The 217,356-nt window shown below is 41.1% G+C and overlaps 12 protein-coding genes across 29 annotated transcripts; 2 read left to right on the top strand and 10 right to left on the bottom strand.

Moving 5' to 3' along the window:
* Positions 1–1,776: 1,776 nt before the first annotated feature.
* rin2a (Ras and Rab interactor 2a) lies at positions 1,777–30,877 on the bottom strand. 5 transcript variants are annotated; one of them, XM_044136241.1, is made up of 15 exons: positions 30,620–30,877; positions 25,757–25,928; positions 25,454–25,680; positions 24,486–24,573; positions 24,206–24,274; positions 20,471–20,571; positions 18,775–18,985; positions 18,321–18,432; positions 15,706–15,778; positions 14,234–14,325; positions 8,735–10,333; positions 4,247–4,555; positions 4,037–4,168; positions 3,790–3,953; positions 1,777–3,308 (listed from the first exon to the last, which is right to left on the bottom strand). In XM_044136241.1, the coding sequence occupies exons 4-15, from the start codon at positions 24,486–24,488 to the stop codon at positions 2,931–2,933; spliced, it is 3,243 nt and encodes a 1,080-aa protein (XP_043992176.1). In that variant the 5' UTR covers positions 24,489–24,573; positions 25,454–25,680; positions 25,757–25,928; positions 30,620–30,877; the 3' UTR covers positions 1,777–2,930. The 5 variants fall into 5 exon arrangements, with proteins under 5 accessions (XP_043992176.1, XP_043992175.1, XP_043992177.1 ...); XM_044136240.1 differs by having other exon boundaries at positions 25,454–25,647; XM_044136242.1 differs by having other exon boundaries at positions 25,454–25,595.
* A 4,812-nt stretch (positions 30,878–35,689) lies between these two features.
* si:ch211-250c4.3 (uncharacterized protein LOC100535981 homolog) lies at positions 35,690–55,908 on the bottom strand. Of its 2 annotated transcripts, none has more exons than XM_044136639.1 (8): positions 55,602–55,908; positions 48,159–48,964; positions 41,259–41,420; positions 40,436–40,589; positions 38,896–39,023; positions 38,560–38,681; positions 36,935–37,042; positions 35,690–36,195 (listed from the first exon to the last, which is right to left on the bottom strand). In XM_044136639.1, the coding sequence occupies exons 1-7, from the start codon at positions 55,678–55,680 to the stop codon at positions 36,946–36,948; spliced, it is 1,548 nt and encodes a 515-aa protein (XP_043992574.1). In that variant the 5' UTR covers positions 55,681–55,908; the 3' UTR covers positions 35,690–36,195; positions 36,935–36,945. The 2 variants fall into 2 exon arrangements, with proteins under 2 accessions (XP_043992574.1, XP_043992573.1); XM_044136638.1 differs by having other exon boundaries at positions 36,947–37,042.
* A 4,691-nt stretch (positions 55,909–60,599) lies between these two features.
* ncapd3 (non-SMC condensin II complex, subunit D3) lies at positions 60,600–79,298 on the bottom strand. Of its 2 annotated transcripts, none has more exons than XM_044136694.1 (35): positions 79,200–79,298; positions 77,757–77,929; positions 77,466–77,634; positions 75,834–76,000; positions 75,437–75,598; positions 75,288–75,349; positions 75,121–75,208; positions 74,396–74,529; positions 74,036–74,108; positions 73,767–73,892; positions 72,365–72,617; positions 72,221–72,259; positions 71,422–71,505; positions 71,241–71,314; positions 71,004–71,138; positions 70,689–70,909; positions 69,893–70,084; positions 69,395–69,492; positions 69,203–69,312; positions 68,524–68,631; positions 68,037–68,151; positions 67,387–67,482; positions 67,054–67,292; positions 66,898–66,977; positions 66,652–66,789; positions 65,684–65,817; positions 65,366–65,574; positions 65,156–65,266; positions 64,878–65,045; positions 64,635–64,744; positions 64,437–64,501; positions 64,295–64,342; positions 64,099–64,161; positions 63,899–63,947; positions 60,600–60,800 (listed from the first exon to the last, which is right to left on the bottom strand). In XM_044136694.1, exons 1-35 carry the CDS (start codon positions 79,249–79,251, stop codon positions 60,731–60,733), a joined length of 4,215 nt encoding a protein of 1,404 aa, XP_043992629.1. In that variant the 5' UTR covers positions 79,252–79,298; the 3' UTR covers positions 60,600–60,730. The 2 variants fall into 2 exon arrangements, with proteins under 2 accessions (XP_043992629.1, XP_043992630.1); XM_044136695.1 differs by having other exon boundaries at positions 77,466–77,628.
* A 626-nt stretch (positions 79,299–79,924) lies between these two features.
* calhm3 (calcium homeostasis modulator 3) lies at positions 79,925–84,430 on the bottom strand. Its single transcript, XM_044136262.1, has 5 exons — positions 84,373–84,430; positions 83,972–84,280; positions 83,390–83,517; positions 83,171–83,298; positions 79,925–81,933 (listed from the first exon to the last, which is right to left on the bottom strand). The coding sequence occupies exons 2-5, from the start codon at positions 84,256–84,258 to the stop codon at positions 81,487–81,489; spliced, it is 990 nt and encodes a 329-aa protein (XP_043992197.1). The 5' UTR covers positions 84,259–84,280; positions 84,373–84,430; the 3' UTR covers positions 79,925–81,486.
* Positions 84,431–85,169: 739 nt separating this feature from the next.
* On the bottom strand, positions 85,170–95,067 carry hells (helicase, lymphoid specific). Of its 2 annotated transcripts, none has more exons than XM_044136863.1 (23): positions 94,723–95,067; positions 93,587–93,687; positions 93,346–93,461; positions 93,119–93,241; positions 92,992–93,033; positions 92,881–92,908; positions 92,730–92,794; positions 92,589–92,630; positions 91,609–91,839; positions 91,327–91,509; positions 91,093–91,236; positions 90,810–91,006; positions 90,630–90,723; positions 90,397–90,558; positions 90,175–90,317; positions 88,801–88,948; positions 88,630–88,713; positions 88,350–88,469; positions 86,367–86,483; positions 86,046–86,205; positions 85,854–85,950; positions 85,521–85,597; positions 85,170–85,416 (listed from the first exon to the last, which is right to left on the bottom strand). In XM_044136863.1, the coding sequence occupies exons 1-23, from the start codon at positions 94,728–94,730 to the stop codon at positions 85,334–85,336; spliced, it is 2,565 nt and encodes an 854-aa protein (XP_043992798.1). In that variant the 5' UTR covers positions 94,731–95,067; the 3' UTR covers positions 85,170–85,333. The 2 variants fall into 2 exon arrangements, with proteins under 2 accessions (XP_043992798.1, XP_043992800.1); XM_044136865.1 differs by having other exon boundaries at positions 91,609–91,836.
* Positions 95,068–97,676: 2,609 nt separating this feature from the next.
* rab1ab (RAB1A, member RAS oncogene family b) lies at positions 97,677–109,633 on the bottom strand. 2 transcript variants are annotated; one of them, XR_006372609.1, is made up of 7 exons: positions 109,068–109,630; positions 105,503–105,575; positions 105,304–105,399; positions 102,240–102,335; positions 100,186–100,317; positions 98,318–98,627; positions 97,677–98,212 (listed from the first exon to the last, which is right to left on the bottom strand). XR_006372609.1 is itself a non-coding variant. In XM_044136866.1 (6 exons), exons 1-6 carry the CDS (start codon positions 109,079–109,081, stop codon positions 98,427–98,429), a joined length of 612 nt encoding a protein of 203 aa, XP_043992801.1. In that variant the 5' UTR covers positions 109,082–109,633; the 3' UTR covers positions 97,677–98,426. The 2 variants fall into 2 exon arrangements, 1 of the variants encoding a protein (XP_043992801.1); XM_044136866.1 differs by having other exon boundaries at positions 97,677–98,627; positions 109,068–109,633.
* A 1,278-nt stretch (positions 109,634–110,911) lies between these two features.
* cep68 (centrosomal protein 68) lies at positions 110,912–118,037 on the bottom strand. 3 transcript variants are annotated; one of them, XM_044136857.1, is made up of 9 exons: positions 117,141–118,037; positions 115,505–115,594; positions 115,078–115,338; positions 113,775–114,764; positions 113,063–113,234; positions 112,855–113,003; positions 112,637–112,759; positions 112,192–112,288; positions 110,912–112,085 (listed from the first exon to the last, which is right to left on the bottom strand). In XM_044136857.1, exons 3-9 carry the CDS (start codon positions 115,288–115,290, stop codon positions 111,922–111,924), a joined length of 1,908 nt encoding a protein of 635 aa, XP_043992792.1. In that variant the 5' UTR covers positions 115,291–115,338; positions 115,505–115,594; positions 117,141–118,037; the 3' UTR covers positions 110,912–111,921. The 3 variants fall into 3 exon arrangements, with proteins under 3 accessions (XP_043992792.1, XP_043992791.1, XP_043992793.1); XM_044136856.1 differs by lacking the exon at positions 115,505–115,594; XM_044136858.1 differs by lacking the exon at positions 115,505–115,594 and having other exon boundaries at positions 112,855–113,000.
* A 133-nt stretch (positions 118,038–118,170) lies between these two features.
* Positions 118,171–119,768, bottom strand: sdhaf4 (succinate dehydrogenase complex assembly factor 4). The gene is made up of 3 exons (XM_044136862.1): positions 119,581–119,768; positions 119,342–119,452; positions 118,171–118,456 (listed from the first exon to the last, which is right to left on the bottom strand). Exons 1-3 carry the CDS (start codon positions 119,657–119,659, stop codon positions 118,347–118,349), a joined length of 300 nt encoding a protein of 99 aa, XP_043992797.1. The 5' UTR covers positions 119,660–119,768; the 3' UTR covers positions 118,171–118,346.
* A 4,098-nt stretch (positions 119,769–123,866) lies between these two features.
* Positions 123,867–130,807, bottom strand: tlx1 (T cell leukemia homeobox 1). Of its 3 annotated transcripts, none has more exons than XM_044136859.1 (3): positions 130,272–130,807; positions 128,658–128,988; positions 123,867–126,084 (listed from the first exon to the last, which is right to left on the bottom strand). In XM_044136859.1, exons 1-3 carry the CDS (start codon positions 130,732–130,734, stop codon positions 125,874–125,876), a joined length of 1,005 nt encoding a protein of 334 aa, XP_043992794.1. In that variant the 5' UTR covers positions 130,735–130,807; the 3' UTR covers positions 123,867–125,873. The 3 variants fall into 3 exon arrangements, with proteins under 3 accessions (XP_043992794.1, XP_043992795.1, XP_043992796.1); XM_044136860.1 differs by having other exon boundaries at positions 128,658–128,895; XM_044136861.1 differs by having other exon boundaries at positions 128,658–128,859.
* A 28,616-nt stretch (positions 130,808–159,423) lies between these two features.
* lbx1a (ladybird homeobox 1a) lies at positions 159,424–165,437 on the bottom strand. Of its 4 annotated transcripts, XM_044136189.1 has the most exons (6): positions 165,363–165,437; positions 165,134–165,283; positions 164,151–164,185; positions 163,643–163,757; positions 161,116–161,843; positions 159,424–160,144 (listed from the first exon to the last, which is right to left on the bottom strand). In XM_044136189.1, exons 5-6 carry the CDS (start codon positions 161,408–161,410, stop codon positions 159,594–159,596), a joined length of 846 nt encoding a protein of 281 aa, XP_043992124.1. In that variant the 5' UTR covers positions 161,411–161,843; positions 163,643–163,757; positions 164,151–164,185; positions 165,134–165,283; positions 165,363–165,437; the 3' UTR covers positions 159,424–159,593. The 4 variants fall into 4 exon arrangements, with proteins under 4 accessions (XP_043992124.1, XP_043992123.1, XP_043992126.1 ...); XM_044136188.1 differs by lacking the exon at positions 164,151–164,185; XM_044136191.1 differs by lacking the exons at positions 163,643–163,757; positions 164,151–164,185.
* A 3,753-nt stretch (positions 165,438–169,190) lies between these two features.
* Positions 169,191–186,479, top strand: slc2a15a (solute carrier family 2 member 15a). Of its 2 annotated transcripts, none has more exons than XM_044136747.1 (13): positions 169,191–169,577; positions 169,665–169,725; positions 172,143–172,241; positions 175,071–175,231; positions 177,231–177,355; positions 178,024–178,169; positions 178,798–178,930; positions 179,390–179,577; positions 181,731–181,841; positions 182,353–182,454; positions 183,472–183,547; positions 184,855–184,982; positions 185,896–186,479. In XM_044136747.1, exons 2-13 carry the CDS (start codon positions 169,681–169,683, stop codon positions 186,148–186,150), a joined length of 1,569 nt encoding a protein of 522 aa, XP_043992682.1. In that variant the 5' UTR covers positions 169,191–169,577; positions 169,665–169,680; the 3' UTR covers positions 186,151–186,479. The 2 variants fall into 2 exon arrangements, with proteins under 2 accessions (XP_043992682.1, XP_043992683.1); XM_044136748.1 differs by having other exon boundaries at positions 169,192–169,289.
* A 9,247-nt stretch (positions 186,480–195,726) lies between these two features.
* On the top strand, positions 195,727–208,798 carry fgf8a (fibroblast growth factor 8a). 2 transcript variants are annotated; one of them, XM_044136558.1, is made up of 7 exons: positions 195,727–195,945; positions 202,218–202,315; positions 202,432–203,087; positions 203,175–203,211; positions 204,160–204,307; positions 205,726–205,832; positions 207,627–208,798. In XM_044136558.1, exons 3-7 carry the CDS (start codon positions 203,056–203,058, stop codon positions 207,909–207,911), a joined length of 609 nt encoding a protein of 202 aa, XP_043992493.1. In that variant the 5' UTR covers positions 195,727–195,945; positions 202,218–202,315; positions 202,432–203,055; the 3' UTR covers positions 207,912–208,798. The 2 variants fall into 2 exon arrangements, with proteins under 2 accessions (XP_043992493.1, XP_043992492.1); XM_044136557.1 differs by having other exon boundaries at positions 204,127–204,307.
* The last annotated feature ends 8,558 nt before the right edge of the window (positions 208,799–217,356 follow it).

The raw sequence follows: 217,356 nt of genomic DNA, 5'->3' as shown, positions 1-217,356 counted from the left end.
CATGGACAACCTGTCCAGTAAGGCCACATTTCCGGATTAAAATGCTTTTTTTTTTTTTTTATTGCACTGATGTAATGTTTACTTTTCTGACTGAATGTTGGGGTGAATTAATTTTGAATCAGTAGTTCAACGCTGATTTAAAATACATTTGAGGATTTTCTGATTTAATGAGCTGCATTAAAGGTTTTGAGAGGAACAACCCCTCAGTTTCAGACACTCTTTCTTGGCGCCCTCTTGTGTACCTTTTCATTAACTACAGTTCACCTTCCAGTCATTGATTTTAAGATGCTTTATTTTCATGGTTTGCCCTGTATCGTGTCTGTACGGAGATTTGATCCATCCTGACATAATCTGGACCTGCAATGCTTCGTCATCAAGAACACAGGCAGCATTCTGTCAACTCCTTGTTGATGCAGGAGGCTGATTTAAATCCATACTAACTGCTGCAGATGTTTCGATATTTATCTGCAGAAAGCTGAGGGGGCTTATAGAAGCTCCAGGGCTAAATGGGTAGAGGAGAGGGAAAGAAGCTGCGCCTATTTGTGTGGCTTAGAAAACAGGAGTCGCAAAAGTAACTGTTAATACTTTAGTTATAAATGAACAGATTACAACTCGCCCATCTGAAATTGCAAGCAAAATTGTGTTCTATACTCCTCTGAAACCTTCTTCGATTTAATACGCCGTGTAATTGCTCGTATCGACAATTAATTTCTCTCAGTTATGCAATGCAGATATTAATCTTTGTGAACTGAGCAAAGCAGTGGAAAGTTTATCACTAAATAAATCCACAACTGATTTTTATGAACATTTTTTGGGATGGGCTAAGAGAACCTTCTTATCTAATGATTTCAGAAGCAATAAGCAAATTTCAATCACAATAAAGGAGGGTATTATAACAGTTATACCCAAACCTGGTAAAAAAAAAAAAATAACTCTCAGAAGATTTAAGACCCTTCATATTATTACACACTGATTACAGCATGTTTTATTTGGCTTTTGAAGGACAGAATGCAGGAAGAAGTGTAGGAGTTTTGGGTTGGTGAGTTTTGGGGCTGCACCTTAGAGCAACTTGAATATATAATAGCTGAGCATATTGCACTCTTCACTGTTTTGTGTGTTACAAATAAGCTGAATTGGAATGGATGTAGTGGGCTGTAAATCAGTTACATTGTGGGATACATGGGCTAAATAATTATTTTTAACTGCTTGAGACAACATTCATTGTGTATTGTTGTCTTTAGTCTATGTAAATAAACTAAGGTGAAATGAACAGGTTATCCTAAAGACTGACAATCAGGGCTGGTCCAAGCCTTCTTGGGGCCCTAAGCAGTTTTTCCTGGGGGGCCCCAAACCAACAAATCAACACCAGATGACTTATAATTCCTAAACTACTCTGTGTAACATACCTGCTATCATTAGCGTCATGTGTACTTAGCATACATTATACAAGTACTATTATGACTATTCATTTCAACTTCACAGGGAGAACAAAAAAAAAAATAAAAATATTTGGATTTTAAAATGTAGAGTGATTTTTAAGTGTCATTTTATTTGAACTATTTTGAAAATAACATCAACTGATAAACACTACTATATATCAGTTGATGTTATGTGTTGACATAACATTATTTTAAATATTAATTTTTTCTATCATGCTAGTTCATTGCTCTTGGTGGCCCCCTGGTGGCGTGGGGGCGCCAAGCAGCAGCTTACCTCAGATATGCCGAGGGGCCGGCCATGCTAACAATGGACTTTTGTACAAACTGTAGTCAGACGTGCTTCCAGATTTAATGTTTATTAAGTGCAGAAGAAAATGTTTCTCATACAGATACATGACAGGCAGGAAAAGTGTCTTGTGACAATTTAACATAAAAATATTGAGGATAGGAAGCTATCTGTGAAAGATCCCAGCACAGACTTAAATACATCAGTTCCTATCAACAACATGCCAGGAGAGCGCTCGTCTCCCCGACTGACACAACGCTGCCCAACGTCCTGCTACGGCTCTCACTCTTCTTCCAGCCACGTCACGCTTCCTTTCCGTCTGTGCTGAACACCCCTCACTCGTTTCCTCTGCGTGGAACTCGCAAGATCTCAATCGTTTTCGCTCTCCTCTAAACAACCTGCACTCTTCCCGTGCAGCGCATCGCAGAGTGTGGCACTTCAGACCAGCTAAAAAGGCCACACAAGCAAACAAATCACAGCAGTTCCTCTGTCACATGTCAGTGTGAATAGAAAATACGACACCAGCTGGTATCACAAGGATTAAACAGCGAATACCTGCTTCTTAATTTTAAACTTAGACACAAAGATTTCACTATATTAACGCTATTCTATTGCATCGAGAGAACGGACGTCAGATTCCAAAGGTCAACGACGTATGAATGCATGTTAGGATGATCGGGAGCATCAGACTTATTTACATTTGATCAAAGCGGATCTGATTGGGAGGGAAGAGAAGATGCATTCCTGAAGAATCACAGGAAATTTGTTATGTACATTAATGACCTCTAGGTGTCACTAAATCTGTTTTTATAGACAATCTAAAAGTTTACCCATTAAAAGCAATAAAGTAACAGGTGACCTGCAACTGTTAAAAGTAAGTGGTGCCAAGGTTATATATGTACACATGCACCGAATGATTGGAAGTGTAAATGAGGACAGATGGCTTTCTGTCCCTTTCAGCTGCTCAGATACCAAATCCGGAGGAAGTAAAAATAACTGCGTGTTTTTCCTCTGTCAGCTGGGTCTGTCTGACAGCGAGGGGATGTTGGTTGAGACAGATGTGCCGCCTGAAAGGAGAAGTCAGACTCTGTGAAGACTGGCACGAGACGCTGTTTTGCCCACTTGGACTCTTTCGACATCCGGCCGGCGCATGCTGGAGGGTGAATGTTTGTAGGGGACAATGGTCTGAGGGTGTTCCTCTGCGATCATACAGAGATGGAGCCGCCGCCGAGGTTGGCCTGGGGATCAGGGGCCACGGCGAGACAACTGAGGTCGGCAGGGGTGCTGGAGAGAGATGCTGACAACGTTCCGTTTATGGCCAAACGACGGTAGACAAAGTGGAAGGGAACCGGCTGTGGGCGGCTGTGAAGCTCAGCTTTGATCTTCTGAGGGTGGGTGTCTGCTGCCAGCTGCTGGGTGCTGCCCTCCATCTGCAGGAACAGGCCGTAGTTCTTGGGGTCCGACACCTTAAACTTCAGGGCGCACAGCTGGCACAATTCCTCCACCGTGGTGTACGGTCGCACTGGCAGAGTCTTAGCCGTGCAGCCGCTGTCCACCTCCTGCAGTGCCACACGCAGGAAGTTCTGAGAGACAAACAGGACACCACTCATCATCATCATCATCATCAGGTGAAGGTAAATGTAGCGTCTAAAATCCTGTATTTTAGGCTACCGGTTGTTGACTGTTGAAGCGTTGGTCTTACGTGTGCTCTATTAAGAATTCCGGATGCCAGTCTTTGTTTTGTTTTATAATAAAGTCGTTTATTGTTTGCATGTTGTCCATCGCTGCTATTTCCATTGCAAATTCACTTATATCCTGACATAGAACCTTAACCTGAAAACACAGTAGAAAACTGTTGCCCCTTCCTATCAACAACACCTGAACATAATCATGCTTGTCCTTAAATAACCCATCCCCCATTAGACACAGAACTCAAAATGAAATACGCCCCCTGGTGGCGATAAACACAAAAAAGGCTAAATGGCTCCTACAGTAAAAGATCGCCTCTCTGAGGAAGAAAAGAAGAGGTCTGTCTGGTAAGTCGGTTTGTTAGTGAATGCTCACCTGGAAGTCATCCACGGAAGGTGCAGAACGTTGGGTGGTGCGCCGCCGGTGCCACTGGTGTAGCGTGTTTCTGGTTTCAGAGCTCAGCACCCTGGCTGCCTGATCCTCCTGGAAGTTCTTAACCAGGGACATGGCTCCATAGGCGCTGGTCAGATAGTAACCACCTGGACACACAGAAACGACGGTAACAGCCGTCTGAGGAGAAACATGATGTGCTTTTAAAGGAGGGAAGGTGTTGGATCGGCACCTTCCCCATGCAGCAGCGAGGGGTCAAGCAGCTCCATCATGTACAGGATCTCATTGTCCAGCTCAGGCATGTCACACTGGGCCAGCACATAGGTCAGCATGGGGAGGAAGTCATCGGCTCCATACAAACGACCTGAAACAAAGGGATGGTCGTGCTTCATCATACCGGGTGTGTTGGGTGTGGAAAACTGTCGGGCTCACAGATCTCTACCTGAGTTGTCTTCCATGATGGTGTAAATTAGCTTGCAGACTCTTAGCAGCATGCAGACTTTCTTCTCTGGGGAGTACAGCTTGCACATGGTGTGGAACTTCTGCCTGATCTTTTCTATAGCCACGGGGTCGGGAGGCAGAGTGTCGGCCACGCCCATCTCCTGAGGTCGCCGGGCCTTGGCCAATGACAGGTTCTCTCTCAGCTCCTGCCAGCTGCCGCTGCGCACCTGGAACTCCTTTAGCGCTGCGCTGATAGGCAGCTTCAGCGGCTTCAGAACGCACTTCAGCATGGCCTTTTCCAGGACTCTGTCTGAGGAGGGGAGACACAGCTGGGTCTTTACTCCGTCAGAGTGAACTAATCGCTTTCAAATGATTTCACAGGTTCTACTTTAACAACCCTTTAGTGTGTAGCAGTCATTGCAGTGGGAAGCTATCTAAAAGCTTTTTTTCTCGTGCTTCTTCAGGATTTTTATGTAATAAAAGCACACAGACCACTATGGTGGACACTAGTGCATCACACAATACACCATCAGCTACTGTCCATCCACTGCAAGTGCAAGAAAATATTTGTTAAATCCAACATGGCAGACAGACAGAAAAGCATGCCGACCAACCCAGTCCCTCCTTCTACTGTAGACGACTCTTGCAGGCGAAAAAATATATATATTGTGACATCAAGTAACTCCTAAAGACTAATACTACTGATGCATTTTTTTTCCCAAACAACAACTTTGTAGTTCAAAAAAAACTACATTTCAGAGAAAAACAACATACCAGCCCAAAAACCTGGGTACAAAGATTAGGAAAAGTTTATGGGAAAGAACTGCTTACATCTTTACCCATGTTATTTCAATGTTGATTCGTCAGACATTTCTGGAAGCTCGACTTGAGATACGTTCTGTGCTCTCAGTAAATTGCCAGAACATGAAGCACTCTTGCTCTCAAACAAGCTCAACTCCCTCTTTAAAATTCCTTCCTTGTTTTTCATTCCAACGTTGCTTTTGTCTCGTTTGTGTGCTGCAGGTAAGATTGCTGACAACTCCAACGTAACGCCCGCAGTGTGGACGGCGGACATGCGACGGCTCCAGCGACACGGTCACAATCGGCCAACACAAGACAGAGGAGATGGATAACTGGGGGCCAAACCTCAACAGGCCTGCTGAACAAGGACCATGTGTGAGCGCAGTCTGAGAGCGAGCTGCTGACTCTCCTTTAGGAAACGGTGAGCTCAGCAGTTATTCTGGCTCGACACATCTGTAACCTCTCAGCTTGATTTTACTTTCCACTTCAGCTGGAGCACATCCAGCATCTGCCATCCACAGAGTCTGTGTCAGCGTTGGCTTCGGAAACTCTCCGCAGCACCCTCCGAGCGCAGAGCGATCGCCAACAAGCCTGCAGAAAACACACCCGTGCTAGCGGGCCGTTTTCACTTCCTCATTTCACTACTCCACTTTGGCTGGGAGCTCTGGGTGAGCGGGACGTTTTTACTGCCTGCCGGGACTGATAAGGAATAAAGCTGGTTTTATTGGAGCTCATACCTGACCTTACCAGCTAGTAGAAGTATTTCAGGGTGTGACTTTTACAGGTTCAGTTTACTGGAAACATGTCTCTTCCTGCTAGCTTATCTACCCAAAGGCCAGACAGATCCGGTTCTGAAACTCACAACACAGGAGGCATCAGCAGAGATTCCCAAACACTTGGAAATTTCTTGTATGGGCCAAGTGGATTGTTCCAGTTAGCCTGCTGTTGTTGTTTCTGGGAACTTTGCAGAACGACTAAATTATTGTTTTAATTATTTTATATTATTATTTGCATCATTGATGGGTTTGTAAGCAGTGATCAAGGCTGTAACAGCGAATCAGTCTTTAATTGTGGTAAAAATTTAAAGGAACAAACTGGAAGGACTGAAAGAACCAGTACAGGTACCTGGTTCAGCGCAACGTCTTCCTTTCCTCTGATTAGGCCTGTCACAATAACCAATGTTTCTGGACGATTAATCGTCCCAGAAGTTATCGTCATAACCGGTAATATTGTTGTTTTGAGACAGTTTTCCAGTAATGTAATGGTAACAATGGAATAATATTGCAGCAACACATTCTCAAAGATCAATAAGCTTTAAATTCCAAAAAACGTTTAACACTGGAACTGGAAGACATTTTAAATATCCAAAATAAATAAACAAAACTTCAGAAACAAGTAAAATGAATTGTCAAGTCTCAGGAAACAAATTTATGCCTCTAAAAAACAGTTCAGTTGAGACCAAAAAGTCCAGACTGAAGACTTTTATGATCCAGTTTTTGGTAGAAAGAGAAAAACGATAAATCATAAAATTAGAAATGATTGAGTTTGTTTTATTTATTCATGCAATTAACTGATTTATTGATTATTGTGACAGGCCTAGGCTGACTTCCCCCTATTTCTAGATAAAGGAGACCCCCACAGCACGGTGTTAAGTCCGACGTTTTTGTGCACTAGCATGCAGCTTCATTATTTAATTCAAGTGTTTAAGACAAGGGACACATCTAAAAGTTGGAGGATTCTGGCCCTCCAGGATTGCAGTTTGAGGCCAGTTTTCTGACTGATAAGAGATTGTTTACTTCCTGGCTCCTTGGTCTGCAACCACGGGAACAGGATGTTTCTTTGAACAAGTGCATGGTGATCTCTGTATGTTGCTAAATGAGTAAATGGAGGTTTATTGTTCTTCATTCCTCCAAGGATCCCATCCCTCTTTCATTTCATATTTTATCAGAAGAGACAATGACGGCAGAAACAGAACGACCCCTGTGTAGGGGCCTGCCTCTAATCTTCCGCCTCTGATTGGACAGCTAGTATACAAGGAGCCGCAGTCTGACGTACTTGTCTGCACGACTTGGAGGCGGGCCATCCAGATGCATCTGGGGCGGCCGGGCTTTGAGCCAAACAGAAGCGGCTCTCTGAGGGTGCCGCAGGAAAATACTGGGCAATTTTGTCCTGAAACTAAACAGTGCTGCAGAAAAAACAAGAGCATTCAGAAAACGGACAAGCTGCATACCAACACGATGAAACACACACACACACACACATATCCCAGTTTAGCCCTTTCTTCATACACGGAACGGAAAGGTCCGACAGAAGCTTCATGAACGTCACTAAAAAGAACCAGAGTTTTGTTTTAGAGTTTAATAATTCCACATTTTAAATTCGATCCCAGTCGTATGAAACCCCACAGGAATATAATCTACAAAGTTTAATTCACGTCTGAAATTAATCTGTCCTGAGAACAGTTGTTGACTGCTTTTCTGGTTTCTACCTTCTTTTGTTGTTGTTGTTGTTGTTGTTGTAGTGAGCAGGTGAATTTATGGACTTCAGTGGTCAAACGTTTTCCTGGAGGCTCATCTGAGGGTTTTCAGCTTTATTCAGACAGATCGTCTCAGGGTTTTTTTTTGTTTGTTTCTTTGGTTTAGGCTGCACTCACTGGATCATTGATCAGCAGGTATGGGAGCATGCAGAAAATGGATCTGTTTTTTTTTTTTTTTTCCCAGAATCCACTTTGACTTGAACCTTTGTTTAGGGACTTTATGTCTTTGTTTAGACTTTAAAAATGAAACATCCTATTGTGTTCAGACACTACAGAGCTACAAAGAAGGTGTATGTGAATCTAAAAAGACCAAATGTCAGCAGCACGGCGTTTGTTCATCTATGATTCTAGTAAAAATACACATTTTCATCTGTTTATGACTTTGATGACTGCAGAAGGCTGTTGATGTGTTGTTCTCTCTCAGGGTGAACAGAGCAGGTTAGCTTGTTCAGAGTCTTTATTCTCTCCGTCTGCATGTTGTTCTGTTCCAGTCACAGGGTCCTGGGCCAAAGTTCTACTCTTCTGGCAAGGGTGTGTGTGCATGTGTGAGTGAGGTGTCTGCAGGTGTAAATGAGATGTGTGTGTGTAGGCGTGTGTGTGCATGTGTCTGTACCTACAAGGCCAGCTGTTATTAAAAGGAAAATAATGCTATTTTATAAATCACCGAGCTCAGACATTTACCAACCTAATCACATACACAAAGAGCTGCATGTTTTCAACAAAAACACACCATTAACCACCAACTCACATCAAGGAATTTTGGAAAAAAAAAAAATATATTTTCATGCTTTTTACAAAACAGAGATGTGAAACTGCTGCATCTGCATTCATGTGTTTCCACAATACTGTGATTTCTCCATTGATATTGACATCATTCACCCTTCCCAAAAATAATTAGCCAATTATTTAAAAAGAAATGACTTGCACAGCCTTCTAAGAGGAGATGACAATGAGGTCACAAGGCTTACGGAGCAGAAATGTGAGCAGTATTGTCAGCAGGAATCCTGCAGAGGTGAACCAAAGTTCCTTTCTAGAACTGAATGCATTGTGCAAGAGGCGAAGTTATTAATGTTTTATGCCACTGCTGGATAACTACTTAGGTGAGACAGAAATAGTTTTAAAGAAGGAGGAAGGATTTCATTCCAAACTTACCAATCTGATCTTCAGGAATGAGGCTCTCAATAGGTGGCTCCATCTCAGAGGTTTGCCGCAGATAGCTCTTCATCTGAGTGATAAACTGGCGGATGGTCTGAAGCAGCTCGAGTCCTGAGGTGTAGCCCTGCCAGGCCTGGGCGCCAGCACCCTCCCCCATGTAGCTCAGATAGTCCTGCACCAGGGAGCCAAAGTATGAGTTCTTATCCTTGGACATCTCCAGGACTTTGCGGATTGCCCTCTTCTCTGGCGTCAGCAGCGAGTTGAAAACGCCGCTCATCTTCCGAAATTTCCCCTGCAGGGCTTTCTGCAGGACCAAGGCGCTGGCACTGGGGCGCCGCTTTGTGTGGACCCCGGGTGGGAGCATAGTCAGATCTTGGTCTTGCTCACTCTCGAGGCTAACGCCGTAGTCAGGTTCTTCTTCTTCATCGTCGTCGTCATCAACGTCGTCGTCCATATTGACGCTGCTGTAACGTAGGTGGGATGGTGGGATGGAGAGCGGGAGATGGGTGTTGAAGTCAGCGACAGTGGGGGGGCTGGGATCATGCAGTGGAGGAATGAAGAAGGCAGAGGACTGGGAGTAATCTAGGGAATCCGAGGAATCTGTGGAGAGGCTCATGTCACTCAGTCGTTGGCCGCCATTGGTACAGTCCTCCTGAGATGCTTCTCCAGGTGTGACTTCTGAAAGCTTGCTTCCTGTCATCACCGAAGGCTCTGAAGCACTGCAGGCGCCCTGGCCTGTAGAATGAGATGACTTTTGCTTTGACAGTTTGGTCCTTAGGATGGCCTTCTCAATCGTCTGATCCTCCAGCGCCAGATGGCACTGAGCATCCTCATGACTGGATGAAGGAGATGCTTTGGATCGACGTGGAGAGGAGGAGAAAGCCGTCAGAGGGAGGGGCAGGGTTCGCCGGGGAATGGATATCGGGGAGCTGATGCTAAGTCTCTTCGGAGGCGAGGACGATGGACTGATGCTCAACGAGGAGCTGAGGCGTGAAAAGAGGTTGCTGCTCTTCTCCTTCTCTTCCTCCTTCGGAATGTTAATCCAGGCGACTTTTTCTGGCATGCTTTGCTGTTGGATAGGAGGCGCAAGCAGGTGTCTGGGAAGACGGGGGGGTGGCGGTCGAGGAGGGCGGGGTGGAGAGGCACCCAACGCCTGGCTGCTACCAGTTTGTCCTGTACTGCATGCACTTGTGGTTATACTCCCTAAGTTCTCTTGAGGTCGCTGGCTCTGGTCACCGAGGTCTGAGCTGTACGTCTGAGGTCTTTCCAAACACGAGTCTCTCTCGCTCCTATTGGTGGGACTTATATTGTTGTTGGACTCATTTCTAAGTAACTGGTTTACAGTTCTGGCAGAGCTGAGCTGGTTGCCACCATCTGGCTGATGAACCTTTACAAAAAGGGGGTTGATGAAGCCCAGTGCGCCGTTAGGCAGGCAACAGTCCAGCTGAGTGGGGCTGCGAATTCGAAGCTCGGGACATGTAGGGGTAGATGGACAGGAGAGCGGTCTCGGAGCCGGTGGAGGTGGTCTATCAGGACCTGCCGTCTTTGGCAGAGATACGGATACTGCTCTCCTGCACAACTTACTGTCCCAAAAGCCTGCACAACAAAAGGAGAAGACGTGTCACTTTGTGTTTAAGATGCTGTTAGTTGGTGCCCAACATCTGGACAGACAGACAGTCTTTGAGAATGTACTTCATCTGTTTCGTCCACTTGTAGACACTAAACAGTGTTATTCAATGTCATTACTTTATCTAGAGTCTTTAGGACAGTAGATGCTTAGAGACCAAGACAAGTCACTCCAGCATTGAACCACCAACTTTTATTATTATTTAAAAAAAAACACATTCTAATACAACTTTTCATAAATATCTACTGTAGAAAATAAGTTTTTATTTTTAAAGAACTGCAATTTTATTTCCATTTTTAGATTCTAAATTAAAGAATGGGGAATGGCAGATTCTCTTTAATGGGATGTTTACATTAGTAGAAAATGATCAGTTTCCAAATTACTGCCAAAAAATAGATCTAAAACCTATTACTGACTTTCAGTGTCATTCTGTTCTAGAAACGCAATCATTCAATGAGTCACTGCTAAAAGCTGCCTGTGTTATCACAGCTATAATTAAAAACATCGTTTGGTTCTTTTGCTCATTTTTTGCAGAAGTTCTTCAGATCCAATGCAGAAAGTCTAAAGAGCCACTTTGCCTACGCAGCCACAGGTTTGCTGTCCCCCTGGTTTATGCAAACACACATCAACTAAAAATACAAGTGATCTGGAAAATGATGAAGCAACATGAACCACCTCTGGATTTAATATTGGTGTGGCTCCAAATAGATACTTGTGTGAATGGCACTACATTAATGGGGGAAATTAAAGTAGTACCTGGCATGCCGAAACTTAAACGTAACCAAGTTTTAGAACAAGAAACACACTGATTTTTCTCCTGCAGTTGTAACGGTTGTACAATTATTTGATTTTAGTGGAGGAGGAGAATAATAAAAAAAAAAAAAAATCAACACTCAAAACAAAATCTCAGGTTAACAGAGAAACTTTAGCACTACGATTGAAATTGGAAAAGCAACAATTTAAAACAAATCGTTTGAGTTTGTCCAATCCCTCCAAACCACAAAATGTGTCACTTCAGTGCTGCAGACTTTGTTGTGACACCAGTGTGTGCTTCACACACGTGCAGAAACGGCTTCTATAAACTAAAACAAACCACAGCTTTGAAATAAATGTGGAACATTTAGAAATACTTTGTGAGCTTTATAGAAGGCAACTCTAGACTTGGCAATCACAAAACGGATGAATGCCATTTTTATTTACATTTTCTATGTTGGGTAATCTTTCAGAAATGTTCAATCAAACTAAATAATAGCTCTACCGATAGTTGAGAAGCAAACTGTCAGACATGTCAGTAAAGACAAAAAGAAAAGCCTCTAAGGAAACAAGAGGGGAAAAAAAAAAAAGCTTTATGACAGCCTTCACTGTCTGAGTCATGCCACGCAGAGCGTCTCCAGCCTGAGTGGCAGCAGAGGAAAGACGAGCTCATGAGGAACAGACGTGCCAGATACAGAGCTGCTCCAGCAGACAATACTTACAGTGACTTCCTGAGCTGAAGGACCCAGGCAAGCTGCTGATGTAATATTGCCTGTGGTAAGAGGACACTGTTGTGTCTCCAAAGGCTGAAACTCCTCTGGTTTCTGCCTCAGCCGGTACAATGATTCACTTGGTGTAATGAGAGTGTGGGTGGAACTTCAGCCCACAGTCCCCGCCTCCCGTCCTCCCCCTCTCAGTAAAGCAGTGTCCCTGTGCTTTGGCAAACGAGCAGATTTCCTCCACCCTCTCCGACTGCATCCCTAAATGCACACGGTAAAACAAACCCTAACCAGCTTACAAATGCACATGCAAGCTGCAGAATAAGGCGATAGGAGCGAGGCGCAACAGCGGTGATCGAAGAATCGGGAAGTAAAAGAATCTTGAGGGCAAATAACCGATCTGGAGCTCAAGATACTACTACCCCCTCTGCACTCTAGAAGGCTTTCTGGACAAAATGCTCCTCACTGATTACTCTGGCAGGTCCAAGGATAGGAGGAATTCTCAGAAATGATGTAGGTTAGAAAAACCTATAATTAGAGATGCAGCAGAACTCAGCAGCTGACCGGAGTTTATCAATTTTCAGCTTGACTGGCCCTTTGATTGGCTGGTTGGAAACAAAAACATCTCGTCTTTTTCCAATTAGTGAAACCACATCATGCTAACCACAACATTCTTCACCATAGAAATACACAGTGACTCAATATGGTTTGTTCACCAAGTCTGGGCACACCAAGAATCTGTCCTCTCATCTCATTCATTTCTACCTCTTCCTTGGTCTGACACAACTTTCCCAGGTGAGAAATGAACCATGGTGTATTGTTGTACATGCAAAAGGTCTTTCATCTACAGACGTCCTGCCAAAAAACTAGTTCAGGAAGTCCAGTCAGGTCAGTGGCTGAAGCTTGAGAAGCGCTCTAATCTGTGCAGTCAGAGCAGATCCAAAGTTCTTGTTACCTGTTGCCCGTCCAACCACCACGGTGTTATAAAATAGTGGAAGTAAATTTAGAATAATGATAATACATTTATTTAAAAGCATCTATTAGGACACTCAAGGTTCCAGCACAGTTAAAGAACAACAAACAGCAAAAACGCATGTCGGTGAAGCTAAGAAAAACAGGTTTGTCTAAAGAGATTTAAACATGCATCGCAAACAAAATGGCCGCCGTGGGTGCACTGACATCACTCTGAACTATGGGAACATTATGAAAAAAGGTGATGTTTTGCAGATTGGGGGCAATAAATTCCCAAATTGATGAGCCAGGTGACTAAAGCTTTCCTCCCCACGGTGGAGAGATGGACAGACCGAACAGAGAGGAGGAGGGAGTTTGATCTGATCTGATTCCCAGGAGATTGAGCAGATATTGGGGGGGTGGAAAAACTGTGAAAGGCTTTCAAAGTGAGTAGAAATAATTGGACGATGATACGAGATTTAACTGGGAGCCAGAGAAGTTGCCCCAGAGAGGGAGTGATGGGATTATTGAAAGGGGTTTGCAGTCGACTTCTGATTCACCTGCAACTTGAGGAGGATTATACTGGAGAGAGCAAAGAGAATCCAACTGCAAATCAAATAATAAAATTCCAGATCCACGGTCTATGTGAATGTTTAACCATTTATGGGAGGATCCTGATAGCTGCTGCTGACCAGAATTAGCTTGCTTTAAGACCATTGGCTTGATCTTAAATTGCTTAATTAGGATTTACCTAAAGCAAAATTGATGAACTATATGTTTGGGGGTTTTTTGTTGTTGTTTTTTTTAAACTCTAGAATTGTGTGTTTAAGTATTGTCAACAATGTCTTCCAATAAGACAGAATTCCTGAAGAACTAAATTTAACTAAAAAAAAAAAAACAACAACACGGTGTTGGACTGCTGCAGCGCCGCCACCACCAGGCTGAACAGGTTTTCTGGGGGGAAACCCTGTACCTCGTTGTGTCTGAAGGGACTCAGTCTTTGCTCCAACCGCCTGTAAAAGCTCAGGGCTGAGTCACTGCAGCAGAGCCAGACGACACCGAGTGGCTGTGGAAAAGGGAAGTGGTGTGGAGGACAAACACTGCTCACCTAAACACTATAAATCATTGTTTACTTCCCACAGAACTCAGAATGAAGTTAAAATTAGCCACTTGTACAGCTCAGCCAGTGTCAGATGTTACTTTTTTTTTTCTTCTTTTTTTTTAAATGATTCCAAGCGAGCACAGCCCCTCCTCCTTCCCTGCAGGATGACGGACCAGGTGCTTGGTCAGAAGCTAGAGGATCTGGAACTGCCGAGTCATGTGACACCAGTGAGCCGTGCGGCTGATCTTCTCCTTAGCGGTTTAAACATTACACAAATGCAAATAAAGGACAAGGCATGTCTTTCTGCAGATTGTAACACAGTGCAACCAAAAGGAAGAACAAACCTGCTCCGAGTTTAGCAGCCTCCTCAAGATCTGCAAAACTTCTGGCAGAAGAGATGGCCTCTGGAAGCTTCAGCGTGAAGGGCAGCACATCCCTGAGACAGAGCAGCCAAACAGACCAGCAGAAGGTGAGAAAGTGAAGACAGGACACCAACCAGGAGAAGACAGACGGACGGACGGACGGATGTGGAAGCTGGTGTTGGGCTAATCTAAAGCCTGTTAGAAAGAGATGAGTGATACGACCGTTCTTCCTATCCTCTGTTCTCACACAGACCTGGAGGTAACACAGCTGTGTTGTCTCGTATGTTGGCTGAAAGTAGGTTTTAGGTTTCATCTTGTTCAGCTGGGCAGACAAAGGCCGGCTGTGCTGCACCTGCTTTGTGCTGCTAACAATTTAACCAAAACATACATCGAAAGAGCATCTTTGCTGCTTCATTGGAGGAGAAAATATATTCTACTTTCCTCTAAAGCCCAACTGCTCATGCTTTATGTGTACAGCTGAAACCAGAAATGTACATACACTCATTTGAGTTAATTGCAGGCACAACTGTTCATGTATGTCAAGGCCACACCTGAAACACAGCGGCTTCTTGTTTGACACGTTAAGAAAGTCAAAAGAAGCGAGCCAAGATATCAGGAAGACAATTTTGCGGCTCCACAAATCTGTTTCGTTTACTGATGCTAGAAAGCTCCATGTTCATCTGTTCAGTCATACTAGAGCGTAGACATGATGGGAACGTCCAACTGTCATGCCGCTCAGGAAGTAGACGGGTTCTCTGTCCCACAGATGGTTCTGAACTGGTTCTGGTCCAAAATGTGCAGCTTGACCCCAGAACGAAATCCAAAGACCTTGTGTAGATGCTGCTGAAGCTGGCAGGACAGAGCCAATGTCCAAAGTCCAAAGTGAAAAGCACCACACTGACACTCTTGTGAGGACGAAGCAATTAATCCAAAAGAAACGTAAAAAGCCAGACTGCAGTTCGCAAGTAACTCAGGGATAAAGATCTTCATTTTTGGAGCTGTGTCTTGTGGTGTGAAGAAACTAAAACAGAATAGTTTTATCAATGCTTTATGGCACAACCGGCCCTTTAAGAGAATTTATGAACTTGATTTGGCCAAAAACAAAAAATGAGTTTGACACCCCTGATGTATGAGGAACAGGAACTTTGTAGAACTGACATGAAATGAGTTAGTTTGGTCTTGATTTTGCTTCAGACACTGAGGAAAACAGATGTGCGTCTTTGTATTTGGTGTACATAAACTTCTGGTTTCAACCGTATAAAGATTTGGGACCATTACTCCAGTAAACCTTAAACCTTTTCCATTGTATTTTTAACATGCTCCCCTCCCCCCATCATTCAGCATGTTGAACTGGACAGTTGCAGGACAGACGGAAGAGAACAATGGCGTCCCGTCTCCAGCTGAACGAGTTTCAACAGTGGAGCTGAGTGAGAGGTGACTCAGTGGGAACTCACCTGCTGATGCAGCAGAAAGCCAAGAGGCGAAAAAGGTCTGCAAAGCTCAGCTCTGATCCCTCCAGAGAGAATGCTGTGGGAGAACAAACCGACACAAACTTCACCAGAAGTCAATTTTACTGCAAAGTTTTAGGGCCAGACTAAGAGATCTTTTTATCTGATGAAATTACAACAATAAATATTATGACAATAAAAGATAACATTAGCAAAATAAAGAATATTACCAGAGGAAACTTGTAGAAAAAAAAGAAAAAAGCAGTTTTAATTATTATTTTTTTAAGTGTTTGTACAAGTTTTGTCTGTATTTTTAAGACTTCATTCTGATAATCTGACTTTTTTCTCATATTATGACTATTCTCATACCGTTACAACTTTATTCTCGTAATATTGTTTTCATTTTCTTGTATTATTACCACTGTATTCTCATAATATGAGTTTGTACTTGTAATTGAAGGTTATTTTAGCCTGGCTCTAACACTAACAAACTATCAGAATCGCTACCGTTTCGTATCCTTAAATCGCAGGATGACTGCAGACAAAACAAGAGCACATCTCCACATCAACTCTATCTTTGGCCTTCACTGAGAAATTGCTGCTTGTGCAGCATAAAGACTGTCACTGTGACACACTTCACAGATGCTGGTGAAGAGGCAGCAGGACTCCATGTAGGTGCTCATTGTTGGTTCTAGTTGCTTCTAAGATTAGAGGCCGCCTTAGAAATTTGCTTTCTGATGGAGTTGAGGCTGTTGGAGGTCAGACTGTCAACCTTTTCTCATTTAGTGACTTCCACTAAAGTCACTCAGTGACATGGATTTAGGGTTTCTATAGACAGCACTCCGGGCCCAGTGTTTGTGTTTGCGTCTCCCCTCCCCCACCGGTTGCCAAGCTCTCCCAGCATTTCACTTTTCATTGCGTTAAAAGAAAGAAATCTGGATGTTTGGACAGCTGCTCCTAGCTCACCCACTACAGCTGACCATAAGCAGCTGACTACTTGAGCAGACGGCTTGACTAATCAAACAGCTGGTTTCAGCTTCTTACACTGAAAAATCAGAAAAATACTAAAGCACCTGAAGACAAACACACTCTTCATTCCATGACTTTGCTTTGACCCATTTGTGGTTTAGTATTTGCAGATTTTTCTGGGGGGCAAAACTCAGAATAATTTACAAGCTAACATGCCTATTTGGGGATTTTTTTTTTAACCCAGAGAATATCTGATATATTCAAAGGAAAATGCAGCTTGGGAAAGTACTTGGGAACAAAGCTACTTGACCCGCTGTTAGCTGACACATATTCAGCAGTCAATCCAGGAGTATCATTCATTTTCCTGGTCAGTGATTAGCTGAATCCCCAGCAACAAAAGTCAGAAGGATTGTGGAGGTTAGCTTCTCCTGTAGTGTTACGATGGTTTCCACTACGAGTATTACAGTATATTCGGAGTTTGAACTGCTAAATTAGGCAGTCAGAAATGATTTTAAAGCGTGTCTCAAGTGTTTGGGGGTTTCAGCTATAGGAGGCTGTTACACAGGGGGTACACGGTATTATTAATGTGTGAAATTTCTGGTTATCATACCATGAGACTCTCATGATGAGTCAAGTCCTCAAGTCCAAACAGAGCTGATCTCTGAACAGAAAAACCAACAAATGTGGCACACTGCGCCCAGTTCAGCAGTTTCCAAAGAAAGGAGCTGTATCAACATGTGCTGGGCTTGTGTTTATGGTGGTGGCATTTCAGAAGGTGGCTTCTTTTTAATTGTTTGTGTAACCCCCCAAAAAGGTGTTCACTCCAGTTAGATTTATGTGAAACTCTGTCTTTCTAATACTGCTGGCACTTAGGGAGGTACAGAAAAGGATGGAGCTCTTCTCTGGGTTGAAGGTTCGGTCTTTGTCAACATGCTAGCTGAAGACCTCCAGTGCTGAACGCTGGCCACTGGTCCTGACCGATGAAAAGAGAGACCTGGCAGACCGTCTTGTCAATTCACCAGTAAGCATTTGGAATTTTCATTCTGCCTAGAAACAGCCCGCAATTACAGAGGAAAGGGGGGAAATCCCACTGTAAATAGACATGAACGAAGGTGTGCTGATTCAGAGCGAAAGAAGAGGAAGAGAGAGACAGAGAGAAAGAAAAAGAAGACTGGGGTGTTAATGTTTGGTGAACAGCAAACCAAACTGTTTCCTGCAAAGATAAGGCTGCAGAACGTCATCATGTCTATCTCAAAGCAGGAGGAGCGTGCATGGTGCTGATTTGATCCTGCACTGAAGCATGTACCACAGACCAACACAGACAATGATGGATTCAAGGCGAAACAGTAGAAAGTCTCTGTGGGTTCTCCCAGTTTTCCCCATAATCCCTTTAAGCAGCTACGTCTGTTCTGTTAGTTTCAGCCTGCCGGACAGCTTCGTTTGGAGAACGAGGCAGCAATCTGAGTTCAACACAGAGGAATGAGAAGGAGAACACCACCTTGTTCTAACAATGACTACGGTGTCAGCATACATCACTGCCTGCTTCTGTAGCTCTCTGTTGCATCACTAACTGCATATTCTCAACAGGCTCTTTGTAAAGCTGCTGCGCAACCTGAGAAACCGCTCCAAGAATAGACGTGGAAGTAACTCACTGTACAGACTCTCTTTGACTGCAAAGTCTTTGATGGGTTCTGCAGAGTCCTTGTCCATGCGTAGAGAAATAACTTTCTTCTGCAGGCTGGTGGACCGTCTCACCAGGAATGACTGCAGAGAGAAAACAGAGGAGATCAGGCTCACAGTCAACAGTATATTTTAAAAAAGTCTGGCCTCCATCAGAAGTCCACCGATTGCAGTGTCAATCGTCAATCTTTTAAAAGCCTGATCTGGCACAAGTCACTTGATAATGCTTAGAGAACATCATCACTGCTCTACAACATTTCATTCAACCAATTCTTTCCAACAGAAGTACGATTTACCTCATACAGAAAAGGTTGGTTTATTAGGTAATAACTGCCCTAAGTAAAAAGTGGTTTAAGGTGCTTTGTGTTTGTCTGCCAGACAGGAGGATAGTGACAGAAGAAGCTACCCTGGTTGCTATCCTCTCACCCCAGCAGGCTGGCTCTGCAGTATTCCAGCTGCATCCTGGTGGCTGAGGCCCAGCTGCAGCCACACAGAATGTGTGTGCATCAGTTTCTCCAGAACACTGAGCCGACGGTGGAGAGAGTCATAGCCTGAATCTCTTGCTTTGGTCGGTCCGGCTCCCATCCCAGGACAAGGTGAGGCTTGAAGAAATAGACGTCCCACTTCTTCGCTCAGCCTGAAAAACACAATTAGTCTATTATTCTGTATGTGGCTATGAAGACGGAGAAACATACTGGGTTCCTGCGCAATAACTGAAAGAAAAATTCAACGTAACAATTTCTGAAGGTAACGTGACTCTAAAGTACGGTACAATTTAACTGTAAAACTTTCCCAGCTGTCTTGGTAGTGTTGAATAGAGCTTACTTTATGAAAAGTTTACTTTTCTTTTACTCAATAAAAGTAAAGTAAAACTTTACTTTTCATAAAGTAAAGTTTACTCATAAACTTCACTTTATGAGTAAAGTATCCCCAACTCAAAAAAGGAATATGGCACATTGCCTTGACTTGAAGTGAAACAACATCTTGCCAACTTGACTGATGAACTTTAATGAGAGGCTCAAGGCTGAATGAAACCCGACATATTATTTTAATGAAGATTTTACTGCTTTTATTTTCATAGCTCCATTTGAGTAAGCAGTGTAGCTTCTCCCGTTTTGCTCAACATCTTCCAGCTCCATCTTGTCGCTTGTTGTAACTGCAGGGTGAGTCAGGTGCAAATCTTCAGAGACGTGTGGCCGCTAGTAGTGGAGCTGCATCTGCATTTAGCTTTTACAGTCCGACTCCGAACCTTTTTCTTTCCTCAACATTCCCCTAGTTTTACTTTCCTCTGCTCAGTATGTGCTGCCACACCAGGCAACGGTTTTGAGCGCGCTCCTGAAGCAGACGTGCTCCAAATCATCCTGTCCGTAACGCTGCCATGTGAATTTAGTTCAGTCTTCATGTCAGAGATGATATTCATTCATTCATTTGTTTGTTTTTAATTGATCGGTTTGGAAAATGTGGTTAGCTGATCCTTCATTCCCAATCAAAATTACAGTTGCTAACTTTAATTAATTATTACAGCAAAATAATGTAAAAAAAAATATTAAAATTAAAAATAAAACACAACTAAATCACAGCTCTGGCACACTGGTGATCACACCTGGGACAAAATAGTTAATTAATTCAATTATGTTTGATTGTGTCTCATCACTATAGTACATAAGTTCAAATTAAGCAAACTCTGTGCAATTATTGCTGTAAACAATGTGAACAAGAACATTGGTGTCTGACTCTTTAGCTATGAATGTAGACCTATTGAGCACACACACACACACACACACACACACACGCACACGCACGCACACACACACACACACACACACACACATCTTCCCTCTTTGCATCTCTACTTGGTAAGATAGTAACAGGAATGAACAGCAGAGTTCCAAACAAAGCCAAACACTTTGCCACTTCCTCTACGTTTCTCAGGTACTTTCTGGATACTGTGAGACAAAAGGGGAATAAATGACCACAGTGACAACTCCAGCTCAAGCTCTTGTTAAGACTTGTCATGAACACTCTCTGCTGGTGGCAACTGGGACTGCATTGTCAAACAAGACCCAGGATAGAAAATAGTCAGCATTCATAACAATATGTAGTAGAGACAGTAGGAGCTTACCCAACATGTGCATCAGTTTCCCTGTTGTCTTCCGCAGTCTCTGTCTTTCTCCCCATCTCCTTCTTCAGTGTGCCGATCTCCCAGACGATCGAGTCAATCAGCTACGAGGACACAAACAGCAATATGACTGAGGATGTTTAAAAGATACAGTTTTATACAATTACAGCTTTTCTATGCCACTTTATCACTATAAGACTGACACTCAGAAAAGACTGAAGTGGAGTGCAGTCTACAACTCTGACATTCATTTTTTTAAAATAGCCTATCAAGACACTGGAGATTGAATTAGGACATCCCTTCCTTACTAGTAATTGTTGTCATTCTACAGCTGCTGATAGGAAATGTGATGCTCTGCATGGTTAGTGAATGAGTGTGCCTCTTAACCACCCATTTTAGGATGTGGTCTGGTCACATTCTTAGAAGAACAGAGCATGAAAGCTAAACAGATTAACAAAGAACAAAATTACAGTACAAAGGGTTACTCAATAAATGACCCTAAAGAAATTATAAGGCTTTTACATATATCTTTATTCAAATAACACCGATCCCTCCGACTTTGAATTTCTATATAATAATTCATTGCCTTAATTCAATGAAGCACAGGAAATGGTTCTTGAGTTACCTTCAACAACGGGTTAAGCCAGAAGTCTACAGAGAAATCTGGCCACTGCTGTCCCAAATATACCAAAAGACGGCCATAAAAATATAAGGGTGAGTCATACTTGTGCACTGAAAGTGGGCGTTGAGTCCACAGGAGAAAAGCAAGCGTCATGGCGCTTGCTTTTAACGCAGAGTTGGTGCATGAGTTCTGCTAACATGAACCTTCACGGAGGAATCGTGGAAATGCTAGAGCAGGTGAACCTGCTCTGCAAGAACCACTTCAAAATCCTCCAAACCTGAGTGTGAATTTTCATGACTGAATGATCGAATTGTGAAAAACTGGAAGGCATGTTCAAGGTTCTGCACATGAAATGTTGATGTTGGCTTTGTGTTCTGGGGCCTTACTTGGGATAACCTTCAACATACATGTTGATTGTTTCTTCCTCCATCAAGACATGATACTGAATCACACTTGCAGGGATTACTCCAATCTGTTTTCATTTCTCCGGAGGAGTCTGGTATTCCTTTATTTATGATCAATTCCACATAGACAGCCATATATGAAGGAATTGTTGGATCAATGCGTACACATAGTTTCATAAACGTGGATTTTTTTTGTGCTTACCCAGTTATTGGGATTTATGTTAAAAAATAATTTGCTATTTGACTCTGTAAAACCAACCCCAACTCATGGTGGGGGAGTACAGGGTGTTCACAATCCTGTACTCCCTCGAGCTCAGAGGAAATCTTTCTGAAAACTCCTCAATTCATTAAACGTGGCTCTGACTCACTGAGCAGACCGCTCCACCAACGTTCTTCACACAGCTGAAACACGCAGAAATGCAGGTGTGGAAACAGAGCAGAAGACCAGCAGAACTGACAGAACTAACCTGTGTGTCAAGCTGCCCTCATCAAAAAGCTTCAACGCTGAACAATTATCCAAGCCTTATGATTTCATATCTCCACTGACCGTGGGTTCTTGCTGTGTGTGGCTCAATGGATCTTGATCTGAGCTTTGTAGATTGACGTTTGTTTCATTTCCCCTTTGGCTGACTGGTCAGATTTTCTGTTGACCAACAGCTTCGACAGAAAGAGGAAGCATGGAGCTCAGCTGTTTAAGAGGAAATCATCAATTCCGACTCCTTATTCCACGTGACCACGTTACCTGACAGAATCAGCCAGCTGGCTGTATTCTCAGTGGCACCTCAGGTTCAAGGAACGTGCAATACTGTTCAACAACTGGCCTCCTTCACAACAGAAAGATCAACTTTATATGCTTTACATAATTTTGTAAAAAACAAAAAACCAGCCATGAAAGTTATAGAAAGGAACAAAGAAATAATAATAACAGGGGTGTGTAAAGACACAACACAGTACAGCTAGGACTCCAGCAGAACCAGTTTTACTTGGGGAGGGGAAAAAAAATCCATCAATCAAAAGAAAGAAAGAATGCGAGCCTGGCTCATCTCCAAAACCAAACTGGGCTTTATTCTATGTATGCTGGCTCACAGCAGATTAACCTCTGTTGCTCTCTACCGCCTCACAGTAGGAATACAGCCAGCATATATCTTGACCCTTTTACACGACAAGGTCTGATTTTAGTGTGAATGAAGCTCTTAAGTGGCGTGGATGACATGATTACATGTCATGTCAGTTATGTACGGTGGCCCAAAAGGGTCAACAAAAATGCAAAAGCTATAAAACAACAATTGAAGCTCTGCTCAAATGGAAGTTACACCATCATCCGTCTTAGGATAACCTCCACAACATTCACTTCAGAGTGTCGCAAATTATAGCATTACCACTTTTTACCATAACTTCCATTTTAGTGTAGTAACATCATTTCTAGCATATCATTCACTGTGGCTTTTGCATATTGTTGACCCTTCTGGGCCACTGTAGTTATGTTTTAACCCACCAAAACTTTCCTTCATACTGTTGCAGTGGTTTAAACCTTCTTCAATGAGACACTAGACACCAAGTGATAAATTGTCTGCAGTAAAGGAGCCAAGTAAAGGGCCCGCATGGACAGGCCGAAGTCAAACAGTTGACTTGGGGAATTTGATTTCGCACACGTCCCTCAAGATCCACAAACACCCCTCCTACAGCTATAGTAAACACAGCGATCATGGCAGAGAGGAACGCCTATTATGAGTTTACAAGTTCAGAAAAAGAGGGAATAATGATTGGCAAGCTGAAATATCTCATTTTATTTTCCATGTTGTCAGTAATCAGAATAAGAATGGAAGGTGTTAGTGGGACGTTAGTTTGCCGCATCGGACCAGAACCCAGGAAGGTGAGTTTAATGTTTTGATCCAATAGATGCGGCAACAAGAGGCTGAGAACCAAAAGATGTGATTTTTGTCACACAACTGTGACAATGGGATGAATTTTGGCACATTAACCCGAACATGACGTTCCCCACTTGCTGCTGCGCACTGCTACTGAGATGGCTGAAAGAAGGTTACCACACTTTCCCCTTACAAGAAACAGAAGCTCATCCTTTGACCAGAGTAAAATAACCAAGGGTTTTGGGAATGGAGCCAGTACTCAAAAACACTCTTTAGAGCAGAGCTGTCAAACTCCACACCTCGAGGGCCACAACTTTTAGTCGTGCCTCTCCTGAAACAAATAATTAGGTCATTAGCAGGACTTTGAAGAACTTGTCCACAAACTGAGGAGGTAATTCAGCCATTTGATTCCAATGTTCGACCAGAGGCACATCTAAAAAATGCTGAACAGCGATCCTGGAGGACTGGAGTTTGACACCACTTTAGAAAACCTTTAATCATCTCTAACCCATGATGTGAAACTTCCTTTTATCAGTCAAAATTCCTTAAGTTTGCAAACTGGTCAAATATGACCACACACTAATTTCTTCCCGTAACATAAATATGAGGCTTACAGCTATTTGCCTACATAAAAAATGCCTGGGTTGTGAAATCAGAGAAAACTGAAATAGCAGTCAGAGTGGGGAGGTTAATCTGCCTCTTCCCTCTAACTGGTACCTTTGCTGCTCCATACTAGGAGCAACAGATCTGCATTCACATCCCAAGCTTTTAAAATAATCCTAGATTCTCCTCATGAAAAGCCCAACAACAGAGAGCTGTTCCTGATTACTCAGGGTTCACACACCTTGAAGAAACTGCCCTTCGTCTCACAAGATGGACTGATCGACATGCTGTCTCTTTGTCGCTGAGCCGTCTGTGGAAGAGACAAGACATTTAATATAAAGACAAAAAAAAAAAAAAAAAAAAAAACGTTAAAATTTGCCAGGAAAACTAACTTTACTGAACAGAAAGAGAGAGAATATAAAGCTCTGTGACTGACTTCTCTCATTTAATGAAAACATTATGAACATGTGAATTCACCTGTCAGAGTCTGTTTTACCAATGGTGAGTGGTGAGACACTTACCATTGGTTAACCCCTAACTCTTGCTTTATTTGGTGAAGTTGAAGAACCAGTCACTGTCAGGAAGGGACTCGTCATCGAAGAGTCCTTACTGTAAGACATGAGGGGAGTGACATCATCACCCAGGCAGGTATAAAGCGATTCACGGTCCGTACAAAACAAGCCGCAATAGATAGCAGCAGTGTTTAATGAAACATAAAAAAGAAGGAGGACCACATCATCCGCAAAAAGCAGAACTGCAATCCTAAGGCCACCAAAATGGATCCCCTCAATACCTTGGCTGCACCTAAAAATTATGTCTATAAAAGTAATGAACATAATAGGTGACAATGGTCAGCATTGGAAGAGTCCAACTCACAGCGGAAATCAGCCTAACTTACCTTCAGCGGTGCGGACTAGACTCTGACATCGGTCATACAGGGACCTAACAGCCTGTATCAAAGGGCCTTGTATCACATACTCCTGAAGGACCCTAAACAGGGCTCCCAGAGACACAGTCGAACGCTTCTCCAAGTTCACAAAACACAGAGTTGAAGCACACTCCAACTACAAAGTCGTTTTGAAATAAATAGTTTCAAAACCCTACAACAACCAGAGGCCGGTTGTAAATCTGACCAGCATTACACGGTGTTTTAGATCCACAGGCTGATTACTTACTTGAGGTTTAACAGAAGTGTAAAAACGTATTATTGCTTTAGTATTAGTTTGTCTTTGTTTTTTTGTTTGTTGCTTTCAAGATCACAGTTGTGTGTTTAAGAACTGTCAGCAATGTCTTCCTGTAACATTTAATTACCCAGTAACATTTAACATTTTTTAATACAAAAGCGAGGCTTAACAAGTTTTCTGGGGAAATCCTGGATGCCCAACAGATTTCCTGAAGTATTTCCAGTCCAAGGAAGTACTGTCTTTTTCACGCAAGTAGCTAAATATAAAACAGCATTACCGTCAACCCAGTTCTTGTGATTACATACCTGATCTATTTTAAGAAGCATCTCTATCAGGGCAGATTGGATTCAGCACAAATGTCAGATTTTGAAGCTCTTCAGTTCTGCTCTATCAGAAACCTGGACTCCTCCGATGAGAGGTTTTAGAATATAAACCTGTGAATGGTAACTTCACAGATACAGAGGTCATGAATTCATGTCCCTGTTCTGTTCAGCACATCCTGTACAGCCAGGGGGAAAGAAACGGGCCCATCCTGTGATTTCAAAGTGTGTAGAAGCACCTTTATGCAGTAATAAATAATTTCCTGTTTTAATGTGTCAGTTTCTCACATCATCACACAGGACTTTTGGTTCAGTTTGCTTGGGATGACCGCTCTGCGTCTTCAGTTGGTTCCACACAACCAGAATGTCGGATCAGCTTCTCGTCTTTTCTAGAACTGGGTGTGAGTGCGGCTCAGTGGGTAGTGTGGTTTAGGATCGTTTTGAAGCTCCATCCCACTGCCTAGACGAAAAAGCAACAGGTTTAGACTTGCCTGTTGAGGCAAGAAATTACAGGGAAAATTGTTTACCCCAACAAAGCTCCAAGTAACCTTTCACAATCAGCACATTTGGTTTTCTTCCCAATTCTGTTATCTTTACTACATTTATTTTTTGCAATTTCATATTAAAGAAGGTAACTTAAGCTTCTCAACTGATGTACTAAAGTCTCCAAGGAGAAAAAAATTAAATATTCTACTAGTAAAGAAAAGGATTTACATTCTTTTTGTATGAAAACAGCAAATATGGAACATTCTATATGTTTGTATAGTGGTAAAATTACCTGTTTGATACTTTTTGTATGTTCAAAAGGTTGATCCCTCGTCCTCTGTCTGTCTGAATATTACAATACAACATTTCTTAACAGAAGAGTCTGCATCACAAAGGCCAAGATTGAAATTGAAAATTATTATTTAATTTAAATTATTATTTTACAGCTCTGTTGAATTTATGAATAAGTCTCTTATTTTGAAATGAGAGGAAATAGTTTTTGGGTTGTCTTGACGAGTGGAACAACTTGTGGTTGGGTTGACACCTCCACCAGACTGAGAAAAAAAAAAAAAGGATGGCAGAGCAGCTAATAATGCTACGTTAGCATCTGCTTCAAAGCTTCCTGTCTGAATGTGTAAAACTAGAAAACCATTTGGCTTTTTTAATACACAACGAAAAAATCTGAATGCCGTCCATCATTTTGATGGCTCTACAATTCACACCTTTTTCAACTTCACCCACAAGGAGGGCAACTCAAATCAATAAAAAGAAAAAAATTCCAGAGAAAAATAAAGAAGAATACTATGAATTCATTTATAGTTTAAACAGAAGAACAGGCAGCTTATCTTGTTGAGGAAAGAAAGAAATGTGCAGAAGTGAATTCGACTTTAACATTTCACTGCAGAGTTAAATACGTGTTGATCAGCTCCCCTCAATCACACATCCTAGATGATTTAAACCCGACTCACCCTGATTCTGTGACAGCGAATAAAACGTTAGATGTGTTCATCTGTTTTTATCTGTATGCATTATCTTGCTAAATATTGCTAATTAAACAGAATAAAAATTAAATGCAACTGAATAGCCTATGTCATTATTATTATTATTCAAAAATTTACAAGAGAAAATAGATTAACAGATTAAAAAAATTTTTTTGATGCCCCCAGTCTAGACGATAAATGACAAAAAGCGCATAACATGACCTCCGATTTTGCTGTAAATTTACTGAGACCACTCCAGCCTGAACAGGATTATTTGATGAAGATTCAGGAAACTGATAGAACCACTTCTGTGGAACCGCCATGTGTGGGACGAAAAACAAAACTAACATAAGACTGGTCGAGGCTTGACTGATTTACTAACCACCAACTCTTGTACGGTTAAAACCAGACGTTTACCTGTGCTGAATAGAAAGACATCCACCTGTTTTCCCTCACTGAGTAAATGAGTGTGTTTCCCTCATTAGAATTATCAAAATTATTCTTATTTGATAAGCAACTTTAATAATGTAAGAAAGCCACAATTTTCTGTTCAATCAGTTAGTATTTAAAACAACCGTCACAAAATAATGTTAAAATTATGTTCCTTTAAAATTAAGCATTTCATGGAAAAAACTGTCTATGTTATGGCAAGATGGTGGACCTGAAAAACCTCAGGTTTTTAAGATAAAGGCCTTTTATTAATTAATTTAGTCAATCAACAAGATCAATCAACTGTAACTTGCCATGACAACACCAACACAACAACACGCACAACCTTTATATTGACATTAGCACAAATGGTCCACATTCAAATATGTTCATTTTCAAGATCCCAGAACAGCCCATGCTGAGGAGATCCTCTAGAAATTAGGCCGATTCCTAACTGGGATTGTCTACCTGTGCAAAAGTGCTCAGAGTGATCCTGGAGATGATCCAGAGGCTAAGCGAGCCTTTCAGGAAATACACCGTTTGAATTTCTGACCCATGAGTCACGGTGGAGGCAGAACACAGCGTTAGTCTCCTGTGGTACCAGTACCAGCACTAAGCACATTAGCAGATTGCCGAGAAGATTGAAAAAGCAACCTCTCAGTACAAGGGAAGTAGATTTCTCCCACTCCTGTTTCTTAAATAAACAAGTCAAAGACAAACTGTCAACTTAGGGACATGATGTGCATGTGTCTGTATTACCAGTCTACCGATTAAAGGTTTCCCCCAGAAAACATTTGAAAAGCCCAGCAGCAGCGGCACTACGGCAGTCCACCATGGTTTTGTGTTAAAAAATGTTAAAAGGTGACTGGAAATGTAATAACATGATTAGGTAATTGTATTATTGGAAGACATTGCTGACAATACTGAAAACAAGTACAGATTCCTAAAAACAGTAAATAAAAAATATAATTACTAAATTATATATATTTTCGGTCTAGTCATTTAAGACCAAGCCAATGGTCCGTTGCATTTGCCTGGTCAATGCAACGAACCGGTATAGATATTTCTCCACCATTAACGCGTTTGGTTGCATTGATTGATGGTGCTCAGATCTTCCTCCTGGCTCTGATTGGTTGTTTTTGGTGGGAGCAGTGCGTTTCTTCAGATGGCATTGATCTTTTTCACAGATTATCTGTTTCATAAACCGCCACGACATGGTGACAGTTTGAACAAATATGTAAAAAAATAAATAAATAAATAAAAAATCTTTATAAAAATTACATACTGCAGCAGCAAATAGTTTAACATTTAATTTTAAGATTTAATTTAGTTGGCAAGTTTACTTGCAAAAAAATGCAAAAGATAAATCTTTAATGGTTGATTTGTTGCCATAACTACAATCTCATGTTATGGAATCACATTATAACTATGCCTATCATCTGATGGGTTTAATCTTTGTGTTTGGTCACAAACACAACTCAGGAAATAATTATCACTGACTAATTTTAAGATTGGCCCATTTAAAAGTGACCTTGTATTGCAAATTCCACCAATTTGTATTGAAAATGCTGCGAGTGGAGGTGATGTTCTTAACAGGAAGAGGGGGCCCACTATCCTATTCTGCAAAAGGCCCTATAAAAACTTGGAACAGCCATGGTTGCATCCATTATCTTATGCGTTTATTCCTTGTGAGGTTGCGAGGGGTGCTGTTACCCATCTCCAGCGGCTAACGGGCAAGAGGCGGGGTACACCCTGGACAGGTCACCAGTCCATCACAGGCCAGCTGTGGTCACATTTAAAAGTAAAACTAATATAAAAGAAAAATGACCTAAAATGGGCAAATTTTTATTTGCTTAACTAAATATACTTCTGGTACAAAATGCAAGTATTTCTTGTAGTAAGTTTCATAACGTCTGCAGCTTGGTGTAGTATTTTGATTTGCTGATTATGATTGGCTGTTATTTATCCAAGTAAATGCAGTATCTGCAAAAAATACTCTGAATGAAAAAGACCAAAAAGGCACAGAGCGAGCACAGAACACGCACAGAGCGAGCGTGTGAGGTATAAGAGCACACGCCATACATTACAGTTTGCTCACAAGCCTGCACTCACAATCTCACTGCTCACTCAATGCAAAACCTCCAAAAACCCAACTAGAAATTAACATCATCGATCACAACTCATTCTGTTTGCGAATTGGTCGGGATGAAATTCAGAGGAATAAAACTCAATGGGAGAAATCCCAGACGCAGCACTGGGAGATGAGAATCGAGTGGAACCATTTCCATAGTCCACCTGGTTAATGAACTGAACTACCTGCTGATCCTCACATTCCTTGTCCCACCCCCTGATCTATGAAACATCACTTCTCTCTCACTGTTTAAATATCATCTGAAAACATGTATTTTGAGGGTAGCCCATTCTTTTCAGCTTAATTCCTGTTTGCTTTAATTATTACACTTTTATATTCCAATTGTTGCTATTGTTGTATAATGGTTTTTAACTGTACAAAAAAACCTTGAGTGTTCAGAACAGAGCGTTTTTATGACATGCATCATTATTATTAGAGTAAAAGTAAGAAATATTATTTCTGGATATAGGATACAGGGTTTCCCCCAGAAAACTTGCTAAGCTCGGTGAAAAATAAACTGATAAACAATGCTAAGCGTGGTGGAAACACAAGTAAAGCCTGGCGGGCCACCAGGCTTATAATACACTAACCCTGGCATAGGTGACCTGTTAACATAATCCAGAGAGTTTGTTGTTACCTTTTAGGATTTGAGAAAAACAAACACGTTTCTGTATCGCCAGCATGAGGTCCTGTGGTTACCATGGTATTCCTTTCAAATAAGTAGTTTTATAATAATAGCGACATACTCTGAAAAATGTGGATGGCTCCGTTTACTTTCTGAAAACATATGATGTAGACACCTCACTAGGATAACGTACTAAACAAGGCAGAGGAGTAGCTGCTTCATATTCCAATAATTATTGCTGGTTTGTGTTGTAATAAGTGGCACTGAGCGCGGTTGATTCATGTGTTAAGTCAGCGTGAGCTGTGAAAGACCCTCGACCGTGAATGATGCGGTTTTCTGTATCTTTACTTCAACTCGCGGAGCAACAGGTGGTGGCAGAGGACCATCAGCTGCATTACGTGGGACTGGGCCACGGCAAGACAGGCAGTGCACGAGACAGTAGAATCCAACCCGCAGCAGTTAGTCAACAAGGACGAAAGAACTTCGGTAGTCTAACTTACCACCGAGGAGATCACTGCCGGCCGACCGAAGGAACCTCCACCTCACCGTGGAGGAGAAGCACCACCACATGTCCATGAATTAATTGTCTCACATTCGTAAAAGTGGCTCGTTTAAACTCTGGTTAAATCAGGTGAAACTTCCTAACAGTCTCTCTCCATATCCCCAAAGGGTTGTCGACTCAACTTCACGGATTCTTGTTGTCTCCATATAAATATCCGCTACTACGCACAGAACTTCCGCTGTTTTCCAAAATAAAGCACGTTAGGGTTTAGTGCTGCGTTCCAATTGTAGTCAGAACTGGGAAATCCCGACTTCCGACAGTCGGAAAATCAACTGGAAGGCCCACCGAGGTCGGCTTTTCTAGTGAGGAAATTGGGAGCAACCCCCCCCCCGTCCCCCAATTAGAACTTGTTAGGCGACTTTCAATTTGAATATGGCTGCTTCTCGCAAAAATAGCTGTGAGTAAGCTCAAGCTGTAGTGGGAAACATGTTTATTTTACAAGACTCGCAAGAGTCTGTCCAAAATCAACGGAAAGCAAAGCTTAAGATGATAGAAAGAGCTGCTATTATGGACATAAACTGCTGCTGTTACCTGTGGTGTGATGTCAAAGCTCCGAGTTCCGACTTTTGGCATAACTGGTACACTAACCAAGACTAAATACTTGTAATTTTTTAGGTACGCCTGTAACATAGCCAGCCAATCACATGGCAGCAACTCAATATGCTTAGGTTTCTTGTGGCAGGGAATGTGTGTTGGAATAGTCTTTGCACTTACTCTTTTATTTATTTTTTTCATTTTTTGGACAGTACCTGTGTGTATGTGTTATAACCAGGAATAGTTTAGTATCTAAAAAGTTAATATTTAATTTGTTGTTTTTGTTTGATGAAGCCAGAATATTCAGCTGTTAGTTTTGGGAGTTTTCTTCTGCCAGGATTTACATGACAGCTGATAATGTCAACAACCAGGAAGATTATACAACCAACGTCTTATTATTATTACTTTTCTTTTCTCTCTCTCCTTTTTTTTAGCAGAATGCGACTTTGAATGTCGATAATATTAGTAGTCCTTTATTTACAGGCCAGAAGAGAAGAGCAGACAGTAGGACAGAGAGCAGAAATTGCAGTCAAATTAAATTCAGTTAACTTTTCAGTGACGAGGTCCATGCTTTTGTTTTGTGAAGGCAGGTGATCTACTTCCGCTTATTTTCAACCCGTTGATGGAGGCAGATTGTTCGTACTTTTACAGACTACACAGCAAAACAACAACAAATTTTGGATTAGCTTTCAAATCACGTGTCTTCTTTCAGAGAAATGTTATTGGTTATATTATTGTTTAGTTTTCAGAGGTTTTTTTTTTCCTTTTTCCACTTTTTTTTCCACCTCACAGTAGTGAAAACACGCTGACTGTGGAACCGCAGAGCAACAAAGAGAGAAGTATTTTTAGAAGTGGATGAGACAGACTGAACCTCTTTGACCACAGATTATAACTATAGTGCCACCATTTTTCAGAGGTTGTGTATGTTTATTAGAATATTAATAACAAAAAAATTAAACCTTTTCTTTGGAAATACTAAAGTAAAAAAAAAAAAAAAAGAAACTTTACTAATTACAAGTCAAAGTGCGGCGTTCTGATTTTGGTTGTCATTCTCTTTTTTTTTTTCCACTGAACATCAGCTGGCAAACGAGGAAAATCTTAAATATTACAGCCAATAGCACCACTGAGTGTCCAAAATACCAAAACCATTACACAACCCAAGTTTATTTGTATAGAGCAATGCAGCAACACAATAGTTCAAAGTGTATTACATGATGAAAAATAAAACAAACACATTATGTTATGGTGGGAAAATAAATGCGATGAAAAGTCAAAAAGAGACTAAAATTAGTGATGTTATCATTAATCAAAGGCAACTCTACACAAATGGTTTTTTAAAATAAAAATATATATATATATTTTAACAGTTTTGCAGTTTTCTGGAAGTTTTTTCCAGATTAGTGGAGCATAAAATCTGAATGCGGCTTCTCCATGTTTAGTTCTGACTCGGGAAGATACAGAGAAGTCTTAAAGCCAGAAGACCTGAGTGGTCTGGAATGTTGATACGACGACAACAACAGGTCTCTAATGTATTATTCAGTGATTTATGAACTAACAAAATTATTTTCCAGTATTTTCTCTGACGTACAGGGAGCCAATGTTAGAACCTAGTGGGGGTGTGAATATCCGATGCAGCACCGTCTTATATCAGCTGCAGCTGTCAGATCTTTTAGGCGGACCTGTGAAGACAGTAAGCAGTGGTCAGTTCAACTAAAGATAAACACACGGATGAGTTTCTCAATATCTTGTTTTTGCAATGATTTCACTCGATGACTCCAGTGCAGGCAACAATTACGAATAGCATGAATAACTGGCAAGATGTTTCATTGAGACAGATAAACAATAGAGTTGAAGGTTGTCTTCCCGATAGGGACTGGAACCACATGTGAAGAGGAGGATGATGATCCTGGGGAGTGTAAGATGTATCCACAGCCTGATCGGCTGCTTACTGCAGGAGATGGTTTGTGGAGAGAGATATTTGTACTGATGTTTCATTGGATGGTGGACGGCTAGGTGAGCATTGAGTGGGCGGATTAGGAATGGAGCGGCAAGGAGGCCAAAAAAGATGAGACACCAGGAGGGATTCGTAGAACGGAAGACATGTAAACAATCCAGGAGCCTTCTTCTGGAAGGCTAGCTCTGCAAGGAGGAGAGGACACCAAGGGTAAGTTAACAGAAGAAATGCTTTAGATGGCTACCAAGCTCACTAGAGCATTTCTTTAGCAAGCTTTTTCTTTAAATTTCTCAGGAAATCCACTCCTTTAAATACTTCTCCATAATGAGGTCTGATAAATACGAGATACTGCACCTGCCCAAAAAAAACAAAAACCAGCAAACAAAAAAAAAAAAACAAGAGACCTTCCTCACCTTCTTCCTGCAGAAGAGGAAGATAAAACAGCCCACAAGTCTGTGGATGCAACAGTTGGGAACATTAGTTTTTTAGTTTATGTTCATTGGGTGATGGAAGACTAACTTTGTAGTTGTTTTTATGTGTTGCCAAATGTTCAGATCTGAGTCCATTTTGGACCTGATCACTGGTTTCCAGCTGTATTAGCTGAGCTGTGTGCTGATTCTTGATTATTCTTCTTTAGGTTAAACAATGTATTACTTCAGTTTTGCTTCTATTCAGCTGAAGAAGTTTATGGTACATCCAAACAGTGCTTGAATGGTGACCTGGTGACAGAGCTGTGTATCATCTACATAGGAATGGTAACTTATTTCCTGTAATAATCTGACTGAGCAGGAGCATGTAGATGTTATATACCATGGGCCCTAGGATGGAACCATGAGGGACCTGGCATGTGATTTTTGTCACCTATGATGAAAGTCACCTATTCCCACAAAGAAGTTCCTGTTCTTTACTTTGTCGAGTAGCAGACACTCCAGCCCAGTCCTTCAGTTGCTTCAACAATATGTCATGGTCAACAGGCTTGAATGCTGCACGGAGGTCCAACAGAGCCACCACTGTGGTTCTTCCAGGGTCCATATTTATGCAAGCACCATTGCACACTTTGACAAGGGCAGCTTCATCTTCCAAACAATGACCAACCACTTGCTGGTTGGTCAAACAATGTCTTTATGATACATTCCATTCATCTAGCCTGATGAACAGAAGACTAGAGACTGACCAGTAACTTTACAATGATGATTTGTCCAGATTGTTCGTTTTTAGCAGTGATTTGATAGCTGCTGTTTTCAAAGCATGAGGAGAAACACCTGATATGAGGGATTAGTTCTTATTTGAATTAGATCAGACGCTGTGGGTAAGATATCGGACGATGCCATATTTCCAAAATTGTGTGAACAATGTCCGGTGGCTTTAAGCACAAGACACTTTTTTATTTGCAATCTAAAAACAGCTTACATCCCAAATACACTTGTATGTCAGCTGACTCACTTTACGGAGGTATTTAAAATGCGATTTCCTACTTTGACCACCAGAGGGCACTGTGTTTTGTTTTTATTATGAAAAGCGTTTCAGTTTTATTCTGCAGATTAAGGAAACAAACCATTTACTCTCCACATTCTCGTCATTGCTTTTTTTCATCTTTCATTCTGTAATGTCACTGAAAGGTTTTCTCGTTTATCCTTAAAATTGTGTGACGTCATTACAATTTTTATGTCATCTTTTATGTGATTGTGTGAAATTATTTTTTAATCCGTTTCCATTTGTCATGTTTGAAGATCAAAAAAAAAAAAAGAAAAGAAAAAAAGCAGCACATGAAATTTAATTGTACAGTGTCTGTGCAGTAAAACGCTATACGACCTGACTGTCATCAAAGTTCCCTGCAAATTTTTGCTTGGAGTTTCAGAGACATGTTGTCAGCAGTTCATAGAATAAAAGAATAATGTTCATTTTACTCAAACATACACCTGTAAAAAGTAAAATCAGAGAAACTGATCAATTTAAGTGGTCTCTTCATTTTTTTCCCCCAGATCTGCATTTCTTTTTGGCGGGGTTTAAATGACAAATATAAAGAATAAAGGTGACAAATGATATTCGATGTGTTTTTAAATCATTTGAAAAGTGTGGCATGCCTCAGTATATAACCCCTTTTACTCTGATATGTCACATAAAATCCATCTATCCTTTGCTTGTACAGGACAGGCAACCATGCACACTCTCAGACCTACTAGCAAATGTAGAGAGACTAGTCATGGTAACATTGGAAGAGCTGCAGAGAACCACAGCTCAGGTGGGGAAACCAGTGGACAAGTCATTGTTGAATGAAAGCCATGAGAAGTGATTTAAATTCGCAGCACACTTCTTAGTTTCATTTTCAGATGAGTTGGAGGGGTGCAGAGGGATGAGAGAGTTCTTGTTATTATAACAAGAAGAATAATATGTCGTTATTCTTGTTCTTAAAATCTTAGGATTATTTGACCAAAGCATGGCACGTGAATCTGAAATAAAACCAGGTGTGGCTCTTCTTCACTGAATCCAGGTTATGGAAAGAATAGTGAAACAGATGCATCGTGGAACAACATTTAAAAATGTATTTGTTGACATTTTGAAAATGTTACACAAGGGAAAAAAAATAGCAGCTGGTTGTTATCTGACACGTTTTTTGAACTCTTCCCGACCTGTTTGAGAACGTCGGAACGTCGCAACACAAAATCCTTTTCCCACATCCTTTAATAACGCTCCACATGCAGCACTGAATACAAAAACAGCTGCCTTTGTCTGTAATATTTTTACTAAATGTAAAGATTATAAAGATATTTAAGCTTAGATTCGATAATAAAATGTAAAAACTCTACACTCTGCAGAAAATATATTATGTCACAATGCAGTGGAACCGTCCCACTCTTCTTTGGACAGAGTATAACACACTTTGATGTCATTGTCCCAGAGTCCTCTCTTTCAACATTCTCCTCTGTCTTCTGTTTTCAGACTCCTCTTTTTTTCTGTTTCCTTAAAGTCTCTGAGTTTCTTGGTGGAACCTCCTGATCTTCTTCTCAGCGTGAGCCCATTTGGATCTGATGTTAACAGAAGACAAAGAAGAAGAATAACAATAGACATTTATATCAAACTGAAATGTAATGCGACTGTTGGTTGTGTGTGTGTGTGTGTGTGTGTGTGTGTGGGTGTGTGTGTGTGTGTGTGTGCGTGTGTGTGTGTGTGTGTGTGGGATACAGGTTGTACAAGATCGATGAAAACATCTCATCATCTGTAGCAGTGTCTTGTTTGAACAATGGGTTTGACAAAGAACCCATGGCTGGAAATCGTTCCGCATTGATTTATTTCAACCATTCTGTCACCAAAGTGGTAAATATGTAAATACATAAATACATATTCAATTGGGCTGAGGTTGAGGCTATTCTCAGGATCTAATATTGTCATGCTTATCTGTTTCTATTGTCCAAGTTTTATTCATCTAGACTTCAATCAACTTTAAGCAACGGACCAATACCACAGGATGAAAAAGAGGCCTTCACCATGATCCTACCACCTCCAATCACAGAATTAAGATTGGCTGACAAGTTTGTCTTTGTGCCATGTTAAAATGAATATTGTGTTCCTTTGCATAATGTCTAGGTGAATTAAATATGTTCTAAAAAGAAGGGGCACAAGGCCCAATCCTAGGGGAACACCACTGGTAATTGTGGATGGCTATTCCAAATATATTCTCCAACACACAGCCAGTGACTATGGCTTATTACTGTTTTCTTCAGACATGACAAGAAATGGAAAAGACAAAAATAAATGTGTAGCTACCCGGATGCTTACTAAAGCCAAGAGATGTCTTCTTGTTTGTTCTGGTAGCCCAAGGCAATCATGGAGTTCCTGTTTCTGGTGAGACATCTGGTTTGTTCTTCATCAGGCCTGTAAGGAAAATGTTTGGGGTTAACACCAACATCATAACAAAAGCTATCTGTTGCTGTTCATCCTCATGTCACCTACACGCGAAAAACAAATTGCGTGTAAAAAAACTAATTACCATCTGCGCAAGAACTCGGCTGAAAGCTGATAATAAATTTGTTGTATAAATACCCAACTAAACTGTAGTGTACTGCTCTTTGATTTGGCATCCCTCCTGCATGACTTAGCAGGCGGATGCTGTCCTTTCTAATGAGTCCTGGACTGCAGCTATGTCTCACCAGGTTGAAATATTCCTCTGAGCATACCTAAAGTCTGACTCGCTGACCCCGTCCTTTGGTTCTCTGAGTTTGGACTGAATTCCAGGCAGGAGAGAGAGCCAGCAGCCCTCCCACCCTCTATGAGACTTCTTTGCTGTACAAGCTTTAAAGTACAGTAAAGTTCACATTTACTGAAACTCCTGGCCTCGCAAGGAAAAATCAAGCTAATAGCTTCTTTTATCTCCACCTGCCAGGAAGTTGTCAATCTCTGTTCGCAGCCCACAAGTAGCTGAATGCCTTTCGTCCTCCTATGCCTTCTTCTATTGACTGCGGTTAAATGACATACATTCCTTCTGCTTTTTTAAACTGTTTTTCTTTTAGGAAACAAAGGAAATAAGCACATTTTTGAAGAGGATTTCAGCAGCAGCTAGTCATGTCGGAGAAATATTGAATTCAAAATAAATAAAAAAATTTTGCTTCAGAGAAGCAAAATTTTTTGGACTTTTGTTGTGGAAAAAATACACAGTTTTAGCCGCATCATCACTTTCTTTAAGGGATGTTTGAAGCTACAACAGTAAGCATTTCAGTGTCTGATGGTAAAATGAACAGCAGGACCGCAAACTTCACAGGTTACTCAGAGCAGAATGCAGAAAGTTGTCATATTCTGCACAATAAACATATTTATTTCAAAACGATAGCTAACTTATCTGATGCTTATGGTGTAGCTTTAAACATCCCTTGAAGAAAGTGATGATGCGGCTAAAACTGTGTATTTTTTGTGGAAAACATACACAGCTCAGAGCAGAACCAGAATCAGAATCGGTGTTTGTTGGGTCCGGAGGGCTGCTGGTGCCTGTCTCTGGAAGGCAACAGGCAAGAGACGGGTTCACCCTGGACAGATCGTCAGTCCATCGCAGGGCAACACAGCGGCAGACGGGACTAACAATCATGCACGCACACACCCACACCAATCAACCAAACAGTCATAATTTTGTGGGAGGAAGTCGGAGTACTCAGAGAGAACCCACGCATTCACCGGGAGAAATATGCAAACTCCATGCAGGAAGACCCCTGGGCCAGGAGTCGAACCCAGGACCTTCTTGCTGCAAGGCAACCGTGCTACGAACTTCTGTTACTTCACAGTTTGGACCGAACAATGTGTTCTTTTAGTGTGTCAATGAGAGGACAAATCAGAGTTTTAGGCACTCATAAGCAGGTCACAGAGATACAACAGTCATAAAGAGTGCAGTGAATATTCCTCACCTATAGAGCTGAGGACAAGACAACTTCAGTGAAGCAGACGTCAGTCCCAGCCCGCTCTGGTTCTTCCCTTTACTTTTTCTCACAAGGTCCTTGAATCGGCCCCACATGTAGTTTTCACTGAGCTGTACATGAAGACACACAATAGCAGGACAGCTGTCTTTAAATGTGCTTTGGCTAACCACTGGCCCTACGGCTGCTAGTCAGTCAGTCAGTCAGTCAGTCAGTCAGTCAGTCAGTCAGTTAGTTAGTTAGTTAGTTAGTTAGTAGGTAGGTATGTGTCAAACATCAAAACAACATCAAGAGTTGCGTCTGTGATCTGTTTACATGCAAACTCACGCGGCCCGTCGGAGGACTCCTCCCTTCTGTGCGGTCTCCATGGTGATGGGGCTCCCTCTCGGCGCAGCTCCTTTGGTTTTGGCTTCTCCTCCATTCTGGGACGGCTGACAAATCCTCACTACTCATCCCTGAAGTATTAATAACAGATAAGACACTTCTGTTACTGACTCTTCTAATTCGTCAGCCCACGCCATCCCTAACGCAGACACAACATGGCTGACTGTCATGGTGACGTCTAATGCACACAGGGAACGTTTCATACAGCAACACTGCAACCACAAAAAATGAACAGTCTAACAAATAATAATAATAATAATAATAATAATAATAATAATAATAATAATAATAATAATAATAATACTTTACTTGTGTAGTACTTTTAAAGCTTTAGATGAATGTTCAAATATATTAAAGCCTTTTGATAAAAGTAAGTGATGTGAGTGAACTTCCAGAGGTCATTAAAGGTCAACCAGCCCCCCTCCCCCCACCTTCTTCAAATCAAACAAAATTGATGTCAATCAACTTGTCTATGTTTGTGCTGGTTTGTGCAGCAAACATTTTTGTCTGTGTTGCTTTGGGTTTGAAGATATTAATGAAACTTTAAAGGTCATTTGATTTTGTAAAAGTGTGTGTGGTGTGCGTGTGTGTGGGGGGGAGTGAGGGGGCGATGAGGGTGCAGGCTCATCGACCTTTAAACGTAATCGAGTTGATTGACGTCAATTTTGTCTCATTTGAAAAAGGTGGGGGCTGGGCCTGGTTGACCTTTAATGACCTCTGGAAACATTTCGTAATATCTTTAAGATGAAAGCGGCACAAACGAAAACTTTTGCTGCACAAACCGGCACAAACGTCCGACACCGTTTTTGTCTGATTTGAAAAAGGCGGGGCGGGAGGCCAACCTCCCTCAGGTGAGTAAGTGTTAACTGATGATTTTAAAAGAAGACAATGAAGAGGCCTGTGTCATTTTAGAGGAAGAGCATTCCTTCCTCTGCCTGTCACACATCGAGCTCTGGCAGACGAACGTGGTAGAGTCGTGAATTATGAGCTCTTTTTTATTTGCTCTTCTTCTGCGTGCCTTTGCCCTGAGATGACGCCACTCTGAGGTAATCAGGGTGGACTGCAGAAACAGCTGTCATTGTGCTACAGCAGCACCCAGTGCTCTGCTGATGGCTTTTCATAAGGAGAATTTGTAACATAACTGGAATCTAGCCAAAATAACATATAAAAAAAATTACATCTTTAATTAAGAATTTCAAAAAGATTCATTATAAAGCAAACAAGTAAAATTCTGTCCAGTCTGCTACATTTGGACTGAGTAGATTATAAAATTAGTAATTAATTAGTAAAAAAAAAAAAAAAAATCATGAACTTAACTGAACTGCTTTATAATTTGAAATTGAACTGAATTTTTTTTTTTTTTTTTTTTTTTGCATCGTGCCTTGAGATGACATTGGCGCTATTAAATTATTTGGTGCAAGGTTTTTATCTGTCTTTACTGTGTGTCATATCAGTTCCTGACCAGGATGTGTTCTCAGGTTACCTTTCCTGGCTGACGGCAGCGGGTGCCAGCCGACCTCCGGGATGGTGGACAGATCAGAGGAAGTACCACTCGGAGACGGAAAGTCACTTTTCGACTGCCAATTCTGGAAGGCCAACGTGGCAGAGCCACAGCTGCAACACCGCTGAAAACACTCCTGCATAGACACAACACACACAGAGTGAGATAAGAAGAATAACTTAGAATAACGTAGCTTTTCTTGCCTCAGAGCTTTTTCAGGTCTCATATACAAAATACAACTACTTTGTCCATTTAAGTTTAAAAACTAGGGGAGCACTGATTTATAAAGAGATTGGTCAGTACTTACATGTGAAGCTAATCTTATCCACTGATCTTATCTACGTCAGCAAAGGTCTAAATATGAGAGAGGGTTGACCGATAGACCGGCCCACCAGGTCAAGTCTGCACGTTTGTAGTCACCCAACTCAACAACTTCCTTGTTGTATCGCAGGATGACGACATTTCAAATTGGTATCAGCTAAAGTCAGAATCGATTAGGCTTTTTAAACGTCAGGAATAGGGGACATTTAAAAAGGCCAGAAAACTGCAATCGATGCTCCCCCAATCGAAACTATATGCATACTTTCATTTAGAAAAAATAAAGTAGGCTCAGTAGTTTTCTTTCCAAAAGCCATAAAAAACGTAGAAGTTATTGAAGTTTATCTTTTATTAAGAATCGCTGAAAATAACTTTTTTTTTTCTTCTACTAAAGGCTAAGTAACGTAAAATTCATCCATCCATTATTCAACATGCAAACTTCATGCAAAAAACCCAGTCTGAGAGGAATCAAAAAACATTCACACACCTCCTTCGTTTTCCTCATCCTGCTGTCCCTCTGCAGGCTGCAGATCTGCCTTTGCAGACGAACGTTTACCTCCTGCAGACGAGCAATTTTTTCGAGCAGCTGGCAGATGTGCTCCAGGTAACCGAAGCCCGAGCCCAAAGCGCTGGACCTCTGTTGTTGGGCCTGCAGAAACAGAATGTGTGCATGTCAGACGAGATCACAGACACCCACAAGAAAACATGAAAGGAGGGGATTCGAAATGGACCGACTGCTCCCAACCACAGAGAAGCAAATATCCCCACAGCATGATACTACCACCTCCATGTTCCACTATGGGGGCGTTTTGTTCTGACTTGTGTACAGTGGTAGTTTTCTGCCAAACAGAGCAACACATTTGATGTAGATCAAACTTCTTGTAGTCAGACAAAATGGCTTTTTATTTGTTCCAAATGTGTTGCGTACCAAATGTAAAAGGAAAGAAAGGAATTTGAAGTCTTGTCTTATCTGCTCTTTTTTTATGGCTCGGGCCGGAAGGGAAAGTTTCACGCCACCAGCTACAGTAAAGCGGAGTGCAGGAAGTTACAGATTGTTTATATCACTACAAATCTGGTCCTACAAGTTTTGAAATTGTTTTTAGGTGAGAAATTAGACCTGTCAGGTTCATACGCAAAATCCACTTTTAGCCCTTCCATATATTTTTTAATGTACTCTGTGTGACTAGGAGTGCAAAAAAAAAATTAAGTGTATTCTCTCCTGGTGCTGTGCAGATGTTTTAATATTCTTTGTGGGTAATATCTTTCAGTCTGTTAATTTTTCTCTTTTCCCCTATTACGTTTCCTTGGCGGTGACGTCACCGCATTTGCTGTGGAACTGCTGAACAAGGTCATGATTGCGGTATTTAACCTTTTTCTGTTTGTAATTTTTGCTCTTTTACCTTCCTTAAGCCATGTTGTTCTTTTAATTACTGTTTATGTAACTTGTTGTACATATTATTGTATTTTTAAAAAAAGAGTCATGTTTTCTGAGTAACTGACTTTGTGAGTCTGACTTTCTTTTTTGTTGTAGTTTTGCTTAGTTATGCCAAAGTTGGAAATAGACAAGTCAGAGTGATCGGGTCTAGAGGGTATTAACGCGCTCGATTCTTCACATCGCCCCCTGGCGTCAGAGCCTGAACGAAGTGTCTGGTTAAATTTTGTTTCCTCTGGAAGGCGCCCACGTCGGTAATTAGACAAAGCACTGAAGTATTCCAGTGCAAAATGTCAAGATATGCATAGAAATATAAACTCTAAATAACCTATTTAGACAGTTTATCAGCAGAATTGTCGATCTGGGAGTGAGTTTCACTTAAAAAATAAATTCATTTTCCCTCGACTTTAAAAAAATCTTCTCTTCACACTCTGAACACAGGCAGTCTAGGCGATAAGAGGAAATCATGAGCAAATATTTATCCAATTATCAACATTCCTAAATTTGACCCAACAAAAGCAGGATATGAGCTCAGGCTTCCTATGCTGATGGCGCTGAAGCTGGAGTTGTGTAGGGGTGACACCACTCTTTCCTTTTGACATACAAATACTTCCTGGATCACAAAGGTTCATCTGCACACGTTGTGTTGTACAACGACGGGGCGCCTTCAAGAACATTTAAATGTTTGTGTGTGTATGAAAGCACACAAAGGAAGAAGCCCTTCTGTTAAAAACATTTTATCACACAGGATCTCATGTCTGATGACAGCCCACAACCTCTTCTCTGTTCACAGGCAAGTCCGTTTCTCAAGTGGATTTTCACTAATCCACACAAGGTTGAAATAATACATTAGATTCAGATATACAGTACAGACCACATGGTCTGTACTGTATGAATACATCCATCCATCCATCCATTATCTCCCGCTTATTTGGGTTTGGGTTGTGGGGGTAGTAGCCTCAGTAGGGAGGCTCCCCAGCCACTTGTTCCAGCTCCTCCGGGGGAATCCCAAGGCCAGCCGAGAAATATAGTCTCTCCAGCGTGTCTTGGGTCTTCCTCTGGGTCTCCTCCAGGTGGGAACTGAACACATCACCAGGGAGGCGTCCTGACCAGATGCCCGAGCCACCTCAACTGCTCCTCTCGAAGTGAAGGAGCAGCAGCTCTACTCTGAGTCTCTCCTGGATGACTGAGCTTCTCTCCCTGTCTGTAAGGGAGAGTCCAGACTCTATGGAGAAAACCCATTTTGACTGCTTGTATCTGTGACCTTGTTCTTTCAGTCATGACCCAAAGCTCATGACCATCGATGAGGGGAACATAGCTCGACTAGTAAATTGAGAGCTTTGCTTTTTGACTCAGCTCTCTCTCACCTCGACAGATCGATACGTGGATATGAATACATTCTGTTAGTATCGAGCTGCGGTCAGCTAATAAGTTGAAAAGAACCCACAAACCTTTTGCATTTATTGACAAGCTGATGGCTTAATTCTGGCTGGACACTTCTTGGTGGCATTAGTCTAGTTCACTTACATTGCTAGGGATTCTGTCATGGACCAGGTTTTAGGATATTTTAAAAACATTTAGAAGGGTTTAGAAGTTTAGTAACGCCACTCCAGAAGCCCAGTGTTGGCCTGTTTTATCCTTTCTAGAACCACTTTGGGTGTATCTGTGGGATCATTGTCCTCTTGTACCACAGAACTCTGTTACCATTTTAACCGGTTGGCTTCTGCTCTTAAGTAAATTTGGAGATAGTCCTTTTCCTTCAATTTTTCATTGAGTTTGTGCAACACACATTAAAACTGGTCTTTGAATGGGTGATGAAAGCCAATGTGATCCTTCGGCTATATGGCTCTTTTTTGAACCATAAAGAAAATCAAAATCAAACCAGCAACCCAATTTATTTAAAGCACATGTGTCAAACTCAAGGCCCTTGGGGCCAAATCTGGCTACTCTGTGACCGATACGGCAAGAAATACAGAGCCACATTTGACATCATACGTTAGTATAAATACCATAAAAAATCCTTACAAACATTTCTAAATTAGCGAAATATGTGATTTTGATCACAAATGCCACCAAAACAATCACAAAATCCTGGAGGAACAGCCATTTAATAATAATTTAACAGTTTAATTGGTTTTATCGACATGTTCTGGCACAACCGGCCCTTTAAGAACATTCAGGGTTTCGATATGGCCCAAAATGAAAATGAGTTTGACACGCTTGATTTCAAACTTTATGGTTCTAATCAAAGTTTGGTTAAAAGCACAAGTTTCATATGGAGGTATACATTGAAGTTTGTATGTATAATTTTGTTTAGTAGTAAAAAAAAAAGACTGAAGTTGCATTTTGTGTCATTTTTTGCCACTAAACAAACAATGGCTAAGAATGAACATGATGAGTGTAGAGTTACATCTGACCAGGACTGTTTTTCCTGCCAGCAGATAAGGCAAAGTGAGTGCGTGTGGGTCCATAATTTGAGGAGTGTTGGGTCTCCCACCGGTCCTGCTCTTACTTCCTCAGAGACCACTGAGGGACCCACTGCTTGGAACGAGGAATGGGAGTAACGAGGAGCGTCTTTTCTGTGTGCAAAGTGAGCAATCCCAGTGCAAACAAACAGACACACCCTGCTCTGCTTCCTCAAGCCTTCAGTTAATTGCGTTGAGTCATGGGTTAGTCACTGACAGAACCTCTGAGGGGACCACCAGGCCCAAAGCTGCAGCTCAGAAATGAGACATGAAGCCACCTGGATGAAGACGGACACTCCTGGAGATCACAGTACAGACACGGTGTACGCTGAAGTGTCTGTTAGATAACAATGAGGCAATACTATTACAATATTTTCTCACACTTTGTACCATAAAGGAAATGCAGTCACAACAGAGCTACTTGGTTGAGGTTTTAAACATAAGCAACGGGTGGGAAAGTTCAGTGGAAATGCCGTCATTTTCAACATGTCTGAAGGATTATTTGCTTCTAGAAGTTTTAAAACTAGGAATGTTAAATTCTCACATTACCAGCAACGTTATCTTTGGTTGACACACCAGTAACTCCTGTCTAATAACTATTCCAAATAATCTGAGTGAAATTTCTTTTGGTCCTTCCTCTTCTCTAAAGGCATTTCTTCTTAAAATATCTGCTTCAGTCATCAGAAATATTGGTGTCCAAACTCTTTGCAAAGCGGGCCAGAAACCCAAAGTCCAAAATACTCAGGGGGCCATATTGCTTTTCTGATTTGAATCACTAAGCAATTTCTCTTTTAAATACTTCTTAATTGATTAAACATGCAATATTTTAATGAAACAAAGTGACAAGTGTTTTGTCTTAATTAAAGGTGGACAGTTTCCAAACTTTATGGGTAATGCTTCTCACGTTGTATAGCCTAGAAAATCTCTTATTTTATTACCAGCAACATAAAGAAAAACTTTCTTAAAATACAAATTATTAGTAGAATAAATGTAGTCTCTTTTTCTAAGTAAAAAGTTGCTTGTTACAATTAAAATATTTTTATATAATTAAAATACTTTGTGCCTTCCACTTCCCACTAAAGAAGAAATTTACTTTGTAAATAATTAAATTCTTGTGCTAAAAATGATAAGAAGTTCCTGGAGGGTCAAATTTGGAGCATTGTCGGTGGGCCACTCAAAATAGTTCCACACTTTGGACACCCCTGATCAAAAACAAAATGGGAAATGTGTATCCTTGTAAAATATGACTGTGGTGATGTTTCCATTTAAGAGAAGCTGTTGCTATGGGCCTCAGATATGAAGTCAGGAAGGAAGTAATTCTTGAGTTTGCTTGCAGTGTGGTATAGTTTAGCATTCACAATAGCTGCTATAGCCGTGAAAACAAAAACAATTGGGATGCTAGGTTTTTGTTTGAAAGAAAAGAAAAAAGAACAAAAAGCATATTGCTAAAATGTCAAATTGTTTTGTTCTGGATGTTCTGGATGTCCCGTCACTGCTGGGAACCAGTTCACGGAAACTTGATTTTTAAGAAATCCAAAGCAGTTGTTGAACATTAATTACGCTGCGAAACAGAATATTTTACACATCTGAACACTTCCAAAGAAGGATATGGATTCATTTAAATCTGTAGGACTCAGTAAATTATTTAGACTTTATATGTGAATTGTCCTGTAAACGGTTCACTTTTCCAATCTGTTTATAGGGCACAACTGTGTTTCAAATACACGGCCTTGCAGAGAGAAGCCCTATTTTAAGCTTCATGTGTCAGCTAATTGAACCAACCGCATCTGGGCTTGATGTGGGCTCACTCTGAGGAGGCTAGCAGAATCACTGACAGTAAAGCTGTTAGTTAGAACGGAGCCCAGCTGGCTCCGGGCCCCCATTTCACAGCTACTAACCCACTGTGTGATCTCCAGATCAGAGGCGAAATGGTTAATGTCAACACCCTCATTCTATTTCAGTTGTTCCAAAACACACTCAGGAGTATAAAGAACATCTGTGGATCCCAGCTGGAAAGTGTCTTCTTTATTCGTTAAGCTTGGAAGCTCAATAAGTCAATAAACAACAAAAAAACAGCCTTTAAAACTGAGTTCAAACTAACCGCAATGAAAATGAATGCCAAGACTGAGATAAACAAGTCCATATGACCACTGTTGCTGCCTGGCAGTGAGAAAAATGAAAACTATGCACTCAGTAATGCATCCAGATTTTGAATTATGAAGCTTTCAGTGGTTTTATAATCCATTTATCCCCATTCTAAGAAATTCTATGACTAAACACATAGTGGGAAGTGTTGTAACACTTTATCTGCAGGGGTGACATGACATAACATCTGTTATGAACATGAAGGAGTATTCATTCGGTGAATAATGACACTTTTAATGCAAAGCGGCTTTAAAAGTGTCATTAAAGTTCCATTAAAAGTGCCAATTTTGCATTATTTGGCAAATTTATACACTTTAATGCAAAGGTGGCACTTTTCATGGACTTTTAATCCAAATTTTAGAGCAACTTTGCTTTAAAAATGTGATTATTTACCAAATGACACGTCACGACAACAGTCATAGACATTCATAAAGACGACTTCGTGTTCATGACAGTGTCATGTCAGTCTTATGCACACCCCGTCAAATAAAGTGTTACAGAAAGGGCTTGAGTTTTTATTTTACTATTAATTATTTGTGGATGAGGTTCACTAAGCATTCCATACTAATCATTTTTAGTATAGAAAAAAATGATATACTAGAAAATGGCCTCTCTGGTGCCTCCTGGAAGTCAGAAAAGAATCATTATCCCTGTAGATATGGGAGTAATTTGAGACACTCAACACCTACTGGATACACCAGGATTGGCTGCCAACCTCTGGGCTCGGAAAATAAGGAGGGTTGAGAGACAGAAAGGCCTCCCGATTATCAACAGTATCCCTTTGTCAAATCTCCAGTACCTCAGCAAACTCAACAACGTGCTGCATCGCACTCAGCTAACCGGCTCTGTCCGAGGGACCGATAGGTTCTCGTGTTTCACTTCGATCGATGTGAACAGAGCCCTTCAAACTCGGCATTGTTTCAAGAGCCTCCGCGACTCAGATGTTCTGCACCTTCTGTTAATAATCCTTCTCCAATCTGTCCCTCTCTGTGAAACAACAACGGGGATTCATGCGGAACGTTTGCTCACATTCTTCCCTGTAATAGCTGCTGGTAATGAAAGACGTCCTCACAGCCTTGCTGGGATGTTTTCAGGAACATCAAACAGTTGAACGCGACTGTACAACTTCGACAGCTGCCAGGTGCTCTCCCACAGACCCATCCAGAGAGATCCAGAGAGTAAGCATCCCACAGGAAAACATGACATGATGACTCTATGGCTCTGAGACCTCTGAGTAAGAAGAGTCGGGCTGATATCCTAAAGTGGACATCAGGTCCACTTTAGGATATGAAGAGTTCCCATGACCTGGAATGATGGATGGATGATCAAACAATGGTTTTCTTACCTCACTGAGCTTGCAGCATGTGTCCATGTAGTCCTCTAGACTGTCCCTGGTGTCACTTCTCCTTAGAGACTCAGCCTTTATGGCCTCGTCTGTCTCATCCTTACATTGTGTTGGTAAGAATTCGTCTGCGGGCTTTACGCTCTCTGAGCTGTTTTTATCATCTGAAGAGATTTTCTCATCAAGTCGTTTGGATCTTTGACGAACATCTTCAGAGGTAGACCCTGTAGCGTCCCCTTGGTCCATTTCCTCACATATGTACAGTTTTACTGTTACAACTGAAGGGTCAAAGTCGTCTCTGTCGATGAACATGTCATCTTGGGTGTACCCTGTTGAATTTGCGCTGTTCTTTAAGCCGTTTGCCTCCTTGGAGTTTTGGTTCTTTGTAACTAGGGCATCGGGGGAGGAAGTAGAGTCGGAGTCCAAGTTACAGGAGTGACAGGAGGACTCTCGGCTGTGGACAGCAAAGCTCTTTTCTGAGCCTGTGGGGGTAGACGGAGAGTTGGCTCCGCTGGGCAGTTCCACTCCAGAGTCCTCGGATTCAAACTTGTACAGCCTGGAGAGATGAGAGTCCGAGAAAATGCCCGGTAGGTATCCGGTGCCAGAATCCATCCGAGACTTGTCTTCGGGATGGGAGTTTACCTCCGAGGCCTCGCCTGGGTCTGGAGTGTTGTGCTCAGAAACTGGTGCTGCAGAGAGAGTGGAGACGGAGTTTTCTGTCGACTGGAACTTTTCATTGAAGTTGTTTAAGGGCTTCATCTTTGTCAGCACAACATCACTGTCCAGAACTGCGTTCCTGTCTCCTTTCCCTGGTAGACAGAGACAGCAAAAAAAAAACATTATTTCTGCTCCAGCTAAACAAAATCTCTTCAAATGTGTTCTTGTGTGTTTTCTGGTCTTATTTGTTCATTGCAATAACTAAAAAACACACAAAAAAATCACAGTAACTAAACATTCCTCATCAACAATACCGATTCAAAAAAATGAGCAACAACATTTCATTTCCCCTTGGGGACAATGAAGCATTTTCAAATTTAACTGAAGTGAAGAAAAACAGAAAACAACGAGGGAATCGTCTGTGTTTTTGTGACATGGGTGTTCATACAGGACAAGCGTGTGGAGTTCGCCGGACAGAAAGTCAGAGCCAAGATGAATGACTGCCATCCAGAGAAAATATAGCTTTGAGCTCGCCATCAGACGCAGAGTCATCTATTATCTGTTTTCATAACAGACGGCTCTGCCTCTTGTACTTGATGCTGAATTCAAAACTGTATTTTCTTTGGATCCTCATAACATAAACTCATAACATAGTCTCATTCAAGCACTAGAAAAGGTGTGGTCTGAAATACGTTTTTATTTTCTCTCTCTCTCTTGCTTTGTCTGCCACATGTTGCTCATTCTGTGAAGCCCACAAAACTCCTGTTTCCTGTTTTTGCCTAATGATAGGAACAAAAACAAAACAGCTGAATGATTGTATGTATTTTAGGTTGGTACTTCAGCAGCTGGATTGTTGTTTTTCTTTTTCTTTTCCAATGACCTCACTGGTCATATTGTGTGAAGTGTCCCTCGTGTGTTTGTCTGTACAGTGGCACAAATTAGTGTTTACCATCTGCTGATAGCCAAGCCATAATGTACAGAGATTAACACGCTACAAAGACGGGTACAGATACGAGTTTCCAGCGTTGGAGAGATGTTGCCGTAGAGCTTTCCTTACTCTGGAGGAAACATTAATGTTAGTGCCTTGAAAAAAGGATTCCCACTTGTTAAAATTCTCGGATAAAGAATGAGTTACTCTAAAAGCCAGACAAAGACATTTAGAGCTTTTTCTGTCTTCCTGACACGAGACGTCAAGACAAGTCTGTTCTTGTGAAACCCCAGCAGACTGAGAAGGGGAGCAGGTTGCCTTTAATTACACGCTGAAGTCATCCGACCAACCGGGCTGTATAATCTGACTTCTCGCTATTGTGACACAATCCTCGTGTGTCCCTTCAATCCTTTTTGTCCGATCAACGCCTGCTGCACAGGTGTTCCCCTGATCTGGTCGTGCTCATCCCTTGCCAACAGGAGATATACTGTCCTGTAATCGTGAGCACATGCTGACTCAGCTGGTTTCCAGTCGTGCATGTTTGACTGAACTCCACACAACATATATCATCAGAGACGGTCCGCCTCCCCTCACGCTGTCCCCCCCTCCAACCCATCCTAAAGCCTGGCTTCTGTCTGAGAGCATCAGTCTGCCGTTTCCCCCCTCAGATTCATTTCACATTCCAGACCGAAACTGGTGGATTCGGCACGGTTTAAGGAGTGGGTGGATTGACCTGTTGTCTTCTGCGATGCCTCAGGCTCAAACCGCATGAGAAAAACACTTCAATGATGCCTCCAGGGCCGGCGGTAAAACACACCCTTCATGCAGGGGCTAGTAGGGGTCAGGAGGAGCTGGGAAAGAACCTGGCACTCAGGCTGGGAAAGTTAACCAAGCTCTAAGATAAACACCACAGGTCGAAACAGCATTGAATTAAACTAATTAAATATATATATATATATATATATATATATATATATATATATATATATATATATATATATATATATATATATATATATATATATATATATATATATATATATATATATATATATATATATATATATATATATATATATATATATATATATATATATATATATATATATATATATCAGTAGCACAGTTCATTTAAATACCCCAGAGTTAAAGGAATAACGGTAAGACGCAGGCCGGTCACAATAACCAATGTTTCTGGATGATTAATCGTCCCAGAAATTATCGCGATAACCGATAGTATTATTGTTTTGAGACAAACTTGCATTAAAAGTAGATTAAAAGCATCAACTTTGCAATAAAAGTGTCATTAGTATGTGTCTTCTTCATGATCGTGACAGATGTTATGTCATGTTTATGACAGTGTCATATCAGTCTACGTAAAATGTAAGTATTTGAGTAATGTAATGGCATTCTCAGTAGTCTTGGCACACCCTGCCAAGTAAAGCATCACCACATATTGAACCTAACCCAAAAAATAACAACAAAGAAAAAACCTGCACATAATCCTGTGGAAAGGAATAAACTAAGATTACCTGTGGAGGTGTAGCACCATGTAGAAGGGAAAAAAAGGCTTCCATCTACTATGGATGGGTGATGTGGACTTGAAATGGTATCAGAGAGTTTTTGTGGGGTTTCATGGTGATTGTGGTTATGGATAAAGAAAAAGTGTTGGACACTAATCAACGGGTGGTTGCTAAAACACATCTGTTCAGCTAAGCCAGGGGTCCCCAAAGTCGGTCCTCGAGGGCCAGCATCCTGCATGTTTTAGTTCTCTCCCTGGTTTAAAGCACATGGATCCAATGATGGCTGGTTAGAAGGCCTAAGAAGAACATTGACATGCTGAGAAGGTTGTTACTACCACACCAGGGAAAGAACTAAAACATGCAGGATGCCGGCCCTCGAGGACCGACTTTGGGGACCCCTGAGCTAAGCTGTTAAACTGAACCCAAGAATGGCATCACATCATGTTCTAATACATCACAGCACCATTCAGTATTAAATCAGCAGTAATAGAAGCAGCAATCTAAACCACGCTGTCAGCCACAGCTACACCCTAACATAAGGTGTAACTGGGATCATGAGAGTAATGTCATCAGCACTGAGGATGATAGCCAGACTCCCTTCCACTTATCAAAGTAAATGCACGACCCCAGCACTGCTCTGTCCTGCCAGACACCATTATGATAAGACCGGAATGTGCAGGAGCATTGTAGCTTCAGTCAAAAACTCCTTGGGAATAATTCCCTCTAACAGCTTAAGATGGAAGTAGCTCATCCCTCAAAGTAAAGGCCGAGACGATGCTGCTGCTGTCCTGCCAGCCACTAAATGTTCTTGGAGGACGCTCTTAGAGAAATTCTTGAGAACTAAACTTGTCATAGAACAGAAGCGCCCTTACAGGCGATTGTGTCAGGTTACAGTTTGGAAAAGCCCTCGACCAGCTTCTTCCTGTGTCCTGTTTGATGGTTGATGGTGGACCCAAATGCAGAACAGCAGAGGCACGCACAGAGTAGATTGAGATATTTAATAAAATATAAAAAATAAAAAATAAAAAAAAGACATACGGAAACCACAGGGAACCAGGGCAGATCAAAAACCATAAATCCAAGAGAGAAAATCAGCAAGGAGACAAGGGGAGAAACAGGAGCAACCAGCCAGGAGTGAATGAAGGAAGTGTGATTAAATACTGGGAGAGTGAATGCTGGAACCATAGATCTGGGCTGATGAGTTAACGGGCAGCAGAAGGCAGGCTGACCAGAGGGACAGGAAGTGACACAGGAGGTGAGGGACAGAGTGCTGGGGACTAGGAAAAGAATATAACAAAAATAACTAGACAAAGACATTTAATAAAACTAGAGTACCAAAGAAAGGACTTGACACAAGAAACAAATAGAACTGGAATCACTAGCAAGGAACTGAAGTAACAAGGCAAAACTAACAGAGACAAGAATCTATGGAGCATAAATTATCACAAAACCTAAAACAAACTCAAACAAATGCGAGATCCTAACGCCCTGAATGTGATCTGCGATAAAAACAACGATGGAGGCACAGGAGTCATCCTCGCAGCTGCACCGTACGCAGCCGTCTGCATAATAGCCCTTTCTTCTTGCTCTAAGAAACACGGCAAACAATGTGTCTGCTGTGGAGCAGAGCAAAGGGGCTCCCGAACGGCGGCAACAATGAGCAGATTTACTACGCCTCCGACTGTAAGGCATCTGTGGGATTTGCTCTGTAGCAGGTGTAGGGGGTGGGGGGGTGTCTTCTACTGTAAATAATCTGACAGTGATATCTGAGTGGGGCTCAGCTGTGGAATGCAGAGCAACCTGACGCCGTGATAAGAAAGCTCAGTGTGCTGCTGCTGCACGCTTTTCACACAAACCACAGCTGCTTTGATTTTGTTGGATCTTTATTTAGCCAGGTGAGACGACGAAGATCTACCTCTAAGTTACAGCACTGACCCGGGCAACAGGCAGCAGTAAAAATAAGTCAGTACAAATCTGGTAAATCACTAGGTCACAGAAAGAAACAGGTGCACTGATCAGGATCTATCGTTTGCAATGAATTGTTGGAAGTAAACATTGGGATGAAGATATGAAGACTTCAGGATTTCAAGCTCAAACTGCTTCCAGCAATGGAAAACCACGAAAGGTTCTGTTTTATGAATGCAACCTTTTTTTATAACACGCCCCATGAATTCACTGTCGAAGTAAAACCAAAGCTGAACTAAAGTTTTGCAAATGAAGCCCCAAGTCTGAGCTGCAGCCTTGTGTGTGTGTGTGTGTGTGTGTGTGTGTGTGTGTGTGTGTGTGTGCGTGGGTGTGTGGGCGTGTGTGTGTGTGAAAGAAGCTAACGGTTTGTCGGTACTCTACAGCTTCGCCGCTGTCTTTCGATGGCTAAAGCAAGAAATGCTAAATCAGCTTATCAGTAGAATTACATCTGCAATCATGGAAGAACTTGAGTGCAGAGTAAGTGGTTTTCGACCTCCTTTCACTTAACTCTTCAAACTGGGACTTTGTCGTTCTCTGGCCTCTATGTGTGATTTCTGAAAGGACCGGTGGCTCAGCGGGGTCAAATTCCACCCACTGCTGCTCCTGTTTGGAGCTGCTAAGTGAGGTTGATATTAACGTGGGAAGAACCCCCTTAATATCAGGCATATCAGTGCCGATTTTCTTCATTTTGGAAAATTGATGATTGGCCAATACTTACATGTGAAGCCAAATTTATCTACCGTGACAAAAGCCTAAAAATCAATCACTATGAGAGACGTTTGACTGACAGACCGGCCCACCAGGTCATGTCTGTACATGTGCAATTAACAATAATCACCCCAGTGTTGCCAGCTCAATGACTTTCTTGCTATAATTAGCAACATTTCAGGTGAAAAAAAAAGTTTACTGGCCAAAATTGGAATTGGCAGGTCAGGCTTTTTAAAGATTGGAAATCGCCGATCGGGCCAGAAAACTGCAACTGGTGCAGTTCTAGTATAAACCATCCTGTAAACAACCATTAAATGCATAGAGGATAATATTGACCCAGCTTGAGTTCTAATCCTCCTGTTTCACTCCACATCCAGATTGCTCAATTTCTTAAAGGTCAAATCAGTTCAGTAGAGGATTTACCCAGTTTTATTCATGAGCACAGCGGATTAGAGAGGGAATCGTGTTTTAACAGTCAGGGTTGGGTTCTGCTCCGGCACTGTGGAGGAATTTCAGCCCACTCTCCTTTACATCACGGCTTCAGTTCGTCGAGCTTTGCCACCGTTTGTTTCTGCACAGCTCTTTTACGGTCCCACCACCGCATCTTAAATTAGGCTGAGCTCTCGACTTTGAATAGGCCACGACTGACCCCCTGGATTGTTTTTCAGTCATCCTGTTGAGTAGCTGCTGCAGCTGGTCACTGATGACTCAGTTTGGACCAAAACCTCAGCTGTCGGGACTCACAGTTGGGAGGAATTCACGGTCTAATTGATGACCGGAACGTGTCCAAATCATCACCCTCCACCGCCGTGCTTGATATATGTTTGTGCTGGGAGTAAAGATTTCCAGCCGTGTTAAATGTGAATAATCTTCACCTTGCGTGTGGGGTAAATCTGCACGCAGCAACGCGGCCCGAACTCCCACTGTCATCCAGGAGTTAACATGTACCGATGAGTCAAGAGCAGCTGCTACCTTCCCCCTGATAAATCAGACAGTATGACAGAAAACATCTGGCTGCAGGTTGTTAGAGCGCTGACAGATTCAGGTGAGTCTCTGTCTTTCCTGCCTACTTCTTGTCTGTGACGCTTGATGCCGTCGTCCTCAGGAACGTCCGTCCTTTCCTGTCCCACGAAGGAGGAAGGAATCCACATCTGTTTTTCTTTTTGTTATACTGTGGCAACAACCTCACAAACTGTGCTTGCAGCTCACAGTTTTCATAGGAGAAGGAATAAATAAAAAAAGAGGAGGCCAGAGAAGTTTTTATGACCGCCAATCTGCTTTTAATGGATTTCTGTGGAAAACAATAGGAGCGAAACACCCGAAACTCCCCTCACTGTGTCTTATGAATAAAAGAAAAGCTGCTGATCTCAGTCGACCACATCACCGAGTCCGTGAAAGTTCTCAGTCATCTTGAGAAACAACAGCAACAAAGGCACCGCAGGGCGCTAATCGTGTTTACCGAGACATTACAGAGCTCAGAGGATGAGTCTGCAGGTAGTTTAGGGTCATGATGGAAGAAATGAAATAAACTCCAGTCATAATTCCTGAAAGGGAATTATGACTGGAGTCCAGTCATAATTATGACTCCAGTCATAATTCCCTTTCAGGAATTATGACTGGAAAGACACATCTCTGAGGAAGGAATTATTAAAAAGATTGTTTTACCTTTTCTCCAAGGAGCCAGAATTGAGAAAGATCTCTGCCAGCTGATGACCAGCCCAGCCTTTTTCCTTTTCATACTCATGTTGCTAAATTACTTGCTTTTGTAAAAATAAAATATATATATATATAAGAAAAAAATACTTCTAATAATAAATAAATAAATAATCAAACTTTAGATGTAAAAAAAAATAATTTTTTAAAAAAAGAAAAAGATACAAAATTTTTTAGATATTCCTCATTGGGCTTCAGCTGTGGAAGAAAGGCGTCTCCTGCAGTGAGGAGGCTGCTTGTGATACCGGGTCCTGCTGGAATGCCAGGAGCGGCTCGGTGATCTGTGGCTGGGAGTGGGAGCGGCCCTTCAGCTGAGCTCTACAGAGGGGGGCAGGACTCCGGCAGCCGGCAGGAGGAGCGAACATCTCCGAGCGGGACGGGTTTCTCTTCAGCCCAAAAGAGGAGCGGAAGAAAACAAAAATAAGTCTTTTTACTTGAGTTGCAGTTGTGAGGGCATCCAGCCACGTTTTTAGGAGGCTTTCTTGCTCCGTAAACATGGAAAGTACAACAGAGCAAAACAGGAAACATGTCTAGCCCACTAAATAGGTTCATTACTTTAGTTGTCAGAGGAATTTTATCCTTCTCTTACAAGCCCTCTCTCAGCCTCCATAGCGCCCTCCTCTGTCACATCAATTCTCTTCACCACAGCCCTGTCCCGATACATAGTTCTCATGTCATTTTGTAACTGGCAGCCATCTTGGTAGGCTGTTGATATGGAGTTACTGTGACGACGACAAAGCCACAAGCTTAGAACTTGCTCTTCCGTCATTCCTAATCTACAAACAGTGCATTACAACTATTGCACCATTACCATTTCAAAGTACTCTACCCACCTCTGTGTAATAGTAAGATGAATGTCAGCGATATTTACTGTAGTACTTACTGCCGGAACATGGAACACCTCACCAGAGAGGCGTCCAGGAGGCATCCTGACCAGATGCCCGAGCCACCTCCACTGGCTCCTCTTGATGTGAAGAAGCAGCGGCTCTTCTGTCTAGGTCCTGCCCTTATTGATGTTGTAGTCACAACGCAGATGCACAAGTTGATGATGTGCAGGGTTTCCCAGTGTATTATACGCCTGGCGGCCCTGAGGTTGGCTCTAAATGTGACCAGCATTACAAAGTGTTTTTAAATCCACTGGCTGATGACTTAACTGGGATTTCACAGATGTGCAAAACATTATATTTACTTTAAATTGTTTGTTTCTTTTTAGTTTGTTGTTTTTAAGACAATAGTCGTGTGTTTAAGCATCAACAATGTCTTTCAGTAATATAATTACCCAGTAATATTTTTGTACATTTCCTGTCAACATTTTTAATACAAAAACCACACCGGCCTGACGGTGGACCGCCTCGGCACCCCAACGTTGGCAGGTTTTCAGGAGGAAACCCGCTCTATCCCAATTCTCCAAATTTTGCGGCAGTTTCTAAACTCCAGAGCTTCCGCCTCACAAAGCATCCCTTCCGTACTCAGCTCCTTCAGACTAGCGGCAACAGCAATTAGCAAACACCTGGTGGAATTTTGCAGCTGCTAAGCTAATCATACTAATTGCTTCTCAGTGCAATGCTCCGAAGAATAAGGCTTGAAAGATACGCGATATTGTGGCGACTTCCTGAAGACGGACTGTCAGGAAGAGCAAGAATTTCTTAAAGAGTTAAACTCCCAATTTCAAGGTGTTAAATTGCAAAGTCTTATACATATATACATATATATATTAAAATTACTGTTCCTTTAAATTCATTCCTTGTAACATTTCTTACTGTCGTTTCACATACAGACGCTTGCTGACAAAACCAATATAGCAATGAGAACTTTTCATCATTTTGTTGCAATACATTCTCTCACGTCAGTGCATTTTACTTGTCAGTTTTCCAACACAAAGTAGAATGGAAGATAATATGAAGTGACTGGAAGATAATACGCAGGTCTCAATGTTATTTTAGCTATAAATTTCTGAAAAGAGTGACGCCCATTTTCTTTTCTTTCTTCTCTTTTTTTCTACGTGACAAACTGCCTGTCTGGCACTGCAAGACAAAACCAGAAATCTGCTTAGACACATGTGACGTCTGAATGCTACTGGCCGAGCTGAGTTTTATTGAGAAGTAATAAACGGGGCTGAATGCATATGCTCAGTTTTTCACTTTTGTATTTGATTTTTTTATGATTTTTTTCCCCTAAAACTCACAATTTTCCTTTGTAGTTGCTCACTACTTTGTGCAGGCTTGTCACACGAATAAATAATGTGACATATTTTTAAGTTTGTGGTGAAAACATGTTTATGGGGTGCCAATACTTTTGCGTGGCTCTGTATTGTCAGCTGTATCCTTGATGCCTAATTTAGTATTTTTGCAGCTCAGTTGGGATAAATCCTGGCGTTGCCTACAGATTAAGCCATGTGCTTTTCTTTCTGTCCACACCCAGTTAGTGTCTCTCTGAGCAACTGATGTGAAATATTTGAACAGCAGCAGGAGGGAGGAGGGGAGCAGCAGCGGCAGCAGTGCTGTCTTTAATTACCAGCCATGGGGCGACACTGAACTCTAGATATTGTGATAAAGACTTCATCACAATAGTATTTTCATGATACTTTCAGTTCCACACACACATGGTTGCTCCTTTTTTTTCATCCCGGCATTGTTATAACACTTGGCTTGATGTTATCCAAATATCCGATTTCTTCAAAAATATTGACTCTTTAATGGAAGTCAAACCTTTTTTGCAACTTTTTCTACGCCGTTCATCTTCTTTCTGGAACACGAACAGAGCTAAACAGATTTATGAATTTGAGATACTTCCGCATTCTCCGTCGTAATATCACTCTGAAGCCCTAAACTGCCTCCTATGTCCGTGTCCTTCGGCCCCTTCACTTTCCACGGCTGATTTCCGAAGAACCTTCTAGGTTCTAGAGCCAAAACTTTCCAACAAAGGCCCCGGGCGGTAACAGGTGGTTTGATTCTTGCACGCATTTCCGACTTGATTGTTTGAAGAAAAAAAAAGTATTCCTTGTAAAATTATAGACAAAATAATTACTAAAAATCTCTTATTACGTTAAAGTAATCTGACGTTTCAAGTTCAAAAAGTGGCAATAAATAAATAAATAATCATTTTACAAAAACCTCCCGTCAACACACCGGACATTTAAGTCTGTTGTGGTGGGTTTGGCAAATGTCCGGTGTGTTGGACACTTTTTGAACTTAAAACGTCAGGAATGAGTGATGGAGGCATTTCCTCTAAAGGCATTTATTACCTGTAATGCCTCCAAAAAACTTTTGGGAAAAATTTTGTTAAACTTAATTTTTTTTTCTTTCTTTGTTGGCATCCACTAAGTCCATGGGGAATTGGCTCGGAAAATTCCCAATAACTTTATCCCGACCTTTGTTTCCAAGAATCATACAAGTTTTATGCAGTGGTATTATTCCATCTTGGAAATAGAAATCTTCAAAATAATAGTTAACAGTTAAGTTCTGACCATAGTTTAATGATGGGCTGCTCATCTACACTCAAAACTGTTCCTCATGCACAATTTGCCTTTAAGGTTATGCTTTGTTTAGATGATCCATTTTGCATATTATAGAACAACACATGACGATTTAGAGCATAAACTAAAACCTGAGAGTTCACTGTGGAGATATTATGAGAGCAACAACAAAAAAACCACTGAAAATAAGAAACAAACCTGACTTCACTGCTTGAGCACACAGTCTGTTATTAATGTCGGGTAAACATGTGGTGACTGGATTGAACAGTCACCGCATGTCAAAAACAGTCTTTCAAAATCCTGAAAGACATAATGGAACATTGAGGATTCGTCCAGGTAGCTGATAACGGGATTTTCTGAGAACTAGTTGGAATTATGAGAGTTTGTTTCAGTAGAGCCGGCTAAAGCAACAAAAAACACCCTGAGTGAAACCTTCCAAAGTTCAAACCGCAGGGGCTTCAGTTCCTAGACTAATAAACCTAAGAGAGGAGAAATGTTTTACTAAGATTCATTTCATCACCGTTATGTAAGGAATGAGGCAGACTTCAATCTGTTGGAACGCCACAGCAGGTTCTAGTTTTCCAAAGTCTTCTTGACTGAAGGAATGGCAGAATTCCTTTTCTCACATTTTCTGCCAAATGTGAGCACATAAACAAGGAATTTGACTTTGTTTCCACGTTGACCTGAAGGAAGATATCTGACTGTACAGACAGACATTTGAAGAGGAGCAGCAAAAGCCAATAAGGTGGATTTGCACTGATGCATACCCTGTCTAAGACATGCTAGAACTGTTAGCATGTCATGATAGTCTTCAGTCAGAAACCCCTTCATCCTTTCTGCCCACAGTGTTACCATCCATAATGACTCTCTGAAGAAACTTGGGTGATGAGTTACGACAGCAATAGATTTCCCTTTGTTGTAAAGTATTTTCTAATCAAGTTGAATGTCTTCAACATGAAGTCTGCCTCCTGTCTGCTATTTTTACAAAGAGTAAGGCACACACAAAGTGTCTTGAGGGAAGAGAAAACAACCTTCTCCACAACGCTAGTCATGAACCTCTGGAAGAAGCCCCACATTAAAGAGGAATGTAAGGATTGTGGACTGTCAGAGTGGCATATTCAAATATTTAAGCAGCCTCCGCTCGGCAGTTCCATTTGGCTAAATAGCTCTAGACGGACGTATGTTCTCCAGCCATTCGTCTCCCGGATCCTTTCAAGTCCACGGAGTAATTGCGAGCACTCTGGAAGGAAATCCCTGTTATTCTAAGCAGATAGGATCACGGATGTTGCATCTTTCCTTTTGCTCTCAAAGAACATGAGAAGAAAAAGCGTTTCAGTAACGCAGACCGAGACAAAGCCTTACAGTGTGAGTGGGAGGTACCAGTATGTAGGCCAGCTGTGGGCCCTCAGGGTAACCTACGCAAACTTTTTACCTGCCATGAAAATATGATACGGAGAGAAAGTACATTAAACGCCTCATTTTAGATCTCCTTTATTAGCAAACATAGAAAATTAAACGGTGACAGAAACATCAAAGCTTGAATAGACTGGAAACAGGAAGAGGTTAAGTATTAAAGACAGGATGTAATATGGAGAAGCTGGAACATCTAAACTCTAGATGATGTTTTCCTCTGCTGAAGAGGGGACTGCACGTTCCACCGCCTCGGCCCCGGGGCCCTGAAAGACAACCAGTCAGAGGACTGAACGGCAACTCTTCACAGGATTCACACTGGAGCATGAAGTTTAAAAACGGTGCTTCATTCACCTTTAATAAATGAAATTAAACCTGATGCACATTAAAGTCACTTTACAGACTGAATGAAGAGAGATGACAACAGTATACTTGTGTCTGAGAAAACCACCTCCATAATCAACATTTAAAAAAAAAAACAACAAAAAAAACAGCTCTCATAAAAAAAGAAAAAAGAAGCATTTGCGTTATACTATACTGGTCTAAAAGTGAGTGTTGTGAACCTTTATTCTCCTCTGGGTAGTTTTAGCATCAACTCAGCTTCAGTGTTTAACTTGTTGAACTTTTACGTTGTTAAACTCGTTTTTCCCACAATACGATTATAGTGCCAACAACTACAGCTGTGGCGATACACGAATCTCAACATATTAGACGATGTGCAATATCTGTAACGATATTCAGCAAACAATACAATTCGATACAATATATTCTTAAGATTTTCTGAAAGAGTTTAGAGCAGACCTGGGCATTTTAAGGCCCGCGGGCCAGATATGGCCCGTTGGGCATGCCTGTCCGGCCCGCGTCCCCCCAGTCAAAACAAAACACCGTATTTTCGTGTGCATGCGACACAGCTGTCTTTTATTTTGAAAGGGCTTGACGCACCGTTTATGAATGCATCGCACGAATGCTAACGCACAGCAACAGGTGATGCTAGCAGCCGAATACACGATCCCCACAAAATGTCATCTCACGGTAAAAAAAGAAAAGTTGATTCCGAATTCTGCATTTTTAACAAGGCATGGACAGCGAAATATTTCTTTATTGAAGTCAAAGGCAAGGCCGTGTGTTTAGTTTGTGGTGCGCAGGTGGCTGCGTTAAAGGAATATAATATCCACCGTCACTATGTGACCAAACACAGAAGAGATACAAGAACTTTTCAGAGAAAGAGCACATCACTGAGTCGTCTGTACTCGTAGCCAAGTTGCAAGCTCAACAAACACTTTTTACAAAACGCCTGGCATCTAGAGGAGCTGCAGTCAAGGCAAGTTTTGTCATATCCCACAAGATTGCTAGGAAGAGCAAACCTTTCTCTGACGGAGAGTATATTAAGCAGTGCTAATATTTCCTGAGAATAAAGACGCTTTTGAGAACATCTCCCTCTCCCGCCGCAAACGTAACGAGAAGGATTGAGGACATCGCGACGAACCTGGTGCTGCAACTGAAAGACAGCGTGAATGATTTTGAGTACCGGTATTTTTCCCTGGCTTTGGATGAGAGCTGTGACATACGGGACACTGCCCAGCTGCTCATCTTCGCGCGGGATCAATGCAGAATTTAGCATCACGGAGGAGCTGACAGGCATGCGGTCAATGAAAGGAACAACAACAGGGAGTGAGCTCTTAGTAGAGGTAAATGCGTGTCTGGAAAGCTTGGGTCTGAACTGGGACAAACTGGTGGGCGTGACAACAGATGGGTGTCCAAATCTCACAGGAAAAAAAGTTGGTTTATTAAAGAGAATCCAGGACAAAGATACTTGAAGCTGTCTATTCCTTGTAGTATTTCAGTTTTGGTTCTTACAAGTTTTCAAGTCATTACAGTTTCAATTTGTAATTACATTTTGTAATGAGTTATTTTAATGTTACCTAAAGTGATATTAAACTCTTTAAGTTTCTGCTGTATTTAAAGTACTTTGTTTTCCCATTCATTTGCATCTGATTGGAGGTACTTTTGTGTTAGTCCTTCAAGTTGCAGCACTGCAGGTTCGTCAGGCTTTTTCCAACACTTAAAACCATTTATTGCTCATATATGCAGTTGATCAGTTGATTAATATAACACACACCATTTCAATTGTGGAGAGATTAAAAAGTTAAAAATAAATGCAGATGTGATATTTTTTTAAACTATTAATTTGATAGTATTAATTCTCACTTCAGCCAAACCACAAATTAATTTTTATTAATATTTACTGAATATTCTTCTTAACAAAAGAATATGATTTAAATATTTTATTACAACAAGAGGTATGAGAAAATGAATAATGGGTCAAGATTAAATTTGAGTCATTGCTGGATCGGCCCTCCAACATATTTCAGATTTTTCATGCGGCCCCCTGAAGAAATTAATTGCCCACCCCTGGTTTAGAGGGACAGAGTGATTTTGGTGACATTTTGTGACTGTTCCATTGAATTAATTGAACCGATGGTGTAATAAATGTTGTTTTTGTTAAACATTTGCTTTGTTTAAATGCTAATTGTGTAGCTTTGTGTATTTGGTTATGCAGAAAAGGAACCTTTGTTTCCTTATTCACTTATATTAGATAAAGTAATTTATCTATTTCATTTCGTTATTTAATTAATTGTAACAGATTAATGTAAATGTGTAACTGGGTAAAAAAAAAAAGTCATATGTGACAGCTGTCATTTAAATCATGTGGATATGACATAAAACTCAAAGTAGGATTTAATGTATCGATACTCGCTGATGAAAAATCGATACTTTTTCATCCACGAGTATGAAAAAGTATCATACTCACGGATGATACTTATTGATATATGAGTATCGGTCGATATATATCGATAAATATTGTAGAATCGCTAAAATTACACAGCCCCACCAACAACTGAGAAGAAATCTTTTCATCACCCCCAAAGCGTGATAGAAAATAAGTCATGCTTGACCAGAACTGTTTTGTGTTTTTTTTTCCCCCATAGGAAGTTTGATCCACGTGAGCAGCTGTGAGCCTCAGCTGTGTTTGGAGTCGTTCATTTTGAAGCAGGAGCATCGTTCTTTCTCAACACCATGCTGCAAATGCCTGAATTAAAACTATTCTGCTAAGTGTGTCAAAATGACTTCGAGTGGATCACTTTGTCATCATAGGATGAGCTTGGATATTTTTTTTTTTTTTTACTTTGCATTTATTCAAATTTTTGTCTTTTAATGACAGTTTGATCTGAAACATTTAAATACAAGGAAAAAGGCATAAACAGAAGAAATCTGTGAGGGGGAAAATGCTTTTGTACGACCTACTTGAGGGAAACCCTGGGAAAATCTCTGTACGGGGTTTAGAGGGTAAAGTTAGACTTACGTCTGTTCATTTGGTCTCACATGCAGAATGCTGGACTCTTCACTAGGACCTGGAAGGACAGAACAAACACCTTACTACCACAAACTGGGACATGTGGAACCCTGGGGGGAACAGAGTGCCCTTCTCTTCCATTTGACGACTAAAACACAGAAACAGTCTTAGTTAGAGAGGCACATTTAAAAAAACGGGGAAAATCTTACTTGTTCCTTGGTCGCTGAAGATTGCACTGAGTCCTTCGTTAAAAGTGAGGCTGGGGCTGAAACCTGCGGAAGGCAAAAATATTCAGCTCCCATGTTTCCAAAAAGAACAGTAGTAAAGGTCGACCCTTCAATGGAAAGGTTGAACATTTGAACCGACGCACAAACGACGGAGGTATGTAGGAGGAAGGACTCTTACCTTTTGGGGTGCTGAAGGCTCTGTCACTGACCCCTCCTTTAACTATCGCTGTAAGAAAACATCAAGAAAAAAAAAAGTAATGTTTCCCCGATTGTAGAAAGAAGCCGATGTGATCGCGAAGGCTGGGTTCCGCGGTTCCCACCTGTTCTTCCCAGAGTCAGAGACTTGGACTGACTCTGCTCCTCCTGCCTGGACGGGGCAGCTCGCCTGATGGAGAACCACAAACACGGTCGCATACATTTCCCTTGACATTTCCCGCCTGCGTGCGGACCTACGGGTGGATTCTGTTGGCCGTATATCTGTGCTGCCTCAGGGTGAGATCTAGAATAGTAGAAGCTACCTGTCAGTCAGGGCCAGTCTGGACGAGGCGGAGCTTGGACGAGGCGGCTGTGGTGTGGCGAAGTTAAAGGGCAGGAGGGCTCTCTTGGCAGGAGACCTCAGATCCGAGCTCTGAGGAGAGAGGCAAGAGCGATGACGCCTTCAGCGGCGGTCAGAAACTCACAGCTTTTTGGAGAACGGCAGACCTTCTACACCAGAATAAATTAAAAGAGTTTGCTGTGACGTTTGCTGTCTGCTCGATAACCTTCGCGGTGGGCGTCTGGGCGCCGGGCGCCACGCTGCAGTTTTCCATTTGCTCCTGCACCTCCCTTTCCTTTTCGGCCGTCTTCAGAGCAAACTCCACTTCAGCTGCCAGCTGCTCGTCTCCGGCGAAAAATTCCTTCACCTCGTTACGGTAGTCCTGCATCGTCACCTGATGGAGAACGTGGAACGCAACTGATGGATAAAACTGCACTTAGATCTTTTTTGTGAAGCTTAGCTTGAAATTCTTCTTTGGAAGAGTGACAAAAAAAAAACACGTACCTTAAGGTAGGCCATGAGGTCTTTGAGGACGGGGGATCGTTTCAGCTCCAGAAGGTTCTTTAAGCTGATGATTAGAGGAACTGTGTTTTCTATGAAGGCCTTCTTCTGGACCTGGGGACAAGAGCAGCGGAGCGACGCTTTCAGTCTCTGCACAGCTGGAATATATGTAGCAGCAGAACGTTGCAAAGTTCTGATGGGAACGGCTCCGACCTGTGACACCACCTTCTTCTGCACCACCTGCAGGACGGCCTTAGTCATGGTGGCCACATTCTCCTCCTCCGGCTCCTCACTACCAGCACCCCCTGCTGGCGCTGAAAACGCCTGCAGCTTCAATTCTTTGAGACTCAACACGTTGAAGGTCTCTGACAAAATCTCAGCACCGTCTGCATCCAGAGGCAGCTCCTCGTCCGCAAAGCATGCTGGGACAGAAACAAAAAAAGGAAAGCTATTTCAAAAAGGTCCCATTCTCGCACCTGATCCAAACTCCAGACTATAATTTGTGAGGTCGGTGAGCAGCCGTGTGGGTACCTAAGATGGTCTGGCTGATCTTGTTGGTGATGTTAAAGCGCTGGGCGTCTGTGAAGTGTTCCAACAGGAAGCGATAGATGCGAAAGCGCTTCTCGCGGTGCTGAGCGCCCTTCAGGGAGAACAAGACCTTTTCTCTGCACAAAAGAAACACAAAGAAAAACGCGTTAAATAAAGACGGGCTTTCACTGTGTGAGCAGAGAGAAAGCAGGTCAGATTATTATAGGAGAAGTCTGCTGGTGACCCAGAAGGTTTTCAGACTGAAACCAATTTCCACCAAACCTAGTAGGAGTCAAACATGTTGGATGACCGACGATGCCATGTGGTCAACAGTTACTTATTTTTGGAAAGCTGCATCTCAGACCCTCTTGACCTAATCAACATGATCTTGTGTCAGCTGACAGATAAGTTGGTGCCACCAGGAAAATTAATCAGAATAAACTTTCATACACACAACACTCAATGAAACACGTTTCATTTCAGCTGAACTCAAAACATATTTGACGAGTTCATAAAAAAACATCCTCGCCAGTTTGTATGGAAGGGCTTCAATATGTATTGTTTCAGGCGTACCAGAAACAATACAAAGATAACAACTGTTGATTTTTGTATGTAAAACAAAAAACCTAATTGCATTAAAAATATTAACGCAATAAAATGAACTGAATTAATTATTCAAAATTAACAAATTTAAGTCCTGGCCCTACTTAAAATGTCAAGTAAAACCCTTATTTCCCATCTCTAACACACACAGTGTGACATCACCTCTGCTACAACAATAAATCAATGGCAAACCACAAGCAAAAGTCAAGGGCAAAACAAAAAAAAAAACAACATTTTCTCAGTGCTGTCCCCACGCATTCTTATAGTTTGTAGAGGAAAAGAAAATTAGCCAAAACTGGTACTTTTAAACTTTACCAAAAGTAGAAATTGGCTGCAGATTTGTGATCGGTGCGTCTTTAATCAGGTACCTTTCACTCTGAGGGAACTTGTTGTACGACGTGTGTTTGTTGTACGAGTTGAAGTGGAAGATGCACTCGATGAAGTGCTGGCTGAACATCTCAGGGTTCTTCTTGAGCAGCCGATGAAGCAGGCAGTACTCACACAGACTGCAACAGGAAAGGAGCAGGCATGACGTCGGCTGCATTTATTACATACAACAGTCCTTTGCTTTGTTGTCAAAGACAGACTCCGGAGGACTTCCTGTTGTAATTTACCTGGCAATGGCAGGAACTGGATCAACCAGGGCTACCATAAAGCGAAAGAAGAAAGAGCCTTTCCATTTCACAAACTCCTCCTGGGAACAGAGAGTCAGAACGGAGAGTCAGACCCACAGCTGGAAGGCCGTGGCAGCGGTAGTCTCTCGTTCGTACCTGGAGCAGGTTGGTCAGCATGATGAGAGTCTGCTCCCTGATGACGGCTTCGTCGTCCCGCAGACAGGCTGAGATGTTGGGGATGTAGTGATCCACGATGTTGGTGTAGCGAACACACAGGTCGCACATTATCACCACAATGTTGTTGCGCACCGCCACCTCTGTGCCGACCTCCAGCTCTCTGGCAAACACCGGCAGGTATTTGTGGGCCAGTTCTTCGTGCTGCAGACACAGCTTCCCTGACGCCACAGAGAGAGGATGGAGTGATTAAAACGTGTGTGCGTGTGTGTGTGTGTGTGTGTGTGTGTGAGATCGAGCAATGGGAGAGCTCACCTAATGTGATGACGCCGTGGGCTTTGATCCTGGTGGGCAGAGAGTTTTCTCTGAACTGAGACAGAGGCAGTGATGCTGGCAGCTCCTCCTGACAGGCTGTTGGTCGCCAGCAGCAGAGAACAGAATGGGTCAGTCAGGAACAAATGTTATTCTCACAACACTCTTCTTAGACCATAAAAAAAGGCAAAAACAAACAAAAAAAATAAGATTTTGATTGGCTATCTGCAAAGAAGTCAGCAAAATAAATATTGGTTATATTAAGGGTTGCACTGATTGCAGTTTTCTGGCCGATCACCGATTACCGATATTTTAAAAAGCTTAACCTGCCAATTCCAATTTTGGCCGATACCAATCGTTTTGGTCTGACATCTTGCTCAATATAGCAAGTTGTTGAGTTGGCAACAGTGAGGTCACTATTGTTAATTATAAATGTGCAGACAGAGGTTGATTCTATGACCTTTGACAAGATACAGAAGATTGGTGGATGAGATCGGCTTCACATAAAAATCCGCCGATCACCGATCTCCCAAAATTAAGGAAATCTGCAATCAGTTGCCTCTCTTAAGGCGTGTAGGCCAAATTGGCTCATAGAGTCAACAGGTCAACAGTGATCCGCTGACGTCTCAGTGAGGTACAGAATGCTTTCGAACCCGCCAGCTTCTCGGAATGTGAGGTCAGGACAGACTCCACAAGCAGCACCGTCCTCTTGCCAACCTTTGCTGGACAGTGAAGCGAGGCCACGCCCAGAGTGTGGAGGTGCTTTATCTGGAACACAGAACATCTGCAATCAGAGGAGCAACTTCCCAACCAGGCACACAGACCACCGAGGAACAGCTGCTCTTTCTTCTAAAGAGTGAAACCCATTGTTATTAACTACTATTAAGAAACATACTTCAATAATTTGTGCTACCGGTCCACGGGAGCTGAAATCTTCCATTTATTTCGGCACTCTTCAAAACAGAGATTTCTGTCACATTTACAGTGGTGATCATTTTCTCCTGAACAGTGAGAGTATGTAGATCACTTCTACTGTCTCATTATGGATTTTACTATAAACAACGATGAAATGTGCATTCTCGCCGACTGTAACAGCTTTGGTATTGAAAGATAATAGTTAACTTCCACTCTGAGCCTCACCATCAGATCCTCGTTGAGGTTCTGGGTTCCGTTCGCACTGAGGATGATGCTGGCTAAATAAGTCTCACAGATCGACACCAGCTCGCCACAGTGTTGGTTCAGGAAAGCCTGGTGAAAGAGAAGGAAATCAACCACGTTCTTCATTGTGCCTGAATTGATGAAAGATAATAAAACAAATTCTTTTTTATTATTATTTTCTTAACGCAGTAGTATGTAACCTTTATAAAAAACATGATTTTTTTTTTTTACATATTTGTTACTATCCTTAAGTCAGTGGTTCCCAAAGTGGGGGGTGGGGGGGCGGGAAGTGGTATGAATGAATGAAAAAAAACCAACAACAAAAAAACAAAACAGTTACACTAAAGTGTTTCACTGTAAAGATGGTTTGCAGTGTGTTTGGTTGCAACCTGAAGTGTGAAATAAACTTCAGTGGAGTTTGAAAACAAAATATGTGTTAAAGTTTATGTCTGGTTGAATGATGTGTGTGCCCAGTTGATTTTCTTTCTTTATTGTAATCCATATGGGGGGCAGAAGAAAATCTGTGGGAACCACTGCCTTAAGTCATGAACCAGTTTCTAATCACGTCATTCTGAAGCTCTGTAGTGATTTACAAAGTCAGTAAATAGAGTCTAAATATTTCTATACGAACGAGCAGAGTTAATGTTTCCCATTTTCCAACCTGTGTGTGTTTGACGTCTTCACTACAGCCAAGTTGGTAAAGTGTCTGCATGGCTGCACTGATCACCTCCAGAGACAGACTAAAAGTCTTGAGCCACGACATCAGATCAGCTAGTTAGAGAGGACAAATGGAGGGAGAGACATTAGGACGGCTGATGGGTCCTCCAGGACAGATTCACGTCCAGCTCCTCACCAACTATCCTGCCCCTGGTGTCCTCGTTTAAATGAGCAGCAATGTCTCCGACAACAGAAAGGATGTGACAGCAGTTAGTCACATTCACTTCATGTGATCTATGGAAACAGAAGAAAGTCAACATTAAAATGTAGAATGCAGGGTTTCCCCCCAGTGTTTTATAAGCCTGGCGGGCCACCAGGCTTTACTTCTGCCCCCACCAGGCTAAGCATTGCTTATTTATTTCAGTCTTTTTAAAACATTTGCCATTTTTTTAAAGACTTTATAGTTGGTGTTCAGGTATTATTCTTCCAAACCTTCCTACAACACATAATTATCAAGTGATATTTTCAAATTTCCTGTCGATTTTACACATTCTTTAACTCAAAAACACAACGGGCTGCTGGATGAATGAATGCCTGCCCTAGCACCGCCAGGCTTAGCAAGTCTTCTGGGGGAAACCTTGTGGATGTACAGGGATTTCATGCTCACACTGTGAATGAAAGCTGATGTCCTCACCTGACCATGCTGTCCCAGGCCTCCAGGATCTTGCCGTATTGTATTGTGGACACTGAGGAGACGACCTTGGAGAGCAGCAGCCAGGCCCCGGCAGCGTGCTCCGTCTCCGTGTGGGAGATCAGGTTAGAGATGAATGTTGGGGTGAACTTGTTCTGTTTGGACCAGATGGTGAAGCCCCTGCTGAAGTAGCGGCTGTAGAAGAAAATGTGACTTCAACAACCAAACGTCTTTATCTCATTATTGTAAAGGATCTACTCTTCTGCTTCTGGGCAATAAAATACAAACATCTTGCTGCCATTTGTTTCTGGTTGGTCAGATGGTATTTGTTTGGTCATGTGAAAGCAGTGGTTCCTAATGGGGAGTGAAATATATCTATAATAGAGTCACTCCAGGAATTCGAGATTGCAGCTGTTAATGTAAAATCAGTCATTATCCACAGATTTTGCATGGAATTGCAATTTTGACCCAAAGTGCTTCACACTACATTCAAACATTCACATGTTCAGCATTTCTCCCAGTGTGTTTTAAGTGTGGAAAACATTAAGAAGCCATATGTTGTTTATCTGAGGCCTGTTGGGAAGCAGTTCATCTTGAATAATTTTAGGAATCAGATTCATCTAAACTCTGAATGCATCAAACTTTTTCTGATATCATAAAAATCTACCAAATTCAAATTTCTATCCAACACGGCAGACTGCTCAGCCGACTGACAATGAGCTTCATTTGCTCGTCTCTGCAGGAGTTCAGAAGAGAGATAACAAGGTTTTGCCAGGAACAAACAGAGAGCCGTCCTGACCTGAGGTTCCGGCACTCATTACACAGCAGGTCAAGCAGGTCCCAGGTCAGCCTCTCGCTGTAGTCCATGTGGCGCCTCTCAGAGTAGTGCTTCACCTGGCTGAGCAGAACCTGGTCCAGAACCTCCAAAGCCTTATCCTGCACAGAGTTCTCAGAGTCCACCACAGCTGGGACCACACCCAGCAGCCACGCCTTCTGGACTTCCACGCTCCCTGGTTTAGCCTGGTGGGGACATCAAGCAGTCGTTTCATGATTCCTAATCACCACATTTTTAGCTGACCTCTGAAGAGAAAGACAGCGAAGAATCCAGACTCACGGTGAGCAGTTCTCCCAGGCACTGTAAGGCCTTCTTCTTCACAGACACAGCCGGGTCTCTGCTGCGCTCCGCCAGGGTTTCTAAGTTCTCCCGGGTTGTGGGAATCACGCCGTGTTTCAGGAGACCCACCAAAGCCTGAACAACGGACGTCGGAACAGATGGACGGAGCAGAACAAGGTGAAACACATACAGCTGGAAAACGTGAAGCCGAGCGCGACGGCGGTTTGATCGGAGTACCTGCAGAGCCGCTTTCCTCACGTTGGTTTTAGAGTCTCGGACGCGGCGCAGGAGAAGGGCCAGGTTCTCTTTAGCTGGAGCGAAAATATAACATGACATTTGACATTCAATATGTCGGCGTGTGAATACGCTGACTCAACCGGGACACATGAGGGGGAAAGAAAAATAAATAAAAGCTCACCATCGCAGCTGGAGCTGTCAGCACTGCTGAGCTCCACCGTCCTGAAGGGAAGAGTTTGGTAGGTTTTCTGGGAGCTAGAAGATCCTACAACACAGAGGCATCTATCAACACGCAGTACTTTGGTCCATTTAAATAAAAATTAAAAAAACAACATCTATATGCTCTGTATCTGCTGAAAAATGTCAACAATCACCCACATCCATCTATCTAAAACCACTTCTTACATGTAAAAAGAAAAAAGACAATATTAACATTCCTCTTTAATATTTTAGAGTTTAAAAGCCAGACAGTTCAGTTCAGCTTAGGTCTTGAAATAAACCCACGAGTCGGATTTTCTCTGGCTGTTACTGTTTTCGAGTTTACAGCAATTCCACCTGCTGTAAACCCGGTTGCCAACTAGGTTGTTCCTTAAGCGGAAGATGATGGATGCAGACACGGATACATGGATTCCTATTGGACTGCAGCTGTTTTCACAACACCCTACGACCCGATCGATACAAACGCAACCCTGTTTAAATTGATTGTTTAAGCAATCCAGTTTTAGAAATCCTCAACATTTTATCATGAGTTTGCATTAGTTTGGAGTTTAATGCTCCCCATAAATCATCCACACGTCGTCCGCTGTGGAACCTAAAGCAATAAACACACGGACGTAATTGTTGTCTGAGCTGTGCAGTGATGCGTCTTCACAAACACACACTCGCAGCTAACACCCTTGCGAACAGTGAGCACGTTTCCTGCTGTGAGTCATCTTTCCAGCACAGCAACGAGCTCTCAGCCAGGGACCGTCAGGCTGTACCTGTGGTGAGCTCCTCTTCCAGCACCGTCTGAGTCCCAGCTAAAACACAAAATGTAGATCTATTAATGTTGGCGTTTGTTGTAGAATTTTTTATTTATTTTGTTGTCCATGTGGCCCAGCCCTAGAGTCTAGGTGTTTCCTCACTGGCAGAGAAGAGCGTGTGGACGGCCCGGGTGACGTTGAGCGATGGCAGCTCCAGACACTGAGCCAGGCAGGAAAGGGCATGGCCCTGGACGGTGGGGGACTCGTCCATTCGTCGAGCGAACAACAGGTCCTGGATCAGGAACTTGTGTGACAGAAACCTGGCGAGTTCCGGATCCTGACATTCCTCCGAGCTTCTCTCCGGCTGAGTCAACAAAACCATAACCACGTCCACGGAGAACAGACGGTGCACCATCTGCAGAAAAGGCAGCACCTTGTGCAGTCAGACTGGAAAGTCATCCTTTTTTAGCAACAGCAATTACAAGAAAGTTAGCCTGCGGTTCTTTCCTACAGTATGACAGAACGCTAAAACATTTTAAGATCTCGGATAGTTTTGGATTGAGGTTTTCCCCCAAGCCAGCAGGCTCAGCTGCCTGATCTAAGTTTTCGCCTGGCAATGGTAATTCATTATTCTGGGGTGCTGCCATACAACGTTTGACCATTTAACTCACTTCACCCTGGAACCAGGAAGAAGCTGAGCAGAAATCCTTCGACTAAACGTCTAAGCACAGTCTGTAGGGACCCTCCTCATCTCCAGACGAGACTGAGGTTTTAACTTTACTTTAAGGAAAACTTCAAATATCACAATTATGCAACATAAACGTTCGTTATTCTCCATCTTAATGTGGCTTTTTTGTCTTATGTAAAGCACAGGAACAATGGCATTGTCACACTATGATAGAGATGTCAATAACAATGTTTTTTTAATTGATCCATTTTCTAATTCTGCAATTAATCAGTTATTCTAAACAATTATCCTACTTTTTTTTATGTTTACATAAAAAAAATTTTTATGTGTCCAACAAAATAAATGGTAAGCACTTCACAGTACGAAGTGTCACCTGCAGCCTGCTTGATGTCAAACATGCAGAAAAAAAGAATAGGATAACATAACAGACAGATAATGAACTGCTATTTAAGGCAAAGAAATTCCTGTAGATACTTTACGCTCATCAGTCGCTGCAGTTTCTCCTCTGTTTCAAAACCAGAGTCCTGTTTGTCATCTTTTAAATGCCAGTACTTCCACATTTCAGACAAATCGAGTCATTGAAAACTTTTCTTTTACTGTGGTTCATTGAGACTCTCCGTTCACCATATTTGTTTGGAAATCGCAACGCAGACAGAAGCAGCCAATCGCACGTTTCAGATCATCCTTCTTTGCTGTGACCTACGCAGCAAAGGTCCCAGCAAGGTGAGCCGAGGCGTTTTTCATGCCTTGGCTCACCTTGAATGTCCCGAGTTCGACATAAGATAAGGTTTATGTGGAGCCACTAATTAACTTTTACAAACTTGCTGAAGTTTATGCCTCATGATGAGGCACAAAAAAAAAAAAGTCTTGTGTTACCTTTGAATGACCAGAGAAGATGAAAAGCCACTTTATGAAGCGGGCGTAGTCCATACTGGCCATCTGAGATGTTAGCATACCCACAGCCTGGGCTCCATGGTTACGATACTCGCTCTTCTCCACCATCTACACAGCAGCACAATACAACCGTGACCAAGTGATCAGGGAGCGCGGGAAATATTTGCTGCCACTGCCAGACCTTTCTCCCATCACCGTGGAAGCGAGGAACGACTAATCATTAGCCAATCAGAGGCGAGAATTAGATTCACCTGGAAGCAGATGTGCTGCAGGAGGATTTGAAGGAAAGGTAAAGCCAGCTCTTTCAGCTCATCCACCAGATGACTGGAGTCACAAAAACAGAACAAGCATGAACAATGTAGCACGTTGAAAGCCCTGGACGCTCTATAGAGACGGCAGCTCCACAAAGTGTTGACAGTGTGATCTACCCCTGCACTTCACCTCCTTGCTAAAATAATGACACAACTCACTTTTTGCTGAAAGGGATTTTAGCAAAAATAAATAAATAAAAAATAAAAAACTCAACGTCATTATAAAATGTGTCGTTAAGCTCACTAAGTTCAGTCATGTTTACCACTTACAAAAACTTAACCTTAAGCATAACTGCTTACCAAACAAAGTGGACGGCCTGGTCCCGGGTGGTGAGGATGGCCTGGCTCGGGACAAGGAGGGACGGCTTCCCGCTGTGGCCTTTACTCATCATCAGGATGACGTAGAGCAGCCGATGGAAAACCCTCCGCAGGGACTGGAGGATGCAGAGTGGAAAATCACTACACGTATGGGGAATCAGCCATGCTGAGCAGCAGAGGAGGTGAACCAAACCGCTTAGTCCACGTCGGTGACTATTCCAAATACGGAACCAAACTAAAAGACGCCGCCTTTTCTCCCTTTACAGAGGACGGTCGTTTACAGCACAGGTCATTTCTGGTAAGCTTCTTCTAAGCGTCAAATTGGCGCATTAATATGTCACAAGCAAATGTTAGCAAGGGAGTAAAATTCAAAACCTCAACAGAGTCCACGCCTCCAGGAAGCAACCGTTTCTCAACAGCCAAAAGTCCAGTTCTGGTTTTTAAACCAGGCTAGATTGAAACCTGGACACTCCCACAGAAACTCTGTGGCTTTGTCATGTCAAGGGATGAGGACGGGTCTGTCTAGTGGAAACCTAACCGTCCACTTCAATTCTTTAAAAAACCACCACTGGTGATCAAAACCTATAGTGCAGAGAAAAAGTTTAAAGTATGTGCATATTTGGTTGGATCAGAGCCAGATGGTTTATTATTTACACCCTGGTTCTGATCCAGTCGTGTGTATATCGGTGAAATAACTTGGATCCTACCTCTTTCTGCTCTCCGTGTCTCGATGAGCAGAGCAGCTTCAGGCCGTGGAAGGCCATCTCCGGGACACTCCGGAGCTCACAGAGATCCCTGTGAAGAAGTGATAACCAGTTTCGCTTTCATCTCCAGGACGGATGGACCAGGACGGCAGAAAGAAAAGAAAACTCACCGTGGAACAGCAAAGGTTAGCTCCCTCAACACAGGCTCTATGTAAAGCAGCTTGCTGAAGATCTGTGGAGAAGGAAAAATCGTTCTACCTGCTCACAGGCTGCAAGGTGGCACAGAGCGCTGCTATGTGTGTGTGTGTGGGGAGCTTACCTGCGTGCAGTTGCTGGCACTCTGTGGTCTGTCTTTAAGTGAGAATGTTTGCAGGAGGCGGAGGAGACTTTGAACCAAGACAGCAATAGCGTCTCTGATCTTCGCCAGCTCCTGCCCAGAAAAATGCAGCTCATCTTCCTCTTCTTCCTCCTCCATTTCCATCTGAAAGCAGGAAAAAAAAAAGAAAGAAAAAAAGAATGCAATGTGGTGCCTTGTATCTCTGGGAGTCTGCACTATTAAATCTGATTGTGAGAAAACCTGAACGCTTGAGAGAAGGACAGTAAAGCTCGTCTTTGTAAAATTGTCTCCCTAAAGTTTAACAGATGCTCCATTGAACCTGCGTTTGTTTGGAGCGACATGCTACAATAATTCAGTGGACTGAGCAGATCTAGAGCACCTCTGGAGCATCTCTACGCTGCGGTTTGGAGCGTTTGCTGTCAGCCTGGGAACTTTTCAGGCCGTCCTTCTTGCGCTTCCTCCCAGAGTCCTGGGGCCAGCAGTGGAAGGTCAGATCAAGGCACGTGTCCAACAAAACCTCGTGGAAAACTTTGTTGGCAATGCTTCCTGGAGAAACAAATATTTATAAAGTAAAGAAAATGTTGATTCCACCTCAGAGTAGCGTTAGAGGTCAGTGTGCCCTAACCCGTAAACATGGCAGGAGAGAGCAGAATAGGCAACATCAACTCCTACCTGAAGCTGCTGGCTAAGGATGAGTGTAAATACAGTAAAGATTGTTATTCACACTGGCAGTATTGACACCCGGTCATTCCAATCAGAGGTCATTAAAGTTAGCGTTGTTTCTGTGCGGAACCTTGACAAAACAAAGTCGGACTCAGTAGTTTTCTCTGGTTCCCCAGAATAATCGGACCAGTAGCGACATGTTTAGCTGCAGAGTCGCAGTCCGACATGCATCTCTGCAGCTTCCGCAGCGTTACCAACTCATTGCCCAGTTAAGACACCTTCTTGCCCATGGCCAATATCTAATGGATTAATGATTAACCCAGAGTTTCCTCCAGTGTATTATAAGCCTGGAGGGCCACCAGGCTTTACTTGTGCCCCCACCAAGCTAAGCTTTGCTTATTTATTTAAGTCTTTTTAAAATGTTTAAATTTTTAAGACTTTATAGTTGGTGTACAGGTATTCATCTTCCAATCTTCCAATAATACATCTTTATCAGGGGATATTTTCAAATTTTCTGTCAACTTTAAACATTTTTAACTCAAAAGCTCAGCAGGCCTCTGGATGAAGGACTGTCCTAGAGCCCATCCACCAGGCTTAGCGAGTTTTCTGGGCGAAACCTCGATTAACCTTTAAAAAAAAAAAGCAATCCATGTAAATCTAATAAAGATAAATACAACTAACTGAAGAGGAAAATAAAACAATCAAATGTGGTTTACTGAAGCTCAGATCTGTCTTCTAAGACTTTCCAAGTTAATGGCTTCATTTTAATTCAATTCAGTTTATTCATGTAGCGGGGCATACGTGATTTTTTTGTTTTTTCTCATGTCAAGCAGAACTAATTTTTAGTCCACCACTGCAACCCGAGCTCTGCTGTGATGGTGGACCAATAGGTAAATCATTGTTTCCATAGTGATGGGATAATAAGTGTCTCAATTCTGCATCTTCAGTTCAGTTGGACATTTTAGGAGGAAAAACTGAAGACAGTCCCTCAGTGGTCGATGTCTGGCTGACAAGTGTTGCCTCCCTGTGGTGAGTTCAACCCCTAACAGAACCCAATAGAACCCACAGGGCAGATTCACATCCAGTGTCACCATAACTTTGTCTACGGACTACAGTTTGTGCAGATTAACTGAAACGGTAGCAACAAAAACATTTGATATTTATATCAACATCATTCGTTCATCTTTCTGTGACTCCTTCGCAGCTAAAGAGTGGTTGCATCAGACTGATTTTCTAAAAACAAATCATATAGCTTACACATTATAAGATCAAAGACCACACAAACAAGTTGCAAATTTAAATTCAGGCATTTCTGAAGCTCTAACAAATAGTTTCCAGATATGCTCACCTGGAATCCCCAGCAGCAGCAGATAGACAGAAGCAGCATAGAGTCCACAAACCCTCTGCTGAACACTGGCCCCTTTGGTCTTTGCTGCCAGGATGAAGGAGGACAGAACAGCCACCAGAGACGTCACAGACACCCTGTTTTCTCCAAGGATCATCCAGACACCCTGCAGCTTTGGAAACAAGCAGGGCTGGAGGATTAGCAGACTGATTTTTGCAGGAAGCAAACACAAGCTCCAGAGCATTACACTCAGCAATCGGAGCAAACTGTTAGGGAAGTGGTACGAGAGCTGACCTGTGACGCTCCGTCCCTGCCTGGAGGCTGCTGCTGAACTGCAGCATGTTCCAGCAGACAGTGGATTAGGCTTCTGAAAGACTTCTCTCCACCGGCGCACACCTCGTCCTCCATGATGTGGTCCAGCGGTTTCCTTTCCATGAACTCCAAGTCCCACACGGCGTCCACCCAGTCTGGAAATCACAATGCAAGTCAGACACATGGCATGTATTAATTACTGTTAGGGAAGCTAAGTTTGGGAACCGTCTCAAACTTTTCTGTAAAACAGTACAAACAGGCTCCATCCCCACTTCCAGGAGCCATCTTAAACCGGTCCGATGTTTAGAAAAAATTATACAAGAGGTGAGTCAATGTAGCAACCAAGAAGGCAAGTTGGTTCAAGGTTTCCCCCAGAAAACAAGTAAAAACAAGTAAAGCCTGGTGGCCCGCCAGGCCGATCATACACTGGGGGAAACCCTTCAGTTGCAAGAAATATCCATTTGCCAATTATTTAGATTACCAATAAAATGATAACTATTTAACATGGTTATTAAGTGCATTCTGAACCACATTGTGTTTATTGTCCTGAAATGGTTGAAGCCTACAGAAGATGAATGTGATCAGAATTTGAAACATATCAACATTGAAAATTCTACTGAGTAATAAGAAATAATAAGGATCATCCTCTACTGATGCACTTGTTTCTACAGAAACAAGACTTTTTTTACATTCGTGGAATCAGATAACTGTAGGTGAAAATTTGATTCAAACGGACTACAGTAACATTATGATGATACTCATTTATTACTTCTCACAAAACAGAAGAGGAAGATACTTAGGTAATTGTTCGTTCAAGGATAACTTTTTGTTAAGTGTGTATATTCACAAATAGGTTTGACATTTATTTAAAAGTTTTAAACTATAGTCTGTTTACCGGAAGACCTGACGATGGCCGAGCGGATTGGAACGTTTTATACATTTCTTTTGTTTAGCACGTTTCCGTCATTTTATGGTAATAATTCGGCACTTATTGCGCTAAAGTCATTAATAAGTCTTCTTATTAATGATTTATGGCATTTAAAACTAGCTTTAATTTGGAGATTAGGAATATTGGACTATTTTCCGTTATGTCTACATAAAAGACATAAGTAATCTTTTTACGTATTTTTACACATTTATGCATTTTTTGTGCTTCAACAGTTTATATAATATGTTATATTATATAAAATAAAACCGCCTCGACGCCCCCTTAGAAACAGAAAATATATTTGTTGGCTTTTTTTGTTGTTTTTTTTTTTTAATCTAATCTCGTCGACCCCGGTGTCAGAATCTGACAGTTTTGCCATCCTGACCGAACCCGGGAAACTGCGACAAGAGCCGCAGCCAAATGAACCGATAAGAAGCCAAAAATCCAACATTTTTCTAAGCTCTCGTAATGAATACAACAAAATAATTTAGTGTTACCTTGTGGAACTTGGTTCAGGTTCAGAAATTGCAGCGTAGCGATCAAATCCATCTTGTTTATTTTAAAATCATCCCGCCCGGAAGCGCGAGCACTGCGCTTCTTCCTTTATCCGGTTCATTCTTTCAAGCCACATTAGCGCCATCTGCTGTTCAGGAGCGCCCTGCTTTAGACCAGTGGCTCAAACCTTTTTCAGAAGGCTGGGCCGCCTCTGCATGGTAAAGTTTTCCAAGTACCACCGTTTAGACAAACATTTTACAAACCTGTTTCTAACAAGTTCAACTTTAAAATCAATAGAAATAGTGACAGAAATCCAAGAAATCGGCTGAAATCAAGTATTCCTGCTGCTCTGTGCAAATTGAGCTCAGCTTCTTTAATATTGACCAATAGAGGAAAAAGGTCAAAGTATTGCACGTAGTAAAGAGACCTTTACTAAAAAGTCTTATTGTTGCAAAACTACTGATGATGGATATTGCAGTTTTAAACTTCTGTGTTCCAGGTACCACACCGCTGGAGCCATTATCTGGAAGTGAAAGAACAAAATTGCATTGTTGTAACATTTCTGACAGACCTGCCAAAAGTTCATGAATAGCATCAAAAACGTCAATGTTATTTCATTAAAAGAAAAAAAACATTAAGAATTTTTTTTTATTAACCATTGAATGTGCTAAAACACTTAAAAAGCAAGAGAGAGAGAGAGAGAGAAAGAGAGAGTGGAGCACAACAATTACAAACATTCATTCTGTAAAAACAATTACACGACTACTTTGAAAAACAATCCTATGGTCTCTGTTTAAAAGCAGAAAATGAAATCAAGTTTCAAGACGTAGTGCAGAGGTAGAGTCAGAGTTGATGACCGATCAGAAAGACACAGTAATCACGTAAAACAAACTCAACAAAAAACAAACAACAAATCAGTGCAAGTACATGAAGTCAGTTTGGTCCAGAGTTCATTTGCATACACTCATCACTCTGTGCTTGTGAGAAAACCTCCATGCAAAGTTTATCTGTCCACACCCACAAACATATTCAAATGACAATTTTTGACATGGTTCAAGCTCAAAACAGAACAGGTTGAGGACATTAGTTTGTTGAGTGTAAGAACTGCATGGTGTGGGGTGATATTTCCTCCTTGTGATTACTGTTTCCATTGATTTATTCATTTACTTCAATTTCAATATGTGATTAGGGGTTAGAGCAGCTCTGTGTGATTCTGCAACATCTCTTCAACATTAATTTGACCAAGAGACAGAGGAAGGACACGGAATCATGATATCCATAACAAGGATCAAATACAGTCATTTAACGACCATTATTTGCCACATCAGTTTCCCATTATATGTTTCTCTCATTCGTGAGTTGAGGTCCTCAGGCTGTTTTCTTGGGGAGCTGTTCCAGCTCTGAGTCCCCAGCAGCAGACTCAGAGCACGAAGAACGAGGTCTTACTAACACAACCTAGTGAAAAGAATCCGGAAAAGGTTCTGAAATCGAAGACTTTTTTATTATTCTATCACTGATGGAGCCTGTTACAGATTACGTACAATGTGCTATAGATTTATTCAGACACAAACCGTCAATAGTGCAATTAAATATGTTATTAGCATGTTGTGACAGACATATTGGATTTCTAAGTCAGGATTAATGACAATTAATTGATTTAAATATCCCACTTAGAATTCAGGGGTTTTCCAATTGATCTTTTCAACCTGGTCGATTATAAGTAGGGCTGTAGCGATACACTAATCTCACAATATGATACGATACAATACAATATTCTGCTCATAATATTATGATATTCAGTAAATGGTACGATTCAATACATTTATGCAATATTCTGAAAGATTTTTGAGGGACAGAGTGATTTTGGTGACATTTTGTGACTGTTCCATAGACTAGGATTGAATTAACTGAACTAATGGTGTAATACAGGTGTAATAAATGTTGCTTTTGTTATGCGTTTAGTTTAAATGTTAATTGGGTGGCTTTGTGTATTTGCCACCCAAATACAGAAAAGGAAAATTTTTATGTCTTATTCACCTTCATTAGATAATGTAATTTAATTGTAACTGGTTGTTTTGTTACATGTCATTTTTAATATACATGTGGATTTGAGTAGGACTTAATGTATTGATACTCACGGATGGAAAATCGATACTTTATGAGGGAAAAAAATATCAATAAATATTGTAGAATCGATAAAATTACCCAGCCCTAATTGTAAGGTCCTACGTCCATGGAGAAAATGAAACGAAGCAATAAACAGCAGCCACCAAAACACCGCAGTGCATCTTAAACATCTGAGTATAAAGTCCTCCCTCCTGGGTCCTGCCAGGTGACACACGGCCTGGGTCTGTGTGCAATCCTGGTAACATCCAGTTCAGGTTTACCGTAGTACCACTTGTTGAGCAGCTGGTCCATCTGCTCCTGCTTTGTCACCCCATGAAGCCTCTCCTCTTCTTCCTCCCACCTCTCGCCGACTTTGGAGATGAAGGACGGATGTGGAAGACGAAGTATCGAGTCCTCCGTCATGTCCTCGAAGAACTGCACCACACATTTGCGGGCAAAGTCACGCGCGTGTAAAACACAGGTTTCGTCAAAAAGCTTCTGCTCCACGTCCAGGTAGTTGCTCCAGTACCGTGTCTGTAAGAAGGCAGCGTGGTCTTCAAAACAGGGTTTGATAAGGCGCCCCATCGCTCCCAGTATGATCAGGAATAGGAGGATGGACCAGCCAACTGCCTAGAGATGTTGTGGAAAGCAAGCAACACAAAACCATTGTCAACATGATGTGGATGGACAAACCTGCTCCACTCTCAGAGGAACGGCCACAAATTCTGCTTCTCTAAAGGCTTTGGAAACTCTTGCGACTCATTATCTCTGCCTTATTCTCGTTAATGTCAGGATTGATATCAGATTTTACTTCATTGAATCACCTGACCTACAGAGTTGTGAAAGAGTACCTTCCAGTTGTATTCTGTTGGCTTGTTTTGTCCTGTTAAAATATGTCAGATCATCAAACAAATGCAAAACCCTTTCACTGCCACACGAGTCCATGAGGACACTGGTGTCATCATGTCAGGTAAGGGGTTAATATCAGACCAGATAACCTGAGTGAAAACACAAAGTTGATTTTAGATGACCATTTTATTTATCAAGGGTAAATAGTTCTACCAAAGTCTTAGAATGTCACTGACTGTGTTTCTGAACTGATCTTGAATTTCTTCACACCTGGGAATCACTTGTTGGATTTTTTTTGAGAGCTGTCAGCTGACTTCCTGCCTCCAGAAATGTTCAGTTAGGGAATTTCTTGATTCCACAAGTCTGGCAGTAACTAGGCATGAGTTTCCAAAATATGTGGAGCTCATGTAGGATGTCACAAAGGTAATCACCTTATCGCACAGAGTCAGGTGAGGACTGGGACATGAGAGGACTGGTCACTGTCCACCCCAGACAGGTCACCAGTCCATCACACGGCAACACAGAGACAGGACAAACAACTGTACACACACACACACGCCCACGCACTCACATATGAGGTGACAACTTACAATTAATCCAACAATCATGTTTTTGGACTGTCGGTGGGAGGAAGCCAGAGTGAACCTGAACATGCAAACTGTACGCAGAAAAAACCCAGGCTGGGATTCAAACCCAGAACCTTCTTGCTGCAAGGAAACAGTGCTACCCATCGTGCAGCTACTCATTTGCAACCAGCGTTGTGTTGTCAACCAGGTTATCTCTGCCTGATATTAACATTTGTTTTATGAACTGAAGAATTTAAATGAGACCACAATAAAAACTAAATAAAATAAAAACGAACAAAATGTCAGGGGGAATTTACTTTTTCACAACCCTGAATGCTAAACAGGAATTACGAATTAGTAGTTGACAGCCGTCCAAAGCAACACCTATATAGAGAATGTACAGCGTGAAAATGTTGAGATAATGTGTTCAGTTTGTTTTTAACAGAGCTCACTTGAGAATAACAGCGGACATATCGGGAGACCGCTTTACGGAACGAGCTGTTCTGGAAAATAACATCCTCTTTGCAGGGCACCTTGGCCATGATCCTAACCATATCCAGACCTGTGTTGTTGGGCACACCTAAGGAGAAATCACAGAATCGGCAAAGCACCCAATTAATTGTGCAGCTTGTTGGAAAAAAAAAAAAAGAGTCATTCTGTTTCACGTTTACCTGAGAAAAGGCCTGGATCGACACTCATGCTGAAAGCACAGATGAAGATCTTGCCGTCCAACAAAGTGACCAGGATCCAGACCATAGGAGCGAGCAGGGCCCTCTGGATCATGGCAGAGAATAGATATCTGCCAGAAGATGTGGGATGGACATCGGGTTCAGATGAACTATTTTAGAAGTTAGTTCGTTTGAAACCTCAACATTCAGTTTATCTAAAATGAGTGGGTTCCGTCAGACTGGACCTCCAGCGGCTTCGACTCTGGTCCTCTGGTCTCTCTTAAGGCCAGACTCTGCAAACCTCCATTTCCAAAAGAATTGGAAACTTTACTTTCATCTTGGAATAAATTGGACCTGGTTCAGAAGGGATTTAACACCAGGTCTGTGGTAGTTGTAGTCCAATGCCATGGATCTGTCTGTGTGGTGGACCTTGATGTTCTAACATCAGCTGCTGTCAACTCTTTGTGAATCTGCCCCAACGTCTTGAAGAGCTCTCGAGGTTGCAGTTATTTCTATTATTGTTCTCTATTTTTCTTTCCTTTTTCTTCTAAAAAAACCTTTGCAATTAGGAAATCTTTTACTCACTTCACCACCGCAGGATTTTTGGAACGATTCCCAACCGGCCTCATCCACTCGTCCATCATGACACCGGTATGCCGATTGACGAGGACCCCCAGGAAGAAAAAGATGATGGGCGGGACCGTCATCACTCCCAGAGAGTAGAGCTTGTTGTACTGAGGAAGGCACGGGCAGTTAAAGTCAAAGCTGGTGTAGAGCTTGACGCTGACCAGAGCCAGGACGATGCAGATCCCGTTAGAGATGGACTCTGAGTTGGACTGGAAGTACTGGAGCACTAACTTAAGACGCTCCATGAATCAAACGAACTTGCCTGAGCTTTAGGTCGGAAACAAAAATGGTTTTCAGTTACAGAGCAACAAATGAGCTTAAACTCTATTTGAGAAAAAAAAAAAAGACAGATTCCCTACCTGATCCAACTTTTCTGATTCAAGTAAAAAAACATAGAAATCCACAGATAATCCGCTCCTACAAACAACCTCAGTGTTTGTGGTGAGATAATACACAGGGTGTGTCTTTCCAGGATGAATTCACCTCAGCAGGTGACATGGACACACCCTGTCCCGCTCTTAAAGCACCAAGCTACATTTTCAAATAGCCTGAAACTGGAAAACAATACATAAAAGCATCTTACAGAATGGGATATAGTGAATTGGAGTAGGAACATCTAAACAATTATTTTTTTGCCTCTTGGCAATAAAGTGTCACACTGCCAAAAAGTCGATCTATCCCAGTTCATTATTCAAATTCATTTTAAAAAGTTGACTTGCAGCATTCACTCCTCCCAGTTGACCATGAAGCAACAGTAGACAATCACTTGTGTTGTGTTGTTGACTTTACTGCAAGCCCCACGACCGGGAATGTATGGGGCGACAGTGGAGAGGAAAAACTCCACTTTAACAGAACGAAACCTCCACCAGAACCAGAACCTGGTTCAGTACAAGCAGCCATCTGTCGCAACCAACTGGGGTTTTGTGCAGCTCTGCACAAAAAAATGAAGCAGAGCTGGTGTAGGATTACTTCCTACGTTAATGAAGATGTTAATAGTAGGAGACCAAGAATGTTTAGTTGCAGCATCTGGTTACCATGTGGCTGATTATTGACGGTGGGGAAGCGGGTACTTTCTGCTTTCGTTAAATTTCCACATCAAGGATCACGAACAGGGTCACAACAATGAAAATGGAACAAACAAAGACGAGGGAAATCCTTTAAATGTCTTCTTACATTTTTAATATCACAATCTATAAGATTTTACTGACAAACAAGCATTCTTACAGCAACTCAACAGAACAAAACAGCAGCTCCCAGATCATCTGAGAATGTGGTGGTGGTCTTCCTCAAGGTGGCAGCGGTCTGGACATCGAACTGCTCTCAGGTCAGCGTGATCTCTGATGACTCTTTGGCGTCGATCACTCTGAAGACTCCCACTTTCTCCTTCATGCACCTCTTGTTATCTGGAAAGGACAAATTACTGTTAAAGAACAGCTCCGTGCCTGATGTAGATGTCAGGAGGTGCACAGAAATTCATCTTGAAAACCAGAGCGAGGTTTCTCCTCACCCAGCAAGTCACTGCGATCCAGTAAGATCTCCAGATCCTTGTCACTGATCACCTTCCCTCGTGAGGATTTCACCTCCCTAATTTGAACAAAAACACACCAAGAGTTCCCGGGTTAAAGAGCTACTTGTTGCAGTGACTGCATGCCGGGTGCTGCACTGCGTTCATCAAAATGTAAAGTTTATTGATCTGTAAGAATGTATTCTTCCATTATTACTTGAAAATGGTTTCAACACAACAATATTATTGTTTATCGCAGTAGCTTCTGGGACAATTTATCATCCAGGAAGATTTGTTATTGTGTTTTGTTGCGTTGTGCTGGCGCAGTCGTCTTACTTCTCAGGGCCTCTGGCCTGCAGCAGGTCCCGCAGCTCGTCCAGATCGATGCAGCTCTTACTTTGATTCAGCTCCGCCTTCCCACCTTTGAACTTTTCTGAAGAAGAAGAAAAAAAGAAAAAAAGAGCAGCACCAAGGTGAGGTCAAGGAAGGTCAGTGATGAGCGGAAAGGTTTCCGTGCCGATGCTTTACTCTTGTGGATGACCAACTGTTCCAGCTTCCTCTTGGCCGTCGCCCGCTCCAGAATCTTCTGGTCGATGGTGTTGGCCGTCACTAGCCGGTACACCACCACGGGTTTGGTTTGTCCGATGCGGTGGCAGCGGTCCTGAGCCTGCAGGTCCGCCTGAGGGTTCTACAGCAGGAAGGGAAAGGGAATCATAACCCTGCCTTTGAGTTCCGGCCTTTTGGTTTGCTCCCAAATTAAAAAACAAGATGAGGAGCCAAACCTCCCCCGCCGCCCCCCCCAAAAAAAACAGAGTACAAGAGATTTTAGCTCATTCCTCAAGTTCCTACCCAATCACTGTCAAAGATGATAACTGTGTCAGCTGCTGTCAAGTTGATTCCAAGTCCTCCTGCCCTGGTACTCAGCAGGAAGATGAACACCTCTGGGTCAGTGAAAAACTTTTGGATCTGGAAGAGAAAAGGAGATCATGTTAGAAAGCAAACATCATTCACTGATTTTAAAAGATCTGATGGATCTTTTCATTTTTACATTTAATGCATAAATTCAATACACAGCTCTCTGCCACATTGCAGTCTTAATTTTATTGGGATTTTATGAGACTGAGCCACACAAAGTGACAGAAGTGGAAAATTATATTATATATATATATATATATATATATATATATATATATATAAAAAGACACCGGTCTGCAGTCCTATCAAGAGACACACGTTGACCTGAAGCAACAGTCTGGGCAAAGTGCATTAATCATACAACCAAGGGAACTCTGGAGGAGCTGCAGAGTTCCATTACACATTCACTCCTGAGTGACTTTTGGATTGTTTCATAGAGTGGTATAAAAAAAAAAGAAGTGATTATTGAAAGAAAGCCAGAGGAAGTCTAGGTGTCTGAGACACGGCAGACCCTGAGGAACAAGTAATCCAAAATGCAAAACAGTGTGCAAGAAAACCAACACTGCACATCATCCTGAACACACCATCTTGACAAATAGGAAGTGGGACATAGTTGATGTGAATATGAATGGAGCTACATACTGGACAACCCTGGAAAAAACTAGGGCCCAAAGAAATCTGTTATAATTTTCATAAATTCTCCTCCCTCCCCCATTCTGACATATTGTCTTGTTTATGGTCAAATTATCTCGCGATATCAAATGATGATGTCATTTAACTGAACCTGACCTGTGCAGGGCAAGGTGCTGTGTGGTGATACTTTCTATAGTTTATTTGCCACCTAAAACAAAGAAGACGACGGTACACAGTCTGAAATGGACCGAATTGAATTTCACAGAACTAGCAGACATCTGTGATAAAGTATTGTTGGCCAAAATTAGCTTACATTTGTTTATCCAATTTAGATTTTCTTTGACAAACTATACGTTTTGTGGAATTTTGTATACTGTATTTTTCGGACTATAAGGCGCACGTAAAACCCCAATATTTGCAAAAAAAAACAACAATTAATCGTCAATGCATCTTATATTTCAGTGCGCTTTATGTATGAACAGTGTACCGTATGTTTTATTACGACTTTGGTAAGCGACGAAGCCACGCCCCTTGATTGCCGAAGCAGAATCGCTGCTGGTCAGAAACCTCGTGGAGTCAGCTTTCTATGCTGTCTAGACAGACTTGTTTTGGGGTGGCAAACCACTTTTCCTGATGCGTACGGTGCTTCAATCATCAATGAACAGCCAAGCAACAGCAATGAGACTGAACTGGATGATGACGAGAGGGATCCTGGCTTGCTTGGTGCCGCTATCGCCCAACTGTTGTATTCCGACACCGACGACGATGAGATGGATTTGTAGAAGATGAAGGATTGACAAAGTGAGTGTACTTTTTTGTGTAATATTGACAGTTATTGTTAATGATTCGAATGAAGTCTGACCTATCCGACCGTATTTTGTTTCGCTTTATGCGCCTTATAATCCGAAAAATACAATATGTTTATATATAACTATATATATTTTTAAAACTAGTTTTGAAGTTAAATATTTATTTGGACAAATCAAAAATAAAAAAAAGCATAAAAAATCTGGAATATCATCTGTGATATCACTATAGCTGCATCTAAAAAACAAACAAAAAAAAAACATATTGTGATCCGATTTTTGGCAATATCACCTACCTAAATATTTACGTCAGTGACATAAATTGACAATAAAAATAGCAGGGTGTAAATAGTTTTGAAAAGCACTGACTTGTAGCCCCAGTAAGTCCTAAAATTGTAACTCTGTTTCTGCGACAGGAAACCTTATTGTCTTATAGAACAATAATAAAATCAAAGGTTCTCCATCGTTTCAAACCTACGTTCTCGTCTCTTTCGCTGTACGACATGCTGCCATCTAACCGGCTGTATCGGAAATCTCTGAGGTAGCAATAGTCCATCAGAATATCCAAGATGGACGTCATCTGGCTGAAGATCAAAACCTATCAAACAGTGGAGCAAGCACAATGATCAGAACTGAATGAAGACCAGAGACCAAACAGGAGGTTCTGCTGCCTCCACACAGGGCTAAGACAACGTGGGAGGAGAACTGACAGGCAGAACAAGCTAGTAGCATTTGACGTCTTCTAGAAACATGACTACCTTGTGTCCTCTGTTCTTCAGAGCAGGCAGCAGCCTGTCCAGTATGAGAAACTTTCCTGAGGTCTGAACCAGCTGCTCATCAATCTGCAGAGAAAGTAAAACAATTCTTTAATCTCTCCACACTTTGGTCTGCAGCTCAACGGGCTACAAGAGCGATCACAGCGAGGTCACCTTGAACTGCTGTGTGACCGGGTCCAGGGGGTACTCCACCAGGTACGGGTGGTTACAGCATCTCTTCAGCACCATCAGCACGTTCTGCAACTTCAACGTGATGTCAGCGTCCGGCGGGGTGGAAATGTCCAGCACCGGTGGCGAGGGGCTGAGGAGGTTCACAGAAATGAAACCCAGAGCTCAGGTTCAGTCAGCTTATGTTGTACGAAACGAATCTGGAACATTCTGCCGACTTTGCCTGGTTTTTATTTTTATCACCATGTCATAAGCAGCATTTCCTGTTTTACACCTGAGCAACATTGAAAACGTACAATGCTGTCTTTTGCACTAGGTTTGCACCTAGTACAAAAGACTAGGTGCAAACCAGTTTTATAATGGTTAGTACTTTAATACACAGTGGATCTTAACATTATCACAGAAGTTAATATCCATGGTCTTCCAGGCTTTTCCACCAGTGCACTATAAGCCTGGCAGACCATCAGGCTTTACTTGTGCCCCCACCAGGCTAAGTGTAGTTTGTTTACTTATTATAGGATTTTTATAACTAGTAGCATTGATAGCAAAGAGTCTGTCTGGTGAAACTGGTGGAAGCACATTGGCAACATAGTACTGTCAGTATGTGAACACAAGGAGAGCGATCAGGAGTCTTTCTATTCACCAGAACTCTGTGACCACTGACCGTCTCTACTGGTCTGTACAGTAACCGCTTCAGCAAATAAAGTGGTCACGGATAAAGGATCAAAAACATTTTGGACATTTTAATTAGAATGAAACAACTGAAGTTCAAAAATTTTATATTTATTTTAATTGTAGATTTTTTTATGTTGGACTGTTTTTTAAGACTACAGTTGGTGTTTAGGCATGGCTAATAATATCTAATGTTTTCTGGGGGAAAGCTTAGGTCTTCCCTATCTCCACTCTTACAGGGTCGGCTAATCAGCACCTTGGAAAATGTTGATCCTGTGTTGGTAGAATCAGCAGTCAGTAGCTGTCAGGCAGCGTTGTGCATGTGGAAGTTTTAGATATGTTCTACAATAACATCAAAAAACATAAACAACATCCACTGTTTATGGTCTGAGAAAGTCACACTGTTACATAGTGACCCTTCCATCCCTACTTCAACCATTATTTTGAGTTTCCATTCCAAATTCAACCATGTGATTAATAATTTTAAAATATCACGTGATAATCATGTATTATTGAAAGATTGGAAGATAAGTACCTCAACACCAACCAAAGTCTTAAAAAATGTCAACATTTTAAAAAGCCTTAAATAAATAAGCAATGCTAAGCCTGGTGGGGGAACAAGTAGAGCCTGGTGACCCACCAGGCTTATATTACTCTCGGGGAAAACCCTGTCAGACAGTTCCTGACCTGTTCTCGGCCTCCTTACGGACTCTATCCAGGTACTTCATCAGAGCTGCCTGTGTGTCGCTCTCCGTTTCACTGTAGTCCACCGATCTACGAGTGCGACGTTTTGGTCTGCCATCTGGTGTCACCGGCACAGGAGCCTCTTTCTGACAGGAAAAACCAGAGAATTTCTGACACCGGAAGCTTTTATTGGTGGAGAAATCCAGAGCTGTCAGCAGCCCTTACCTTCTCCTTTCCCAGAACCTTCTCTATGGTCTTGTTGACGACTGCGCTGTAAAGCGTCTCCTGCTTTGTGGTCAGAGGGGCGTACACTATGATCTCCTTCTTGGGAGGAACCTCAAGCGTCACATCTGTCTTCAGCCTCCTCAGGAGGAATGGGGTCAGAATCTGAGACAGAAAACATGGAAACGATGAAGGATGCTCCTTCCTCTGTCTCTCTTTCTTTCACTCTGCCTCACCTGGTGCAGCATGCTCAGGATGTTCTGCTCCCGTTCTGCCACTACCACGTCATCACCCTCACCAAGGGAGTTGATGTCAAACCAGGACTCAAAGCTGGTCAAAAACAGGATAGGAAAAACAAGCTGCTCATGCTGAGAGGGACTCTACACCCAGCTCTAGACATCCAGATGTATAATCACCTCTTCAGGTCATCGAAGACCTCTGGGAGGAGGAAGTTGAGGAGGGACCAGAGCTCAGCCAGGTTGTTCTGCAGCGGTGTGCCCGTCAGCAGCAGCTTGTTGTCGGTGGGCAGCATCTTCAGCTCGCGCACCAGCCGACAGTTCAGGTTCTTGATCCTGTGGCCCTCGTCCACTATCAGGTACTTCCACTGGAGATGCTGGAGGCAGAAAGCATGGATTCCCAAATTCTGTCTTCACTAATACTTCCGACATCCAGCAGGTGATTCTAGCTGGAAGGTCTTACCTGCAGAAACTTTCTGTCAATCATGGAGATCTCGAAGGAAGTGATGACAACAGGAAACATGTTGAGCGGCCCCTGAGCCCTGCGGACCTGCTTCAGCAGCTTGGACCTCTCTGGCGGAGTGCCGTGATAAAGCATCACTGATATCTTGGGAAAGACGAGCAACACAATTCAGAGTGCCGCTCTACGTCTGGCACCGGCAGACCTAGAGAGGCTTCCCATTGTTTGTCCCGTTACCTCTGGTGCAAAGCGCTTAAACTCGCTGATCCAGTTTGGCACTGTGGAGAGAGGAGCCACCACCAGGAAGGGGCCCATCACCTTCTTCTCTACCATCATAGCGATGTGGGCAATGCACTGGATGGTCTTCCCCAGCCCCATCTCGTCAGCCAGGATGCCATTGATGCCGTTCTCCCACAGCATCTGCAGCACAGAGGGAATAGAGACCGCTGGCTAACCGCGTGGCACCAGGAGCGATTCCAATCCCGCCCCCCGCCACATCTGGACCCGCACCCCACTCACCCTCAGCCACTCCACGCCTTCGATCTGGTACCACCTCATCACTCCGCCTGTGAACAGCTGGGGCTGCTGGACGGGGACTGGCTGCCCGTTCACCTCCCTGTCGGGGTCCAGGAGATGCTTGGCGTTCTCTCGAACCGTCTCCGACAGCCGGCTTTTGATTTCCTCGTTGGAATCGCTCATTTTTTCAATATCCTCGGCATCGAGTTTCTTCTGAGCCGGAGCGTCGTTCTTCTGGGAAAAAAAGCGGCGAGGTGATGGAACTGATCGACACAGACTGAACGCTGAGAGAAGATTCTTTTGCTTTTTTTGTCTTCCTGCATGTCATCAGAACAACTCGACATGTCCCAGCTTCCTTACTTTTGGGAGATCGACAAATTCCGACACACCAGGTCAATTCTGCAGGTTTACAGTTATCAATAGACACCACACTGCTGCCAACTCAGCGACTTTGATGCTACGTTTAGAAACATTTCAGGCAAAAAAATGCTATCAGTCAAATCAGAATCGGCAGGTCAGATTTTTTAAAGATTGGTGGTCAGCCAGAAAACTGCAATCAGTGGAGCCCTGCTTATAAGAACCGGCCAATCACAGAGCTCCCACATTTAAGGAAATGGGGGCTGATTTATAAGATTTATGACTCATGGACACATGATGGATCTGGCCTTAACCAGTCATGGAAAAGACTGAATATTTATGGAGGAGAGTTGTGATTCTTATCGAATCATTTTAGAATGAGGCTTACAGATCAAATATGAGAACAACATAAAGATGCACTTTATGTTTTTGGGATCCCATTTTCAAAATATTCCATCCAGGTGAACAGTGCTGCAAAAGAAAGCTTTCATCAAACTGGTAGTTAGTGCTTCCCATCTGCATGGGGAACACTGACCTATTATTGTAGAGTTATTGTAGGATTAAAGCCTGAATACAAGTCGTTTAAAACATAGAAGATGGAGCGGTCAAAGTAAAAGCAGCTTTACCCCGTTCTCCACTTTTGACCTCTTCGCTTGAGACATGATTTCCTGCACACAAAAACAGAAGAAGAAAAAGAAATGCACATGAAGCAGACGTTGAGTCAAGAGGACAACAGGACAAAACAAGGAATAAGAAAATAGACATACTTCTTTTGTCATAACATCAGCTATTTTAAAGTCTTCATCCCTCCGCCTCTTCTTCTTCTTTGCATCTGGATGGAGAGGAACAAATTTGACGGTCGAGATCCTCAACATCTTCTAATGATGTCTCTGAAGGAACAAAAGCTCAGCAGCTCACCTGTCCGGGTCTCTGCACCACTCCCAGCCTGGACCAACAAAAACCAAACAGTTTGTGATGAGATGGATTGGTCATTGCTAAGCTGAATACTCCCAGTTGCCAGTTGCTCACCTTCATGGCCTTTTTCCCCAGCCTCTCCTTCTTAAGTTTCTCCTGAAACACAGAGTCAGGCATTAGCATCCAGTGGTCGTAACAGAGGACTTTCTCACACACACACACACACACACCCACACATTACCTCATTCTGCTGCTGCTCCATCTTTGTCAGCAGGAATTTAGAGTAGATGTTGCTCTTCTGGAGCAGATGCTGGAGTCTCTTGAAGCGCACGTCCTGCGAGTCCCTCTCAAATGATTCCTGTGCCTTTAGACATTTTGTTAAACAATTTCAAGCAGCTGCTCAACTCTAATCTGCACACACATGCAGAGCAACAGCAAATGTGTTGCTTTGCGGAGGAAGTTGTGCACCTTTTTCATCATTTCCTTCTCTTTTCGCTCCCCTTCCTCCATCAGCTGGTTCTCTTCCTCCTCCATTTCCTTGGTAATGACCAACTCGGGAATGTTCTCCGACTTCACGCTCCCGTCTAGAGATGGGAAAACAGAACACCCTCTGGTGGTGAATTTCTTCAGAGTTAAATCAACCTGCTGAATCCATCAAACTTCATATTTGTAAAAAAACAAAAAAACAAAAAACAACACAGTGATTTACCTGCCTGCCCCCCAGCGGTCTCCATGGCGGTACCGTGGGGCTCCTCAGATTCATCTGGTTTGGGGCACTGAGGGGACGCACTTCGAGTTTCCTCCTTGATGCTGAACAGAAATTAAAAAAAACACAGGATGAGTGAGCCTCGCCTCAACGATGCAGTGGTTAATGTTTGGTAAATATAGGCTTTCAGCTGCATAATGGTTCTGTGGAGCCAAATGCGTAATGTCATTCTTGGATCAAAATTGGGTTTGAAACATCCATCAGACTCCAATTTCCTTTAATGCTGGAAGTTTTTAATAGAGCCGAGTTGTGCCAGGGGGAAACGTTGGTATCAGGTCGGTGTGCACCGATAAATTGACTTTCTTAACTTTGGCTGATTAGACAATAATTTGATGTTATATACCTCCACAAGGTCTGAGTTTCAGCCACTGGCCCAAGGTTGCTGATACTGGACAGAGTATTTAGAAGGAAACTTTCCTTACTTACATTCTTTAAAGCCCATAATCCAGTTGTTCTACAGTGATTAAACTAGCATGCAACAGTTAATTGCAATCCTTGTTAATACTGCAGTAATGTGAGCATATAGGAATAACTGTTGGGGTGGAGACAATGAAGCTGTTATAAAACAAGAGCTCCTGCAGTGACACACTGCTGCATCCTATGTGCCCAAAGGAGCGTCATCACAGATCCTTCCTGCCGTTGATAGCCTTTATAACAAACTTTGTAAGTGTTCACATCCCTGCAGATCTTTTTCCACCCCCCATTTCTCCTAAAGTCTCTTGTTGTGTGAGCACAAAAACACATTTTGTACATTAAAGATCCTACAGAGTAGCAGCTTTTCTGTAAACAGCGTATCCTATTTTTAGATAATAAATTTGCCTTTTCTGTATAGTATCTCATTCTTCTGTCTTTATACCATTTTCGTTAATTTGAATATGCATTGAACTTGCTGTTTATACAATTGAATTAAAAATAAAGGATGTTTCCACTCAACTAACTCGGTGAATGATAAGCAAACAATGACTTGTCAAAATATTCAAGTTTTTATTATGAACGACTATTAGTAGGTAAATTTCTTTTCAACGTAAAAGAAACAAAAATTGCACTTTGAAGAAGACGCCGACACTTTTTTCACTTACCTGCTCATTGTTGTCCACGTCGAAGAAAGTCGTCTCCGTTATATAAATATATTTTTAAAAGGGCTAATTTCAGCTTTCAGACAACTTTACGAACAGTTTCTAGTCAGCAAACGTAGACACACACACAGGTTATTCAAGCAGCCATGCTGTCCAGGTCGCAAGCTGCCGAACGGTCACGTTAACTGTATCTTAGAGATAACTCTGGTTCCACAACACACATGTACAATTATGCTCAAATATAGCGACTCTGAAACACAAGATAGCTAAATAAACTTTGTCTGGTTTCGAACACACCGCTGGTTCGAGAGAAATGCCATCCGCCTCGCACTACAGCGACAAACATTTGCTGCGCATCCGGTCACTAAATTTCAAAATAAAATTATTCGCGCGAGCCACCACATTGAAGAACAAGCTACTCTATTGACTCTACTGACAAAGACCTTTATAGTGAAAGGCAAGGAATTATGTCTTCCTGCAAACTTGTCTCATTTGGTGCAGATACCGAACATCCGGAAGGGCGGGGCTTCTGCATTTCCCGCCAGTTGAGACCATTAGCCCTAAAATCAGGGCAAGAGGACGACTTCACGCGATGGATAATGTCGGAGGTCTACCAAACAATACTTGCAAATAATTAGACACAAATATGCATATGCATTTAACAGACACTAATTGATATCCATATAATTTTAGACAATATAATCTAAAGGTAAAATATTTTGTAGTCTGAGATAAGAGTCTCCCCTCTTTCTGGAAAATGCAAGACCCCAGCCAGAAGTTTTCCCGCGAAGGCGTCACGTTGAAAATGATTTATTAATACGCTCGCAGGACAAGAAGATGCCAGAATACTAGTCAACTCTGAAAATATTCTTTTGTATTAGCAGAATTTGTGGTTATAGAGCTCTGTGCCAAATCTATGGAGTAATACTGATTTATTTAAATAAAGCCTGAAGGATGAAGGCTAGAAACAACAACAACAAAAAAAGCCAGGACATATACAGCAGGCTGAGAAATAAATGGAGTGCGTTATGGCTTGGACCTGTTTCGTTTTTTTTTTTTTTTTTTTTTTTTTTTTTTTTTTTCCCGTGTTCTGTGATAAATTGAAGGAAAAATAAATAAATAAAGTGTTTAAATAAATTCAAAAGCTTTTATTTGCAATGTTCCAAATAAAAGCTTAGTCAGATATTAATGGAAATATGGTTTTTCATGGATATCACCCTCTGGGTGCCTGTCCTGAGTTTCTGGATGGGATTCCTAAACGAAGGCCCAAAGTATCCATTTCTGATGCACTTTATCAGTTTCTGTTGCATCACGCTTTACTTCTCATTAATTGTTGGAAGAAATCGACCCGGTGGGACATGCTACTCTATGAGTTTGAAATACCTGCTACCATTAGCATAATTTCTAATTAGCATACAATATAAACGTACTATTAATACTATTAGTATTAACAAGTAACAAATAAAAAGAAAAAAATCATTTGGAGTTTAGAATGCAGAGTGATATTTAAGAGTGCCATTTTATTTTACCGATTTGAAAGAAACATCACCTGATAAACACTAAATTTAATACCTTACATTTCCCCAACAGAAGCAGCAGCCTTCAACAGGAAGAGATTAATCATTATTATCTGCAAATTAAAAAAAATAAAAACAGTAATAGTAATAGCATTTAGTTTGAATTATTCAATGTTAATTTTTTTTTTTTTTCTATCAAGCTAGTTTAATTCTTTTGGGGGGGGGCTGGTGGTGTGGGGGCCCTAAGCAGCCGCTTACCTCACATTGCTTTGGGCCAAACATCCCTGCTGCTGGGATGTTTTGACCACACTTTGTATTCATAGAAGCCTTATTTGGCAGAATAGAAGGAAGCTCACTTCTTTGGATATGAAACAACTCTTCAGTCTGTTGTTTGGCTCTGCATGCCTCACTGTGGTGCTCATCTTTAATGTTCCTTTCTTTCTTGTCTTTCTGAAACAATGAGAACGATTCATGGGAGAAAAGACCATTAACCCGTCTCCTGCTGCCCCATCCTTGTTCTTCCAGCAGTCCATTTCAGTCTGTTCTTGTTGTTTTTCCCAGAAGTTGCCCCTGTGCTTCCATTCTTGTCCAGTCAAGGCTCATTTCTCCCAACAAGCTTCTTCGACGTGCTGCAGTTTCCATTAAATGCCTGCAGAGGTCACTAAAGACCAGGTAAATAAGAACACCCAACAGTTCAGTCCCAAATCGCTTTCATTTATCCTATTCATTTAATTTCGTATATAAAATCATTTTTTTTGGTTGACAATAACGTGTCTTTGGCTCCACATACCTGTGAAGTCTGCCGTGCTGGCAGAGAAACTACTACTACACCATCCTTTTTAAATAGCGCTGCACCGATTGCAGATTTCCAGCTGATCCTCGATCTTTAAAAAGGCCTGACTGGCACCAATTTTTTTTCTTAAGTTAAATGTAGAGACAATGGCAAAGTAGGTTTTTTGAGACCTTTGCTGATCACAGATTTGCCAAAATTAAGGAAATTGGGGCCAATTTCTTGGTGCAACCCTACATTTTAAACATATAAATACTTTCTGTGAATAAATCAAGTATTCACTATTAACACATGGTAGAGCTTTCAACCAGTAATCAGGCCTTAAATGTGGAATCTGCGGAAAAGCCGGACTGAATGTTTGGTTATTAACCAAACAGAAGAACCGATGATGGACAGACAGATGGACAAAGTAACGGATAAACAAAAAGGCAACATGATGCGACTCAGGGATGGGTGGACAAAGAAGAAACTGGACAAATGGATAAACAAACAGCTGAACGAAAGAACTTTTAGATCATGGAATGGGGAATAATGTGTGAAAATACAACTCTACTGGTTGTCCTTAGTACATGGAAAACCCATAAACTCCATATTGGTTCAGAATGAATGTGTGCATAAAGAAAAAAAATAAATAAAATCAGCCCATGTGGTACAGTATGGTAGTACAATATTTATTTTCCGTTTAAGTGTTACATGTTGAGCAAGAAACTTACAGTTGTCTTCAGCCACAAATTGAATGCAGAGATAAAGACCAATTCAGGAATGTGTCAGACACAAGAGAACTGGCTAACTCAATTGTACATATATATACATAATGCTTATGTACATATATGGATGTTGCACTAGACTTTAGAAGAGCTGAGATGATGATGAGCAGAAGTTGGTATGAAAAATTTTAAAAGACCTTTAGATGGGGACAGAGACAGGTGCTGAGGGAAAAAAAAGATGACAGTAAGACAAGAAACCATCACAGAAAGAGAGGAAAGAAACAGAAACCTTAATGAACCCGATTGGTTTACCAACCCTGCTGCAGGAATGAAAACACAAACACACACACACGCACACACACACACACACACACACACCCACATGCACACAGTGTTCTCATGTAGCTGTATTCACAGGGCCGAATGAAAGTCTCTGACCGGGCTGAGAAGGGGCGTCGGTCGAATCATCGCCTATCAGCCTAATTAGTCAACAGCAGGACAGTAAGACAAGAAAGATTATTCTGTTGGTTTTGGTAGAGCGGCTACAGTATGTACAGTACAAACTTCATCTTGTTCTCACACACATGAATCGAGCCTTCGCTGTCCTGTCTGCTGTCGTGGGGGTTTGTGTGGGACACAGTGGAGCTTGGGAGGGGGCCTGCAGAGTAAAGGGAGGGAGTGGCGCTTCGTGTCTCAGCAGCATCCTCCTGAAGAAGGCTTAACATTAGTGCCTGGACTCAGCTTCACGTTGGCCTTCTCTCCTCCTCCGGCCGTGGCCCCGGGGCCCATCCTCTTCTTGATTTCAGCGGCCATGGTCATGAAAGCCTGCTCCACATTGGTGGCGTTTTTGGCGCTGGTTTCCAAAAAGGGGATTCCCAGAGAGTCCGCGAACTCCTGAAAACACAACGTTGGGTTTAGCAAAGTGGCAAATCAGGAGGAGAGAAACAGACGGCTTTCATGTAATAGAAATCTGCTCTTGTTAAAAGGACTCCACATCTAAACACAGAGTGGATTCAAATCTCTTTCATGTGGCTCGCTGTAAACTGGTCCAACACAGAAAATGTTCTCTATCCGTCTCTTCCTTTCTGCACAGCATTCCCTTAACGTGCAAGGCAGAGAGAAAGGGGCTGATCACAGCTCTCTGGAAACTGTCAGACAGTTTTTCAACTTTTACAGCAACAAAACCTTAACTTTAAAATACCTGTATGGAAAGAGGGACTGATGGATTATTGACATTTCCATCTTATTCGAGACCTGGCAAACATGTAAACCAGATTCAAAACCTCTCCACCCTTTTCCAGACAGTCCAGGAACCCTCTCTGTTTCTCCACCACTTATCTCTTTTGCTGCTTCCTTCCAGACATTCCAGCTCCTGCCTAACCCAATAATTTCCATTCACATCAAAAACCTGCATGTGGATGACTAAATTCCACATGCATCACACCGTTTCTTCTGAATGTTCAGTTTTGTTTGTACAGTACTGACCCTTCACACGTGACGTCACGTTCTTCAGAACTCGGCCCTCTTCTGGCATGACGGAGGTCAAAACAACTAATGCACTCTTGTAAAGGCCGTCATAAAAACCCATCTGGTAGCCTAACATCGCTTATTTAGTGGATTTCACTTTAAAAATGGTCGTAGCATTCTGAGAGGTCGGCGACATAAACATACAAAACCAACCTTGTCACTTTAATGTATAACTTTTAATGAAGAAAGTTAAGGCGGCAATGGATAGCAGCCGTCAATCACAATGATTGGCGGGTTTGCAGCGAAGGTAGAGGTAAGAGGAGGCATGGGTTGGTTTCTAAACGAGCTATTTCAAACTTTTGTAAATACCGCCGTCTATGAGCCCCAACTAACAGTGCTACATTGACAGACAAATTCGTTTGACTTGAACAAGTAGAATTCATGGGTAAACTGGCAAAAACTACTTGGGAAAACCATTTCCTCACTCTGTTCAGTAATCCCATCACTCATTCCTGACATCAATCATGGCCCTTACAGTGACACAATTGCAAAGGGTCAATACAAATGAGCGTACACACTTCTGGTTTCATGGCAACACATCATATTGACAACGTTCCGATATTGTTTATCCAGTTAAGAACAGAAGTGATGGAAATGTCGCCGCTCGTTGCATGTCAGGCCTCCCACAGAAGTACTTGGTATGATCACAGTCAACACTACAACACCAGAAGCCCACTTAGTTTTGACTGAACAACAACCAGATGTTTGACCTGCTCTACACCATGACAGTCATTCAGATTTGAAAAGGTGCCATAACAACATATTTTGGAGATACTACCATTTTCCTTTAGCAAAACATTTTGCTACAAAAATATAAATAAAGCCAGAATCGAGTTTAGCGGAAGAGGCTCTGCATCTTGAACTCTTGCACAAAGTTTCCAAATCTATGCACAGATCTGGGAAGCACTACTACTGGGGTACCTACCTTTGCTGTTGTATAATCCACCACCTTCTTTGTTGTCAGGTCACACTTGTTCCCAACCAATAACTTGTTGACATTTTCACTGGCATAGCGGTCAATCTCCTGTAGCCACTGTTTGACATTGTTGAAGGACTCCTGAGACAAGAAGCAGATCAACGTTAGGCCACTCCAGCAGTAGAGGCTGGTTTAGTTTAACGCACACTCAGAAACTGGTTTAGTTCAACATGAGGCCATGAGGCAACACATTCCCATGTGAATGACCGACTGTAATTTGAGCAGCTTCCATGTTCTAAAAGATGATCAAGATGGGAAGAGACTGGGGGGATGGATTTATACAATCACTGCACAGCATTATGCTGCCATCACCCTGTTTCACAATGGAGAAGGCGAGTTATATTGGGTTTGCAGTGATAGCTTTCCACCTTTAATAGTGTTATTTAGCTCTCCTCTCCATGGCAACATGCAAACAAGACATCCGATGGCTCCCCCCACCCCCAACAACGGCTGATATTGTATTTCATGCCTTTCACTGCTTTTCTACGCCTCATTCAGCTGATTGCAGTTCAGCAAACACCTGTCAATTGAAATCACGTGGGCTGAAGCAAGGAAACATCCAAAACATGCAGGGCAGCGTGCCCTGAGGGCCAGGGTTAGGAAACATTGCTCTAACAAACCTCGACAGAAAATGTGCCGTTAGCCTCAGATTATATCACACACAGGTTAACTCCATTTACTAATTAGGGAATTCAGAGCCAGTTGGTTATACTCAGTGCTTCATTTGAGCCAGATCCTGCCGAAACACTTTTATTTTGAAAGGGTGCATTCCGGTAACTGCTTGGACCTGGTTAAGTCTCAAGCCTGCTAATAATGAGGTTCTGAACAAATTCAACTGACTTTAACCAACAAAACCTATATTGGACACCTAAACTCCAAATAATTACATAAAACTATTTGTAAACATAACGGCCACTTTTTAACATTATGTCAGATCACATAAAATCTGACCCTTCAGATAAGCATTTCTGCTTCTACCATTTAAAACTCCGCCTGCATAACTCCAAAGTCATAAAAACACCGCAATTAAATTGCAAATCAGTTTTAAACTTATGTGGGTCATAAATAAAATCTCCCATACACTTAGGACACAAAGCATATAAAAGTGACAAAAAAATATGAATTAGTTTAGCATTTTGACTTCTGAACACCTAAGTGTTGCGTTGTGTGTGCATTCCAATATCCCTGTTGACCTCAGTTAACCCTCGTCTCACATCACTGTTTAAGTTACGGTATTGTTTGATTTACACCAGGGGTGGGCACTCCTGGTCCTGGAGGGCCGGACTCCTGCAACTTTTAGATGTATCTCTACTTCAACACAGCTGAGTCAAACAATGAGGTCATTAGCAGGACTCTGGAGAACCTGACTGGACTTGGGAGGTGATTCAGCTGTTGGATTCAGGTGTGATGCATCTAAGAGTTGCTGGACACTGGCCCTCCAGGACCAGGAGTGCCCACCCCCTGATTTACAGAGTAAGCACAGGTTATACTGGATTGCATTCAATGATATCACAATGAACGGGGCTCAACAAAAATAAAAGCAGTCACGCTTTAAAATAAAACAACATCTATAAACCATATCTCTTTTCCCTTCCAAGTTAACTTTTATACGACCTTACAATAGCTTGAAAATCCTATTCAGCTTTTGTGGTTGGTACAGAACGAAAAGTGAACAGTTTAACAGCTATGAAAACTTTTACAAATCATCATCTGGATGTTTTACGATCAACCCGTCTGTCATAAGAAAGAACGTTACCAATAAGTGCTTACAAGAAAAATATCTCTGGGACTTCAGAAGGAACCTTGGAGCTTCCACAAACAAAAACATGACTTCTGACAGCAAAACTCCACTTAAGAATAGAGGATTGTTAAATTGATATAGATTTAACAATGTATTGGATTTTTAAGATCATTCACATTCATCTTGAAAGCGGATAAATGAAGTAGCTACCATTCGAGCTACATCCATCCACGTAGAGACATCAGTGTAAAGCGGTACCAACCTGATCTGTGACATCGTAGACTACAATGATACCATGAGCACCTCTGTAGTAGCTGGATGTGATTGTACGAAACCTCTCTTGTCCCGCTGTATCCCACTATTGAATAACAAGAAAAACAACAACTGGTAAACACTGGGAACAGGAACATTTGTTGATTTTATTTGAAAATGTACAAAGCCATTAAACTACACAATTATACAAGAACATATAAATGATTGCCCTAAACTTAGTTGACATTTGTCCAGAGCTTCCTTAGAGTCCTTCGAACAGTCTTGGATCATTTATGGTCTCTCCACTGTAAACTGGAACTGAAGCGGCGGAGTTGCTTGTTTGACATTGTTGCTATTCTGTACTTATAGATTGGTTTCTGACTCAAATAGACATCAAACCAGTTTTTCAATATGTCAGGCATTAAACCCGACTTATTCAGCCGCTGACCCCTAGGCAGGGCACCCCCCCAGGGAATGAAAATGATATGGTAAATTATGAATCAAAATTTTATATGTGCAAATTTAACTAGGTTATTTATTTGCCTTTTTTTTAAGTGCAATTAGAGCTGCTTCAAACTGAAGCAGGAGTTGGCTGCATTACCTAGTTTCAGTGGCCTCAGTGTTATTTTTATAAATTTCGTTCATTTTATTTCGTTAAACTTTCTCACCACAAATCATGATCTGCAATACAAATACATATCTATAGAGAAATGAAATAGCATTTAAAGAATTCACAGAGGAAGAGTTCTGCATGAGTTTTTACTGCTGAGAAACAGGGAGTTTTAAATCTGCTGTGTTTTAACTGACAACGTTCTGCTTTTACAAGCAAGCTTGACTCCGCTTTAAATTGTAGGATGTTTGTTGCTTTTATTGTGCCCCAGCTCCTCTGCTGTAACCGACACCGTCGACCAGGCCCAAGCTCACACCATTAAATATACAAACAAATAAATAAGTAAACGGGCGTTGTCGTACGCTGCAGTACATTTGGACTTGGGCGTATTGAATATAACTGCTTCAAATGGGGCCAGCTGAAATTATTGGTCAATTCAGAGTCCACAAAATAAAAAAAGAGTTATATTTTGAAATGTTTTTTAAATTTTTACTATTGTACCATATTCCAATTGGCAACTATGCTCTTATTTGGTATTTGGCATCCTGAGAGAAGCGAGGTTGTTGTGTCGCGCCATCAGACCCTTTGGACTACGACAACAAATACTGCAGCCTCTGTTAATGACATGGCTTTTTAAGCGTTGAAAGAACAGAAATGGATAACTGCATTACCAACTGCAGTTAGCCTGGTCACTTCTGGTTATTTTTCCACTACGACCAGCAGCGGCTCAACTCCACATAATTTAGTTTAGGCTTTTTTTCATTACAATTAAGTAAGAGGTCTAGTGGGTGGGGTGGTCATGCAGCTGGGTGGTCCCGGAGTCTGGAGCGCTGTGTGGTCTGTACAGGACACAACACGACAGCAGGGGACATGAAGCCATGTTGAATATTTTACTTAGACTGAGTGTTTTCACCATATTATGTGTTTTTCTGAATGGCGGCTCGAGGTATTGTAAGAGAGTTGCTCTTGTGATGTAACTAGTTAATCCACCTCTTAGCCAATCAGTGACTAACAGTCTTCTGAGTAGAGCTGCACAATTTTATCGATTCTACGATATTTATCAATTTTTTTTTCTCAGAAAGTATAAATTTTTCATCTGCGAGTATCGATGCATTAAATCCTACTTTGAGGTTTATATCAAATCCACATGAATTAAATGACAGCTATCATGCATGACATTTTTTACCCAGCTGCACATGTTACAGTTAATTATATAATTAAATGAAATGGATACATTGCATTCTCTAATATAAGTGTAGAAGACAAAAAAAGGTTCCTTTTCTGCATAACCAAATGCACAAAGCCACACAATTACCATTTAGACAAAGCAAATGTATAACAAAAACAACATTTATTAAACCAGTATTACACCATCAGTTCAATTAATTCAATCCAAGTCTATGGAACAGTAACAAAATGCCACCAAAATCCCTCTGTCCCTCTAAAATCTTTCAGAAAATCTTAAAACTGTGTCAAACCATATTGTTTGCTGAACATTGTGATAAATATCTTATTGTGAGCAGAATATCATGTATTGTATTGTATAGTGAGATTAGTTAATCGCTACAACCCCACTTCTGACATCACGTTTCAGCCAGACTCACTTGGCACGCGAGTGAAGCGGGTTCTTAAAAACCACATAATGGTTACTAGGGGAAAATCCTCCTAATCGTGGAGAGCAGAATCCAGCAGCTCTGAGTAGGTGCTGGCCAAAAAGGACAAAACGTGATTACAGACAGTAAAGCCTGAACACGGTAATGAGATAGAGATACTGTACACTGGTCGTAGTGGAAACACTCTGTGGCATAAACATGAGGACGTTCCTGACAATCTGTGCATACATGTGTAAGTGTGCATTCACACCAGGTTTCTTTAGTACACTTTAATCAAACTCCAGTTCAACCAGTTCTAGAAGGTCCGACTCAGTTGGGGAGTTGTGAACCCTGGTCCGCCTACAAACCCAGGTCCGTGTTCAGGTGAAGTGAACCCTGGTGAGCTTCTAATGAATATGTGAACACCGGGGACTGTTCCAAAAGCAGGAAGTTGACTACAGCGCAGAGCATTCTGGGTAAATAAAACAAAACAAATGCCGTTGCTAGCAGGAGAAATGGCTCATGGTCTTTTGCCAAAGACAGAAGAGACTACCAAATCTCACGCCACTCCATTTTTATTTTTATTCTTGAAGGAACCTTCAATGATTGTTGGTGCAGCGCCACCTATATGCGAGGGGATCGATTTTTCAATTAGTTTGGTTTTTTTGACAACAGTGTGAAAGAGAACCGCAGCAGCTGAAAATTTAACAAATGTTGCAACTTTGTCCCCAATCGCAGTCTACCGGGCTATCAGTTGTGAAAACACATCAACACTCATTTATAACTGCTTCCAGCAATAAAAATTAAATAATGAAACACAGATATTCACCAAGAAAAATCCACAAAATAAAAAGAACTTGTTGGATACTTACAATCTGAAGTTTAATGGTCTTTCCATCTAGTTCTATGGTTCGTATTTTGAAGTCCACACCAATAGTGCTAATGTAACTTTCTGTGTATGTGTCATCCTAGAGAGAGAGAAAGAGAGAAAGAAAAAGAGCTGGTCAGATGGTTCACATATCCTGTTCACTTCCTTCCATGTTCTGAATGTGATTTTCTGGAAAAACTCACTGCAAACCGGAGAAGAAGGCAAGACTTTCCAACACCAGAGTCACCAATCAGGAGCAGTTTGAATAAATAGTCACTGTGGAGGAGGGGATATAAACATGGTAAGAAGTGCTAACTAAGCAAGTTACACATTATTCACAGTTAACAGCAGCCACTAAGGAATGATTCTAGGCGCCCGGGTTCTTCTTGACCTCTCAGATCAACCCTTTCGCTTCTATGACAGTTTGCAGAATAGCTGAGACTGGATTTTACCAGGAAACAGAACATTCACGGCAGTTAAACTGAAGAGAGTTCCAGCGCATCTCCAGAGGAAGTCCGGTAAAGCTGACTCGTCCCTGATCATGTGACTGGACCCGGGAAGTCACCAGAAAAATCTTGGGAGGGCCAAGAAGACAGAAGCAGCACACATTGGTGATATGTTGCAACAGGGACTGCAGCCCCTGTTTACTGGGATCATGTAACAGTTGTGTCAACTATTCCCAAAGTCCCAAGCAAAAGAAGGTTACACTTTCCAAAGCCTGGTCTACTACAGCCCTGAAAGCTAAACCTGTGCTGCTGACTATGGATCAGTGCTGCTCACAGGATGCATCCCTGAACATGCTGGCTCAAAGAATGCAAGATCAGTTCCTCAGTCTGTAGACTGGAATTGTCATATAGGGTGGCACAATGTAGCAAACTGCAATCCATGTTGCAACATTAACATGGGCACCGTCACAATCCAGGGTATTACAAGCCTGGCAGGCCACCAGGCTTTACTTGTGCCCCCACCAGGCTAGGCATTGTTTAGTTATTTGATTTCCTTTGAAATGTTTGCATTTTTTTAAGCCCTTGTAGTTGGTGTTCAGATATTAATCTTCCAATAAAACATACGTATCAGGTGATATTTTCAAATTTCCTGTCAAGTTTAAACATTTTTTAACTCAAAAACATGGCGGGTCGCTGGATGAATGACTGTTGAGTCAATCATCCAGCGAGTGTTCAGGGGGAAACCTTGCAATCTCAAAGGACTGTTTGGATGAAATGTGAGGTATGTTGTAATGAGTCAATAAGACACTTGAAAATGTCCTGCAGGACAATAAAAGTCCTTGTGATGGACTTTTACTGACCTACATGGTAAAGCTAGAGATTAACCCATCGCAGACTTCCACTTTTCCCTCAGATATTAGTAGGAAAATGTGGGTTAAAAGCAAAGTTGTCAGGACAAATTTTTGAATTTCTACCTGGCCAACTAAGGCATAGTGCAGGGCCTGCTGTTATAATACCCAGATTAGCCCATTCAGTGAGCAACACCCTGCAACAAGGTGGCCGACAGCCAACAGTCAAGTCTAAACCAACTCCTGCTCTTCTAGCAGTTACCACAGGAAGCTGATCTTTCCTAATAATTACTTTATGGCTGTTTAACCTGTTAGTTTCATCGCTTTGTTTTACTGAGCCGCAAGAGAGAAATGAAAACAATGTGCCCCCATCCGTGTGAGTAATATCTCATCTTCCCAAAGAGGATCCACCCTCCAGTCTCATCGTAAAGAATCCTAGTCATTCCCTCTTCATTAGGCGTCTGACTGGGAACAATGGTTTTTCATATTGAACACTGACCAATCACTCGTCTGTGGGAGTTTAGGAACATGCAGACCAAAACCAGCCGAATGAAGAAAAGCTGTGCTTTCTTGTTTTATTGTTCTCAGCCGAATCTCAGTTCTTCAACTAATCTAAACTTCCCGAATCATGTCTGAGGAATATTTAACTAAGCAGAGCAAGCCAACGGGGATCCGACGTAAATAAGCCATAGAACAATCTTGGATCACACCTAAGATCGGATTGTTCCCGAACTTCTCCCTTCCATCTTTGTGAATGGAAACCTAAAGAGACAGGAAGCTCAACTGACTGATTACTCAACGCTGCTGTGAGGAAATCCAGGGCCCGTCCTGTGACATGTGACCCACGCATGACTGAGAGGCTGTGGAGAGCTGTTAGAGCATATGACTGAAAACTGAGTCATTTACAGCACCAGATTCAGCTGTAAAAAACAAACAAACAAAATAAAAACAGTTATCCTGACGTAAACAAAGGACAACTCCTGCTACAAACCTGCTTAGCTGTGTCACATTGGTAAACTATAATGATCATCAGCCATCAACAACCAGCTTAGGCCTCTAGAACAGCAACCAGAAGTTAGCTTCTGATTCAGCACTTCAGTGAAAAGCTGCTCCACCGCTTATATTTTATCTTCTTGTATTTGTTCAGCACTTTGTTTGAAGTTACTTATTATCATTATGAGGAATTTGGACCACATTTGTTCTAATCTGGTCCAACTTCCAAAACAGACCGGTTGAACCTGTACTGGTTTGTTCGACAGTAATTAGGAGTTTCTTGAAAGAATGGCACATTAGCTCAAGAGTAATTCAGTACAGGTTGGACTGGTCCAAGTTGCTGTGGATTTTAAAGAAGACTCATTGCTCAGAATAATAATAACAATAAAAAACACAGTTTAAACATATAATTTAAGGAATTTGTAAACAGAAATGCGGTCTGGCCCAGTTTGACCAGAATAGGCCGGTTTTAAATCCCGTCTTGTTGGAAAAAAACATTAAAATGATTATTTGGGTTTTTACAAGATGTTCATTGATGTTTTTTCAATGTCCAGTTTTCCTTCTCAGGAAAAAGAAATGAAAGGGAAGTAATTCTTTTTATTTAATCCATCAAAACTGTATCTTTAACCACAGTTTTACTAAACTCAAAGAGGTGCAGTAGAGTACTTCCTGCTAACTGGTGCTAGTAAACACCATAAACTGGTGGAAGTTCTTGGTTTTGGTGTGTTAAATGAAAAAGGGAAATAAAAATCCCAGTTTCAGTGACCGATTGATCTGAATGGATCAATGGAAAATAAGTCAGTTCCCATTTCTAGACGACTTACTCATGATTGGATTTCACAAATAAAAATAAAAAACACTTTTGGAAATCACAAGCTCTGTTTCTAAGAATCTATACTGCGTGAGAATCAGTCCAGGCCAGGTTTGATGGTAATAACTGCTCTAGATTTTGAGGTAGAGCTGATCAAAGTTGGCCCAGATTCACCAAAAGCAGCTGCATTTTCCCTTTATAGTCGAGTCTGAAGTACCAAATCGGTTGCTAACGTCTGTGCACCGCGAACAAGCTTTTTATTTCAACTTCATGAAATCCGACTAAAACCCAGTGCTGATGATAGCTGGATCTTTTAAGCGTGCGAGACCAGCCGTCCAGCCAACAGGAGTTAACGTTCAAGCTAACTCTTCAACATGGCACCTTTGTCCTATATTTACAACTTAAGAGTGAAATCTGGCCAGCCAACACAGCTGTCAATGAAGCCCACCAGCCGTCGCCCAACAGCTGCTTAATAAGTCATTAATGGATAGCCGACACAATGTTACATAAAGCAGTGCAATGTTCTGTATGCACACAAGTGTACATGAAGGCCACAAGTCAGCTGATGTTCCACGTTCACTCCGCTCTTCACATATTTTCCAGCGCTGACTTGTTAGCACAGGGCTAACCTTAACTAGCAGTCCTCCGCATTTTAACTCGGGATACTTACTATTCGGGATTCATTGTCGACTCGTAGTGTCACCGTCCGCAGATAAGCAGGGCTGTCTAGAGGAAAAACGGGGACGACGACCAGCTTGTTCCGCTCCCCGAAAGCGCGACCCAGCTGCTTGTTTTCTCAGTAAAAATCCAAAATGGCTGCAACTTCAACCAGGAAACGGCTAACATCAGCCAGCTGCTAGGACGAGAGGGGGAAATAACGCCACAAAACGCGTGGTTAGGCTTCAGTTGGGTTAAACAGACGCGTCGGTCGTTGTTTAATAAAACGACTGAACGAACAGGCGGCTGGTGGTAGATGTGTCTCTGACTGGCTGGTTAATGTGTGCGGCTACTGCAGCAGGGAACTGTCGAGCCCTAACCGGAGAGATTACATCATTTAGTGAAACGTGGCAAAGCGGAGTCAAACTACACATCTTACACTACTTCCGGTCATGGACTTCAACCTAAAAAACCTCAACAAGCTGACGGTGCTACTGTTCACACCTGATAAAAAAATGGAATAAGATTATAAGGAGAAAACTCAAAAGGCTTTCACCCCCACGGTCAAACGCCACTGACCTGCAGTCACAGCGGCTCACGGACCTTTATTTGACGTTAAAACCGAAGCCCGGTTTTAACATCTGTTTTTATTGTAGCTTTTGTCACTTCGCTTTGGTGCATTTCTCAGAACAAAATTGAAATTATGAAAACTAAGGATTTTGAGAAATAAAGAGGGTTTTGCAGGTAATCTATGGTATTCTGCTGTTTGTACGAACTGTTTTTGAGAAATGAACTTACTATTTGGAAAATGTTGAAAATGATTTGGGAAATGCACCAAAGCGACTGTGAAAAACTGTAAAAGTTCATCCATTAAAGCACTTGTGTTGACTCGCTTGTGGTTTTCCCCCCTTATCATTTAAATAAGTTAGAAAGAGCAGAGGAAATGAATTTACCCCGTAACAGATTTGCTGTTTTTTTGTTTTTTTTTTTGCTTTTTCCCCCGTCCCCATCCTGTTTAAATGTTTTATATAATCAGACTGAGATTCTCAAAGTACACACAAAAAAAGGCCATCCAAAGCGGCATTGAACTCTTTCGTTTTACCTGCTCACGAATAAATACGCAATATTTTTAATAAAAGTAAAAAAAAAATATATTACTTTTTACAAAAAGTGAAAATACATAATTTTTTAATAGAATTTTTTTCCCCAATTAATAAAAAAATTAATTGAAGGTCCAAAAAAAAATGCTTCCCAGACTTATATGTGAACGCAAATATGTGTGTGTAGGTATACCTACAGTATGTAACAGGTCAGCAAGCCCACTGTTAAGTTTGGCAGAAGATCTATGATGCTGTGGACCATTTCTCTTCCAAATGTCACGAGGAGCTTGTTAGACTGCATTTCAACACGAAATCTTGGTTTTAAATGAAAACTGGGTGGGTTCTGCCAGTATATGGATCTTTCTATGTATAGTCCAACTTGGTGAAATGTTGGAGGAGACAGACTGCTGTTTTGTCGGTAGAAGGAAGTACAAAGTATCGACAGCAGAGGGGAACAGCCGTTCTGCAACTTGTTACCTAAAAACATCTCCCAACATCTGACAAAAAAAAAAATCTGATTAAAAGTTCCTCACCTTTCTGGGTTGAGATTACACTGCTGAAGTACAGGATGAGTTTATTTTAAGACTCTACACAGGCCTTCCCAGGGGAGGTGCTGGGCGGGAGGGTGAGAAGTGTGACTGGAACTGTTGAAACTCGTCATTCAGAGCATCTAAAATGCATCATTCATACGTCAGACAGGTAAAAATGGAAACCAGAACCCTGGTACTTGACTTGGTTTATAAATAAAACCACTGTGTTAACAATGTTATATTTATTAACATAACTTCCAGTACCAGGTGACAGAATAACACAATAAAAATGCAGCAATATGGAGCTGTTTAATGGGACGAGGAGCTTCAGGGTCATTTGATAAAGTCCATTTGGAGGCATGTCCCACAAGGAGGAGACATTATTAGGTCAAACTGGAGCGATTGTACAATGATGTTCAATAATTAAGAAAGGTGCGTTCTGATGAGTTTATCAAATTAAAAGTACCTTTTAAGCGGGTATTAAACATATTCTTCATTAAGATGCGATATTTTCATCTTAAATGTCGTGTTTTTATTAGCTGTAAGCAAGCATGAAATCTCAATTAACAGAAACAAAGGCTTGAAAAGTAATTCAGGGTTTTCCCTCAGTGTATTATAAGCCTGGCGGGCCACCAGGCTTTACTTGTCCCCCCAACAGGCTAAGCATTTCTTTTTTATTTAGGTCTTTTTAAAATGTTTGCATTTTTAAAACTTTATAGTTGGTGTTCAGGTATTAATCTTTCAATAACACACAAGTAAGTGATATTTTCAAATTTTCTGTCAACTTTAAACATTTTTTAACTCAAAAACACAGTCGGCCGCTGGATGAACGGCTGTCCTAGCGCCCAACCACTGGGCTTAGCAAGTTTTCTGGGGGAAACCTTGAAATTGTTTTGTGAATTGAGTAACTGAAGTCCATGAGCTTTTCAATAATATTCTCATTCATTGAATATGCCTGCATATGATTTCTGAAACATACTGAGATGCGCTATGAGAAGCTTGAGAGGAACAGTGTAGTCTTGCAGTATCTGCAACCAGACTGGGGAGCCTGGAAAACCGCCGACGGATGGCTGGAGCCGAAGCTGCTTTAAACAGCTGACCGGGGAAACAGTCAGTGGCTGGTCTGAACTGGAGGCAGTCGTGAGGCTCGGTAACGGTCGCGATTCCAGAATGTTGAGAACGCCACTTTGAAAACGAGTGCCAGGCCTTCTCGTGGTCCGTCCACAAACTGGACTTATTAGGTTCCAGCAGAGTTCTTCTCTTCCCTCAGCTGAACAGGACTGTGGTGAGTGGGCAGAGCCAGACTGTCCATAGCGGAGAGGATGGAGGAGAAAACGTGTTCCGAGTGATTCTGTAGAGCTCCGGACTGCTTCTCGATAAGCAGCAGAGTGTCTCTTAAAACTTAAAACACAAAGACGGGACATACTAGGGTCAGACTCTGCAGAAACATTTAATATTAGACTCTTATTTCATATATATATATTTATATAAGATGTACATCACTGACATGGAGAGGTGCTGTTCATGCAGCTCAGAAGATGCTGTCCAGCACGGAGGACGCAAGATGTCAAAGGTTGATGGCTGCTCAACTCCTTCTGAAAGCTCTAAAAACAAATCAGAGTGTAGAAAGCATGAAGCTGTAACTTATGGTTTGGGTTATTACTACAGATGGCCCACTCAGAACTGATTTTCAATTGGGGTTGTTTGTAAAGCTTTGACCAGCTGATACCAATTTTGGCTCATTCCCATTGCACCTGGCTTTTTTTTTTTTTTTTTTTCTTTTGCCCCGAAATTTTTCCTTGCGCTTCAATTGAAAGATTATGAATGTGCATCAAATTTTAAGTGGTTCTTCTCTTGTCTATAGACAGCTTTAAATCCTGAGAAAACCAAAGCTATGAGTAATGTTTTTGTTGTTTAACCATTGTGAACATTCTGGGAGGTTTATTTGTTACCTGGTAATCAGCCAGCGATGACTTCACGCTGACTAAGTCTCCTGCAGGAGCAGCAATCTTCTCCATGCTTTGTGCCAGAGCGTACAGCTGCTGGATGAGCAGCTCTAGCTGTGAACAGAACAGCTGGGGAAAAACCCCCAAAAACACACACACACACCATTCACCGTTTATTGTCTGCCATCACTACACCAGTGGCGTCCAGCTCAGCTTGTTCCTACCTGGATGTGTTCGATCAGAGAGTCGCTCTGCTCCCGGCCGTCACACAGCTGCTTCAGCAAACATTCCCTGACCCCCGTCACACTCAGTTGGCCCCTCACACCGTCGCTGCTCGTCAAAGCCTCAGAGTCCCTGCCGCCGCCGGCTGCTGCTGAGAAACAAACCAAGTGAGAACAGATGGGTGACGAACAGAAGAAAGTGTGTAAATACCTGTCTCTGCTGCACAGCGCAGCGTTCCTTCGCATCCATCCTGTTTGTCCTGCGCAGTCTCTGGGGTTTTCTGTGAAGAGGTGATGGAGGGCAGCATGGAGGTGGTGTCCCGGTCAAGAGATGCACAGCGGGCCTTCGCAGGCGGGCTTATCTGGGCCGCCACCTCCCTCACCTTCCCCAAAACACAAAAGCCACAACATGCACCTGAGTTTCTGCTCCGCCAGAAAGTCAGGTGCTTTCTGAACACCAACTCTGAAAAGTTGGTTTTCAGGTATTAAAACTGCAAACATTTTAAAAAGACTTAAATAAATAATTAATGCTTAGACTGGTGGAGGCACAAGTAAAGCCTGGTGGCCCCCAGGCTTATAATACAGTGGGGGAAACTAAGATTGGGCAATTGGACAAATTTACTGGCCATCCAAGATAGATTGCTCCCTTCCATGGTTGTTTTTTTTTTTAAGAACAATTTTTTTTTGTTTTACTCAAAAAAAAAAAGTTCAAATGTCACCTGTGTAAATATATCACCCATTGCCATTTTTACACTGACAAATATTGGCTGGGAGAATCTTGCATATTGCCCACCCTTGAGGGAAACCCTGGCAGACTGTAGATATTGATTTCTGTGATAATATTGTTACGGTTTCCATTATTGCATATTTAGGGAAATTTGCCGTTTTAGATTAAACCCTGCACATGAAGCTGCTGGACTGACCTGTCTGGACAGCTGCTGCAGTTCCTCCAGCTGCTCTGGTAGAGGCCAAAACTCCTCATCCACCTCTCCACCAACCCACCTGGACCGCGGGAGAACTTTAGCGGAACGGATGAAAGCAGCGGACGAAAAGGCGGCTTCTGCATGGCGTTGACAGTCGTCGCCATCCCTGCTTTGATCACTTCCAGCTCTGTCCCTGCTGTAGTCCAAACTGTCCACGGACAAACTGGTGAAATTGGCAATGGAGAGCGGTGTACTGCAGGGGGGAACGTCTGAGGATGCGGGGAACATTTGTGGGTCAGGTGACCTGCTTCTGTCTCGGCTCCTTCCTCCGCCACTTTCAGAGGGTTCAAACCCTGACAGGCTGGCAGAGCTGCACAAGTGGTCCAACTCAATTCCCGAGTCCTTCATGTTTGGCTCAGATCTTAGAAGAGAGTCTTCTTGCAGCTCAGGGGAGTTCCATTCCCTGTTGACAGGTCCTGGTCTCAAAGGGTAGGTGTAGTCCAGCAACGCCTCATATTCTTTGTTTGGGTTCCAGGCAGCAGACTTTCTGTCTGGAGACGGAGGCAAAGCTTTTGGAATGGCACAGGCCCAATAGTCCACCTGATACCAACACTCAGAGTTCGCTGCTGAAGAACTCGTCTTGGTCCCTTCTACACCGCTCCCTTCCTTCGAACTCGAGTGGGCTTGGCTTATTCTGGGGTGGCACGAGCGTGGCGTGTAGGTTGGGTTAAGAACTGTGGAGGTCAGCTGTGGCCTCAGAGGAGGATTTATGCTCTGAACCCCTAGAATTGAGCTGGAGAACCTTCGCCGAGCTGATCTGCCATGGAAAGTTAATCCTGAAGTGGGTTCTCTGTGGCACAGTTCTGGAACAATCGAGGTTGAACTGGGTTTTTCTCCAGAGGCTGTGGGAAGTGAGAGGTCCCATAGAGAGAGGCCAGGCGTCTGTGGCGGATTGACCCACTGTTTCATGCTGGGTCCAGAAAGCTCCTCCTGAAAGACGTCAAAGTATAAGTTTGAGAGTATGGTATTATATTTACTGATATTTAGTTATTTTTATATATATATATATATATATATATATATATATATATATATATATATATATATATATATATATATATATATATACTTTGGATGAAGGAAACTGCATTTTAATGATCAATCTCAAGTTAATAAATACATATTTACCTTAATAGTGAGCTATACTTCACACAATAGAAGTGAGTCTTAGAACTCAAAGAGAGTCTTAAACACTGAACTTAGAATAAAATGTTAAGCAATGAAAATATTTTCCCCAACTCACCGTTTCTGGGAGTTTCTTTAAGATGGACACACGGTGCTCTTCAGTGAACAGGGGCTTTCTCTGCACATAATGTCTGTCTGTCATATTGTGGGTCTTGGGTGCTATGGTCACACTTTTATGGTGGTCCCGATTGACTGTTGCCTCAGCTTTGTCTCCACCACCATCTTGTGCAGCTAAGAATGCGTTCCTGTGCTTAAGTGTTGAGAGACGCATCCTCCATCACTGTCTGCCTTCATCTGGGAACAGAAATGCTGAGGGTTCCTGTAATGAGAACAAAAGAAAGATTGGAAATGAAATTAAATCTAAGCCAAATTAAAGTATGGATTTTTCTAGATTGCTAACAATACTTAAAAAATAATAATAATAATAATAATAATAAAAAAAAAGCTTCAATAATTACAAGATCTGATCAGAAAAATACACTGACCAGCCACTAGAGTCTCTCTGAGGCTCAGCTGGAGAACATGAAGGCTTGTGATGTGGAGCCTCCATGTTTCAAATACAGCTGGGATACAAACTGCAAACAAGAACGTCTGGTTGTTCAGTGCGTCTCTGTGTTTCTGCGGAGTCACCAGGCAGCAGGCCGGTTGAGACTCCCGATGGGTCCGGACACTGTAATGATATGTTGCTACTCACCTAACTGGCCTCATTAAAACTGCATGTTCACTGCACCAACCAGGAAGAATCCAGATTGCCCAATGGATCCACTAACACTATCACGGACACGATGTGTTCAGACATGGAGACCAGGGATATCAGGTACAAAGACTTGTGTGGATTTCCCACTAAGACATAGTGTGATGTATAAATGACAAAAGTCGAGTAACCACGAAAGACCCAGATGTATGAGACTGTGATCAGAGCATGTTAGCTTTGCACATCTCTGGCAACATGGAACTGAATACATGAGGGAATAAACTCGTCTCTATGCACACACCGACCTTCCAATTCTTACAAACCATGACGCAAAATGGTCTTAACTACACCAGAGGCAAAGAACAAAACAGTCAAAAAACACTGAAAATAATGAAATTTCTACTATTTTTAAATGTCAAATTTGTCCCTTGGCTGGAATACTCAAATGCCTGACTGGCTCGACAGTTCTAGTTTCATAAGTCCAGCGGTAACAGATAGGAAGGACTAATTACTAGAAACATTGGAAGGGGAAACATTTCTGGAGGAAACCCTGATATCCTTGAATCCTCCCTCGTAGCAATTTTGGGTGCAGAAAACCAAGTGCTTCCTTTTCGAAGCTGCTCCCTGGAGTTGAGCTTCTGCCTCACAGAGCACTCCCCAGTGTGGGGAAGCGGTGTGACTCACCCACACCACTCCTTCAGACTAGCAGCAGCAACAGCAATTAGCAAACACCTGGTGGATCTGCACATCTGCTGAGCTCGTCATGTTTAGTACTTCTCAGTGAAACACTGGTAAAGACGTTAAACAATTGGTATTCTTTTGTTTAAATCCTGGGTGTTTTTGACGTTTCTACGGATTTTCCCATTGATTTTTTCTTTTTCTTTTTGATATTACCATGGTAGGTCTCCGGCTGTATGTTCAATGTCATGATTTTAGGACGTTGTTAGTTTACAGCCAAAGATGCATGTAGGTTAAAACAACAACAACAAAGAAACATCCAGCCTAAGCAGATCACCTTGTTCCACACGCTTGCTGTGTGTTCGCTGCATGTCACTGCAAACGGGACTTCCACAGCTGTGTGTGTGTGTGTGTGTGTGTGTGTGCGTGCGTGTGTGTGTGTTTAGAACCAACTGTGGATTTGTTCCTCTCCAGAAACTTACACTGTGGACGACACCCCGGTACCAAGCGGCACCAAAAACACACACAGAGGGAACATTTATCAATTCTTTGGTTAAAACGAGCATAGAAATATCAGTAATCTTCGTTACATCTGTTTTTAGAAGTTAGACGCTCGACAATGTCCACAACGAGGCGTTCAGCGGAAGTCTCATAGAGACCACATCGAGAAGTGAACAAAGAAAGGAGAGGAGAAAGTGAAGCTGGTGCAGCCATTTTTAACCACCCAGCACAGAGCTCAGGGATTTTACCTGTGGTGTCGTCCAGCTGCTGTGGCTTTCTTTTCGGTAGCTGTCGCCGCCATCAGCCTCCTTCCTCCGCAGCTCTTGTCTCCGAGCTTCCGTTTCTTTCTGTCTGCTACCGCTGTCCGCCACAAACACGCCTCATTCTCATACAGCCTTCCCCTCACAACAGTACTAACGTGTTCATATAACGAAAAACTTCCAAGTTAATCAGATACGCTCGGTGAAACAATATTATAACAACTACATACAGTAGTTATAACATTAGTGATGGAACCAGATAATACACTTTCAATTTTTATTGTCCCCCCGCCCCCAAGTGGACAAAAGTAGAAATGCATGTAGAACGGAGACCCGTCTCTTTTCTTTTCAGTGTCACACTGTTATAACTATTAAGACTGAATAATAAATCCAGTAAATCACAGACAGGTTTAGCCCAGGATTAAGTGACTTCAGGCCAGTTGCAGTACCATCCCTGGTTAGGCAGGTTTTTGAATGAGTTATTAAAGACATGGTGGTTCCAAACCCGACCCAAACCTTTTCATCTCTGTAGACTACTCTGAAAAACAGAATTCGCAGCATGCAGTTAATTTTCTGTTTTTGCTGCCCCATGTTTTCGTGAATTGTCTTTTATCTCATTCTCATTTTTATTGTTGCTTTTTCCGCACCGTCTAGGTTTATATGTAAATGTCCAACTTGTGTCCTGTCCCTCTTTTTTTTTTTTTTACAGCAGCAGAGCATCTAAAGAGACAACTATATCACAGTATAGTGAAGACACAACCCTCATGTCTCTTCCTCAGGGTTCAGATCAAGTCTTGCTGATGCATTTTCTTTGTTAAATAGTCAGTATTCCTTCCTGGATGTTAAAAATCTCTAAAGTAAACGAGCATGAAACAGATGGATAGGAAGTCTACAAATGATTGTGAGTAAGAAGGTTTTCTGAACCTGAATGTTGTCACTGAACTGCTGCATTGGACTGGATCTCATGTTGATCCAGTCCAACATGAGACAAAGAGTCAGAACAAACACTTGAGGCAGGTTAAGATCAGACTGAATCATCCTTTAGTTACACACGTGGGGCATCAGGTTAATCAGGTCTGCATATTATTCTGAACACACACATATACAGTAAATATTTACACGGCCACACAGTCTCAGTCTCTTCCAAGGTTCCTCTGACAGTGCTGCATTTGGCAGGGAAACTGGAAGACTTCCCTAGAAGTCCACACAGCGGCCCTTCCTCTCCCAGTCTCCGTATCTGGTGGGCTCGGGACCCCGAGGGCCACCTTTCTCCTTGGTTACAGGGTTTACGTCATCTGGAAACTCTGCAGGAACACAAGACACCAGTAAAGACCTCTTCTGTCCATGTCATGATTCTCTTTGGACTTTGGTAGCTTTTTGTCACTCATTCTTCATTATTTGTTCTTTCCTTTTATATTTCATAAACTAAAGATGTTTTTTTTTTCTTAATTTCTATAGTTGCTATTTAAATAAAGAAATGCAAAAACTAAAATACTGTCCTAGCTAGTAAAAACTACAAATTGAGTTTCTAAGAAAATCAGACCAGTTACTTTGCTTTTCAATACAGAAACCTTATTCATGCAAAAGCCAAGATAATATACAGTGTATAGACAGTAAAATTAATTTCTAGATTAAAATTAATTAGTACTATGTCATGCAATATTTTAGTTTTCTGACAAACCTCTTTCGCTTTTACTATAAATATAAATCACAATCTTCAAAAATAGCAGAATAATAACAGAGCTAAATAGTTTCCTCAGTGAAATAAGTGCAAGCAAACAGAACAAATCTGATAATACTAATTACTGACCTACAAAATTTGGTCAAAATTTATATTGATATTTTGAATCCTGAACTATTAAGTAAACAAAGAACAAAACAAGAATAGAAAATAAGGAAGTAAATGCATGAGGAATAAATCGAGGAACATAAAAATGTAATAATTTGTATCCGAAGATTTACAATGCGGAATTAAAGAATATGTGTTGATATAATTTTTCTTTTTGACTATTTTTAAAAACATAGTTTAATTTCTTTGCACAGTAACTATTTAATTGAGCCAATAAATTAATTCTGCTTTTAATTATTTGTTCTGGCAGGTTTAGAAACACATGCTAACAATTTAGAGGAGCGGGGCATCATCTGCCTAAAACATTGAGAAGATGGGAACCAATCAAACACTTTCTCACTTTCTAGAACATCTCCGCTCTTCTCCGGACCATCGAGGCGACCCTGCGGGGTTTTGGCCTTCTTGAGCGGCTCCTGGTCCTTCAGCGCTCCGCTGGCTGCCCGTGCCGAGCCTTGACAAAGACGACATGCTAAAAACTACTGCACTTCATCAGCTTTTACATCGGAACTAGCAGTTTCCCCCAACCACTTGCTTCAATGAAAACTAACATAGCTCCGAGCCCGACAGGGTTACTCCTACCTGAAAACACCGAGTCCACAGCCTGGGTTCGAGACACGACCCGTCTGCTCGCTGACACACATAACCGTAAAAAAGACATGTTGGACGGCAATAAAGAACAGAATCAAGCCGAAATGTCTCCTAAGCTGCTGTGGGGACTGTTACAAAACAGTCGGAGGAGCGTGGTATTTACGTCAAAAAAAAAAAACACAAAAAGAAAAAAAAACACAACACCGTCATCAATGTGCGACAAATTATTGTAATGTCACTGAGCGTCCAGCAGGGGGCGAGGGGAGCAAAACAAAGTCTATGTTCTTGTGAGAACAAACGGAAACAAATCATGGGCTAAATAAAATAATTGATGAGGATTATTTAAAGACTGAGGGAAAATTGCTGAGATGATGATGATGATGAGGAGGAAGATGATTGAGAGTGTTGAAACTGACATGCAAATAATAAATAAATTAACAATAACAGCAAACTATAGAAGTAAATAATAATAAACAAGTGCACACTCCTGCCTGAGGGCAATTTAAACAAGCCAACTAACATAACATAATAGAATAGAATAGAATAGAATAGAATAGAATAGAATAGAATAGAATAGAATAGAATAGAATAGAATAGAATAGAATATACTTTATTGATTCCCAAGAGGAAATTTCTTATTTGTTCACAAGCTACTAAATCCAAAGTGTTAAATATTAGTAAATATAACATAATTATAAATGATATAAAATATATATGAAAACGAATAATATATGCATGAGTGTGATGTTGTTTTTGTAAATATGACCTAATTTTAAAATAAATAAACTAAGCTAATGACAAGCAAGCACATGGAAATATGTTGACTTATGAATAAATCTATAAATGAGTCCAGAGAAAACTTAGATTTAAAGAATCCTTGTGTAATGTAATGACCACAATACAATAATTAATGCGGAACGAGTTTTATTTTGGTAACCGGAAGTAGATCTTTTTTGCACTTTCCGTGTCTGATCTGTAAGTTTAATTTTGATATATGTGACCTCCGTCCCTCAATCAGATGTTGACAGGGCTGAAAAGCTTTAGTGCTCCATGTCTGACAGCTCAAATATTATTATTTCAGATAATAAGAGATATATATAAATGATGAATATTGCTCTATCTTTGTCATCGTGGTTTTGTAGTTTGTGGCTTATGGGTTGTTTTTCATTAATTCTGTATTTTTGTTACGTTTTTTTTTTTTCTAGTTCATTTGGCTAAGTTTAAGAAAACCAGATCTTCTTTCTTTCTATACATGAATTGTTGTAAGTTTTTTTTATATAACCTTTGGTGTCCAATCTCACTCCGTTAGGCAGGGTGTTTGTGTGCACTGGCATATAGTACATATAGAGGAACACTTTCAAAATACTTACCAACAAAGGGAAGTCATTCATGGAAAATGAGGACCTTTCCCTGCTACATGCTTCTTTTTGCAGTTCTACTGTGCTCTAGTTATGTTTGGCGGTATGGTGTGAATTACAAGCTAGTTGTAAAACTAGAACTGGATAGGGTTAGGATTAGGTATGTGACGGTTCGGGTTAGGCTGGAAAATGAATGGAAGTCAATGTATAGTACCCACAAGACACGAAAACAAAACTGTGTGTGACACACAGACCCTGCGTGTGTCGGCGTGTGTGTTTGTGTAAGCAAGCTGACATTACCCAGGCAGCTTTCTGAAAAGTTAAGGAGGAATTTAAAGGAGAGTTTCAACATCCACTCAGAACTATCAGCACTCTAAAACCTTCTGGATATCTTCACACACATGCACACACACGAGTGTAAGCAAGTGTCAGCAGCCTGGCTACTTCCAGAAAAGAGCAGCAATGCAAAATTGAAGAAGCAGAGGAATAAGAACATGGAGACTGTCTCAAGTTAGCAGTTAGAAGAAAAACCCGCTTTATTTCTAAAAACCAGGGGAAAACAGGGTTTGATCTCTGAATTTATTTTAATGTCAGGTTTAAAGTGAAAGGCCAGAGTGATGTTTCCTTTTCCAAAATTGCAGTTTTGTTAAATAGCATGGAAATAAACTATAAATTTCCAGTGCCGGGCATCACCAAAATACGTGATTGGAAAAGCTCAGCTCACGCTGATATGTTGTGGAAAAATTGAGTAATGTTTAATTAGCTGTGTTTCCCAGACTGGAGAACTCCTTTGCAGTACAAATACAAAATGAAAGACAAGGCCATCCTGATGTGGACACGGCGGGAATACTGAATGAGGTTCACAGAGTGCTATAACTTTAGCTAATTTAGCTAATTCTATTTCAGAAGTCATCTTGTCAGTAAGCATTTTCTATTTGTGTGTTATTTAATTGAAATATAAATGCTATTACATCAAGGAGACTATGGGGCGTAGTAGATAGGTCAGGTCAAAGCAGAGCTAACGTCTAAAACACGATCCCAAGCTTTCAACATCTCACAGAACGATTGTTCAGTCCATCATCCGAACGTGAAGATGAACCAACTGCAGACATCCACAGGCTGGGCAAGGAGAGCATCCAAGAGAAGCTGTGGAGATCTACAGACCTGCCCAAATGTTAGTAGTGCACTCCATGAATCTAGTCTTTAGGGAAGAGCAGCAATGCAGAAGCCCTTGTTTTAAGAAAATTTGAAGAATTTACCATAAACCACAAGAGGACAGAAAATGAGAGGAAAGATGCTATCTGGTCAGGTGAGACCAAACTGGAGCATTTTTGTCCTACACAGAAAACATTGTGGCAGAGATTGGCAGGATGATGCTGTGGGGACGATGTTCTCAAGCAAAGATAAAGAAGCTGGTTGTAGTTGGGCAGAAACAGTAAAAGACTGGATTTGTTCTTCGCTGACCTCCCTACTCTCTTTCAAACTCCATGTCCTTTTTGTATCTTTAAATACATCGTCATTGACTCTACCCTCCTGGTTTTGTCTTTTTATTTCTTGCTCGCTTACTCCTACCGTGCCTAACCTGAGAAAATGTGGAGATGTTCACATACCTTTCTTTGTGAGGCACTGCAACAGCTGGAGAAACAAGAACCAAAAGGAAAACTGTTTCCACTGAAGGTTTCCACTGAGGGAACGTGTCACTGTTCTTTATTTAAACATAACAATGCATTGGTCCACCTTAACCAGCCATGTTTTTCTGGAGACTGTGACAAACGGCTTACTTTGTGCTGTTTTCTGCGTGTTTACGCAGTCGAGTCAGAAATAATGACATCATGACAGGAATTTGCCTTGACTTGTCTACTTATAATAGACAAGTCAATTATGAGTTGACGAGTCGCAGAGCTGTGAAAAAAAAGTATTTGCACCTTTTCTAATTTTTTTTCTGTTTTTGATTCTTTTGTGTGTTGCAGTTAAATATTTTGTATTTAAAAACAAGCTAATATCAGAGAACGGTAACCTGAGTTCATACAAAAAGCTGTTTTTAAAATGATTGAAATGAATGAAAAATCTACCCAAGCAAACCTGGCCCTATATGAAAAAAGTAATTACACCCTAAGCCCAATAACTGAGTGTTATACTCTTGCAGTCAAATGTTTGTGGTAACCTGGTCAAGAATCTTTCACATTCGGATGCATTTTGATCCGTTCTGCTTTGCAAAAATGTTTCGATTCAGACACAGAGGAGGATTTCCGACCCTGTTTCAGGTCTGCTCCCCACTGGACCATGGAGAAAACATGGTTTCTAATAATAATAATAATAATAATAATAATAATAATAATAATAATAATAATAATGGAGGAAGTGGGTTGCGGTCTAAGAGAGAAATTCAAATGATTGACTTTTGACAGTGTGTGGTTGGTAGAAACGCCTTTATAACCCTTCCAGACTGATAGTCGTCAATGACGCTATTTCTCATCTGCTCTTGAACTTCTTTACATCCTGGCACGATCTCTTGCTCTGACTTTAGATCTCTCACCCTACTTCATGTCGTCAGACAGGTTCTATTTAAGTGATTTCTTCATCCTGGAACTCTGGCAGTAGTCAAGCCTGGGTCCGGCACTTGTGCTTATCCCCCCCTTCTTTCTCACATTGTTGGTTTGGTGAAGTTTGGACTTTGTCATCTAAAGGCTGTACTTTACCCACTTTCTGATATGAAATTAGTTTGATGACTTGAAGCATTTAAATGTGAGGAGCAAAAAGCGAAACCTAAATATTCTGCAACGCAGACATACGTTTTCACACAGCTCTGTATGTAAACAAGTGTGCACCAAATAATGCAGATGAAGGGGAGTGTGCAAACACACACACACGCACACACACACACCAGAATGCTAAGAAGAAAAAAAAAACAACAGTAAATTGTGGTAATTTGCATTTAAATACATCATTTAGACAAAGTGCAATATATTACATTTCACCATTTATGTTGTGTTTTTTATGGTGTGTCTTACTTGTACTGGGACGTTTGGTCCATGATCCAGTCTGGAGATATCAGTTAGAGTGACCACTGAAGCTGGTCATTTTGATGTGTACATCTCAGCACTTCCTGATGGCGTTGCGGTTACCATGGAAGTTGAAACTCTTATCAGTGAATGAGGTCATATCCTGCATAGGTGTGCTCCAGTTGAAGGTCAGCGATTCGCTGCTTGTTGTGCTGGGTGACCAAGCTAACTTCTGTTAGCAATACAAACTACCGATTATCTATTTCTACACTTTCACTAAACTGAACCACAGCAGTAGCATACAGTGGAACCCTGCCTATTTGTGGTTCATTATTTGTGAATTGTTCTGTGGAATGTAACTCCAGATAATTATTGAAAAATTATTTTGTAGAACATATCTAACATCCATCCATTACCTTACATTCTTATCCCTAATGGAGGTTGCCAGGGGTGCTGGTGCCTATGTCCAGCAGTCAGCGGGTGAGAGGCTGGGTTCACCCTGGACAGATCGCCAGTCCATTGCAGCATATCGAAAACATTCGATATACAACACAGAGAAAAAATGCATCTTTGGGAAGCTGAAATGGCTATGCCCATTTCTACTTGACATGCTATTGGCTGGCATTTGCAAAACAGCCAATCCAGGAGTGGCATTTACTTTTGCTGGGACTGACCCTCAACAGCAGAGAAAAGGAAGGCTGCAGATGTTACTGTCTGCTAAAATGGTTTGTGTTGTGCACATTAATGAGATATAATTGGTGTTGCAATTATTAAAATAAACAGTCTCAAGTATTAGTGGATTTCAGCTGTTAGGAGGAGGTTGCGATCCCAAACTCCCACAAACACAAAGGGTCCACTGTGCTATATAAGGGCTGTGCTATATCCTGAAAGGGGACTGATTTAGCGATATAAACACAAATAAACAGCTTCTTTCTGCATCTATCACTGTGTTGTATGAGCACAGCACCCATATTGAAACATATTGGATTTTTAGATGGCGGTCAGTGGGAGGTTGATGGAAACCTCCAATTTTCCAAATCAAAAATATTTGATTTGTTCAATTTTTCAGCTGATTTTTCTGACAAAGAATTCAAACATTCCAACACAGAAAAAAAAAGAAAAAGAGAGAAAAACTAAGAATTTAAGAATGGATTTATGGGACACCGACCCATAAATCCAACATGGCTGCTGCACGCGTAAAAACTAGTGGTAGCTGCAATGCCTGTCTGTACGTGCTGAGGAACTTATTACTGTTAGTTTTTATTGCTAAGAGTCATCAGCCACCCACCGGGTCACACAGCACAACCGTAAGCGAAGACTTTGATGGAACAGGTTCAACAGTTTTGTTTCAACAGGTTAACACAACATCATTTCCAGGTTGCAGCTGTTGATTCGAAGGTAAATTAAACGCGCGGTTAACAAGATTGAGAATCTCCATTGATCGCATTACATCCCTTTCTTTCTAAAAGATTGTTGAAACAAGTGCTTTGTTATTCTGCAGTCGATTAAAAAGTCGATTAAAGAAGGCCGATAAATAAGCATGTCGCTCTAAGACAAAGCCCTATTCAGTCAGTCGTATAAACTTTTATAAAAATATCTTTTTTAAAAGTCCCTCATGTAAAGAATATTAATAGCAATAATAATAACACAACATGTCGTCGTGTGGGCCCCATTTGATGGGAGAAGTGCAGGGAGAGCCCATCAACAAACAGCACCGGTGTCTGTGAGACAGAAAGAGCAAAGGCCATGAACTAGAGTCCAACGGCAGGACGTCCAACGGCAGGATGTCCAACGGCAGGACGTCCAACAGCAGGATGTCCAACGGCAGGACGTCCAACGGCATGATGTTCTCAGCAGGCGTCGGGTCGCTCCTCCACACCGCAGCAGTCACTGGATCCCGAAGGAGAGACGAAGAGCTAGAGGTTCACTCACAGGCTGACACACTGCTGATCTTTGCCGTGTTCTCACTCCACGGCTGGAGGTTCTGCAGGGCGTACAGGGAGCTGTTCTGCAGGCACAGTGGGTCGGGGGCTGCCGGCTGGTTGATGGTCTTCTGAAAGGCCTCCTGTTGCAGCTGCATGAGGATACGGTTGGCTTGCTGCCGCTCCGCTTCCCGCTCCTCCGCCGTCTGCCGTCTGCAAGGAGAGTGCAGAGATTCTGTGAGGGAGAGAGGGCTGACTGCGGTGTGGGGAAACAGAGCCCGCACACTGGGAGGAAGTGGACAGGACCAGAGCATTGACACCTTCAATCAATCAATCCATCAAATTTTTTATTTGTACAGCACCTTTCAGAAACAAAGCATTTCAAAGGGCTTTGCATCATAAAAACACAAAAATACAAAGTCGTAAAACACACAGTTAACAACATTACATTTGCTACACATCAGATTATTGATTAATATTTAATTGATTATGTTTCAATAGCAACTCTAAACAGTAGAGGTTTTAGTCTAGATTTATAGGAGCTCAGAGTTTCAGATGTGTTAACGTTTTTTTAGACGTTTGTGCATAGGAGGAGAATGCTGCTTCGCCATGTTTGGTTCTGGTTCTTGGGATGCAGAGCAGAACCAGAACCAGAGGTATCTTGTTGGCTCTTCTTCTTTTTTTTTTTTTTTCCACCCCCCAACTCGTGATGCATTATCGAGGCCATGTCCAAACAGAGGTGTCTACCAAATTTGAGATGGGGGGCCATACTCAAACAGACCACCAGAAGGTGCTGGAGGGGTCACCCAAGGAGAGACCGAAAGAAATTCATCTTCTTCTGAAAAACATTTGATATTTCTGTAAAATGCTTTACATCAGGGGTCCCCAAAGTCGGTCCTCGAGGGCCGGCCTCCTGCATGTTTTAGTTCTCTCCCTGGTGGAGGAAGGCCTATACTCTATCAATCATTCTTGTGTACGTACTGCTCACAGTCCTACACAGTCTAGATCAGGGGTCTCAAACTCCAGACCTCGAGGGCCGCAGTCCTGCAGTTTTTAGATGTGCCACAGGTACAAAACACTGGAATGAAATGGCTTAATTACCTCCACCTTGTGTAGATGAGTTCTCCAGAGCCTTAATTATTCTATTCAGGTGTGGTGCAGCAGAGGCACATCTAAAGGTTGCAGGACTTTTAGACTGGACTGGAGTTTGAGAACCCTGGTCTAGAGTCTTCATGATAGCAGAGCATGTCCTGAATGCTCAGGCTAGTTAGCATAGCCACCGATGACGGTGGATAAATGGTTTTTCTGCAAGATAAGTTGTTTCTCCCATTAGCACATTTGGAAGTACACAAAGTTGACTGACAGTGCTAAGACTCTCCTCCTGGCTGATTTTGTGCATTTCTTCAGATGGCAATAGTAGCACTGGGAGGAGGTGGAGGAGCTCAATCTTTTCACAGATCATCTGTCTCATATCATGCTATCATGATATGGTGATGGTTTTAATAAATATGTAAGAAATACTTCTGTAAACGTTTATTTTAAATTATAAAACACGGCAGCTTTAGTGACATATTTTTATTCATGCTGAATATCCTTCGATACGGTACACAATGCCCTTCTTTGATTTTGAACCTTTAACAAAACCCACTTACTGTACATACACATAAACCTTTGTTCATGTATCATTGATTAATCATGGAGAAAATTCAGAAATTTGAAATTTTGTAGCGTTTCCTTTTTTTAAACAAAAAAATACACACGCACACAATTATTTTGTGTACTATTTTGTTAGAGATAAACACTTCCTTGTGTTTTTCTCTATTATTAGAAAAGCAAGCCGGACGTGTTAGTCAAATTACACCTGGGTAAATCCATACCCAGATTTGTTACCGTTCTCTTTCTGCTCCCATTTTGTAGCAGTAAGCCAAGCATTTTGTACCCAGGTGTTGCATATCAGTACACTATACTGCTAAGTAACTGGAACGTATTCTGTATTTTACTTTTGCACAATATTTAATGTAAAATTAAAAGCTGGGCACCAATAATGTAAAAATAATAGACTAAATATAGACTTGGTGCTAAACATAAATATGCAATGCTAAGGATAAATTCACAAATTACCTTTTATTTTAGTGTATTTTTTAAATATTTTTTCCTGAAACATTTGTATTTAATTCTACTTTTATGTATTTAGTTTCTGATCCCCGTTTTAGTAATTTAGGCTAACTCTTAGAAAATATGTCCGATCAAACCAAAATACACGAGCGGCCTCCTCCTGCTGACAGACGACTATTATTTATTAGTCATATGACCACAGTTTATTACAACAGATATTTTATAGCATTAAAAATAAAATAAAATCGGATAAAATTCTATACAAATATAGAAAATAAGTGAAAAAGCAGGTATCCGCTTATGAATAATGCATAAACAATACGGGGTAAGCGGACCGCATACAGAAAAACAAAATGTCAGATATGATTTTGACGGGGAAAAAAAAAGAGATGAGAAAGTCTTCTTAAAGGTGGACCGGCAAAATTAAAAGATTGGGCGTAGACGATAAATGTGGGTGCTAATCTGTGATAACCCACGAAAATTGATTCTCCACTTTGGATTTACGTGGGTCATAAATTGCTGGCACGGTTCTGGAAAAATCTGAATCTCTCCAGTCTGTCGCACGAGCGTGGTTAGAAAGCCTTTTTACTAATACCGCATAGAACAACTCTGCTCCGAAAAAACTCGTTTTGAGTCAAATCTAAAGAGGAGAGAGTGAAGAGAGCAGTCACCTCCACTTGGTGCGTCTGTTCTGGAACCAGGTTTTGACCTGAGCGTCGGTCATCTTCAGGGCCTTGGCCAGCGCGGCGCGCTCGGCAGACGCCAGGTACTTCTGCCGGTGGAAGCGCTTCTCGAGCTCGCAGATCTGCAGCCGGCTGAACGACGTCCGCGGCTTCTTCTTCTTCGGCGGAGTGCGATTCTGGTACGGGTGACCTACACGGCGCGTGACAGTGAGGGGTGAGAGAGAGACTTCACGGGGACGGTGGTCAGGAAGGGACAGGAGAGCAGAGCGGGACACGCAGGGTGAAAGACAGGAAGAAGACAGTGAGCGGAGAGAAGCGGCTAAACACAGAGTTGTAGCTGTTAAAAGAACATCAAATTTTAGACTTTTCTTTTTTTTTTTTTTTTTTTTTTTTTTTTTTTTTTTAAATAATCAACTTTGTAAAAGTATTGTCTAATCACTATAGTTACAAATCCGAAAATCAAGATAAGATGTTTAATACTTCAAAAAAAGTTTTCGTTTTTTGTTGCTGCCTATATTTACTACAAAATTTCAGAAAATATTCTATGATTTAATGGTTTAAGACATTTTATCAGAACTTTCAAAAACGTGAGAGTTATTCAAAGTTTACTGTATAATACAAAAGAGTGTATGTACAGTTTGATTTTGGGCTTTAGCGAGAGAGAAAAAAAATGCAAATAAGCACGAACAAATGCAGCATTGTAACTAAGCTGTATGTGCTGGTTTGGAAATCAACTTAAAATGTTTGTGGGATGAAGGAGAAACAGAAGATTAAAGGCTGAGCTAGAGTCAAACTAACCAGCTGATAAACTAAAGGCGCATGGTTGTCAGGAGACATTATTTTACCTTTCATGGCTCTTATCAATTTGTTTACAGCTGACTTTTTATTTGTTCTAATTTATATATATGATATTTCATTTAATTATATAATTAAATGAAAAATTAAACCCTAGTCTATTTTATCGGTGTGTAGTTGTTCTTGCAGTGATTTATTTTTTTCTTGATGTCTTTTTCTTACTTTGTCACATTTATTTCATTTGTATATTCATCTTAGATCACCCCCCCCCCCCACCACCACCACCATCACCACCTCTCCGGTTGAGATGTAACATAAACTCTTTCATCCCCCCCCCATGACATCAAAAACCATGACAGACTTAGCGCCGTAGATCCGGGAGCTCCATCGGTGTACAGAGAGAGCAGAACAAAAGCAGCAACAGGATCGCAGAAAGAGCAGTGGGACCACAGAGACAGCTCCAAGAAGAAGCAGCGACCGCATCTTATGTGACCAACAATTAAAAATATTTACATCTGTAAATATCTCGTGGTATAAGATATTTTAAAAATGTGCGAGATTTTGTTAAAAAAGTTATTATTCCACAAATTCTTATTTTGCTAAAAAAAAACCCAAAACAAAGCAAAAAAACGAAACAAAACAAACCATTGCTTTGCATGAAGGCCTGTAATGGCAACGGTAAATGTAAATTGTAAATTGTCCTTCAGTCTACTTAATAATAATAATAATAATAATAATAATAATAATAATAATAATAATAATAATAATAATAATAATAATAATAATAATAATAATAATAATACATACCTGTGAACCTGTCTTTGGTGTAGCGCCGGTTGCTCTCCATCCACGGGAAGGTGAGCGCACTCAGGTTGCCGCCGACGCCGCCGCTAGCGGGAGGCGGCACCGCGGAGCTTCCGCCGCAGCTGAGAGGAGGCCGGTGCGCGGGGACGCGGATGACCCCGGAAGAGTTTATGTTAGTCCCGTTCATGTTCACGCTCATGTTCATGTGATAAGCTCCCCCGAGAGACGTCATCCCACACGAGCCGCCGGCGGTACTGTTGTATCCGCCGCCGCCGCCGCACGCGAAGCCTCCCACTCCCCCGGCGCCGCCGTTGTACGCTGAGTGACCGTAGTCCGGCTCCGGCATCCTCGAGCCCAGCATGCAGCTCTGCTCCACGTTGCTCAGGATCTGGTCGATGCCGAAGCTGATGGGCTCCACGTGCCCGTGCTGCTGCAGATGCGCCCCCAGGATCCCGATGTGATCCATGGCGCTTGATGCGCTCCCCTCGGCTCCCGTGACCCACGCGCTGCTTCTCGCTGGACCTGCTGCTCGTTATCTGGTTGCGAGGAACGGCGCGCGCGTCTTTCTGTGGGCTCCCCTGTACCACCCCCCACCCCCACAATCCCCCAACCCTCTGCTGTGCGGGACCATCAATCAAGTTGCCAAGGAGACAGCACGACGTTCTGCACGGCCTCCAAACTTTTCAGCCTTAAGTCGATACACTCCCCAAGTCACCCCCCACCTTCTCACACACAAGGCCCGTTTTATTTTTTTAATGCCTCTATTTTCCTCTCATCTGTGGAGAATCTGACATTTTATTATCTTTTTAAGATGTTGTATCTTTTCTTTTCTCTTTTCGTCGAGTGGACAGTCTGTAAAGTACATTCTCTAACCTTTTTGTTCTGGCCTCACGTTTTGCTTCTGCAAATTCCGACCAAATGAACAAGTACAGATTAGATTTTTATGGTTAGAGTATTTTAAGAATACATGGAGATTTAGCTGTATTTCGGCAGCATCAGTTCAAATATGCAGATCCAATTATTTCCCAAAACAAATGCCCCCCCTCCCCAACCCCCATACAAACATATAAATAAATAAATAAATAAATAAATAAATAAATAAATAAATAAATAAATAAATAAATAAATAAATCTGAAGATTTTACAAAACTGAACGGAAAAAATATGCCGAAAGTAGTTATCTCTGGGAGTGATTTTCTTTCTAAGAAAAACTTATTTATACAAGATGAAGCTGCCATTTTTTAGTCATTTTCTAAAGAGACATGTTCCAATATATAAAATAATGACCTTTACATGCTGGTGCACATTAATTGCGGCGTCAAAATGTGTAATTAATAATTACAACGCAATGGTTAAGTTAAAAACAAAAACAGGAGCCCATATTGCCATTAAAGAAATAATAAAATATACACTAAAATAGTGCATTTTGACTGTGGTTCATATTAAAAACATTCTCTATCTTTATAATAAAACGACCAATTTGGCTAAAATGATCCAGGGTGCGTATAGATGAAAAATGAGCGGCTCTTAATGCGCCTTATTGCTGCGGATGTGAAACTATTATTAATTCATGTTCAGAGGGATGACACCGACCCACTCCTCGTGGATTTTCTTTGCTTTCGTTTATTTATTTTTCTCTTCCTTCTATTTTCTCCGAACCCAAAACTACCTAGGATCGGTTCAGGATAAAGAAAAAGAAAAGAATAAAAGGTGAGATTTCACTCATGTCAAGGAATGCTGATCTGCGGTTGTTTTCGCAAACTCCGTTATATCAAAGGCGATATTAACACTGTGAACAGTTGATCATAAATAACGCGCAGCAGCCCGCTGAAAAGCCAAACAATTAAATGAAAAATTAAACCGAAAGCCTCATTGATTTTCTCTCGCCAACGAACGCCGCTGGGACTTCATTACTTAACGCTGGGGGTACTTACATATTAATATTTGATACGGTCTGAAATCTTCTCATTGGCCTGCTGAGTCACATCAAAATTTAATGCCTCCGGTAGCCAATCGGCGCCCGGACGTGGAGCCCTTGGTTCAGACGTACACTGTAACAAATTGCTGTATAAAAACGGCCAAAACTGAACAGTATCATACTGTTTCTATTGAAAACGGTACTGCACCGTGAAAAACAATGCATTCTGGGCAATTATTACTGTTTTTAATAAAATACTGTAATATACTGTGAGTAGCATTGCATTTTGGGAATGATGTTAGATTCAACGGCAAGGAGACTCTCTTTAAACAGAACGCTACTGTATTTCACAAGAAGACACGTTGTTGTGACATGTGGAAGCAACCTCTAGAATTTTCTTTACAAGGACTATCCATTTGAATCCTGCATTTTATGAGCCAATCCGGTAAGTTGGAGCATAATTTATTTGTTAGATGATGTTGTCATACAGTTGTCATTTTTAAGCAGACTGTACTGCTTAAAGTTACTAAGCTAACTTAGTTAACTTAGTAGCTAACTAAGTTAGCTTAGTTAATCTGTCATGCTGTAATAAGGAAGCTAGCATAACATTATTTGATATATCTTGTAGATAAGAAGGTAATTAATTAAAGTAACCCGTTTTCATTGTTACTTAGTTATTTGCCTGTAGAAACTTCTTTTTTTTAGATTTAGCTCATACGTTCTTAGGTTGTCAGTAGAAATGTTGAGAAAGATTACCTAACTGGAGAATGAATAAAGAATGCCATAACTTTGCAAAGAAAAACAAAACTCATTGTGGTTTAAGATTTTCACGACAATACGATACAATAACATGCAGATGACACAAGGTTTTGATTTATTTGTATTGCATGAAACACAATATCTTTAAATGAATGTTGTTTTAGAAATAATGGTAAAGGTAATTTGTAGAAGTCACAATACTTGGTATAATTTTTTTTATTTTATTTTTCAGGTGGAAAAGACCATGTGACTGCTGGGCACTGGATGATCAGTCTTGAGAGCCATATTGTATGTGAGGGCATTCAACCAACCTTTGTGACCGGGCTTGCTGCACTGTTTTCAATGTACTACACCTACAATATCAAGAAGAGGCTGCATGTACACTTGAATTCATCCAGAGGTAAGGTTTGTGTCCGTCTGTCCGTCCCCCCCTTTTCACACCTAACACACCTTAAACCCTGACTCCTTAAGCATCATATGCTAATCTGAAATTACTGCATTTTCAGGCACTTTCTTGATATCAACCCTGAAAGAGGGACCAAGGCCAGCTGTGGCAAGATCGTCTCCAAGAGGACAGGAAAAACTGTTCTAAAGAAGTTGGTCACTGTCAACCCCCGTGTCTCAACTCTGCTAAAAAAACCTCATGGACTTCGAGTGGAATTTCATATAGGTTAGTGAGAACTTTCTAACCAGGCTATAAATATGGTTGCCCCTCCACGCAAAAACAAACAAACAAACAAAAAACTATACAGGCATGAAGGCAACTTATACCTGAACAGGAGTGTTCTTGGGAGATTTTTTTTGGTTTAAAGGTCAACATAATCTTAGACATCTCTTTTAATTTATAGCATAAATTTTGTTAAGGGTCCCACATTCTGTTCTTCAGATATAATTTGTAATTTTGACTGTACAGGCACAATGTTTAACTTATCTTGGCAGTGTGTTGTCAAATATTGTTTCATTGTCTTATCATTTGAAGTTGGAGCTCTGATTTTGCCCTAAAGGAAATTCAAGTCTAAATGTTTCATTTAAATTTTTATCAAACTAAAATTTGCAATTTTTTTCTATGCTTTAGATTGAAAGTTAAATGTTTCATTTGTTTTATGTTGCATCATATTGTTCCTCACTTCCACTAAAAGTAGTATTTTGTATTGAAAAAGTAGTGTGCTGAGTTGTACAATGCATTATTTCATAATTTCTTTCATACTTATTTTATTTCAGATTAATCAAAAGGCCACAATTCATGCTTTATTCAAAAACTCTTTAAATCAGTTATTAAGAAATTTATTTTACAAAATAGATGGGGATTTTCTTACTGTTTTTCCAGAATACGACTTACTTTGGACAGTTTACCCTCAACATACTTGTAGAAAAGGTTTAGGTTTAAGGCACACATACGTTGTCGTTTCAAAACCTTCTTCTTTATTATGTGGCCCACTAAAGACTGTGTATGAGTCAATGTTTGAGTTGGTGCTTTTTTTTCCCAAATAAATGTTGGTTGACATGATGGAACTTACATTTTCTAAGTGTTTTTTTTAATGTTTCTATTTTGTATTGGAAATTTACAGTAGTAAGCTGTATGTGAATTCAACAGTAAAGATACCATAGAAAAACTGTAAAATACTGGCAACACAGCTGCCAGTAATCTACTGTAAATCTGATAAAAACAGCAATGCGCTGTAATCAAAAGATTTCTTTTGTGACAGTAATATACTGTAAAGTTGATTACAGTAAGGGTACTGTATTTTTACAGTATAATGCTGGCAACCCTGCTGCCAGCATTATACTGTAAAAATACAGGACAATTTGTTACAGTGTAGGCCAATAAATGATCATCAGGGACAGGAGGCATATGAAAGGCAATCATGCAGTATAAGGCGGTGTTTTGAGACAATCAGCTGGTGTTTCCCATCTATCTTCTGCATAATCGATATCGTTTGTTTCAAAGACGAACCGGCTTTATTCTCTAAATTCAAAACATGACGGTCATTCGATTTTACCAGGACGTTTTAAGTCCTGTTGATCTCCAAAGTTTGTCGGTCAGATTGAGCTCCGAATGCTTGGAGGTGTTACTGTGAAGTTCAAGTCAGACAGGAAAATCCAAGGGGATTTGTAATTATAGTCTTTCACAAATACAACAAACTAGTTGCACCTCTTCAAATTCTTAAGTAAAAAAGAAATGTATTATTTCAGTTACACTTAGAAAAAACAAAACAACTTACACTTATAATTTTACCAAAATGATCCAAACCAAAATAGTGCAAACCAAATCTGCATAGCTCTGTCCGAAAAAAAATAAAAAATAATACTTGCGAATATTTCTTCGTCACTCATAGGCACCCCTTCACAGGTTTCATACAAGTCACAAAATATAATATGCTCTAATATTTTAATATCTAATATCACTCAGTCCAATATATTTGGAGCAAAACTAATTCAATCAGTTGTATTAACATCTTCACACAGACACATTTTTTATATTATTTTTTCTTAACACAAACACACAAGTCAGTGAATGCTACTACACTGCAACCTGCTGATGGGAGTCCCAAATCCTGCTTTACGAGCCACGTCATCTTCATTCACGCGCCGCGATTTTTACACCAGAACGTCTGGCTGCACTTCCGGCCAGCAGCCAGACGTTTCGGACGAGAGATGGGGTTCATTCTGGACAGGTCACCAGTCTGTCACAGGGCAACACAGAGACAGACGGGACAAACAACCATGCACACACAGACAAGAATTAGAGAATTAATCTAACAGTCATGTTTTTGGACTGTGGGAGGAAGCCAGAATACCCGGTGCACAGGGAGAACATGCAAACTCCATGCAGAAAGACCCCAGGCTGGGAATTGAACCCAGGACCTTCTTGCTGCAAGGCCACAGAGCTACCAACTGCTCCACTGTTATGTGCTAAATATTGTTTTAGGATTTACGTGGCCTCTTGGAGCCGCCTAAATTGGGTGATGCCAAGGTGAAATTACAAAATTAATCACATCTCAGCCAGATTTTTGACTTAAATTAGTTGAAAGTTACAGTCATCCAAAACAACAAAAACAAATGAGATGCACTGTCTCTCAATTCCAAGGTCTTGTGTATCAAGCCATGACAAATATGCTCTGTTCTTAACCAATTTCAACATTTTTTTAAAATCTGTCCTTAGGTGTCAAAAAGACACCAATGTGATTATGTAGAGAAATGAAGTGAAAACAACATAGACTGTCTGTCCAAAACTAAGTACACCCTTTGTGCTTCGACAGGTTTAAAGTTTAGCATTCACAATTACACAGAAAGTATTATTCACAAGATCAAAAGATTTTGCCCAGCTGACAACCTTCCTAGTTGGGTCCCAGCAACCTCATCTCAAACTCATGCAGCATAAAACTCAGAGTAACAGACAAAAAACAACAACAACAAAAAAACTGTAGGTCTCCATCTCTTAAGGGTGTTAGTAGCTTAGTGTTAAAATTCAATACAGCAAGTTAGAAAAATGCTGAACCAGTTTGACTGCTTGTAAGGCTTGAAGGAGAAAGTCTCTTCTTTCTAAGACAATAGGGCAAAAGGACTTGCTGACCTGCGATCATCTCTGTCAGGTGTATGACAGCAGGGACACATCTAGAACATGTGGGGCAGCATGGCTGGAGGACCAGGATTAGAAAACACTGCTGTAGACAGACAGATGAGACCAAAGTAAGCATGTCTGGAAAAGATGCAGAGCTCCAATTCAGGAGAGCACAAAACACGTCCTTTGGACAGAAATGTCTTATCGACTTTCAAGCACATCAGCGGAGGGCTGATGGTTTGGGCTTGTTTTATCTACGACGAAATGTCAGAAAATGAAAACAATGTGTTACAATGGCCCAGTCATTTCTGTAAATACAGAAATGATGTACTTCTGTCACAGTCTTTCACCAAAATAGTTTTTAGAAAATGTGCTAAACTAAATCAGTATTGTTAATATTCAGATCACACTGGGTGAGACTGGAGTGCTGATATGAAGGGTGATTTGTTGGCTAATGCCAAAGGTAGCATTTGGATTCTGATGGGTTTTTTTCCCCATCCAGTCAGGTCATTCTAGCAAAAATACCAAAAGCATTTTTTGTAAAGACTCCACACAATTCTTTCTGCCCTCTTCGGACATTTAATTTTCCATCTGGGTTAAACTGCGTATAAGAGCTCTTCATCTCTCTACATGTCACTCAAGACATGTGAAAGCACATGAAGAAGACGGTCCTGGGTTTAAAAAACCTGACTGTTCAGAGAGCAGGAACAATAACAGAAGGTAATTAAAGCCATTAGGCCACTGAAGTATATGATTACTGAACTTTCCTTCACAGCATTTGACTAGCGAGAAAATACTCTATAGGAAGTAAATACATTGAAATTCAAGGCACGCCTGTATGCTGTTAGGTGTAGCTACGTCCAACATTATTCATACCCCCGGCAGAGAGCAAGACGTTTCTTCCAACCGGAAGTACAGATCCGTTCAATAAATGAGAATTTTATTGAAATGTTCCTTTGTTTCAGTAACTCAATTCACTCAGCGAGTGACATTAAATGAATCCCATATCAACTGAACTAGAATGATTTTCTGCCAAAGAAAAATAACATTTAATTGAATATTAGTCCAATAAAAACATTTCTTCAACACAGAAACTTTGTCTTCTGAAAGTATTTTTAATCTTAAAATAGTATTTTTAAATAACCTGCACTCTTTATCAAGTCCAGTATATGGAGGACCAGAACTGACATAATTAAAAATATGAACTGAATTATCTGTACATATATATATATAGAGAGAGATTTTCTTTTCTTTTCTCAGAACTGGGGTTGAGCTTTCCTCACCGAGGCTGAGGACCACTGTTTTCCTTCCCACTGTGTGACTGACGGCTCCCTATCAGAGCACTTATCAAGTGAAAGTCAAGGACTTCCAGAAGTCCCATTTCCAGGTGATTGATGGAAGCCAGTGAGTGAATAAGGAGACAGAGTGAAAGAGTGAGTGAAAGAGGAGAAATTTACCAACACAAAGAGTGAAGTGAAAAGAAAAGAAGCACGGATTTAAGGCATTGAAGGGACTAAATTTGGTTGAAAATGAACCGTCGATGTTTGGAATATTATTATGACGCTCACATTTTATCGTAATAAACAGACTGTATGTGACAGTTTCCCATTTCAACAATTAATTACAATACCAGATTTTTCACAATGTGTTTGGGAAAAGAAGAACTATGTTCATTTTGCGATGACCAGCACGAGAGTGTTAGAGCTCAGTTCAGAGAATGTCATTTCTGCCAAGACAAAAGTGGGTTCTGTTGGGTTAGCATGTGCACACATTTAAAGTGTGTGTACAAATTTAGAAGTCTAAGAAATGCATGCTTAGCCTGAGACTCGTAGATACTTGGATGAGCAGCTGCAAACAGGTTCTATACAGAATCACAGGTTAGGTATTTAAACTCTCACGACAACTCGCCCCACCTCGTCCGATGACTGGGCGGTTGAAACTTGGGAGTCAAAGGCAATGCACGGGCCTCCACACGCCGTCCGCAGCTCCTCCATCCCCTGGTCGTACCCAAGGAAATGAGAGACCTATCCACATTGATGTGTTACCATGAGTGTCTTAAAGCCTCATAGAGCCCCAAAAACACCTAAAAACTTTTAAACTGACTAATCTTTTCCCTAAACAGCAAAATCAAAGTAAGAGTGCAAAGCCTCGGAATTAAGATCCAAAACAGGACAAAATAACTCAACATTGTGGAAGCAGATTTTTTGTTTATTGAAGAGCAATCCTAAGCAGGACTGCTCTTCAATAATAAGCAATCATTGGACTAATGAAAGTCCAAGGTGATGTGAGTTAAGTCAGGTTTGTAAAAACACTTTATTGAAATTATCTTTTTAAAGTTCAAGGACACATCATCAGTAGTGCACCTTGGGGTCTCAGGCTGTTTGACACACAAACAGATGAATGTCATGACTTAACATGCACTACCGCTAATTATTTAGTGTGCAATATGCCAGTTTGCAGCCCTACCCAAGGAAAGCCCAGCTATGGCATCACAGGAAAGGGTTAGGATTAGGTTGGGGATTCTTGGTAACACCAAACTCCTTTAACAACGTCGCCATGATTGCCACTGATAGTTCATCATAGCTGAAATTGGCACCTCCCAAGCCTGGTATAACCCAGCACCTTGTTCTAAACCATTTCCTTCGTACAGAGGGTTGAGTAACAATTGCTTCCTAGAAATTTTACCAGAAGGAATCCAAGTGAAGTGGACAAAGCCCAGACTGAGCTGCAAGTGAAATTTTATTCGAGCAGAAAAACTATGGTCTTACATGGGCTGGATGTAAAGATCTCTTCAATCACACAAGGAGGACAGGGACAACATTTGTGGTATGGTAGACTGTGGTGGTAATCCCAGTTTGTAAGAAAGACAAATGGAGAGTCTCTTCCAACTATTGAGGGATTGCATTCTCTGCCTCTGTGTAAAAGCATACTCTATAGGGCAGGGATCCTCAAATCCAGGACTTGAGGGTCGGTTTCTGCAGGATTTAGATTTGTCTCTCATTCAACACACCTACGTTAAATAACCAGATTATTAGCAGGACTCTGGAAAACTTCACTACCTGAGGAAGTAATTCAGGTTCGTGTTGAACTAAGAACACATCTAAAAGTTGCAAAAGACCAGCCCTAGAGACCTGGATTTGATCTAAGGTGTTAGAGAGGAGATCCAAGAAATTGTTGAATTTCTGATCCCTACATGTGTTTTGCACCAAATATATATTGGCTTACCAAACTTATATATAAATTTTCAGTGGAGACGTATAGAAACAGAAATGATACTCATTTATCAAAGACCGTCTACAAATACATTATTTATTAGCATTAATCTAAAACATAATTACAGCTGTGTATTATTTAGCGTCTGTTCCTCAGTGATACATCCAACCTTAAGCCTGCAGCAGCACCAATTCATGTAATGAACACATTAAATATAACTTGTTAAAACTAAAACAAATAGTACAGTTTTCACATCATTGTAAGGAAGTTTTCCTGTGTGTGCTTTGAAAAACATTGTTTACAATCTTCATTTTTTACAGTATGTATTGGCATGCTGTTTGTTGTCGAAGTTAATATAAGTAAGTAAAATGAACACAAGCAGGTCCTATAAAACAGGAGAGAAATAAAATATTTCTTTCATCATAAATTAGTCTTGACTGTGAATTATGCATGACTAACAGGGAGCACCAAACTGTGTAGTATACCACACACACAGGTAAACCTGTAGTAAAACCAGTGAAACGTCTATACCCATATATGGCCTCTAAAAGACACACACTGACTCAGTAGTTTATACAGCTTTTCCATAAAAGGCCTTTTTTTTGTCAATTGAACCTCAGCTTGTTGACGTCTTGAGGAGAATAGATGAGTGGTCGATGGGAGGAATTACTGGCTCTGTGGGAGGAAACTAAGAATGCTCGATTCTTGGCCTCGGCGCTCAGAACGGAAAAGCTTGAAAGTTTCAGTAATATGGAGAAAACTTTTCATCGTCTGATCTCTGACATGACACGCTGTGTGAATTTCCACAGAGGAAGAGCGATGTTGGCATCGTTCAGTCAGACGGACTGAAAGCAGAAAGTAGATGTTACGAAAGGGACAATGAAAATAATAACGACAATGTTGACTTAGGTTCTCATTATTGTATGAATCGCTACCACTATGATGGAGCTTCACTGGTTGAAACAGTCAAACCTCTACTTTCAACCCTTTATAATCGGACATACTGTGATCGAAACATTAATATTCAGAATATAACTTTTGCCTTTCTAGTTCTAAGAAGGAAGGAATAAAAAACATACTAAGGACTCTAAAGAACATGGGTAGAGAGTATAAGTTTGAATTAAAGAAATGCTAACATATAGTTAGCATTTCTAACTATATGTGTTAGAAATGCTAACACAGTTTTGGAAGCTTTCTTGTCTGATTCTGGATAATTGCTCACTCTTTTTATTCGCTTCAACTGATTCCCCTTTTGGCATACATGACTTTTAAAAGGCTTTTAAAATAGCCAAAAGAAATGTAAAGTGTGGAATTTAGGAAGGATATTCCAGAAGTTTGAAGTTAGTCTGCATTTTCCTTTTCATGCTAGGATTGCACTGGAGGTACTATAAATCCTCCCTAGCCCAAGGAATGCTTTGGGAGCCCACAAAACAAGCCGGACAAGGTAGCAGAGAAGTGGGATGTCCTGGTTTCCCTCCTGAACCTGTTGCATCGGTAATGTAGTTGACGATATAACTGGATGGATGTTTGATCCATTTCAAAACCATTTTCATTGTATTTCAGCTCTTCCTATAGATTATCAGAGTCGTGGCAGGACTTTGACTGGGCCTCTCCAAGACGTAAATACGGTTGAAACCAGATATTTACATATGCAGAATTGAAAAGACACAAACATGTTTGTTTCTCACTGTCTGAAGTTAAATCTGACCAACTAGGCAGCCTGCCTCAGTGATAACACACTCACAGAAATGATTCATGGCAGAGTTAAGTTAGGCATTTAACTCGTATTGTATGCATATATGCATTTTAAATGAATTATTATCAATATAACCAAGTCAATTCTAGAATGTGTTGAATGTAATTAGTTAATACATACTAACAAAGTTTAAATAATTATAGTTGTAAAACAAACAAGATTCTGGTCTTTAAATTTTATGTGATTTTGGTTTTCATTCAAGTTATGAGAAGTGAAACGGGGAATCGGACGCAATGTCCTTCACCAGTAGGTGGCGGTAAAGTCTCTTTAAGCTGTCTGCCTCCCATCTTAAGACAGTAAAAGAAGAAGATGTACTTTAACCAGCACTTAGGTGCATGCAATGAAAAAAAAAAAAAAAAAAAAGGTGCATGCAATGGATATGCGACTGTGACAATGAATAGTCATCTTGTGATCGGAAGGTTGTTGGATCGATTCCAGCTTCCTTCTACCACATGTCTGTCCCTCTGGGCATTAACCCAAAATTACCTCCTGATCTGCACATAAATGGATGATTCTGGTGTAAAGCAAAAATGATTTTACCATAGCAAGAGAATTGCATAATTGTGAGTAATTTGTTTTAGCACACGAATGCTATGCAATTCAAAGAAATATATGCTATTTAATTAAATAAAATTTTTTATTACTATGCAATTAAATGGACTGAACTTATCTGGCGCTTTTCCAGTCATTTTGACCACTCAAAGTACATTACACTAGAGTCACATTCACTGAGTCGCACTCACAAACACACACCCATTCACACACCGATGCGCAGATCAGTAGGCAATTTTGGGGTTAAGTGCCTTGCCCAGAGGCACATTGACATGTGGCAGGAGGAAGCTGGAATTGAATCTACAACCTTCCGATTGCAAGACAACTACTCTACCATAGAGCCACAGTTGCCCCAAATATTATTAAAATAATATTTGACTTGTTTGAATTGTATTAGAAGTACACATTATTAATTTGATATCACTATACTTTAATAATACAAAATACATACAAACATTTAATTGCATTCATTATGCAATTAAAATAAATAGGCTTTATTACACTGCTGAAAATGAATTTGATAGGTTTGAATTAATATTATAAAAAAAGGTAAATGGAAATTTGTCATGTAATAAAATTACATAAATTTTAAAAGTTAGGCTTAAATATTTCTGTGAGTGTAGTGGTGATTGATGAATCTAAGCGACGGGCTTAAATCCCGTCACTCGCAGGTGAGGAAAGTGAAAGACACTTGCTGGTACGTCCTGAATTCCCCAACCTGGTTACCACCTACAGCAGGGGTCCCCAATCTGGGTCCTCGAGGGTCGGCCTCCTGCATGTTTTAGTTCTCTCCTTGGTTTAAACGCACCTGAATCAGATGATGGCTCATTAGAAGGCCTAAGAATAACACTGACATGCTGAAAAGGTTGTTGGTGCCACCAGGGAGATAACTAAAACGTGCTGGATGCCGGCCCTCGAGGACTGAGTTTGGTGACCCCTGACCTACAGAGAGCACCGCTGCATGGTTCAATGCTGTAACAATGGAAATGTAAAGCAATTTTCCATCCTAAAATTTCCAGTCTGCTCGCAGAAGGCTTACTTACAGTTTCAGAGACACTGCTTTATCAGGAGTGAATCTGTCAGCAGGGTAACAACATGATACCGACATGAGCTGTTAGAGCCTGTGGTCATAGACACAACAGAGCTGTGATACTACGGTCCATCTCTGGCTCCAGTGTGAAACAGCTCATTTCAGACCAAACATAATCCATCATGTTACCGAGTTGTGGTGTGAAGTGGTGAGGCGGATGCTGAGGACCCAGGCTGGTGTAAAGAAAATTATGATTTTAATGAAGAAAAAAGTACAAAGTCCAAAAAAACCAGGCAGCACAGCTGAGCAGAAAGCCAAGGCTCAACACTGGTAGAAAACTGGTCAAACGAATGGACAAGACAACAACCTAAACAGCACAACAGATAAACAGCCAGATGAGACAAGGACCCAACAAAGACACAGACACACAGGTGGCATTAAATACACAGAGGGTAATCACAGAACGAGACACACCTGGGGACAATCAAGGGGTAGATAAGACAGCAGGGAGACGCAAGACACAGAAATCCAAAATAAACACACAGAAAACTCAAATCAACACAGAAGAAAATCCAATCCTGCCAGTTACCTTCCTCTGAAAGGAGCCACAGACTGAGATGATGACTCCTTTAGAACAGAACCTGAGACGGCATGTTCAGGTCCAACAGCAACAACAGCCAAATTTACTCTAATAAATTATAAGGAAGTAGCAATGCTAGTTTGCGATGGAGTTCATATACCAACATCCAACAGGTGGAGTGTGTCTGTTGCAACAGTAGCTCCTGTCAGCAGTCTGAGGGCCCCAGCCGCCCCAACCAGAGCACTGCGGCGGTCTCTGCCCTGCGTTAAGGCGCTCGGGGTCGAGTGCCTGCTTCCTGCTGCCTGCTGTCCAGAGCAAAGTGAGAGGAATGGTGACTCTTCTGGCTTCCATATTTGGTCCATCCATCTTGTACGTTCAGCTGGGAGACACTGATGGGATCGTCCTGCTAAGTTTTCAGTGTAGTGCGTCTGATACTAACACTGACCTGTAAAATAGATGGAGTCTTTGTCAGACAGCATATCTCTTTTGGAGATTTTTGAATATGTTTTGGTCGTTTGGTTTTTTTTTTTTTTCTTCCTAGCTCCAAGGAACAGAGCTCCTGAATTGTATACATCTATAAAATATCCTTATTGTTGAGGATACAGCAGTTTTACTCAATTTGGTTATGGGTAAAAGAGAGCAAAGATTCTATAAACTGAGCAACTTGGGCATGCAAAAAAGAAAAAATAGCAAAGGTGTGAGCTTGGTGGCTGTGGTTAAACAGAATCAAGATTTCCTAAAGAGAAACAAACCTTACCAATATCAAAATGTATAAGTGGAAAAAATACTCAATGGGTTGTTTTTAAAAAAAAAAAAAAAATTCTGACATTTAAAGTACGGAAACATGTACATAAGAAGAGCTTTATAGAGAAGCAGTTCTTCACTTCGTATGCCGTCAGAATTGTAGTTTATTAAAGGTCACAAATTAATAAATTAGTTTAAATCAAAGTATTAACAGAATTAATAACAAACATAAATCAAATCCACAAAGAACAGACACACACACACACACACACACACACACACACACACCCACGCACACCCACACACACACATAGATGCACTTTAGCATCAGACTGGCTGGTGCCTGTGCGGCCCCAGGGGTGAGGACTTGCTGCAGTAATGACTTGCTCAGATCCACATTAGGCTGCTCAGGCTCTGTGGTCTCAAGCAGGGAGGAGGAAGGAACAACAGCAACTGATCCACGGCCTCCCCCCTCCTGCTTCTCTGCTCTTCCCGTTTATCTTTTCTCCATTTTTTATTTTTTGCAAAATTTGTGTCACATTTTCTTTTCAAATCTGAGGTTTTTTTGTTGTTGTTTTTTTTAACCTGTACCATCTGCCAAAGGGCTCTCATTCTTACCTCTTCTCCATTTGAGCAGACATGTCTGAGTGTGGCCAAGAATCTCCCCGCCACTTCATTAAATTGCACTCACTCTGACAAACTCAAGTGGAGCAGCGACTGTTTTCCAACATCTCATGTTTGGACAGTTGTGCTTGCTGTGGGTTCTCGTTAAATGGGATCTCAATCCACGTTCTAAGAGCACCACGAGAGAGACACAACCCACTTCAGCTTCTGCTTTCTGCTGTTTGGATTCATACAACAAATACGGTCTGAATCCGGCGTGAAAACATGAACAGAAAACTGGCAGGTATAAAGCCTTAACTACTGTGTATGGGTGTGTGTGTACTTGTTTATAAAGCTATTTGTAACCCTTTTTGGTCCAATAGGCCTTATAAGGACAAAAGCCTGTTTCTAATATAACAGACCCCCATATATGGAGTAATATTTACTCTGCAAGCAAGTGAACTGGTCTGACAAGCAGAGGCATCAACACACAAATCAGAAGGTGAGAGATTGCTATGTGGGACTTTTAGTAGATGTTTGTCTCGAGGCTGAATGACTAAAAGTGTTTTTCCCTATGAATCATGCTCTCTTCAACCAGAGGTCAAAGGTCGTTCTCTAATTGACTTAATGGACTGGACAGATCTCAGGTCAGTGCTGATCAGAGACTAGCGTGGACCTGAGAGGGACAACAAACCAGCAAAACACACACGTGTTAGACACAACACCGCCATCCAGCAGCCAGATAGAGTTCCTGAGCTGAAACCTGCTGTGTCCACGGGGATTTTAACTTTGAACAGATAAAAGACCAGAGCGGAAACATCCACTGCTTTTTTCATTTTCCAGATGGAGCACAATTTTTTATTACCCATAGTGAAGCAACTAAGGTGCACACAGAGCAGTGTGGAACAAATGTCGGCGTAAAGATGCCAGGAAATGCTTGATAACCTCAAACTGATTTAAGGAGTGACAACCAATTTTCATGTCTTATCGCAGATTCTTAGTTGAGTTTAAGCGAGGGTGTGTGGAATGTGACAATTGTGGTTTGAGGTCCAGACTTTGACTGGGCCAGTCAAGCACATGCATAGGCTTGACCGGACCAATTAATTGTCGCTCCAGCTGAATGTTTTTGTTCATTGTGCATTAGAAATAATTTATGTATTAATTAATAAATGGGTCAGTTAAATATATTTGAGCATTAATTAATTTAAATCAGACGTGAACTATTTTCCTTTACGTACTAAAAAAAAGCCTAGCATTTTCTCAGAACCGTAACTTATTTCTTCTGGAGACAGACGGCTGGTGTTTTGCAACTGTTCTGTCATTTCATCACGCCTGAATTGAATAATTCGGTCATTATCAGATCTCTGGAGAAGGCGATTACATGAAAAGATGTAATTTAGATATTTGTTTCAGGTGCAATGGACCAGACACATAATTCAGTTTATCTCAAATCTTCACCAATTCACAGCAAATATCGTCTCAAGGCAGTTTATGAAAAAAATTTATTTCAATTCAATAATACATACATTCCACATACACAAATACGTTATCAAACAGTAGAGCATGTTGAATTAATTATTCGAAATAGTTGAAACAGTTTCTAAAGAAACCCAGCAGATTGAATTGAGTCACTGAGTTGCAGCATTGTAGTCATGAAGATCACTTTGTGTTGTGCCGTTGACTTCACAGCAATCCTTCATATACAGCATGCAGGTAGCGACAAAATGGACTGAATGGAGCAAGAATATTAGAGCAGGACTCCTATACGTCTGACTTGTAGAACAGAATCCGTGTACCTGTGCTGAAGAATCTTTGAAGATGTAAAAATCTTTTGTTTATGAGTGATAAAGAAATATTCACAAGTTGTTTTTTTTCCAACAAGGATTTGTTTCGGACCATTTGTTTTGGATTATTTGGGAGAAAATTTGTAAGTGTAAGATTTTGTGTGACTCAAACACTACTATTTGTGTACCTGTACCTAAGAATTTGAAGAGTTGTAGCTGCTCTTTGGTATTTGTGAAATACTGAAGAAAAAAATCTACAATTCCAAAACTCTTATAGGAGTTTCAACGTTCAAATAATTTTGTATGAAATATAACTCCGTAATTTCTCATTTAGATTGATAAGCTCAGTTGCATGCCCTAACCATCAGATTTATGAGACGCAGTACATCTTAGTCCACTTTTTATGTATGTTGCAGCAATGGCCAGGAAAGAATCGGAACCCCGGACTTTCCAGCTCATAAATATCTTTGTGTATGACAAGCCAGAGAGGCGCAGAGACGAGAACTTCCGACCAGCGTCAGGAAGCTGCAGCAACTGGAGGTATGGTGACTTCTGACACTTGACCCACACTAAGAATGAATGGTTGTTCTAAAGTTAGAAAAAAAGGGGCTTGCTGTTTTTCATCACAAAAAAAAACTGCTGACAAAGGATGTCATTGCGGCACCGCATTATGAAAGAGAAATGAATGAACACAGTAGCCCTCCCAATTTATTTTTATATCCAAGGTAACTTACAGTAAGAAATCTATTATGTTTAAAAATGTGGAATACATTTCGCCAGCAGAGGGCGCGCAGTGCCATTTGCACCTGTGTTGACGTACTGGCCGGCAGAAGAAGTTGGCCACTGCCGAGGGAGCAGTTTTAGAGCAGACATAAAGCAGCTGCTAAAACCCGCTGTATGGGGGAATTTTCCTGCCATAATCCTAGAAAACACATTTTCAGTCTGAAAACAGGATTTGATGTCTTTTGTTCTCAAAACTTTTGCTTACATTTTCATTTTGAAAGCAGGACTTTATGTCTTTCTTCTCAAAACTTCTCCTTGCACTCCCACTTAGTCTCTGCTCGCAGTTGGAAACACTTTTTGAAGCATTGGGCAGCATTGGGTTAAATTATATTTTCACCTTCATTATTTTGCAGCAGCACAGGAGCACCCAGTTTTGAACCCAAACCAGACGATGTGTGGTTTTATGGTCCAGCCATGATTATATTAATCTATCTTTAGTAAAAGTTGATCGTACCAAATGTTTTTTTTATTTTTATTATTATTATTATTGTATTTGCTCTGCAGGAGACTGTCCACATGTAAGAATACTGGTCCAGAAGTTACAAACATAACTCTTGCAAAGCATCATGGGTTACAGGAAAAATTTGAATACAAATACAAGAATTGCAAGCAGTTACCAGCGAGTTCCAAGCCCCTCCCCTGCAAATCCATCCCTGGCCCCACCCCTCTCACACACATGGGCAAGTGTGTCAGGCGGTGCAGGGAAGACAATTTTTTTTTTCAGCATTAGTGCCTTTTATTTGACAGTAACTTGACAGAAAAGTGGCAGAGAAGTGGAGGACATGTGGAAAAAAACCATGGAGGTGTTGGCCACGTCGAGGCGTGGAGCCTCTGCATATGGGGGCTGCTGCTCTAACCACCGCGCCACGCTACGCCCAAGGGCGCCCCTGGATGCTGTAATTTTAACAAGCTGTAATTTTAACAAGCTTTAATTGACCAAACTTTTGTTTGACATGCTTTGCGAACACGGCCACATCAATCTAGCACCAATTACAAGTGGCCTCATGGCGACCAGCCCCACCAGTCACTGTGACAACCCAGATGATTGATCACCAACAGCAGCAATCTTCTAACCTGATCAGGCAAATTACCGCGGCGACTGCCAGGGCCATATGAGTCCCCATGCTGCAAAATTAAATTCACTAAGCTCATCAGCTTGTCTTTGTGACAGTCTCACAGAGACAGCGCCACAAAACGCGTCTCACTCACATCAAGTTGACACTCTGGGGACTTGCTGTATTTTTCACACACACACACACACACACACACACACTCACACACACACACACACACACACACACACACACACACACACCCACACACGCACACACACACATAGTATGTCTTTCTATCATTTGCATTGAGATTCTTGACTAAATGCAAAGTCAAGATTCTTTGCATTGACTTCCATTCATTTTTCACTCACCACATCTGATTTCACAGTGCATGATGGGATACCTACCTTGTTGCTACAAGCCCACAAAAGGATGCATCCTAAAAACTGCAAAACAAGTTTTTAGTCTAAAACTAGTTTTTAGACTTAACATAAAAAATCTAGTTTAGTTTTGAAACTAGTCTAAAGTAAAATAAACCAAACTAAGCTGGTTTAGTTTGTCTCAATGAGTTATTTTTTTGCTGGTTAAATAAAGACATACAACCCATGTGTTTGATGAGTAAATGATGATAAACTTTGATACGATACTTGACTTGGACTTTAGAAAACAGTTTATCAATAAGCATGTTAAGCTGTTTTAGCTGCAGTAGAAGTTAATATCCAGACTCTCCTTTATTTCAAATCTTGCACGTACAGCCAGTCAGTAACAAGAAAACTGAATGGCACAACTATCTTTGCAAACAACATCAAATAGCCATGCCAAGTGGCTACTAGATATTTCAGCTACACAAACTGCATTTCCTTTCACATATTTTTCAAAAGAAAATTGCAAATAGGCAAGTCAGCACGTAGTGAACTATGAATAGGCGGTCGTCCACTGTACTGTTTCCTTTAGTGTGTGGTGTTAGACCAGGGCTGTCCATCTCCAGTCCTCAAACATCAGTTTGTCAGAATCAGAATATACTTTATTGATTCTCTAGGGAATATTGCCTATTTTTTGACAAGCTACTCCATCCAAATTGTTAAATATTAGCAAATATAAATGCTGCCATAATCAAAACAAAATTTATGGAAAAAATTGAAGTATGTTGAACAATGAATGAATCTGTAAACTTAAACATAAAGACATTCAGAGTTGGGCTACATGCAGGAATGATCTCCTTTGGTGCTCTGTGGTGCATTTAGGTTTCATGATTCTCTAGCTGAAAGTGCTTTTGACTGATCTCCTGGTTTTAGATGTAGCCCTGTGCTAACACAGCTAGTTAACCTTAGTGTTACATCTCTTCAAGATCTGCTGGTGCCTGGTGATGGGTCATTTTATTCGGTGTTCAATCATGAAAAGAGATCCATAACGTGTAGGACATGGCCTTTAAGGACTGACTTTGGACACCTTGATGGGGACATGAGATTTGAGCTCCAGTCAAAAGAACTGTCAGAAATATGTATCTCGTTTCAGTTTTAGTCAGCTTAAAACATTACAGACAAAATAAAGAACTTATTTTCAACATTATGAAGCTCCAGAGAACACACTGCTCACTTCCTGTTTGTGTGTGTGTGGGTGCATGACTATAGGTGTGTGGCTGTATAAAGCTGTGGCCAGCTTTGAGAGGGTAATCCATCTCTATCACTTAAATGATTATCCCCATTAATCTGTTGTAAACTAATAAACACCCTCCCTCTCTCCCGTCCTCCTCCCTCTGCTCATAGTCCTGTGCCTCTACTCTGAATGCAGGTTCATTAAGTCTTCAGTACATTAATACGTCTTCTTGTCCCCCCCGTTGCTCCTGTCACCTGGTGCTTTAGGCCCCTAGAGGCCCTGGAAGATATTGGTTCTTTTTCCATGTGTGAAGAGGTGTAAAAGCATGTAGGCGTATGTGTGTGTGAGTACCAGGTTTTTATATCCATACGGGAACTTATTGCTGTCTGTCTACAATGTGGGGTTGTGAGGACCGTTACTCCTTTGGGGACATTTTCTTGGTCCTGAGGGGAAATGCTGTTTTTGGGTTAGGGGGTTTCATCTGTGATGGATAGGGTTAGGTTTAGGCATCTATTGGTAATGATTAGGATGTTTTCAGACCTGAGACATTTGGTCTGCTATAAATGGACCAGAATTTGTTTCCCCATTGGTCCGGACATCTTGTGCAGATGTAAATACACTCATGCTGGTGTGAACTGAACAACCAGACTGAGAGACATTTTTTGAGGTGATCTTGGTCTTCTTCCAAACAAACAGGTGAATGCACACTGGCTTCAGTGCGAACCAACTACAGGAAATATACTGTACATCTACATGAGTCAACGTTGCTCGGCATTATGGCAATAAGCCCTTTAGTGTTACTAATTCTACTGCTTTCGTACTGATTGTAATGAAGTGTACCTGATCTTCCTTTTTCTGTTTAGCAGTACTGCTGCCAGCATTTTGTGGTTCAGGGGATGTGGAGCATCTTGTCTTTTTCAACTAGCATCATCCACTTGCTTATGCCGTTCCAAATTTGGAAATATCTTATTGTAAAACCTGAGTTTATTGAGCTGTTCTTGACATTCCAAGTGGCATCACAGTTAGAATAACACACAAAAATAGGAATCAGGACTTCCATGTTGTTTTTATTCTGTCTCTGTGATCTGTACCACCCCTGTCATTTCTGTCAAATGGGAGCAGTGGCTTTGTTTACAAATTATAGTAACATTTCAAGAAAGCACAAAATGAAAGCAAACTGCACAAAACAAAAAGAAAGTTTGCTTTTTGCATGGACCACGGGACAGGTGTATTCCTGGTTTGAATACACTCATACACTGGAGGAAAATAAATAGAAGTCGATGCAAAGTGTCTGTGAAAGACATACTGTGTGTGCGTGTGTGTGTGTGTGTGTGTGCGTGTGTGTGTGTGTGTGTGTGTGTGTGTGTGTGTGTGTGTGTGCATGGTTGTTTGTCCTATGTCTTCTTCCAAACAAACAGGTGATGAATTGACAACCTGTCCATGGTGTTGATCGCCCCTTGAAATATAAGGTAGAAACACCTAACAAGGGAACTGATGCTAGTGGTTGAAAGGTGGCTGAAACAGTGCAAATGCTTTGGTAATAAACTTCAATATTTGGACATTGTTACGGCAATAATTATTAACTGATAAAGTAGTATGCGCCTCACTTATTCCTGAGGGATCAACCGTTAAGTGTAAATTTTGCTTTAACCAATCGAATTCAACTGGAGTCTTTGATTTACCTGACTAAATGAGAATTTATTAGACTGAATTGAACTTAATGACCTTGGATGTTTAATCAATGTGCTTTGAGATGACTTTTGTTGACATTTAGCACTTTATAAATAGTTGAGTAGAAGATGAACATCTGTCCAGCAAACACTCATGAGGTAATGAAACCAATGCAGGTAAAATTTTTTTTAAAAGGTTAATAGAGGAGCAACGTTGCCTTCAGGGTAATTTTCTGAAGGTGGAATTTCAGAAAGATCAGGAGTTTCAAAGAGACAGACTTTGGCTCAAACATGTAAGGTTGTATTGTTAATAAACTCGAAAAATGGCACAACATGTGAAAAGGAAGGATGTAAAAAACATGAGTCATATTTGAAATATGCTATATTTTTATAAGAACTGATGGTAACATATTTACTTGATTGTGCTAAATGGCACTATTTGCCCGGAAAATACATGATACTGCCTCTTTAAAAACTTTCAAGCACTCCATTTGTCTGCAGCTGATGCTATATGTAGAATGATCACAGAATAAACCCTCCATTTCTGGACGGGTTGGAAAATTCTGTGGCACTGTCATCATGTACTGAAATGTTATACAAACCACATGTAGGACATCACAGTCAACATAGCTGGCACTTAGATGCAGTTTTGACGTAATAAGAGGATTACTTGTTTCCATGTTAAACCATGCAGATGCTCAGTTTGCACAGATGAAGATTTAAATCCCCTTGAGATGCTGGAGGTCAAAGTAGCTCCATCTAAAATTCCCTGACCTACTTTCTAATCCATTTGCCTCAAAGCAAAATAATATCCAACAGGTGTCACAATGGCCGAGAACAGACTCAAAAACTCAGCCTCCTGCTCGCACCAAAAATCACTCCACTCCTCAAGGCAACCCACCCCTGACTTCATTACAGTCATGCAGAATGGGATCTGTAAGCAATAACATAAACACTGCAGGGTTTGGAGTTGTAAATAAATATAAGACTAATGAAAATGTGAAGCGTGGCCTGTTGCTTGAGCGCTGAGTGACTGAGCTTAACGCAGCCGTAGACATGATGGGCCGAGTGACTGCTCCCTGAAGAAATTAAGACAACATGTTGTCACCTGCATCTGGCTGTTGTTGGATGAGATATTGCTTCTATTGGCTGGTAATAAAAGTGTCAAGCACCTTATGCCTGCACAGACACACTAACCTGATCTCATTCCAGAAACGTTGACTTTATTCAAAAGCAGACTCGGATACACACACAACGTACACTAAAGTAACCCTGCTAATGTGTGCAGAAATATAAATTGATCCAAACGCACCTAAAGCCCCATTCATAGAACCACATGTTGAATGTATTCTTACTTCAACATAGACTAGACTAAAAAATGCCTTTTAGAATTTAACCGACAGACTGATAAACGTACACTGTCCACAGAGAAGCTTTAATTACGTCAGCTTGGCTTTTCCTGCCTCTCTGCTGCCTGCTGCTGCACAATAGATCTCTGTCAGAGCATCTGACAGATTAAGACAGAGTACAGGTACTATGGTATATTCACCCACGCTCACGCACGCACACACACACACACACACACACGCCCACACACGCACACACACACACACACACACACGCACACACACACACACACACACACACACATATGAGCATTGTGCTTTTCAGTTTTCAGCAGTTCCCATTTTTCTCTGTGAGTTCCTCTCCCTTTTAATGAAGGGATCATTTCTACTATTCTAATTGTCTTTACTCTCCTGCACAGGTCGCCTTGCGGTGAACCTCCTGGTACCACCACCAGGATGGTACCAATTTTGGTGATGGGCCCCACTTTGGTCCTGGGTAGCTCTTGCCCGACTCTTTCCTGGCCCACCCAGTTTTTTCTTTGTAGCAGTACCTGCTTAATCTACCTGCTTTTGGTAATTCCAGCTGCCAGGTGATTTCCTGTTTGTTTTGTTTGACGTATTATTTTTGCTCATTAACAGCTTAATTATTTTGCATGTCCTCGTCACTCTGTCTTTTGTTGTGACTAAATGAGCCGGGTCATAACATTCTCCAACACTGACATTTTTTGCCTCCCCCTCCTTGTTCCTGCGCCTCCCCTGTTCTGCTGCGGTCACAGAAAACACGGGGTGAGTAAATATTCTGAGACTCGCTCGATGGTTTGTTTCAAAGTAAAATAAGTTTTACTACTGGCGGAGCTCAGTCTAAAACTGAGCATTAACATAGAAGTGCTCACATAAACAGGAAGGGCAAAGAGGGTAACATTGGGCTGGCTGCAATGCTGGCTGGTGGAAAAAATAATAATTCTTGGTGGGGCTGATTATTGGGGGAAAATTGAATCAAATGAATGGTAGAAATATGACTACAACTCCACAATAATGTAACAATCTCCATAAAGCAAAATAACACAAAAGCTTAGATTGGCTAAAAGTAAAAGATTGGTTCAGGTACTTGCAAAATATTAAAGTATTTAATCATTGAATAGGTGTCAACAACTCTGCTGAAGCAATTGTGGACCTCAACAAATATAAACAGGACTTCACCTCTTGTACAACACCACATCCAAATGGCCATGTTACCCAGGAAACATCATGACATCTGATCTAAACACTTGATTGCTCTTGGTGAAAAGCTGCAGGCATCATCCCGTCAAAGAAGAGGCTTTGACTGGGCGCCGGAAAGATAGTTCACCCACAGCGCCAAACAATGTGACGACAGCCGCACACAACTTCTGTCATAGTGTGAAAGGTGTACTTAAGGATGTAGTACATAGAATATACCACAAGATGTCAGTAGAACAACAAATGAGGATGACTTGACGGTCTGAAACATGATGGGCAAACAACGCTCACAGATCTGAGGAGTCTCTCTCTCCTTCTCATCCCTTTCTCACGCACACACAAATGAGCACACACACATACACACACACACACGCACCCCCCCTCCCCCCCACCACACACACATCCATGTAATTATATGCAAACTGAGGACTTCGTTTTGAGTCCATTAATTTTAGTTACAGCATTTTTGCCTAACCCAGACATTGTCCCTAACCCAACCCTTACTAGTTTATTCTTAACCCGAACCTCAACTAAAACATAGCTCACTCCGTACCTCTAAATCACAGTAAAACTGCAACATTGTGAGGACTGGGAAAAAGTCACTTTGGACAAATGAGCTCTTTTTCTAGGCAAAATGCTGTGAAAGTTGTCCTCAAATTTTAATATGCTAGTATGCACACACAAGCCAGCCCTCTGCAGAGGCTCTGTAAATCTAAATGATCTGCCACATTAAGAAAAGGATGATCAGCACTAAAACATCGTAGCAGACACACAATTTCTGTTTTCAGCAAATAGCCAGCTGATCTCATTCTGCTTCTGTGACTTTAACACACTCAGCAGGCAGCTTAGCAGCCAAGGAGCTCAGGCCCCGGGACAGATGTAGGGAAAAATGTCTTTCAGTATGAGTGAATTATGGTTTCCAGCATTGCTAAATACATTTCTTTATCAAAATTATCAACTAGAAATTGATTAATGTGCAAACTGAGAAGGGGAAGGAGGGGAGTCATGGACAGTTCTACTTGTGAATACCAATTAATCACCAGTTAAAAATTAATACACCTATCAATTTTACCAGGGACATGCTCGGCTCAGTAACCCATAAAATTGAAGCTTGTGGTGTTAAGGGGGCTCTAAAGGAATGTAATAACTAAAATTTCAGATCGACCCTATTTAGTGATCGATCAAGCTGTGCCCTGTAGCACAGACAGCTCATTTGTTCAGCTCGGCTCTAGCAAATACAACCATAAAGCCAAGATGGCGCTCAACACACTCTGCTACAGTTTCCTACAGTTCAGCACATCCTTACACTACAGCACAGGATTTGTGCAGCACGATCCAGTAAAGGCTTTGTTCTGCACAAAAAGATGATTAGCTATCATCTGCCTACTGATAAATTAACTCAATCTACTCAAGGCATGGAAATGGTAGTAGTATAAATAACGTGAGACAGGACAAACAATGTATAGGTATCCCTCCCCAAATTATGAAAAAAAAGTCTCTAACCTCTAAAAATGAACAGGGGGGCGGCCATTTTGGGTCAAAGATATAGCACATAAAACTCTGCTGCTTGCATGCTCATGCTCTTGATATTGTTCATCAAAGGACACCATGATTTTAAGAGGTTTCAGATGTCACAACGAGACTTGCATGCTACTGTTTTACTGTAATTAAAGGGCCCTCTGGTTCCTGGAGGGCCCTCCAGAAACTAGAGGGGCCCTCTAGTGGTGTCCCTTGATGGAGGAGAGTTTGTCCATAGGACCCCAAAGTGCTTCACACTGCTTTCAATCATTTATCCATTCATGCATATTCACACGCTGATGGTGGCAAGCTTCCATCAGCTTGACTTTTAAAAAAAAAAAAAAAATTATGATTATTATACATTCTTAGAGTGGAAAGGAATCATTTTAAAAGACACAAAATATGGACGCATGTGAAATTTTCACAAGAAACGGAATTGGTAACAGAAAACCAGCGTAGTCTGAATTGAATCCAGCAGGCCCAATTATAGCAGGTCCTCACACTTTGTGAGCGTTGCTTGTTTGGAAAGGTCCCACATGGCAGCAGTCGGGTCCAGCAGGAGGAAATGAGGGGGGGGGGAGTTCATGTCAGGTCTGGTTGCTCAAGCAGGGTGGGGGTGTGTGCATCAAACTTCAATTTTCCAGTTGAGTGAAATCATATTTCTTCTCTGTGTGTGTTTGTCACAAGGAGGAGCTACGGTTCCCTGCGGTCGTTTGCTGTGCAGCCTTCTGCCATGGCAGACTGACGAAGGCAGCTCACCGTCCGCCAGACGAAACGTCAAAGGAAGGACTTGAATGAACGAATCCTGTCATCTCCATTGGTTACAGTAAGGGAACATGATTGTGGAAAGACGCACAGTAAAAACGCAATACGTTGTTGTTGCTATGTAACAACGTTTTGAGTCATATTTATCTTTATTTTGAGAGACATGTGTCAATATCACAGTCTAAGCAGCAAACGTTAGTGCAGAGAGAATAGGTGTAGTGACTCTTTTACAGTAATGAAATGATTTCATATTATATAATATAGAGGTCCAAAAGTGTCAAAAATAATAAATAAAAGATTGAACCCTAAAGTGATCCACTTTGTCAAGGGTAAAAGAATAGTGTGTGTGTGTGTGTTTGAAGTCTACATATTGATTTTCAGAAAGTAATTTTTCATTTTAATACCACTTTCTTATGACAAGAACTCAATTTTGCACAGCCACGGCTAAGACTGTAAATGAGAAACTTTGTCAAGAGTTCACACACCAGTTTCTGTCTGCCTGCAGGGTTCTGCATGGCTGCAAAGACATAAAAGAATACATTTACAAGAAAAATAGGTTTAGTAGAAAAAAAATATATTTGTGTGATGCAATAATCGATTCACAAATCAATTTTTTTGGTCTTTATTACTCAAAGTTAGAAATCAGGGCTACCAATTGCTACATCACTGTTGACCTGTTGTGGTTGTAACTAATCAGATGCTAGGATCTACTTGATAGATTTCATTTAAAGTTAAGATTATTTTATGGCGCACCGTGGCACAGCAACCACAAAGCGGCTCAATAAACACCAAACTACAACAGTTTTAAATTTGAATCAGCAGATTTTACCAGCTGCGACAGACTGGTGACCTGTGCAGGGTGACCCTGCCTCTCGTCCAGAACGTTAGCTGGAGAGGCACCAGCACCTCCCGACCCCGTTAGGGACAAGGGAGTTAGAAAATGGATGGAAGGACGGATTTTACCAGCCATTGTACAGAATGCATGAAATATTAATTGCTTTTTAAAATATTTTATTTATTTATTTTTTAACTCACAAGACCAGGACTTCTGGCACACCACATTCACCAGTTTATTGTTCCCCTGGCTGCAGCCTACCATCCCGCTCCTTGGAAAACGAGGCAAAGGGTTGAAAGTCTTGTACTAGCTGATAGTGGGAAGCTTTAGCCTGGACAAAAAGCGGCGACCCGCTGAGGCACATTCATATTCACGGCCCCAGGGAGCGTGTCCACAAACAGGGTCTAATTGTTCAATAGACGGATTTAGTTAATCCATGAAAGTGGCTCACAGCTGAAGACGACAACACTGGAGCCATATGGACTCCAGTCCAAATCACCGCAGGCCGACTGAGTTCGCCTGGAGCTGGCGGGGGGCACGGCGGGGACACGTGAGCGTCATCTCACCGAGACGCGCATTACATAGCTGCAGATTGTGCATATTAATGCATCAATTAAAAGTAGTCTGACCAATCAACGACAATTAAAATAAAAGAGATCTGGTTTGTTTTAGAATGTTATAACCCTGGAGTTTTGAAGAAAAATATTAATAAATGTTTTCAGGCCACCCGTCGCTTCAAGGCACTTCGGTTCAGTCTACACAGTTCAGCCTGATTTAATACAAGGCTTCGTTTATGAAGGCATTTTTGATGCAAAAGTGTTTGTGACTCGAAACTGAAAAGAGAAAGAAATCGTAAAGGACTCCTGTAATCGTAGATGTTTTGCGCCTCTTTGGATTCTTAATTGCAAGACACAAATGGTATTCTTTGAGTCACACTAAGGTAACTCAAAGAAGTTAAAAGTGTTCATGTTATGGAATATTTACAGTAATTTCACTTAATTCTTTCGGTTTAGTGATGATGACAACTTACTTTTTTGTGTTGAATTAACTTAAAAGTTACATTTTTTTTTAACTTAAAGAACTTTTTACTTTGACTTTACTTGAAACAATTAAGTTCGATGTCACGTTAGTATCCTTAAACTAGTAACCCAGTTTGTGTCTTTTGAATCTCACTTTCTTATAGTTTGGAAGCTGTTCACAAAATGTTTTTTGCCAAGTGGACAATTCAATAGGCTGCATAATACCATTCCACCTTCTTGAATGTATTAAAAATTATATCCTTATTAATTTGGTCTATGGAGGGATTTGCCATATTTTTAAAATTCATACTTATTCTGTGAAATACAAAAACTCTTAATGGTTCTGAGTTATTTTACAGGCTCTGTGAAGGAGTTTTATAATTTACTGCGCAGCAGACACGTCCGAGCAGGGCTTTTGTTTTTGTGACTTGTAGAACTGAATCTGTGACTCACATCGAGGAATCTGTTCAGTGCAGCAGCAGTTTTGTGTCTGAGTGATTAAAACTAATATTCACATTATATTTTTCTGACACAGGTATGTGGATTTGTTTTACAACATTCATGAAAATTTGTAGAGCCAAGATTTTTTATTTTTCTTTAAAGGCTTTAATGGCCTTTATTTGACAGTGAATTGACAGGAAAATGGGCAATGAGAGAAGGAGGAAGACAAATAAAGGTCATCAGGCTGGGAATCGAACCTGCAACAGGTGGGTTGTCCTTAACCACAGCGCTGACACAGCAACCCAATACCTTTTTTTTAAGTGTGGCTCAAAAAAAAAAAAACAGTACAATTTGTATTTTGTACTTAAGAATTTGTATCTGAAGAGGTGTAATTGTTGTACTAAGAATAAAATCTACAATTACATAGCTCTAATTAGATTTTTATTTTCAACTTCTCAGTTCCAAGCCACAAATACTTTGGCACCAAACAAAACCTTCATATTCAGTCAAAAAGTGGCGAGTGTAATTGAATTAAAGTAGGGAAACCACGACAGTCACTCCACGCCACGTGGGATGCTTCAGTCACCCACATCGATCTCCTCCTCTTCCTCCTCCTCCTCCTCCTCTTCCTCTTCGTCCTCCGAACCGTACCTGCTGATCGGTCCGTCTCTGTCCCGCGGCAGCTTGGGGGAAGGAAGAGTAGGAGACGCAGGCGGCCTGTTGAAATCTCCTTCAGTCCTGCCGAACCTCTGCTCCGGGCCTCCGGCCCGGTTCAGTGCAGAGCGCGCCACCAGGCCCAGACCTTCGGCCGCGCACTTCTCCAGCTCCGCCAGCTTGGAGAGCTTCTCAAAGGCCACAGCTCCAGCGGCTCTGGCGGACTGCACGTCGGCCTTCATTTCCTCCAGGTCCCGCTTGAGCTTGGCCCGCCTGTTCTGGAACCAGGTGATGACCTGCGCGTTGGTCAGGCTCAGGTGCTGGGCGAGCTGGTCCCGGTCCGCCGGACTCAGATACTTCTGATACAGGAAGCGTTTCTCCAACTCGTAGATCTGATGGTTGGTGAAGGCCGTCCGGGACTTCCGGCGCTTTTTAGGGGCGTTCCTCTGTCCGAAAAGGCCCTGACGGTCCCGGCCTGAGAGGAAGAGAAAGACCGGGTCCAGATAATTACAGATTGAACGGAACTCGATCTATTGGGGGTCACGCTGATAAAAGCTTTGACAATATTAAATAGACCAATAAGTAGCTATCTAATTTTATTTAATTGGAACATTTACAATTTATATATATATATATATATATATATATATATATATATATATATATATATATATATATATATATATATATATATATATATATATATATATATATATATATATAATAAAAGCATTAATAGAAATATTCAAATATGCAATAGGAGTCACATTCGTTTTATTGTGTTGAAATCTGTTATTATTATTATTATTATTATTATTATTATTATTATTATTATTATTATTATTATTATTAATATTATTATTATTTTGTTTTATTGTAAACTTGCTGTTTTGTTTAGCAAAAATACATTAGAGTTAAAATGTGTATGCTGAAATGTTTGAATCTATTAGGTCAGGTTTAAACTGAATCATCTTAAATTCTCAGATAACTTTACATAAACTTGATAAAGAACCTGCCAATGTTTTAAAAATAAATAACGAATGAAGGTTTCAGCAGAACTACAGTGAAGGTATCAGTAATGTCAGTAAATTGTGTAATGAGATTAAAATCTATGTGATTTAAAAAAATATCCTCCATAAACATCGACGTCCTGTGGAAGACAATATATCCATCCTCTTTTTATTTTACCGGTAGCCTACTTTAAAATCTAAAAACAGAGTAGTTCTTCTTCAGAAGTGAATTTACTGCAGCAGAACTTCATCAAAAATGATAAGTTCACTTTTTCCAAAACATCATGTGTCATTGAATTATTATCCATCCATCCATTTTCTATTCACCCTTTGTCCCAAGTTGAATTATTATTCTGACCAAATTCTTATCCCAGAGAAAACAGTTGCCTCAAACACTGAAGGCGGTTGCAGAAACAAAGAGCAGAGCAGGGATTACCCTCTGCAGCCTGCAGGACGCTGACCTCCAGGCCCCGGAAGGTTTTGCTGGCCAGTTCCTCCAGTGCGCACAGTGGGGAGCTCAGGCCCAGCGGTGGCCGGTCGGACGGGCTTCTTTCCTGTTGAGACGCTGGCAACGGCCGGCTCCTCTTCGCACACGGCTTGTTGAGGATGTCCTCGATGCCGAAGGGCGTCAACGGCTTGCTGGAGGTGGCCGGCGGTGGGAGCTGGCCCACTGGACTGTGTCTCCTCTTCCTCAGCACCTCAGAGCATTTCGACTCGACCTGAGAGGTCATAGCAGTTTGAGCTCCTCCACCTGAACAGAGGTAACTTCAGAGCCGTGAGGTTTGGGAAGAGATAGCCCACTGACCAGAGAGTAGATTCTGCAGCTGCATGATGGCCAAGGAGCTACACTTCTCAGTGGACGCGACTGGAACCCGTCTGGTGGGCGGTGATGTGCTGACAGAAGCCAGTCTGACCCAACTTATGGTGTGTGGATCAGTCCCTCCCCATCCTCTGTGTGTGCGCTCGGAGAGAGAGAGCGAGAGAGAGAGAGCAGGAGGTGGAAGGTTTCACAGAGTGACGCTGTGATCGCAGGAGACCAATTAGGGAGAACGAGTTCAGCTCATTGGTCATCAGTCAACCTGCCTGCATGTAGAAGTTCTCATCTCCATCGAGCATGAGAGAGAATAACGCTCCATGTTTACGGAGTTCCAGGCCACCAAAACGCTGAAGGGAAATCAGATTATGAATTGAGAGAGAGAGAGAGAAAGAGAGAAAGAAAACATGGCTGTCATAGCAGTGGCTTGTTTGGAGATGATTAGAAGTGTGAACAGGACCAGCACGAAGAAGCTGCGTTTCAACAAACCACAAGATTTTCTAGAACGACTTTTCTTTTTTTGTTGCAAAATGAGACCCAAGAAGAGATATTTGCGTTCATCAGAAACAGATGTTGTAAAGTCCTAAGAACTTCCCACACGTGGAAGTTGTGAGTATCATGTTAGTGTGAGCGTGAACATGATCCCATTGAGCAGGCGGCGGTTGTCCCAGACTCCAGAGCATGACTAAAGTGATTCATTTGTTCCCAATGATTAATGACGAGAGACCGACATGTTCAATAATGCCGTTTTGGTGGCGCTCAGCTCTGCCCTCACCCCTGCTGCCCAGCTGCGTACTGTGACTAATAGTCACTTTGATGAGAAAATGTGATACTTCAGCCTCAGGGACAGAAAGGTGACGACTTTATTATTATAGGCTCTAACATTACGCATATTAAACTCTTGTTACACTAAAGGTTTTGGTGTTAGACAGGATGCCTCACTTGGTTTTTTTTTGGGTTTTTTTGGGTTATTTTCTTGTCTTTTCTTTGTTAAAATGACTCAGATAATTTTTTTCCCCTCCTCAGTCAGTTGTGGTTAATTTGATGCTGTGTCCTAAACTGCATCCTTATTTTGCCATTTAAAAGATTAAATTTTGAAGTATTAATATTAGCATTTGAGAGATAATCTGAAAAGGACACGTTATCTTCTTGAAGTAATTGTTGATCTTAATTAAGAGGAACAGATTGAAATGTGCTGCTGAAAAACCCCCAAAACAATTTTATTGAAAACCTTTCTCATTAAACCCTGTTGTCTGCAAAAAGCAGACGATGTGGTGCTATTCAGGCTGTAGTTATCCTGAGTTATGCTGAATTGAAACTTACAAAATAACAAAAACTGAATTTGAGAAAACATTTTTAATTAATAAATAAAAACGGCAATTAATAGGAAAGAAATATAACTAACTGGAATAATCTCGTGCGTTTACAAAACTAACTAAACACGCTGAAATCACAGATATAATATACTCAGTTTTTGTGTTTATGAATCTATTTATCACCCTTTCAAACAGATGTAAAACTGATTTGGTATCTTCAGTTGAGCAGTCATTACCAAGTCAATTTTGTTCATAATCACAATACAATACTTTGACCTTCTTCAATTCTGAGAAGTAAAATTGACCAAAGTATGAGAAAACTAAAACCACCACTATAGCTAATAAAAACTAAACTAAAACTCAAAATTTAGACACTAAAAAATTTATTGAAACTACCAAAAAAAGTCATAATGAAATAAAACTGAACTATAATACAAACCATTGTAACTGTAATCCTAAATCCAACAAGGTGAATCCTGTCAAGACCATGGCTGCACCAAGTACATCAGTACTCAGAGGCAAAGCTGATTCCCCAAGACAAGGATCCACTAAGGTGTGAATTATCTTTAGAGTAGGGTTAGAGTTGGGCATGTACTGGCAATGGTTGGGTTTTAACGTAACAGTCAAGGTTTGGGTTGAAATGAATGAAAAATGAATGGAAGTCAGTGCCAAGTGCCTGTGAAGACATAAAGATAGACTATGTGTGTGTGTGTGTGTGTGTGTGTGTGGCACATCACAAGTGACTACTTACAACAGTGTGTGTGTGTGTGTGTGTGTGTGTGTGTGCGTGTGCATGTGTGTGTCTGTGTGGCACATCACAAGTGACTACTTACAACAGTGTGTGTGCTTCAGGGTGTTAATTTCCTGTGATGGGATGAGTCCGTGGCATCCCACCGTGATTCATATTAAAAGTCAATTGGCCTTAAAATTTGGCCGGACCCCCAAAGCCTGAAGGAGAGAGATACATCTGTCAGCTAATGGAAGAGCGGCGCGCAGGCATACCGGTTGAAATTGAATCTGACCACAGAGGCAAATGGACCAGAGACAGAGTATCACAACAACTGACCATTAGGTTGATGACAACCTCTTTGCTAACTGTCCCACAGTTTCAGTTTGGCCTCTCCTGGTATGTGGCCCTGTACTGCTGCTGGTGGCCCATGTGAGTCTGCATCTATTTTTAATTTTATACAAAGCAAAACCTCCCCTCCCCACAAAATAAAAAGCAATCAACTCTTCATATAGTATGAGTGAGGATGTGATTGCATGAAGTACGAAGGCTTTGTGTGTTTGCCAATAACTTAAGCAACAGCTATCAAAGATTCTTCACACTTGAGTTCTCACCTGTGTGCTTGTGTGGTGAGGTATGTCAGCGCTGGCTGGGAAACAGAGATGAAGGTAAGAGGTCCATCAACCTCCTGCTGCTGTTTTGATTTCACTGACACATAATTACCACACACACTTTTATTTTCAGGCACCAAACTTTGCCACTTAGGAACAAAGCGACATTTACTGTCTTTTGAAGTTGTAACAACAACTTGCTTTTTTTCTTAACAGAGTTTATTAATTACGTTAATGAATGTGGTTCTGGATAAGACAAAATTGGAAGCTCCTTCATAATCTGTGCATAAATTATCGTAATCAGAAGATTCAGAAATTTTAACCCACAGCAAAGATAACATCAGCTGTGCGAGAAATACAGATGATGAAAATATACACCCAGCGAGACGCAGAGATATATAAATCAATCTATTTGTGAAATCATCATAATTATAAAATGGCTCAATTCAACGTCAAAATTGTAATATATTTATATGTAATGAGGTTGTCGTGGACACAAACGTTCACACCAGAATGTAGGGAAAGAGAAGGAGAAGAGAAGACCAGCGGTTGTTCCCCGTTCTTTTCTTTAGTTTTGGACGTTAGAAGACATTGAGAATAAAGCAAGATGCAAAATACTTTTCCATCTCCTTCTGCTGACTAACTCTTGGAGAAGTCACCAGCACGTGCTGGTTGCGACGTGATGTTCTGTTGTCATGGTTACTAATAAACAACTGAGACATCTATGATCGACATAGGCCGCGTTGGCACTGCAGCCTGAAGTGAACCCAATTCAGATTTTTTTTTGTCAAATCGGATTTTTTTCCCCATTGTCGTTCATACTTCTAAATATATACGACACGCGTACGTGTCGTATAAAATCTCCTACATGCGCAGTAGAGGGCGCAATAACGTCAGTGATCTCAGTGTTCTGCCAACCGCCATAAAAAGTAGAGCTCAACGTTTGCAGAAGTAAACATGGATACTAACGGTGGAACATAACTTACGATTTTGAAGTTGTTGTTGCAGCATATTAACAACTTAGTCCTCATTATAGTCCATCATTGTTGTTGTTTTTCGTCCCGTTTGCGTTTATCAGGATGCAGAATAGTGACGATTGATGAGTATCGGTGACGTTCAGGTCAGATGAATGCGACCTGCACGTTAGGTCACATTTGAATCGGATACGTATGGGATACCCAAGTGGCCTGGGTCACATTAGAAAATAAATATGACCTGTGGTGTCTGGATGACACAGACACAGATGTGCAGTGCTTGTCGACATCTTCAAGGAGGGGGGCGGAAGACGGAGGACGGGAAGACGCCGGAAAGGTGGTTCGCCAAAAAGTCTAGGATCGCCTCTGCTCCTCTGAAACAATGTGTTACAATTACCATGCCTGAATTCACTCTGTAGATAACAAGGTTAATAATGATACGTTATGATGATAATATTCTAAGCCTCCTTTACTACTATGCCTGTTATTAGAGCATGTTTATTAGCTCTTTGTCATTATCTAAAAACTGCAGGAATACTGTGAAACCCCTGTGAAGCTTTGCGATTACTTCACACACACACACACACACACACACACACACACACACACACACACACCCACACACCCCCTTCCACTCCACACACACACGCTCTCCACATAATGGAAATGGTTCACGGTGTTGACAGCTGGCAGATTGTGTGTGTCTGTGTGAACATCATGGCTATTGGCTAAATAATGGGAACAAATGAGAGTCATCCATTTCCTGCCTGGCTTCTCATTGGTAATGACAGCATGGATGACACTGGCTAATCCATCTTCAAGCTCCTCCCTTAAACTACTGTGTTGCTTCCCTCTGGGAGAAGCTTCAGCTAGTGGAACCAGGAGATTATGGAGGCAGTTTAGGCAGAGTTTAGGGAAGGGGAGTCAAACTCATTTTCATTTTGGGCCCCATCAAAAGTTTCAATGTTCTTAAAGGGCCGGTTGTGACAGAATGCATTGATAAAACTCGCTAAACTGTTAGAATATCAATAAATAGATGTTTGTTTCAGCATTCAATAAGATTTTCTTAAAATTAAACAGTCACTGATCAGTCCTTACAGGGTTTTGTGATTTTGTGATTGTTTTTGTATTTGTCACAGATTTTGTGGTGCTAATTTAGAAATATTTTATAATTTTTACAACATTTGCACTATTGTATGATGTTAAATGCCTTTTTTCACTTTTCTTTATTAAGCGGTGTATCAAACATGGACTATAACTTGACACAAAGTAAGACTGAGGCAGCAGTGACTTCAATCAAATGTTTTTGACCAATTTTGAGAAAAACTTGCATTAAAATCAGAATAAACGTGGGAGTCTGTTGATTTTGTGTGAATTTTGTGAAACAGGACGGGTTTATCGATGTAATTCGGAGTCCGGAGGGCCACATAAAGGGCTGTGGCGGGCCAGATTTGGCCTCCGGGCCTCGAGTTTGACACGTGGTTTGGAGCAAGAATGGAGTAACTGAAACATGATTTAGAATCACAATTGACAATATAATATTTTAGTAAAATCTACTAATAATTATTATCACAGTTATCTTAGATACTAATAATATAACTAATATAACTTTTTAAATGCAAATCTAAATGACCTGATATTATCGTTGTATGTAATATGTATTCTTTAAAAGCCAAACTGTCTAATGCCAGTTTCTTGGGCCCTGAAGTTTGACCACTGGGGGGCCTCCAAGATCTAACGTCAGAACACCCTTCTGCAGGAAAACTCCACGAGAAAGTGCTTTTAAAGTGAGATAAACTAGTCAAAAAGACTATTTAAAGAGGATGACCTCTCGAAATCACTGCACGCCTGTGGTCTTCATTGCAGGGGTTATCCTTTTTTCTTTTGATTCTGCTGGCCATTGTGTTTTGGGAATGCATTTCCTTCTGCAAGCCTGGAAGAACCATTCTTTCATTTCTACCAGAAAACTTTTCTAACTTTACTTTGGTGTCCATAATTGTTGCCTGTTGATGCACTAGCACCCCTGGAGACCCGACTAGTGATAAGCATACGAAGATAATAGACGGTTGGATGGGAATTTGGAGGAAAAAGTATTGATAGACTACAGTGGATGTTTCATGTTTGCTTGTCTTTGAACTGTCATACCCACAGGATACACTGGCATAATTACCGGACTTGTCTCAGTTTCCAGAGCATCTGGTGAAATGTTCAAAAATCATGGTGTATAATAAGCGAGGATATTGTTAGCACAGAAAAATAGGCTTTAATGAACAAAACCAGTCTTTCATGCTTAATCAGTGGAGGTAAGTCATAGGATTAGGTAGTGCTTAGTGCTAGGCGGGTGGTTGTAACCCAGTGACCAGCCATAGGAAACACACTTACTGCTCTATCAACTGTAGCCAAAATTATGAGCACATGACCACTGAGAGGGGTGACGACAGAGCTGTTTCAAATGAATCTCACCATGTGCCAGTAGAAACCATTATGTTCAAAAATAGCAAGAAGATATTTAATCAGGTCAAACTTGAATTTGAGAGTCATATGATCTTGAGTACTTTCCAAAAGTGCTAAATATTCAACGTCCGAAAAAGTATACAGCTGTGAAAAGTATCAGATGAAGTTTAATAGGATCATATGAAATATATACATACACTCATCTCATAATAATAATACAATAATGATAATAATACTAAATGACTTGTACATAATAATCATAATCACAATACATCAAATTTATATAGCACTTTCTAGGACACTCAGAGACTCTTTACAAGAGTAAAAATATAAAGTAAAGAAGAGGTGCTGTGTTGCTGCAGGAGTTAAGCACAACCCACATAAGGAGGCCTTAGTTGCGGTTGTCACAGGTGCGAATCCCAGCCTGGTGACTTTTGCTGCATATCTTTCCTCTCTCTCATTACCCTACTTTCCTTTCATAGCACTTTAAAATAAAGGCCAAAAAACAAAAGATTAAAAATTAGATCCCTGATGGCTGATGATCATCTCCAAACGTCCCTCCTCTCTGATCCGCTCCAGTTTGCCTACTGCTCCATCCACTGCACAACCTTTGTTCTCCATACTGCACTTGAGCTTGAAACACCTGGAGAAAAATCCCCATGTGCGAAAGTTTCTGGACTTCAGCTCAGCATTCAACACCAACCATCCCCCTGCATATGGTGAGCAAACTAGCTCCCCCTGTCTGACAGACAGACTCCAGTCTGAGAGGGCTGACAAAACTACCACAAGGTCATCTCCCTCAGCACTGCCTGCCCCATCTCTTCACCCTGATGACCCATGACTGCCATCCCAGGTTCAGTACGAATCACATCTTTAAGTTGGTGGTGGGTCTCATCAGGGACAACGGCGAAACGGTTTATAGAGAGGAGGTCAAACATCTGGTGGACTGGTGTGATGCAAACAATCTAATACTGAATGTCGACAAAACAAAATAAATTGTTGTTGATTTCAGAAGAAACCTGCTAAATCACACTGACCTGACTAAAATAATAAGTTTAGCACAGAAATAGCCTGTTATTTGGGGGACGACAGTGACAGTGGTAGGAGTTCGGCCTGCAATCGGTGGTCTGCCAGTTTGCCTGGTAGTGCTGGTCAGAAGGGCAACCGGCACAGAGCGGCTGCTTCGACTCTCAGGCTGCTGTAGCTACAGTCCAGTAGCTTGTCATCTTACACTATTGGATAATAATTAGAATAACTCTTTAAAAGTAACAGTGTCATAATTAGGTAACTCTACAAGTCTTATTTATCGCCAACAAGTAAAAGTGTATTAACAATTGTGAGTGTTACTCAAGTCTTACTCTATAAGCAAATTTAGAGTAAAATTGACTCTGACAACTTTAGCTTTGTTCAGGGAGGGGCCGTATGTTCACTGGCTCACTGTTGAAATTGACTCTAAGTGTTGACCCAACACTGTTCATTTTACTGTGTACTTGGTGAGTTCCACTTTTGGTTCAGTCCTAATCTCTTCTAATCTCCTCCCTGTTGCTCCGTTTTTGTTTCTTTGTTTCTGTCTTTATTCTTCAGGTTTCTTTCTTTAGACTCTCCTCCTCTCACCTCTTCTGCTTGTCTGGTTTTCTTTTCCTGGGCTCTCATCTGTCCTTTATTTCACTTTTATTTTTCCGCTCCACTGCTGTTCCTCCTCGTCTTGCTCCAGGTTCACTATTGATTTATTCACTTATCAGTTCTTACTTACTTCCTTCCTTCTTTTTTTTTTAATTTATTCGTACACTCTATTCATTTTGTTTCCCCTAACCTCTAAAATGTTGTTATGGCTAATTGCTCTCAGCAGGCTTTTCTCTCCGTCTGTCACGCTGCTTCCTATCATGTGATGACACTGTGGTAGCTTGTTATTAGTGGCCTGTGGACTGCTGCTCAACACACTTGCACACTAACAGCGTCCCAGAATTATTCATTTGGAGCCAGAGCCACGCCTGCTATTACAGTTATGACAGACTCTGTTGTTTAGACAGGATCTGTTTTTTTTTTTTTGTTGTTGTTGTTTTTTTAACTTTTTGTTGCTTTGTACCAGATACCAGAACTCCTAAATGGCTGAGGAGATTTTAATTCCATCATCGGGGAAAATCACTTCGGTAAGTTCAGCATTTATGTCACATGAGACGCCTGGATGGATAGTTTCATGATGTTGTTTTAGACACCCTCGTGTCTGACACTTAAATCTCTGTTGTACCTGCCAGCTTGTGCCATTGAGAAAAAAATGATTGGGTGTCACAAATACATGAATGCATGAAATAAAGTGTCAGTCTACAGACATAGAGCCAAATGTACTCTTTGGGGAGCAGAAAGAATACATTTGGCGAGTGAATTGGTCGTTGGAGTGTTGCATAAAAAATATTTACTGGTTGCCCCTCTGGCCTCCTTTGAGCTGCCAGCCTAACAAATGAAATGGGTTGTGTGCGGTTAGATATGTACAGCATATTTGAGAAAGGCAAAACAAATTTCCTTCAAAGTGATGTCATCCAATATACTCTCTCCTTCAAGATATCTGCAAACTGTTCATTTGCACAAAAAGATCCCTCTCTCTTTTCTCATCACTCACACCTCAGTGTGGTTTGAAAAACACCGAAGGGTCAAACACGGATCAGGGAACGACTTGTTGTTCAGGATCTTGCCCAAGTACCCCCTCTCAAGTTAATAAGAAGAATGACTTTGTGCTGTAAAGTGATACCATGGACATCCTGGTGCACGGGATACTTTGGTTTCATTTTTCTCTGGTCAGTCACGTCTCAGCTTCTGTAGTGTGCTGTTAACTGTGTGAATTCAGGCTGTACAGACAAAAAGAGTCTGCAATTAGATCCACTTTAATCTCCATACTTCCCATTGAATAAACTTTTATTAGACAAATCTGTGTGGGTGTTGGTTTTCGTGTGGGTTTATTGGTTAATGTAGACCCTGTGTTGTTGTCCTGTCAAGTCCCTGATTGGTTCCAGGTGTTTTGTGTTTTCCTAATTAGCCCCAGTGTATTTAACTTCACCTGCTCCTTGACTTTGTCGAGTCATTGTTGCCCACCTCAGTTTGTTATCGTTGTCTCGTAGTTCACTTGTGTTTCCTGGTTTTGAGGACAGCATTGAGCTCTAGTGATGGCCAAATGAAGCCTCATGAAGCATTGAAGCTTCCCGGCCCATTGCTTTGCCCAAAAGTTGATTACTCGATGCTTCATTCATTTCTCACTAGTGACATCTGCTGTTGAAGCTGTGACAGTCTTGTCACTCAGACAGACATATTTAGAAACAAGTCTGTTTCTGCTGTGTAAGACTGATATATTTTTGCAGAACAAAGAAATAGTGGAAATTTCAAGAAGGTGAGAATTTTGGAGGTGAAGGGTTAAATTATTGTTATTTAAGAATCTTGTGAGTGAATCATCTCAAGTCTTCCCTGATGTCAGACTTTTTTCTTCTTGCTGGCTCCTTTTCAATCAAGTTTATTTGTGTAGCACATTTCAGTAACAATCCAGTGTCAAAATGTTTTACATAATAAAAACACATAAACATAAAGTCACAAAATATGCCACAATCAACCATTGAGAAAACTGGTAACAAACATTACATTTTGATGAGTGCCGTCATCAAAATCATTAATACAAATCTGATGCGATCAAGCAGCGGCTCATCACGCTTTTATTTTGAAAACTGATACACAAAATGAAGCAGTCATGTGACCATGCAATGCGAGGCATCGTTTGTTGCCAGTCACGTGGTTTTCAACAAGACGACACAAGCCTCGAAGCGGGGCTTCATCGGACACGCCCCCTTATTACTCGGTACAAGGCAAGCCTCGAAGTCTGGCTTCAGATAGCCCATCACTATTAAGCTCATTTCTGCACTTCACCCTGGCTCTGACCGTATCCATCCTCATCACCACAAACCACTTTATGATAAAATCCCTCAAATTGTGAGAATTCAATCACTTTCCTCTAGATAAACCGGACATGCAGTGTATTTTCAGTAAGTCCCACTAAATGGAATCTCAAAGGATTTTGTTCTGATTACACCTCCATCAGTGGGCAAAGAGAATCTGCTGTTTCCTTCTGTGGTTGCGCAATGTCACAGTTGGTAGAGCTGTTGCCTGGCACCAAGAAAGACTTGTGCTCAAATCCTGATCTTGGGGGTTTTCTGTATGGAGTTTGGGTCTCCCTCCTTGTACTCTGGCTTCCTCCCACAAGTCAATAAGCAGACTGTGAGAGCGTGTGTGTGATTCTATATCCTATGTGTCTCTGTTGGACTGGAGTACCCCAAACCCCCTTGTCCAATGACCGCTGGACATAGGCACCAACCTGTCTGCCACCCTGCATGGCTGAGGAAGAGGATGATTTGAGTTGTCTGCAATTGTCTTGATTTTACCAAGAATTGTTCTTTGGAGAATTTCCAGATGTTCAATAAAACCTATGTTCATTGTGCACATGCTCTTTGGACAATATAATAACAAAGCAATTACTTTTCCCACCATTTATGGATGCAGTTCTCTTGAACAGCTCTGCTTGTGATTGCAGCAACTGACTGGTTCTCTGCTAGCAGTGGCATTCTTGACTTCATTTGGGAGCTCTATGTTGTATGGCTACAACCTGGCTGTGGTCAACTCCCCTGCTACAGTAAGAAACTCACACACACACACACACACACACACACACGTGCACACACGCCCACACACACACACACACACGCGCCCACACGCCCACACACACACACACACACGCACACACGCCCACACACACACGCACACACACACACACACACACACACACACACACACACACACTTCACAGAAAGTACAGTCATATTCAGAATGCACCTGTCAGAAGAATTATGCCAGCTAAAGCCGCCAACACTGTGTTGAATACATGACAGCCATTATCAACAAAGGACAATAACAATATATGTAATGTTTTTTTCTACCTGATCCTCAGGGCCCACTGTCATTCATATTTAGATATTCTAACATTCAGTGGAATATACAGTGGGATCAGGCCAAATTTGATTTGAAATAAATATTTAAACAAAACAGATAGCTACGCTAACTAGATAGCGAGCTAGCTAGCTAGATAGATAGATCCCCTTGGTGAAATTGTCACTTCTGTCTCCCACATAGCCCTCTCAGATAATACACAAAACACTTAAAATATTAGAAAGAAAGCAAAAACATTAACAGCTAATCATTCTCCTTTGTTTCTACTGTACTCCTGTTATCTCTTCTTCCTCCCAGGGAGACGATGAGCAGTTTAATAGCACAAGGGATGAAGGAGTCCCTTAGTACGGTGGCCGACAGGTGCAAATGCGCAGCAAAAGAGAAAACATGCAAACAAAAAAAAAAGACACCCCCGAATGAAATGCAGCAAACAAAAAGAGAGACGCAAACAAAAGAAAGGCCCCGAATGAAATGCAGCAAACAAAAAACACCCCGAATGAAATGCAGCAAACAAAGAGACGCAAACAAAAAAGAAATGAAATGCAGCAAACAAAAGTGTTGAAAGCGGAAGTGCTCCAGACCACTAGAGTCAAAGAAAATAGTATTCATTTCTATGGGACCAGATGCAAGATTCAGAAAGAAATTTGAAAGAAAGTAAAGTCGTATTACTATATTTCTTTTCAGATCTCTTTATAAAATTAGAAATATTATTTTAATTTATTATGTCTTCGTTAATAATATTATAAATATTATTATAATATACTAATATGGTCTGGAGCACTTCTTTTCAACACTTTTGTTTGCTGCATTTCATTCGGGGCGCCTTTCTTTTTTGTTTGCGTCTCTTTTTGTTTGCTGCATTTCATTCGGGGCTTTCTTTTTTGTTTGCGTCTCTCTTTTTGTTTGCTGCATTTCATTCGGGGGCGTCTTCTTTTTTGTTTGCGTCTCTCTTTTTGTTTGCTGCATTTCATTCGGGGGCGTCTTCTTTTTTGTTTGCGTCTCTCTTTTTGTTTGCTGCATTTCATTCGGGGGTGTTTTCTTTTTTGTTTGCTGCATTTCATTCGGGGGCGTCTTCTTTTTTGTTTGCGTCTCTCTCTTTGTTTGCTGCATTTCATTCGGGGGTGTCTTTTTTTTTTGTTTGCATGTTTTCTCTTTTGCTGCGCATTTGCACCTGTCGGCCACCGTACCTTAGTCTGTTGGTGGTGTACTTTGGAAGAAACAGCCTCCCATTGAATTTATAATAATAATAATAATAACAATAACAATAACAATAATAATAATAATACAGAAAGCGGTGATAGGTCACTTGCTTTTTTCAATTAAACAAATTTAACCCTTTATGGTATACATTATGATGGCAGGTGGAAAAAAATGTTTAGGGTGTTTTTTTTTTTTTTTTTTTTTTTTCTTACATAAAATAAACCAAGTAAATGTAATAAAGACAAATTTATTAAAAAATTCCTTTTTTCATTTTTTTTTTTGTAATTTCATGGCTTTATCGTGACCAGTCACATTTATTAAACAGCACCAGTCTTCTCATTAGTACGCACAAAGAAAACAACAATGCAGGAGTTGAGACTAATATTCTCATTTCAGGCTGCATCATACATTAAAATGTTACGGTGGGGGCAACGTCAGGTTAGGTGATCCGTGACTTAAGTGGTCTTTGGCATGAAAAAGTTTGAGAAACACTCAATTATTGTTGAAATAACCAAATATTGGAACATATAAAAATAAATGATGTTACGTTGTACGACGTAAGCATTGCAAATCTAAAATAACTTGATGAATTTTATTTAGTTGTACATGAACTAAAGAGCAAAGACATCTTGACATTACAAGTTACATACAAACAAGCTACTCGGTCAAGACTTTTCCATGGTAAACAATATTCGTATGCTGACCTATTTAATCACAGTTTTCATAGTCTAATCGAGATTAATCACTGATCATGTGATCCTACCAAAACATTTTTTTAATGTTTGTTATATTCTATCAATCGTTGGGGCAGACAATATACTTCAATTGTGTGTTTATTATAATTGAAACGTTTCCAAATAGGACAAATATTATCAAGAATATTCTGTGTAAACTGTGCATTCTCTAAAACATCGTCCAGTTTTGCTCTTCTGCATGTAGTTCCACAGAAGATAATTGTGGTTTGCCTACCATGAAGGTAAATTAACATGCAGCAGACTTTAATTGGATAAACACAAGGAAACAAATAAAGTACAATGAATCAAATTTAACAGTGAGCAGTGCTGTTTTCAGATGTCATAATTATTTGTCTTAAACCTCCCTAAAAACAAGAAAAGATTAGACGTTACAGAGAAAAACGTTGCCACTGACAACAAAACGCCTGGATCGTTTCTGCTTGTGCTTTTGCAACATTGCAAATACAAGATTTCCTTTTCAACTGTTATCTGGTTGTTGTCAAGTTCAACGCTTTCAATGTCTGTTTTTAATGTGTAATTTTATTTTGATCACTAACTTTACTCCCACTTTGCTCTTCCAGTACATAAAGAGTTTCTACAACAAAACGGTTGTGAGTCGTAATGGGACAGGACTCAGTGGGGAGACCCTGACCCTCATGTACTCTCTCACTGTGTCCGTCTTTGCTATCGGAGGTCTGCTGGGCTCCCTCGTTGTCGGTATGCTGGTTTCTCGCTTTGGCAGGTAAGATTTGTTTCCTACGGAGCAAATATTGAAAACCCCACTGTAGGGGAATTTTTCTGCCATACTTTAGAACACACATTTTCAGTCTGCACCCAGTACAACACTTGCCAGGTGATGGTGCATTTTTATTCCAAATGCAAGCAGAGAATGTTTCATAAGCGAGCAGAGAGTTCTGCAAGAGCGCAAGGACAAAGGTTTGAGTACAAACATTACAAGTTTTGAGAAGAAAGACATGAAGTCCTGCTGTCTAAATGAAAATGATAGTGCTCTATGTCGCATAGATCTAATCATTTCAAACTTTTTTTCTTGAAAATGACCAAGGAATCATCCATACTGCCAGTTTTAATGAACACACAAACCTGTTATTCTTAAAATATAGACTTCTTAAATTTGAAGATCTGGTGGGATTTAAAATTGATGAAATTATGTTTAAGGCATCAACTAAACTACTACCTGGACTCAGACAGGAAGTGGTTGTTGAAAGACAAGGGGGATATAACTCAAGATACAACTCAAACTTAAGGATAAGATCTTTTGTATATTTGTGTTTTGATTTGGACAATTTTATTTATTTTTTTACTCCCATGTATATAAAACTTAAATGTAAATATGTTGAGCTTTAATCTCTTTTTTCCAAAACTCCCTATATGTTATATCACATGTAAATGAAAGTATGCATATAGTTTCGATTGGGGGAGCATCGATTGCAGTTTTCTGGCCTTTTTAAACGTCGCCTATTACCGACATTTAAGAAGCCTAATCGAGTCCGACTTTGGCTGATACCAATTTTTTTTCCCCTCTGAAATGACGTCATCCTGCGATACAGCAAGGAAGTTGTTGAGTCGGGTGACTATTGTTAACTACAAACGTGTAGACTTGACCTGGTGGGCCGGTCTATCGGTCAAACCTCTCATATTTAAACCTTTGCTGACATAAATAAGATCAGTGGATAAGATTAGCTTCACATGTACTGACCAATCTCTTGATAAATCAGTGCTCCTCTAGTTTTTAAACTGCCAGTATGGTGCTTTGGCTCCTAAATCAAAATCAAATCAAATCAAACTTTATTTGTATAGCACATTTCAGCGGCAAGGCATTTCAAAGTGCTTTACATCAAATCAAACACAAAAACACAATGCAACATAGAATCAACATCAAAAACACAACATCAAGTCAGATTCCGTCAATAAATTTGCAATTGATTACGTTTCAAATACAACAGATGGTGCGTTTGCTGCTTCAGGACATTCGAGCACCACTCTCCCATAGTCAAAAACAGCTCAACATACAGTGAACATTTTTAATAAAAAAATGAAACGCAGCTGCATAAAATAAAACTGACTGAAGCGAAGCTACAATCCTAAACAACGAGCAGCATCTAAGACAAAACTGTACAAAAATATCAACATTTTGCATTTAAGATAGAAAAAAACCTTCTTTGTCCATAAATATGTTCTACTCAGAGTTTCATAGTTTTATCTTCACTTGGTCCAAATATTGTAAAAAACTAATTTTTATCAAATTAATAATCAGCATATTTGATGTTACATAAAGAAAATTGACTCCGCTTTTCACATTTTTAAACATTTTTAACTGCAAATGCTCATTATTTGCTACAAATGTTTAGTTTTTATCTTTATGAATTTCTAATACTAAATAAAATAAGCATAAGTGGTTAAATGAATAACTTTGCAGAATGTGCAGATTTTTAAAAATCAATTAAATATGGCCAATCTTCTTTAAAAAAGACAAAACTCAAATTTTAAAGAAAAACTCTTAGCTTAGCTTAAACTTAGCAAGAGCGTGTTAAGATTAATGTGGCACAAAAATATGTCTTTTGCATTTCTTGTTTATATGAGTGATTTTATACTTTTATCATGTTTGAAATAAGTAAATAAATAAATAAAAATAAGGAGATCACAGTTTGTTATGGCCAGATTTGGGGTGCTGAGTGAATATTCATATTTATATATCTTTACGTTTCTGGTTTTGTTTTCAGGAAGGGTACAGTGGTCAACACAACAGTGCTGGTGTTTATGGCTGGCTCCCTTATGGGTTTCAGTAGGATTTGTGGTTCACCCGAAATGGTCATTATTGGCCGCTTCATCACAGGGATACATTCAGGTACCTGCACACACACACACACACACACACACACACCCCTACACATATACATACACGCATACGTACAAGACACAAGTCCACATGTGTGCCCACTTATCCTGTTATACATCAGCTGAAAAAGGTCCTTTAAACATAACATTATGAATTCTTCTTTATATAATTTCCTTTCCTATCAGGGGTTCTATTTGTTGTGTTTGTGTCAGTGTAGAAGCAGCAGGTGGCAACTTTTCCTATAAATGGTTGTAGTATTTATATCAGTCGAAAAGAGAGCAAAGCTGAAGCCCCTCATCAGCGATACGTTTTCTGCTCTCTTAGTCAGACGTGATGAAACGCCTGGGAGCAGAGAAACGCTGCTTTTTGAAATGTTCAGTAGAGACGCCGCCTGTGCTTCAGAATTACACAACATGCTACTGAATATCTGTGACAAAGCTGGCATAACAGATCAGTGTTTTAAAGTCATCTACAGCCTGTCTTTGTGGTTGTGAAGAATTCATTATGTCGAGCTTACTGACAGCTACTCATTAAGGAAAACAATGTTCTTATTCAATGTCCTACTGAATACAATAGGACTGTAGCAGCGGCATAAAAACTTCTACATGTAGCTACAACGTGGATGGACAACATGTGCAGGAGTCAAATATGGATTTTCTCTGCTCGTGTCCCCGCAGGGATCTCTCTCAGTGTCGTACCGATGTACCTCGGTGAGATAGCACCAAAGAACTTGAGAGGATTTCTGGGTCTTGTTCCGAGCATCTTCATAGGAACCGGGGTCTTTGCTGCCCAAATCCTCGGCCTCCATGAGCTCCTGGGAAAGGTAGTCAAATGCTTCTGCTGACGACGATGCCCGTCTGGGATGTTAATAGATAAGAAAGAAACTTAAACTGTAAGATTTTCACCTTTTCCAAGAGGTCACAGGCGGCATTTGTTTCCACGTGACAATAGACAGACATTGATAAAGCCAAGGTAAACCAAACCTTTCCTGTAATGCTCACTCTTCCATGTTAACCAGTTTTAGATATTTTTGGCTTTTTAATTAGCTTTTAAAAACCTTTGACATGACTGTCAATTTTTTGTTGTTGTTGTTGTTGTTGTTTAGCAAAAAAATTTAAATTTGTGTTGTATGAATTTACCAGAAGTTACTAACATTGTAATAACTGAACGTAAACTGAACTGCCCCCATATTGAAATAGCCCCCCTTCACTATACCTTGTGGAATAATTTCAGTGAAATCTCCCTTCTTAATTGAACCATTAGACCGTTTCCATTATAGAGTATTTCTCCCATATATTTCAGAAACGGTGTATATAACGTCCTCGTGTGAAAAATGGCACTACGAGACATTTATTCCCTCATCAAATTTTCCTCCCTCTGACATTAGTATTGCACTCTTGGGGGAGCTTACACAGATCTCTGTCTGATCCTCTGTGTTGCTGCTTTTTCAGGAGGAGTATTGGCCTCTTTTTCTTTCGGTGGTGGTGGTGCCAACGTTCATCCAGCTGCTGCTGCTGCCGTGGTTCCCAGAGAGCCCTCGGTACTTGCTGATTGAGAAGAATAATGTTCATGCCACAATTACAGGTCAGTATTGTTGCATTTCTTCCATTCCTACAGAAATGGTGAGAGACTACATTAGAAAAGGCATCATCAAGTCCATACAGCTGTGAGTCTTGTAATGTAGGCACTTTGCAAGGAAAAAGGTCGGTTTGAGGCAATCATCAAAAGCTGCATTTAAATCTAAAGATTTGATGTTTCACTAAATCTTCCTTTTTTCCCCTCATGTTCGTATGAAGGGATTTTTTTTCACCAGTGTGTTCAGTGGGATAAAGCACTAATGATGGCAGATTATTACAGTGAAAACTTAAGTAACTGGGATCTTATGAAATTTTTAGAAAGACTTTATTTGACCGGGTATGCATAAGACTGACATGACACTGTCATAAACATGAAGGAGTCTTCATAAATGTCTACTACTGTTTGTTCCCAGTGTTGCCTTGTTACACGCCGATGTGATTCAGCTCTCTGCCTGATGCCTTTCAGCTCTCAAATGGTACAGAGCCAAGTGTGACATCCAGGCTGAAATTGAAGAGATGCAGGAGGAACAGCGCTCCCTGTCCTCCGTAGAAATGCTGTCGGTCTGGAGCCTGTTGCTGGACGATTCAGTCCGATGGCAAGTGTTGAGTGTGGTGGTTATCAACATTGGCATGCAGCTATCTGGAATTGATGCTGTAAGTACTCATTGCATCTTAAATAACGATACGGGTCAAGATTTTTTTAGCGTTTCATGCAACTCTGTAAGGTGCTTAGCAATGATAGAAACGATCTTGAAGTGTTAGAACTGTCAAAGAGTTAGCATCTCTGGATAATACAAGATTATGTGGTGCTACAATAACTTCAAAATGTAAGGTATTCCCTGGAGTGTTGTTGGAGAAGTACTGTAAAATTCAGATTTTTACACTTACTAAAAAACAAAAATCTCTCCCAGTAGCTTAAGAAAGTGAACTCAAACACAAGTGAAACTAAATGGATTAAGAGGAAACAGCCGTTGTGTGTCTGGGCTGGTCACCCTGAGACTGCAAAGCTGTTCAGTGTTCTGCAGTTTCTCTTTTTGGAATTGTAAACAACAAAAAATAATAAAAAAATATTGTAAAAAGATTAAAGACGATCAGGATGAATATAAACAAAACAACAATATTCTAACCAAGCAGCTTCAGGCCTGATTAGTCCAGAGAGAAATGAAGAAGATGAGGCTGGAGGTGGAGGTCTCACTCTTTGTCCCTGTAGCAAAAAGGACACAGTGGGAGGCTGCAAGAAAGCCTCTGCACAAGAAAAGCCCCCTCCTTTATAGATAATGTAATGGAGGCGGTGAGTTGAGGGGCAGTGTGTTTTGTAGCTACGCAAATGCGTGGATGTGTGTGTTTGCCAGTAAGCCCATGGACACTGCTCCAGAATCCCCCTCAGCCAAGGTCCTTGATAAGTGATGGAGCGTTTGATCAGCAGCCTTGGCAGCATTTTGGGTCAAGTCCACAGATGTCATGGGAAAGGTACGACAGTGGGAGCAGAGCATCTTGTTTACGTAACATCCAGGAGAATTTGAGATAGCTCTGCTGTCCATAACACAGGGGGAGCCAGTCCAGATAACAATGATCATTTTGTGTCAGCCCGACTCCGTTAATTATGCATCTACCTTGGAGTCTCACTGGTACATCTCAATGGCGACTCCCAAAACAGACACATTTCTGTTGTCCGGTTCCTCCAAGCAAAGGTGGTAACTTCTCCAAAGTTTTCAGGAACAACCACTGCGACTCTCTGAGCGTTCGCTGCTCTGCACGTTCCCTCATATGAGCCAGGCAGCTTCTCAAACAGCAGCTGACATTTTACGAAATTTGTCTATATGCCAGGTTAACTGCCAAATCCAAAAAGAAGAAATCTTGTTATCAAAAGTCCAATCACTTTCACCTCACAGACACTTCCACTTCCCCAATGAATCCAATGCATATCCAACAACTGGAAAGCTGTCCTTTCCAGTTTTCTTGTCAAGAAAATTTGATAAAGCTGACCAGATCCATAATTTGCAATTTGTAAGATATGAAAAGGGAGACTCCAAGAAAGAGAACAGGACATAGAGCAAAAGCAGGGTGTGTGAGATTGTGTATTTTCAAGCCTTCTCTCACCACAACAGCCACTTTACTCCTCCCCACAGAGACTTCTCCTCAGGTGTAGCCATCAGTGCTCTACAGAGGTCTTTGTTCTCCCTTAGTCTTGCTATGATCTTGAGACAATACTGGTAGCTCCCATTTCTGACTAACTTTAAAATCCATCCAAAGACAGCCGTATCTTTGGATGGTAAACAGTCCTATCACCCAGTAGTATGACCACACACACACACACAGCCAAAAAAAATCATATCAAAAATCGGGATTGAGCATCAACACCTGCTATGTAAACACAGCCAAAGGGAGCAGAAGGGCTAATCACATGTGAGTGGATGCAGAAAAGTGAAGGGAGCAGGCAGAGGCAAATGGGAGAATCAGAAACAAGGTTAAGAAAAATATAGTTCTTTTCTAAAGTTCTTTTTTTAAAGGAATGGTGAGTTAAAAAAAAAAAAAAATTTTTATCCTCATATTTGAAAAAAAAAAAATTCTAATTGCTAATTAATATACATGCTTCTTATGGTATCAATATATGTATAACAACACCAACCTTGTGTGATGACGTACGCAGGCAGCTGGTCCTCTAGTCATCACCCATACTGTCTTTTTACACCAAATGCACCACATTGTAGAAACAACCGTTGCACCCGTTCTGTACTTTAAAAGCTATGAGGTATTTATCCAACTGGACATTCAGAGTTGAAGTTCCTTTTTTCTCTGCCCGGCAGATCTGGTTCTACACCAACGACATCTTTAAGAACGCCGGCATCCCAGTTCCAGAGATCCAGTATACGACAGCAGGGACGGGAATCATAGAGATCATCGCCGGGCTCGTTGGGGTAAGCATTCAATAATGAGACATGCTGTGATAGAGCCGGTATGATGACTTGTTTTGTATGTTGTATTGGACGGGTCAGGGAGGCTGTGCTGTTTTACATATCCTACAGGTGTATGAAACATTTTAAATTTCTTATGGATAAACTGCGTTGGTGAAATGAAAACAAAATGTACAGTACAGACCAAAAGTTTGGACACACAGTTGTGTCCAAACATTTGGTCTGTACTGTACATGGAAATATTAGTATATTTCAGGGTTATGTATTGACTTAACGTCGAGTATCATGGAAATGAGAAAGGCCTCAATATACACATATTTCTGCTAGATTAGATAGAAATTATGTATTCTACTCCTACTTCCAATAACAATAATAATAGCCGTAGATAATTTGGTTTATCTGTTCATTCGTTTATTTGAAAAGCACGGTAAAAACCAAAGGCAGCCAAAGCGCCGTCCAGGTCAATCACATTTGTTTTATATACAGTGGCTGACATGAGGTGTGTATTTCTTAGTGTTTCACTATAGAAAAGGTGGGAAGGAGGCATCTCATGATTGGGGGTTTCACCATGATGGGCATCTGCAGCGCTGGAATCACATTGGCCCTCATATTACAGGTGTGTGCACAGAGTAGCCTGTTGAATGTCAGCCTCTGGACAGCAGTGACCGTCCTGCTGTTATGGGTATGTTTTAATAGACATGGCAAAGAAAACTCTAGATGCGAGAAAAGATCCTACGGACGCTACAAGTTAAAATATATGCTAATCCGAATGTTTAAATAGAGGCACAACATAGTGGTTTTGTTTGAGCATCCACAGGTACCTTCGTTGGTAGTATTGTGAAAAGCTCAAGGAGACAACATGAACAAAGTTCACACTTTTACACCCACACCCTCACTGATTTCTACACGCCACTTTGCTCAAGCAATACAACCTCATTCACTTTACACTTATATATTTATACACTGTGTATTTGTCAAAAACAGGTAAAGCGACATTTACTGGTGGAAAAAAAAATGTAAATTGATGATAGGGGTGTAGAGGAAAACAAAATATTTTATTGAAATTATGGTTTTGTACGCTTCAATTAAGTCCAATTTTCTCATTTTACTTTGGAGATCAGTAAATGACTCTTTTTCTAGTTCTGTAATTAATTTGATTCAATTATGTTGTCAAACTTGAACAAGTGGAAAACACAGGACCAAATAGTTTAAGCAGAAATAGTCAGTGCCTGAATAGAAAAGGAAAGCACCTCCTCTATGAACATGCCAGAAATGCCTTTGGTTAGGATGTTCTGCAGTTTTTTTCCCCTTCTTTCCAAAGTTTTATTTGATATTGTGAAATATATGTGATTTTAAGTTGGAAGCTAGGCATCATCTTTATAATTCAGTTCACTTGTAAACATGTTGCACCAATTCATAACGTGTCAAAGGACTTTGCAAAAAAAAAAAAGGGTTTGGAGAAGACAGAGTACACACACACACACAAAAACAAAAAGTAGTTACTTATACTCTAACCACTTTCTGTGTTAGAGAATAAGTAAAGTGTTGATGATGACAGAATAAACCTGGAATGCAGCAGTATGCTCTGATGACAGATAGACCCATGAAATCATGCTGTTTGTTCTCCTCACAGGTAAAGTTACTGTTTATGCGCTATGTCAGCGTCTGCTGTGTGGTTGGCATCATTGCTGGCTTCTGCATCGGTCCAGGCAAGTTTGACACATTTCATTCACACGTTGTAATAAGAACAAATTGAGCTAAGAGTGAGAGTCAGAGTCCTGCCTAACGGAGACTTTGACACGTGAGGTGGGAAAGCAACAACAACCAGAGTGAGAGGACAGCGTAATGTGAAAATGACCTCATAATAGTTTGATAAAGTCATGCGGGAGTCAAGCCGAAATGATCCGAGAATACAGTTGTAATATTTCGAGAATAGTCACAACATTGAAAGAATAAAGTCGTAATATCACGACTTTACTCTTCATAGTGCTGCTTTATTCTCGTAATTCCATGAGTTGATTCCTGTAATTCTGATTATTCTTCTTTAATTATTTTTGTTTTGTAAATGTGGCCGTAATACTCTTTGAAATTTTGCTGTGGGTTTGAAAAAGAAAGTAGTATTTCTAAGCGCTTTAGCGCCTCCCAGTGGGCAAAAGTGTGAGTGATATCATTAGTTGAAGTGTCAAATCACAATAAAGAAATTGGGAAGTTTAATTATGTCTGAAATGATTCTCCACAAAAGGATAATTCAGATTTTCTTTTCTGTAATTTTGTATTTAACAAGTCAATCCACTTTTTCTCCACTTGTAGTGATTACCAAGAAATTTAAAAAAGTTTGACCAGTGTTAACAGGTTCAGTGTCCTTTAAGAGAAGAAAGCACTTTAGGAAACAATCCGTATGTTGTGGAGCTCCGACAAATATTCACAATAGATTTATGAAAAGTCAAAAAGCAAGCAGAATGTTTAACACGTGTTATTCCGCTCGCAATAAGACCGCCAGCTCTCAAGTCTTTCCAGGATTGTTCTCATCAAGTCAAAACACTTTTAGATTTCAAGGTTTCCCCCAGAAAACTTGCTACAGGTTGGGTGCAAAGACAGTCATTCATCCAGCAGCCCGTCGTGTTTTTGAGATAAAAAAAATATTTAAAGTTGACAGGAAATTTGAAAATATCACTTGACAATTATGTGTTATTGAAAGATTGGAAGATGAATCCATGAATGCCAACTATAAAATCTAAAAAAAAAAAAAAAAAAAAAAAAAAAAAAAGTAAATAATCAATGCTTAGCCTGGTGGGGGCACAAGTAAAGCCTGTTGACCCTTCAGGTTTACAACACACCGAGGGAAACCCTGGATTTCGTTTGTATTGTTGAAAAAAATGACCACAACTTTTCACTGCATTTCTGTTCGGACCAGAATATTATTCTCCAATAAATCCACATGTTTGTTGTTCTTATACTGACTCACAGGAAGTAAATCGATTTTTGGAACCACCTATTTTTTTTCCCTGCGTTGCAGCTGGAGTTCCCTTCCTGATCACAGCAGAACTGTTCAAACAGTCCCATCGTCCTGCAGCCTACATCATAGGAGGCTCCTTGAACTGGCTCTCTAATTTCACCGTGGGCTTCGTCTTCCCCTTCCTACAGGTGATCACCCTGCATCGACATCATCACGTGTCCCTGAGTCCTTAACATTTCTGGACCGTGTTGATGCTATTAATGCATATTGATGCCGGTCCAATTACTGCTCAGAGTAACTGAGGCTCTGATTCACGTGAGCACAATGATACTTCAGTGGCACAGCGACTTCTTGCCTTTTGCTTTCAACTGCTTCCTAAACTAAAAAATAAAATAATAATAATAATAATCTACTGCAGAATTTGTAGCATATTACAAAAGTATCCGTTCTTTCTGAATTTTTTTCCCCTATCTTATGACATTTGTTTTGGGGCTACATAAGCAGCATAAGTGGACTAACCAGAAAATCTCAGAAATACTAAATAGTCTAATGAAGGTGGTTGGGGGCAACTAAACACTGTTTAAGGTAATTGTGCAAGTTGCAATAAATGAACCTTTCTGTCAAAATATTTTACTTTGAAACCTAATCTCTGGTTACATTGTTATGTAAATTCAATTAATGATCCAAATTCAATAAATCCATCCAATAGTCTATCCATGTGTGAAATTGCCACCATTATGTTTTATAATGGGAATCAGGTTTTCTGATAGTGGTAGTGTTATGTTTCTTACACAAACAGCTGGTGGCTCAAGGTTTTATTTGATTATATCAGAAAACTGGATGCTGGATACTAACTGTGTATACTACACAGATGCCAGCTGATGTTTTTTTAATTTTGTGCTACAATGTGTTGGTCTGTTACAGAAACTCTTTATCTGAAATAAAATGAGAAAAAGCAAAAAGAGAAAAAGGGTCAAGGCGTAGCACAACCTGATGTACACTTTATGAAAATCTGACTTGTTTTCTTTTCTTTTTTTTTTTGGTCCAAGCACTCTGACTTGAAAACTCATCTCTTTGCTCTCTTGTCTCTTCCACCATCAGATGTCTGCCGGGTCCTACTGCTACCTGGTGTTCGCCACAGTTTGTTTCTCGGTCGCCGTCTACGTTTACATTGTAATCCCAGAGACAAAAAACAAGACCTTCATGGAGATCAGCAGGTTGTTCTCCAAGAAGGAGTCGATCCTGGAAACCCAGGGTCTGTTCCACGTCGACCAGCTGAAGCTGAAGAAGATGAACGGATACGGCGGTTTGGAGCACACGTCGCTGGAGTTCGACAGCTCCTCCTCTGTGCCTTAAACTCAGGTTTAGGTTCTGTGAAGAATTGATTCCGCTCGCCAAAACCACCCGTCATTAGGCCTCCGTGGTCTTTCCCTTCTCCTCGGCACTTTGATATTTACAACTTCTGTTAAACTCTGGGCTCAAAGCCCAGTTCAGTTCATCCAGTTCTGTTACACGTGCTCGGTAACTTTCATATTGTTCCTGTATTTTGTCTTAGCTGCACCTCAGAATGACGCTTTCACATGTCAACACAACAAGACTGTGAGCTTATATAATTGAACAGTTTAGATAGATAGATAGATAGATAGATAGATAGATAGATAGATAGATAGATAGATAGATAGATAGATAGATAGATAGATAGATAGATAGATAGATAGATAGATAGATAGATAGATAGATAGATAGATAGATAGATAGATAGATAGATAGATAGATAGATAGATAGATCGATCTTTATTGTCATTGTCACAAGAACAACAAAATGTAAAAAGTGCCATCAGTCAGTGCATATGCTTAAAAACAACTGTCTCAGTTTACACACAATATAAGAAATACATAACAAATAACTTTGAGGCCTTGTTTATCTTGTGAAGCTCAAGCATGTTTTTGTCATAAAGTTAAATTAGTCATTAACAATCCCTTGACCAAATAAAACAAGAGGAGTTTCCAGTTTTTAATTCATGTTGATTTTCCTAACTATGGAGCCCCCTAGGGGACATGGAGGATTTTATTCTTCTTTTGCGTTCTCTCCCAATAATCTACTCATCAGTTCATGAGGCATAAATGAATACTGTAAGCATTTCATTCAGTGGCCATCAGCCTTTCTGCTATAATGTAAGGCTTTCATGAAGTTTTTCCATGTATGTTAATATCTGGTTGTGAAATATCTGAAGTTTTATATATTTTTCTTTAGGACAGAAATGCACCACAGACCTGATGTAAACAGAAACTTTCCATAAGAAGGAAAGAAATAAAAACTAGATCCAAACTATTTGGACTGTTTCTGAGTTATTATCACGGGGTAATAAAGTCATCAGACAGTTTGGTTGTGTCTCTCTGTGTTGGTCTGAATGGTTTAAAGAGCCGTTTTCATGTGCAGATCCATCTCAGCCTCACACAAAGACATAAACATGCAGGGAATCGATCGATTTTCAATCAGTTTTGTGCATCAAAGAGTTAATAATAAACCCGTTTTCACTGAGGCTCTTTAAATGTGTATAGATTCACATTTTAAATTGACATTTGTGACTGTATACAAAATACACCAGTAAATAACTAAGCATATTGCGAGGGAACACAGAAGTTTTGCAAGGTAGTGCAAAAGAAGAAAATTTCCCCCTAGGGTGCTCCGTAGAAAACAACAGTGTGGTTTTGTCTTTTAGTCCATTTTGACTGTGATCTACTGGCTGTGTTGGTAAAAAAGTGCTGAAATGTTTTTCTAAATTTAATTATACATGTTCATGGATCTTGAACTGTTGAAATGGAACAACCTGAATTAAACGACATGTTGGTACTGTAGTTTATTTGTGTCAGTAATGTAACAGGAGTACAGGAGTCTTTGTCAGTGTTTCCAGATATCCTAAAAGAATAAATCTCAGGTGAAACTTGGAGTATTACATTTGATCATTACACTAACAGCCAAAACATTGTCTGGGGTTTTTCAACTGTTTTAGGGTCATTTTGATGTGCCGAATACAAAATTGGCATTATGTCTTTCCGTAGAATCCATCCATCTGTCCATTTTCAAACACCCTAGTGGGGTCAGGAGGGCTGCTGGTTTCTATCTCCAAGTAACGTTCCAGGTGAGAGGCGGGGTCACCAGGGACAGGTCGCCAGTCTGTCGCAGTAGAATTATATTAGCCTCTTAAAATCATTGATTTTTTCCCTTTATGATGTACTAGATTAAAAGTAGCATAGCTTTGTGTCAAGTCTCATAGATATTTCAGCTTCCCACATAGCATTTTTTTTAAATATATTTTAGGCATGCTAAATGGAAGAAAAACAAACAAACAAAAAAAAACACATATTGGCAGATTTTCCATGAATACAGAACAGGCAGGAGTCTACTCTAGTTTTGTCTTGCAATCCCACTCCTTAGTACAGAAGGAGGAAACACAGTGTGCTTTATTTTCTGTATGCACAGAACACAACCAGAAACACATTTAAGCTCAAAGACTGAATGTTGAAGTTAAATCAATTGTAAAAAAAACTTCAACTTCAGACTGCAAACATCCCTGTACCAGTGTTTACCTCCACTACATTACATCTGGTAGTTTTTCAAGCTCACCTCCTTGATGTCTCAGACTTTATGCTTTGCAAACTTTCAGTTTTGTGCCATTCGGTTGATTCTTTAGCTCCACATCTTCAAGAGGTTTAACAGGTTAGTTAGCTTTATGTTTACTTGTGCTTTCGTCTAATTTCTAACATCACACGAAAACCTGCTTATTTGGGATGGTTTGGCCCTCAGAATAACCTGCCCGTGTTTCTCTTCTGTCCTTTGTGTCTTCAGGCCACCAGTGACGATGTTTAAATGCACCAACACGTATCTGAGAAAAGCGACACCCTTTTGCTACCAGCTGTAAGCGTTTATGAGACAGAGTGTTACTACTGGGCCGGCCTGATCTTCAACTTTTAGCACCGCGCTGCTGCCACACAGAGAGTTTTATACTCCTCATCAAATCTCACTCTGTACAATCCACCTGCCTGGAAGCACCAACACTCAGGAACTGTACACACACAGGATGTTTTTTTTTAAATATTTTTTAAGAAAACCAGAACATTTTGACAGGTTTTGCCCTGACATGTGAACACGTGTTGACCGCCGGAGAGACAGGCAACAGCACCCCTACTGACTCCATTAGGGGTACTGGTGTAATGAATGAATGAATGAATGAATGAATGAATGAATGAATGGAGCAGGGGAGAGTGCACAAGATGAGTAACTAGGAAAATGTATCTAACACTAACAAATAACTAAACAAAAGGAACAGAACTAAAGTAACTAAAGTACTGAACAGAAATCAAGCAGAAACAAAACTGACCTAATTAAAGAAAGAGACTAAAAAACACGGAATAACAAGGAAACTAGAATCAAACCTCAAACCAACCCAGAACCTGACAGATGCTGTATATACAGTAGTAGCACTGTGGCGTGCACACATTGAATGATAATAATTGCATGACAATATGATAATAATTACTCTCACTGCTTCCTTGTAGTAATGACAGCATATAGAACTGGACTTAGATATTCTCTCCCTAAAGTATAAGCACGATGCGTGGTTGGCATCAGCATAGATAAGCATCATCAACACTGGATCAGTAACTGTAGCAAGTGTGTGTGACAGGTATATGTGATTAATTTGAATAATCTTCCATCATCCTGGCATTGTGTGAATATGGAAAGTTAATCAGCAACTTTCCAGATTAACTTTGACTGCACAGCTCGGTTTATGTACATTGCAGAAACTGCCACTAGAGGTCACTTTTCATGCACTGATGAGTGCCTGCTGTCCCCAACCACAAAAAGTGAATCTGTTTCATCTGACCACATGAGCCAGTCTTCAGTATAAACTTTCCACGGCTCGCATTATTAGTCTGAGGGTCAACAAAGCAGTGACCCGTGACCTCTTCTGTTTACTCTTTTCAATAGAAAACAAAGCACTGATGTGTTGTTAGATTGTCGTACAGTTTTCAAAAACCACAAAACAAAAAAACAAAAAACGACCAATACGCAGCTCAATACACAAGATGCCCTTCAAGTGTCTGTGCCTTTCTTTAGTGCAGAGGGAGTTTACCATGAAACCTATTTGAAGTCATTGTGCCCTTCAGCAGCTCATTGTATACTAGACCCTCATCTCGACAAGCAGCAACAGTTCGCAACTACCTGTAATGGTGGCAGTCCTATCAAGACTCAAAAGGGAGAGCCAAGAGTTTGCCCCTACGAATAACAATGCATCAGTTTCCCAGTTGCAACCCCTATGTTTGGTCCCTGGGGACCATAGTCTATTGACCTTTGGTAGGCTCTTTACAGTTCAAATACACACACAAAAAAATTGTAGTTTCTCCAGATTCTTATAATGGTTGGCAGAGCTATAACAAAAGTCAGGATGTTAAGGTACTGAGGAGAATAACAGTTTGTTTGTTTGTTAATTTTTTTACTCTTCATAGTCTTAATTAGAGGTAATCTTACTGGGAGGTAAAATGTTTACAACAGCAACCTGCTCTTTTTTTAGTTAGAAGAATTATAAACATGTTCAGTTTTTAATAAGACTTTTGTGGAAAGTCGTCATAAAGCAGATGCTCCAGTACCTGTCATTATCAAAGTTTCTTCAGAAAGTTGCTATAGATCCTGATGGTTCTGGGCTCTCTTGTAGACGTCAGTACTACGACGATCCTGAAGAAGTCTGAGTGAAAACTCCCAGCTGTTGTGTTATGGGCTGCATGTGATCGAACCGAACTGCCAGAATCAGTTCCCACTGTCGCAGTTGCGTGACGAAAACTGTGACAAAGGTCCGTCCCTTCTTGTCACATCCTCTCTGTATGCAAACCCGTCGTGTGATTGGTCTGAATTTCTTGGGTGTGTTTATGTATGTGGAAAGAAATGCTACACAACTTCAAGGAGCGGCTGTTCCATCCGTGCAAGGTATGACAGTGGCAGAGATATCTAAATATATTAGAGGAGGTTGATGGTTGATCGTGAGGTTCTTCATTTTATGATGAATTCTGTGCACAATGACCACCAGATGTTTCAGAGCAGTCCCCAAAGCAATGGTTCCCAAAGATTTTTTGGGCCCCTCTTTAGATTACAATAAAATCCCCCCCCCCCCCCCCAAAAAAAAAAAAAAAATCAACTGGGCAAACTCATCGTTCAACCAGACATAAACCTACACACGTTTTGTTTTCAAACTTCACTGAAGTTTATTTCACACTTCAGGTTGCAACCAAACACACTGCAAACCATCTTTACAGTGAAACACTTTAGTGTAACTGTTTTTTCCCCCCCATTCATCCATACAGCTTCCCGAGCCCCCCTGCAATGGCACTACACCCCCACAGGGGGCGCGCCCCACACTTTGGGAACCACTGCCCCAAAACAAAACCAACTTTTGTTATCAGGCTCTTGAGTTTTTTTTTTTTTTTTTAAGTCCTGCTACCCCAATAGAGGATGGAAAAAAAAACTGCGCTCTCTACAGATTTCTAGAAGATTTGCAGCATCTTGCTGCGAACGCTGAAGGACCTACACTTCCTCAGCAAAAACACTGTGCTGTGTTTTCAATTTTTCACCGTTAGCCAGCAGTCACAAGAAATGCACTGTACGACGCCCAAAGCTAAATCCAAGACTGTTTCTCTCTTGAAATCATCGCAGTCACATCTTTTATAACTGTAATGAACAGAAATGTAATCTTTCCAACTCCATGCTTCAGTTGTCTGGATAGGGAGTCTTACTCTTATTTCTCTTCCTTACTGCTTTGAAACAGCAGCAGGTGTAGCTAATGCGTTGAGAAAAATTAGGCAACAGCAAAGAGCAGTGGGACAGAAAAAAACAGATGTCGGGAAATACATTACACTACAGCGATACTGGGATGTCCAGAAAAAAAGGTGTAAATTTTCTCCACTGACGACTCACTTTGTAAGTTGGAGGAATCGGCGACCTCAAAGGGGTGTTGTGTTTTGAGCTGACTGGAAGACTGAAACCACTAAGTGCAGCAGATGTAGCTGTGTCTGTAGCTGAAATAGTAGCACTTCAAGGCAGAATGACAACACACACACACACACACACACACACACTGTTGAAGCCTAAAATTCGGAACTCGTGATCAGGAGCGTGATCTTTTGGTCAAACCAAAAGATCAAATAAAGCTGTCTACTTGGATTGCAATTTAATATTTGACTAATTAATCCTGCAACACAGCTGTGAGAACAAACAGCTTGAATGTGTGGGGACGGAGGTGTGTTTAGCCAGCCTGGTCCACGTAGAGGTCAATGCACAGTGACCATCTGCAACCTGTGATTTCAGTGGCGGCCGCATTCTGGATATGGCCCGGAAGATACAGCTGTAAGATTATGAGGTTGACCAAGGATAAACTCGAATCCAACAGCCTGTCAGAGATTGCTGTGTTGATTTAAGAGGTCCAGTTCAACTATGTGAAAATGTGAGACACCCGAGACTACACCTGGCCGAGCCTCCAGAGCTCACCGTAAGGCTGGCTTACCTTTAAAACATAAACACACAGGCGTCAAACCCCAGTCCTCAAGGGCCGCTGTCCTGCAGTCTTTCGATGTACAGCCTTAATGACCTAATTATTCTATTCAGGTGGTGCAGCAGAGGCACATCTAAAAATTGCAGGGCAGCGGCCCTCCAAGACTGGAGTTTGAGACCCCTGCATAAACATCTCTGAACATTTTGGATTCAAGTTTCCATTTTACAAGCTTAGATTTTATGCTTACACTTTTTTTTTTTTACCCTAATAGGATTGACAAGTTTCAGAACCATGCACCCCTCAGTAGGACGTGTTGACCAGACTGACTGAGTCAGTACCCACCTGCAGAGAGGCTGTGTATTCACAGTGTCACCTGGTCTACTTTAAAATGCTGGAATTTCTTGTCTGCAATAAACAAAAACTGTAGATGGTCAGCAGGAATGCAGACGTTTCCTCTATTGCAGGTTTTCTTTACACCTTTTACACCTTGAACACTAAAGTCAGTCTCATAGAAAACATTGGGGTTTTGTTTTTCTCACAATAATAACATACATGGATTGAAGGATGGATGGATTCATTGGATGGATAACCTGCAAGAAATCAGCTGGTTGTGTCATTCTTTTTGTTTGTACTTTACAGAGCACATTGAATGGTAGTGCTAGAGTTCTCCTGTTGCTGGTTAACATCCTCTCAAACTATAATACGTTTAAAGAGACATCATGTGCCCCATCTTTGACTGACCGACAGCGTCCTCACCCTCTGCCTCTAGACCACGTTCTTTTTTCCCATTCCAGCTCAATGTGTCTCAACTAGTGTTTTCCTCTTAGAGAAGCTATGACATCTCATAACAATTTGTCTAAATCACAGCGCAGGCCCAGCGTAATGAGCAGGCCACCACAGTTATGCTGATTACAGCATCAGGAGGGACTCGTCGACCACAAAAATAACTGCTGGAAGCTGGGACAGTGGGTAGGAAGACAGTAAGACAGAGTAAGTAGAGAGAAAATATGTTGCAGAAATGTTTCCCAAGAGGAAACAAATTATGGAAAGCAAATTATTGAGAGGATTTTATTTGCCACTGTACCTCTGCTTTTTATCCATGAAAGTACAGTGAAGCCTGTTGTAATTCAAATGTTTATTCTAGTTTTTGACACAAATGAAGCACTACTGAGGAAACCTAAACATATACAAGAACTCCTCAAGCTTTCCCCAAAATTGCCCCCTGAGTGAAATTCTTGTATTTTGATGGCATTAAAAATAGGCGTAGTCAAACAACTCTACAGCTCCTCCTAATGGGAGAGAGGCCAACTGGTAAAATGTACCGAGCTGAAATTTGGTACATTGGTGGAACCCACTTAAACAATGAAAAGGAGTCTTGGAGGTATGACCTCAACCCAACAGGAAGGTGGATATTCTGGGCCAAAGGGTCATTTTTAGTCTTCATATATGTCGAACTTTACTGAACTCCTCCTAGGGATTTTGTACCACATGGTTCATATTTGGCCAATATGGCATTGGGGATTAAAATGATCAAAAGCTTGAGTTTTTGTGCATGCTGAAGGGGGCGTGACCAGGTCTCAATGTTTGCTGTCTCACTATAAATTTAAAAACATTCTAACTTTCACATAGAAATACCCAATATCATGCCTGAAATGATCAAATCCCTGCCCCCTCAGAACAGGAAGTTGTTGTTTTTTTTTCATGGAAACTTCCATTTGTGTGGCTTCCTCGAACTAATCAACATAATCTTGTGACAGAAGACAGATAACAAGTTTGTCTCCCTTGTTTTAAAGCTCAAAGACTTTCCTCTGGAGTATGTGGCAGTGTCTGCATTGTGAAGTCAGTTAATGGAGATGAAAACTCTTGATGGCTTTTGAGGAAAACAAGCTGTGGACTGAAAGGTGGACTTGGAAGATGTCTGTTCTGTTAAACCTGGGATAGAACCAACACTGTGTCTCAATAAAAGAACATACCTAACAGTCAAACATGGTAGTGGTAGTTCCATGCTGTGGGGGTTGCAGGACTGACACAACTTGCTGCACTTATTGGAACCGTGAATTCTGCTTTCTAGGAGAAAAACCTAAAGGAAAACAACCTGCCATCACAATCCAAAGCACAACAGCTAGACATGCTGTGACCTGACCCATAACCAGGCATTTCACACTTAAAACTTCTCCAGACTGTCTGAATTAAAAAGAAATCAGCAAAACAAACAACAAAAAGAAAACGGTGGACCAAAAATGAATAAAATTAGTTTTTTTTCTTGAAAGCATAGAGTTAATTGGAAAAACATTGAGGTCAGGAAATAAATAAGCCGCAGTCAGTAAACAGGAAGAGAAAACAATATAAAAATACAAAAAAAGTGTTAACACATGACTGGAGATAAGAGGGCGAGGATGAGGAGGGACAGGATGAAGAGCTGAAATGAAACAGGAGGAAAGTCTAGAGACTCAGACCAGGCCAGACAGCAGACTGCCTGAATACAAACACATAACCACACACATCCTATGCTGCACTGTCAAACACAAACCAGTCGACATCAGCTATTTTAGCTATGTATGCCATGTTCCAACTATCCCCGTCCTACTCACACAAAGCAAAGACACACACTTCCACCTTAAATCACTCATGAGCTTTTGACTCACTGTGTCAACTTGAAAGTGTCTTATGTTTCCCATCTGATTTCTTTGAATACAAAAATCAGTCTACTCAAGCTTGTTCATAGAATCACTCAAGTAAAAGTACAAAATGACAGTGCAGTAAAACTACCACTTTAAGTACCTCTTTTTGTCCAAAATATTACTCGAGTAACCACCCACCTCTGAGCGCAGACAACAACATTAATAGTCTATTATTAACAGATTTAATGTGATCTATTGACATGGGTTAGCTAGTTATCATTTATATTAACATTAACTGCATCCAACAATATTACTAAACTCAACTGCACAAACCTTTTTGTTTTTTGCTGGGTTGTCGCCATGACTCTAACACACTGCTGTGCAGGCCTGCATTCTGCCGCCTGAATGTGTTTGAGGAATGTTGTCGCTGCCACGGGGACGTAAAATGCCTGAGCATCTTCACGCTCGTGTTGCGTTTAATGGCGTCTCAGAAAAACACGCTACGACAAGCTGACAACCGATTAAACAGTTTGTAATGGCAGCAATTACCATTCCTAATACTTATAAACCAATATTTTCCTTGCTGACTGTCAGTTCCATGTTAACCGTCCTGTTACTAAATCGTCTTTATTGACTTTATTTTGTTTGGTTGTCACCTGATTTGATCTAATTTCCTCTCTGCTTGTACTGAGGTCACCCTATATACCAGCTTCATTATCGAATGACTTGTAGTAGCTGTAGGAGCAGATAATGAATGAACGGGTTTGTGAAAGGGTCACATCAGCAGTCTATTTGAGAGGAACCTTTGTTGGTGAAGACAGGTGTTCCACCTGAAAGGGGGAAACAGTTTTTTGAACGCCGAACGCTAGATTCTGTCAACAGTCAACATTTTCCGGCTTCGATTATCACTGACGAGGTGCAAAAAAGATAAATGGATGACCTGCATGATGAACAAAGGCGGCTCTGACTTTAATTCAGCCGACAAGGTAATTAGCGCATCAATTTTACCACCTGAGTGGCTGAAAGCATTTGGGTTGGCTTCTACAAAATCTAAATAACAAAATTTTTTAAATAAATTAATTACAGCCTGTGACAGGGTGGTTAAGTTGGTCTTTTTGAAATAAAGTTGATGAAAACTAAATAAATATATTTAATCAGAGTTATATAAGGGACAAATATAAATGTAAGGGACAGGTTGCCCTTTAAATACATTTCTGATTTATTTCATCTTTCTATGTGTTGACCAAAATGCTTTTGTTTAAACATTGCTGTGGTAACTTTGCTTCACTCAATATCCCAGGTTTGTTGGCGGTATCACTGTGTTCCAGTATATGCTTTTTAAGTCTAACACTAGTAAACATTTAAATAAATATGAATGTTTCTTTTGTTACGAGGTAAATTTCTGGTAAATTATTGGTCGGTTTCTTTCATGCTCACCGTTGTTCGTCCCCTTAGATGCTGTTGCCAGAACAACATTTTTTTGTGAGAGGAGCCGGCCCAGAATTTTCTATTTAAATTTGCATCACCAGGTACAAGTAAACGGACAGCTTTCTTGTTTGTATTGTATTGTTGTTACTTTTTTAAGTAACTTTCTGAGCTGCCTCGCGTTAGATGTTTTATGTCAATCATTACGCAGACGTACTTATGGAGATCATTTATCTGCAAATCAATTCGATTAATAATCTCATTTCTGTTTGCTTGTTTAGATTTAGTGTTTGGTTTGACCTGTTTTCTAACGGTATAATCTAATGAAGTGCAGAAATGCTGCCGATTCGACATAAAAACCAGGAAGATTTTGGCTACCAAAGAGATCGATTGATGCCAGAAAACAAAAATGTCAAAGAATATAATTCACTTCGACAACATCAAACAGATGGCTGACGCTGATTCCTCATCACATCCTCTGACGACTCTGCCTCACACTCTGCCCCTGCGCTTTATGTTAGCTATTTATCGATGAAACATCTTAGCCACTCTCTTAGCAGTAACACAGTGTCACTTCCCATTAGCATAAGGCCTTAGCTAGAGATGGATTGCCTCTCTGCTGGTCCCGTCCTCCAGGTGATTGATCTGTTAACAGCTATTTCCCTTACAAACCTTTGATTAAGTGTTAGTTGTCTTTGCTTAAAGGGACCGGCGTGTGTGGGTGTGTGTCTGGGTGTGTGTGTGTGGGTGTGTGTCTGGGTGTGTGTGTGTGTGCGTGAGCTGTGTGACTGGAGGCCAACCCTCAGCGCCCTCAGCTGGATATCTTTCAGCTCTCTATTTAATGCTGTTCTTTACATATTCATTTTACTACTGTTAGAAAACCACAGGCTGCCATACCCTCCTTGTGACTGTGTGTGTGTATGCGTGTGTGTGTGTGTGTGTCTATGCATTAATGTGAGCATCACAATTTGCTAATAGCAAAAAATAATAAAGCATTGTTGATCATCCTTTCACCATGATGCATTCGATGTAGTGTGTATGATTCAGATCAGGAGGTATTTTAGAATACACACTGCATCCTACAAAGGGTTTCAGTGGCTCAGATTTTTGTTCTGTGAGCCTATTATCACTGACACTTCCCTTAGCTGCACCTCTACCTGCATGTCATATCACAGTGAGCCTATTGGGGCGTGTGGGAGGGTGGGGTATATCGTCAGAGTTGTGTAAAAACACAGAAATGCAAAGTCACAGAACACACAGTCAACTATATTACGTCTTGCCGTCGTTATACATCAGATTATTGATTAATGTTTCAAATGCAACTCTAAACAGCTGGGTTTTTTAGTCTGGATTTAAAGGAACTCAAAGTTTCGGCTGTTGTGCAGTTTTCTGGAAATTCATTCCAGATTTCTGGTGCATTGGAGCAGAACGCTGCTCCTCCATATGCAGCATTCAAACATTTCTTTACAAAAAGTCAAAGACCACTGTTTCATCATAGACCGCTGTTTGTGCATAAATCTATTGCAGTGGTGCTGATGAAAATAATTAAATAACGAAAATTGAAAATGAAAAATAAATTGCAACACACTCACATTTTAGTCTGACTTTGCAAACATCTGACACATCCACCAAGCACTCTGAAAGACATGAAACCAACCTTTGTTCACACAACAAGCAGGATTGAGAACGTTAACTCTTCAATCTCAGATAGACGGAAAAAGATCTTGTCCAATTCTACCGAAAGGCTGCAGGAACCATCCAACACAGAGATGAACGGACCCCTACAGCAGAACGGATCCCTTCATTCAGGAGCCATTTGTTAAGGACCTGTCCATTCTCTCTATCATGCGCATCTCTCTCCGTTTCGGAGTGATAGAGAGAAGCGACGGCTGTGTAGATAACAGAGTCTTGTGTGCTGTGATTCAGGACTTTTGATTGGCACTTGGGGGTCGGGTTGATTGATAAGGACGCCTCCTGCTATCCCACCGACAGCTCCTGTCAGAAAGCCAGCTTGTTTCACATCAGATGTATTAAGAGGTACATCATGCTTCCCCACCCCCCAATACACACACAAACACACACACACACACACCCTCTCCGTGAGAGGAGCCCAAACAATTAGCTCATTCATTTGTTTAACTTGGTTTTCATTTCCGACAGCAGAAACTTAAAACCTGAGATAGCCGCAGTTATGAATTTATGCTTTGTCAAATTAATGTAACTTAATTTTGTTACTGTAGCCTCTGCAGAGCTGTGTGTGTCAGTCCCGGTTTGTTGTGATAATAAAAGAGCTCCTAGTATTGGTATTAATAAGACACGTGTCTCGAGTATTTAAAAAATGACACGAATGTAACAATTTCTTTTCTTTCTTTTACACAATGACAAGAACCCCAGAAGAAGGTGGACACGTGTAAAGTAAAGTAAATCCATTGTTTTACCATCAATGTTTGCTCTGGTTACCACAGTGACAGGCACCAACGACCTTCAGGCCGCAACTCTTTGAAACTTCTTCTTGAGTTCAAATTGTGCATTTTAGTTTAATTCTCTAGTTTTAGTCTGGCTCTCCTTTGCGTTTTGTGAGTTAATTGGTCTCCCTTCCAGAGTTCTTCTGCTCAGAACCGTCCTCTGACAGTTGTTCCACGATTCCTTAATTAGGCTCACCTGGATCCAGTGCCATTCTCCACACCACCCTCAGTTTATAGCTCTTTGGATTTCCTTGTTCGGCCTGTGTCTCGTCTTGTTCTCCTCATCCAAGTTCATGTTTACATTGTCATCCTATTCTCAACATAAAAATCTTAATTATGTACAATAAGTCCAAAGTAATTGGATGTTTTCAAGCCTTTGTTACTGTGTGGACTGAATAGAGGTGCTAGGGTTAGGGCTAGCTGTCTCCCACAGTGTTGGGTTGATTGGCTTTTTTAAAATGAATAGTTGTTTTGCATGGCTCTGGGATGGACAGGTGTCTTGTCCAGGGTGTAAACATGCTGGATAACCACCAGCTACATGGCAACCCAGAATAATTAAGCAGAGATGGCCACTTGCTGGATGTTTGAAGTTGAAATTACAAAACGTTTCTTGGCCAATTTATTGGCCACCTGATTTATTGAAAGGCGATTTTCTAAATTTTGAGCGACTGGTGATCTGTTGATTCTTACACGTGAAGCCGATCTTGTCCTCCAATCTCATCTACCTCAGCAAAGGTCTAAACATCAGTCAATGTCCTCTTCAATTTCCCTCTCACATGCATGCATATCCTTCCTCTAAAGTATTTTGTCAGACTGTTTACTGCATACTTAGGTTTGAAGTTGGTAACTAGACAAGCTTTGTTTGTGTGCGGGGTGTTTGTGTGCGTGTGTGTGTGTGTGTGTACATGCGAATCAGCAGTCAGAGATCTCACACACGCTGCTTCACTCAGGATCAGTCCCATTTGGTGGTCACCCTCTCAGGAATGCTGACTGAGGTCAGGCTGCTTTTTGGTGTCAGTTTCGCTCGTCATGATTGAAAATACTGAGAAAACCAAATCTAACCTATCTGTTGGACTTCACCCTCACTCACTCAACTCTTGTTATATTTACCACTCGAGGCTAATCTGCACAGACTGCAGAGAAAGGATGTGTTTTATTTAGTTGAGTAAGAATTTTGACATTTTGAAGAATCTGTTCCAACTATTTGGTTTTTGGCAAGGATTTAATTCTAACCTGTTTATAGGAAGTGGTCAGCAGTGGTGCTGTAAGACCAATGGGACAACGGCAGCTGTAGCCAAAAACACTACAATTGATTGTTCATACTGTTTGAAACGGTGTGGTTGCAACAAAATATTGTGTGTTAAACTTTAGGACCACAACACCTATAAATCACCAACAGGCTGTGGGGGAAGATGGGAAGACTGGTTAGATACTCATCTTAACCCTGGTCACACTTGTGTTCTAGAAAATAATATATTTAAAAGAAAAAAAACAACAAAAAAACAAATGGAACTGTGTGATAGACACAAAGAGAGAGGGAATGACCTTTTATAGCCTTTGAAAGTGCTGCAGTATTGTTTTATCTCGCAGATAATTTTTTAATTATTTGCATTTGTTTGAGGATATAAATGCTGATTAAAAATCTGATTTAATGGTTTCAGCACAGATAAATTAAAAGATTTGAAATTGTTTAATATCCAAAAGTAAAATCTTAAGGAGCTGGCAAGTTCACTCTGGAAAAGTTCAAAGAACAATCTCCATAGTTGGTTGAGTTACCGCAGCTACAATCTGATGCTGTGAGTTTAACCCTTTAAGTCTGAGCTCTGTTTGTTTACTAATGCGTCTCAGTAAAGCTGAACTGGAGGTTCATCCTCAGAGAGAGCTGAAGTGGGCTGTGGGTAACGAGGATGACTGCTGAAACGAGAAGGCACGGGTCACAGGTACTCTGACCCACCAGAGTACCTGTGGAGGCATCAGGCCAGCCCAGCGAGGAGCTATGAGGAAGAGGTAAGTGATGAAGCAGAGGTGCCTGGAGCTGATCGTGGGTAACCTTGAACCGAGGTGAACCGCAGTCGAGGTGGAAGTGGACCCGACAATAACACAATCCAGGAATACAAGTCGATTGATCACAAACTTAGGAATATAATTGTACAAAAAGGCAAAAAATAATAATAATAATAAAAAAAAATCATCATTTGTAAATAGCTTTGCAAATTGACTCAGTTTATCTTTATAGGATACAACCATTGGTTTGAGAACCAGAACCAGATCTTAAAGGAACGTGCAGCAACAACCCATGTTAATCGAGAATCTAACTTTGAATCAGATCATTCTGTATCACTGTCATCATGTGGAGACAACGCAAAGCGGCTGTAGTGTTTCCCCCAACAGGAATAAAGTTGCCGTTGACTAGTTTCTGCTGCTGATGTTGATCTGAGACTGTACTTGTTGAACAGACCGCATGAGGAGGTTGCCATGGGGATGTTGAGATCAATTAACTCTACTCTGGGAGACCTCCCACTGGTCTGATCCTGAACACAGTGGAGTGTGAGTGCCATACACTGCTCTGGTGATTCCGCCAAAGACCTGATCACTTTCACCAGAGCGCCCACTGGTGTTTGACAGGGGAAGGACGACTCTGAGCGGTCAGCGCGTCAGATTTCCTCCGCCTTTGACTTGTTGAAAACTAGAGCCACAGCCGGAGCGATTGCAGCCGATAACAAATGTCATTGTGCTTGTTTGGCCGACCTGGATGTTCATGTGAGCCTTCAGATCAGCCTTCACTCCTCCCCTGCCTGAACATGCAGTGTGATGTAATTATGCGAGGATGGAAAAGGTTCGTCCTGTTAGGTATTGTTTATTCGGCGAGAGTTTCTCTGTCTGCTGAAGCTGGGCTGGGTCTAAATCAATAAATCCTAAAACCACAACGATCCGTTACTTTTGGGTAATTAAGGATTAATTAACGATAATGAATGTGTGTGATTCTTCTGGGTTAGAGCAGAATTAATTTGTAACTAACTAATCATTCAGGGCTTTCAAGTGATTTCTGCAGACTTTGAAGTGCGAGCGAGCCATTCATTAATTAATTAATTTATTTATTGCATGGCGGTGAGGGGAGGGGTCAGTAACGCTAATCACCTGTAATCCTTTTAATGTCTCTCGCTTTGAGGTGCCAATACACAAGCTGACCATATTCAGGACCGCGCAACCCTGGAGAAGGAAGAAGAAGAAGAAGAAGTGTTGGGGCTGTGGGAGGAAGATGGAGGGGCGGGTGTGTGGGGGGAGGAGGAGGGTAACCGGGCCGGGACTCGACGGTTTGCGGGGTCATGAAACCACCTTTGCGTCTTAATGTCAGTTGATGCTTCCAGAACCGGACACACCGTCATTAAGACCAGACCCAGGATTGTGTTGGACCGGAGCAGGCCAGGCTCCTCCTCGCTTCTTTCTGCTCCGGACAGCTCCCCAGGTAAAGGGGAGATGACAAAAGGGGGTGGATGGAGAGGTGGGGGGGATAAGAGGAGAGAGGAGGGGAGTGAAGAGGGAGGACGGGGGTAGATAAGGGTATCCGCTTTTGTTTTGCAGGAAAGAAAAAAAGGGGGCTTGTTCTTAGCAGAGCCTCCTGGGTGTGTGAGCGCGGTGTGGGATGGGAGCAGAGACAGGAAACGCGGAGCTTCCAGCCTTCAGTCCTGCCACAGAGCGCAGCAGCAGCAGCAGCAGCAGCAGGAGCTACAGGAGCAGGGAAAGCATCCAATCACAGCGGCAACACTGACAAGACGGAGGTTGGTCGGCTCACACTCACCTGAAGGCCGCAGATGAGGACGCGGTCCTGGAGGAGCTTCATCCAAAACTACTTCTTTTTTCTTCTGCAAGTGCACTTAAACTTTCTTCAGGCGTGACTCAAGTCATCGGTATTACTCTCATCAGTGATCTTTTTTTTTTTATCGTTACAATTTCCTCTTTTAATTTACTGGGGGGGGGAAATGCAATGGGCGAGCGTGAGCCGCGCTGTCAGTACCGCTGACCTTTGGAGGATTTCACTGTGATCTGTTGGACTTGTTGACTCGACTGGAAGCCTTGGATGAGCTTTGACTTCTCCGAGCCTAAAACGGACACCTGCCAGTAAAACAAACCAAAAAAAAAAAACAAACAAAAAAAAAAAACCCTGGAGGGTCTGTCCACCTCCATCCATCCATCCATCCATCCATCATGGGGGCCGTCCCATCCAGACTCCGCTATCTGTGAGAGCTTCCCTCTGTCTCTCCTGTCTCCGCTGAAACATCACATGCCTGAATGAAATAACCAACTCTCCGCTTTCTTCCTTGTAGATTTCTGCACCTGTTTGTGTTCTGCTTCTATGCTCAGGTATGTACCTTTTTAAAAAAAATAAAAAATAATAATAATAATAAAAAATACGCTGCCGCAAAGGATTTTATTTATTTATTTATTTATTTATTTATTTATTTATTTATTTATTTATTTATTTATTTATTTATTTATGTGGTAGAGCCATTCAAATATAATGTAGCAATGGTGCGCCATAACGTTATGTGATGAAACACTATCTGATGGCTCCCACGGCGGACAGCGGGGCTCACGGCGGCCCTGGCAGACGCCCGGCGGCCCATCGGGCAGGAGGAAATGATTTAGTGAGAAAAAAAAAAAAATGGCATCAGGCAGTTTGTGGTTTAATCCTTAATTTTGATCATAAATTCATATTTATAGGCCTAATAAACCCAAGATTCAGTGTGTTTTCACGCGAATAATCCAACCTTGATTCAACAAAATGTTTTTCTCTCTCTTGCTCTGTGCGCGTTTGTGTGTGTGTGTGTGCGTGGGCGCGTGTGTGTACGCCGAAGCGGACATTCTCCTTACGCACAACCTGTAATCATAAAGTCCGTCCCTTTGGACGCGGTCACCGTCATCTGGCGGACTCTCTTTTGGAAGTTGTCATAGCAGCTTGTCAAAAGCAAAAAAAAAAAAAAAAAAAAAAAGACAGAAAGACAGAAAGACAAAGAAAACAAGTTATTTTTTCCCCCTCATTACATATAACATTTCGTTGAAAAAATGCTCAAAGTCCTGATTCTAATCGTGCATAATTGGATCTGTTAAAATGCCTAGAATGTTTTTCAACAATTTTTGTGTTTTGTTTTGTTTTCATAAATCACAAGCTAAAATGGCCTAGGAAGCAATTGCATAAAAATAAGTAAATAAATAATTTAAAAAAAAATAATTAAAAGCAAGCACTGATAATTGTGATGCCGTCTTAATTTCTGACAGGTAACCAATCAGTCCCCGCCTAATTTCACGCAGCATGTAAGCGAGCAGAGCAAGGTGACGGACCGGGTGAGCCGCAGGCTGATCCGGATCTACCAGCTGTACAGCCGGACCAGCGGCAAGCATGTGCAGGTCCTGCCCAACAAGAAGATCAATGCCATGGCCGAAGACGGAGATGCGCACGGTATGAACATTTTGTTTTTGTTATATATAAAAGAATTATATTCATTTGCAGAAAATGAAAAATGGTCAAAATAACAAAACAAAAAACAAAAAATGCTGTACTTTCAGACCTCAAATAATGCAAAGGAAATTTAGATTTGAAACAACAATACTGATGTTTTAACTCGGGAAGAGTTCAGAAATCAATATTTGGTGAAATATAGATTTTCAGTGGGGTTCAGTGCCGTGGTATCTTATTACTTATCTTATTTTTTGTTTCCAGAGCTGTATATGGATTTGTGTACTTTCAGTCAGTAACGTGTGCATGAAAGAATTGAGACGCCTTCTGATACCTTTTTGAATCAAATTTTCATCATTCAATAACCTAAAGGTACAAAAGCCATTAACTACCCAAGTGGAGGGAGACGTTCTGAAATATGCCCCACAGGTTATCTTTGGTGCTAGAAGGTGGTCTGCAGAGATTCTATATGTCTGGAAGAGCCATTAGATGTTCTGCCTCCTGAACATTTCCTGCATAGCTTATCTTCCCTCTCCACCCCCACCTTTCACACTCACTTCTTGAAGCAAGCCCGGCAGTGTTGTTGCACGCTGAAATCCTCATGGCTAAAGAAATGCAGAGGTTAGCAGTGTGCTTAGTGTTGCTTTTAACTCAGAGGTCTCTGTGCAAACCTGTCTGCTTGCCGGATGTCATTTTGTGTTAAGCAGCAGGAAGTGTGATGGAGACTTTGTCTCCAGCATTTTGGTTTTGTTGGTCAATACCGTGCTCTGCTCTAACTGCTGCTTCTGACCTCAGCTGGAACTCGTATTTAAGTGGGTCGGCCATGACGATCCCCACTTTGGTCTCTAGCTGACAGTTTCATCTAAAGTCTCGGAGTAGATGTGATCTGTGAAACATCTGGAAAGCAAGATGTAGATGTACGGAATAACGGGGAACTGAGGCAGAATACAAGAAGTTTCTTTTCATCCCAAAAAGTCTCGACTCTGTGCCTGTTAGAATCCTGTCCTGCTATGGAGATAAATGCGAAGGTTTCTGAGTGAGGGAGGCGATTGCGGGGATTCTGAGCGACTCCTGACTCGCTGCTAGAATTGTCTCTTCAGCTTTCAAAGAATTAACAGGCACATGGTTTTATCATTTTGTGGGAATTTCAGCTTGCATAAATCTCCAGGAATGCTCCCATAGGTTTTACACAACGTATGTGTCTGTGTTGTGTGTGTGTGTGTGTTGTGTTTGGGTATGTTTCTGTAGCTCTTGAAATCCTCTCAAGCGGTCGTTGTCGTTCATGTACGTTTTTCTTTCTTACAGCATAGAACTCATTGATTTGTATTATCTTGAATTTTTCTGAGAAAATTCAAAGTAGGCTTGCTGAAACCTCCAATGCATCACTTTCTAAACAAACTCATCTTTCCCGTCTCCCTCAGCGAAGCTCATCGTAGAGACCGACACATTTGGAAGTCGAGTTCGCATCAAGGGAGCTGAGACGGGCCTCTACATCTGCATGAACAGAAAGGGGAAGCTCATCGGCAAGGTGAGGACAAAAGGCTGGCCACCTGGCTGAAACATGGAGAACAAGCCGACGACTCGCTGTGGCTCGGAAACCTCTGAATGTTTAGATGAGAGTCGATGTTGAACTGTTTGGACTAGAGAAATGACAACGGTTAGGGTTGCCTTGGGCAGGATAGCCTGAATGAACAGGGTTAACATGCCACCATGGTGAACTGCTTAAGACCCAAGAAACAAGTAACAGGTATACTGTTAGACGATGGCCTGTAGAAGGCAGTGTGTTTTATTTTAATTTACCCCGTCCTTTGGTCTTGTTGTAGTAGGGGTCACTCCTTTTTGATTTGTGTCAACTACTCCCCTGGCCTTAAGAGGTCCCTTTCAATTATAGGAAACATGACAGGCCTTTGAGGGGCATCATAAATAAAATGTATTATTTTTATAAATCTAATCATTTTTAGTCCAAAAGCAGAAACACTGAACACACTATACGTTTATGTCAGTGCATTCACCCGGTGGATCTCTAATGAAAGCACTGAGAGGCAAATGTGGAACAGATTCAGGCTGCAGTTCAAGCATTCTAGTGTCCATATTGGAGTTTAGTTTGGGATCGGCACACGATGCTCTGTTGGTGTGTGTCAGAAGCTGAGATTTATGCCAGCACCCTACTCTCACTGCGACGGGCTAATAAACAGATTCCCCCACCTTTTCCCACTCACCCTCCACCCACCCAGCACCCTGCCTCAAACACCATCTGCCCCAAGCCTCCATCCCAGTCAAAGTAGACTCCAGGCTTGGTGTGTGTGTTTGCGTGCGTGTGCGTGTGTGTGCGTGCGTACCTAGGGCTGTGTGTGTGTGTGTGCGTGTGTGTGTGTGTGCGCGCGCGCACACATATGAGCAAAAGACACAAAGAATGAACATGCCGTTTGGGACGGATGTATGTTTGTGGGTTCATCTTGGCTATTTTTAAAGCACCCTTTGCCCAAAAAGGTGGGTGGTTGTTACAGTAGACCAGAGCGGAGCAAATTCACATCACCTTACTGTATGTTTTAGCTGTACATGACTGCTCATGTCAGTGACTGAAGATGCCACAACATTTAAACTTTAACCAGAGTTTCACTCGGTGTATTATAAGCCTGGCGGGTCACCAGGCTTTACTTGTGCCCCCACCAGGCTAAACATCGCTTATTTATTTCCGTTTTTTTTTTATTATTATTTTTTTTTAATGCTTGCATTTTTGTACGTTTTTGTAGTTGGTGTTCAGGTGTTAATCTTCCAATCTTTGAATAAGACATAATTATCAAGTGATATTTTCAAATTTCCTGTCAATTTTAAATGTTTTTTTAACTAAAAAAGACAACAGGCCGCTGGATGAATGACTATACCTTAGCACCCAACCACCGGGGTTAGCAGATTTGCTTTAACCATCTCTGAACGGTTCTGTTGGTCTGGAGTGTATTAAAAATCAGCATCAGAGCTTGGCTAAGATATGTTGGATTTTATTAGTGGTGGTTCAATTTACCCACAAACACAACAGTAGATAAAACTGGGAGTAAACCTGACACTTCATGCTAGCAAAGGCCTTTTGGCAGGACAACCTGCATCTACCCTAAAAGCTTCATAGAGGTACAATGAAGGCAGGTGAAGAGTCATTGCTTGCTGACAGACCCCATCACTCTCTGATCTGTAATGACTGTAGCATCTGCTCCCTGTGTGTGTTTCCATGTGCATGTGAGTTAGCATGTCCAGGTGTAGCCTTTACATATCTGTCGTTTCCATCTGCAAATCTTAGTCAAGGATTTTGTAAATGACTTCCCTGCAGGAAAACGGACAGGGCCGCGACTGCATCTTCACCGAGATCGTCTTGGAAAACAACTACACAGCCCTGAGGAACGCCCGGTACGATGGCTGGTACATGGCCTTCACTCGCCGCGGACGGCCACGCCGGGGCTCTAGGACACGCCAGCACCAGCGTGAGGTGCATTTCATGAAGAGGTTGCCGAAGGGGCAGCAGCCCACCCATCCAGGTCAACATCGGCCTTTTGACTTCATCCACTACCCTTTCAGTCAAAGGACTAAACGCACACGGTACTCTTTACAGCACTGAGGTGGAATAGAAAGACCTGAAAACAAAAAAGGGAGGACAAAAGAACTTAAATATTGACTGAAGTACGGTCAGTTCTGTCTCGAAAACGAACCTTTCGATATATTTTTTTTGTACTGTATCTTAACTCTTAGCCTATTTTCAAATGTTCTCAAGTGAACAAAGGAAGTTCATGGACATAAAAGAATAAGAAAACATGCATATTAAAAATCTATTTTTGTACTCCAAACTTTTTTTTTTTTTTTAATTTTTTTTTTTTAGTGCTGAGAATTTCTGTTTCCCGTCATTTGTCTTGTTTTCAGCATCTTTGTAGAGCGTGTCGTTTTGATTTGTTGCATATCATTTTAACTAGAGGAGACTTTTTTTTTGCCTGCTGCTCAAGGAGACTTGAAGGACCCTGAGCGGCCGCACTGCCAGGAAACGCTGAGTTTACGGACAAACTGTGAGACACGAAACTGCAGAGCGCAGGAAGCAACAGCACAGTGGGGGGGGGGGACACTTTGGTGTTCAGGCTGTGTGCCAGACGTTTCATCTTTACTGAATTCATTTAAGCAAACTGAGCGCTCATAGCATATTATGGGACGATGTGGCAGCTATAATTTATATTAACAGGTTTCCTGATCTGATTGTAGTGACTCATGTACAAAATGTGTTTACCCCTTTTTGCCCCCTCACCTTATGGGTTCTTGTTTCACTCTTAATGTCTGTTTTTATACATATATAAATATATTTTTATTTGAGGATGTGCATAATAATTTTAAAGATTGAATATTTATTTAAGAGGCGTAATAAATGTACATTAGGACACTGACATTAAACTCCTGTTTGATACGTGCTTTGCTTGGGACTCGTATGTGAAAATCTTCACAAATCAGTACACAACAACGAGCAGCGGCTGACCCACGTTTCTGTCCTTCGAGTACAACCTCCATGAGAATATATATATATTTTTTTAAAAATCAACTTTACCTTCAGTCTAAACAGTGTGCTGCAGCGATGAAACGTGACAAGACGTCAACACGAAATTGCCTTCGTCCTCTTCACATGGTTGAAAGGTTGTCTGGTCATGAACATGTCATGTTGGTGAACGTCACGGCTGTAAACGGAAGGCAATAATAATAATAAGAAAGTTTTTCTTTTTTGTTACTCCGTCGACAATTTATTGCTAATTTTATTAATAGTACAATTCTTATAAATATTAATAATTACCTAAGGTAAACGTTGATGTAGTTTTTGTTGCTCGATAAATTGCTTCCTGATGGACCAACTGCTTCGATGTCTTCCTGTCCTCGCCACAGACGTAGCACCAAAATACATTAAGGGTCTGCTGTTATTGTATGTTAGTACAATCACAACAGATCCTTAACTCGGGTCTAATAGTTCAAGTATACTCTGCATCCCCAGAATCTGAACCAAATAAGAAGATTCATATGTTCTACGATTCCCTGACCACTAGCTCACACATGGACTAGTCCACAGGTGTAAATTAGCACTAGAGCTAAAACCTGGTATCATCTCTCCCTTTTCAGGTTACTGCATATTACACACTGTCCCAACTAAAACTAGACTGATCTGAAACTGGCTTTCAGTAAACTACAAAAATGCTGAAACACTTCCTTTAAATCAGGCCTCTAAAGCAATTTTTTAGAGGTGTGTTTGATCAGTGACCACCGGAACATCATCAACTTCTAGTCTGTCTTTCAACCACTGCCCTATAATGTTTGTGCGGGGCTTGTTTGTTTTTTTTCTTTCTTTTCTTTTGATCATGTAAAAAGAACAACAACAAAAAAATACTCTACATTGCCTTATCCAGATCAACCGTGTGCATGCTTTGTCTTCTCAAACCCACAATCGGTCATGGCAGTGGCGAACAGACACTCACACTGAGCCTTTCGTCGCTGTGAGTTTCTTAATGCAAAGGGGAGTTTTCCTTTCCGCTCTCACTGCATTGCATGCTCAGTGTGGAGGATTTGCTCCGAAGTCAATGACACACTGCAGGTGACTGTCCACTGTTGCTACACGCTTGTGCAGGAGGAGCAAACGATGCAAGTCAATGACTCCTTGCAATCCGCTGGGTTTCCTCAGTTTGGTCCTTGGGCGTTCAGTGGCCTCTATCATTCATTATTGGAAGAAGTCTGGAACCAGCAGGACTCTTCCTAGAGCTAGCCAGCTGTCTAAACTAAACGATCGAGGCAGAGATCAGGGCAGAGGCGCTTTAGTCAGGGTGTCGGGAAAACCCAGCGAACTTTCCTCATGCTGTCAGAGATCCAGCATGAGGAGACAAAGATCAATGTCTTTATTGTGAATACCAGGGGTTATGGTTTGGAACAAACCAGGCATGGCTCATCACCAGGCCAACACCAGTCCCTACAGTGAAGCATGGTGGTGGCAGCATCATGCTATCCAGGTGTTTTGCAGCAGCAGGAACTGGGAGACTTGTCAAAATAGTGGAAAAAAAATAGTGTACAGTTTCAGCATCAAACATTAAAGGGTTTTGGTAAAGATGTGCATGTATTTCAGTCTAAATATGACACATTGACTCGTATATTTATGACTCAATGTGTATTCAAGAAAACAAAATAAATTCATCTGCACCCAGTTCTCTATTTCTAAAGAAACAGATGCAGATGATGGGAGTGACAAAAATGCATGAAATTAGTTTTTTACAATCTTATTAAAATTAGAAAACCAAGAAATCACATTTGCTTAGGTATCCACAGACTTTGTATGATAATCTGTTCATCCACCTTTGGCAGAAATTACAACCTCCAATCTTTTTGGACATGATGTCACAAAGCTCAGCTCACCTATCTTTAGTTAGGAACTTAGTCATGGAACAACCCAGGGACATTTAAGCTTGTTGTGACATGAAAACTGCTGGAAGACCATTGTCTCTGTCCAAAGTGGACCAAGTTTTACATCACAATGTACTGGAATAATAAAAGCAAGGCCCTGATTCTAAGTTAACGCATTCCTTCTGCATGCTGAATGTGCACTTACTGCCGTAAATGGACTGAACGTATGTGGTGCCTGTACTGACCAATCACAGCGCTTCACAGTAGAGCCACATTCACCCATTCAGGCTCACCAACACGCACGCACACACACACACCATTACGCAGATCAGTGGGCGACTTGGGGTTAAAGCCGCAGTATATAGCTTTTATAAAAATGTTTTTTTATGTATTAGTTGAAATCATCACTGTATTGTGGCAGTACAATATAGTTAATCTGTGAAAAAAAATTGAGCTCCTCTGCCTTCCCCCATATGGTCCTGCTGTTATTAGCACAAATGCAATGCTCCATCAGAAACAACCAATCAGAGGCAGCAGGAGGGTCTTATGGCACATCAATCATCCTGGTGTACACACTGCTCACATCCTCCACCTTTATGTCTGCTGTGCTGATTCACCATGACATAGCCTGCCACATACGATGTTTCTTCAGCACTTTCACATGAGCAAGACTGACAATGTCCAAGACGTTCCTCCTGGTTTATGGTTGCTTGTTTTTGACGAGGAGCGGTGCATTTCTTCAGACAGCAATAGTAACACTGGGAGGAGGTGGAGGAGCTCGATTTTATTTTATTTTATTATGGATTATCTGTTTCATACCGTACTATCATCACACGGTGACAGTTTTAGCAAACATGCATAAAGTATGTTTTTGTGAAAGTTACGTACAGCAGCCTTATGTGACTTTATGTGAGGAAGCTGGAATCAAACATGCGGCGTTCAGATTTCAGGGCTACAATCAAAGCCGCAGACGCTGCAGGGCAGCGAACCAGTTCAGCATTAAGAGCCAAATTAAGCTCATCGTCACCATAAAGAACCACACAGCAATTTCAATCATTAGCTTTATATCACATTGCTTCCTGAAGCTGTTCTTTTTCTTAGTCCCTATGGCTTTAGTGGGACACTTGACCTTTTTTTTTCACAACTGTCTTCAGATTTGGTTTGTACTCTGTTATAGCTACTCGAAGCAACTCTTTTACAGTGAAAACAAGACAACAATTAGACTTGTTTAAATGCAGTAGAAGGTCATTCACAGACATACAGGAAACTTTTGAGCTCTGTGGAAAGTGTCTCATGCAGGACGTTTTTTGAAACAATTTACTCGGATGGCTCAGATTTGTATCTATTTGTGGCGACCTCTACCACTTGCATATTTTACACTTAAAATATTATTTTGGTGTAACACCCCTAGATCATGACTGGGCCCCTCTGAGTCCTCTTTAAAAACCTCCTGGATTCACCCCTGCTCAATAGTCTTGAGGAGGTATTTAATATAAACATTGATATTCAAGCATTAATACATGTAAATGTCTTTGATCAAGAAAGCTTGCTGGCGATTGAACCTCAGTGTCTCACCTGACAGGTGGAGGAAATGCTCGTATTTACCCCAGAACTGATCGATCTTTCACTTATCCCGCTTTCTGAAACTTTAAGAAAACGGGATAAGAGTCCAAAGTATTTATGCTCACTGTTTTGTTTTTGTTGTTTGTTTTTTTTAATTGCTGGATTATTCTGTTACCTCTGTCTTAGTTACGTGTCTTTTCATTCATTATTAAAGCTTTTGACAAGGATTCACCTGGTTATGTTTTATCTGCGTGGATCCATCTCACCCTCACAACATGACAAACTACAGATATGATATATAATCTGAGATCTGCAGTGCAACACATGAATGCTGAAGTTGCATTGCCTATACCTTTGATATAAAATAAAAGTCAAGGAGCTGAACATAACTTAATATCTTCTGTGTTTGATTTTTTTTAAATTATTTTTTACAGGTGAAAAAATTTGATTTGAGTTGAACTTTTTCGAAACTGTAATTTCTCAGTTTTTTTTGTTTGTTTTGTTTTTAAGTATATTTATAATAATACAACTTTACTTTCCAGGGAAGAGTGAAGTAAACCTGTCAACTATCACAGGCCTTCCACGCTAAAAGCTCTAAATCAAACAGACTTGACAACACTTGACATTAATCCACTTAAATCCTTCCACATTGGATTAACTGGGGGATTTTCCACTGAGACCAGATCCGTGTCAGTGTTTTAGGAATTTAACGACTGCCGACAAATAAGGGAAAAAACAGAAACAATAACCAGTTTGATAGCGTCTGAAATGAAAGGCAGAGTTTTGGATGAAGCGCGCGTTTAAAGGTGTGTGTTCAGAAACCAGATTTGTAGACAGCTTGAGAGTAAAATCAGGTGGCCCTCAATAGGGTCATTGTAGCCATAATGGCCCCCACAGTGTCAGTAAGTGTAAGTAAAGTCGGCCTCAGAGAAGAACGGAGTTGTGGGAAAAATCACACCTTCTGTGTCGCCAATGCTGCCATGCAAATGTGGAGCAATTCTGGTGCTGAAAACTGGGTGTAAACTAGCTTTCATCCATTTTATTGATCCCCAACCGTCGTACTTAACCCCAAATAAACAAACAGAGCTACCTTCTTCATTTGCGTACGGAGCAATTTAACCCCCACCTTCGACCTCCCCTGTGGAGGCCGCAGAATGGCAGCGGTGACCAGAGAACGCGACCCTGGCTCCCTAAACTGGCCCTGAATGCCTCACATTGACACAGAAGCCGCCCTCATCAAAAAAAAAAAAAAAGCACTTCTTCCAGCTTTCAGCAACTCGTGTTTCACTGTGAAACCCTCAGAAACGTGAGGGTGTTAGCGGGGAACCATTGTTTGGTCCTTAAAGACTTGGGATTCTCTGATTGTGATATTTCTGGTCATTTATTCTTTGCTGTTGTCAGTTCAACGTGTTTTTATTGGTTTTCAGCACGAAAGAGGAGCAAGAAATACAAACACTGCTCAGCAGCAAACATGATGATAGAAAACCACATCAACTCAGAGGCCATCAGTTATTTGCCCTTTGTGATTTCAATTTGCAACATAAAGGGGAATTATAAATATAATTTATTGTTGATATTATTATTTTTTCACTTGGAACGTTAGCTAGATAGGCACCAGCTGCCCTCCTGACCCCACTAGGGACAAGGCTGTTAGAAAATGGATGGATGGATATTATTATTTATGTGGAGAGAAATTAAATGAGTTTTGATGAATACAAATGAAAAGAAATGTTTTCAACTACGTTTTAAAATCAGTTTCATTTCTATTTTATCTTGGCATGTTAAACAACTTAGTAATCATACATAAACCATTACTGGATGATGTTAAATTCACTTAGTGAATGAGAAGCGAAGTTTGTGTAAATACTAAATTCTTGTCTGATTTATCACTGGGTAAAAAGGTGGGAGGTGAGAAAGTTCAAAGTACAACTACGTAATTAAAAACATAGCTTTTTATATCCTTAATCAAATTCATTTAAAACACTGTGACAATCATTCATTGCTCCAAAGCTGGTCCTTCCTGTAGAAAGTGCTTCCAATTTTGATCAATATTGATTTTCATCTGGGTTTATTTTAATTCTCCAGGTAAGGTGCCTTTGCACAGAAAAGGATTTGACATGATTACCAAACACCAGGAACCAAAAACGACTGAAGACACGTGGGTTTCATTTCACGTACAACACGGATGAGTTACACAAAACACGGTTGAAGACACAAATATCAGCGCTAGTTGGTGCCAGCTAGCACTTCGTGGAAATGAAGTGCTTCCAAACTGTAATGAGTGAGATGTTTCATTTGAAAAAAATCCTGCCTTACGGCAAACACTAACCATGTTTATCTTTGCTTTTAATTAGATGATCAACTGAATGTCGGAATAAACAATTTAACGCATTTTTTCAAATAAATTATACTTTTAATTCTGAGTGCCATTTATTTATTTATTTTTTTTCTTTGGTCTTTCCTGCTTTCATTTTGTCTCTAATCCAGGAAAAAACACATACCATAAAAATGTACCACTCTGAATTCAGTTGTTTCGACGTACGACAAGAAAACAACTGCTTTACACAGAAATTTGCCTCTGAGGATAAATTGCGTACACTGGTTACAGGCCAGACAAGACGGACGGATCAGCTATCAGAAATGACAAGAGAGCTCATTAAATCGAAGAAACAATTCAGCAGCTTTAACAAAAGCCAGCGGTCCGAGCGGGGCTGGATAATTGAAATGCAAACAGCTGATCAAAGCCAAGCTTCTCTGCCACAATTTCATTGTTTATGTACAGGCCTTATGTGGGACCTGTTGACTTTTCCAATTGGAGCTGTAAACTTTTGTTTGTCCATGCATTTCCAAGACTGACTGTCAGTCTGATCCAAACAATTACCAGCTAAATGTGTTTGCCAGTTCAGGCAAAGCTCCCCCCCCACCTCTCCCTTTCTGCTGCCCTAAAAAGATCAAAAGGACACCCCCCAACACACACACACACACACATGCACGCACACAGGCCCCATTTCAACACCCCCTCTACCGCCCACCACCACCCCTCATATCCCTCCTCCTCCTCCCAACCTCTTCATTTCTTTTAGTCATGACAGTTCAACTGGAAAGCCAGCCATAAGTGATTTTCCTCGACGGCCCAGCGTTCGGAACATGCACTGGGCTTTGAACCAGGGGAGATATCTTTTATTTGAAGCAAGAGAGAATGGAAGAAAGACAATCTGCATATTCTAACCATGAAAAGTCACGCTCAGCCGATCAAAGAGCTGCGGGCGCTGCTGCTTGTAGCTGAAGGCTTGAGGACCCTCGTGATGTGAATGAGCACAAATTGCTGCTACTGATGCTAAACGGTTAAGAGCCCAGCAAAATGTCATGAGGTCAATCAACTTTTGGTAGTCATTTGACCGTGACACAACCTTGGAAGTTTTAGTGGATAAACAGGCCTCGGGGCTGTGTGACCCGGTGTTTGACACACGGAGGAAACACTTAGGGAGGATTCCCCGTATGTTTGTAATCTAAATAATACAATAACATTAACAGCTTAATAGATTGCTGAATTCATTTACAAGTAAGAAAAAAAAAGTTTTTCTAGGTATTTTTCTCCAAATACAAAGTTGTTATTATACATCACTAGTATTAGTCTTTAGGGATTACTTTTAAACACATCTAAAAAATATATTAGCTATAAGAAAAAAAATTGTGATTTGAAGTCACTATATATATATATATATATATATATATATATATATATATGTAGTATATATATATGTAGTGTATATATATGATGGTGTATTGCACATATGTCAGAGTCAAGGCCCGCGGGCCACATCCGGCCCGCGAGAAGATTTTCTACGGCCCCTGGGATGATCTTGATTTATTATTAGAACCGGCCCGCAGCAAGCCGGCACCCCGTCTGAAAAAATGCGAGATGCACCCCTTGTTCGATCCTCACAACGCGCGCGCAAAAAAACAACACCTCTCGATCTGCATTTTTACCAGTTAATGTTTAGCGCGTCACGGTTGCTGGGTGAGGGCAGGAATAAATCTGAAGCTCTCAATCTGATGATTGGACACTCGGCACTAGAATTATTTGGTAAAGATGAGAATTTATGACTTCATCAATTAAGGCAAATCATAAGTCATCCTGAAGTCGTACAGCAGTCCTTGACCAGACCACCACCACCTTTAACTGTAGGCACCTTTTTCTGAAACGCTGTCTCAGTTCTACTCCAGATGTGACGGGAGTAAAACTAGGCAGTTTAGGAGGAGAATTTGAGATGTCTTCAACTTCCATAATAATCCACTTTTATCTCATTAGTTCACAGAATATTATTTCAAAAGACCAGATAACCCAGATGTTTTGAGCATTGTAGGTGTGACCAAGTTGTTTTGCCGGGCACAGTTGGCCTCAAGTCTTTCCACCCAGGTCTCAAATCCAGTCCCAATTGAACACATGCAAGTTCTGACTCAAGTCCAAGTCCTACACTTTTAATTTTGAGACTTAAACAAGTAACTTCACCAAATATGTAACTTAATCACACCAGTAATAATTAGCAACTATGATGCAGTAAAAATACTTTTTAACTGTGTTTTTATTTCCCAGAACAACCTGCAATAGGAACTGACCTTTAAAAAAAAAGAAAAGAATGAGCAGAACAAAATGGATTTCTATGCAAAGGAAAAAAATAATCTTAATGTTAAACATCTGCAAAAGCATAAATCTGCTACTACGACATTTCCTGAGTAGCATCACGTTATTAAAATAAACTGAGCTGCATCTATGTGGACGTAGCTCACATGGATGAGCATGATCTTGAAGCACAGATCATGAGCTGGGTCTTGAAAAATGATCTGTGTTAGGACTTGCAGCTTTGTGTGGGTTTCTGATTTTGAACATTTGTTTCTTATTTAATATGTTTTTATTTTATTCCTCTGTGTTGGTTCTCTGAGTTTCCTAACATTAGCGTCCCTTTGTTTCCTGTTTGTAGCTGAAGGCTCGAGGACCCTCGTGATGTGAATGAGTACAAATTGCTTCTACTGATGCTAAACGGTTAAGAGCCCAGCAAAATGTCATGAGGTCAATCAAAAGGTTTTCC

Source organism: Gambusia affinis, linkage group LG13 (assembly GCF_019740435.1).
Source record: "Gambusia affinis linkage group LG13, SWU_Gaff_1.0, whole genome shotgun sequence".
Classification (NCBI taxonomy): Eukaryota; Metazoa; Chordata; class Actinopteri; order Cyprinodontiformes; family Poeciliidae; genus Gambusia; species Gambusia affinis.
Note: the sequence above shows the minus strand (reverse complement) of the source record. Positions and strands in the feature narration are given on the sequence as shown.

Coding starts and splice junctions, on each gene's coding strand:
- lbx1a (XM_044136189.1), bottom strand. CDS start 161,410: ATGACCTCTCAGGTCGAGTCGAAATGCTCTGAGGTGCTGAGGAAGAGG. Junction 160,145..161,115: donor CGTCCTGCAGGCTGCAGAGG/GTAATCCCTGCT, acceptor TCTTCCTCTCAG/GCCGGGACCGTCAGGGCCTT.
- tlx1 (XM_044136859.1), bottom strand. CDS start 130,734: ATGGATCACATCGGGATCCTGGGGGCGCATCTGCAGCAGCACGGGCAC. Junction 128,989..130,271: donor CACCAAAGACAGGTTCACAG/GTATGTATTATT, acceptor CTCTGTGTTTAG/CCGCTTCTCTCCGCTCACTG. Junction 126,085..128,657: donor AACAGACGCACCAAGTGGAG/GTGACTGCTCTC, acceptor CTCTCCTTGCAG/ACGGCAGACGGCGGAGGAGC.
- hells (XM_044136863.1), bottom strand. Junction 92,795..92,880: donor TGGTGCAGAGACCCGGACAG/GTGAGCTGCTGA, acceptor CTCTCCATCCAG/ATGCAAAGAAGAAGAAGAGG. Junction 86,484..88,349: donor ACAGCGAAAGAGACGAGAAC/GTAGGTTTGAAA, acceptor TTTCTCTTCCAG/ATCCAAAAGTTTTTCACTGA.
- slc2a15a (XM_044136747.1), top strand. CDS start 169,681: ATGGCTGAGGAGATTTTAATTCCATCATCGGGGAAAATCACTTCG. Junction 179,578..181,730: donor AGCTATCTGGAATTGATGCT/GTAAGTACTCAT, acceptor TCTGCCCGGCAG/ATCTGGTTCTACACCAACGA. Junction 184,983..185,895: donor TCGTCTTCCCCTTCCTACAG/GTGATCACCCTG, acceptor TTCCACCATCAG/ATGTCTGCCGGGTCCTACTG.
- ncapd3 (XM_044136694.1), bottom strand. CDS start 79,251: ATGGATTTGATCGCTACGCTGCAATTTCTGAACCTGAACCAAGTTCCA. Junction 77,930..79,199: donor CCTGAACCAAGTTCCACAAG/GTAACACTAAAT, acceptor TGTGATTTCCAG/ACTGGGTGGACGCCGTGTGG. Junction 64,162..64,294: donor AGCCTTCAGCACCCCAAAAG/GTAAGAGTCCTT, acceptor TGCCTTCCGCAG/GTTTCAGCCCCAGCCTCACT.
- calhm3 (XM_044136262.1), bottom strand. CDS start 84,258: ATGGAGCGTCTTAAGTTAGTGCTCCAGTACTTCCAGTCCAACTCAGAG. Junction 83,518..83,971: donor AAAAATCCTGCGGTGGTGAA/GTGAGTAAAAGA, acceptor ATCTTCTGGCAG/ATATCTATTCTCTGCCATGA. Junction 81,934..83,170: donor ATGTCCGCTGTTATTCTCAA/GTGAGCTCTGTT, acceptor CAACATCTCTAG/GCAGTTGGCTGGTCCATCCT.
- si:ch211-250c4.3 (XM_044136639.1), bottom strand. CDS start 55,680: ATGAGTATGAAAAGGAAAAAGGCTGGGCTGGTCATCAGCTGGCAGAGA. Junction 41,421..48,158: donor CATGCTGCAAGCTCAGTGAG/GTAAGAAAACCA, acceptor CTGTTTCTGCAG/GCCCAACAACAGAGGTCCAG. Junction 38,682..38,895: donor GGAGTCCTCCGACGGGCCGC/GTGAGTTTGCAT, acceptor CTTCATGTACAG/CTCAGTGAAAACTACATGTG.
- rin2a (XM_044136241.1), bottom strand. Junction 20,572..24,205: donor CGAAGGGCAGTTTCTTCAAG/GTGTGTGAACCC, acceptor GTGTCCTCGTAG/CTGATTGACTCGATCGTCTG. Junction 4,169..4,246: donor CATCATGGAAGACAACTCAG/GTAGAGATCTGT, acceptor CCTTTGTTTCAG/GTCGTTTGTATGGAGCCGAT.
- fgf8a (XM_044136557.1), top strand. CDS start 203,056: ATGGGGGCCGTCCCATCCAGACTCCGCTATCT. Junction 203,088..203,174: donor CCATCCAGACTCCGCTATCT/GTGAGAGCTTCC, acceptor TCTTCCTTGTAG/ATTTCTGCACCTGTTTGTGT. Junction 203,212..204,126: donor TGTTCTGCTTCTATGCTCAG/GTATGTACCTTT, acceptor AATTTCTGACAG/GTAACCAATCAGTCCCCGCC.
- rab1ab (XM_044136866.1), bottom strand. Junction 105,400..105,502: donor GCCTTCTTCTCCGGTTTGCA/GTGAGTTTTTCC, acceptor CTCTCTCTCTAG/GATGACACATACACAGAAAG. Junction 102,336..105,303: donor AGACCATTAAACTTCAGATT/GTAAGTATCCAA, acceptor GTTATTCAATAG/TGGGATACAGCGGGACAAGA.
- sdhaf4 (XM_044136862.1), bottom strand. CDS start 119,659: ATGTCTTTTTTACGGTTATGTGTGTCAGCGAGCAGACGGGTCGTGTCT. Junction 119,453..119,580: donor TGTGGACTCGGTGTTTTCAG/GTAGGAGTAACC, acceptor GTCTTTGTCAAG/GCTCGGCACGGGCAGCCAGC. Junction 118,457..119,341: donor GAGCGGAGATGTTCTAGAAA/GTGAGAAAGTGT, acceptor GTGTTCCTGCAG/AGTTTCCAGATGACGTAAAC.
- cep68 (XM_044136857.1), bottom strand. CDS start 115,290: ATGCGTCTCTCAACACTTAAGCACAGGAACGCATTCTTAGCTGCACAA. Junction 113,004..113,062: donor GCGCTGTGCAGCAGAGACAG/GTATTTACACAC, acceptor TTTGTTTCTCAG/CAGCAGCCGGCGGCGGCAGG. Junction 112,760..112,854: donor CTCTGATCGAACACATCCAG/GTAGGAACAAGC, acceptor GTTTTTCCCCAG/CTGTTCTGTTCACAGCTAGA.